This window comes from Balaenoptera musculus, chromosome 1 (genome assembly GCF_009873245.2).
Source record: "Balaenoptera musculus isolate JJ_BM4_2016_0621 chromosome 1, mBalMus1.pri.v3, whole genome shotgun sequence".
NCBI classification, from domain to species: Eukaryota; Metazoa; Chordata; class Mammalia; order Artiodactyla; family Balaenopteridae; genus Balaenoptera; species Balaenoptera musculus.
This window is the reverse complement of record NC_045785.1, coordinates 28,187,264-28,414,756: the sequence shown is the minus strand read 5'-3', so window position 1 is coordinate 28,414,756 and position 227,493 is coordinate 28,187,264. Positions and strand designations below refer to the sequence as shown.

The window sequence follows — 227,493 nt, the reverse complement described above, 5'->3', positions numbered from 1 at the left end:
GTCACTTGTTTACACCTAGTTGCAAGACAGCCTGGAAAATACAGTCTTTTACCAGGAAGCTACGGCGGTTCAGAATGTGAGGGGATGGGGGCTCTGTAATGAGGAAGAAGAATGAAGATGTATACTGTACAGCTGTCTTCTTCCTATGTGATGGTATATAACCATTACCAAGTAAAAGAAATTTCACAGATTAAGAGTTTCTCCAATGAAAAAAAAAAGATAAACTATATCACATGCTCTTCTTGTATCCATTGATATACCATGTATTACTTCTTACCTTCTTCAATGCAGTGAAGTGTATCAATGGATTTTTGTTATGTTGATTACAATTCATATGCATATAAACACATGAGTGAAGAACTTATGATTTAGTGTATATAGTATTTAGTTTTTCTAAATATTTGATTCAAATATATAGAACTGATGATGTTGGGTATTATGTTTTGCACAATCTGAAGCACTCAACTTAGTGAAAATTCAGGCTGTAGTGGGGGAATTAGCACTTATTTAAAATTTTACTATATGCCTAGAATTTGCATATGTTATAGTAAAAAATAGTTGACATTTGAAAACCTACCATGTGCCAGGGACAAGTTATAAATAGTTATTATTCTCACTTCATGAGAAAACTGAAGCACAGAGAGGTTAGGTAACTTACCTAAAGCTATAGAAACAGTAAGTAGAAAGACTAGGCTCCGAAGCTTCTGATCTCCCGACTCTGTAACAATGCCTCTCAATTATTAGTTTTTCAATGATGATAATAAATTATGATGATGACAGACAAGAGGAGTTGGGGGTATTATTGCTTAATTCTTTCCTAAAATTTCAACTCAGAACCATAGGGAACTTTTCTATTTGCATGGAAAATTAAAATTTGAATTTACTAGAAAAACTGGGATTCATTTACAGAATTTCATTTTTGCAAAAGTCCTACTATACAAAATTAGGAATGCCACAGGGCAGGTAGATAGAAACAATCTATGTGGAATTTGAAGGTATATTTGCACAATACCAATATAGCTCTAGAGTCTAAGGAAAATGCCACTTAGTCTCACATTCCCAAATTAAATGTGTATTTATACTTAAGAATGGATATATTCTTTATTCTAATTTCATGATTTCAAAATGATTCAAGTTTAACGAGGCAAGCTTTGTGAATCTCAAAAAAAAAACGTCTGCCTGAAATGAAATATATACATGATACTTCTAGCTTTCAGGGCTTTGAATATAGTTAATAGATTAAAAATCAGAACAAGTCTTTGATGGGAAAAAAAATTTGAAAAGATTTTGCAGCGAAACAGTATGTTTTCTGGACTGAGTAAAAATCAAACAACTTATTTTCTGAAAAATGCTCTCTTTCTTTGTAATATGCCATCTGTTGGGTCATACCAATAGGGTCAAACAGGAAAAAATATTTTAAATTCTTTCAAGACATAACAAAAAGTAATAATTCACCCATCAAATACAAATATACTGTTTTATTCTAAGGGAATATTTCTGTGGTTTCTGCAAGGTGAAAACCCAAGTGTTTAAAAAAACAAAAAAAGAACAGAATGGATAATTTAATGTTTTCTCTTGTTCGGTATTTTTTGTCCCCTGGGGGGGGGGAAATGTAATTTAACATAATTTTAATAAAATTTTAAAAAGCAAATAACCAGACACACATATCAATGGCTATGCTTATGAGGAATGACCAATAATTAATATTTTCTTTTACGAATTAATTCAGGATCTGGACAACTCTGTGGACTAACATGCAGTTGACATCCTGGTACAGCCATTTACCTGGATATTGGCTGTTCTCAATTAAAAGATACAGAATTTTTTTTTCTCTCTGGTGTTTTATAATAGTTTATCTACTATGCCATATATTTGTCTTTCTACAGAAGGAGAAATATTAGTGTTTATATAAACCATAAAATTTGTATAGTGGGGACTATTACACCTGATGTTTCTGGATAGTTTATTGGCAGACTTATCAGACAATCCAACTGTTTTTCCTCCATATCAAACAAGGTCTGGAAGTAAGTTTTCCAGTCAGAAATGACAAACACAGATGGAATTAATCATACAGAACTGGGGCAGATTTACTTCTTTCACATAGTTCTTGGTAACAAAAACAAAATTTGTTACAGGCAGAGGGACAGAACCGTAAGTACACAATGTCAAAAGGCCTACTTTTAACTTTTTATTGTAGTTAAGAGTTTATTTATTGGAAAAAACCCAAAAAAACAAAAACAACCTGTCACCCCCATCTGAAAAATGGGACATATTGTAAAATCTTTCAAGGTTAAAGTTTCTAAGAGGCTTTTTAGACTTCTCTCATTTCTATTAAAGGGTCAAATTAACCTCAGCTAACGAAATTCCGTGATTGGCCAATATCATAAACGCTTTGATTCAAAATTTTGTGGGGAAGAAACAGAATGGAGATGAAGAAGAAGGATCCATATGCCAAACACACCCAGGACTTGCAACCCTCATAGAACTACTAAAACAGCTAGTCTGGAATAATGCTATAAGAAGACCTGCTTGTGGATATGAAAGACAGTCCGTGTCTTTGTATCCTAACCCCAAAATCCTATTTTCAAGTTTCTTAGGGCAACAAGCTCATCTTCCAAATGCTTTATATAGGAATATACTAGGACCTCTTCTACCGTAATCCTGATAGCTAAGTAACACTGTGTCTTTGTGGAATCACCCACAGGCTTGCCAGAGTAAGGAGAGAGACTCTTCTTTTTGAAATGACAAGGGCCTCCAGAAACTGGTGCAAAAGACAAAATAATAGGAATTATCTGGGAAACAGGAAGATAAAACAATGGGAGAAAAGCTGCCATTTGGGGATAAAATGAAAACAAAAGGAGAACCCCCATTTCTGTGTACCACAGCTCATGCTGTGAGACAGCAGCAATAAAGGCTGACACCCAGAGAAGTGGGCATTTTAGTGGGTTTTCTACAAACATTTCAAGACACTTGGGGTCTAATGGGCTCCACAGATTTTCTGTGTGCATAATCATTTTGCAGAGTTTCAGCCCCTTGAACTTAATTTACTCACATCCAGACCCACAACTGAGAAGGCTAGACCCAGAAAGTGAAAGGGACACATTACTGCATGAACATCAGTGAAGGCCTTTTTCCCTGATTTGAGGGACCCCATGGCAAAAGCACCAGAGGCTTCTATCCTTCACAGAATTGGCTTGGCAGTGAAAATCAAAATCAAGACCACTTCACTCTCTACCTTTTAAAAAAAGTTGAGTATTTTTATTGGGTCTTCAAGTCTGGGTCCCACAGTCCTCATCTGATGCCACTCTTAGCTCTGTACTGATATCTCCCCTGACTTTTACATATAGGGCTTGCCCAAGTAGCCTACTGCAGCCAAGGTTTCACTCCAAAGCTACCTCTCTAAGGTCTAAGGTTACTATGGTAGAGTTTTATACAACAATTTTCCTTAAAAATATTCCACAATTTGTTATTCCCAAACAAAATAAGATTATGCACCACTCAGAGAAATTGGTTAGTCATTCTGAAGATGTCTAAGAACTATATCACTGCCAAAGAACAACATTTCTCAGTTCATATTCTTTCCTTCAATTTTCATTTGTACATCCACACTGTGGTTCACGAGTCGTCTGTTTTCCATTATCTTATAATCAAGTCAAGAGGACTTGGACTTATAGATCGTTTTCCAAAGCTGGATGCATTCACAGTTTGGTGCATACCAACGTGTATGAAAATAGGAACCCCACTTCCACTTTAATCTGATAATTCAACATCAGAGTCTTCTGATTTGGCTTTGGCAAGTTCTTCATGTACCTCCCTCACCATGAGAATACGTGTTAACATGGTGTCCAGGGTCCCAGGGTCTATTGGAAACGTGGAGTACCACATGGGGCTATTTGGAACACAGGAGCGCTCAGGTTGAAGGTAAAACACATCATTCCTCTGCTTCACACTTTCAGAACTATCCACAGGAAAAAAAAAAGAAAAAGAAAGAAAATTGGGATCAGAGAGTACAGGAAATATGTAACTACTCTTTAAATATAATGGCTCTCAACTTTTCCATACTGTGACTAATAAACAATGTACCCACAGAGATAAATAAGTTTATAGGCATTTATGCTCCAGGAGCAACCTGTAACTCTGTATTTTTTCTCCCACATTCAAGAATCACACTGGATTGAAAGTGAGTATAATGTTAATAGATGACAAAGTGTAAATCTTTCAAACTTTAGTACTTAAAACATTACCAGGAGTAACAAAAAATTCAACTCACATGTGACACTATGGCTGAGAACCACATATCCTCAGTGCCCAATATCCTGGAATGAATCCCAAGAGCACTCAATACACATTATCAAAGAACAAACCCAGTGATTTTATATTTCTTTGAGAAAAAAATGCTTTAGTGTGGATCTTACAACTCTTTAAAGCCATAAAGTTTCTGTAAGAAAAACACCACTCAAAAAATATCAATTCTTTAAAAATAAATTGTTTTCCTATTTATATAGAGTTAGTACTACAACTTTTCCCCTTCTTTTCTATATAAATAATAAATTCACAGCAGTTTAGATATCACATAAAGTTGAGCAACAGTTGTAAAGATCAAACAATGGCAGTGATTCTTGCTTTTCAAGAGATTTTTGGAAAAAAAATTACCAAGGTAAAGCAATTTGTTTCTTGGTTCAAAATCCAGGCAGATATGAGAATAGGGAAAAAATAAAATTATAAGTAAATCCTTGTTTAGAGTTACAGACCAGCTACATTTCTGAAATCTATAGTATTTTAACTATTTTTTGCAGCGTGTTATATCTAGTTCAGAGGAAAATCACTTACCATTTGGACAGGTAAAACTCATAAAGTCGGACTGGGCATCTTAGAGGGTTGTCAGTATTTTCTGCCATCTCCACACCTACTGGAACCTCATCATCTTCGCTTCGTTTCCTCTTGCCAACAGTTAGTTTATCTTGAGACAGGAAATTATTATCAAAGTATTAGAAAAGTCTTTCTTCAAGTCTTAAGACACCCAATGAGCTTTGCTTCTAGTCACTCCCTCTCCCTTCCTTTGACTTACTCACTCGTTCAACATTTATTGAGGACCTGTGGAGGCACCAGATTAGTGCTGGGTTAATCAAACAAAGTCCCTGTCCTGTAAAATTTATGTTTCCCTTCTCACCAAACTGGAGGCAGCATGACAAAAAGCATTGATGCTTGAGAGTACGTCTCAATTCTGAGCCTGACTTTAAGAGATTTTATTAGGCATAGGGTTGTTAAGCCACAGCAAAATAAAGAGAAAAAAGGGTTCCATATGTTCTTCTATAGTAGAGATCAAGACAGAAGTTGATCTCTTTCTCTGAAAATATTTCTCCTGTGGGGCACCCGTGTCCACTGGGCATTTGTTTAAGTTTCTTTCATTTGCATAGTATTATGAGAAATGAAATCTTTGTTGGGATAAGAAATTCTCAGTAAGTTGACCATTTGATAAGGAAAGAGCAAACCCTTTTTCACCAACAGAATTTTGCAGAGGCCAAGGGTTATCAGAAAGAGGCCAGGGTGAGACTTCCCTGGCAGTCCAGTGGTTAAGACTCTGCACGTTCCAATGCAGGTGGTGTGGGTTTGATCCCTGGTCGAGGAGCTAAGATCCCACATGCCTTGCGGCCAAAAACCCAACCAAAACATAAAACAGAAGCAATATTGTAACAAATTCAATAAAGACTTTAAAAATGGTCCACATCAAAAAAAAAAAAAAATCTTAAAAAAAAAAAAAAAAAGAAAGAAGCCAGGCTGAAGACATGGAAGGTAGGCTGTTTCTTTCCCACTTTCTCCATTCAATTTTCAAGAGAGTAGTAGGAGGATCTGAAAACCTGAGGAAAAAGGTTTTCTTCTTTTTTTCCTGATAGATACTTTTAACAACTGATCCAGAACTTTCCCCAGCTTCCTATATTAGTTATGACTTAAACAAAAGTCATCCAGTTTTCCATTTAGAGACTACCTAAATAATTTGCTAGCTGCTCATTCAGAAAAAGAAGCTAAATTTATTACCAATCTGGTAAAGCACCTAATCAGAAAACAGGGAAATGTTGCCTCCTTGCCTCTGCCTCCCTGAATTAATATCAATTAAGAGCATAAAGTGGGCTATATATAAACACGGTAAAGGAAAGAGGACATGGACACATGGTGAAAAAGCAAGATAATCTTAGTATTTTCTAAAGTAAAGGAGCAACTGAGAAAAAAGTTAACACAACGATGAACATCACATCACAATTATTCTTTACAGATTTTAGTTTCAGTAATTTAAAATTCTCACATTGAAAACATATACTTCACTCTTTTCCCAAGGAAGTAACGGCTTGATTTGGGGAATTTTAGAACTTACAATTTTCTTCAAAATTAATAAATGTAATTTCTAGTTCCATAATAACAACATTAATTTTTTAAACATTAAAAACAAACTATTACTTAATAGGCTGTTTTTGGAATGCAAGACCATAAACCTTCTAATAAAACAGTCACTGCTGATATTATTCTACTGTGTATGAAGGCAGTATACTCTAGGTCAGGTTTAAGTTCCTTCATATTTTGACAACGTTAACTAAGACGGAGCACTCTGGTCAAAAAAAAAAAGTTTCAGAAACAGTAGATTTAAAAGTTAAGCAAGTTCCTTTTAACTAGGAATTGACCTATCTGTTGCCTCTAAATCAGTGATTCCCAACCTTGGCTGTATATTTAAATTCCCTGTGAAGTTTTAAAATGCAGATTATCTGGGCTATAGACCAATTAAATCAGAATTTCTAATTTAAAAGCCAATAAAACAGGACTTCCCTGGCGGTCCAATGGTTAAGACTCTGTGCTTCCACTGCAGGGGGCACAGGTTCGATCCCTGGTCTGGGAACTAAGATCCTACAAGCCATGCAGTGTAGCAAGAAAAAAAAAAAACAACAGAAGCATACCGAAGCAAGTGATTCCTCTAATTTTGAGTTGAGCCTTTAACTTGGCCCTGACAATAAAGAAAAGCATTTAAATGTTAAAGCTACACTCTTCCATGTCTAGAATTTGCAATTACTCTTCTGTAATGTGTCTATTTGAATACTAATAAGACTTCAAACAGCAATCTTACAAGAGGGGGACAAGATGGCAGAGTAGGAAGATCCTGGGCTCATCTCCTTCCATGAACACACCAAAATTACAATTACACATAGAGGAACTATCCCCGAGACAGACCTGAAGACTGGCAGAAAAGATTTTCCACAACTAAGGATGAAAAGAAAATCCTCATTAAGATGGGTAGGAGGGGTGGAGATGGTATCTGGCCAGGACCCATATCTCTGGCACAGGGATCCACAAGCAGGGAGGAGATCACAACTGCAGAGGTCCTCCTGAGGAGCAAAGGGTCCAAACCCGACACTGAGCTCCCCAGCCTCGGGGGGACTATCACCAGAAAGACAAACCCCCATAACAACTGGCTTTGAAAACCAGTGGGACTTATGTCCAGAGGGCTGTAAGAAACTGAAACTCCACCCTAAAGGGCACATGCAAAAACTCTCTTGCTCCAAGTCCCATTGCAGAGGCAGTGGTTTGAAAAATACCTGGGTCATACATAAAGGAGATTCATTGACTGATTTTAGGTTGTGTGCAGGAGAGTCAGGGATCTTTTGTAATTTTCTCTGGTTATGTAGCCACTGGGCAACACCAGGATTTTTTGTTCGCCTTCTACACCAAGCTGGTACAGTGCTGGTGGGCACCATTTATGACTCTCCGCATCTCACCCCAGGTTCACCTGTAGATCCACCCCAGTTGGCACTCCTCCAAAGCAACTCCCTACGCTATCATACCCAGCAGGTGGCTTCAGCAAGCACTAGAGCCCAAAGCATCCCACCATCCTGCCACTCCCAGCAGACTCCCTCAGCTGGTACTGGAGCCCCTCCAAAAGCAGCTTCCACCCTAGGAGATGGCCCCGCACACCAGAGTACCTGCAAGAGTCACAGCTGGGCATTACAGCCAGCTGTGTCAGGGGTCAGTGCTGCACACTAGCACACCCGCAGCCATCATGGCCCAGCCACAACAGGAGGGTGCATGCAGCCTTGTGCTACTGGGCCTCATAGGATACCTTTTACATAAAGCCATGCTTTTAAGAATGGGAGATGTAGCTGATCTATCTAGTACATAGAAACAAACACAGAGAGCTAGGAAAACTGAGGAGACAAAGGAATTGTTCCAAAGGAAAGAACAAGACAAAAACCTTAAAAAAAACAAAAAAACAAAAAAAGAACTAAACAAAACAAAGATAGACAATCTACCAGATAAAGAGTTCAAAATAATGGTCATAAAGATACTAACCGAATTCAGGAGAAGAATTGAGGACCACTGTGAGACCCTCAACGAAGAGATAAAGAAAATAAAAAAGAACCAATCAGAGATAAAGAATACAATGACTGAAATGAAAAATCCACTAGAGGGAATCAATAGCAGATTAGATGAAGCAGAAGAATGGATCAGTAACCTGGAAGAAAGAGTGGTAGAATTCACCCCACTGGAACAGCAAAAGGAAAAAAAACCTGAGGATAGCTTACCTCTGGGGACAACATCAAGCATACTAACATTTGCATTATAAGGACTCCAGAAGGAAGAGAGAAAAAGAAACAGAAAACTTATTTGAAGAAAAAATGGATGAAAACTTGACTAACCTGGAGAAGTCATCCAATTTCAGGAAACAGAGAGTCCCAAACAAGATGAACCCAAAGAAACCCACACCAAGACACATTATAATTAAAATGTCAAAAGTTAAAGATAGAGAGAGAATATTTAAAGCAGCAAGAGAAAAACAACTAGTTACATATAGGGGAGCCCGCATAAGACCATCAGCTGGCTTTTCAGCAGAAACTTTACAGGCCAGAAGGGAATGGCATGAGATGTTCAAAATGCTGAAAGGAAAAAACTTACAACCAAGAATACTCTGTCAAGATTATCATTCAGAATTAAAGGAGAAATAAAGTTTCCCAGAGAAGCAGAAACTAAAAGAGTTTATCATTACTAAACTGACCTTACAATAAACGTTCAAGGGACTTCTTTAAACATAAGAAAAGGCCATAACCAGAAATACGAAAATTATGGAAGAAAAAAAATCTCAATGTAAAGGCAAACATATAGTAAAGGTAGTGAATCAACCACCTATGTACCTAGTATGAAGATTAAAAACGTAGTGAATATACAAAATTTTTAAAAAGTAAAGTATGTCAAAAACATAAAAGGTGAGGGGGGGAGTAAAAATGTAGTACTTTTAGAATGCACTCAAACTTAAGCAACCATCAACTTAAAATAGACTGCTATAGACATAAGTTGTTATATAACAGCCTTATGATAACCACAAACCAAAACCCAATAACAGACATACACACAAAGAAGAAAAAAGAATACAAACATAACACTAAAAAGCCATCAAATCGCAAGGGAAGAGAGCAAGAGAAAAAGAAACAGACAAGAACAATACAACCAACCAGAAAACAATGAACAAAATGGTAATAAGTACATACCTATCAGTAATTACTTTACATGTAAATAGACTAAATGCTGCAATCTAAAGACACAGGGTGGCTGACTGGATACCAAAATAAGATCCATATATATGCTGCCTACCAGAGACTCACTTCAGATTTAAAGAAAACACACAGACTGAAAGCAAGGGGATAGAAAAAGATATTCCATGCAAATGGAAATGAAAAGACAGCTGGGGTGGCAATACTCATATTGGATGAAACAGACTTTAAAACAAAGAGACAAAGAAGGACACTGCATAATGATAAAGGGATCAATCCAACAATAAGAAGAAACACTTGTATATATGTATGCATCCTACACAGGAGCACCTAAATATATAAAGCAAATATTAAGAGACAAAAAAGGAGAAAGTGACAGTAACACACTAACAGTAGGGGACTTTAACACTCCACTTACATCAATGAACAGAGCATCCAAACACAAAATAAATACGGAAACATAGGCCTTAAATGACACATCTGACCAGATGGACTTAATAAATAGTACATTCCACCCCAAAATAGCATAACATTCTTTTCAAGTACACATGGAACATTCTCCAGGATAGATCACGTTAGGCTACAAAACAAATCTCAATAAGTTTTAAGAAAACTGAAATCACATTAAGCACCTTTCCTAACCACAACGGTACCAGACTAGAAATCACCTAAAAGAAAAACACTGGCAAAAACAAATATGTGGAGTCTAAATAACACACTACTAAACAACCAATGGAACACTGAAGAAATCAAAGAGGAAATCAAAAAATACTTTGAGACAAAATCTATGGGATGCAGCAAAAACAGTTCTAAGAGAGAAATTTATAGCAATATAGGTCTACCTTAGGAAACAAGAAAAATCTCAAATAATCTAACCTTACACCTAAAGGAACTAGAAAAAGAACAACCAAAACCCGAAATTAGCAGAAGGAAGGAAATGATAAAGATCAAAATGAAAATAAATGAAACAGAGACTAAAAAAAAAAAAAAAAAACAATAGAAAAGAGCCTGTCCTTTGAAAAGATGAACATAATTGACAAACCTTTAGCCAGATTCATCAAGAAAAAAAAAAGAGAGGGCCCAAATAAATAAAATGAAAAATGAAACAGAAGTTACAATTGACACCACAGAAATACAACAGATCATAAGAGATTACGATGAACAACTATACGCCAACAGATTGGACAACCTAGAGGAAATGGATAAATTCCTAGAAACATACTATCTTTCAAGACTAAATCAGGCAAGAAATAGAAAACATGAACAGACCAATTACCAATAATGAAACTGAATCAGTAATCATAAAACTCCCAACAAACAAAAGTCTGGAACCAGATGGCTTTACAGATGAATTCTATCAAACATTTAAAGAAGAGTTAATACCTATCTGTCTCAAGCTATTCCAAAACATAGAAGAGAAAGGAACTGTTCCAAACTCATTCTACAAGGCCAGCATGATACCAAAACCAGACAAAGACACCAAAGAAATAAAATTACAGGCCAATATCGCTGATAAACACAAATGCAAAAATCCTCAACAAGATATCAGCAAACTGAATTCAACAATACATTAAAAGGATCGTATACCATGAGCAAGTGGGATTTATCCCAGGGATGCAAGGATGGATCAATATTCACAAATCAACATGATACACCACATTAACAAAATGAAGGATACAAAGCACAAGATCATCTCAATAGATGCAGAAAAAGCTTTTGAAAAAATTCAACATCCATTTCTGATAAAAACTCTCAACAAAGTGGCTACAGAGGGAATATACCGCAACATAATAAATGCCATGTATGACAAACTCACAGCTAACATCATACTCAATGGTGAAAAGCTGAAACTATTTCCTCTAAGATTAGGAATAAGACAAGGATGCCCATTCTTGCCACTTTCATTCAACATAGTATTAGAAGTCCTAGACATGGCAATCAGATAAGAAGAGGAAATTTTAAAAATCCAAACTGGAAAGGAAGAAGTAAAACCACCACCATCTGCAGATGACATGATACTGTATACAGAATATTCTAAAGACATTACCAAAAAACTATCAGAATAAATAAATTCAGTAAATACATTTTACAGGATACAAAATATCAGAAATCTTTTGCATTTCTATACACTCATGACGATCTATCAGAAAGAGAAATTAAGAAAACAATCCCATTTACAATTGCATCAAAAATAATAAAATACCTAGGAATAAATTTAACCAAAGAGGTGAAAGACCTGTACTCTAAAAACTGTAAGACACTGATGAAAGAAATCAAAGACAACACAAATAAATGAAAAGATACACCATGCTCATGGATTGAAAGAATTAATAGTGTTAAAATGTCCATCCCAAAATAACTTACAGATTCAATGCAATGCTATCAAAATACCAGTGGCATTTTTCACAAAAATAGAGCAGATACTCCTAAAATTTATATGGAACCACAAAAGACCCCAAATAGCGAAAGCTATCTTGAGTAAGAAGAACAAAGCTGGAGGTTCACACACTCTGACTTCAAACTACAGTTGACCCTTAAACAACACAAGTTTGAACAACGTGGATCCACTTATACATGGATTTTTTTCAATAATTAGATACTACAGTACTATACAATCATGGCTGTTTGAATCTGCAGATGTGAAACTGTGGATAAGGAGGGCTGACTGTAAAATTATATGCGGATTTTGGACTGTGAGTAGGGTTGGTGGTCCAACCTACGTATTGTTTAAGGATCAACTGCATATCACAAAGCCATAGTAATCAAAACAGTATGACAGTGGCACAAAAACAAACACAGAGATCAATGGAACAGAATAGCTAGCCCAGACATAAACCCATACTTATATGGCCAATTAACGTATGACAAAGGAAGCAAGAATATACAATGGGGAAAGGACAGACTCTTCAGTAAATGGAGTTGAGAAAACTGGACAGCTACATGGAAAAGAATGAAACTGGACCACTTTTTTCACATCATATACAAAATTAAACTCAAAATGGATTACAGACTTAAACGTTAAGAACTGAAACCATAAAAGTCCTAGAAGAAAACACAGGCAGGAAACTTTGACATCAGTTTTAGTAATATTTTTTTGGATCTGTCTCCTCAGGTAAAGACAGCCAAAGCAAAAATAAACAAATGGGACCACATCAAACTAAAAAGATTTTGCATAGCAAAGGAAACCCTTAACAAAATGAAAAGGCAACCTACTGAATGGGAGAGGACAGTTGCAAATTATTTATCTGGAAAGGGGTTAATATCCAAAATGTATAAAGAACTCAGAGAACTCAATATCCAAAAAACAAACAAACAAAAAATGCAATTAAAAAATGGGCAGAGGATCTGAATAGCCATTCCCAAAAGGGACATACAGATTGCCAACAGACACACGGAAAGATGCTCCACATCACTAATCATCAGGGAAATGCAAGTCAAAACCAAAATGAGATAACGCCTCACACTTGTCAGAATGACTATCATGAAAGGGACAAGAGATATCAAGTGTTGGCGAGGATGTGTAAAAAGCGGAACACTCATGCACTGTTGGTGGGAATGTAAACTGGTGCAGCCATTGTGAAAAACAGTATGGAGTTTCCTCAAAAATTAAACATAGAACTACCATATGATACAGCAATTCTACTTCTGGGTATTTTTTACCCAAAGAAAACAAAAACACTAATTCAAAAAGATATGTATGCACCCCATGTCCATTGCAGCATTATTGATAATAGCCAAAACATGCAAGTGTCCATCAACAGAATGGATTCACTCAGCTATAAAAAAGAATGAAATCTTGCCATTTGTGACAACATAGAGGGTGTTATGCTAAGTGAAATAAGTCAGTGAGAAAAAGAAAAATACTGTATGACTTCACCTATATGTAGAATATAAAAAATAAAACAAATGAACAAACAAAACAGAAACAGACTCACAGCTACAGAGAACAAATTGGTGGTTGCCAGAGGGAAGAGGGGTGGGGGATGGGCAAAATAAGTGAAGGGGATTAAGAGGAACAGACTTCCAGTTATAAGATAAGGCACAAGGAGGTAACATACAGCATAAGGAATATGGCCAATAACATTGTAATAACTTTGTACGGAGACAGATAGTTACTAGACTTATCAGGGTGATCATTTCATAATGTATTTAAAGGTCAAGTCTCTATGTTGCACACCTGAAACTAACATAATATTGTACATCAACTATACTTAATTGAAAAAAAAAGAATGAAAGAAAGAAATCTTAATAACTCCACCACACACCTGGTTCTGTCTCCTGCTTTTGTGAAGGTGGGAAGAACCTCAGATATGTCATCTTGGTACTGTACTTCAGAGTCCTGGTCCGTCTCATCACATGGGCAAAGGAAAGCTTCAAGTGCTCAGTAACATTCTTTAGTTGAAAGTATTTGGTATTGAAGAAAAGGAGGGTGTTCAAGAGGACGATTGGTGAGTAAGCACCCAGCTGTTTGCACTCCCACAAATGCTCTTCTTCAATGCGAGAGAACATGTAACCTGAACAGAAGAAAGGGGAAAAAGAAACAGTACTAAGCTCCTGCTAAATGGGACTAAGTAATTTCTCTAATCCTCAGACAGGAAGATACTAAGGAAAAGACTGTTCCTCTCTTTCTCCCTCTTCCTCATACAGAAAAATAGAAAAAGCACTGCAAAGAAAAGGGCAGATGATTCCACTGAAGCAGACATCGTGAGCACTCCCCTGAAACAGTTTTAATTTAATCTATTGTTATTTAGACCAGGGTTTGGTAAACTTCTTCTGTGAAGAGCCAGATGGTAAACATATTAAGCACTGTGGGCCATAAGGGCTTTGAAAACAACTTTGTTGTTGTAAAAGATAAGGAAGTGTAGACAATACATAAACAAATAGGTGTGGCTATTTGTAAAATTTATTTATAGAAACAAATTTGAATTTCATTCAATTTTCACATGCCACAAAATATTTTTCTTTAATTTTTTTCCCAACTATTTAGAAAGGTAAAAAATATTTTTAGCTCATGTACTATACGGAAGCAGGCAGCAGGCCTGATCTGGCCCATGAGCTGCAGTTTGCAGACTCCTGTTTGAGATCATTCTGTTTACTGTTAACTGGTTCAGTTTTATTTGGCTAATATATTTAGAGGGCAGATAGCTCCCTCTCTCCCTCCTATCTCTTCTTATTTTAAATTTATATTAAGAGTGATTACTTCACGATAACTTATCTGGATTTTTCTTGAAAAGCAGAGGTCAGAAAAATTAAAATAAGTATACTTTTAAATGCACCTTCCTCATGATACCCCTTAAACACAGGTCTTTCCTAACGTTTTCTCCCCAATCCTCTTTGTTGCTGCTTCTGCATTCTATTCCTGGAAGACTATCCATGAACACAGATTTATTACTTCCAAATCTATGTCTCTAGCCCGCTCTTTGAATGCTAAATGCATCATGCCACCGCATTGCTCATAATGCTTCAAAGGTGCCCTGTAGCCCAACAGAAAGGGCACACATTTCTGGGCATCACATTCAACCTCTCCATTCATAGCCAAGGAGCATGAGACCAGGAGTGAATTAGGGACTTGTCCAAAGACATATGGTCATAGACAATTCAAGGATGAAGACTTAACTCTCTTTAACAACCAGTTCAGGGTACTTTTTATAAACCACTGAAAAAGGTCCACTGCTAACAGAGTCTCAAAGTAGCATATGTGCCAGCTACTGATACCATGTACAACTTTACCAAAACCACCAGATCAAAAATTGTTTCTAAAAAGTAAATGTAACCTTCAGTTGTTTTTTATATTCAATAGTTAGTATCTATTCATGTACTGTATGGAAGGTATAGTTTTACTAAAATAATTGATAATAAACCAAAGACTTTCTCCTCAGAAGTCCACATATGTTATAAATCAAGACAAATATAAAATGAACAATTTATAAAAAGAGAATCACAAAACAAGCAATTTAAGAAGGCATATCATGAAAAGAATCAAAATATAATCATCCTACCATTAGGAAGTATTGTAGGTTCCCATATTTTCAAGAGTTTGGTAAGTTCAATCATAAATCTGGAATAGGGCTCAGTAAAAATGTTATCTATTCTACCATTTTCAAACAGGTACTACAAGAGAAAAAAATGGAAACATATATGTTGATACAAAAAAAATCACAAGTTTTTAAAAAGAATATTTTTAGGAATATAGTTTACCCTTAGTTTTTGTCCTTACAATACTGTGAACCATTTTAAGGATACAGTTAAAACACCAGAATTTAAGCTAAAGATCCTTTTCACATGAATTAACATTATCTTGAGCACTGAGCTTGTAAGGCAAAGTATTCTATTTCCTTTTAAAAACATGAATGGTATAAAATAATTATAATAATTTAAGTACCTTTTAGTTAGTTAATAAAACTGATATACTAAAAATTGGTCCTAATTCAAATTTCTCAAATCATTTTTCTAATTCTCAGGTGTGCTCTTAGCAGCTTTTGTTCGTTTTTTAGCCTAGTTATAAGATGACTTCCTGAAAATAATATAGTTAGCTAGTGTCAGATAACCTGAGGCTATCCAAAATTTAACACTATTTATTTGGAGGCTTCTAACCACAGCTCTCAATTCTCTGCCTCACAAGCCAGCCTTCAAAAAGTTCAAGTCTAATTATAGGACTTAAAAGTATGCTAATTATAACCATCAAGAATCATATCACAGGGGCTTCCCTGGTAGCACAGTGGTTAAGAATCCGCCTGCCAATGCAGGGGACATGGGTTTGAGCCCTGGTCTGGGAAGATTCCACATGCCGCGGAGCAACTAAGCCCATGTGCCGCAACTACTGAGCCTGTGAGTCACAACTACTGTGTCCATGTGCCGCAACTACTGAAGCCCACGTGCCTAAAGCCTGTGCTCCGCAACGAGAAGCCACCACAATGAGAAGCCCGCACACTGCAATGAAGACTAGCCCCCACTTGCCACAACTAGAGAAAGCCCGCACACAGCAACAAAAAAAAAGACCCAACGCGGCCCAAAAAAAAAAGAATCATATCACAGAATGGGAAACACACAACAGCTTGAATAAATTACTGTTAAATATTTTCACGGTGCCGGTCAGGTCAGATTCAACCACTTCAGAGAAATACAATGAGCAGAACAAGAGAATAACACAAAGTAGCATAATTATATGCTAAAAATCTTTCAGTGTTCTTAAGATCTGGTATTTTAAACTTATTTATCTATGGCTATCTTGGTTTCCTGCTTTTTGATCTATGTATGACTTGCAGTAAATTTTTAATTCCACTTAAATTTATTCCGGCTACTAAAAATTACACACCATTTCAACGTGCATTTTTATAGGCCTCTTCAAAGGCAATTTACGATCATATTGCCAGATTACAGTTTTGTTGTTGAAAAGTATTCTTCATTTTCTTCTTTATTTTAATAAAGTTATTTTCACAACTTAAAAATATTATATCCTCATTATGGAAAGAGTTTAAAATACAGAAAAGGTGGAAGAAAGATATACTCAAACTCACTACACAAAGGCAACTACTGTTAACAGTCAGGAGTTATTTCAATCTTTAAAAAAATTTCCTTTATGAATACATAGAGTTGAGTTTTGTACATTTACTCAAATATGAGTACCTATAAAATACATGGGTTTAAAAAAAAATCACTTCTCCCTTAGATCAGAAACAAAAATGCCACTTCTATTGAACACTGTACAGGAAATCCTAGCCAGAGTAATCAGGTGAGAAAGAGAAATAAAAAGTATTGAAATAGGAAAGGAAGAAGTAAAACCATCTCTATTTGCAGTGACATGAACCTATATATAGAACATTCTAAAGAGTCTACAAAAAAACTAGTTATTAGAGCTAGTAAATGAACTTAGTAAAGCTGCAGAGTATAAGCAAAAGAAAATCAGTTGTAATAAACAATCCAAAGAGAAAATTCCATTTACAACAGCATCAGATAGAATAAAATACTTAAGAATAAATTTAACCAAAGAGGTATGTGATTTACACGCATAAAACTGCTGAAATTAAAGAACACCTAGGAAAAACATCTTGTACTCATGGATCTAAAGACAAAATTGTTAAAACAGCAATATTCCCCAAAGCAATCTACAGATTCAATACAATCCTATCAAAATCCCAATGGTTTAGTTTTTATTTTTTGAAGAAATGGAAAAGTTGATCCTAAAATTGATATGAAATTGCAAGGAACCTCGAATAGCCAAAAGAATCCTGAAGAATCACACTTCCCAATTTCAAAACTTACTACAAACCTACAGTAATCAAAATAGTGAGTACTGCCATAAGAATAGCCATAAACCAATGTATTAAAAACTGAGAGTCCAAAATAAACACATGCATATTTAGTCAAATGATTTTTGACAAGGATGTCTCCTGTCACCTATGTCAAATCACCTATTTCACTTCTTTTGTGAACTGCTATTTATGCCTTTTTTGTGCATTTACCAATAAAATGCACCGACCTCAATTTCTCTTACTCTAACAGTCTCAGTTTAACTTATAAAAGGCTTATATGACCAAGACTTCTAAATAAGGGTCAGTAGTTCATTAAGAAGAGAGTATAAGAGCAATACCAAACAAACAATATACACTGTAATTTTTCAGCTTAATTCACAAGTTCTATCAGAATTATTAAAAATGCAATAGATTTCGTAACAATTATTGAATTTCATACCTGCTGAATTCCAAGGCACAAGTATAAGATACTGTCTGGATCATACTTTTCACCATTTGGTCTCCGCACTTCTTGAATAAACTGGCATAAGCCTAAACTCAACTCAGCAAAAGTGCAGGACAGAATATCTTCCTTCAGCTTGATAGAGCGGACTGTGGAAAGGTAGAAAACACCTGAAATACTAACTTATAGAAAAATAATAACATTACTCAATTCACTGAATAAACACTGACTACACTGCCCCAGGTATTGTGGTGTACACTGGTGAATACATGGATCAAAGACAGATCCTGATCTCAAGGCTTTTTTAGGTAAAGAAATAAAGACAATGAAGCACATATGATGTAATAGGGTGCTATGACAGGGGTTTTATCTAAATAAGATTCTATGAAAAAAAAATAAGGGCCATCTAATAGACAGGGAAGGGTCATGTTAGATTCTGAGGGATGTGAAAAGTGGAGAAGAATTAAACAAGTGGATAAAGAATTCCAATTTGAGGATATAAAAAGATTTCCCGAAGTATACTCCACAAAATACTAATCACGTGAGAGCTCAAGAAAACTGGGTTTCTAAGATCTGATAAATTTGGAAAACAGCAGCACGTTATACCTGCCTCTAAAGAATTCACAATGTTTTTTAACATATTAAAGGCTCTGGAGATATCTGCAAAAAAGAATGCTGTTTAACTTTCTTTCAAGTCATATTTATTTGAATAAGGAACACTTCAAATAACATATAACTTCATGCCTTTGAAAATGCCAGAAAATACAGTATGTGCTCAGCCACAAAAGTGAAAAGGTTCAGGGGACTCAGGTGAACAGCAGAAAAGAAAAGAGGACAGATGGGGGCAGATCATGGTAAGCCTCATATATTACAAGAAGAGTCTGAAGACAACTAAGAACTGAATTAGTTTTAGGCAGGAGAGTTATCTAATTTGACTTGTAGAGATCTTACTGCAACAGACTGGTCCACACTGTGGGATGAGTTGAAACACTCTTTCTAGTTATTGCTTTTCTGCATTTAGAAAACACTGCATGTTTCCAAAGATACACTTGAGCTCCCCTGAGTTGGTTTTGCAAATTGAAATAGGTGATTCATGAGGGCAAGGACCATGTCTGATCTTTCCACCTGAGTGCCTACAACCACGCCTGATACATGACAGGTATATTCAGTAAGTATTTTTTTGGATGAATGAGTAGCTGAAATGAGTAGGCATCCCCTGTGGCTACTGCATTTAGGTTTGGTGGTCTAATACAATATTACTTCTCCATTTTCACTACCCCTCCTTTTTTCTTTCTTTTTAAAATTTTTATTTTTTTAAATTGAAGTACAGTTGACTTACACATCCACTGTTTCGTTTGTTTATTTTTTGGCCACGTTGTGCGGCATGCAGGATCTTAGTTCTCCAATAGGGGACTGAACCTGTGCCCCCTGCTTTGGGAGAATGAAGTCTTAACTACTGGACCACGAGGGTAGTCCCTACCCTTCCTTCTTTCTTAAAAATGTTGTGGCTCAAACTGGAAGGTGATAGGCCTAGTAAACCCCTGTAACAGAAGTATATTTATATCACTCTGGAGCAGAGAGATTATACTTGATCTGTGGGTACTCAATGAGTCAGTCACAGACACAGCAGCAACTAACTACTCCAATAAGGAGGGTAGACAGAGGCGAAGCCAAGAGTGCATGCAATCACCCAGGTATTAGAGAGAAGGTATAGTTGGAAAGCGACAAAAAAATCTAGTTACAAGGACATACTCATTCATTCCTGCCCCATCTCATCCCACAAAGATTGTGTAAGTATCTTATATAAAACACAGATAATAAAAAAGCAAAATACAAACTGAAAACAAAGTTTAGAATAGAACAACCAGGGAAAAAAGAAAGCTAATGATTAGGGTTCTAAAATTATACAGTGTTGCTCTATTTGAACTGCTTATTGGGTTCCAAAGTTCTTGGCACCAAAAATGAAACCTGCAAACATGGTCAATCATATACAGCTCCTTGATAGGAAAAATTCCTACAGTAACAGCAAGGCTTTTCCAGGTATTCTTGTTAACAACAACAACAAAAAGTGTTACACTGCGTACCACACTGGTTATTCTACAAATATAGGGCTCAAGAAGACAGATTTGAGTTACTTGCATAGTGTTAGAAAAAGAAACAAAATTCCTTATATTTGCATAAGAAACTCATGATCAGAAGATACAACCTTACCTTTATAACAAGCTCTTTAAAATTGGGAGTGGATATTAATTTCTCTTTTTAAACATAAACTTCAAATTTTAAATAATTTTAAATATTCGATTTACAAATTTAAAACCAACAATGATATTACAAGCAATTCAGATCACAAGGAGAAAAGTTTTACCTCTACAGCCTGGCTCCGAAGATTCTTGAGAGAGTGCATGGTCTTGAGCACTTCCTAAAGGGTCAGAACATGGGCTAGATGAGGCATGTTCAACTCCTGACAAAGAAAGAAAAATTAATGAGAAGTTTAAATAAAGATGGGGAAAAAAATTAAGTAAAGCCAAAATCAAAGTTTTATGGGATTTCTGACCTACTATTTATCCCTTTTGAGTAGATTTATGACTTTATCTGTATTCCTCCCACCCCCTAAATCGAGACACAAATTCATGCCGTGTATTTACCACATTTCAGATCCCCCTGCTCTTCCTTGGCATTTTTCCACTGAACCCAGTTCTTCCAGGCATTTACCCCATACATGTATTTCAGCGTCATCCCAGACACTGAGCACCCTTGAAAGGCTCCTTGAATAAGACTCCTGGGCTCCACAGACACTATAGACTTCTTCCGTCCCTGTAAGAATTTCAAAAATTTACAGAACATAAAATTTAGTTTCAGAGCTTTAAGAATTGGGATTCTCAAAGACAGAATGGGCATAAATTTACAGAAAATGCAATTTAGTATTAGATCCCAAAGATTCAGAGTTCTTAGCGCTAGAAAGAGCTTTAGAAGTCATCTAATCCAATCCATATGAGAAAATAAAAAAAGATAAAATTGAAGTGTAGAAGGTAATATTGGAACAATCACTAACATTTGAGTATTTACTATGTTCCGGATGCTGGACCCACCCAATGAGGTATGAATAACAGTTATTACCACTCAGGTCTATTTAATGGAACATACGAATAGATGGCTCTAAAAGAAGCCTCAATAAATTCTCTAACTACAATGGAATTCAGCTAGAAATCAGTAATGAAATGTTAGAAAAATCCTTTAAAATTAGAAATTAAACAACACATGTTAAGAAACCACAAACGCGATTAGAGAATATTTTGAACTTAAGTAAAAATGAAAACAAAACATATCAAACTTTATGTAATAGTGCTAAAGCAGTGCTTATAAGGGCATTTACAGTATTAAAATGCTTCTATGAGAAGTGAAAAAAGTCTAAAATCAATAATCTAGCCTCTATGTTAAGAAACTAGAAAAAAGACTTCATTAAAACCCAAAGTAAGGAAATAATAAAAATAAGAGCAAAAGTCAATAAAAAAAAAAGATAAAGGAAAAATCAGTAAAATGAAGAGCTGGTACTTTTAGAAGGTTAAAAAAAGCTGATAAATCTCTAGCTAGAATGATCAGGGATAAAAGAAAAAAGACACAAATTATCAACACCTGACCCCACACATATAAAAAGAATAATAAGAGAAAACTGTGAACGTCATTATGACAATAAACTAGACAGCTTAGATAAACTGAACAAATTTCTTGAAAGACACAAACTTAACAAAGCTTGCTCTAGAAGAAATAGATAACCTAAGTAGCTAGAGAAATTCAATTCATATTTTAAAACCTTCCCATAAAAAAAAATCCAGACCCAGATGGCTTCACTGTTGAAGTCTACCCATGAATTAAAGTAATTATATAAACTGTATTTCAGAAAATAGAAGAGGAGGAACACTAACTCACTTACGTTACTATTATCCTGACAGCAAGGCCAGATAAAGTCATCACAAGAAAACAGATCAATAGCTCTTTTAAACTGTGACACTTAAAACCTTAACAAATATTAGCAAACTGAATCCAGCAACATATAGAAGAATAAAAACATCAAAAGAAAATAGTGCTCATCCCATAAATGCAAGGTTAGTTTATAATTTAAAAAATTAATGTATTTCACCACTTTAAAAGACTCAGAAAAGAAAAACCAGATGATCATCTCAAGAGATCACCTGACAAGGTTCAAAACACAATCAAAAAAACTCTGAGCAATTAGAAAGAGAAGAGAACTTCCTGAACTTGATAGAGGTCATCTATGAGAAACATATAGGTAACATCATACTCAATATTGTAAGGCTGAACACTTCCCTAAAATTGGGAGGAGGCATGAAGGTCTGCACTCATTACTTATATTAAACATTGTACTAAAGATCCTTGTTAATGCAGTAAATCAAAAAAAGAAAGAAAATGCACTAAGATTGTAAAGGAAAAAGTGAAACTGCCTTTATTTACAGATAATATGATTGTGTAGGTAGAATATCCTAAGGATTTCAGTTGAGCAAAATCACCATATATAAACTCAGCATACAAAACCATCTATATTTCTACGTCAATGAAGAACACTAGAAAAGAAAATTTAAAAATAATGCTATTCACAACAGGATCAAAAATATATTAAAATACTTATTAGATAAATTTGACAAAGCATAAGACTTGTAAAATGAAAAATACAAAACACTGTTGGGAGAAATTAAGATAATCTGAATAAAGGTGAAAGATACCATCTTTATGGATTGGATGGCTCAAAGTTGCTAGGATGTCAATTCTCTGCAAATTGATCCATGGATTAAGAACAGCCCCAATCAAAATTTCAGCAGACTTTTTTGTAGACATTGACAAGCTGATTCCAAAATGTATATGGAAATTCAAACGAAACCTTTGAAAAAGATGAACAAAGATGGAAGACCTACACACCTATTTCAAGACTCACTGTAAAGCTACATTAATCAAGTCAGTTGGTACCGGTACAAAAACAGACATGTATATCAATGGAACAGAATAGTTTCAGAAACAGACCAAGACATATATGGTCAGTTGACTTTAACAAAAGTGCCAATGTAACTGAAGGGGAAAAGACAGCGTTTATAAAAGTGGTTCTGGAACAACTGTATATCCATACACACAAAAAAATGAAATGTGACGCCTTAACTTATACATAAAAATTATCTCAAAATGGATCACAGAAAACATAAAAGAAAATTATAAAACTAGGAGAAAATGTAAGAGAAAATCTTAATTACTAAAGTTAAGCAAAGATTTTTAGATGGGATAATAAAAAGCACAAATTATTATAAAACAATAAAAACTGATAAAGTGGACTTCTCAAAAGTAAAAAGTTCTGTCCTGGTGTGGGTGACCAAGATGGCAGAGTAGGAAGACCCTGAGCTCCCCTCCTCCCATGAGCACACCAAAATTATTACTATGTACAGAGCAACTTTCCATAAAAACGACCTGAAGACTAGCAGAAAAGATCTTCTACAACTAAAGATATAAAGAAGGAACTACAAGATGGGTAGAAGGGGGCAGAGACACGGTACAATCAAGACCCACACCACCAGGTTAGGTGACACACACATGGGAAGATAATCCCAATTGCAGATGTTTTCCCCAAGAAGTGAGCGTCTGAGCCCCGTATAGGGCTCCCCAGTCCAGGGCTCCTGCACTGGTAAGATAAACCTCCAGAACACTTGGTTTTGAAGGCCAGCAGGGCTTGTTTTCAGGAGAGCCAGAGGGTTGTAGGAAACAACAGACTCCCACTCTCAAAGGGTACACACAAAATCTCACATGATCTGAGACCCAGGGCAAAAGCAGTAATTTGAAAGGAGCCTGGGTCAGACCCACTTGATTTTAGAGAGCCTCCCAGAGAGGCAAGAGGAAACTGGGACTCACCCTGGGGACAGAGATGCTGGCGGTAGCCATTTTGGGGAGCTCACTCTACAATGAGAACACTGCTGCTAGCAAGCACCATTTTGGACTCCTCCCACTAAGTTAAATGAGAACTGGAACCAGCCTGCCCACCAGCCAGTTGCCACCAATCCTGGGACGCTTGAGGCCAAGAAGCTAGCCAGCTGGGGACACAGCCCCAAACACCAGCAAGTTTGTTGCCTTAGGCACCCACGAGCCCCCGGCCACCCCAAACAAGGCTCTGCCCACCAGTTGGTAGGCACTAGTCCCAGGACCTCCTGGGCCCTGGCCTTGCCCACCAGCAGGCTGACACCAACTCTAGAATCACCAGAGCCCCACAGCCAGAGATCCTCAGGAGCAGGCTCTTCCCACCAGTGGACCAACACTAGCCCCAGGATACCATGGGACCCAGACCAATACATCCACAAGCCAATACCAGCTTCAGGAACCAGGCCCCCCAGCCAGAGACCCTGGGACCCAGCTCTGTGCACCAATGGAACAGAACTAGTCCCAGGATACAGCCGCACCCACCAGTGGTTGGCACCAGCCCTGGGATCCCATGAGCCCTGGCCCTGCCCACTAGAGAGCAGACACTAGCCCCTGGGTATACCGCAGCCCTGTAGCCACCTGTGTCAGGACCCAGCCTGTAACCCGGTGGGTCAAAACCAGGCCGAGAACACCCACCCTCCACCCAGTCCCACCCACCAGCAGGACAGCACTAGCCTGGGAACTCCTCAGGGCTCTGCAGCCAGCTGCCTCATGACCTGGCCCTGCCCACCAGTGGGCCAGCACCAGGACCAGAACTCCCCAGGCTGCAGCCAACCACACCAGAGCCGGAGGCCTCTGCATTAGGCAGGGTCTGGCAATCAACCAGTCTGGGACTTTCTGGTCCCAGCACGCCCACAGTAGTCAGCCATGCTGACCATGCTCACCAGCACGCTCACCAGCACGCCCACAGTAGTCAGCTTGTCGTAAGGGCCAATGCAGTGCATATACAGGGCACCCCTAGAGCATACAGCTCTGGTGACTAGAGGGGAGTCTGCTGCTCAGCCCCGCAGAATGTCTCTTACATAAGGTCACTTATCTAAGATTGGTAAACAGAACCAACCTATGAAATACATAGAAATAAAAACAAAGAACTAGGCAAAATAAGGCAACAGAGGAATATGTTCCAAAGGAAGCATTCTACCCAATAAGACTGCAAGGTAATGACTGTAAAGATGCACAAAGAACTCAGAAGAAGAATGAACACAGTGAGAGGTTAGAAGTTTCTAACAAAGAGTTAGAAAATATAATGAAGAAGCAAACAGAGCCAAAAAATACAATAACTGAAATAAAAGGAATTAACAGTAGGTTAGCTGATACAGAGGAACAGATCAGCAAACTGGAAGACAGTGTAGTCAAAATCACTCAAACTGAAGAGAAAAAACAAAAAGAATTTTAAATAATGAGGACAGTTTAAGAGAACTCTGAGACAACTTCAAGTGTACTAACATTTGCATTGTAGAGGTCCTGGAAGAAGAGAGCACGGAAGGAGCAGAGGACGTATTTGAAGACATAATAGCTGGAAACATCCCTAATCTGGGAAAGGAACCAGACATCCAAGTCCAAGAAGTACAGAAAGTCCCAAACAGACTCAATCCAAAGATTTCCGCTCAAAGACACATTATAATTAAAATAGCAAACATTAAGGATAAAGAGAGAATTTAAAAGCATCAAAGGAAAAGCAACTAGTTACATTAAAGGAAAATCCCATAAGGCTATCAGCTGACTTTTCAGCAGAAATTCTGCAGGCCAGAAGGGACTGGCACCATATATGTAAAGTGATGAAAGGGAAAAAACCTACAACGAAGAATACTATACCCAGCAAGCCTTTCATTCAGATTTGATAGAGAGATTAAGAGTTTTTTACAGACAAGCAAAGCTAAAAAAATTCAGTACAATAAAACCGGCTTTATAAGAAATGTTAAAGGGAATTCTCTAAGCAGAAAAGAAAAAGTAACAACTAGAAAAACGAAAATTAAAAAAGGAAATATTTCACTGGTAAAGACAAACATACAGTAAAGATGGTAGATCAGTACTATCTACTAGAAAGATTAAGACAAAAGTAGTAAAATTATCTATATCCATAATAAGTAGTAATGAATACACAAACCAAAAAACGTAAAATATGTCAGAAACATTAAATGTGGGGAGGGTAAAAATTCAGGGTTGGTAAAATGTATTCAAAATTAAGAGATCAGCACTTAAAATAATCATGTAAAACATAAATAGACTGGTATACATAAACCTCATGGTAACAACAAACCAAAAATCAGTAATAGATACAGACACAAAAAGAAAGGAACCCCAAAATAACACTAAAGATAGTCATCAAATCACAGGGGATGAGAGCAAAACAAGGAGGAACAAAAAAGAGCTACAAAAACAACCACAAAACAATTAACAAAATGGCAATAAGTACATACCTATCAATAATTACTTTACATGTAAATGGACTAAATGCTCCAATAAAAAGACACAGGGTGACTAAATGGATACAAAAACAAGACCCATAGTGCTGCATAAAAGAGACTCACATCAAATCTAAAGGCACACAAAGACTGAATGTGAGAGGATAGGAAAGGTGCACCTAAATACATACAGCAAACATTGACAGATATAAAGGGAGAAATGGACAGTAACACAACAAGAGTAGGGGACTTTAAAACCTTGCTTACATCAATGGACAGATGATAAATAAGGAAAATAAGTAATGAAACACCAGCCATAAATGACACATTACAAGAGATGGATTTAATAGCTATATACAGAATAAACACACACACACACATATGTTTGTATATATATATAATATTTCACCCAAAAGCAGCAGAACACACATTCTTTTCAAGTTCACATGGAACATTCTCTAGATCACTTGCTAGGCCACAAAACAAGTCTCAGTAAATTTAAGAAGAGTAGCATCTTTTCCAACCACAATGCTATGAGACTAAAAACCAAATACATGAAAAAACTGTAAAAAACACACAGCACAGAAGACTAAACAATATGTTACTAAACAACCAATGGGTCACCAAAGAAATTAAAGAGGAAATCAAGATATACCTGGAGACAAATGAAAATGAACACAATTATCCAAAATCTATGGGATACAGCAAAAGCAGTTCTAAGAGGTAAGTTTATAGTGACAAGCCTACTTAAGGAAACAAGAAAAATCTCAAATAAACAACCTAACCTTATACCCTAAGGGAACTAGAAAAAGAAAAATAAAACCGAAAGTTGGTAAAGGAAAGAAATCATAAAGATCAGAGCAAAAATAAACTAGAGACTAAAAAGCAATAGAAAAGATCAATGAAATCAAGAGCTGATCTTTTTAAAAGATAAGCAAAGTGGATAAACCTTCAGCTGGACTCATCAAGAAAAAAAGAAAGGTACAAATAAATTTTTAAAAAAATGAGAAGAGAGAAGTTACAACAAACAACACAGAAATATAAAGGATCTTAAGAGATTACTATGAACAATTATACACCAAAAGAACCACTTAGAAGAAATGGACAAATTTTTAGAAATGTACACTCTCCTAAGACTGACTCAGAAATACACAGAAAATATGAACAGACCAATTACTAGTAATGAAATTGAATCAGTAATCATAAAACTCCCAACAAACAAAAGTCTAAGACCAGACAGCTTCACAGATGAAGTCGACCAAACATTTAGAGAAGAGTTAACACCTATCCTTCTCAAACTATTACAAAAAATAGCAGAGGAAGCAACACTTATGAATTCATTCTACGAGGCCAGTATCACCCTGATACCAAAAGCAGACGGCCATAAAAGAAGACAATTACAGGCCAATATCACTGATGAACATACATACAAAAATCCTCAACAAAATATTAGCATACCAAATTCAACAATACATTACAAGGATCACATACCATGAGCAAGTGGGATTTATCCCAGGGATGCAAAGAATAATTTGGTATTTGCAAACCAATGTGATACACCACATTAACCAAATGAAGTATAAAAGTCATATGATCATCTCAACAGATGCAAAAAAAGCCTTTGACAAAATTCAACATTCATTTATGATAAAAATTCTCCACAAAATGGTTATAGCGGGAACATACCCTAATGTAATAAAGGCCATATATGACAGACCCACAGCTAACATCATATCAAATGACGAAAAACTGAAACAATTTCCTCTAAGATCAGGAATAAGACAAGGATGCCCATTCTGCCACTTTTATTCAACACGGTATTGGAAGTCCCAGCCACAGCAATCAGAGAAGAAAAAGAAATAAAAGGAATCCAAATTGGAAAGGAAGAAGAAAACTGTCACTGTTTGCAGATAACACCATACTATACATAGAAAATCCTAAAGACACCACCAAAAAGTTATGAGAACTCACCAATGAATTCAGTAAAGTTGCATGATACAAAATATACAATATCTGTTGCATTTCTATACACTAACAACAAACTGTCAGAGAAATTTTAAAAACAATCCTGTTTACAATCGCATCAAAAAGAATAAAATACCTAGGAATAAATCTAATGAAGGAGGTAAAAGACCTGACTCAGAAAACTATAAGACAATGATGAAGGAAACTGAAGATTAAACAAACAAATGGAAAAATATACCACTCTCGTGAATTAGAAGAATATTGTCAAAATAACCATACTACCCAAGGCAAACTACAGATTCAACGCAATAAAATCAAAATACTGGGCTTCCCTGGTGGCGCAGTGGTTGAGAGTCTGCCTGCCAATGCAGGGGACACAGGCTCGAGCCCTGGTCTGGGAGGATCCCACATGCCGCGGAGCAACTAAGCCCGTGAGCCACAACTACTGAGCCTGCGCATCTGGAGCCTGTGCTCCGCAGCAAGAGAGGCCGCGATAGTGAGAGACGCGCGCACCGCAATGAAGAGTGGCCCCCACTTGCCACAACTAGAGAAAGCCCTCACACAGAAACGAAGACCCAACACAGCCAAAAATAAATTAATTAATTAATTAAAAAATAAAATAAAATAAAATAAAATAAAATAAAATCAAAATACCACTGGCATTTTTCACAGAACTAGAACAAATAATTCTAAAATTCATTAGGAAACACAGAACACCCATAACAGCCAAAACAATCTTGAGTAAAGAGAACAAAGCTGGAGGTATCATACTCCCTGATTTCAAACTATGCTAAAAACTACAGTAATCAAAACAGTATGGTAGTGGCACAAAAACATACACACAGATCAATGGAACAGAATAGATAGCCCAGACAAACCTATGCTTATATGGTCAATTAATCTATGACAAAAGAGGCAAGACTATATTGTACAATGAAGAAAAGACTGACTCTTCAGTAAATGGCATTGCGAAAAGTGGACAGCTACATGGAAAAGAATGAAACTGGACCACTTTTTCATACCATATACAAAATTAAACTGAAAATGGATTAAAGACTTAAATGTAAGACCTAAAACCATGAAAGTCCTAGAGGAAAACACAGGCAGGAAACTTTGACATCGGTTTTAGTAAAATTTTTTGGGTCTGTCCCCTCAGGTAAAGACAACCAAAGCAAAAATAAACAAATGGGACCACATCAAACTAAAAAGATTTTGCATAGCAAAGGAAACCCTTAACAAAATGTAAAGGCAACCTACTGAATGGGAAAGGATATTTCCAAATTATATATCTGGAAAGAGGTTAATATCCAAAATGTATAAAGAACTCAATATCCAACAAACAAACAAACAAAAAATGGAATTAAAAAACGGGCAGAGGATCTGAATAGCCATTTTCCCAAAAGGGACATACAGATTGCCAACAGACACACGGAAAGATGCTCCACATCACTAATCATCAGGGAAATGCAAGTCAAAACCACAATGAAATATCACCTCACACCTGTCAGAATGACTACAATGAAAGGGACAAGAGATAGCAAGTGTTGGCGACGATGTGTAAAAAGGGGAACCCTCATGCACTGTTGGTGGGAATGTAAATTGGTGCAGCCTTTGTGGAAAACAGTATGGCACTTCCCCAAAAATTAAACATAGAACTACCTTTTTTTTCCAGCAATTCCACTTCTGGGTATTTTTTACCCAAAGAAAACAAAAACACTAATTCAAAAAGATATATATGCACCCCTAAGTCCACTGCAGCATTATTGACAACAGCCAAGATATGGAAACAACCTAAGTGTCCTAGATGAATGAATAAAAAAGATGTGGTAAACACACACACACACACACACACACACACACACACACAGTTACATACAATGGAATGATTACTCAACCACAAAAAAGAATGAAATCTTGCCATTTGTGACAGCAGGGATGGATCTAGAGGGTATTACAGTAAGTGAAACAAATCAGACAGAGAAAGACAAATACTATATGATTTCACTTATATCTGGAATCTAAAAAACAAATGAACAAACATAATAAAACAGAAACAGAATTATAGATACAGAGAATAAACAAGTGGTTCTCACAGGGGAGGCGGTTGGGGAGATGAGAGACATAGGTGAGGGAGATTAAGAAGTACAAACTTCCAGTCACAAAGTAAATGAGTCATGGTTATGTTATGAAATGTATAGTGGGAATACAATCACACAATTATAATTATGTATTATCTTTGTATGTTGACATATTGTAACCAGACTTATCCTAGTGAACATTTTGAAATATGTAGAAATGTTGAATCAGTATGTTGTGCTCCAAGAACTAACATAGTATTGTAGGTCAATTATATTTCAAAAACAAACAAACAAATTCTTAGAAAAAGAGATCAGATTTGTGGCTACCAGAAGCAGGGACTAGGGGGAGGGAGACTGGATGAAGGTAGTCAAAAGGTGCAAATTTCCAGTTTAAGTAAGTACTAGGGGTATAATGTGCAACATGATATACATAATGAACACTGCTCTGTGCTATATATGCAAGTTGTGAAGAGAGTAAATCCTAAGAGTTCTCATAGTAAGAAAAAAAATTTTTTTAGTTTCTTTAATTTTTTATCTATATGAGATGATGAATGTTTACTATCTTACTGTGGTGATCATTTCATGATGTACGTAAGTCAAATCATTATGCTCTACACCTTAAACTTAGTGCTGTTATGTCAATTATATCTCAATAAAACTGGAAGAAAATAAATAAATGAACCATGGAAATAGGGAAGAAGTCGTTTTTCACTATTAAGAAAATAAAAATGAAGTCACAGAATAGAAGGAAAAGTCATATTCGATAAAAGAATTATATCCGTAATAAAAAACACAACTCAATGACAACTAACCCAATTTAAAAAATGTGCAATAGTTCTGAATACACACTACATCAAAGATATACAAAGAGCAAATATACATTTGAAAAGATGCCCACATATTAGTCATAAGGAAAATACATATTAAAGTCATAAATTAATACCACTACACATTTACTAGAATGGCTAAAATTACAAATTGACAATACCAAGTGTTTTAAGTCATGGAGCAGATAGAACTCACAGACTGCTGGTGGGAATTCAAAATAGTACATCAACTTTGGAACACATTTTGGCAGCTTTCTTACAAAGTTAAAAATACACATAAGACCTAGCAATTCCACCCCTAGATATTTTTTCCCCAAATGAAAACATACATTCTTCACAAAGATTTATACTAGAATGTTCACAGCAGCTTTATTTAAAATGCTCAAAACTGGAAATAACCTAAATTTCCATCAGCTGTTAAACAACTATATAAACTGTGGTTTATCCATGAAATGAAATGCTCAGAAGTAAAAAGGAATGAACTAGTAATTCATGAAACAATATGGATGAATCTCAAAAACATTATGCTAATTGAAGGAATTCAAACACAGAAGAATAGAAATTATATGATTCCATTTATATGAAATTTTAGAAAAGGCAAAGCAGTACAATTTTGCATCAATCTGCAAAGCAGATCAGTGGTTGTCAGGAGCTGGAGATGAAGACTGACTGGCAACAGTAACAAGGCAACTTTTTGGAACGAGAAAAGTGTTATGATTGTGGTGGTAGTTACATACCGAATACGTTTATCAAAGCCCATCAAATTGTACGCTTAAAATTTATGATTTTTTTTAATTTATGAATTTTTAAATGTAACTAACTCAATAGAGCTAATTTTAAAAAGAAGACTATTATTCTTTTAATTTTGGTATTGGAAAGCCCTGTCAACATGAAAAACATTCTTGTGAACTTCACTATTATAACTATACTACATAAAACAGTGAACCTCATTATTATGTTTAAAAAGCTAAATTTAGAGACTTTAAAAAAGAGGAAAGTGTGTAACGATTATAAAAAACAAACAGAAAAATCCTTTGATTATAGACACAAAATAAAAAGTCCCTCCTGAAGAAATATAAAATAAAAGATACGGTTTTTGACTTCAAAAAAACAAAAACAAAAGCACAAAAATACAAGGTTGGAAAACAACAAAGAAAAGAAAATGCTAGAAAAATTAAGCTACTGCTTACTCTTCGTCTGGGCTGGGGGAAGCCATCTCTGTGTCGTCTTCTTGTTCGGGAACGTGCCTGAATTCCCTGTCCTTTATTCAGTGGGTCAAAGGATTCTACGATAACCAAGAGAAAGCCTAATGTGAGATAAATCACTCACAGACTTAAATAAACACTTAGGGTGAAGGAGGAAATATCAGGTAATCATCACTATATTCATTATTTTGTTTATGATAAAATATGGACTTTACTTATATACATAAGAAAACAAGGAGATACAGCATGTATAAAAACTTTATTAACAATCAAGAAAACCCCCTATATGATTACTGTGGGAAACTTAAAAACAACAACAACAAAAACAAATTAACCCCTTATAAAGAACAATATGGTATGAATTAATACCTTCAAAGGCAGGGACCATTTGTGCCCTAGATAGTTATCATACATTATAACTGCTTCATTATGCCAATTCAGAGTTGTACCAATCTTCTAATAAAGGACTTTCAACAGACAGGTTACACTGCACAAACCTGATGGAAAATCTGCTTCCAGATCCTGTTCAGTTTCCCCTTTTGAGAACTGCTTCACTTCTAAATCAGCCTCTTGCACAGTATTTGACTTTAAGGCATAATGATTTAATTCTTCCTCCCAGCTATGTGGAGTAGATACTGCCTCTGATTCAAGATCACCACTGTAAGTACTTCCTTGGTCTGAAATATACAGAAAAACAAACAAGCCCTCAAAATGAGATAAGACGCTTGACATACTCAGAAACCTCTCTGAAACCCTAAATACCAAAAAGTCAGGTATGGTTGCTGGACAATTCCATAGGTACACTCAAGAATGAAGTAACTTGTTCACCAATATCACAGAACTGATTTAAACAGATTTATATTCTTGGTATACACTTTAGAGTATTATTTCAATTAATCCTTAAAACCAATATCTGAGGTAGCTTTTATTAGTCTCTTTACAAATTAGCACAAAATCATAGATGTCTGGTGCCCCCTACAAACAGTTAAAATTGCAAATATTAAATCCAAGGATGCTAATACTTTATGGGTTTGTATCACTAACAGAGGATAATATTTCTAAGATTCAAAATACATTTACAATTACAAACCTTTTTCAAATATCTTGGTGTCTAGAAAGAGCTCCTGTTCAGAAGTTTGGGATCCTAAAGAAAAAGAAAAGCACATAATAAGTCAATTTATATGTATACAAAAACAAACTGCATCTCAAATGAAATGACTGCACTAGGGAGGTTCTACGTAAATAGCCTTTATAGGCAGAAAAGAATGATTCATTAATAAAAGTCAGGCATTAGTGATAAATAGTTAAATTACAATTGATAACAGTGGTTACACTTCTAGATACCAAGCAGTATGAAAGAAGTCATGGCAAGAGAGACCTTTATTTTGGATTCTGTGCTATCTGAAATTCTTTTTATTTTTTTTAACCACAACAGACACACACACACAATACTGATTTACTCACAGGTTGACAAATCTGTTTTAAATTGCTTTTTCCTTCCCTAAATAAAATATGCTTTACCATGCAGTGGAAAGCCAACAGACTTAGAATATAAACACATGAGCAATCAGCGCATGGAACTAAACAGAACAAAGTTCTATCAATTATAAACTACTTTAATTTTTTTTTTTTTTTTTTTTTTTGGGCCACACCATGCAGCATGCGGGATCTTGGTTCCCCGACCAGGAATCGAACGAGTGCCCTCTGCAGTGGAAGCGCAGAGTCTTAACCACTGGACCGCCAGGGAAGTCCCTATAAACTACTTTAAAAGTAAAGAGTTTAGGGAATTCCCTGGTGGTCCAGTGGTTAGGACCCGGAACTTTCACTGCTGGAGTCCAGGTTCAATCCCTGGTCAGGGAGCTAAGATCCCACAAGCTGCACAATGTGGCCAAGAAAAAAAAAAAAAAAAAAAGGATGAAGAAAAAAGTAAAGAGTTTAAAGATTTAAAGTATTAAAAAAAAAAAGATTTTTTTAAAAACCAAGGAAAATTGTCTCTTTTCCCTGAAATCAAAGATAAATGAGCCAGATCCTTTCAGTTGGAATTAATTTCTCCCCCCTTTATATTTCTAAACCATTTGATTTTACTTACACTATGATGATTAAAACTATCTGTCTTGAAGCTAAGTCTTTAAAGTTTTTCTGTTTGACTCAACTGTAGACAAAGGCAAAGTCACAATATTTGTATAGAGGAAACATTTGATAAATGCTGACTATTAAAGTGAATGGAGAAGCCAACTTAAAATGAGGTTTCTCATCAGGAATTGCTGGAACTTGCAAAATAAGTATCAGAAATTAGAAGATCAAGCATGGGTGCAATACTCTTTTTTTTAATATATTTATTTATTTATTTATTTATGGCTGCATTGGGTCTTCATTGTTGCGCATGGGCTTTCTCTAGTTGCGGCCAGCGGGAGCTACTCTTCGTTGCGGTGCGCGGGATTCTTGTTGCAGTGGCTTCTCTTGTTGCAGAGCGCGGGCTTCAGTAGTTGTGGCTTGCAGGCTCTAGAGCGTAGACTCAGTAGTTGTGGTGCATGGGCTTAGTTGCTCTGCGGCACGTGGGATCTTCGTGGACCAGGGCTTGAACCCGTGTCCCCTGCATTGGCAGGCGGATTCTTAACCGCTGTGCCACCAGGAAAGCCCAAGGGCAATATTCTAAGACTTTAAAATCCACATATAAATGGGTCAGAATTGAGATTATACACCAAAGAGCAAAATGAGACCAGAAACTTTGGGATAATAACAAAAAGCTTTGTACCCATCTCTCAGAGTATATCTGATTTAAAAACGTACTGGCAACACAACAGAAAAGTTGACAGTAGTTTTTTCAAATGCTGTAGTGTTCAGAAAACCAGCTAGAATGTATTACGCAAAATCAGAACCCAGTGGCTAGCTTCATAAAAACCATCACAGAAAAAACAAATTGTCAGGGAAGAGTAATTTTCTTGGTTCATCAATGATATATGAAAAGGCCACTGTGGGCTTCCCTAGTACAACAGTGGTTATGAACCCGCCTGCCAATGGAGGGGACACAAGTTCGAGCCCTGGTCTGGGAAGATCCCACATGCTGCAAAGCAACTAAGCCCATGCACCACAACTACTGAGCCTGTGCTCTAGAACCCACGAGCCACAACTACGGAAGCCTGTGCACCTAGAGACTGTGCTCTGCAACAAGAGAAGCCACCGCAGGGAGAAGCCCGTGCACCGCAACGAAGAGTAGCTCCTGCTCACCACAACTAGAGAAAGCCCGCGTGCAGCAATGAAGACCCAATGCAGCCAAAAATAAAATAAAATTAAAAAAAAAAAAAAAGAAGGCCATTGCAAAAATTCACCTATACATTTCAACTACCTTTAACACCATTTCCTTTATCTCTTCTTATATCTCTTCTTATATCCAAAAATCAAGGCGGTGCAAATTAAGGCTGGAAACCGTTCTGGAATTTATACTACTGAGTTCTGGTTAAAATCCTTTCTTTGTAGTCAGACAAACCTGGATTCAACTTCTGATTCCATTATTTCCTGATTTCATAACCATGGCAAGCCTATTTTCCAAAAGAGGAATCTAAAGTAAACAGTACCTCACGCATAGGGTTGTTGTGAAGATTAAATGAGGTGATGCACACGGTGCATTTAGGACAATGCCTAGAGTATGGCAAGCACATAAATGTTAACTACTGTTATTATCATTATTCTACACTCATAAAATGGGATTTATCTATAGGTTATTTTGAACCAAATGGTTTTCCACCCTAAAATTCTTTTTACCTTCTACCAACATGCTGATTATTTTACAACAGTAATTTTTATCTGGGGACCATGGCTTTGACTGCAGGGGATAAAACCAGAACATGATCATGAAACATGGATTTATAGGCTATTTTTCTGGAATCATTAAGAACTAGAAACCGTATCGAAATTCAGTTTCTTTCATAAACAGGATAGAGCTCCAGAGTTATCAACAAGTTTAACAAGCCCATAGACTTCATATTTAAAAACAAATAAAGCTTTTAGAAACTCCTTGACTGCCTAATACTTAAAATTACATGAGCTACCTGAAAATTTGTAGGTGTGTTTTTCTTTTTTTACTTTAAAATTATACCAACCTCCCTGAGATAGAGTCTTCTCCTTCTCTTCATCTTCTGCAATCATTTCTGCCATCTCAAGGAGATCAGCTTCAAAAGGATGTGAGGGAAGTTTTTCCTTAATGTCTTCAATACTCTCGGTGACTTTATCTTCATTATCCATTGAGGATGGAATAAGCATAGGGACAGGCATCTGAAAGACCAAGGATAGACTGAAGAGTTTCTTGGTCGACCATCAAAACTATTATTTGTGAGATCATTTAAATATAAAAATTATTAATAAACAAATTCAAGATATTTCAATTGCTAATGATTAAAATAGTCTTGCTAGTTTGTTTTAATAAGACTGCAGCCATTTAAATAGAAATTCAGTAAGTGCTTTTCTGGACACTTAACAAAACGTGTCTCTGAATCATCTAAAAGAATAATTAAGTAATGAATTTTTGTTTTGTTTTTGACTATATTTCTTGCTTAATATTTTCACACAAGTGTTTCTCTTAAGAATTCAGTACCGAGAAAATATATATTTCCAATAAAAAATGAATACATTTTTCTTTAACGAAAAGTCAGAATCCTGTAAATCATAGTATTCCTCTTTTCATTCTTGCTACAATCTAGGATTCTAACAGTCACACACCATTTCTGATCTTTTTCTATGTTAATGGTCTTTTGTGTTTAAAATGTTTTTAAAAAGCTAAATCATAACCTCCTCTGACAAGGTAGGGTACAAATAGAAGCAGTCCTTTATATATTCCATATTTAAGTAATATAACAGTATGATTAATAGCCAACCAGAGTCAGGTATATTTTACCAACAAGTAAAAAGTTTTTTTATGGACCTGTCAAATCTTAATTGAGAAAAATGCATACTAAATTAGCCTTAACCTCTAAATGATTACTCACTGGAACTGGAATTCCAAATGGGACTGGGGCATACTGAGTATAAAGATGAAGAGGTATAGGTACGAACACTGGTACTGGAACTGGCACCACAATAACCTGGGGCTGAGTTGGAGTGTCTTCTAATGGAAGAAAAAAAAAAACCCACAAAAAAACAAAGAGGGTTAGAAACGACATTTTTTTTTTAATTTATTTATTTATTTATTTATTTATTTATTTATGGCTGTGTTGGGTCTTCGTTTCTGTGCGAGGGCTTTCTCTAGTTGTGGCAAGTGGGGGCCACTCTTCATTGCGGTGCACGGGCCTCTCACTGTCGCGGCCTCTCTTGTTGCGGGAACACAGGCTCCAGACGCGCAGGCTCAGCAGTTGTGGCTCACGGGCTTAGTTGCTCCGCGGCATGTGGGATCTTCCCAGACCAGGGCTCGAACCCGTGTCCCCTGCATTGGCAGGCGGATTCTTAACCACTGCGTCACCAGGGAAGCCCAGAAACGACATTTTAATTTAAAAATTTTTTTTAGGCATATGAAGACTTATAATTCAAAAGAAGTGTAATTTTAATTAAAAAAATTTTTTAAAGCATGTGGACATTTACAGTTCAAGACAAGTATCTATGAAGGACTTCCCTGATGGCACAGTGGTAAGACTCTGTGCTCCCAATGCAGGGGGCCTGGGTTTTATCCCTGGTCAGGAAACTGGATCCCACATGCATGCTGCAACTAAGACCTGGTACAACCAAATAAATAAAATTAAATTAAAAAAAAAGAAGTATCTATGATACTAGGAATTCACAGAAAGGAGAAATAGCAAGGCTTGAGTATAACAGCACTAAAAAAAGTCGGCAACACAATAATTATCAATGATACGAGGATAAGATGAATGAAGGATATAATTTGGATGGATGAATGGAACAGTTATCTTAGAAGAAAGGTATAGAAAACTTAACATGAATAAGTAGTGTATGTTAAAGAGGAGACTGAATAGGTAGAAGGGCCATTTTTGTGAGGCTATAATACACATTTAAAATCATTAGACAGTGGGGAACTACTACATATTGGTTAGCACAAAGTAATGTGATGAAAATGGCTTTAAAAAGATTAATTTGGCTGCCATCTTCACGTGGAATAAAAAGTATACAAAGTGGGAGGCAACTACAATATATAGAGCTAAGATGATGAGGGCCTGAACTAGGGTGGTTATGATACCTACAGGAAAAAAAAATCGTATACACAGCAGAGGTTCTAAGATATTTTAAAAAAAAGGAAACAGAACTTTGGGAACTAACTTAAACATGAGTAGGGAAAAAGTGGGAAGGATGGAGGTAGAAGTCATTCAATTATTTAACAAGTATCTACAGAGTCTTTTCTGTAGGCCATAAAAATATGTTAGATAACTGTAAAATCATTAATGTAAGAGAAAGGTAATGCTAGTAAAAAGAAGTGAAAAGCTGACAATTTGACTAGGGTTAGAAGTGGGAAATAATATGGGATCAATTTTACCATGAAGCAGTGGACATAAAAAAAAAGTTATCTGATTAGAGATGTCTGATAACCAAGCTACATAATGCTAAATTGTCACTGTTTTGGGATTGACATGTACACACTGCTATATTTAAAACAGATAATGAGGACCTACTGTAAAAAAAATGATAAATAAAAAAAATATTAAAAAAAATAAATTTTTTATAAAGTCACTATTGATACAAAACAATACAGGACTAAGTCATCTACAGCCTTGCTACTCAACATGACCCCTGGATCAGCAGCCCTGACATTACCCGGGAACCTAAAAGATGCAAAACCACAGCACCACTAAATCAGAATCCACTCAGAAACATTCCCAAATAATTCATACGCATATTAATGTTTGAGAAGTACTGGCCTAGAGGATAACCTTCCAGATCTAAGAATCTAGGATTCCTTCCCACTTTAAAAATTCTGAGATTTTCAGATGGCAGCATGCCAGAGACCCATTCCCTAGGGAAACAAGCAAAGCTGGTGAAAACCTAAAAAATAACCATTTAAATTCTTTGGAAATTGTCCTAAAGGCATACAGCAAATGGAGAAATATTTATTCAAGAAAATCTACTAAATACAGTTAAGAACAGTAGGCATCTATGACTTTTGATCTACTACCTGCTCCACATCCCTGCCTCAGCCAGCTCAGTATGATAGAAACTCCACTCTGGAATGGGTGGGACCAGAAAGAATGGGCTCCTCTTCCTTCAGCTCCCATCAAGGGTTACTGTATCTCACCAGGAGGGACAGGCCACCGTCATTTCTTATCCCCTCAAACTCCAGGTTAAAGAGGTTAATTTCCTAGTGAGTACAGCTACCACCCACAAAGAGAAAACCTACTACAGGAATAGCAGGCCAAGAAAACTAGGGTCCGAACTACCTTCACCCCAGATCACTTGTAGGGCAGAGATTCCATGCTAGGAGAGGCAAGCTGAGAAGATCAGAAGCTGACACCATGCCCATCATTCAGAAAAGTAGTAGCTCAAAGAGGGTAGAGGCAGTTCATAAGAAAAGAAAGCCCTAAAGCTCTCCCCAAAGGAACTGACGTGATTTGAAATAGAGTGTGGAAAAGTTCAAACTTAAGGGTGCTCTGGAAAACAATAGTTCCTCTTAACTAAGACCCTGTTTATATAATTCCAAAGTCTATGCTTACCCCATAACACTACACTATCACAAATAAGGAAATTAAATGAAGCATTCAGAGTATGGTATTATCAACTACCTTCTCTTTGCCATAACTTGTTAAGTTGATGAAAATACCTAACCCACAGGGACATCGTGAGAACTCAATTGGGCAGCGAATATAAGCAACCAAACACAACACCTATGAAATAGAAGGCACTTAATTAATGTAACCAAATCCCACATTACTTTCCCCTAGGAAAAATTAAATGAAGAAAAGCACAAGGAACAAACCTGTCTGGCATTCTTTGTTTTGGGTATGTGGTTTGCAAGAAGTGGCCTTGGTCTGCGTGATGGGTTTGCACAATAAAGCTTTATTCTTCAAAAGTCTTGGAGGCTGGGAAGGTGGCAGTTTGAGGGCATCTGTTTGTGTACTTGCCTAGTAAAAAAATAAGTCAGAAACCAAAAGCTTATCATTAATTACAAGAAACATTATAAATATTATATTTCAAAATATTATAATTTCAAAAGAAATACTATATTGGAATTACTTGGAAGACACAGAATATAAATATTCAACTAAATATGTAAGGAATATAATATTCCTGAAATATCAATAGCAATAAAGGAATATTTTGATAACTATATATTGACCCTGAATATATCTAATTACCAGTTCTGTTTACCAAGAAAAATGCTGTTTGTATTGTGACATACTGTTGATCAATAACAATGGTGGTTGAGCTTAAAATGAGAACTGTTGTTTCTTGACTGAGTTAAGTCTTAAAAGAATTAGTTTCAAGATAACTAGAAATAATAGGATCACTTATGATCATTTAAGTAACCTGAAAAAAGATGACATGAAAATTATCCCAGAGACCAGGAAACTCTTAAAAAATGCCACTGTTCTAGTCATAAGTTTTTCTCATTATTTATTTTTTTCTTATTTTAAGAGACAAAGCACACAAATATTGAATTTAAAAAAAAAAAAAAGAATGCTTATTTACAGCACAATCTGCACTGAGTGGGAAATAAACTATATTTTATAAGTACTTTATTTACAATCTGACTACGTTACAAAATGCCCCCCAAACCTTTTATGCCTGAATTCTGTACAATTTACTTTAATTCTGTACAATTAAAAAATAACAAAAACAAAAACCTTCAGTAACTATTATATAGTTACTATTATAGAGATACCAAGCATTCAAAGAAATTAAAGTACATACAAGTACATAAAAGACCTAACTAAATAACCAGAAAATCCTGTTCCTGAACTCATGAAATTTGTTTTATATAACAAACAAAAAATAAAGAAGGGAAAATGAGCTTAGACATATTCATACTGCATAAAAAGGGAAAAGACAGTGGCAATACCAATAAAAATAATAAAACTTACATCCCCAATGATTTTCGCTGTTACTGTTGGAACTGCACCTGATATAAATAAAAACATAAAATGTAGGATCTTATTATTTAAACATTAGTATTAAAAGCTGATATTTGGAAAATAAACACAAAGTTTCTTAATAAAAACATGTATTATCTTACTTTAATTCAGGGGAAGAGCAACAGCTAAAGCCTAATATGAGAAAAAGAGATCTGGAAACTACAAAAACACTGTTTAATGCCATAGCAGCACATAGTGAGCCACCGTTCCTAACATGAATGCGACAAACACATGAAAATGAACACTGACAAAAAAAGGTAGAGAAGCCCTATATTCAACCTCAAAAAGGCTAGATAAATGCTTTCAAATCAAGTCATACCTTGTAAGACACTGTTAGAATTCACTGTGGGCTGAGCAGCAGGAGCACTTGCTAATGACACTACATTAGCTATAACTGGAGTTGAATCTTTTCTTTGAGATGGGGGCCCTGCTGAAGCAGCTGGCACCATGGAAATACTTGCTGATTAAAATAAACAAAAATAAGAAAATCTCATGTAATTTATATGCACATACACAGAACATTTCAAGGAGGTTAAACAAAGCTTTTAGGTTAGAGTAAATTCTGTTGGAGCCAAGTGTCACTTCAGGATTAACTGGATTTTTTTCTGTTTTTTAATTAGTGAACCTTAAAAGTATTCCATGTACTTTCTCTTGCGTAACTATGCATGTGGTATATTTAAAAGGCTATGTGATTTAGATTCTATGTTCTTTCTCTCAAATCCTTTTCTAAGGAAGTCAAGATGTATATCTTCAATTATAAAACATTAACTGCTATTCTTTCCCATAAAGTTCTTACAGAGTTTATTTGACTCAACGTGCTCAGGGAAAACTAAAAGAACTCATTTTTACAGGGCATTAATCTAAGGTGTTAAACAAAAAGAGATCTAAATGTTAACGTCATTTGAATAGAATGAAATTTACGTTTCATGAAATTATTGACAACTATTTAAAGTTCTCAACTTGTAGAACAGTAGTTAGTCCCTGGCATTGACCAAAGACTAAAGTTTAATTTTACCTGCATTATTTTGTGAAGGTGGGTCACACATACTTTGCTGATTACAGAACATCAAGATACAAAGCAGGTTACAGAAATGTTTCATTTCTCCCCGCCATTTCAAGGACTCACTGAGCTTACCCTGTCGCTTACAACCATCACATTTGGCCATCTGAAAAAGAAACAGAAGATAGTAAAGAAGTAAAAAACAAACTGTCTATGGTCTGATGGAATAAAAGCAGGCCACAGGTACAAGTGAGGAAATTTACTTAGAATTTAGATCACAAAAATGAAGGTTAACTATCCTGGGGGGAGGGGCAATATAGAGGTAGGGGACTAAGAGGTACAAACAATTATGTATAAAATAAGTTATAAGGATATATTGTACAACACAGGGAATACAGTCAATATTTTATAATAACTATAAATGAAGTATAACCTTTAAAAAATGTGAATCACTATATTGTACACCTGTTAACTTATATAATATCGTACCTCAACTATAATTCAGTTTTTTAAAAAATGAAGGTTAACGATCCTAAATTTGGAAATAATTACTTATCTATCAACTATTTTATACAACATTAAAAAAGGTCACATTATAGACGCCAATAAATAGTAATTTTTAAAAAAGTGAAATGGAAATAGACCGATCTTCCTTAAAGATGTCAGAACACAATTCATTTTAGTTAATAAATGAATAAAATTATAATTTTAAATATTTTAATGTTTTAAGACTGATATGTCTTCTACAAGGAAATTAAAAACAAAAGTAATGTAACTTCAGTGACATTAAAGTCCTTTTTAAATCTTATATTAATACTAGAGGAGAACAGAATACATTTAATACTTAAAAGTTTTAAATCATTAATTGCCCTTCAAACTATTTGAAAGAAAAAAAGAAGGGAAAAATATGCCCTGACTTGAAAAACCCAGGAATGTGAATTATATTTACCTGATAGAATAGAACTGTATATTTGGACATGCACTCTTCACAACAAAACTCTTCTACTTTCCCCCCTAAATTATTCTGTACCAATTTGGGAGATGTCTGTAAACAATAACTGCACATTTTACAGTGATTTCCCCAGCGTTTTGCCAAGTCATGTTTATAAAGCAATTTGCAACCTAAAAAAATCAGAGAAGATAAAATTAACATTAGGGAGAAATAATAAGTATCTACATCTTTAATTTAAATGCCCTACGACAAAGTTTGCACATTTGGGTTCTCACCAATTAGTAGATCAACAGATCAATTTAGAGGATTAATACTATCATTTTCTTTTTTTAAACAAAGTAAGACAGCAGAGCAAATACTACAGTGCATCATATATAGTAAAAGTCAGTTTTGTTTCATGAAACTTTTGTTTTATTTGGGTATGTGAACATACACTGGGTCACAATGTAAAATGTATGTCTGGTTTGTGTTGTGGTCAAAAGATTTGAAAGCCACTAGTCTAGGAGGCTAATCCTGCATGGTTTTAGAGTAAAACAAAACATTCTAACCTTATAGTCATCTAAGTAAGGAAGACAGTGATTCACATATTCAGATCATTTATATTCAGAAACATAATGGATGTTTAAAACAATAGAAGTATTATCTTAGGATGCTACCAAAATTTAAGCAGTTCCCTTTAGAAATAAATACAAGAACTAAAGGATCCCTATCAACCTAATAACTAACATTAAATGTTTTTCACATCACCACCATTTTTTGCTATACACATTGAGGAGATTTTTCTTCATTTTAACATCTATATAATATGAAGAATTAGATCAGAAAAGAGCAAACCAAGTGTAAACAAAACAAAAAGGTTTTGGTGTTATACACAAAGGATAAAATAAACTTACATAGTGACAGCTTAAATCATCAACTACTTTTGAAACAACGAACATGCTCAGTAGGTAAGATAATCTTCTATCTTTACCTTCACTACAGAATGACTTGTCAGCACCTGAGAATCGCACAGTCTCCTTTACAATTTTCTCAATTTTACAATATTCACACATTGCCATTACATTATTTATTTTCTTATATTCATCAGAACAATTTTTGCCACAGAACTGAAACATTTTACCCTGCAAAGAAATAATCATTAAGTACTAATTAAACATTTGGTTTATCTTGTGGAAATCTTTATCCCTCTTATTTTCAAAACAAATAGTGTAATTCTGAAAGGTGAAAAGCCAAAAATAAGTTTACAGATTGACCAGTTTATACTCAAACCCTCTATCATGCTCCTATACTCTACCTTATAATCAAGAAGTTCTGGTTTTGTGGCAAAGAGACGGTTACAGTGCTGACACTTGAGTTTTACAACACTTCGTGCAAACCCAACATGTTGGGATTGGGCAGCAAGACGCTGGAGACCAGCTGCAGCAGAGCTACTGATGGAGGTGGGAGAAACAGCAGAGGTGTTACTGCCTCCTGCTGACACTGTTGAACCTGTAGGGATGCTTACAATTACTTGGCCCTGAGACAAGGGCACCACTGAAGAATTCATTCCTGCTGGTTTGTTGAACAAATTCTGAAAGAAGAAACAAGCAAAAAGATCAATCTACTCATTTGTTCAAACAAGAAGGTACTGAATACCTACCTATGTCAAGCACAGTTCTAGGCACTTAACATACATTTGTGAAAAGGCAAACATCCCTGCCTTTGAGCAGCTTATAGCTGAATGGGGGGAGTGATATTTATATTAAAAAATGAAATAATTTAGTAATATTCTTTAAAAATAATATCCTCCCAATAGATAATCTAGGTAATAATAGTACCATTTAATTTCACAGAAGGCAATTAAATAACATGCCTCCAAAAATAGGATGGACCAAAGAACCCAAGTTTAACAAGACTGAGATAGAAATTTAGGCAATCCAGGCACTTAGTAACCACCTAATAAGTTTACTTTACTATCACAGGCAACTAACTGGAGAAAAGGAAGAGTCCTGAAGCCATACCTGGAAAGCTACCACACAACTGTAGCTGCAGAAGTTGCGAATACTTCCATCTGACATGGCTAGGTGATACTGAGGGATTGCTGAGGTTTTACAACTGTTACACTGAACTTGTACACCTTAGCAAATCAAAATAAAAGCTAATGAGTAATACATACAAATGTACACAAATGTATGAGAAAATAAGTATTATATGATACATGAAAATTCAAGGGCCAAGTCAAGTTGCAGGAACTGAAATTAAACTTAGTTACCTCACATATAGACAAAAACTAACAACGTTAAAAATATTTGTTTATTTAAAAGTTGTCACAGTCTACGCCCTGAAACTAAAAAATAAATGAATCTTGAAATAAATCAGGTGTAGATAAAGAAAATACATTTAAAAAGCCATAAATTCTTTTGGTAAGAAAGAATGCACAAATAGGTAAGCAACTAAATAAACATAAAATAAGCAATCAAGATAATAGGTGATATTTTTACAACACAGATCTGAAGTATTTTAAATTTGTGTTAAAAATCAACTAAATTTGGACAAAAATCTGTGCTATAACAACAAAGCAATAACATAATTTATTCAACTATTATATTTATAAAGTTTATGAAACCAGTATTACCTGCAGAAGTAACCATTTTAACTCTGTAAGCAGATAAGCAATTAACAGAACAGAAAAGCTCTGTCTTTCCCAAGCTATTGGTGTTTTCAATCATTTCTGCTGAGGATCTCAATGATTTGCAAAGCGCACATGGTGTAATTTTGGCTGATTTCTATTAAGAGAATAAAATAACATTCATTTTTACCAAATTACAAGTAAAAGCATAATTCTTTGAAATGTTTATACTTAACACTGTTGAAATATTTTAAATTAGTGGCTTCCAAACTTTTATGATTACAATCCTCAGTAAGAAATAAATTTTACAAAGTGACCCAGTAACACATACTTCTGAGGTTTTGTGTTTGTGTATTAAACATGTATGTATATAAAACTGAAAGGTTTTATAAAACAATATATATCATGATAACATGTGATGCACTTTGATATTTTTCCACTCTACTCTACTTCATTAAAAAATATGTTGGGCGCAACCTAGCAATTAATTTTGGGATCTATTAATTTGTTATAACTATAGTTTTAAACACACTATTTTAGCCTTCCCCCAAGATAAGGGTACGGGGTTAAGTACAAAATACTATGTATAAAATAAATAAGCTGCAAGAATATATTGTACAAAACCTCCAAACAAACAAAAAAACCCACTATTTAAAAAATTACACAACAGAGAATTCATGTTCTTACACTATTCAAAGAATTGGAAGAACTTCCCACAAAAGGTGCTATATATAGCAATGAAATGTGAATCCAAGGAAATTAATAAACTTACTAGAAAATTCACACTCAAATATTCTACCACTAATAATAACAAAGCACAGGGACTTCCCTGATGGTCCAGTGGTTAAGACTCCGCGTTTCCACTTCAGGGAGCGTGGGTTCGATCCCTGGTCAGGGAACTAAGATCCCGCATGCCGCGTGGTGCGGCCAAAACAAATAATAACAACAACAACAAAGCACACTCTAAGCAATAAAGTGGGAGGAAACTTTGCATGTCCTAAGTGTCCAAATATAAGTAACGAAAGAGTCTGTTATCTTAAATTTCCACTCAGTGATTTAGTAGCAAATAATGCTAAATACTATTAACGTGTCATACATTCAGGATAACTTATAAGGTATATCCAGCACCCATTATGAGAATTTCAAGATCTCTATGTCCTCTTCAAGGATAAGTCTGTTAGACTTACTATTAAAATAAATACATATTCAAGTGAGCATATTCCTACATTCTGGAATCTCTTCTGTATCTCCAACCCTATTTCTCCTTTCCTCCTCCATCAGGACTGCAAACACAAACTTCATTTATAAGAATTAGGTCAAGAGTTATCTCTGAAACTATCAAGTAGAACTGACCTTGCTTCCACTGTACTCCTCTACATCCCATAACACTTCTATCATAACATCTCTACATACTTATATCTCCCCCAGGGAACATGTAGCTCTTCAAAACAGGAATCACATCTAATGTTTGTTGAATAAATTTTATATAAGGAAGAAAAGAAAAGTAGCAGAAATGACCATCTTCAATGTTCCAGGTTCTATACTAGGTGCTTTCTCATTCTTACTTCATATAATCCTAAAAACATCCCAGTGACATTGCTAGTATATACCCATTTACAGATAAGAAAATGGACTCAGGGAGTTTAACTGCTTTCCCCAAGGTAAAATTCTATTTGAATAGGAAGTCTGGGAATCAAACCAAGATCTGCTTTACTTCTAAATCCACGTTCTTTCTCTAAACCACAGTACACACTAATATGTGAAAATTTTAATAGGTATTGCCTAAATTAAAAGTAATAAATTTAAAATTAAGATATTTCAAACTACTTCTCTTATGGAATGTACACCACCTTTCAATGGACTGAATCAAAGTAACTTTTAGAACGTGATACAATATCAGGAAAACTGTCCTTTGTACAAGAATAAAGCTAATGAAGATATTGGGTTTTTTCCCCCCTTTGAGAACAAAAACAAGGTGTTTCTAAGGAAGAAATAAATAGTAACTAACACTAATCCCTTTTAATGTGCCTGTGTATTAACAAGAAATAAACTGAAACACTAGAATGTTTAAAATTACAAAATCATTGCAAAGTTTTAAGGACATTTAAGAGAAATTTCCAAATCAACATTATTAAATTCACCAATTTTGGTAAACTGTATAAAAATTTACTATTCTAAGAAAAAGAAGATCAGCAAATGCAGTGAAACAGGAAAACACTGTAAAACTGAAAATGTAAAAAGTTTTTACTATTCCTTTGGGCTTACCAATTTTAAAATTGAACTTTTGATCAAAATTTACTAACAAAATATAAATCTAGTATAAATAAAACTGCCAACATTGTTAATTTTTGGAGAAATGCAAATCAAAACCACAATGAGGTACCACCTCACACCAGTCAGAATGGCCATCATTAAAAAGTCTACAAATAACAAATGCCAGAGAGGGTATGAGAAAAGGGAACCCTCCTACACTGTTGGTAGGAATGTAAATTGGTGCAACCACTGTGGAAAACAGTATGGAGGTTCCTCAGAAAACTAAAAGTAGAATTACCACATGATACAGCAATCCCACTCCTGGGCATATATTCAAACAAAACTGTAATTCAAAAAGATACATGCACCCCTAGGTTCACAGCAGCACTATTAACAATAGCCAAGACATGGAAACAACCTAAATGTCCATCAACAGATGAATGGATAAAGAAGATGTGGTACATATATACAATGGAATACTACTCAGCCATAAAAAAGAACGAAATAATGCCATTTGCAGCAACATGGATGCAACTAGAGATTATCACACTAAGTGAAGTAAGTCAAAAAGAGAAAGACAAATACCATATGATATCACTTATATGTGGAATCTAAAATCTGACACAAATGAACCTATCTATGAAACAGAAACAGAATGAGGGACACAGAGAATAGACTGGTGATTGCCAAGGGGGATGGGAGTGGGAGAGGGATGCATTGGGAGTTTGGGATTAGCAGAAGCAAAGATTAGAAGGTATACACCAAAATGATGGGACTGGGTAACTCTGGGAGATGCCTAATTTTTTCTTCTTTGTGCTCTTCTGCATTTTCAAAATCTTGTTCAAAAACATTAATCATATTTTAAATAAAATAATCCATACCTTAAAAACATGTATTGATATTTCAAATGCATTAAGAGAAATACAGTCTGCCCTCTGTATCCCTGGGTCCCACATCTGCAGATTTAACCAAATGCAGATCGAAAATATTCCAGGAAAAAAATTCCAGAAAATTCCAAAAAGGAAAAGAATTTGCTGCACACTGGCAACTATTTACATGGCATTTACATTGTATTAGGTATTATAAATAATCTAGAGATGATTTAAAGTATGCAGGAGAATGTGTGTAGGTTATATACAATTACTACACCATTTTCTATAAGGGACTTGAGCACTCTCAGATTTTGGTATCCTCAGGGTTCCTGGAACCAATTCCCCATGGATACTGAGGTACAACTGTATACGGTACTTATAAAACTCTATAACAAGAGTTTTTAACACACATGCATTTGACAAATACTATTTACATGTAAAAAATATTAATTAAGCTAATAATAAGAACTTAATATTTTTGTGACATTTTCATAAATAATTTCTACCAAAAAAATTTAGATCCTTCTGAAATGAACAAAGACGTCAGGATTAAATATGGTCATGTACCTGCTTATATGCTGTGACACACGTGGAACTACAAAACTTCTTAGCCTGTCCCTCTATCTGGAGCATGTGGCATTGTCCAGAGCCACTGTAGCAGTAACCCCCACAGTTTTCACAACAGTTCATAGTGAGGTTGTTAGCAGAGCGAAACTTAGAAAAGCAGGCATCACTGCAAAGTTTATGTACCACATTCTGGTAATTAACTTCATGTCGAATCTAGGAATTATAAAGTAATAACTTAGAAACAACAAGCAAAGACCATCAAAAGCTGTCCTTTAAGCACAAATATCAGACTCCTTCCCCCACTAAAGTAAAAAGATAACTTACAACAGCATTCTTCTGACACATGCTGCATTTGGTTGAAATGCTATTCGTATTTATGGTAACAACAGGTTTTCTTTTCAGTTCATATGTTGACAAACATGACTGACTACAAAAATCTTTACTAGTGGTGGTATTTTCAAACTGGGCACTGATCACATCCTTTGGATTTAAAATGTCTCTAAAAATGACAACAAAGATAAAATAAGCCATAGTATAATTCATTTTTTTCCTTTTTGTCAACTAAAAATATCAAATAAAACAAAGGCATTTAAAAGTGTAGGGAAAGGGCACTGGTATTTAAATCCGAAAACCTGGGTTTTCTTGAATAAAGTGATAAATCACTTTGATCCTCAAGCTCTGTTGTATAAAATGAAACTAACACACGGCTTAGTTCATAGAACTGTTGTGAGGATTAGTACACTATGTTTCAAGATTAAAAAGATATACATCAAACATTTATCATTCACTATCTCTAGTAGGTAGGATTATAGAAGATTTTCATTTTCTTCCTTAGGCTCTCCTATATGTTCAAAAATACTCTTTAACATTACACTTGAAAAATTTTAAAGCCACTACCTTTTAAAAGTAGGAATACATTTCAAACTACACAGTGCATATTCTAGCATGATTATGTAAAATTGAACATTTCCAGATCTAAATAATTCAATTTGTAAGCATTAGCAGTAAAAGACAATGAAGATTAAAACCCTAAGGATTAAGACTCCCTACCACTCCACCCCTTATCCCACTCCCAAATTACTCTTCCTACATAATAGTTTATCACTTAAGTACAAACCATTTTAAAAACCAATTTTAAAAATACCTTGATGAAATTCTGTAAACAATGTCTCTCTCCCATAAGTATACACTCACATAATATTTAGTAAATAAACTGTTATATTCACTCTTACATTTTAAACAGATTATACTAATATAGTACTTTTCAGAAAAGATTACAAGTATCTCTGCTTCAATTAAAGGTAATAGTAAATATAATGGGACCCATCACAAGGAGCACCTGATATTGTACTATGCTGTAATACACAGCATCATACCTCATCTTCAATACTTAGTAGCTTGAGAGTGCTCTATTATCTGCATTCTTTTTTTTTGGCCTTCCTAGCTACTTTTTATTGGGTTTTAATCTATTTCATTTATAAGGGTATTTAATGAGCAGTTACCTTGAGCCAGGGACTAGCCCAACCCTATGTCAAGATATGGTACAAGCCCTCAAGGAGCTCACAGTATACTGGGACAAATAGACAAATGATATATAAAATACCATAAAAGAAGCATTCTTAATATAAAAAAGTAAAATAATTTTGAAAAACATATTTATATACATAAAATGTACTACAGAAATAGAAATGAAGAAACAATTATTTCAGATAAGATGTGACATGAAAAGCTACCCAAATGGTGATATTTTAGCTGGACCTTAAATAGATGTTTTCTAGAAGGCTAAGGAAATAAAAGTTGGAGAACAGCATGGATCAAGGCAATAGAATCATAAAAGTAGCTACTTCTTCTCACTACTCTCAGTATGCTTAACATCCAACTGAATTACATTTTATTGTAACAGATTACATCTTATCAGAATGAGAAGGAGCAATCTCATTTCAGATAGTAAAAATTCAGATGGTACAGACAATCCTGAAACAGTTACCTCTCTTACTGCCATTATATCAAGAAAACTGATCTTTCTAACAGTATTAACAAAAGTACCCTCCAAGTTACCTCTTTTAAAGTGTAGGATTTGAAACTGATTTTTTTAAAACAAATTGTTAGGTCCCTATTACTAATGAAATCTAAAAATCAAATGATGATTAGCCAAAACATATTCAGAGTTTAGGTTAAATTCAAGATGCTAAGAGATTTGGTTAATAAAAGATTAACAAAAATAAAATTGTTACTCCAAACAGCTAAGGAGTTTCTTTCAACCTAAGTGCTGCTGCTATATTTCTAGTGGTCTACAAATACAGCAGTAGTTACCAGGAAGGAAATCTTTTCTATCTCCACCTATTCAAATTAAAGTAAAAATCCTTCTTATAGGGACTGACTTACAAATTAAACCTGTTTGACTACATGGACTATCTAGGGGGGAAAATGCATGTGCCAGAACTACCCAGCTATGTGACACTGAGCAAATCATTTAACTTCTTTGAGTCTAATTTCCTTACATTCAAGGCACAATCCAAATCAATAATTTTATAATCAGATAAACCAGACTATCCCAAACTGTTGTAATGACTGTGTGAATAAGAGAGAAAAAAGGGAAGGAAAGGAAAAGTGGTGAAAAGGAGATGAAAGAGTAGTACAGAAAATGAAATGGAATACAAAGAAAAACAAGACTGATAAATGGTTGAGAACTGAGCAACAAGAGAAAAAGGTATTCTGTAAGAAGAGAAGAGGGGGAAATTAAAAAAGACAGAAAATGAAAAAGAAAAGCTGAGGTGATAGGCAGGCAAGGAGTACCTGAAAGAAGAACAGAAAGGGGAGAATGGAAAAGAACAAGATATAAAAAAGAAAGATAACAGAATAAGTGAATGAAGAGGTAGAACAGTTAAAAGTCAAAGAACAACAGGTTAAAATTTATGGATAAGACCAAACATTACAAAAGAAGAAAATTTAATCTTAAAAATAATTAAATTACATAAGATCAGACAGAGCTAAGATATGACATGCAGGTATAAATGACCATCTCCAGACAAAGCGAGGCAAACACCAGAGACCAAAGAGATAGAGTAAATTTAGATGAGAAGAACAACATGTATGGACAAGAATTAAAAAACACAGAAAGAGGGCACACATTTTAAAACTTCCATGAGTTTCCTATGGTCATTTTGAAATTCACTGTTAAATCTTTGCACTAAGTATCTATGACTATTATTATGAAAGGAGAAATACTGCTGAAATTTTAGAAAGCGCTGATTGCTAAAGTAAGAATTAAATAAAGAAACATAAAAGGAAGTTATTACGTGAAATTATTTCATAGCAAAATAGGAAAACAAAAAACCTTATAAAAATTATAATTTTCTAGTTGATTTGATCTTAGAAATGATGAATATACTGGAATATAGAAATTAGATATGTCATCTATAAGTACTCTTTTTTAAAGCATGTTTCATAATTCAAACAGAAGTCTATTTTTACTAAATTAAACTTGAAACATAAAGGGATGCAAATATAACTTCTAGAAAATCTTCTAACCATACTCAAATTTCTTTTAGAAGTTTCTTTCTATATTTTTTCCAATTGAACCAGAAGAGGGAGCATCTTTTCCCTTTCTAGACAGAGAAAGGGCAGCATCCATGTGAGGTACTCTAAGTACAAATACCGACTAATAAATCATGGTTTGAGTAGCTTAATAATAGAAGCCAAAATATTTCAGAACAAGAGCATTATTCATCTTTTTCTGACTTATTTAAACAGTGTCTAATGACCACTTTGCAAAATTAGCCAAAATTAGTTCATATTCCTCAAATATATCAGGATGATTTTATTAGGATCTAAGGTCATAATTTTTTGTTGTTAAACACTGAAATACAACCTCTGAGATACCTGAGATACTGAGAAAATAAAAATACATACACTGGAATCCAATTAAATTTAAGATGAAAAGTATTAAATGAATTCCAACTACCTAATAGAAAACATTACATAAACATTAAATATTTGTTGCATTTAAGCATCTATTGCCTACAGTTACAAGATAAAATATTGTGGTCATGTAATACCCCTAAATGGTGTAGTTTTTGTTTTATAAAGCATCTCAACTAACAAGGATGGTAAAGTACATTTCAAAAGCACCTCTTATTATATAAAAGGCACATTACTTAAAGTTAAAAGAAAACTGAGCACCTAGCATCCAGAAAGACTAAAAGCAGCAACAACATGTTCGTAGTAAACAATGTGATATTTCTCAAAAAACACAGAAAGGTAGAAAATTAAACAATATACAGATAAGAACAAAGTATCTTGAAAGAAAGAAAGCAAAGACAATAATTTAGAATTCTGCTATACTTTGAGCAACTTGAACAAGTTTTCTTAGTGGGAGGAGGCGGTGGGCGGGCAGGTGGAACTGTATATCCAGTGAGGCACAGTGTAGAGCAGAATAGCTGAGTAGACCCTTTCCTCTGATAAGCAGTTTGCCCCTTCTGGAGGATTTTTTTACAACCAGAACAGGAAACTCGAACAGCTGTGGCTGGAACTGAAGGAAGCATTTTATTCATGCCAGATGATGCCAGTGAAGGCTGAAAGCCAGTAGTCAACTGTGGAGCTTTAAAAAAAAAAATTGAAAAAAAAAAAAGTTTTACTTTTTACCATGAATTTTAAGTAGGCATCCTTTCTTTCTCTTCTAGAGCTAGTCTTGAAACCCAACACTAATTATGCAATACACAATTAAAGCCATTCTAAACTGCCTAGTTTACTAATATAAGTAGATACTTCCTCTCACTCATACTGGTCAGAATAAATAAACATGATTCATTCATTCAGTTCTGCTTCTTACCAAGAGGACTGCCACTGACTGAAAACACAGCACTAATTTTCAGTTCCCCTTCTTGAGTTTTTTGCTGTTGGCCATGACTATACTCCTTTTAAAAAGAAAAATAAATAAATATGTAAAGAAAAAATAAATACAATGTATCTAAAGAAATCCAGATATTCAAGACATTTTACTATGGCTATATAGGGGTGGAAAATGTTTACTACATTAACATTAATAAGAAATAATAGCAAGCAAACTATAATTACAATAAGGGTATAACATGTTTATACATGCTGAGAGTTGAGGTAAAAAATGACAGTAGCTATCTAGCCTATAGCACTACCAGATAGTCACAAATTATTTTTTTAATTCTTAATATTATTACAGTATTTTAAGTTGCTGTTTATCTATTATAAAAGTAATACACACTTACTATACAAAATTTAGACAAGTAGAAATGAGAAAAAAATTCTAATCATATTTCCATTACCCCAAAACAACCACTGTTACTCTTTTGTTATATTTCTTTCCAGTCTTTTCCCCTGCCGTATGTGTTTCTTCACACAGTTGTAGTTATACTGAATATAGCATTCTTATAAAATGATTTTTTGGTCACGTTAATCAACTAAACATTTGCATATTATCACATATTACTCCAAAATAACTTCTAGTGGCTAAATATCAGTGTTTCTAAGGTTGGAGTCCAAGAATCCCTGAGGTCTGTAAAGGTACTCCAGGCAGTCTGAGAATTCTAAAAAAATATTTTAAAAGTCTGAGTTTTTATTTCAATAATTTTTTTAGTGAATGTTAAGTATATTTTTAGTCATGAATAACCACAAATAACTGAGTTATACAACAAGTTTTTAGTGCTGTTGTTAGCTTTTACAATTATATTATTGCATTGTGAAACCCCTAAGTGGTAGACTTAACTTTTTATTTTAATTCACTGTTTATCACACTGAAACTTGCAAAACCCCGAAAGACGTCTTATTCTTGGAACCCTCAGGCAACTCCAACATACCCCCTTTTTTTGTGATAAGAGGTGTCTGTACATTACTGGAATTCGAGAAATACTGATATATATTATTTAATAGACATATCAGATTACATAAGGATGAGACTGGGGTGAGGTGAGGCACTTGCCTCAGGCACAAATTAAGGCACCAAAAAGCTCAGTAATATTTTTAAAATGCCATAGTCCATGATAAACAAAATACCAAAACTTTAAATAAGACAGGATCAGTATTACTAATTTTTCCCTTGGCCTCAGTCTCCAATTTGATAGCCCTTTATGGCATTGAAATTACATAACCACAACCCAGTGTTGGTTCACTTGTTTCCACACATTTGCTTTAATCGGTAATGCCATGATGAACATCTCTGTGAATACTCATACACTCATATTTAGGATTATCTCCTAAGGAAAGAATCTTAAAGTGGAATTACTAGGTAAATAAGTACATAGTAAAGGTTCTTGATGCACAATGACAGATTGTTTTTTAAAACCTTAATTTTATTTATTCTAGCAATTTGTGATAAAAGCCACTTAAAAGTCTCTTCCCATTCTTGTTTTAATTTCCAATTTTTTAAATATCCATTTATAAAAAAAGCATTATAAGGTAACAAGATTAACCTCCGATAGCATCTGTTATCAACATTTCCTCAATATGTACTATGAGATAAATTTTACATACTTAAGTTTCCATTTTTATGCCAAAAAATTGACGGTTTTTACCATTGCGATTCCTTCTATTTCTTACAAAGTTCTACTTCCACAATAAAATGCTAAGAAAGTTTTCATTGTTTATAATACAGTCCTTTAATCCAGAGGTCAGCAAACTTTATCTGCAAAGGGCCAGATACTAAATATTTTTGACTTTTCAGGCCATGCTATCACAACTACTCAACTCTGCCCTGGTAGAGCAAAAGTACCCATAGATAATATGTAAATGAATGAATGTGGCAATGATCCAATAAAACTATAAAAACAGTATGCAGAAAAACAAAACAGAAACAAAGAGGGCAGGCTGGATTTGGCCCACTGCTGAAAGATAATTTGCCAACTCCTGCTTTAATCCATCTGTGATTTATCGATATTTATTTTGATATATAATGAACATTTTTTTCCTTTCTTTGAATAGCTGATGAATTCCTTCCACTTACCATTAACATATCAACTTCCTCTAAAAATATCTTTTTTATGGCAATCTATTCTGCATCACTATCAGGCTGACTACTCTTATGATATCACACTATCCTAATGAAAATAATTGTGAGATGTTTAATCATTTAATAGTTCACCACATCTCTAATTTTTAGAACATACATGTAACATAATGTGTGTGTGCATGCCTATTTATTTTTCTTCAAAACATAAGAAACCATTGATATTTTCATAATTGTATCAAAACTGTATCTTAATTTAGGAATAACTAATATATTAAAAAAAAGTCTCTGCATTCATTCAAGTTGTTTTATCTGATACAAGCACTTTTTAGTTGCTTTGCTGTAGGAAACAGTGTATCTTTTCATCATATTGTCTAACTGGGAAACAACTGATTTATAGAAATATTGCTCTGTTTTATATAACTAAAATTCAACTAGCTACTCCACTAAACTTTCATGAATTCTATTAATTTTCTAATAAAGATCCTTACCAGTAAATGATGATAATTTTGTCTCCCCTTTTCCATTATTTCTTCTAATTTCTTTAACATGTATTGGGTCGAAAATCCAACAAGAGTTAAATAATAATGCTGACATCAGTAATTTGTGTTCATTTAGTTATTATTAACAGAAGGTTTCCATCATTTTACTTTTAAATTCAATGACTGTTATTGATCAGAAGTAGATATTTCCTTACCTGATCAAGAGAGTATCTATTATAAGAAATGCATAGTGAATTACATGAAATGTCTTTTGGCATCTGTCTATCTATCTATATATCTAGTCTTATTTGACCTGTTGATGAAGTTACATATATTAAGAAATTTTCTAATACTGATTCATCATAACATTCCTACATTATATAGTATATTAAAGCATATTACAAGTAAAAAATTTTTTAAATCTCAGAAAACTCCATATAAAAAATCAGTATTCATGGGCATACTTTCATGGTATCTAGTCAGCTCTCTTTCTCACTGTCTGTGACAGTTATTTCAAACTTCTGATACATTCCTTAAGCCTCAAGTACATATTACTTATATAATATAGTAAAGTAAGTATATATCTTAAGTACTCTGCTTGTACACCCCACAATGCCTTCAAGGCATAATCATGTTTGTTAGTATCCTCCCAACAATGATTAATTTTACAAATATTTAATAAAAAATCAATGACTAATAACTTGAGAAGTGAAAATCTGATGACCCCAAAGCTTTCAGAAACAGAAAAACAGGTGTCAAAACAAAACCAAAAAATCCTTTACCAATATCTTTACCTTCCCTTTATTTACCATAAAGTATGTATCAGTATCCCAAGACAGTATTTTAGAAATGAAGAACCCAGTTTCTATAACCAAGTTAACTTCACATGGCTAAAAAAACAAGCCCCAACATTTAATTACTGCATTCTATTTTCCAAGACTATATGACTCACTATTGTGACAATTAATTGATTTGCTTTCCCATTCTAATCCATTTACTTCAATGAGAGATTATAGATTAGCTCTCCTTTTATTATGAGCAAAAAGAAAAGAAAAAAAATCATGATTTTAATGTAATATTTACTGAATTTCCAGCTTTCAGAAACTACAGAAAAGGGGACTAGAAAAAATGATGTCTCTGGCTCTTTAAAGTTTTTATTTTAAAAACTTCTCTAGTCATTTTTTTAAACAACTTTTATTTATAGAAAAGTTTGGTAGACTATAATAATAAGGCCTTGATGAAGGCCCCTGACTGGCTCCTTCCTGGCCATATGGCCTTGAGTAGCTAACTTATTAACGTCTATGAATCTCAGTTCCCTCACCTAAAAATAGAGTTAATATCATCTACTCTGGCCTCCTTATACTGGAGGATGAAACAACATAGTACACATAAAAGTATCGGTAAGTATTATATACAGAATATATTATAGTAACATGCAATAGGATTTGAATGAAGAAATGTAACCAGGAGGACAAATGATGCTACGCCAATAACAGAGGCAGGAGGATGACAACTGGCAAACCCAGAAAATTATAACTGAAGAAATAATCAAGACCAACTGGGAAGAAGTAAATATATATATAAACATACATTTCAGTATCTTAGTGATTTATATGGGAAAGTAAAAAAATTAAGACCAAAATGAACTGTGTAAAAAGGAGAATAAGGAAGTGAGTTGAAAGCAGAGCTACAAGTTAAGCAAAGAGAAAAGCCAAGGGAGGTTTTGACAAGGTGCCAGAAGCTAAAGCTATGATCTTATTACACCAAGAGAAAAGTTATTACAAGTAACTGATGGTCAAAAGTAAAGACTGACCACAGCTGTTAAATCTATCAGTATTTTATGAGCATTAGGTTAATAGTACTGTTTCAGAGTCTAAGAGAATAATTTGTTGGAACTCCTTTTTCCAGTCTATGGGAAATGAATAAGAATGATAAAGCATTAGGCAGTGTTGAACAAGGAATATAGATTTCCAATGGTCACTGAGGAGAAATACCTAAAAGAACAGGACAATGAAGAAGGAGGTGGGAGAAGGGGAGAGGAAATAGGAGGGGGGGAGAGGAAGTAGGAGGGAAAGGGAGAGGAGGGGGAGAGAGAAGGTAAGGAAGGGATGGAAAAAAAAGAAAGAACCAGGTAACCATAGTTTAACATGAGGTCAGGTATTTCTAGAAGAGTTATCAAAGGTATGATCCCACAGGATTGGTGCAGCTGATAACAGAAAGGACTTCTCAGAGAACACCTAGCTTTACTCACTCACATGCTGGAACTGCCTTATTGTGGGGTCAGCGCAAAGAATGCTTCTGGACCTTATGCCTAGGACTTACACAGATTCCTGCTTGGTTTTTAAGAGTCCCGTCAATCAGGTGGTGAGCCCTTAGGGAAGTTCTTCCCCAAAATCATGATGAAACTTCATATACAGCATTTTATAACACATTATTACACTTTGAATAGCGATAAAAATGTAGGTGTTTCTGTGTCCTGACACTTCCACCCTGTTGGTATTCTCCAGTCACTGGAATCTCTGATTGTTTTCAAAACAGTAATATTGGGTTGGCCAAAAGGTTCATTCAGGTTTTTCCATAAGACGTTACAGAAAAACCTGAATGAACCTTCTGGCCAACCCAATACAAATAACCTTCCCTGATGCCCTCTTCCTACAATGTATTTGGTCTTTGCTATAACTGCCTTTTCAGCTCAAGGAAAGTGTCACTGGGTCATGTACAGGGAGAAAGTGATGTCTTTGGTACCCTGCCAGCATTATGATTTCTTATGGATTTCCCATGTCCAGATTGGGGCACTTAAAAGACAGGAGATCTGCCCTGTATAGACATGGCAGTAGTCTTCTGAAGCATACACTGCCATATGAACCTCCCCTAGGTGCCAGGACACTTCCTTATCTCTAATTCAGATATCCACGACCTCCATTTTGCCTGCTTTTATTAACATGCTTTCATTATTCAGGTATTTTCATATTCCTTCTCTAGCATCTTTGTAGATACCACACTCACACCCATCCAACTCCACAGCTTTATCATCACTACCCTATACAGCTACCCTCCACTGGGCACCATGGCATTCTCACTTAATTGAAGCATCAATCTGACTCGCATAAATCACCTACATCTATAAATCACCTATTCTTCCATTTCCTTACTCTAAAAGAGTGGTTCTCAATAGCAGAGGATTTTGCCCCCCAGGGGACATTTGGCAATGTCTGGAGACACGGTACTACTGGCATCTAGTAGGTAGAGGTCAAGGATGCTTCTAAACATCCTACAATGCACAGGACAGACCCTCACAACAAAGAATTATCTGGCCCCAAATGTCAATAGTGCCGAGAAACCCTGCTAAGAGACATCTGAGTGAAAAAAACTTCTTCCACAGAAGTCTCACATTCTCAACCCCCCTAAGATAAAAGAAAGATATGGAGAGGTAAGCTTTCTCCACATCAAATGTCATTTCAAAAAAATAGCTAATTGATGCTATCTTTACTTCTCAGCCTCTGCACTCATACCAGCTGTATAAAACACAGAACACCCTCAAACAATTGCTGCTATTGCATATTCATCCCTTGGTCCTTTTCCTACGTTCCAAAATGATTATAGCATCTTTATTCTGTTCCAACCACTGCAATGTCATTAATTGCATGGATAACTTCACTGACTTCAGCATTCACACTTACAGAATCTTTATGACTTTTACTTCCAGAGCAACCTTGAAATAACAGAGCTCTATCCTTACCCTTATTACTCACAGATCTCAAAACTGGAATCCTATATCACCCATCAAAGCATCAAAACCTCCTTTATCTTCTACCCACTGATCTAATGAACTGGCTCTTCAATCAATTAATTTTTCCAAAGATTAATTAATCCCATTAATCCCTCCTGAATAACACTTAAATCCATACATAGCCTATACTTCATTAGCAGCAACTGCAAAAGGCTTACTACCTTATATAAACTCAATCACACCATAAACTTTTAGCCATGTCTGCTGTATCAATCTCAAATCCTTGAAGACTCACTTTCCCTAATCCTGCACTGAAACTGTAAAAATCACAGAACAGTGGTATTAAGGAACGATGTGGATTAAAAGCCTTAACTACTACTTGGACAAAGTTTCCTATAACTTTGGTTGATTCCTTAGTATTATTCTTATAAGATAATTCAATTGCCTCAACCTTCATTAAGAGTCTCCTCTCACCCCATCAACAAAACACACTTCACTTCTTAATCAAGAACTTCCTTTCTTGAATGAATAATTCATGTGTGGAACAAAAAGAAGGGGGAAAAAAAGGTGAAATGTTTACTTGAGCATTGTCAGGTTCATCTTTAATTTTGTCTAGTAGTCCCTGCTGTGGTGCCATTGCTTTGTCATACTCATCATCCAAAGGTTCTTCTTTAATTCTAATATTTGATGCAAAGGAATTCCCCAGTTCCGAACCAATGGATTCTTTATTGGCAAATGGATAGCTGGAATCCTAAAACACAATATAAAGGATTAATAAATATTCAGATTTTAAAATTATTCCTCTTCAGGTTTAACACCCAAAGAAAAGCTCACTGGAAATGAAGAACTCTACGGACATTCATTAGAGTCCCTATGCTTACAAGTAAATGTGATATATGTCTAAATATCAAATACAAATAAAGAATCTAAGAGCAGAGGCTTCTGAGAACATCTCCAAAGATGTCCTTACGAAAATAATAAAGGAAATTAAAAAAAATAAAATCAGTGCTCTACCTAACACATATAGTTACAGTTCAGAAAATCACATAAAGAAAACTTTGACACTTGCCACAGTTACAGCAATCTACATACACACTGAAAACTTACCCTAAAGTTTGTTTCTGGGGTTTGTGGTAAATGGGTATGTAATGTTTCTTCAACTTGATTAGCTATTGAAAGAAAAACAAAACAAAACAAAACAAACACATGTATATGAATAACAAATCTTACAAAGAGTGACCTAAAAAGCTATCATTTGATAATCACCTCTCTTTTCCAACGAAGACGCTCATTAGAGTGAAATGGGTACCAAAAAATACCCAAAAGGTAGTTTCACTCAAAACAAACAATCTGGCCCCATCTAACTTTTAGCCTTGCCTCATGCTATTTCCTTGTTCAAACCTAAATAAAGTGGTTACTTTATTCACTATGTCCTGAAAATTACTTATGTTTGTTCTTCCCCATTTCTGCTTATATCATTCCAAGTCCCCTCTATCCTAATCTTCATACAGTCTTCCAGACTCAGCTCAGTTCAAAATTCACCTCTCCTCTATAAAACCTGCCCTTGTCCACTGAGTTAAAAATCATCTCTCTCAAAAAAAAAAATAAAATAAAATCTCTCTCCTAAGAATACCTAAAACAGTTTCAGTTATTTGAAAGAAATTTTATTATACTGTCTTACAACAAACTCTTCTAGTACTGTCTTTAATTATAAATTAAGTTGTAAGCTATTCAACTGGTCGTTGACACTTCTGCTACTTGACTTGTCTTGTCCCTTCTGCTATTAGACACTATGTTCCTTGAAGACAAGTACCCTTATAATTTATCCCTCATAGGGATATTGAAAAAACATATTGAATAATATATACTGAAAAATACAGTATACCCTTGTACAGTCTTGTACATAATAGATACTTAAATTAGTTGTTATTTTTAACAATACTGATTTGTTCTTTCAATCACAGTTTTCCTAGCACTGTCAAAAGAAATATAAGGATTGGTATATTCTACCAAGCTTTCTTTCACACCTATTGAACATTTATTGAAATATTACTATTTTCACTACACCAGGTTAGGCCCCAAGAACACAAAGATGAATAAGATACAATCTGGCCCTCAATAAACTCCTACACTAGCATATAAGGCAAAACAAATAGAGCTATAATACCATGTGATAAGTACTATAAATAATGAGGCATAAACAAAATGCTATGGAAATATAGATAAGGAAACAAACATTCTTGATGTAGAGAGGTTAGGGATGACCATAGGGTAGAAGAGGTTTATGAGTCAGGTGTTGCTGGATAAGAAGCACTTTTACAGGCATATATACAAAGAGAGAAAACGACATTCAGGCAAATGGAATAGCAGGAGGAAAGAGAGGCACAGAAATAAGAAAATGTATATATTCAATAATGGAACTGAAGCTAAGTATAGGGTACACTGGGCAAAGAGGCTCAAGAGGAGTCTCAAGAAACTTCTAAAACATAAAAAAAAATGTTATCAAAAAGAAAAACCCTCCCTAATTTGGACTAATTGGTGGGACAGCAGTTTGAATTAGTGCTTACAGCACAAAGAAGTTAAATCCAACTTCAGGTTCCAATGTTCAACCAAAGAAAATGAACAGGTGATTCGAGTATCTTGCCTTCTCATCAAAATATTGCAACCAGGGGAGGGAGAAATGAGGTTTAGAGCTACTTTTCAACCATTTATACCATTACCAATAGTTACTGGGAGAAATTCAGTCACTCTGCAAAGAACAAGGATAAAAGAAAAATGACAAGCTTACAATGAATTTAACTGTTCATACTTTGCTTAGCATCAGAAGTAATAAAAGCTGTATTATTATCAGTACGTTGTTATTTATTGTGTTTTATGGCTCTATTCCAACAATTATTACCTGCTTTATCAAAAAAACTGCTTTTCAACCTTGAATCCAACTCTTTATGGGGTTTATCCAACCGTTTTTCACGTTCAAGATAAGTTAGGTCACTATTTTTCTCCTTTCCAGAAAAAGTCTCTTTGCTGTTTTCTCTTACTAGACTAAAATCTTTCCGTATTGATTTAAAGACAGAAACCTGATCAAATTGTTTAGGAAAGTCTTTTTTTAATTTATTTTGAATCTGTATTTCATTTTCATTGTCTGATTCATGCTGTGTGACTCTTCTCTCTACTTCCAAGCTATCATCAGTATGAATTGAAGAAACAAGATTGTCCTTTGAACTAAAATCCTGTTCATCCTCATTGTCACTACCAACGACTGGAATTCCTGCAAGATCCCCAGAGTTCAAAAAATAATCATCTTCATCCAGCAATGAATTTTCAGATCCTGTTTGATTCGGCATTCCATAAGACATGCTGTCAAGGGTAGGAGTTAAGTTGTGGTCTATATCTTCAGACATTTCTGTATCCATGATACCACCACCTTAAAAAGTAAAATACTGTTTAGACAAATGATAGTGCTAAAGATGACCATATTTATAAGGTCTGTCTGGCATTTAACCAAATATATATTTTTCCTTTTCAAACAAAATATAGATAATAATACTGTGGTATTCAATTAGCACTTTGATATAGGTGTGACAGATAAAATATCCCTATCTGACAGATAAGGAAATAGGGACATAAAACTTGAGAAACTATTTCAGGTTAGAAAGAAAGTCAATGCAATATAGAAAAAAAGAGCACCAACTTCAGAATTAGACATATCTGTATTGGAATCATAGCATGATTAAATGAAAATCTATGTGATCCTGAGAAGTAAACTCTCAGGCTTCTTTATCTGTAAAACAGTGTAATACTCACCTTGGAGATTAATTTGTGGTGAGGTTTAATGACAGTATGTAAAAAGGGCCTAATAACACAGTGACTGACACATAGAAGGGAATATAAAAGTGATAATTATAGTTATCATAGAGACCACTCTAGGGAGCTGAGATTAGAACCCAGATCTCTGACCTCAGAGTCCTAATTTCTCTGCACTAACTCTAGTAAACACTTACAGCAGTTAATGTTTATAATGGTAAATATTTAAACATAAAAATAAAATTTATCCAAGCCAGAATATATATTAAAAACTGTTTACTGTTCAAAACTACATGCTAAAGTCTCTTCCATTCCAAAATAAAACAAACAAAAAAACCCCAGCCCTGTATTTCTTTTTCCTGACCTAATTCACCTTTCTTTCACAAACTCCTAGGGAAAAAGTTTACATTGGTTTGTTTCTACTTCATCTCCCAATCATTAATCCTTTGAACTTAATGCAATCTGGTTCCCAACTTCGCATCGGAACTTCTCTCATTAAGATCATCAACGATTTCCTCATGGTCAAGTCCAATTATTTTTTCAGTCCTTATGTGGCATATCCCTCCTAGATAAAATACCTTTGGTTTTTTTGTATTGTTCCCTAATTTTATAATTGTCCTATTAATTTATTTTATACGTCTCTTCCTCTGCTTTATGTGCTCAATATTCCAATTCTCATCTCATTTTATACACTCAGACTATTTTATTCACCACTATAGCCTTGACTTTTGCTGTTGACTTCCTAAGCGTTTTAGCTTAGACCTTTCTTCCCAACTTCAGATATCTATATTCAATTAGCTTCTATAGGTCCCCTAGGGACCTTTAACTTAGCACCTCTAAAACCAAATTCATCATGTTCCCATTCCAAGCATACTTTCTTGTTTTCCCGTCATTTAATTAACAGCATCACCAAGTCAGCAATTTGATCAAGATAAAAAAGAGAATCACTCCAATTCTCCTTCCCCTTGGACAAATTCTGCAAACTGTATTAATTAAACTCTCTCTCAAATCCATCTCCTCCACTTGGTACCATTCCAACACTTCACATCTCTTCCTGTTGACAGTGTACTAACTCAATCCACATGATATCTAGGAGGCAACCATATTCTTACAAATCCTGCCCTGAAACCATATTTAACTGGTCCATGAGCAGACAAACTAGAACTGGTAAAAACACAGAGTGAAGCAAAGACTAAAAATATTAGTGGCAACGACAGCCTTGCTTTTATTTGTTCCTGAAGCCCAGATGAACCCTTTGTGTGGCTGGATCTTCAAATTATTCCCTGGGTTCCATGATCCAGGATAAATTCCTCTTTTTGTTCAAGCTGATTTGATTTGAGTTGGATTACTTATAATCAAGTCCTAACTGATACAGGGTCCAAATGAAAGCTTTCTTCAAGTTGCCCTCCTCCATAAAGACATCAGAATTATCTTTCTACACCATTAATCATTCTACATTATACCTTCACTTGAAATCTTTCAATAACATTCCACAGCCTAAAGTACTCACTCATTCATTCAGCACATATTTATTAGGAAATCACTCTGTGATAAGTACTATGCTAGATGAAAAAGATAGCTATGATTCCCTCTCCTCAGCGAACCAGAAAAACAGACAAATGGAGGAAATAATAAAATTAGAAAATCACCATTTTCACTTAACTAAGTAATTAATTCAAACAAAGATGCTAAAATCTTACGAATTTCTACAACTTACTTTCACATAGTATATATATTACAGAGAGAAAAGCAGGGAGGGATGAGAGACCATGCACAAAACTATAGATATTCACTATACTGTTCTTCCAATTGTTCTACTTGAAAATTTTCATAATAATAGAAGGTTAGGGAGAAAATATAAATAAAGAAGCAGGGTGCTAAAACACACACATACATATAGTGTAATAAATTTGCCAGACTGTAAGCAACTAAAGGTCAGGGTTAGAACCTCCTCTTTACAACAGTTTATCCTTACTACCTGACCACACAGCATATGCTCAGTAACTGTTTCATGAATGAAATACGCATTTCGTGTGATCAACAGTTTAATCTAAGTTCTATAGTATATAAGAAGTCAACTAAAAAGTAATATTGCAAGCAACTTCCAAAATCTCTATGTTTTAATTCGGGATATGGTACTGGGAAAAAAGGTAACCACCTGAAAAAACTGGATCCCTAACTCATACCAAAATAACTTCCAGATGTATTTAAGGTTTAGACATAGAAAATAAAACACTAGTATTACAAAAACCATGGAAGAATTATTTTTAGGGGAAAAACCTCTCTAAGAATGACACAAAACCTAGAATAAAAGATCGATTTACTGAATAAAAGAATAGAAGACCAAATGTGACTATAAAAAATTCCTAAAGAAAACATAATCCAAACCAAAAGATTAAAGACAAAGTTGTTGAAAACATTTTACTGCACTTTATATCATGAAAGGTCATTTCCCTAATGGATAAAGATTAAGACTCATAGTTCAATAAAGATACCAACAACCAAATACATTTGTAAAAGCAAAGGATCTGAACAAACATTTCACAGGAAAGGAAACTCTAAGGTTGAACTTTGCTCATAAGTTAAACGCAAATTAATAATGCAATTAAATACCATGTTCATACAGCAGGCTGATAAAGACAAAAGGTTTTGATAACAGCCTGGCAGCTATGCTACTGGCCAAAGCTGCCAGACTATGACCTGAGGCCAGAAAAGTATACAAAGAAGAGTGTGGCATAGACCATATGTGAGCTGAAAAGCCTAAAATATTAATATTTACTATGTGGCCCTTAACAGAAAAAAAAGTCTGCCAATCCCTGTAGTAGAATACTATTAGAGGAAGTATAAAATGGTACAGTCGTAAAAAAGAGCAACCAGGCAATATGTATGATACTTTAAATACACATACCTCTTGATCCAGCAATTCAACTTCTAAGAATTTATCCTACAGATATTTCTCAAAAGATCTATGAAAAAGAACATGTATAAGCAGCAAAGACTGGAAACAGCCTATCTGTTCAACAGTGAGGCTCAATTAATTACAGTACATACCTATAATGGAATATCATATAGCTGTTAAAAAGAATGAGGCAACTTTATACGAGTTCTCAGGGTCAATTAGTAAAAATATCTGAGTGAGGAAGAATATACATATATATGCTATCCTACCACTGCTGTATGTTTTATAATTTATGTGTATGTACAATTGTTTATACATTAAAATACCTTCCACTGATTTTCTGTGACACCAGAATCAGGTGGCTATAAGACAGAAACACTAACTCTTCAAAGCATATCCTTCGGTATTTTGAGTTTTGAAGCACATGCATCTATTGTCTATTGAAAAAAAATTTTTTATCCTTATTTGAGAATGTACTCAAGCTTTTTCAGAGATGGCAATTTCTAACAAAGCATCTAATTTGAATTTGCTATTTTGCTAGTTAACACACAATAAATCTGTAGGCTGCATAAAATCTTATGAGATTAAATTATGTTAGTTATATTAATATATATAATTAACTGGAACAGAATTGTACTCATTCTTGTGGCCCAAATAAAAGAAATAGCTTCTGTTTCTCAAAGCCTACATCTACAGAAAAAATGCAACACTAAAATTATATTTGCGGATCACAGTAGATATTGAAACACTTGAAAGCAAATTTCTCGGGCTTCCCTGGTGGCGCAGTGGTTGAGAATCTGCCTGCTAATGCAGGGGACACGGGTTCGAGCCCTGGTCTGGGAAGATCCCACATGCCACGGAGCAGCTGGGCCCGTGAGCCACAACTACTGAGCCTGCGCGTCTGGAGCCTGTGCCCCGCAAAGGGAGGGGCCGCGATAGTGAAAGGCCCGCGCACTGCGATGAAGAGCGGTCCCCGCACCGCGATGAAGAGTGGCCCCCACTTGCCGTAACTGGAGAAAGCCCTCGCACGAACCGAAGACCCAACACAGCCAAAAATAATAAATAAATAAATAAATAAAGTAGCTATAAAAAAAAAAAAAAAAAAACCCACAAGAAAAAAAAAAAAAAAAAAAAAAAAGAAAGCAAATTTCTCACAGAAGATTCCTTGCTAGTGTTTAGACACTGTGAACAGGCTTGGTATGTTTGAGGAAAAGCAAGGAATATAGGGCTGGAAGTGAACAAGCGTGAGGAAGAGTGCTTAAAAATGACAAAAGAGGGCTTCCCTGGTGGCGCAGTGGTTGAGAGTCTGCCTGCTAATGCAGGGGACACGGGTTCGAGCCCTGGTCTGGGAAGATCCCACATGCCACGGAGCAGCTGGGCCCGTGAGCCACAACTACTGAGCCTGCGCGTCTGGAGCCTGTGCCCCGCAACGGGAGGGGCCGCGATGGTGAAAGGCCCGCGCACCGCGATGAAGAGCGGTCCCCGCACCGCGATGAAGAGTGGCCCCCACTTGCCGCAACTAGAGAAAGCCCTCGCACAGAAACGAAGACCCAACACAGCCAAAAATAAATAAATAAATTAATTAAGTAGCTATAAAAAAAAAAAAAAAAAAAAAAAAAAATGACAAAAGAGAAAAAGCCAGAGAACAGATACATTAGGAATCTGCAAACCACAAAAAAGATTCCAAAGAGGAATTCCGTGATTTACGTTTTACAAGGAACACCCCAGCTTCTGCAGGAGTACTTTAAGGTTGTTAAATGTTACAGGGAGTGAAGAAGGGAAGGAAGAACACCACATAGGAGGCTAATGCAATAATCCAAGGGAAAACTGGTGGCTAAGACCAGGATAGTAATGGTGGATGTGAGAAAGAGTAGTCAGACTTGGTATAATTTGAAAGTAGAGGCATTTCTTGGTATATGAGAAGCTGAACATAAAAGAAGTCAAAAAGAGCACAACAGGGTGCCATTTCTTGAGATGTAAACACTAAGAGAGTAACAGACTGAGAGGGGTAGAATGAATAGTTTGGTTTGGACCCATTAATTTTGAGAACCTTATTAAACCTTCAAATGGAGATATCAAGAAGGCAACTGGACGTATTAAAGAGTTAAAGAGGAGACTCTTGCCAAGAAATGACATATAAATTTGGGAGTCATCAATGAAGTTCACGGGACTAGTTAAGATCACCTAGTGACTGTACTTACTACTGATGGAAGAGAGCTGAGAGTCCTGAGATACTTCAACTTTTAGAAATCTGTAGAAAGGAAGGAATCAGAGAAAGAGGCTAAAATGGAACAGCCAATGAGGTAGGAGGAAAATTAGGTGGGTGATGTTATAGAAGCAAAGTGAAGAAAATATTTCAATAAGAAAGAAGTGGCCAACCATAATGAATGTTGTTGAGATAACACATAAAATGAAGACTGAAGATTGATTATTAATATTGGGAAAGTTGAAATGAACTTATTCCTTGACAAGAGCTATATCAGTGAAAAAATGGGTACACAAAAGCTGGAGTGGGGTGATCCCATAAAGAGACTGAGAGGAGAGAACTGGGGAAACTTAAGTACAAACAACTCTTTAGAGGAGTTTTGCTCTAAATTAAAGAAAATGAACAGAAACTGGACTAAAATCTGGAGTGAAAAGTTTTCCTGACTTTGTATTTTTGGTTTTTTTTTTTCTTTTTTTTGGTGAGATTGTTTTTCTAAAGATGGAGAATATTACAGCTTACAGTATACTCATGGGAATGATTCAATAAAGAAGGAATAACTATGGGAATAGAATCTAAAAAAGAGTGGATATATGTGTATGTATAATTGACTCACTTTGCTGTACAGCAGAAACTAACACAACATTGTAAATCAGCTATTCTCCAATAAAAAAATTAAGTAAAAAAAAGAGGGAATAACTAGTAAGTTCAGAGGGAAAATCTTTGTGTAACAGGGCATGTGATCAGTACATAATTTTCCTTTGTGAAAGAATGAAAGGAGCACATGGGTTAAATGCAGGTAGGTTGTTAGGTTTTGTAAAAGGAGAATGAAAGTTATTTTAAGCAATTTAAGTACAATATTTGTGTCTGATAATGAAAATAAACTTCATGATGTCAAATCAACTTTTACTCCTTGTCCTCCTTTTGCTCAGTCCTTGCTTTAGTGGCATACTGATATTTATATACTATACCCAAGAATCATTTCATTTTAAGGTACAACCACCAACTAAGGAACCCACATAGATGAACATTATGAAAGGGCTGTTAGTTACTTTCATTGCCAATATATTACTCAATTACTTCCATACATTTTTGTTCTAATCAAAGGATAATTTTCAGAACTAAACTAATATGAATTATAATTTTAACTTCAGAAGTTATGGTTCTTTAACAATTCCCTGACACTGTTTTTCTCTCTTATATAAAGAAACAAAGGATCAAAAGAAAAAAAAAACACACTAACTCCAAAGAATGCAAAACAAATAATAAGCATAAAAATGAGGTAATCTTGGTTCATCTTAAATAAAAACTTAAATCTGCATTTTGTTTCTAAGAGATGATTTATTTTTATTTTCAATAAAATACAATCTCCTAAATAATAAAAGCCTCTTTAAACTATAAGATCAGGAATGCAGTCACCAGTTAAAAGTCCAATAAAGTCAGGAATCTTAAAAATGCAATGTACGTGCCTTAAACATTTATTTTTACTTGGAATATATAAAAAAGCACATTGGTCAATCATTGACCAATAAAGTCAGGAATCTTAAAAATGAAACGTACATGCCTTAAACATTTGTTTTTACTTGGAATATATAAAAAAGCACCTTGGCCAATCAATGATGATCAATCAAGACTTTGGAAATGGGTATGCTAATTTGAGTTCTTTCTTGAACAAATCACAGCCATAATGCAATCTTCATGATTGCAACTTTGGTTTCTTTAAAATGGCATGAGGGACTTCCCTGGTGGGCCAGTGGTAAAGAATCCACCTTACAATGCAGGGGACACAGGTTTGATTCCTGGTCAGGGAACAAAGATCCCACGTGCCCATGGGGCAACTAAGCCCTCACGCCACAACTACTGTGCTCATGTGCCTCAACTAGAGATAGCCTGCATGCCACAAACTACAGAGCCCACGCGGTCTGGAACCCACACGCCACAACTACAGAGCCCACATGCCCTGGATCCCACATGCCACAACTAGAGAAGAGAAAACCTGCATGCCACAACTAGAGAGAAGCCCACGTGCTGCAGTGAAGAGCCCATGTGCTGCAACTAAGACCCCATGTAGCCAAAGATAAATTAAATAAATAAATAATAAATATTTTTTTTAAATGGAATGAGAAAATAAAGACACTTGCCCCTCCACCTTTTCACTGACTTTACCTACTAAGTCTTTCTAAAGCATTAAAATTATTCACAGAAACCACAATTTACTTTTCAGAGGAAATTTCATTAGTGTCAAAATGGTACAATAAAAATTATTTAATTACAATGACAAGTACTACTCGAATAAACAGGTTTGGGAACAACTGACTCTTGGTAAGCATGCAATTCATCAAGAGCTGAATCAAGCTGTCTTTGTCTGAAACTACTAGATGCTCCTCAATAGCCACTCTAGCTTCTTCCCTTAATGACAGATCCTCATTCTCAATGAGGCACAATTTACAGTAACAAGAAGAATGGTAATTCCTAACTATGATCCTAAGCTGAAAAAGAATCTTAGCTACTAATAGGCCAATAACCAACAGAAAACTTTTCATGAAAATGGGACAATAACTGAAACACAACAATCCAGTGTTCTTTCAAACTCCAAGTACCAACCCATTAGTGAGCCAGGGCCATGATTTGTTTTTTTTAAATAGGCTAGAATGGAAAACAAAGAACATAATTCAGAGTGACAACAAGTAATGCTACAAAACACCTGTACACACACACACACACACACACACACAAGTAGGTCTCAATGTAAAATATATTTCTAACAGTGTTTCAAAATTTTAAAAAAAACAGTGGTAATGGATGTTAACTAAATGTATTATGGTAATCATTTTGCAATATATACATATAGCAAATCATTGTGTTGTATACCTAAAACTAATACAATGTTATATGTCAATTTTATCTCAATTTTTAAAAATGTCTTAAACAAAACAAAAACAAGCACCCCTAAGATGATTTTGCTTCTGATGCACAGTAATGCTTGAGGATCACTGAACTAAACAATGCTTCTCAACGATTACTGGATAACAGAATCTCTTGGTGAGCTTAGAAATGGATTCCTGAGCTCCACTTCTAAAGATTCTGGTTCAGTAGGTCAAGGGTGGCAGCCAAGGACCTGACTTCTAACATACTCCCAGGTGATGCTAATACTGCTGATGCCCTACCACTTTGAGTAACAGGCTCTAGTTTTTTATGAACCAGCCATAAATAAACTGCAGGTAATAAATCACTGTACTTCAGAGGCTGAACAGCGATCTTCAGATTCATCAAGTCCAATCTCTTATCAGATGGCTGAATTTCTTCCACAAAACCCCAAGTGGTCAACCATCCCCTTGAATGTTATACCAACAAAGATGACCCACTGAATGCTCTACCACACCAGAGATGAACCATTTATGACAGTTCACAAACAACCCATGTTAAGTACTAATGAAGATGAATTAGTTTTGTCAGGGAGTCATGACTAAAGATTACAGCTCTCTTTTCTTGTTTTCATTTAAATACGTGTTGTTACTGTGGCATACTATTAAAGTATGCCATTGTTCATTCTATACATTCAATGAGGAGAGATGAGACTCATAAGTGAGATTCACAGAACTTACTTTCACTAATTTTGCTTTTATTTGTTCCCACAGTGGGGAAAAAACAGTTTGAAACCGGTGGAATACTTAGAACAACTTGATTTTATAACTTACTAAAAGGTGATTAACAAATGTGAACACTTGAAACACCTCTAACAGAAATCAGTTACGTTTTACTAATTTCAATAGTCCACTTGTACACTATTAAAGCTAAAATATAATTTAACACACATTATAAAATAAAACACATTAATTATTTCTTCTTCACTATGAGGACAACTGAAATAAATACAAAAGAGAAATAAATACAAAAGACTTTACTCACTGACATTTACAGTGCTCTGAAAGCAATGATCAAGAAGATCAGAGACATCTATAAATGGATATATTCAGCATGTACCTAAAAATTGTCCAGGGTCTATTAAAAGTGAAGCATATCACTACAAAAGAATATTATACATTTTAATGGAGTAAAATGTTTATATGTTTTTATAACATTTCAGAGAACATATTTCTTCTATAAGTAGAAAACAATGAAATTTTAACAAAACAAAAGCGAAAGTAATTTATGCTAATAGTTGCAGAAGCACAACGCCACAGAGGTATGGAGAGACAGTTCCAACTGCGTCCCAAACCACAGTTCTACAACATTCCTGCTATTCCTGCTAATTCTAAAACTTCTGTAATATATTTACAGATAAACAAGGATCTGTTCCAGTCCTGAACTTAATTTTTTATCCCTTTTAACCAGGAAAAAAAACGCAACATTATATAAATCATTTTTAAGGGCTTTAAAACTGTAGAAACATAGTAACTTGCACTTTTCCCCCTTCAATGGCATTAGTAAACTTATAACAATTCCACGCTGTTACTCTCATGAACTCATTAAACACAAGATACACCAATTCTACTGGCACATATTACCTGCGACAATGGTCAACAGAGATTTAAACAAAGAAAGAAAAAGTCCTACTTGACAAATTTTATAGTAGGGGTTGGTAAACTACAACCCTTGATCAAGGGATGGCCCCTGAGCTAAAAATAGTTACTACATTTTTGAGAGAGTAGAAGAAAGAAGACAAAAGAGAGGGGAGGGGGAGGGAGGAAGAGGAGGAAGAGAAGAATACACAGGAGACCATATTTTCTGACTACACCCAACAGACCTTAAATGTTTACTATTTGGCCCTTTTCAGAAAAGATCTCCTGAGCCCTACCTACAGGAATATTGCTGAGTGTAGTTCACACAGTATAACTGCATCATGCCAGAAAAACATACGAAGCTAAATAGGCCTAGGAAAGTCCTTAGGGCAATTATCTACAGAACTATTTGTGAGTTATATCCAAAATGATTTAGAACAGGGCTTCCCTGGTGGTTCAGTGGTTAAGAATCCCCCTGCCAAGACAGGGGACCCGGGTTTGAGCCCTGGTCTGGGAAGATCCTACATGCCGAGGAACAACTAAGCCTGTGCGCCACAACTACTGAGCTTGTGCTCTAGAGACTGCGAGCCACAACTACTGAACCCGAGTGCCACAACTATCGAAGCCCGCATGCCTACAGCCCATGCTCCACAAGGAGAAGCCGCCGCATGAGAAGCCCGCGCACCGCAACGAAGAGTAGCCCCCACTCGCCGCAACTAGAGAAAAGCCCGCGCGCAGCAACGAAGACCCAACGCAGACAAAAATAAAACAAAAAATAAAATTAAAAAAATTTTTTAAATGATTTAGAACAAAGAAGTTGTAAATTAGGCACTAGCTACAATCCACTGTCATAAAACTCTACTTCCAGCTGTGGCACAGTACTGATAGCAGAATAATCCTCCTGTTGTGAATAAAAAGCTTGACAAAATATATAAAACAAATGTATTCAAAGTATGGACAACAATCAACACAAGACTGATCTCTGAGAAAACGAACTAATGAGGTAACTGTCCTAGGCTTTCTGCCTGGGAACATTTAGCGAGTTCCAGTATGGAGAGGGAAAACTCAAGTAAAGAACACCAGTCTCAATAAACTGGGGAGACAACAGACTGAGAAAGCTAAAGGAGCTGGTATTTGCAGGACAGATTACCAAAGAAAAGACAAAGACCCACTGAAAGAGAACTAGAAATCCTTTGCCTGAACAGTAAACCACACATGAGACAATGGGGAAGGTTATGCTTGTGTGATGTAAGGGAACATATGGGAACTCTGTACATTCTGCTCAGTTTTGCTGTGAACTTAAAACATGCTCTAAAAATTAAAGTCTATTTTCAAAAAGGAAAAAGAGACCTTGTCAAACAACTGGGAGAATCAATGGAGACCTCTGAAAAGTCACACATTAAAAGTAGGGCTAGGGGGACTTCCCTGGTGGTCCAGTGGTTAAGACTCCACACTCCCAATGCAGGGGGCCAGGGTTCGATCCCTGGTCAAGGAACTAGATCCCGCATGCCACAACTAAATGATCCTGCAAGCTGCAACTAAACACCCCGCAGGCGTCAACAAAGATCGCGTGTGCTGCAACTAAGACCTGGTGCAGCCAAAAATATAAATAAATAAATATTTTTTAAAAATGAAATAAAAGTAGGGCTAAACTAATTCTAAAGTAAAGCCAACCCTAGAGCTGCCCTAACAAGCTTTAAAAACAAGTCTCAAACAAAGAAAAAAAAAAAAAAAAACAAGTCTCAAATCCTAAAGATGCTACCAAAAAACTACTAGAGCTAATCAATGAATTTGGTAAAGTAGCAGGATACAAAATTAATGCACAGAAATCTCTGGTATTCCTATACACTAATGATGAAAAATGTGAAAGAGAAATTATGGAAACACTCCCATTTACCATTGCAACAAAAAGAATAAAATACCTAGGTATAAACCTACCTAAGGAGACAAAAGACCTGTATGCAGAAAACTATAACACACTGATGAAAGAAATTAAAGATGATACAAACACATGGAGAGATATACCATGTTCTTGGATTAGAAGAATCAACAGTGTGAAAATGACTATACTACCCAAAGCAATCTACAGATTCAATGCAATCCCCATCAAACTACCAATGGTATTTTTCACAGAACTAGAACAAAAAATTTCACGATTTGTATGGAAACACAAAAGACCCCAAATAGCCAAAGCAATCTTGAGAAAGAAAAATGGAGCTGGAGGAATCAGGCTCCTGGACTTCAGACTATACTACAAAGCTACAGTAATCAAGACAGTACAGTACTGGCAAAAAAACAGAAATATAGATCAATGGAACAGGATAGAAAGCCCAGAGATAAACCCCCGCACATATGGTCACCTTATTTTTTTTTTTTAAGCAAGCTTTTATTTATTATTTATTTATTTATTTATTTATTTTTATAAATTTATTTATTTTTCGCTGTGTTGGGTCTTCGTTTCTGTGCGAGGGCTTTCTCTAGTTGCGGCAAGCGGGGGCCACTCTTCATCACGATGCGTGGGCCTCTCACTGTCGCAGCCTCTCTTGTTGCAGAGCACAGGCTCCAGACGCGCAGGCTCAGTAGCTGTGGCTCACGGGCCTAGTTGCTCCGCGGCATGTGGGATCTTCCCAGATCAGGGCTCGAACCTGTGTCCCCTGCATTGGCAGGCAGATTCTCAACCACTGCGCCACCAGGGAAGCCCCCTGTCACCTTATTTTTGATAAAGGAGGTAAGAATATACAATAGAGAAAAGACAGCCTCTTCAATAAGTGGTGCTGGGAAAACTGGACAGCTACATGTAAAAGAATGAAATTAGAACACTCCCTAACACCATACACAAAAATAAACTTAACATGGAATAAAATGAACTTAACATGGAAAGACCTGAATGTAAGGCCAGACACTATAAAATGCTTAGAGGAAACCATAGGCAGAACACTCTATGACATAAATCACAGGAAGATCTTTTTTGACCCACCTCCTAGAGAAATGGAAATAAAAACAAAAATAAATAAATGGGACCTAACAAAACTTAAAAGCTTTTGCACAGCAAAGGAAACTATAAACTAGACGAAAAGACAACCCTAAGAATGGACAAAAATATTTGCAAATGAAGCAACTGACAAAGGATTAATCTCCAAAATTTACAAGCAGCTTATGAACCTCAATATCAAAAAAACAAACAACCCAATCCAAAAATGGGCAGAAGACCTAAATAGATATTTCTCCAAAGAAGATATACAGATTGCCAACAAACACATGAAAGGATGCTCAACATCACTAATCATTACAGAAATGCAAATCAAAACTACAATGAGGGGGCTTCCCTGGTGGCGCAGTGGTTGAGAATCCGCCTGCCAATGCAGGGGACACGGGTTCGAGCCCTGGTCTGGGAAGATCCCACATGCCGCGGAGCGGCTGGGCCCGTGAGCCACAGCTACTGAGCCTGCGCGTCTGGAGCCTGTGCTCCACAACAAGAGAGGCCGCGATAGTAAGAGGCCCGCGCACTGTGATGAAGAGTGGCCCCCGCTTGCCACAACTAGAGAAAGCCCTCGCACAGAAACGAAGACCCAACACAGCCATAAATAATAAATAAATTTAAAAAAAAAAAAAAAAAAAAAAAAAAACTACAATGAGGGATCACCTCACACCGGTCAGAATGGCCATCAACAAAAAATCTACAAACAATAAATGCTGGAGAGGGTGTAGAGAAAAGGGATACCTCTTGCACTGTTGGTGGGAATGTAAATTGACACAGTCACTATGGAAAACAGAATGGAGGTTCCTTAAAAACTAAAAATAGAACTACCATACAACCCAGCAATCCCACTACTGGGCATATACCCTGAGAAAACCATAATTCAAAAAGAGTCAAGTACCACAATGTTCACTGCAGCTCTATTTACAATAGCCAGGACATGGAAGCAACCTAAGTGTCCATCGACAGATGAATGGATAAAGAAGATGTGGCACATATATACAATGGAATAATACTCACCCATAAGAAGAAACGAAATTAAGTTATTTGTAGTGAGGTGGATGGACCTAGAGTCTCTCATACAGAGTGAAGTAAGTCAGAAAGAGAAAAATAAATACTGTATGCTAACACATATATATGGAATCTAAAAAAAAATGGTTCTGATGAACATAGGGGCAGGACAGGAATAAAGATGCACACATAGAGAATAGGCTTGAGGACATGGGAGGGAGGGGAAGCTGGGATGAAGTGAGAGAGTAGCACTGACATATATAAACTACCAAATGTAAAACAGATAGCTAGTGGGAAGCAGCTGCATAGCAGAGGGAGATCAGCTCGCTGCTTTGTGACCACCTAGAGGGAAAGGATAGGGAGGGTGGGATGGAGGCACAAGAGGCAGGGTATATGGGGATATATGCACACATATAGCTGATTCACTTTGTTATACAGCAGAAACTAACACAACATAGTAAAGCAATTATACTCCAATAAAGATGTTAAAAAAAAAACAAGTCTCAAAAAGATCAAGCTGATCCAAAGCAAACTAACTGCATGTCAGAATGAAAATCAACACTCCTAAAGGAAATAGAATATAGAATATAAAATATAATCTGACACTCAACAATGTAACAGTGTAACCCAGCATCCAATCAAACATTATCACACATTTGAAAAAGGAAGAGATGAGAGCCATAACCAGAAGACAATTCAGCCAATGGAAATGGGGCTGGAAATAATACAAATAATGGAATTAGAATTACCACAAAGGACTTGAAAAGTTATAAAAAAGTATAAAGATTTAATGGAAAACATGAACTTGATGAGAATAAAATTAGAAACCGTATTTTTTAAAAAGAAACTTCTAAACTGAAAAATATAGCTGAAATGAAAAATCAACTGAATGGGTTAATTGCAAATTAGACCATGTAGAAGAAAATAACAGTGAAATAGGAAGAGAGGGCAGTAAAAAATTATATAGAAAGAAGCATAGAGAGTTTAAGGCTGAAAAATAACAGTGTCAGACATGTGATACAATATTAAGCAGGCTAACATATTTAATTGGAGAGATGGGTATTTGAAGAAATAAATACTTTCTAAAGCAGTTGAACCTAAAAGTGCCAGGAAAAAAAATCTTGTCAACCTAGAATTCTATAACAAGAGAAAATAATCTTCAAAAAGGAAGATGAAATAAAAATATTTTTAAATGAAAGCTGAAAGAATATGTTACCAACAGACCTGAATGACAAGAAATGTTAAAGTTCTTTAGCTAGAAGGAAAAAGACACCTGATGGAAACCTGAATCTCAACAAGAGAATGAACACTGGAAATTGACAGAAGTAAAAGCAAAAACAGATAACCCCATAGTAATATTTGAATGGTTCAACATTTCTCTGCCAGTAATTGAACAGTCAGAAAATCAAGAAAAATATAGAAGACCTGAAAAGATGCTGTCAATCAACTAAACCTAAATGACATTTATAAAATGTTAACCCCAAAATGGCAGAACACATATTCTTTTCCAATACACATGGAACAATCACCAACACTGATCACATGATAAATGATGGAAATACTGCATGGTAAAATTATCAAGTAATGGAACTCATACAGAATATCTACTTTGATCAAAATGTACTCATTAACAAAAGCACATGTGGAAAGCCCTCAAATATTTAGAAATACTTCTTTGAAAAAAAGCCATAGGTCAAAGAAGAAATCACAAGGAAACTTAGAAAATATTATGAACTGAATGGCAATAAAAACACAACTTACCAAAATTTGAGAAGTGCAGTAAAAGAAGTCCGCAGAGGGAAACTTATGGATTTATACACATCTATGAAGAAAAATTCTAAAATCTATGACCTAAACTTCTGGCTTCAGAAGCAAGAAAAAGATCAAATTAAGCACAAAGTAGAAGGAAAAGTAAAGATAAAAGAAAAATCTATGTAATAGAAAATAAACAGTGAAGAAAAACTAAGGAAACCAAGAGTAAGATCTTTGAAAAGAACAAAAATGATAAACTCCTAGACAAAGTGACCATAAACAGAGCCAAACAGAGCCCGGGCACAGCCAAACAAATAAATAAACATTAAAAAAAAAAAAAAAAAAGAATTTCAGTTTTGCAAGATGAAAAGTTATGGAGGTTGGCTGCACAACAATATGAGTGTAATTAACACTATTGAACTGGACAACTTAAAAATGATAAAATGGTAAATTTTAGTTTATGTGTATTTTACCCTTAAAATATTTTAATTAAAAAATACAAAGAGAGTTGAGGTGGGAGGAAAGGAGACAAAGAGAAGATGACACAAATTACCAATCTCAGGAATAAAAGAGCACTAAAGATTTCATTAGAGAGTAAAAATAAATTAAGAAAAAATCATAAACAACTTTGTATCTCCATATATACGTGTGTGTGTGTGTGTGTGTGTATATATATATATATATATATTTGCCACACTGTGAAGCTTGCAGGATCTTAGTTCACCGACCAGGGATCGAACCTGGGCCCCCTGCACTGGAAGTACAGAGTCCTAACCACTGGACCCCAGGGAATTCCCTACAAACAACTTTATAGAAACAAATTTTAAAACTATGAACAACTTTATAACAGTATATTTTAAATTTATTAACAATTTTATAGAAATGAATTTACAACTTAGAGCTACAATAGCCAGTACAGTAAGCCACCAGCCACCTGTGACAATTTAAATAAAATTAAAACTGCAGCTCTGCACTCATCACATTTCAAGTACTCAACTGCCACAGGTAGTCAGTGGCTACTGTACTTTAAGAGTATACATATAGAACATTTCAATTGTCACAGAAAGTTCTACCAGACTGTGCTGTCTTACGAGAAAATGTCTTCAAAGGTGCAAATTACACAGAAGAAATAGAAAATATGAACAACATCAAGCCCAGATGATGTAAACTAAGCAAAATATTTAAGGAAGAATAATACCCATGTTGCATGAACTCTTTCAGCAAATATAAGGGAAAGGAACACTTCCTAACTAATTGTATGAAGCCATTATCACCCTGGAATCAAAGCCAGAGAAAGACATGACAACAAAAGAAAACTACATACCAATATCCTTCATAAACATAGGTACACAAAAATCAGCACACTTAAAATATTAGCAAATTGAGATTTAAAAGATATGAAACAAATAATAGATCGTGACAAAGTAGGGTTTATCCCATGAATGCAAGGTGGGTTTAAGATTCAAAAATCAATTCACCACATTAACACAATAAAGAAAAACATAATCATTTCAGCAGATGAAGACGAACCATTTGACAAAATATTCATTCATTGAAAAAAATCATTCAGCAAATATAGAGAAGGTCCTCGGCCTGAGAAAAGGCATCTACAAAGATAATAATGATCAACTGGAAACTTAAAAACAATTTTTTAATCATTATAATAGAATAAAAAATAGGAATATTACATTTCAAGTTAGTAAGGAAAGAATGGATTATTATTCACTAACTTGGAAAAGAAAAATTGGCTACTCCTATGGGGGAAAACTATCCCTCAATTCATCCACATTCACACAAAATCCAGACAAAATACTGAAAACAAAAAAAATAGGAAGGGCAAATTTCTTTTTTTTGTTGTTTAATAAATGTGTTTATTTTATTTATTTATTTTTGGCTGCATTTGGTCTTCGTTGCTATGTGAGGGCTTTTCTCTAGTTGTGGAGAGTGGGGGTTACTCTTCGTTGCAGTGCGCAGGTTTCTCATTGAGGTGGCTTCTCTTGTTGCAGTGCACGGACTCCAGGCATGCGGTCTTCAGTAGATGAGGCTCGCGGGCTCTAGAGTGCAGGCTCAGTAGTTGTAGCGCACAGGCCTACTTGCTCCACAGCATGTGGGATCTTCCCGGACAGGGCTCAAACCCGTGGCCCCTGAATTGACAAGCAGATTCTTAACCACTGTGCAACGAGGCAAGCCCTAAATTTCCTTTTATTTTTATTTATTTATTTATTTTAACATCTTTATTGGCGTATAACTGCTTTACAATGGTGTGTTAGTTTCTGCTTTATAAGAAAGTGAATCAGCTATACGTATACATATATCCCCATATCTCCTCCCTCTTGCAACTCCCTCCCACCCTCCCTATCTCACCCCTCTAGGTGGTCATGAAGCACCGAGCTGATCTCCCTGTGCTATGCGGCTGCTTCCCACTAGCTATCTATTTTACATTTGGTAGTGTATATATGTCCATGCTACTCTCTCACTTTGTCCCAGCTTACCCTCCCCCTCCCCGTGTCCTCACTTTTTTTTTTTTTTAAGATTCCATATATATGTGTTAGCATACAGTATTTGTTTTTCTCTTTCTGACTTACTTCACTCTGTATGACAGACTCTATGTCCACCCACCTCACTACAAATAACTCAATTTAACTTCTTTTTATGGCTGAGTAATATTCCATTGCATATATGTGCCACATCTTTATCCATTCATCTGTCAATGGACACTTAGGTTGCTTCCATGTCCTGGCTATTGTAAATAGAGCTGCAATGAACATTGTGGTACATAACTCTTTTTGAATTATGGTTTTCTCAGGGTATATGCCCAGTAGTGAGATTGCTGGGTCATATGGTAGTTCTATTTTTAGTTTTTTAAGGAACCTCCATACTGTTCTACATAGTGGCTGTATCAATTTACAATCCCACCAACAGTGCAAGAGGGTTCCCTTTTCTCCACACCCTCTCCAGCATTTATTGTTTGTAGATTTTTTGATGACGGCCATTCTGACTGGTGTGAGGTGATACCTCATTACAGTTTTGATTTGCATTTCTGTAATGATTAGTGATGTTGAGCATCCTTTCATGTGTTTTTTGGCAATCTGTATATCTTCTTTGGAGAAATGTCTCTTTAGGTCTTCTGCCCATTTTTGGATTGGGTTTTTTTTTGTTATTGAGGTTCATAAGCTGCTTGTAAATTTTGGAGATTAATCCTTTGTCAGTTGCTTCATTTGCAAATATCTTCTCCCATTCTGAGGGTTGTCTTTTTGTCTTGTTTCTTGTTTCGTTTGCTGTGGAGAAGCTTTTAAGTTTCATTAGGTCCCATTTGTTTATTTTTGTTTTTATTTCCATTTCTCTAGGAGTCCGGTCAAAAAGGATCTTGCTGTGATTTATGTCATAGAGTGTTCTGCCTAAGTTTTCCTCTAACCGTTTTATAGTGTCTGGCCTTACATTCAGGTCTTTAATCCATGTTAAGTTTATTTTTGTGTATGGTGTTAGGGAGTGTTCTAATTTCATTCTTTTACATGTAGCTGTCCAGTTTTTCCAGCACCACTTATTGAAGAGGCTGTCTTTTCTCCATTGTATATTCTTGCCTCCTTTATCAAAAATAAGGTGACCATATGTGCGTAGGTTTATCTCTGTGCTTTCTATCCTGTTCCATTGATCTATATTTCTGTTTTTGTGCCAGTACCAAACTGTCTTGATTACTGTAGCTTTGTAGTATAGTCTGAAGTCAGGGGGCCTGATTCCTCCACCTCTGTTTTTCTTTCTCAAGATTGCTTTGGCTATTCGGGGTCCTTTGTGGAAATGGAAGGACCGTATGGAAATAAAAATTGCGAAATTTTTTGTTCTACTTCTGTGAGAAATACCATTGGTAGTTTGATAGGGATTACACTGAATCTGTAGTTTGCTCTGGGTAGTATCGTCATTTTCAAAATGTTGATTCTTCCGATACAAGAACATGATCTCTCCTTCTGTTTGTGTCATCTTTGATCTCTTTCATCAGTGTCTTATAGTTTTCTGCATACAGGTCTTTTGTCTCCTTGGGTAGGTTTATTGCTAGGTATTTTATTCTTTTTGTTGCAATGGTAAATGGGAGTGTTTCCTTAATTTTTCTTTCAGCTTTTTCATCATTGGTGTATAGGAATGCCAGAGATTTCTGTGCATTAATTTTGTATCCTGCTACTTTACCAAATTCATTGATTAGCTCTAGTAGTTTTCTGGTAGCATCTTTAGGATTCCCTACGTATAGTATTATGTCACCTGCAAACAGTGACAGCTTTACTTCTTCTTTTCCGATTTGGATTCCTTTTATTTCTTTTTCTTCTCTGACTGCTGTGGCTAAAACTTCCAAAACTATGTTGAATAATAGTGGTGAGAGTGGGCAACCTTGTCTTGTTCGTGATCTTAGTGGAAATGGTTTCAGTTTTTCACCATTGAGAATGATGTTGGCTGTGGGTTTGTCATATATGGCCTTTATTATGTTGAGGTAAGTTCCCTCTATGCCTACTTTCTGGAGAGTTTTTATCATAAATGGGTGTTGAATTTTTTCAAAAGCTTTTTCTTCATCTATTGAGATTATCATATGGTTTTTCTCCTTCAGTTTGTTAATATGGTGTATCACATTGATTGATGTGCGTATACTGAAGAATCCTTGCATTCCTGGGATAAACCGCACTTTATCATGGTGTATGATCCTTTTAATGTGTTGTTGGATTCTATTTGCTAGTATTTTGTTGAGGATTTTTGCATCTATGTTCATCAGTGATATTGGTCTGTAGTTTTCTTTCTTTGTGACATCTTTGTCTCATTTTGGTATCAGAGTGATGGTGGCCTCGCAGAATGAGTTTGGGAGTGTTCCTCCCTCTGCTATATTTTGTAAGAGTTTGAAAAGAACAGGTGTTGACTATTCTCTAATGTTTGACAGAATTTGCCTGTGAAGCCATCTTGTCCTGGGTTTCTGCTTGTTGGAAGATTTTTAATCACAGTCTCAATTTCAGTGCTTGTGATTGGTCTGTTTATATTTTCTATTTCTTCCTCGTTCAGTCTTGGAAGGTTGTGCTTTTCTAAGAATTTGTCCATTTCTTCCAGGTTGTCCATTTTATTGGCATATAGTTGCTTGTAGTAATCTCTCATGATACTTTGGATTTTGCAGTGTCAGCTGTTACTTCTCCTTTTTCATTTCTGATTTTATTGATTTGAGTCTTCTCCCTTTCTTTCTTGATGAGTCTGGCTAATGGCTTATCAATTTTGTTTATCTTCTCAAAGAACCAGGTTTTTGTTTTATTGATCTTTCCTATTGTTTCCTTCATTTCTTTTTCATTTATTTCTGATCTGATTTTTATGATTTCTTTCCTTCTGCTAACTTTGGGGTTTTTTTGTTCTTCTTTCTCTAATTGCTTCAGGTGTAAGGTCAGGTTGTTTATTTGAGATGTTTCTTGTTTCTTGAGGTAGGATTGTATTGCTATAAACTTCTCTCTTAGTACTGCTTTTGCTGCATCCCATAGGTTTTGGGTCATTGAGTTTTGTCATTTGTTCCTAGGCATTTTTTGATTTCCTCTTTGATTTCTTCAGTGATCTCTTGGTTATTAAGTATTCTTTAGCCTCCATGTGTTTGTATTTTTTACAGATTTTTTCCTGTAATTGATATCTAGTCTTATAGTGTTGTATTTGGAAAAGATACTTGATACGATTTCAGTTTTCTTAAATTTACCAAGGCTTGATTTGTGACCCAAGATATGATCTATCCTGGAGAATGTTCCATGAGCACTTGAGAATAAAGTGTATTCTGTTGTTTTTGGATGGAATGTCCTATAAATATCAATTAAGTCCATCTTGTTTAATGTATCATTTAAAGCTTGTGTTTCCTTATTTATTTTCATTTTGGATGATCTATCCACTGGTGAAAGTGTGGTGTTAAAGTCCCCTACTATGACTGTGTTACTGTAGATTTCCCCCTTCATGGCTGTTAGCATTTGCCTTATGTATTGACGTGCTCCTATGTTGGCTGCATAAATATTTACAATTGTTATATCTTCTTCTTGGATTGATCCCTTTATCATTATGTAGTGTCTTTCTTTGTCTCTTGTAATAGTCTTTAAAGTCTATTTTGTATGATATGAGAATGGCTACTCCAGCTTTCTTTTGATTTCCATTTGCATGGAATATCTTTTTCTATCCCCTCACTTTCAGTTTGTATGTGTCCCTAGGTCTGAAGTGGGTCTCTTGTAGACAGCATATATATGGGTCTTGTTTTTGTATCCATTCAGCCAGTCTGTGTCTTTTGGTGGGAGCATTCAATCCATTTACATTTAAGGTAATTATTGATAAGTATGTTCCTATTACCATTTTCTTAATTGTTTTGGGTTTATTATTGTAGGTCTTCTCCTTCTCTTGTGTGTCCTGCCTAGAGAAGTTCCTTTAGCATTTGTTGTAAAGCTGGTTTGGTAGTGCTGAATTCTCTTAGCTTTTGCTTGTCTGTAAAGGTTTTAATTTCCCTGTCAAATCTGAATGAGATCATTGCTGGGTAGAGTAATCTGGGTTCTAGGTTTTTCCCTTTCATCACTTAAAATATGTCCTGACACTCCCTTCTGGCTTGCAGAGTTTCTGCTGAAAGATCAGCTGTTAACCTTATGGGGATTCCCTTGTATGTTATTTGTTGTTTTTCCCTTGCTGCTTTTAATATTTTTTCTCTGTATTTAATTTTTGATAGTTTGATTAATGTTTGTCTTGGTATGTTTCTCCTTGGATTTATCCTGTATGGGACTCTGTATGCTTCCTGGACTTGATTGACTATTTCCTTTCCCATATTAGGGAAGTTTTCAACTATAATCTCTTCAAATATTTTCTCAGTTCCTTTCTTTTTCTCTTCTTCTGGGACCCCTATAATTCGAATGTTGGTGCATTTAATGTTGTCCCAGAGGCCTCTGAGACTGTCCTCAATTCTTTTCATTCTTTTTCCTTTATTCTGCTCTGCAGTAGTTATTTCCACTATTTTATCTTCCAGGTCACTTATCCATTGTTCTGTCTCAGTTATTCTTCTATTGATTCCTTCTAGAGAATTTTTAATTTCATTTATTGTGTTGTTCATCATTGTTTGTTTGCTCTTTAGTTCTTCTAGGTCCTTGTTAAAGGTTTCTAGTATTTTCTCCATTCTATTTCCAAGATTTTGGATCATTTTTACTATCATTACTCTGAATTCTTTTTCAGGTAGACTGCCTATTTCCTCTTCATTTGTTTGGTCTGGTGGGTTTTTACCTCGCTCCTTCATCTGCTGTGTGTATCTCTGTCTTCTTATTTTGCTTAACTTACTGTGTTTGGGGTCCCCTTTTTGCAGGCTGCAGGTCTGTAGTTTCCATTGTTTTTGGTGTCTGCCCTCAGTGGCTAAGGTTGGTTCAGTGAGTTGTGTAGGTTTCCTGGTGGAGGGGACTAGTGCCTGTGTTGTGGTGGATGGCTGAATCTTGTCTTTCTGGTGGGCAGGACCGCATCCAGCAGTGTGTTTTGGGGTGTCTGTGACCTTATTATGATTTTAGGCAGCCTCTCTGCTAATGGGTGGGGTTGTGTTCCTGTCTTGCTAGTTGTTTGGCATAGGGTGTCCAGCACTCTAGTTTGTTGGTCACTGAGTGGAGCTGGGTCTTAGCACTGAGATGGAGATCTCTGGGAGAGCTTTCGCCATTTGATATTACGTGGATCCAGGAGGTCTCTGGTAGACCAATGTCCTGACTTCGGCTCTCCCACTTCAGACGCACAGGCCTGACACCTGGCCGGAGCACCAAGACCCTGTCAGGCACACAACTGCTAGTGTTGGAGGGTCTCCTGCAGAGGTGGGGGATGGCTGTGGCTCACTGAGAGGACAAGGACACTGGCAGCAGAAGTTCTGGGAAGTATTCCTTGGCATAAGCCCTCCCGGAATCTGCCATTAGCCCCACCAAAGAGTCTCTAGGCCCTAAATTTCTTAAAAACGTGTAAAATCTATAGACTGAAAACTACAAAAGGTTATTTAGAAATTTAATAATTTAGAAATTATTTACAGATTTAAAGAACTAAATAAATTCAGAAATATGCCATGCTCAGGGATATATTTAAGATGTCAATTCTCCTCCAAATTAATCTACAGATTTAATGCAATTCCAATAAAACTCCCAATGGCTTATCTGTATATTGATACATTTACACATTGATTCCATGTATAAATGCAAAGGACTTGAATAGACAAAGCAATTTTTTTTAAGAACACAGTTGGATGACTTATAGTAACTTTTTTTATAAGTCTGTAATTATTTCAAAGTTAAAGTTAAAATAAAAATGATTTCAGCCGTAAAAAGGAACGAAATGGGATCATTTGTAGACACGTGGATGGAGCTGGAGACTGTCATACAGAGTGAAGTAAGTCAGAAAGAGAACAATATTGTATATTAACACATATATGTGGAATCTAGAGCAATGGTACAGATGAACCTGTTTGCAAGGCAGAAATAGAGACAGAGATGGAGAGAACAAACGTATGGACATGAAGGGGGGAAAGGAGGGTGGAATGAATTGCAAGACTGGGATTGACATACATATACTAATATGTATAAAATAGATAACTAATGAGAACCTGCTGTACAGCACAGGGAACTCCACTTCACTGTACAGCAGAAACTAATACAACATTGTAAAACAAATATACCCCAATTTTTTTATATTTAAAAATAAATAAATAAATAAAAATGATTTCAAGATACAGTATATTTTATCTGTAAATTATACTTCAGCAAATTTAGTTTTTTAAAATTTCATTTACAATAGTACAAGAAATTTTAAACATACAGGGGTAACAAAATATGCATAAGACCTGTACTTGAAAACTACAAAACACTGCTGAAAGGAAATAAGAGCTAAATAAATTGAAAGACACATCATATATGTGAATTGGAAAACACTAGTATTTAGATAGAAATTCTCCCCAAACTCATCTATAGATCCAACACAATCCCAATCACAAACCCAGGAAGATTTTTTATAGAAAATGACAAGGTGCTTCTAAGAAATTCCATGAAAATGCAAAACATCTGGAACTTTGAAAAAAAATTACTTAGAATATCTGATTTAATATAAAACTAAAGTAATTAAGACAGTGAAGTATTGACTTAAGGAAAGGCATACAGATCCTTGGAACAGACCGAGTCCAGAAATAAATTCAAACATACAGATCAACTGATTTTCAACAAAAATACCAAGGTAAATCAATCAGAAAAAACAATCTTGTCAATAAATGGTGTTGATACAACTAGATATCCTTATGCAAAAATTATTTATTCTGACTCTTAAATAACACTATACACAAAAACTAACTTGAAATGGATAATAAACCTAGTCATAAAAGCTAAGGCTAGGGACTTCCTTGGTGGTCCAGTGGTGAAGAATCCGCTTTCCAATGCAGGGGATGCGGATTTGATCCCTGGTCAGGGAACTAAGATCCCACATGCCACGGGGCAACTAAGACCATGTGCCGCAACTACTTAGCTCCCGCACCTCAATGAGAGAGCCCGCGTGCTGCAAACTACAGAGCCCATGCGCCCTGGAGCCTGAGTGCCACAACTAGAGAGAGAAAACCCACGCACCACAACAAAGAGCCCCCGCTGCAACGAAAGATCTCGCATGCCTCAATGAAGACCCTGCGTGCTGCAACTTAAACCTGACACAGCCAAAAAAGAAAAGAAAAAAGAAAGAAAGAAAATAAATAATTAAAAAATAACAAAGAAAATGAAATAAAAACTAAAAGATAAGGCTAAAACTATTAAGCTTCTAGGAATAAACACATGAACATATTCTTGATCTTGCAATAGGTCTTCTAGTCAGAATACAATGAATACAGCCCACAAAAATATAATAATTAAAAAATGGAACTTCATCAAAATTCAAACTTGTGCTTTTCAAAGGACACCACTGAGATAATGGAAAGGTCAGCCACAGAATACATGGATGGATGGATGAATGAATGGGTGGGTGGATGGACAGCTATGCAAAGAGATACATAGATACAGATGGATGGAGATAGAGATATCCCCATCTATTTCTAATGATCTATAAAACAGAAGATTTGTATCCAGAATGTGTAAAAAATGCTTACAACTTAATAATAGAAAAGAAAAACTGACAAACTTTTAAAAGGGGCAAAGATTTGAACAGACACTTTACAAAAGAACATTTTAAGAATGGCCAATATGGGCTTCCCTGGTGGCGCAGTGGTTAAGAATCTGCCTGCCAATGGAGGGTACGCGGGTTCAAGCCCCGGCCCGGGAAGATCCCACCTGCCGCGGAGCAACTAAGTCCGTGCACCACAACTACTGAGCCTGAGCTCTACAGCCCACAAGCCACAACTACTGAAGCCCACCCGCCTAGAGCCCGTGTTCTGCAACAAGAGAGGTCACGACAATGAGAAGACCGTGCACCGCAACAAAGAGTAGCCCCTGCTCACCGCAACTAGAGAAAGCCCGCACACAGCAACGAAGACCCGACACAGCCAAAAATAAATAAATAAATAAATAAATATTTTTTAAAAAAAGAATGGCCAATACACACACTGAAAAGATATTCAAAATCATTAGTCAGCAGGGAAATGCAAATTAAAACCACAATGAGTTGCCACTATCGTTCCCATTTTTTTAAAAAACTATAATTTAAAAGACAAAGACCACTTAAATGAAATGAACAAATTACTTGAAAAACACAATTTACCAAATCTGACACAAGATTAAACATAAAATATAAATAATCCTGTATCTATTTGAAAATTTGAATTCATAACTTACAAACTCACACCAAGAAATCCCCAAGCCAAGATGGTTTTATTGGTGAATCCTATAAAACATTTCATAAAGCTATAACTCCAATCGTATACAAAGTCTGTTAGAAAAATCCTTAATAAAATATTAGCAAATTGATCCCAGTAATTTTTAAATACCAATATTCTTCACCCATTCCTCAATGTAAAATGGGAATAATAATTATAAAAAATGTAATAAAGCCTTAGCAAATGTGACGGAAACCTACAATAATTATCCCTAAATGATAAAATATGAGAACTACTTAACTGGACTCAAAAATTAGTCAAAAGTGACAACTACCATTGTAGGTAAATGAGACTATTAATGGGATGATGGGAAGTACATCGAAAGGCGTCAAGGCCATTTACCTTCCTTGTTTGAAAGATGTGCAGATCTTCATGCAGAATTTGGCGGAAATGAGATTATATATGCATAGAAACTCAAGTATGAGATGGGGAATGAAAAGCAGAACCAGATATTTAGATGTCCCACAGATGCTGAATTACACAGAGAGCATGTAGGAGGGGGTTGTGAGTGTGTGTGTGTCTGTCTGTCTGTCTGTCTACACATTACTGAGCTGTCTGCTCACTGCCAGCTGCTGTTGAGAGGAGTCCTTCATTAAGTCCTGGGCCAACTGGGCAGATGCCTGGTACCAATCTACAAGGATGATAAGTGATCACTGGAATACATTTAAAACATGAAGCCAGGGCTTCCCTGGTGGCACAGTGGTTGAGAATCTGCCTGCCAATGCAGGGGACACAGGTTCGAGCCCTGGTCTGGGAAGATCCCACATGCCGCGGAGCAACTAGGCCCGTGAGCCACAACTACTGAGCCTGCGCATCTGGAGCCTGTGCTCCGCAATAAGAGAGGCCACGATAGTGAGAGGCCCGCGCACCGCGATGAAGAGTGGCGCCCGCTTGCCGCAACTAGAGAAAGCCCTCGCACAGAAACGAAGACCCAACACAGCCAAAAATAAATAAAATAAATAAATTAAAAAAAAAAAAAAAACATGAAGCCAGTTAATAGGGTTTCTCATAGGCACAAATTAACATATCTGGCAGAAACTAAATTTTTTCTGCTCCAATTAAAGTAGGAATTTAAAACTTGGTGAGGACCGATATATCCCTAAGTATTTTGGGGGATCAGTGTCTTCATGTTGTACGTTAGAACTAAGGGCCACATCACTAACTTAGAAACAAGCCTGACTGTAGTATTATCTTGGCAGTTACAGCTGGCTGAAATTCTGAAATTGAATTTAAAATGCATGGCATACTATTATTTATGGTGAATCGGTGACTTATTTTATAAAAAACTAAATTTTATACCTATTAATATTCCTCTAAAAATACTGCCAAATGCAGAAAGCTAAAATTGAAAAATAGAAGGAGTTACCCAAGAGTCCATGTATTTTGTCAAATTGAAAATCTGAAAAATATGTTTTAAGCATGTTTAGTCCCAATGTATACCAGAGCCCACGTAGTTATGCCTCTGAATGGTTTTCTATCATTTTCTGCAAATAAAATAAAAAGCAGTTGAATACTAATTGAAAATGTTACCTTATTACTTGTTTCTCTCAGGGCATCAAAGAGGAAAGAATGCAGTTCATAAATAACAGCACTTAAATGTTCAGAGGGTGCTCTTAATTGTTAAAGTGCTAGGAAATTTGGTGTACAGTCTTTCACACCTTTACCAAGTTCTCCTTGTTTCCACATATATATTTGTATATGTACACAGATACGTATGGATTTTAATTTTTTTGTTTTATATGAATATAATCATACTATATGAATAAATCTAAAACTTGCTTAACAAAAAAAGAAAAAGTGACAACTACCTTGATTATCACTTACAATAAAATCCTACGAGGTTTGGCAAAAACATTAAATATATAATCTGAGTAGTCATTGGGATAAAGAAATAAAATATTTTTAGTTGATACGGTTTTATGACTGGATAACTAGACTCAAATTTTAAAAGACTATTAGATTTAATAGGGAAATTAAGTAAAATAATAGACTGTTCTTGTAATAAGAACATAGAAATGAAAAAAAAAACTCCGTTTGCAAAGTTCAAATGATACGAGAAAAGCACAATACATATTACTTGTAAGCAACTATAAAATTTAAGTGAATGGCATAAACCAAAATCTGTATAAGATATAGTCTGCTCCTGAATAGAAAAATATAGTAAACTACTGATTCTCCCTAAAAAGTAACATATAAAGGTATGCATTTTCAATTAGAATTCCAACAGACTATTTTTGAATCTTCAATACAATCACATTAAAATTCAGTGGATGAACAGCCTAAAGAAAAGCTTTAAAATAAAAGAAATTAAAACTAAGACATTGGCTTGACATAGCAGATAAATGTCTATACCTCAAAGCCAAAAAAATATTTCTTATAATAATATATACTAATAATAAAATCAATGACAATAGTATAGTTAAATATTAATATTTACTGTAAATATTAATATGTAAATATATAAATATAGAATTTAATAGAAATACAGAAAAAGATTCCCTTATATATAGAACCTAAATATACCTCATAGTGCCAATTCAGTTCACTGATAAAAATATTAACTATTAAGAGGAAAAGATAAATTATTTAACATGTTAGCACAATCAGCTACTCATCTGAAGAAAGTGGACCCCAATCTTATCCTAAATACAAAAATAAGTATCAAACTAAGTAAGACTTAAATGCTAAAATATAATATAAAATCTTCCAAGATAATCCTTTATAGATTATAAAATTTTATTGAAAAGCATTAAAGATTTAAATAAATGAAAAGACACATAAAGTTCATAGATAGAACGACTCACTATCATAAACATGCCAATTCTCTCTCAGTTGATCTACAGACTCAAAGACAATCCCATCAAAATTTTGCTCTTATTTGATTTTGTTTCGTTAGCGACTTGGCAAGATATTTCTAAAATGAACAGTAGCAAGAACAAGTGAAACATTCCTGAAGAAAAATTTTCAAGGATGTCAACCATCAGGTTATCAAGACTTATTTTAAAACTAAATTAATTAAAAGAACATGGCACAGAAATAAATAAAACTTCCATTGGAGAATGTGGAGAAAAAGCCCATAGGTATACACTACAGAGTAGCTTTTCAGGTAACTATGTAAAGGAAATAGTATTTCATAAATGGTGGTGAGACAATTTGTTAGTATTATGGAAAGAAATAAAATTAGTTCCCTAAGCCAAACCATAAAACAGTTAATTCTATGATAAAGTAAAACCAATGAACATTTTAGGAAATAATATGAAAGATCTTTTTGACCTCAACCTAGAAAAGGTTTACCTAAATAAAATTAAAAAAAAAAAAAAAGAAAATCGAACCATAAAGGAAAAGACTGATACATTTATAATCATTCAAATAAATTAAAATTAATTTCTGCTTATGCAAAGACTTATAAAGATAAGTCATGAGTTAGGAAAATTTATTTTCAATATCTATAACTGACAAGTTTATTCTTCAGGATATTTAGAGAACTACAATGCAGTTAAGAAAAGACCAAGAACCCAATAGCAAGTGGGCAACAGATTTTGCAAAAGAGGAATCAGAAATGGCCAAAACACATGAAAAAATGTTCAACTAAATTATTCTGGAAAATGTAAATTTTAAAAAATGAATTCCATGTTATACCTGCTAGTTTAAAAGTCTGATAATATCAAGTGTTGGCCAAATGCATAGTGACCAAAACTCTAAACAATGGTAGAATTATAAACGGATGAAACTACTGAAAAAAATGAGTTTTGCATTTCTAGTAAGTTGAGAATGTGCACATCCAATGCCTGAGCAATCACCTTCCATATACACCCTAGAGCAGGGGTAGGTAAATTGTGTCTGCATGCTAAATCCAGAGGCCACCTGTGTTGTATTTGTATAACCCATGAGCTAAGAATGGTTTTCACATTTTTAAGTGGTTAAAAAAAAAAAAATCAAAAGAAAGATATTTCTTGACACGTGAAAATTACACTAAATTCAAAATTCAGTGCCGATAAAGTTTCATTGGAAACAAACACACTAATCCCTTCTTGTATTGTCTATGACTGCTTTCTTGCTAATAAGTCAGAGCTGAATGGTACAACAGAAAAAGTATACCTATAAAGCCTAAAATATTTACTATCTGGTCTTTTAGAGAAAAAGTTTGACAATTCCTGTCCTAAAGAAATATATTCTAAACTTGTTTTTGACAGACTCACCACAAAAAATAGATTTCACATTGAACTCCATACATGGTACTTCCTTGTATGAATCAGAAAACATACAAGGATGTTCATAGAGGAAAGACTTGTAATGGAAAAACTAGAAACATCAAGAAGTATTGGATTGGCCAAAAGGTTCATTTGTTTTTTTCTGTAGGATGGCTCTAGTAGCATTTAGCTGTCTTTAAACTTCATTCGAAACAATTTTGTTAGGTTGTATTGTGACAGCTGTCTTATCAGCAAGTACTTAAAAAAAAAAAAAACATCAAAATTGGTGAACTTTTGTGTAGCCATTTTAACATTGAAGATGGAAGAAAGAAAGCAACAATTTCGGCTTATTATGCTTTATTATTTCAAGAAAAGTAAAAACGCAACTGAAACGCAAAAAAAATATTTGTGCAGTATATGGAGAAGGTGCTGTGACTGACTGAACATGTCAAAAGTGGTTTGCAAAGTTTCGTGCTGAAGATTTGTTGCTGGACAATGCTCCACGGTCAAGTAGACCAGCTGAAGTTGACAACAATCAAATCGAGACATTAAGTGAGAAAAGTCAACGCTGTATCACATGGGAGATAGCCAACATACTCAAAATATACAAATCAAGCATTGAAAATCATTTACACCAGCTTGATTATGTTAATCGCTTTGATGTTTGGGTTCCACATAAATTAAGCGAAAAAAACCTTCTTGACTGTATTTCCGTGTGCAATTCTCTACTTAAACGTAAGGAAAACATTCGTTTTTAAAAGAAATTGTGACAGGCGATGAAAAATGGATACTGTACAATAATGTGGAATGGAAGAGACTGTGAGGCAAGCGAAATGAACCACCACCAACCACACCAAAGTCCGGTCTTCATCCAAAGAAGGTGATGTTGTGTATATGGTGGGACTGGAAGGGAGTCCTCTATTATGAGCTCCTTCTAGAAAACCAAATTAATTCCAACAAGTACTGTTCCCAATTAGACCAACTGAAAGCAGCATTCGACTAAAAGCATCCAGAATTAGTCAACAGAAAATGCATAATCTTCCATCAGGATACTACAAGACTGCATGTTTCTTTGATGACCAGGCAAAAACTGTTACAGCTTGGCCGGGAAGTTCTGATTCATCTGCCGTATTCACCAGACATTGCACCTTTGATTTTCCATTTATTTCGGTCTTTTCAAAATTCTCTTAATGGAAAAAATTTCAATTCCCTGGAAGACTGTTAAAAGGCACCTGGAACAGTTCTTTGCTCAAAAAGATAAAAAGTTTTGGGAAGATGGAAATATGCAGTTGCCTGAAAAATGGTAGAAGTGGAACAAAAGGGTGAATACGTTGCTCAATAAAGTTCATGGTGAAAATGAAAAATGTGCCTTTTATTTTTACTTAAAAAACCAAAGGAACTTTTTGGCCAACCCAATATATATACACTAAAATAAATTTTAAAATTCTGATATATTTTAAACATAAGACCTAAAAGTATAAAACTCCTAAAAGAAAACATATGGGAAAACCTTCATTACACTGGATTAGGCAATGATTTCTTGGATATGACACCAAAAACACAGGCAACAAAAGCAAAAATAAACAAATGGGACTACCTACATCAAATTTTTAAAACTTCTGGATGTCAAAAGAAACCACCAACAGAGCGAAACAGTAACACATGGAACGGAAGCAAGTATTTGCAAATCATGCATCTGATGGGGGTAATATCCAGAATATGTAGAGAACTCTTACAAATCAACAATAAGAAAAAAAACAAATAACCCAATTCAAAATTGGCGAAAGGACTTGAAAAAGACATTTCTCCAAGAAGACAAATGGCCAACAGGCATATCAAAAGATGCTCAACATTACTAATCATTAGAGAAATGCTAATCAAAACTACAATGAGATATCACCTCACACCCATTAGGATGGTTATGATCAAAAACACAGAAAGTGACAAGTGTTGACAAGGATGTGGAGAAACTGGAATCCCTGTGTTAGTGCAAATGTAAAATGGTGCCACCGCTCGCTCCTGAAAACAGTATGGCAAGTCCTCAAAAAAAATGAAAACAGAATTACCATATGAACAAGCAATCCCATTTCTGGGTATATATCCAAGACAAATGAAAGCAGAATCATGAAGAGATATTTGCTTGCCATGTTCAGTGCAGCATCATTCACAAAAACCAAAAGGCAGAAGCAATCCAAATGCCCATCAACAGATGAATGGATAAACAAAATGTGGTACTACCCATACAGTGGAATATTATTCAGCCTTAAAAAGGAAGGACATCCCGATACATGTTACAACATGTATAAACCTTAAGAAGGGAGGAAATTTTTGTTCAATGGATATAGAAATTTTAGTTTTGCAAAATAAAATAGTTCTACAGATTTGTTGCACAAAAACGTGAATGTACTTAATATTATGGAACTATACACTTAAAAATGATTAAGATGGTAAATTTTTACATTATGTGGTTTTTTTACCACAATTTAAAATGAATAAATAAAAATTGTAATGTTTATATAATGAATTACTATACATCAGTGATGAATGAATGAGAACTAAATGATCAGTACAGACAAATCTCAAGAATATACAATAAGGGACTTCCCTGGTGGCACAGTGGTTAAGAATCCGCCTGCCAGGCATCCCTGCTGGTGCAGTGGTTAAGAATCCGCCTGCCAATGCAGGAGACATAGGTTCGAGCCCTGGTCCAGGAAGATCCCACATGGCTCGGAGCAGCTAAGCCCGTGCGCCACAACTACTGAAGCCTAGACGCCTAGAGACCGTGCTCTGCAACAAGAGAAGCCACTGTAATGAGAAGCCTGCGCACCATAACGAAGAGCACCCCCACTCGCCACAACTAGAGAAAAACCATGCACAGCAATGAAGACCCAATGCAGCCAAAAATAAAATTAATTTTAAGAAAAAGAATATACAATGATAAAATGAAGTGGTAACATATACAGTATGATTAAAAAATAATACAGAGTTCATAAATAAGCAAAACTAAACAATATATTGATCAACAATGAAAGTGTGGTTAAAAACTATAAAGAAAAACAAGGAAAAATGGCAAAAAATACATACTTATCAATAATTACTGTAGGGCTTCCCTGGTGGTGCAGTGGTTGAGAATCTGCCTGCTAATGCAGGGGACACAGGTTCGAGCCCTGGTCTGGGAAGATCCCACATGCCGTGGAGCAACTGGGCCTGTGAGCCACAACTACTGAGCCTGCGCGTCTGGAGCCTGTGCTCCGCAACAAGAGAGGCCACAATAGTGAGGGGCCCGTGCACCGCGATGAAGAGTGGCTCCCGCTTGCCGCAACTAGAGAAAGCCCTCGCGTGGAAACGAAGACCCAACACAGCTAGCTAGCTAGCTAAGTAAATAAATAAATAGATAGATAGATAAATAAATAGATAAATAAATAAAAATTACTGTAAATGTCACTGGACTAAAAGCTCCGATCAAAAGCATAGAGTGACTGATTGGACGATAAAACAAGAACGTAAAATATGCTGCCTACAAGAGACCCACTTTAGGGCAAAAGACATGAATGGATTGAAAGTGAGGGGATGGAAAAAGATATTTCATGCAAATGGAAATGACGAGAAAGTGGGGACAGCAACACTCATATCAGATAAAATAGACTTTAAAACAAAGGGTATAAAAAAAGGCAAAGAAGGACACTATATAATGATAAAAGGATCAATACAAGAAGAGGATATTACACTCATTAAGATAAATGTACCTAATATAGGAGCACCCAAACACATAAAATACTAACAGACATAAGAGGAGAAACTGACGGGAACACAATAATAGCAGGAGATTTTAGAACCCCACTGACATCAACGGACAGATTTTCCAGACAGAAAACTAATAAGGCAACATAGACTCTAAATGACACAATAGAACAGTTAGACTGAATTGATATCTATAGGACACTATAGCCAAAACAACCAGAACCCACATTCTTTTCGAGAGCACGTGAAACACTCTCTAGGATAGACAACAGTCTGTGGCCCAAAACAAGCCTCAACAAATTTAAAAGGACAGAAATTATTTCAAGCATCTTCTCTGACCACAAAGGCATGAAACTAGAAATCAAGCACAGAGAGAAAAACAAGAAAAAAAACAATTACATGGAGACTAAACAACATGCTACTAAAACACTAATGGGTCAACAATGAAATCAAAGAGGGAATCAAAAAATACCTCGAGATAAATGACAATGAAAACACAACCATATACAATCTATGGGATGCATCAAAAGCAGATCTAAGAGGGAAGTTCACAGTGATACAGGCCTTCCTCAAAAAGGAATAAAAATCTCAAATAAGCAACCTAACCTACCACCTACAATAATTAGAAAAAGAAGAACAAACAAAACCTAATGTCAGAAGAAGGAAGGAAATAATAAAAATCAGAGAGGAAATAGAGATTTTTTTTAAAAAATCAATAAAACCAAGAGCTGATTTTCTGAAAGGATAAACAAAATTGACAAATCACTGGCCAGGATCACTAGGAAGAAAAGAGAGAAAAGCCAAATAAACAAAATAAGAAATGAAAGAGGAGAAGTAACAACCAATACAACAGAAACTCAAAAAATCCTAAGAAATTACTATGAACAATATATATGCCAATAAAATATACAACCTAGAAGAAATAGACAAGTTCCTAGAAACATACAGCCTGCCAAAACTGAATCAAGAAGAAACAGATAATTTGAACAAACCAATCACTAGAAGTGAAACAGAATTTGTAATAAAAAACAAACAAACAAACAAAACCCTCCCTGCAAACAAAATCCAGGACCATAAGGCTTCATTGGGTAATTCTACCAAACATACATAGAAGAACTCATACCTATACTTCTCCAACTCTTCCAAAAGATTGAAGAAGAGGGTCATGATTGAAGAGGAGGGTCAATGACTCCCGAAGTCATTCTATGAAGCCACCTACACCCTAATACCAAAACCAGACAAAGAAAATACAAGAAGAGAAAATTACAGGCCAGTATCTTTGATGAAAACAGGTGCAAAAATCCTCAACAAAATATTAGCAAACAGAATCCAACAACGCATAAGAAGGATTATACAACATGATCAACTTGGATTTATTCCAGGGTCACAGGGATAGTTCAACATATGCAAAGCAATCAATGCGATACATCACAGCAACAAAAGACAAAAACCAACAGATGCAGAAAAAGCATTTGATAAAATTCAACATCCATTCATGATAAAAACTCTCACCAAAATGGGTATAGAGGGAACATACCTCAACATAATAGAAGCCATTTATGACAAACCCACAGTCAATACAGCACTCAGCGGTGAAAACCTGAAAGCCTTCCTGCTAAATTCTGGAACAACACGAGGATGCCCAATCTCACCGCTTCTATTCAAACATAGTATTGTAAGTCCTAGCCGCAGAAATCAGACAAGAAAAAGAAAACGTATCCAAATTGGAAGGCAAGAGGTAAAATTGTCATTGTACACAGATGACACAATACTCTATATAGAAAACCCTAAAGACTCCACACAAAAACTATTAGAACTAATAAATGCATTCAGCAAGGTAAAAGGATACAAGCTTAATGTAAAGACATCTGTTGCATTTCTTTATGCTAACAATGAAATCACAAAAAGAAAGTTTAAAAAAAAACCCATTTAAAATCACATCAGGTGACATGATACTATACATAGAGAATCTTAAAAATGCTACCAAAAAACTACTAGAGCTAATCGATGAATTTTGTAAAGTAGCAGGATACAAAATTAATGCACAGAAATCTCTTTTACCAATTATTCCTTTATTTCTACCAAATAACAATTATAATTCAAAACCTGTGATTCCAGTGAACTAGGGGGCAATTCAGAAATTAACACAACATTGTAAATCAACTATACTTCAATAAAGAAAATTTTTAAATCTCTCTATTCTATTTTTTTAAAATATTTATTTATTTATTTGGCTGCACCAGGTCTTAGTTGCGGCATGTGAAATCTTCATGGCCACGTGCGGGATCTTTTTTAGTTGCGGCATGTGGGATCTTGAGCTGCGCATGCGAACTCTTAGTCTCGGCATGCGGGATCTAGTTCCCTGACCAGGGATGGAACCCGGGCCCCTGCATTGGGAGCACAGAGTCTTAATCACTGGACCACCAGGGAAGTCCCTCTCTATTCTATCTGAACTTCTTTCAAACTTCACATAAACTGGCATTGGTTAAGGGAACATGAATGAGGGTAATGCACCATATATCAGTCACTTCCACTATCACCATGTTATCTTGAATAATCCACAGCACAAATCCTCCAAACGATGAACCAGAAGTTGGACAACCCTACTCTCTCTTTTGATTTGCATAAAATATTGAAGGCTTTTTTCTTTTAAATCCCTTTCACTGAAAACACTACATATTTGGAAAGTCAATTCAACTTTTTCATGTTTAAACCAAATTTCCCAAAGTCCTCACTGATGGAGTTACATTCTATCAGTTTATGTGTCCCAATAATTAGCAGACACTATAGTCTGCTGAAAGTTTCAGAAGGATGGTGCCCTAGAAGGGCTGAACTTGATCTATAAAACCAAATATGTGAAGCCGCACGTCCTGGTGGTCTTGGGCAATGAACATATGGTAAGTCTGGTATTACACAAACATTCTGATGCACTTGCCTGAGAAACAGTGAATCTCCTTTTTTTCTGGACATCGACATCAAGACAAAATGGTAGGCCTCAAATGACCATCTTTGGAATCAAGCACTTCCTGAATACCATCTATGTAACAGTCTGCCCTTATCTCTCCTGAATAGGTGTCTGTGTTCCTGAGTTCCCTTCACAGAGGGAGGCCAGTCTCCTCTTCCAAGCTAGTCACTTCTCTGCCTTCAACAGCCCCTTAATTATAAACTACCAGAAAGGGGGAGATAAAGGTAATCTTTACCATACCATTTGCACTTAACATTTGGTATAAAATCCCCTGCTTGTAAACCTCCAGCCTAAAAATGTTTGCAGGGATGAAGCAAAAAAAGCACCAGGCACCAGAAACATAAACCCAAATGTTGTGTGTACAGACCCATTGTATAGCAGCTTGGTTACTGCCTTAAGATTTCTGCTACCACTTTAAGATTGTTGTTACTGCAACATCTTTAACAAATAAAGCATCAGATTAAAACCATCATTAGAAAGCTACTTGATTAATTTCTATTACTAGTATACAGACTTGAGCAAAGGCATATCCAGAAGCAGGAAATCAAAAATTATTTGCTAAAAGTGAGACATAATGGCTGAGGGATACCTTCTAACAGCCATGTTTTATTTTTTGATCCTGTTCCCCCTGACCACAGATGACTGGTTCAAAGATAAACATCGGATGCAAGCTGGCCCAATCATAATCTTCCTAGGAACTTAAAATCTAAAATGGATAAAAAGAAAGACTAAAAGTCATTGGAGCATAACTGCTTTCTGGCAGCACTAGAGAGAGCAGGCCCACAATCACATTTCACTGAGTTCCCTGGAGGAAATTTGTTCTTTACCTCCTCCCTAAATTCTGTGAAATACCTCAATATACTTCTAAAGTTTTTTTCTGGATAAGCGAGCAAGAGTCTATTTTTCTTGCTTACATGCAACAAAAAGGATATTCAATAACTAAACCCAATGAGGATCAGGAGAGCTATTTTCTTCTCAACATGTAGTCTGAAAACTGTTATCACTCAAAAAATATAAACAAACTAATTCCAAAGAGAAAGAAGGTACTCACAGATCCTTCTGGTGAAAGTAAACAAAAAACAAAAGAAATGAACATTCCACTTGACTCAGGAATTCTAGATGATAAAATTTATCCTTCATAAACATCCTTTGATGATTCATCAATTCTATTCTTAGATTCACTAAACTTATTGTGGTAATCATTTCACCATGTATGTAAGTCAAAACATTATGTCAATTATATGTCAATAAAGCTGGAAGAAAAAGTCTATCCTTAGAATTTATCCTACAAAAACACTTCAGCAAGTAGACAAAGATGTGTATAGAAATGCATACTTAATATTGTTTGTAATAGTAAAAAGTTGAAAATAATATACACATGTAAAAGAGGAATCTGATTAACTTATAGTACAGCCATACAATAAAATACTGAGTACCCACTAAAAAGGATGCAATAGGTCCATATCCACTGACACAGAACATATCTAGGCAGTTGTATGAAAAAAGCAAGAAGAGCATTCCTAGGATACATAAATCCCCACCCATCACATAGAGATATACATTTACATTCATAGAAAAAAGTCTGGAAAGATATATATTACACGTTTAAAACTGATTCTCCTTGGAGAATGGTAAAGGCTTTTATTTTCTGCTTTATTCATTTTTGTATTATAAAATAGAATGTATTACTTTTATAATCTAAGAAACAAAGTTTCTTTTAAGAAAACCATATAACAATGGAAAAAATATGAAGAGAAAATTAAGAGACCCTGTAAACAAAGTAGAAACCTTTACTGAGTGATAAGTTCAATATGATCCACACATACACAAAGCATGGTTATATTTCAACATTAATAACTATGAGAATAAAATATTTAAAGAAAAGAGTAAGATTCTTACAATTCAGATTAACTTTATTAAAATACTAACAGGGTGTGATAAGATCTAAACTTAAATCAAATTGGACCATCACATTAATTAGCCCTAACTAATCACTGTTATAGATTAATGTTTTCTCTAGACATATTTATTATCTATCTAAAGACATGATTGGTTTCTTTCTAGAACGGTACTTACAGTTCTCTACAATTTCATCAAAAACTGCACCAGTTTTCTGCTCAAACTGAAAAAGCAAAAAAAGAAAAAGCAACATTATTATCATATTCTTCATTCATACCCTTTAGTGTCCCTCCTTGCTCTCCTTAGAGCTGTAATCTTCAACCCAAAGTATATGAATTCACAACAACATAAACAAAAACACCGCCAAACAGAGTAAAGTAAAATTCAGAATGAATAAAAGGGTTCTCAGGCCAAAGCCCGCAACCCAAAAATGAAGACATAAATACATGCCCTCACTATAAAAAAGCTACTTATTTTATTTTTTAAGGTTTTTTTAAAAACTGAAGTATAGTTGGTTTACAATGTTTCAGGTGTACGAAAAAGTGATCCAAAAAAGCTACTAATTTTTCAAAAATCACTTTTCTATCACAAAATACAGAGGATCATATACTTTTGTAATAATAATAATAAACACAGCCAACACTTACTGAGAACTTACTAACAACACTTATTATTCAGAACTATATAAAACTTCTAATCAAAACTGAACAGAACAGGGCTTCCCTAGTGGTGCATTGGTTAAGAATCTGCCTGCCAATACAGGGGACACGGGTTCAAGCCCTGGTCCAGGAAGATGCCACATGCTGCGGAGCAACTAAGCCCGTGTGCCACAACTACTGAGCCTGTGCACTAGAGCCTGCAAGCCACAACTACTGAGCCCATGCGCCACAACTACTAGGCCTACGCCCTAGAGCCCATGCTCTGCAACAAGAGAAGCCACTGCAATGAGAAGCCCACGCACCCAACGAAGAGTAGCCCCCGCTCGAGGCAACTAAAGAAAGCCCGCATGCAGCAATGGAGACCCAACGCAACCAAAATTAATTAATTAAAAAAAAACAACTGAACAGAGATTAACCAAGATGGCTGAGTAGAAGGACGTGCTCTCACTCCCTCTTGCGAGAGCACCAGAATCACCACTGGCTGCTGGACAATCATTGACAGGAAGACCCTGGACTTCACCAAGGAGGATACCCCGCGTCCAAGGACAGAGGAGAAGCCACAGTGAGACGGTAGGAGGGGCGCAATCAGAGTAAAATCAAATCCCATAACTGCTGGGTGGGTGACTCACAGACTGGCGAACACTTATACCACAGAATTCCACCCACTGGAGTGAAGGTTCTGAGCCCCACGTCAGGCTTCCCAACCTGGGGGTCCGGCAACGGGAGGAGGAATTCCTAGAGAATCAGACTTTGAAGCCTAGAGGGAATTGATTGCAGGACTTTGACAGGACTGGGGGAAACAGAGACCCCACTCTTGGAGGGCACACACAAAGTAATGTGTGCATCGGGACCCAGGGGAAGGAGCAGTGACCCTGGGGGAGACTGAACCGGACCTACCTGCTGGTGTTGGGGGGTCTCCTGCAGAGGCGAGTGGTGGCTCTGTTTCACTGTGGGGATAAGGACACTGGCAGCAGAGGCTCTGGGAAGTTCTCCTTGGCGTGAGCCCTCCCAGAGTCTGCCATTGACCCCACCAAAGAGCACCGGTAGGCTCCAGTGTTGGGTTGCCTCAGGCAAAACAACCAACAGGGAGGGAACCCAGCCCCACCCATCAACAGTCAAGTGGATTAAGGTTTTACTGAGCTCTGACCGCCACAGCAACAGGGAGGGAACCCAGCCCCACCCATCAACAGTCAAGTGGATTAAGGTTTTACTGAGCTCTGACCGCCACAGCAACAGTCAGCTCTACCCACCACCAGAGCCTCCCATCAAGCCTCTTAGATAGCCTCAACCACCAGAGGGCAGACAACAGAAGCAAGAAAAACTACGATCCTGCAGCCTGTGGACCAAAAACCACAGTTACAGAAAGATAGAGAAGATGAAAAGGCAGAGGGCTATGCACCAGATGAAGGAACAAGAAAAAACCCCAGAAAAACAACTAAATGAAGTGGAGATAGGCAACCTTCCAGAAAAAGAATTCAGAATAATGATAGTGAAGATGATCCAGGACCTCGGAATAAGAATGGAGGCAAAGATTGAGAAGATGCAAGAAATGATTAACAAAGACCTAGAAGAATTAAAGAACAAACAAACAGAGATCACCAATACAATAACTGAAATGAAAACTACACTAGAAGGAATCAATAGCAGAATAACTGAGGCAGAAGAACGGATAAGTGACCTGGAAGACAGAATGGTGGAATTCACTGCTGCAGAACAGACTAAAGAAAAAAGAATGAAAAGAAATGAAGACAGCCTAAGAGACCTCTGGGACAACATTAAACGCAACAACATTCGCATTATAGGGGTCCCAGAAGGAGAAGAGAGAGAGAAAGGACCAGAGAAAATATTTGAAGAGATTATAGTCGAAAACTTCCCTAACATGGGAAAGGAAATAGCCACCCAAGTCCAGGAAGCGCAGAGAGTCCCATACAGAATAAACCCAAGGAGAAACACGCCGAGACACATAGTAATCAAAGTGGCAAAAATTAAAGACAAAGAAAAATTATTGAAAGCAGCAAGGGAAAAACGACAAATAACATACAAGGGAACTCCCATAAGGTTAACAGCTGATTTCTCAGCAGAAACTCTGCAAGCCAGAAGGGAGTGGCATGATATACTTAAAGTGATGAAAGGGAAGAACCTACAACCAAGATTACTCTACCCGGCAAGGATCTCATTTAGATTTGATGGAGAAATCAAAAGCTTTGCAGACAAGCAAAAGCTAAGAGAATTCAGCACCACCAAACCAGCTCTACAACAAATGCTAAAGGAACTTCTCTAAGTGGGAAACACAAGAGAAGAAAAGGACCTACAAAGACAAACCCAAAACAATTAAGAAAATGGTCATAGGAACATACATATCGGTAATTACCTTAAACGTGAATGGATTAAATGCCCCAACCAAAAGACATAGACTGGCTGAATGGATACAAAAACAAGACCCATATATATGCTGTCTACAAGAGACCCACTTTAGACCTAGGGACACATACAGACTGAAAGTGAGGGGATGGAAAAAGATATTCCATGCAAATGGAAATCAAAAGAAAGCTGGAGTAGCTATACTCATATCAGATAAAATAGACTTTAAAATAAAGAATGTTACAAGAGACAAGGAAGGACACTACATAATGATCCAGGGATCAATCCAAGAAGAAGATATAACAATTATAAATATATATGCACCCAACATAGGAGCACCTCAATACATAAGGCAACTGCTAACAGCTATAAAAGAGGAAATCGACAGTAACACAATAATAGTGGGGGACTTTAACACCTCACTTACACCAATGGACAGATCATCCAAAATGAAAATAAATAAGGAAACAGAAGCTTTAAATGACACAATAGACCAGATAGATTTAATTGATATATATAGGACATTCCATCCAAAAACAGCAGATTACACGTTCTTCTCAAGTGCGCACGGAACATTCTCCAGGATAGATCACATCTTGGGTCACAAATCAAGCCTCAGTAAATTTAAGAAAATTGAAATCATATCAAGCATCTTTTCTGACCACAACGCTATGAGATTAGAAATGAATTACAGGGAAAAAAACGTAAAAAGGACAAACACATGGAGGCTAAACAATACGTTACTAAATAACCAAGAGATCACTGAAGAAATCAAAGAGGAAATCAAAAAATACCTAGAGACAAATGACAATGAAAACACGACGACCCAAAACCTATGGGATGCAGCAAAAGCGGTTCTAAGAGGGAAGTTTATAGCTATACAAGCCTACCTCAAGAAACAAGAAAAATCTCAAGTAAACAATCTAACCTTACACCTAAAGAAACTAGAGAAAGAAGAACAAACAAAACCCAAAGTTAGCAGAAGGAAAGAAATCATAAAGATCAGAGCAGAAATAAATGAAATAGAAACAAAGAAAACAATAGCAAAGATCAATAAAACTAAAAGTTGGTTCTTTGAGAAGATAAACAAAATTGATAAGCCATTAGCCAGACTCATCAAGAAAAAGAGGGAGAGGACTCAAATCAATAAAATCAGAAATGAAAAAGGAGAAGTTACAACAGACACCACAGAAATACAAAGCATCCTAAGAGACTACTACAAGCAACTTTATGCCAATAAAATGGACAACCTGGAAGAAATGGACAAATTCTTAGAAAGGTATAACCTTCCCAGACTGAATCAGGAAGAAACAGAAAATATGAACAGACCAATCACAAGTATGAAATTGAAACTGTGATTAAAAATCTTCCAACAAACAAAAGTCCAGGACTAGATGGCTTCACAGGTGAATTCTATCAAACATTTAGAGAAGAGCTAACACCCATCCTTCTCAAACTCTTCCAAAAAATTGCAGAGGAAGGAACACTCCCAAACTCATTCTATGAGGCCACCATCACCCTGATACCAAAACCAGACAAAGACACTACAAAAAAAGAAAATTACAGACCAATATCACTGATGAATATAGATGCAAAAATCCTCAACAAAATACTAGCAAACAGAATCCAGCAACACATTAAAAGGATCATACACCACGATCAAGTGGGATTTATCCCAGGGATGCAAGGATTCTTCAACATACGCAAATCAATCAATGTGATACACCATATTAACAAATTGAAGAATAAAAACCATATGATCATCTCAATAGATGCAGAAAAAGCTTTTGACAAAATTCAACACCCATTTCTGATAAAAACTCTCCAGAAAGTGGGCATAGAGGGAACCTACCTCAACATAATAAAGGCCATATATGACAAACCCACAGCAAAAACAACTGAACAGAACAACCAGCATCAATAGGTTTTGCTCTTAGGCTAAAGCCAGAAATCTGCTGCTCTCTAATATTTATTTATTTATTTTTTGGTTGCATCGGGTCTTAGTTGCAGCACGCAGGATCTTTCGTTGTGGCGCTTGGGCTCTTCATTGCGGTGCGCGGGCTTAGTTGCCCTGTGGAATGTGGGATCTTAGTGTCCTGACCAGGGATCGAACCAGCGTCCCCTGCATTGCAAGATGGATTCTTAACCACTAGACCACCAGGGAAGTCCCTCTGCTTCTGTTTAAATGAAAGTAAACCATATTACAGGAATGGTTCCTTTTTCAGCATGTTAGGGCCCAAGACAGAAGCAGAGCCAAGTCTGACGTAATTTTAGGCCTTTAAAACAGACATAGGGGGGAAAAAAGTAAAGCAGCGGCAACTCCACCCAGAAGCTAATAAAGACACTACTAGCATGTTTCACTCCTAGTCTTTAAAGGTCTCCTCACTTTGGCAAGTTTGAGCATTCCAACCTCCTGCTTCTCTACTCATCAGTGAGGCAAAAACAGAAGCAAGTCAGCTTTGTGATAAACCTTGCCTACTAAGCTACAGAGTGAATCTCCCCATTCAAGGGAAAAACTTCAGGGAAAAAGAACTACCTAGCTACCTACATAACTACAGATGAAACAACACGACAGCTAGCTAACACTCATAAATGTGAACAGACAGACAACCGAGGATCCCAGGTTTCTGAAAGAAATTAACTATGGGAAAGAGAAGGCTCAAGGTGAATTAACAGAATAACCACTCCAGAAGGAAACAATTTACAGAAAACAAACTTCTAAAAAATATTTTAAGTGGTTATCTGAGATATCTGAGAGGCTACTGATACAAAAAACTAAACATGAGAAAATATTTAGATGGGCCATGAAAAGGAGACATGAGAAAATATTTGGAAACAAGAAAATGGCTGCAAAAATAAAAATCTTACTGGACAAGCTAATGACAGAGTTCTCAATCAGTTTCCAAAAAACAAAAAGTCAAACAGTTGGAAGATATTTTATATGAAAACATGGAAGATTAAACGATTAGGTGTAACAGAAATCTCAAAGGCAAATCCAAAGAAGAGAACAATAGACAGGTGAAATAATAGAAGAAAATTTCCCTGAACTAAATAAATGAATATTTGAGATTGAATGGGTCCACCAAATAACAAAGAGAAAGCGAAAAAAAAGATACATCCCGGTGAAATTTCAGAGTTTCCAAAAGCAAACAAAAAGAGAAAATAAAAAATTATAGTGCAGGTTATTCATTAAACACATTTAACATAACTGAATTCAATGATATGAACACTGAAAAGGAAAGCAAAGAAAAGAAATAGTAAAGGTCATTCTACCTACCATTCCACTCAATGAGCTATGCTCTATAATAAAAGGGAAATGGGAGATGTGACTCTGCAAGCCAAAGAATGAAAGCACTTGTCTGCACTGAAAGGGATCCGAGGGTGGTAGGATGAATTGGAAGACTGGGATTGACATATATACACTATTGATACTACATATAAAATAGATAACTAATGAGAACCTACTGTACAGCTCAGGGAATTCTACTCAGTGCTCTGTGGTGACCTAAGTGGGAAGGAAATCCAAAAAAGAGGGGATATATGTATATGTATAGCTGATTCATTTTGCTGTACGGGAGAAACTAACACAACATTGTGAAGCAACTATACTCCAATAAAAATTTTAAAAATAAATGAAAATATGTAAGAAAAAAAAAAGAAAGAAGGGGATCCGAGTGTTTGAAGATAACGCACTTTTTGTACAATACTGCTTTTCCTTTTCCTGGAGATGAAAATGTTCTAACGCTGATGTGGTTGCACAACTGTGAAAATACTAACAGCTACTGAATTATGTGCTTTAAATGGGTGAACCGCATGACATATGAATTACATCTCTATTAAGCTGTTTTAAAAACACATTGAGAAAAATACTTCTATGAAGTTTAGGTATTAAAAACCAAAAGGCACTACTGAAACAAGATTAACAGGGAGATGTTATCTGGGCATATACCAGTATTTTTTAAACAGTAATTTTTAAAATATACATTCAAATGTGTTAAATAAATAATATGTTTAATACAATGAAGTCCCTCAAGTACAATTTCCTGTGTGATGAGGTTACCTCATTTTAGTGCTAACCTCTTTATGTATTTGAACTTCTTGATAAGGCAGAGCATCAATTAAGGGAGAGTCTATCTTTGACTCATTTTGATTTTGTTGTTGTTTTTGGTTTTTTCTTCTTTAGAAAATTTTTTTATTTTATATTGGAGTATAGTTGATTTACAATGTTGTGTTAGTTTCAGGTGTATAGCAAAGTGACTCAGTTATACATATACACATATCTATTTTTCAAATTCTTTTCCCATATAGGTTACTACAGAGTATTGAGTAGAGTTCCCTGTGCTAGATAATAGGTCCTTGTTGATTATTTTATATATTGTAGTATGTATGTTAATCCCAACCTCCTGATTTATCCCTCCCACCCACCTTTCCCCTTTGGTAACCTTAAATTTGTTTTTGAAGTCTGTGAGTCTCTTTCTGTTTTGCAAATAAGTTCATTTGTTTCATTTTTTTTGTTTCCACATATAAGTGATATCATATGATATTTATCTTTGACTTACTTCACTTAGTAAGATAATCTCTAGGTCCATCCATGTTGCTGCAAATGGCATTATTTCATTCTTTTTTATGGCTGAGTTATATTCCATTGTATATATGTACATCTTCTTTATCCATTCATCTGTTGATGGACATTTAGGTTGCTTCCTTGTCTTGGCTATTGTAGATAGTACTGCAGTGAACATTGGGGTGCATGTATCTTTTCAAATTATGGGTTTTTTCCAGATACATGCCCAGGAGTGGGACTGCTGGATCATATGGTAGCTCTATTTTTAGGTTTTTAAGGAACCTCCATATTGTTCTCCATAGTGGCTGTACCAATTTACATTCCCACCAACAGTGTAGCAGGGTTCCCTTTTCTCCACACCCTCTCCAGAATTTATTATTTGTAGACTTTTTGAGGACGGCCATTCTGACTGGTGTGAGGTGATACCTCATTGTAGCTTTGATTTACATTTCTCTAATAATTAGCGACGTTGAGCATCTTTTCATGTGCCTGTTGGCCATGTATATGTCTTCTTTGGAGAAATGTCTACTGAGATCTTCTGCCCATTTTTTGATTGGGTTGTGTGTTTTTTTGAGTTTTTATTTGTTTTAATTCAAACCTGCTGGTGACTACTCACTTAACATTGCACAAGCAGGTAATACTAACATCACTCTCAATTATGGACTCCATCAGGACTCCAGAACACCTGCTTGCCCTATAATCTCACCAATGGGGTGACAACAAATGTACAAGTGATAAGACTTAGCTTTGTTACAATATAGTGATTTCGCTAAATGCGTTTAGGTGCTTCTTGTCCAACCTGTATATTTATAAATAAGAAATTAGATACAAATAGTAATTTAGCTTTGAAATTAATGTACTACTCATCGCTCAAGTTTCATGAAAGATTTAATTGGACTTAAAAGCCAAGCTGACTTCGGGACTTCCCTGGTGGCGCAGTGGATGAGACTCCGAGCTCCCAATGCAGGGAACTAGATCCCACATGCATGCCGCAACTGAGGAGCCCACATGCCGCAACTAAGGAGCCCTGGAGCCACAACTGAGGAGCCCGTTTGCCACAACTAAGACTTGGTGCAACCAAATAAATAAAGTATTTTTTTTAAATCCATAATAAATATTTTGTATGGGCAAGGATTTTCTCTCAATACTACAAAACCTAAAATTAAAATTAAAAAAATAAATGAATATAGATATTAATTTAAGACAAAAAATTACCGGTTCATTTTTAGTTATCAAAATAGTCTCACAGGTTCTACCCATTCAAAACATATAACTGTTCATATTTAAACTTATAAAATAAATAACTTTAAGAGCTTACTTTCAAATTTCCTTATCCACAAAATATAGATATAGTGATACTTATACTTCCCAGGATTGTTAGGATGATTAAATGAAAAGCATTTAGCATGCTACTTAGCAAATTGTAAATATACAGTAAATGTGAGCCATATGATTACACTAATAAAAGATATCTTCCCTTGTTTTAAAAATTAGGGTTCACTACAACATTTCACTTGTAAAAATGTGTCCACTGCTTAAAATAAAAGGAAAGCACTGGGCAAATGTTTCAACCCTCTGTATTTCAAACATTAAGCACTAGGGATAAAGTATATTTTTACTTACAAAAGAGAACACTCAAGTTCCCTAACCCTGGAGGGATTAAAAATCCCAATATACTGTGAATTGATAAACACCACCCACAGCTACCTGAAGAAAAAAATTTAAACATTTAAAAAATCACAGTTAGAGGGAATTCCCTGGCTGTCCAATGGTTAGGACTCTGCGCTTCCACTGCAGGGGCCCGGGTTCGATCCCTGGTCAGGGAACTAATCCCACATGCCACGTGGCGTGGCCCAAAAAAAAAAAAATCACAGTTAGAAATTTATTGGGACTTCCCTGGTGGTCCAGTGGTAAAGAGTCCACCTTCCAATTCAGGGGACGGAGGTTCAATCCCTGGTCGGGGAACTAAGTTCCCACATGCCACGGGGCAACTAAGCCCACATGCCACAACTACTGAGCCCACGTGCCTCAACTAGAGAGCCTGCATGCTGCAAACTACAGAGCCCACGTGCCACAACTAGAGAGAGAAAACTCACACACCACAACTAGACAGAAGCCCGCGCACCCCAATGAAGATCCCACGAGCCGCAACTAAGACCCGATGCAGCCAAGAATAAAATAGTTTTTTTAAAAAAAAGAATCTTATTGGATCCTAAACCAATAATTTTTATTTTAAAAAAGTTAATTTTCTCTTTGATCCTCCATACAACTTCACAAATTCCCTGGACATAATTGCTAGAATGCCTAATACCATGAACACTTTTCTCAAACTGGTTTTAATATTTGTAACAATTTGAGAGTTTATATGATAAACGTATTCAATGAAAACTAAATAATAGACCAATAGCTGTAAAATAGTTCAGGGAGTTGAAGGTGGATTTTTCAATGATTAAGCAGATACTGAAAACTACCAAATGTGCTTCAGCATCTTCTTCTCTAAAACCTACTCTTTTCACCTTTTTTCATTTTAGTAGGAGCCCCAACACCCTGGAAGTCAAACAAGAACTCTCAAAACTTTTCCTCCATTCTCTTCAACTGATCAGTAGTAAGAACTATTATTTATATTTCTAACACATCTTAGGGTTTTAGATAAACCACTACTCTCCATGATGAGCTAACCTATACAGGAGGTCAGGAAAGACAAAGAAACCCTGTTCCGTAATTTAAGATCTGAAGGATGACTAAGAATTAAAACAGGTGAAAAGATGGGAGAAAAGATTCAAGAAAAGAACAGCAAATGTAAAGGTTCTTAGAGGGAGAAAAAATATAGAATTCAAAAAACAGAAAGACTAGGTGGACAAGAATTCTGGGAGTAAAGCAGGTCGGCACTGTAAAATAAAGCTGATGACAAATCATGGGCCAAACACTGGACATTCTTTACAGACAGGGTGACCACATATTCCAGTTAGCTTAAAGCATCTCAGCTTAGGCCTTCATCCCCATGTAATTGTTAATGCGTTCCCTTTCACTCTCAAAAGTGTCTCAATTTGGGACTTCCTTGGCAGTCCAGTGGTTAAGACTCCCCGCTTCCAATGCAGGGGGCGCAGGTTTTGATCCCTGGTCGGGGAACTAGGATCCCGTATGCCACAGGGTGCAGCCAAAAAAAAAAGCAAAGAAAAAAGAGTCTCAGTTTGGTCACCCTAAGTATTAGTCATGTTTAGACACTGGACTTTATCCTAAGAAAAAAAACTGAAGGAGACGGCAAGAAGGAAGATTCGCGTTCTGAAAACAATTACTCTATGGAGTAAGGTTTTCTTACTCCTACCCAACGTTCTCATCATACCATTCTCATATTGTTTTCTTTCTACTGGTAATGACTTATACCTGATAAAATTCCAATGCTACTGCTGGGTTTTGTAGTTGTTTTTTTTTCTGCCGTACCACGCAGCTTGCAGGATCTTAAGTTACCCAACCAGGGATTGAATCAGAGCCACTAGCAGTGGAAGCGTGGAGTTCTAACCATTGGACCACCAGGGAATTCTCTCCAATGCTTCTTTAAAATACAGCTCTTCAATAAGGCCTTTCCTGATAACCCATTTAGAATTCTTGACTCCTTCTCTGTAGCACTTGATTCATATTTCATTTACAGCCACTTATGGCACAGTTAACTTATGTGTCAGTATCACTTTCTAGATAAACCTTTTTTATCGTGGGATACCTATAGGCCCTAGCACATTGTGTTGTATAATCTCTCAATATCTTTTATATAAAGTGAATATCATAACTTTGCATTTCTCAGTATTTGCTATGCAAAACCTTCAAGGGGCCCTAAGGAAAAAAGAGTTCTGTGATCAGATATTTTTTCCAAATATAATACTATAGAACTTTTCCACCATTTGGCATGAAGTTTTATTCATCATCATCAATTTGGTAGGAAAAAGATGTTATCTCATTTAAATTTGCATTTTGCTGTTTTATTTACATTTAATTGCTTTCATTTTCATTTTTGAAATTTTGAAGAATCTTTCCATATAGTTATTAACCATCTGTGATTATCACTTCTATCAACTGCCTGATTACAGAATTTTTTAGATTACCTGAGGCAATGGTTCACAAACCATAATGATTAGTGGTCAATACTTAGCAAGAACCTTACCCTGTGCCTGGTCTTTTTCAAGCACTTTACATAACTTAATTCAATTTAACCTCCTCAAAATCTCATCAAGTAAGTACAGTTAACACCTCTATTTTGTAGGTGAAGAAATGGAGGTACTGAGAGTTTAAAAGTACACACACACATAGAGCTGTGAAAAAGGCTCCCCAGAAAAAAACCCAAACTTCTGACCCTCCACAATCTGGCCCTACTTCCTCTATTGCTTCATCTTTTCCTGCCTTCATATACCCATTACATCCCCATCGCCAAAGCAAATGCTCTAGCTAATGACCTATAGCTCACCCAATCCATCACATAGTTTCATCTCTCTAGACCATTGTGCAGTGTTTAAGCTTCTTCAGTCTTAAATCAATAGCTAATGCCTACTAAGCCTTCATACCTAAACTAAAGTTACAACTCTTTAACGATGCCATAATCTCACATAATCCACAAACATCCAACATCCTGAACAAGGTAGAATTCACAACTCTTTCCCAGCTCTACACCTACAGATGCGTCTATGACAGCAACTATAAAAACTTTACTCCCAAGTTGGGGATTCTATAAGAAATCAAGTACCCATCCACATCTCTGAAGCTGTATCATGAAATAAATATCTCATTGACAGGGGTTATATAAACCTGGAGTTGTAACCCCATTTTGGAGACTATCTAAAAAAGGAACAATAAACACTGTCTACACAAAAGCCTTTAAAGTTATACAAAAAGTAAAAATAATCTAGTTTCTTTCAACAGAACCTAAATGAAATCAAGACTCATAAAGAATTAGAGATTCCACATTTCTCAAAACAGGGAATCACTTCTCGGTCTTTTGGCTAAGATCAAGTGTAGTATCTGTTCTTATCAGTTCAAAGCAGGAAGAAAGTTAAAGTATATTCTAGTCTAGAGAGATTTGTGTCTGTTCCATACTGCTGTAAGCCTAGCACCTACAACAACAATGCCTAACATACAGAAGATCAGTAAATGTTTGCTGAACAAAAGAATTACTTTTACTAGTTAATAAGTATTTAAAACTAATTTTTTTTTTTTTAATTTATTTATGGCTGTGTTGGTCTTCGTTTCTGTGTGAGGGCTTTCTCTAGTTGTGGCAAGTGGGGGCCACTCTTCATCGCGGTGCGCGGGCCTCTCATTATCGCGGCCTCTCTTGTTGCGGAGCACAGGCTCCAGACGCGCAGGCTCAGCAATTGTGGCTCACGGGCCCAGTTGCTCCGCGGCATGTGGGATCTTCCCAGACTAGGGCTCGAACCCGTGTCCCCTGCATCAGCAGGCAGACTCTCAACCACTGCGCCACCAGGGAAGCCCTAAAACTCATTTTATATTAAAAACTTAAACATCCTAAGTTTACTTTAAAATTTGCAAGAATCGCAAAAATTAAGCAGGAGCGTCAAATAGTTTTTATGCTTGCAACAGACCACTCCAAATTAAATGTCCAATCCTCTTCCCTCAACCCCACAACTGTAATGCTAGGCTTTTTCCCCTATTGCTACTCCAATTCAAACATCCTTTACTTAAAGCTTCAAATTCATTCATATTGATAATCTTTATAATCATTTTATCAACTTGGAAAATATAACAAATTCTTATGGGAAAAACATACTTTTTATACAGGAAGTGCTCACTTTGCACTGTAGTGCAGGACCATAACAATGACTTTGCAATCTGAAATCAAGCAAAGCAATCTGAATAATCAAAGGGAAAAAATTACATTGTTCTGTGACATTTAAAATTTTTTAAACATGTAAGACTCTTTTACTGTCAGTTAAAATGTATAGAGAAATGAAGAATACTGTGTAATATTTACTATTTTATAATTTAAAACATAAGAAACATTGAAAATCAGTATTTTGTTTCTTTGTAAAAACGTTACCAAGAAAGTAAGACAGTGCTTACCTCCTTCTTTTCCTCATATAACTTACGATACAGAATAAGTATCTCTTCCAAGCCTTGGCAAAATGTCATAAATTTTTCCAAGTTTGGTAGAACATGCAACATTTTATCCTTTGCCCTTTCAATCTTGTCATATACTTCCAAGAATTCCTTTAACGTGATATTTTTGCCAGTCACTTCCTCTGAGACATCTTCATCCTTTCTGTCACAATCACTTTTTTTCATTTATGTTCATAAATTTGCCTTTACTAAGTTCCTCAGACTTTACATCTATATTCTCCACCTTATGACCACTTCATGATCCTATGTCTTCCATCACATAAATTACTGATGAGACTGCCTTCCAAAACAGACCTATCCCACATTAAATAGTTTATGATCAATTATTTGTTCAACTAATCTTTGGAATCTGGGAGTAAAATTCACAGCAGCGGCTTCCCTGGTGGCGCAGTGGTTGAGAATCTGCCTGCTAATGCAGGGGACACGGGTTCGAGCCCTGGTCTGGGAAGATCGCACATGCCGCGGAGCAACTAGGCCCGTGAGCCACAACTACTGAGCCCACGCGTCTAGAGCCTGTGCTCCGCAGCAAGAGAGGCCACGATAGTGAGAGGCCCGCGCACCGCGATGAAGAGCGGCCCCCGCTTGCCGCAACTAGAGAGAGCCCTCGCACAGAAACGAAGACCCAACACAGCCAAAAATAAATAAATAAATAAATAAAAATTTAAAAAAAAAAATTCACAGCAGCATCCCTATCTGCTCTAGCAGCTTTAATCTATGCTGATTCTGAAATGAAACCAGCCTTTACTGGTAATGAAAATTTCTTCAGCCTTCTTGTAATTAGTTTTCTTTCAATGCAGCTTGGCATGAATGCTAGCCAAACTGATTGAGATCTGTTTCTATTACAATTTAAACTATATGATGTTGAAGCAATTTTACCTTATTTTTTATATTCATCTCATGTTTTCAATACAGTTCATACCAAACCTTCATACAGAAAAAGTACTTGTCCTATCTTCACTACCTGCCACTATTTTCAAATCTTCTATAACATCCAATTTTTCAGATCTAGTATTATCACCTTTCATTTCTTTGATGAACTTCCATCTTTGCTGGTCAACTCTCTCCTTTGATTGCCCAGTTTTGTAAAATGTCACATGAATTTATCATTGGAAAACAAGGAGGTAACACATCTATACACTTTGCTATCTGTACAAAAAATAAATAACAGATGCACAGTGACCAACCTCCAACAGACTTTGAGAGAAGTAATGTGACTGGTCACCAATTATGATGGGCATCTATCTATTGATATATGTAGTGATTTGTAAACTGAAGAGCAAGCATCAAAGTTTATACACTACACAATTATTCACAGTTAACATACCATGGTAAATGACAGCTGAACTGTGTTGTTAGGTGACCAGTGTTTTTTAACTAAACTATACCAACAGAAATTCGAGCATATCAGAAGCCTGCAAAGTGAAGACTGACTGTACAAAGAAAACAAAATGTAAGTATGTAGTTAGATGTGGAAAATATTTGCTGTCAAATATGTAATAGGTCTCAAGAAAGACTGTTAGTATCAGTAGAGTTTCTTTCTAGATGCTGCTCTGCTACTAATTCACTAACAGACCTTAAGCTAGAAACTTAACTCTTCAGGGGCTCAAATTCTTCAACCCATATAAATGAATGAAGTTGGTCTACAATATCCTAAAAGTTCTCTCCGAACTCTCAAACTTGAGGCTCACACAATTCACTTCAAGCTAGGCATAAACTAAAAACTCAAATTGGTGTAACGGAGACTGAAAACTTGATGAAGACACTAAAAAAGTAGACCTCACTCTCTCTCCTTAGGTGCTTTTTTCCCAATTAAGTGACTTAAGATATTGACAAGTCTTCCCTTAAAATGGAATCAAATCCATACTCCTTTCACATTTTTATTCATTCTAAAATTTACGTAAAGTAAAATATAATAATTATTTCCACTAAAGTTACTTTGACATGAACTAAAAATTAAATAGGCTTGATTTCTCCAACAAAACAAAACTGACTCACTATCAACTTACTATAAGTATACTTAGTGTTTGTAATTAATATCTCGTGTACTGTCAGCACACCTTATTAGTAGCGTTTTTTAAGTGCTATGTAGAAAACCAAAGTTATAATTAGAAGCAACTGAAGTGGACTTTCCTGGTGGTGCAGTGGTTAAGAACCCGCCTGCCAATGCAGGGGACACGGGTTCGAGCCCTGGTCCAGGAAGAACCCACATGCCGCGGAGCAACTAAGCCTGTGCACCACAACTAGTGAGCCTGTGCTGTAGAGCCCGCGACCCACAACTACTAAGCCCATATGCCACAACTACTGAAGCCCACGTGCCTAGAGCCCGTGCTCCGCAACAAGAGAAGCCACTGCAATGAGAAGCCCGCGCACCGCAACGAAGAGTAGCCTCAAATCGCTGCAACTAGAGAAAGCCCACACGCAGCAACGAAGACCCAACGCAGCCAAAAATTAATTAATTTTAAAAACAAAAGAAACAACTGAAGTAAGCTGGATTTTACAAATTCATAATTCTATGAAATGAAGCAACTGAATTAATTTCAAATTCAGAATTATATTGAACTTAGACCATAGAAATGTATTACTAAAGATTCACAGAATGCTATCATTTCACTGCTTAATTAACATGCATATTTTAATGAAAAAGACATTTGTTCAAATAGCTACAAAAACCTAATAAATAAAATGGACAATATTTATCACCATAGACAGAGTATAGATTCTCAGTCATTGCAGAGAAAAAAACTTCAAATAAAAATCAGACTCAACTGTGAAAAGCTATCATCCTAAAATAACTTCTTTTATGACTTTTTTCACAACAGCTAATGAGAAAATTAAGCTATCCAGATTTAAAAAGTAAAAAGGAAAGTCATTTTTGAATAGGTGGACAATGTCTTCCTTTCAATCTGAATATGTATTGACAGAATGCTACATTTACCCTAAAACATAAACTAAGGAAGAAGGAAAATATGTGCTCCCATGATTCTTTATAATATGTTTGAAACTGTTTAGCTATACTTTTGTCATCAAGTTTTCTACTCCAAAATGATGTATAAATTTGGTTCCTCATTTGGAAGCTCAGGAACATTTATTATAAAATTCATGGGACTTCCCTGGCAGTCCAGTGGTTAAGACTCCAAGTTTCCAACGCAGGGGGCGAGGGTCCAATCCCTGGTCAGGGAACTAAGATCCCACATGTCAGATGGCCAAAACGAAACAAAACAAATAATATTCACTGTTATTAAGATCCCACAGGCCGCACAGCGCAGCCAGAAAAAAACAAAAGCAAAAAACAAAAAACAAAAAAGTAATAATAAAATTCGTGATATCCCTCAAGGGAAATATCTTCACTGCTTCCTAATATCTACAACAAATACAAACTTGTAAATTATAAAACTTACAATAAATAAAAGTTTTCTTCAATTATCTAAGGTAAAAATAAAAAACTCGGATCCCTCACATCAATCAAGATGCAAACTGCCACAACCCAAAAAAGTAAAAATCAATCCGAAGAAATCTCCTAAATCACATATTGACAAAAAATTGAAAAGTTAATTGATGTCTAGCTTCAAAGTATCTGTGGAATGAAAAAACAAAGGCAAACAAAGATTACTCAGCCTACAAATATCTGCCGCCATCTAAGAAACCTTTGAAAAAGAAAACCCCAGAAGCAGTGGTTCTCTACATGTGGTTCTTAGACCATAAGGATCCCAGAATCCTTTCAGGAGTCCCCCAAAGTCAAAACTATTTTCACAGTAATACTAAGACATTCCTTGTATTTTTACCATGTTGACATCTGCACTAATGGTACAAAATCAATTCTGGGTACAACTACTGGCCCCTTAGGCAGTAGCACCAAACTGTACTGGTCGTTGAGTGTATTCATCACTGCCCAATAATGGCTGTCACGCATATATATTAGAAAGAAAATATGATTTAAATATTTAAAATTTCTTGAGAGAGTATCTTGTAGAACTAACCAGACATGATCAAGCACTTCTATTTAAAGAATAACTTAAAAGCAAGCCCAGGCAGTTCAAGTTTAATTGAAATTAAAATATTAATTCCTTTAGTGATAACCCACTAACTTTTTCTATCACGAAAGACATTTACAAAATCTAAGTTTTCTGTGTTTTTTCCAAAGCCACAATTAATGTATGATAATAAGATTGTATGTAATTATACTTAAGTGTAACATTTAATATATTAAACAAGATAATATAGGTAGAGGCCAGAAGGATCAAACTTAAATTGTCACTAAAAAAAATTATTTTTAGTTAAAAAATAATTTTTAACTAAATTTTCATAGTTCTTAGTTCTCACACCTAATTTACTGTGTCATGTTATGTTAATCCCAGATAATCTGACAGACCAGTAAAAAAGAAACCAATAAAAATATGTCTAACAAGATTGAAAACGTAGTATTTCTAGATCATTCACCTTATAAAAAAACGAGAGTTGGGACTTCCCTGGTGGCGCAGTGGTTTAGAATCCACCTGCCAATGCAGGGGACATGGGTTCGATCCCTGGTCCGGGAGAATCCCACATGCCACGGAGCAACTAAGCCCGTGCGCCACAACTACTGAGCCTGCACTCTAGAGCTCGTGAGCCACAACTACTGAGGCCGTGTGCCACAACTACTGAAGCCCGCGAGCCTAGAACCCGTGCTCCACAACAAAAGAAGCCACTGCAATGAGAAGCCCATGCACCACAATGAAGAGTAGCCCCCGCTCGCTGCAACTAGAGAAAGCCCACGCGCAGCAACGAAGAACCAACGCAGCCAAAAATAAATAAATAAATAAAGATTTTTTTAAAAAAGAAAAAAACGAGAGTTATTTGTCATTTTAAATGAACTTTTTGTTAAATGCATACAGGCATACCTTGTTTTATTATGCTTCATTTTATTGCACTTTACACATTGAGTTTTTTACAAATTGAAGATTTGTGGCAACCCTGCATCAAGTAAGCCTATCAGCACTCTTTTTCCAAAAGCTTCTCACTTTCTGTCTCTGTGTCACATTTTGGTAATTCTCACAATATTTCAATTTTTTCATTATTATTTTTACGGTGATCTGTGATCAGTGACCTTTGATATTAACATTGTAATTTTTTCAGGGTGTCATGAACTACAGCTATATAGGACAGTGAATTTAACTGATAAGTGTGTGTGTCCTGACTGCTCCACTAACCAGCCATCCCCCCCTCTCTCTCCCTCTCCTCAGACACAACAATATTGAAACTAGGCCAGTTAATAACCCAACAATCGCTTCTAAGTGTTCAAGTAAAAGGAAGAGCTGCACACCTCTCGTTTTAAATCAAAAACTAGAAATGATTAAGCTTAGTGAGGAAGACATGTCAAATGCCGATAGGGCAAAAGCTAGGCTTCTTGCACCAAACAGTTGGCTAAGATATGAATGCAAAGGAGAAATAATTGTAGGAAATAAAAAGTGCTACTCCAGTGAACACACGAATGATAGGAATGCAGAAGAGCCTTATTACTGATACAGAGAAAGTTTTAGTGGCCTGGAGAGAAGATCAAAGCAGCCACAACAGTCCCTTAAGCCAAAGCCTAATCCAGAGCAAGGCTCTAACTCTATCTTCAGTTCTATGAAGGCTGAGAGAGGTGAGAAAGCCACAGAAAAAAGACTTAAGCTGGCAGAGGTTGGTTCATGGGGTTTAAGTCACCTCCATAACACCAAAGGACAAGGTGAAGCAGCAAGTACTGATGTAGAAGCTGCAGAAAGTTATCCAGAAGATCTAAGATAATTAATGAAGTTGGTTACACTAAACAGCAGATTTTCAAGGTAGATGAAACAGCCTTCTACTGGAATAATATGCTATCCAGGACTTTCATAATTAGAGAAGTCAATGCCTGGCTTCAAAGTTTCAAAGGACAGGCTGATTCGTGTAGGGGCTAATGTAGCTGGTGACTTGAAGTTGAAGCCAGAGCTCACTTACCATTCTGAAAATCCAAGCGCCCTTACGAATTATGCTAAATCTACTCTGCCTGTGCTCTACAAATACAACAACAAAGCCTAGATGACAGCACATCTGTTGAAAAGATGGTTTACTGACTATTTTAAGCCCACTGTCGAGACCTACTGCTCAGAAAAAAAAAATTCCTTTCAAAATATTACTGCTCACTGACAATGCATCTGGTCACTCAAGAGCTCCAATGGAGATTAATGTTGTTTCGTGTCTGCTAACACAACATTCATTCTGCAGCCCATGGAACAAGAGGTCACTGTGGCTTTCAAGTCTTATTACTTAAGAAATACATTTCATAAGTCTATAGCTGCAATAGACAGTGATTTCCTCTGCTGGATCTGGGCAAAGCCAACTGGAAGCCTTCTGGAAAGGATTCACCATTCCAGATGTCATTAAGAACATTCATGATTCATGGAAAGAGGTCAAAATATCAACATTAACAGGAGTTTGGAGGAAGTTGATTTCAACCTTCATGGATGACTTTGAAGGGTTTAAGACTTTGGTGGAGGAAGTAATTGCAGATGTGGTAGAAACAGCAAGAGAAACAGAATTAGAACGGGACCCTGACAATGTGATTGAATTTCTGCAATCTCATGATGAAATTATAACCAACAAGGAGTCACTCCTTCGGGATGAGCAAAAGAGTGGTTTCTTGAGAAGAAATCTACTCCTGGTGAAGATGCTGTGAAGACTGTTGAAATAACAACAAAGGACTTAGAACATCATATAAACTTAGTTGATAAAGTAGTGATAGGATTTGAGAGGAAAGACTCCAATATTGAAATTTTACTGTGGGTAAAATGCTATCAAACAGCATTACATGCTAGAGAGAAATCGTTTGTGAAAGGAAGGGTCAATTCATGCAGCAAACTTAACTGCTGTCTTATTTTAAGAAATTGCCACAGTTGCCACAATCTTCAGCAATCACCACCCTATTCAGTCAGCAGCCATCAACATCAAGGCAGGAGGCCCTTCCACCAGAAAGAATATGATTTGCTGAATGCTCAGATAATGGTTGGCATTTTTAAGCAATAAAGTATTTTAAAATTAAGGTATGCATATTGTTTTTTCAGATACAATGCTATTGCACACAATAGACTATAATACAGTATAAATATAACTTTCATATGCACTAGGAAACCAAAAATTCATGTGAGTTGCTTTATTGATATATTCGATTTATTACAATGATCTGGAACTGAACACACAATATCTCTGAGATATGTCTATATGTGCTCTCTCTTTCCAAAAGTGAGGAAAAGACAATCTATATAAAATTTCCTAGCTAGAGAAACTGGATGAACTCAATCATTTGTCTGTAAAACTCTTAACTAATGAAATTCTATAAATGCTGTTTTAGAATTATTTAAAGATTAGCTGCTCCCTTTTTGAAAGGACATACATACACCTGAAACATATCTCTTTAAACCAAGAATATATAATAACTGTATGTATGCATAAATTACATAGGTGTGTATTTAGAAAAATTGATATATATAATCTCAATTATAAGCACTTACGTAATATTCAAAATTTTAAATAATCATGTATCACTCTGATAAACATAAAATAAAATTGTAAGCCCAAATAAGTTATACTATGTACACAATTAAAATATATACACTTTGAATATAACTCTTTTTTTTAATAAATTTATTTATTTATTTATTTATTTATGGCTGCGTGGGGTCTTCGTTGCTGCATGTGGGTTTTCTCTAGTTGCAGCGAGCGGGGGCTACTCTTCGTTGCAGTGCGCGGGCTTCTCATTGCAGTGGCTTCTCTGGCTTCTCTTGTGGAGCACAGGCTCTAGGTGTGCGGGCTTCAGTACCTGTGGCACACGGGCTCAGCAGTTGTGGCTCACGGGCCCTAGAGCACGTGGGCTCAGTAGTTGTGGTTTGCGGGCTCTAGAACGCAGGCTCGGTAGCTGTGGTGCATGGGCTTAGTTGCTCTGCAGCATGTGGGATCTTCCCAGACCAGGGCTCCAACACATGTCCCCTGCATTGGTAGGTGGATTCTTAACCACTGTGCCACCATGGAAGTCCCTTGATCCACTTTCCATGTCAACTTAGCTTTTGGAGTAGCTTTAATCATCCGTGTGCAATCAACTGCTTGGCCCGGTTTTGTTTTTTTCCTCTTGTTCTACCTGACTAGAACGTACTATTCCGTCAGCTTCTGACAGCTCAAACTGGCAATCTCCTAGATAAGTAAAGTCTGGATCTGGAATAAACGAATATTTTGATGGAAATCCCAGTCCTTCAAGTTCTTCATCAGAACTGAACTTAATCCACATGAATCTCCCTGGTGATCTAATTAATGGAGGGCTTTTCACAGCACAGTAACGATCTACAAGTGGAGAGAAACCAAACGGCCCATCTTGAACTTCCAAGTGATCAAACCAACTTTCAAATGATGGTTCTATAATAATAATGTTCATCAAAGGTCAACTCTGTTTTCTGACATGGAGCAGCTTCCAAAATGTAGATATATTCTTTGTCTGGTGGATATGAGTCAGGATACTTTGGTGAAGTAAAATGACCTCCATTGCTGGTTCAAACCCAAATCCCACACTGGGTTGCAGGAATGTGCTTGATTCCAATATTTTGTCCATCTTGGGTCTTTTGGCCACAGCAGTACCTTCCACTACAAGTATTGTTATTAACAACACTTTGAGGACCGAGCAGAGCTGCTCTAGGGCTGTGTTCCCGAGCTGCCCAGCGCTTCGCGAGGGGCTGAGGTGGCGGTGGTGGAAGCACGGGGCTCACAGCTCATGGCGGCAGCAGCCCCACTCCGTCCCCATAGCCTGCAACCAGGTTGCTCCCCGCGGGGCAGGCCTCAGGTCTGGGGCCCGCCATACCCAAGCCTCTCGGCGGGCTCTCGTGCTGCCCCAGCCCCCCGACGGGCACCACCTCCTGCTCCGCAGCGCTCCGTCCCATTGACCGCCTCAGAGCCAGGAAGCACAGACGCGAGGGACCAGACCTAGGCAGGCCAGTCTGCCTGCGGCCACAGAGCAAACCCCGCTGAAGTGGCCTAATATAATTTTTTAAAAACAAAATGGCAACAACTGAAAACACAATAAAGATCTTTATCTTAGCCAACACACGCACACACACACACACACACACACACACACACACACCCTTTACAAATAACCTAACTTCCAGAACTGTCCCTGGGAACAAAATAACAGATAAAAGCTTATTTTTAAAAACAGGCAGGATAGACATTTTTGCCACATTATTTTCAACTATGAAAAACTATTAAAAGTCCCTATGCAGGGAAACGATTAAGTTATATATTAATACACATTATACTATGGAATTCTATGCAGACTTTACAAAGAATGAGGTAGAAAGTTCTGGAGATGGATGGAGAAGATGTTTGCCTAATATTCTGAATATACTTATTGCCACTGAACTTAAAAATGATTAAAATGGCAAATGTTATGTATATTTTAACACCATAGAAACACACACACAAATAAGGTAGATCTGAATATACTACTATGATGGGACACACACTGAGAGAAAACAGAAAGATTTAAAACTCTGAAACAACTTAAGGACAGAAAAACTAACAGAAAGACCAATGTCTCAACAAGGAAACAGAAGATATAATGAAAAAACAGATTAAAATTTTAAAACTGAAAAATGAAAAAACCAAAGTAAGAACTCACTGAGTGGTTACCAGGGGCTGGGGGGAGGGGCAAGGGGGTAACGGCATAGTCATTATTTAATGGGTAAAGAGTTTCAGTTTGTGATAATGGAATAGCTCTGAAGATGGATAGGGTTTACACATCAATGTGAAAGTTATTAACGCCAATTAATTCTACACTTAAAAATGGGTGAAATAGTAAATTTTGTTATGCATACTTTACCACAATAAAAAAATGCATAATGAATAAAACTAAAACAAACCCTCATTCATGGGCTCATTAGCAAAACAGAGATGGAGAGGAAGGAGTCATGAAAATAGATTAACAGAATCACCTAATCTTAAAAAAAAAGAGAAAAAAAGATTGGGGGGGTTAAAAAAGAATGGTGCCTCAGAAATCTGTGAGCCATATCACAATACAACATTCATGTAATCAGAAGCCCAGAAGAAAAGAAAACCTGGAGTGCAGAAAAAATACTTGAAGAAATAATGGCTGAAAACTTCACAAGCTTGAAAAAACACATATATATCTGCAGATTTAAGATAAGCAAACCCCAAACAGGATAAATCTAAAGATATTCACATTAAGACACTGCTGAAAACTAAAACAAACTGCTGAAAACTAAAAACAAAGGAAGACATCTCAAAAACATGCAGAGAAAAACAACACTTTACTTATCACTGCATATTTCTCATCAGAAATCTTGGATGCTAAAAAAAAATGGAAACTATTTTTAAAGTGCTAAGAAAAAAGAACTATTAACTCATAAATCTATATACAATGAATATACCTTTTGGAATAAAGGTGACATAAGGATATTCTTTGATGAGGAAAACTAAAAGCATTCACTATCAGTGGACCTGCTCTAAAAGAAGTGTTAAAAAAGTTTCTTGACCCAAGTGAAATGATATCAAAAAGAAATTCAGAATATCAGGAATGAAGAAAGAGCAACAGAAACTAGTAACTATCTGAATAACTATAAACACAGACCAATCTTCTACCCTTGAGTTTTTTAACATATGTTTGACATCTGAATATAAAAATTATAATATACAATAGGAATTAGGTATGTATATGAAATACAACAACAACAAAAAACGGGAAGGATAAAACAACCTATATGGTGGTATCTAAATTTCACTTGAAGTGATGAAACATGGATTCTAAGAAGCCAGTCTCAAAATGTTAACATTCTGTTTCAGTTCACCATTCACAAGTCTCCAAAAGACAAAATTATACTGACAGAAAACAAAACGGTGGTTGCCAGTGGTTAAGCAGGAACAGATAATAGGACTATAAAAAAAATATCATGGTAGAGTTTTTTGGAGTGAGAGAATTGTTAGGAATCTTGTTTGTAGTGTTGGTTACAGGAATCTATGTCTGTGTTCAAAATTCATACAAATATACACCAAATCCAAAAAAAGAAATTTTAGCATTTGTTCATTTCTAAAATAAAATACACATACACATGCAAAATAAGCTTATACATAATCATAAATAAATATACTGAGTAGTGAAATTACAAAAGATTTTTATTTTTATATCTTTTTAAAATCTTTCAAACTGTCTAAAATGACTAAATGCTTTTGTAATAAAATAAAATGATTCAAAACTAACCAAAATATACTTAAACTATGAGTATGCCACTTAAATACAGTTCACAAATAGTATTACTTGAAAAATGAATAAATTAGAACGTAACGTGGGACTTCACTGGTGGCACAGTGGTTAAAAATCTGCCTGCCAATGCAGGGGACACGGGTTCAATCCCTGGTCCAGGAAGATCCCACATGCCACGGAGCAACTAAGCCCATGTGCCGCAACTACTGAGCCCACGCTCCACAACTACTGAAGCCTGCGCAGTCTAGGGACCACATGCCACAACTACTGAGCCCGTGTGCTGCAACAACTGAATCCTGCAAGCCTAGGGTGTGCTCTGCAACAAGAGAAGCCACTGCAATGAGAAGCCCGCACACCGGGATGAAGAGTAGCCCCTGCTCACCACAACTAGAGAAAGCCTGCATGAAGCAACGAAGACCCAATGCAGTCAAATAAATAAATACCTATCCCCCCCACACACAAAAAAACAACACAATGTATTCTGAGATCTCAAAGTGTAAAGCTTAATCATAACAGCAGACAGCTGCTATCTAACCCCCACCCCATTCTCTCACAATGAATTGCCCTCTCTCAAAATTTACAACAAATAATCACAAGGACTCTAAAGAATCATATTAAACTGTACAGCCACATGCAAAAGAATGAAACTGGACCACTATCTTACACCATACACAAAAAGTAACTCAAAATCGTTAAAGACATGAATGTAAGAACTGAAACCATAAAGTTCCTAGAAAAACATAGACAGTAAGCTCCTTGACATCAATCTTGCAGATGATTTTTTGGATTTAACACCAAAAATAAAAGGCAAAGAAAGAAAAAAAAAAAAAAAGGAGGGTTTACATCAAACTAAAAACCTTCTGCACACCAAAGGAAACCATCGACCAAATGAAAGGGCAACATACAGGAGAAAATATTTGCAGATCATATATCTGACGAGATTAATATCCAAAGTATACCAAAAACTCATACAACCCAATAGGAATAAAGAAAACATTCCAATTAAATAATGGGCAGAGGATCTAAACAAATATTTTTCCAAAGACATACAGATGATGAACAGGTACAGAAAAATGAGCTAAAAACCACTAATCATCAGGGAAATACAAATCAAAACCACAAACCTGTTAGGATGGCTCTTAATAAAAAGACAAGAAATAACAACTTCTTGTGAGAATGTTGAAAAAAGGGAACCCTTATGTACTGTTGGTGACAACCTAAACTGGTGCAGGTACTATGTAAAACAGTATGGAGATTCCTCAAGAAATTAAAAATAGGTCTTCCCTCATGGCACAGTGGTTAAGAATCCGCCTGCCAATGCAGGGGACACAGGTTTGAGCGCTGGTCCAGGAAGACCCCACATGCCGCGGAGCAACCAAGCCCGTGCACCACAACTACCGAGCCTGCTCTCTACAGCCCGCACACCACAACTACAGAAGCCTGCGAGCCTAGAGCCCATGCTCCGCAACGAGAAGCCACCACAATGAAAAGCCCGTGCACCGCAACAAAGAGTAGCCCCCACTCACTGCAACTAGAGAAAGCCCGTGCGCAGCAACGAAGACCCAATGAAGCCAAAAATAAATACATAAAATAAATAAATTTATTTTAAAAAAGAAATTAAAAACAGAATTACCATATGATTGAGCAATTCCACTTCTGAGAATTTACCAAAGAAAATGAAAACTCTAACTTGAAAAGATATATGCACCCCCATGTTCACTGCAGCATTATTTACAATAGCCAAGACATGGAAGCAACCTAAGTATAAATCAATAGATGAACAGATTAAAAAAAGTGGTATATATACACAATGGATATTATTCAGCCATAGAAAAGGGGGAAGTCTTGCCATCGGCAGCAACATGAATATACCTTGAGGGCATTATACTAAGTAAAATAAGACAGACAACTACTGCATGATCTCACTTACACGTAGAATCAAAAAACAAAAACAAAAACAAACCAAGCTTATAGATACAGAGAACACATTGATGGCTGCCAGAGGTTGGGGGGGAAAGGGGTAGGCAAGATCAGGGAAAGGGGTCAAAAGGTACAAACTTCCACTAATAAACCAAATAAGTCATAGGGATATAATGTACAGCATGATGACTACAGTTAATAATGCTGTACTACATATTTGAAAGTTACTAAAGAGCAGATCTTAAAAGTTCTCATCAAAGAAAAAAACTTCTAACACTATGGTGATGTGTGTTAACTAGACCTGCTGTGGTGATCATTTCACAATATATACAAATATAAGAATCATTACACTGTATTCCTGAAAGTAATGTCAGACAAGGAGCTGGAATAATCTACATAAATGATAACCACCCATCAGCAGACAAGCAGATTAAACTTTTACTGAGCTCTGCCCAACAGAGCAATACCCAGCTCTACACACCACCAGTCCCTCCCATCAGGAAGCTTGCACAAGGCTCTTAGATAGCCTCGTCCACCAGAGGGCAGACAGCAGAAGCAAGAAGAACTACAATCCTGTACACTGTGGAACGAAAACCACATTCACAGAAAGATAGACAAAATGAAAAGGCAGAGGACTATGTACCAGATGAAGGAACAAGATAAAACCCCAGAAAAACAGCTAAATGAAGTGGAGATAAGCAACCTTCCTGAAAGAGAACTCAGAATAATGATAGTAAAGACAATCCAGGACTTTGGGAAAAGAATGGAGGCAAAGATCAAGAAGATGCAAGAAATGTTTAACAAAGACCTAGAAGAATTAAAGGACAAACAGAGATGCACAATACAACAACTGAAATGAAAAATACACTAGAAGGAATCAATAGCAGAATAACTGACTCAGAAGAAGGGATAAGTGACCTGGAAGACAGAATAATGGAATTCACTGCCATGGAACAGAATAAAGAAAAAAGAATTAAAAGAAATGAAAAACAGCCTAAGAAACTTCTGGAACAATATTAAACATACCAACATTCACATTGTAGGAGTCCCAGAAGGAAATGAGACAGAGAAAATACCAAGAAAACATGTGAAGAGATTATAGTCGAAAACTTCCCGAACACGGGAAAGGAAATAGCTACCCAATTCCAGGAAGCACAGAGAGTCCCAGGCAGGATAAACGCAAGGAGAAACATGCCAAGACACACAGCAATCAAACTGACAAAATTAACGACAGGGCTCCCCTGGTGGCGCAGTGGTTAAGAATCCACCCGCCAATGCAGGGGACACAGGTTCGAGCCGTGGTCCAGGAATATCCCACATGCCACAGAGCGACTAAGACCGTGCGCCACAACTACTCAGCCTGCACTCTAGAGACTACAAGCTACAACCACTGAGCCCACGTGCGACAACTACTGAAGCCTGCACACCTGAAGCCCGAGCTCTGCAACGAGACAAGCCACCACAATGAGACGCCTGCGTTCCACAACAAAGAGTAGCCCCTGCTCGCCGCAACTAGAAAAAGCCCGCATGCAGCAACACAGACCCAATGCAGTCATAAATAACTTAATTAATTTTAAAAAAGATTAAAGACAAAGAAAAATTATTCAAAGCAACAAGGGAAAAACAACAAATAACATACAAGTGAACTCCCATAAGGTTAACAGCTGATTTCGCAGCAGAAACTCTACAGGCCAGAAGGGAGTGGCATGATATATTTAAAGTGATGAAAGGGAAAAACCTACAAACAAGATTACTCTACCCGACAAGGTTCTCATTCAGATTATAGGGAGAAATCAAAAGCTTTACAAAGAAGTAAAAGCTAAGAGAATTAGGCACCACCAAAATAGCTCTACAACAAATGCTAAAGCAACTTCCCTAAGTGGGAAACACAACAGAAGAAAAGGACCTACAAAAACAAACCCAAAACAATTAAGAAAACAGTAATAGAAACATACATATCAATAATTACCTTAAATGTGAATAAGTGCTACAACCAAAATACACAGGCTCACTGAATGGATACAAATACAAGACCCATATATATGCTGTCTGCAAGAGACCCACTTCAGACCTAGGGACACATACAGACTGAAGATGAGGGAATGGAAAAAGATAACCCATGCAAATGGAAATCGAAAGAAAGCTGGAGTAACAAAACTCATATCCAATAAAATAGACTTTAAAATAAAGAATGTTACAAGAGACAAGGAAGGACACTACACAATGAACAAGGGATCAATCCAAGAACAAGATATAACTATATAAATATATATGCACCCAACATAGAAGCACTTCAATACATAAGGCAAATGCAAACAACCATAAAACAGGAAATCGACAGCAACACAACAATACTGGGAGACTTTAACACCTCAATTACACCAATGGACAGATCATCCAAGCAGAAAATTAAGAAGGAAAAACAAGCTTTATTTTTAAATTATTTATTTTTGGCTGTGTTGGGTCTTCGTTGCTGCACATGGGCTATATTCGTGGTGAGTGGGGGCTACACATCATTGTGGTGCGCAGGCTTCTCATTACGGTGGCTCCTCTTGTTGTGGAGCATGAGCTCTAGGCACGCGGGCTCAGTAGTTGTGGCTCACGGGCTCTAGAGCACAGGCTCAGTAGTTGTGGCTCATGGGCTTAGTTGCTCCACGGCACGTGGGATCTTCCCGGGCCAGGGCTTGAACCCATGTCCCCTGCATTGGCAGGTGGATTCTTAACCACTGCGCCACCAGGGAAGCCCAAAACACAAGCCTTAAATGACACAATACCAGATAGATTTAACTGATATTCACAGGACTTTCCATCCCATAACAGCAGATTACACTTTCTTCTCAAATGCACATGGAACAATCTCCAGGATATATCACATCTTGGGTCACAAATCAAGCCTTGGTAAATTTTAGAAAACTGAAATCATATCAAGCATCTTTTGCGAGCACAACGCTATGAGATTAGAAATAAACTAGAGGGAAAATAACGTAAAAAACACAAACACATGGAGGCTAAACAATACATTACTAAATAACCAACAGATCACTGAAGAAATCAAAGAGAAAATCATACAATACCTAGAGACAAGTGAAAACGAAAACACGATGATCCAAAGCCTATGGGATGCAGCAAAAACAGTTCTAAGAGGCAAGTTTATAGCAATACAATCCTAGCTCAAGAAACAAGAAAAATCTCAAACAATCTAACCTTACACCTAAAGGAGGTAGATAAAGAAGAACAAAGAAAACCCAAAGTTAGTAGAAGGGAAGAAATCATTAAGATCAGAGCACACGTAAATGAAATAGAAACAAAGGAAATAGCAAAGACCAATAAAACTAAAAGCTGGTTCTTTGAGAAGATAAACAAAATTGATAAACCTTTAGCCAGACTCACTGAGAGAAAGAGGGAGAGAACTCAAATCAGTAAAATTATAAATGAAAAAGGAGAAGTTACAACGGACACCGTACAAAGCATCATAAGAAACTACTACAACCAACTCTATGCCAATAAAATGGACAACCTGGAAGAAATGGACAAATTCTTAGCAAGGTATAACCTTCCAAGACTGAACGAGGAAGAAATAGAAAATATGAACAGACCAATCACAAGTAAGAAGTTTAAACTGTGAGTAAAAATCTTCCAACAAACAAAAGTCCAGGACCAGATGGCTTCACAGGTGAAATCTATAAAACATTAGAGAAGAGCTAACACCCATCCTCTCAAACTCCTCCAAAAAATTGCAGAGGAAGGAACATCCCAAACTCACTCTACGAGGCTTCCATCACCCTGATACCAAAACCAGACAGAGATACTACAAAAAACAGAAAATTACAGACAACAACACTGATGAATATAGATGCAAAAATCCTCAACAAAATACTAGCAAACATAATGCAACAACACATTAAAAGGATCATACACCATGTTCAAGTCGGATTTATCCCAGGGATGCAAAGATTCTTCAATATATGCAAATCAATCAATGTAAGACACCATAATAACAAATTGAAGAATAAAAACCATATGATCACCTCAATAGATGCAGAAAAAGCTTTTGACCAAATTCAACACACATTTATGATAAACTCTATCCAGAAACTGGGCAAAGAGGGAACCTACCTCAACATAATAAAGGCCATATACGACAAACCCACCGCAAACATCATTACCAATGGTAAAAAACTGAAAGCATCTCCTCTAAGATCAGGAACAAGACAAGGATGTTCACTCTCGCCACTATTATTCAGCATAGTTCTGCAAGTCCTAGCCACTACAATCAGAGAAGAAAAATAAATGAAAGGAATCCAAATTGGAAAAGAAGAAGTAAAACTGTCACTGTTTGCAGATGACATGATACTATACATAGAGAATCCTAACGATGCCACCAGAAAACTACTACAGCTAATCAATGAATGTGGTAAAGCAGCAGGATGCAAAATTAATGCACAGAAATCTTTTGCATTCATATACACTAACAACGAAAGAACAGAAAAATTAAGGAAACAATGCCATTCACCACTGCAACAAAAAGAATAAAATACCTAGGAATAAACCTACCTAAGGAGGTGAAAGACCTGTACTCAGAAAACTATAAGACACTGATGAAAGAAATCAAAGATGACACAGAGTGAGATAAATCATGTTCTTGAAAGAATCAATATTGTGAAAATGACTATACTACTCAAAGCAATCTACAGATTCAATGCAATCCCCATCAAACTACCAACGGCGTTTTTCACAGAACTAGAACAAAAAATTTCACAATTTGTATGGAAACACAAAGGACCCTGAATAGCCAAAGCAATCTTGAGAAAGAAAAACGGAACTGGAGGAATCAGGCTCTCGGACTTCAGACTATACTAGAAAGCTACAGTAATCAAGACAGTATGGTACTGGCAAAAAAACAGAAATATAGATCAATGGAACAGGATAGAAAGCCGAGAGATAAACCCACACACACGGTCACCTTATTTTTGATAAAGGAAGCAAGAATATACAATGGAGAAAAGACAACCTCTTCAATAAATGGTGCTGGGAAAACTGGACAGCTACATGTAAAAGAATGAAATTAGACCACTCTCTAACACCATACACAAAAATAAACTCAATATGAATTAAAGACCTAAATGTAAGACCAGACACTATAAAGCTCTTAGAGGAAAACATAGAAAGAGCATGCTTTGACATGAATCACATAAGATCTTTTTTGAGCCACCTCCTAGAGTAATGGAAATAAAAACAAAAATAAACAAATGGGACCTAATGAAACTGTAAAGATTTTGCACAGCAAAGGAAACTATAAACAAGATGAAAAAACAACCCTCAGAATGGGAGAAAATATTTGCAAACGCATCAACGGACAAAGGATTAATCTCCGAAATATATAAACAGCTCATGCAGCTCAATATTAAAAAAACAAACAACCCAATTAAAAAATGGGCAGAAAACCTAAATAGACATTTCTCCAAAGAAGACATACAGATGGCCAAGAGGCACATGAAAAGCTGCTCAACATCACTAATTATTAGAGAAATGCAAATCAAAACTACAGTGAGGTATCATCACACACCAGTTAGAATGGGCATCATCAGAAAATCTACAAACAACAAATGCTGGAGAGGGTGTGAAGAAAGAGAACCCTCTTGCACAGTTGGTGGGAATGTAAATTGATAAAGCCACTATGAAGAACAGTATGGAGGTTCCTTAAAAAACTAAAAACAGAATTACCATATGACCCAGCAATCCCACTACTGGGCATATACCCAGAGAAAACCATAATTCAAATGAGACGTGCACCCCAATGTTCACTGCAGCACTATTTACAATAGCCAGGTAATGGAAGCAACCTAAATGCCCATCGACAGACTGATGGATAAAGAAGCAGTGGTACATCTAATACAATGGAATATTACTCAGCCATAAAAAGGAACGAAATTGGGTCATTTGTAGAGCCGTGGATGGACCTAGAGACTGTCATACAGAGTGAAGTAAGTCAGAAAGAGAAAAATAGATATCATACATTAACGCATATATGTGGAATCTACAAAAATGGTACAGATGAACCAGTCTGCAAGGCAGAAATAGAGACACAGATGTAGAGAACAAACATATGGACACCAAGGGGGGAAAGCGGGGGTGGGGGGGTTGGGGAGAGTGAATTGGGAGATTAGAATTGACATATATACACTAATCTCTATAAAATAGGTAACTAATAAGAATCTGCTGTATATAAAAATAAAATAAAATTCAAACAAACTTATCCTTTCCTTATAAGATAATCCTAAGACAGCACCTGATACAATTTAAATAATGAATGTTTATTGACTAAATAATGAAAAGATAAAGCTACTCTTATAACCTATGGAAAATATACACTTTCAATCTGCATCAAAGAAATAAGCTAAATTTCCAAAAGTACACCCAAAGAGTAAAGCTTACTGAAACAACCAATAAAAAAAGAAAACAAACAAACAAACAAAAATATATATATATATATATTTTTGGCTGCACCCCACAGCTTGTGGGATCTTAGTTCCACAACCAGGGATTGAACCCAGGCACAGCAGTGTAAGCGCCGAGTCCTAACCATTGGACGGCCAGGGAATTACCAAATAAAGTAATTTTTAAAGATGTTAACTGAAAAGATGTATGTTGCAATTTCTAGGGAAACCTCTAAAAAGAAAAATGACACAAAGATGAACACCTAAAAACTCAAAATGGAACAATAAAAGAGACGTAACACAACTACAAGGGAGTAATGAAGAATAAATGGATAAATAAAAAGCAGATTTCAAGATAGAAAACTTAAACCTAACTATAAAAATAATTACATTACCTCTAAAAGAAATAAATGCAACAATTAAGAAGTGTCACACAAGAGAAGAGTAAGACACAACTATATGGTATTACAAGAAACACATTTTAAACATAAAGACACAGATACACTGAAAGTAAAAGGAAAGAGGGGAACACATGCCATTCAGATACTAAGCATAACAAACCTGATTTAACTATATTAATGTCAGATAAAGAAAACTTCAATAGAAAGAGTATTACAAAAACAGTCATTTAATAATGATCATCAAGATATAATTCTAAAAGTGTTGGCAACTAATTAACACAACTTAAAAATACATGTGGCTTCCCTGGTGGCGCAGTGGTTGAGAATCTGCCTGCCAATGCAGGGGACACGGGTTCGAGCCCTGGTCTGGGAAGATCCCACATGCCGCGGAGCAGCTGGGCCCGTGAGCCACAATTACTGAGCCTGCGCATCTGGAGCCTGTGCTCCGCAACAAGAGAGGTTGCAACAGTGAGAGGCCCGTGCACCGCGATGAAGAGTGGTCCCCGCTTGCCACAACTAGAGAAAGCCCTCACACAGAAATGAAGACCCAACACAGCCATAAAAATAAATAATTAATTAATTAATTAATTTTAAAAAAAAATACATGAAGCAGGGACTTCCCTGGGGGTGCAGTGGTTGAGAATCTGCCTGCCAATGCAGGGGACGTGGGTTCGAGCCCTGGTCTGGGAGGATCCCGCATGCCGCGGAGCAGCTGGGCCCGTGAGCCACAATTGCTGAGCCTGCGCGTCTGGAGCCCGTGCTCCGCAACGGGAGAGGCCGCGATGGTGAGAGGCCTGGGCACTGCGATGAAGAGTGGCCCCTGCTTGCCGCAACTGGAGAAAGCCCTCGCACAGAAATGAAGACCCAACACAGCAAGCAAGCAAGCAATAAATAAATAAATAAATAAATAAGTGTTTTCCAACTGCTAGATGTTAAAAAAAAAACAAAAAACAAAAAAAAAACAATCCGCTTGCCAGTGCAGGGGATATGGGTTCGAGCCATGGTCAGGGAAGATCCCACATGCTGTGGAGCAACTAAGCCTGTGCACCACAACTACTGAGCCTGTGCTCTAGAGCCCACGAGCCACAACTACTGAGCCTGTGCTCTAGTGCCCATGAGCCACAACTACTGAAGCCCGCATGCCTAGAGCCCGTCTTCTGCAACAAGAGAAGCCACCGCAAAATAACGAAGGGTAGCCCCTGCTCACCACAAGTAGAGAAAGCCCGCGCACAGTAACAAAGACCCAACACAGCCAAAAATAAATTAATTTTTAAAAAATACATGAAGCAAAAAATAGAACTTAAGTGATAAACAAAATCTCCAACTATGATTGTAGATTTTAGGTGTCAGTAGTTTTAGAACAAGGAGACACACACACACAAAAAAAACAACTAAAGACACAAAAAGTGTTAATGACTCCATCAAAAAACTAGACCTAATTGATATTTATGAAACACCAAGCAACTGTACTATATACTCCTTTTTTAAGTGTACCTAGAACAAGCACCAAGATATACACATGCTGTACCATAAAAAAAGCATCAATAGGGCTTCCCTGGTGGCGCAGTGGTTGAGAATCTGCCTGCTAATGCAGGGGACACGGGTTCGAGCCCTGGTCTGGGAAGATCCCACATGCCGTGGAGCAACTAGGCCTGTGAGCCACAACTACAGAGCCTGCGCGTCTGGAGCCTGTGCTCCGCAACAAGAGAGGCCACGATAGTGAGAGGCCCGTGCACCGCGATGAAGAGCGGCCCCCGCTTGCTGCAACTAGAGAAAGCCCTCGCACAGAAACGAAGACCTAACACAGCCAAAAATAAATAAATTAATTAATTAATTAAATTTAAAAAAAAGAATAGTGAGATCTTTAAAAAAAAAAAGCATCAATAAAAATAAGACGGTACATTCACTGACTTCCAGCATATTACATATAGCTAACAAATAATAACACCAATATTTATACACTAAATATGCTTATAATAATGCATATGTCAAATTTTTTAAAATCACAAAGAAAATAATGTAATATTTAGAGCTAAATGATTATGAAAACAAAACTAAGTTTTGGAACATATTTACAGCAGCACTTAGAGATGTTTAGTTTTAAATTCCTTTGTATTTTTTAAAAGGGTGTCAAATCAAGCAGCTAGGAATAGAAAGCAAAATAAACCCAAAGGCAGTGAAAAGGAAATAATGAAGATATGAACAAAAATCAATTAAACAGAAAATGTAAAACTAAAAAAAAATTAGTGAAATCAAAAGTTCTTTCTTTCAAAATATCAATATAATTGAAAACACCTAGCTAGACTGATCAAAGAAAAAATAAAGAAGACACAAATCAACAATAAATATCAAAGAAGAGACATAACTACACATAGTCTGTAAAACAGTCATTAAAAGAATAAGGGAATTTTATGAATAATTTTACACCAACAAACTGAACTACTTAAGAAGAAATGGAGAAACTTCTCAAGACACACAAGTCACCAACAAGAAAAACTAGAAATTCCTGTACCTGCTTTAAAACTCAAATGAATAAGTGAACTTCTCATAAAGAAAATTCCAGGCCCAAATGAATTTACTGACAAAAATATCAAACATTTGGGGACTTCCCTGGTGGTCCAGTGGTTAAGACTCTGCACTCCCAATGCAGGTTCAATCCTTGGTCAGGGAACTAGGTCCTAACATGCCGCAGCTATGAGTTCACATGCCACAACTAAAGATCCTGCATGGTGCAACTAAGACCCAGAGCAGCATAAATAATTTTTTTTTAATCAAAGATTTAAAAAAGATATAATAGTAATCTCACCCAAGCTTATTCAAAAATTAGGAGGAAGGCATAGTCCCAAACGCAATTCATAAGGCCTACATTACTCTGATACCCAAACCAGACAAAAACAGTACAAGAAAATAAAACTGCTAATCAATATTCCACATGAACATATATACAAAAATTCTCATCAAAATATTACAAACCTAATCAGCAACATATAAAAAGTATCATCCATCATTATCATACACAGATGACAACAGGAATGCAAGGTTAGTTTAACATTTAAAACCCAAATGAACAGACTCAAATAGAAGAAACTATATAATCTCTGCAACACATTCAGAAAAAGCATTTCACAAAGTTTAACTCCATTATGTAAAAACAAAACACCCTCAGCAAACAAATAATAGAAGGGACTTCCTAGGAGTCGCCTTCAAAATTGCGGAGGAATAAGACGTGGAGATCACCTTCCTCCCCACAAATACGTCAAAACTACATCTACATGTGGAACAACTCCTACAGAACACCTACTGAACACTTGGCAGAAGACTTCAGACTTCCCAAAAGGCAAGAAACTCCCAAGTAGCTGGGTAGGGCAAAAGAAAAAAGGAAAAACAGAGACAAAAGAATAGGGATGGGACCTGCACCTCTGGGAGGGAGCTGTGAAGGAGGAAAAGTTTCCACACACTAGGAAGCCCCTGCACGGGCAGAGATGGCAGGGGGAAGCTTCGGAGCCACAGAGGAGAGCGCAGCAACACGGGTGCAGTGGGCAAAGCGGAGAGATTCCCACACAGAGGATCAGTACCAACCAGCACTCACCAGTCGGAGAGGCTTCTCTGCTCACCCGCTGAGACAGGTGGGAGTTGGGAGCTGAGGCTCAGGCTTCGGAGGTCAGATTCCAGGGAGAGGACTGGGGATGGCTGCATGAACACAGCCTGAAGGGGGCTACTGTGCCACAGCTAGCCGGAGAGAGTCCGGGAAAAAGTCTGGACCTACCTAAGAGGCGAAAGACCATTGTTTTGGGGTGCACGAGGAGAAGGGATTCAGAGCACTGCCTAAATGAGCTCCAGAGACAGGTGCGAACCGCGGCTATCAGTGCGGACCCAAGAGACAGGCATGAAACGCTAAAGCTGCTCCTGCAGCCACCAAGAAGCCTGTGTGCAAGCACAGGTCACTATCCACACCTCCCCTCCCGGGAGCCTGTGCAGCCCACCACTGCCAGGGTCCCGTGATCCAGGGACAACGTCCCTGGGAGAACACACGGCACGACTCAGGCTGTTGCAACATCACGCCGGCATCTTGCCACCTCAGGTTCGCCCCGCATTCCGTACCCCACCCTCCCCCCGGCATGAGTGAGCTAGAGCCCCCTAATCCGCCACTCCTTTAACCCCCTCCTGTCTGGGTGAAGAACAGACACCAGAGAGCAACCTACATGCAGAGGCAGGGTGAAATCCAAACCTGAACCCCAGGAGCTGTGCGAACAAAGAAGAGAAAGGGGAATTTCTCCCAACAGCCTCAGGAGCAGCGGATTAAATCTCCACAATCAACTTGGTGTACCCTGCATCTGTGGAATACCTGAATAGACAACAAATCATCCCAAAATTGAGGCACTGGACTTTGGGAGCAACTGTATACTTGGGGTCTGCTTTCTGCATCTAATTTGTTTCTGGCTTTATATTAAGTTTAGTTTAATATTTAGAGCTTATTATCATTGGTAGTTTGTTTATTGATTTGCTTGCTCTCTTCCTTTTTTTTCAATGTATCTTTTCCTTTTTCTCTTTTTGTGAGTATGTATGTGTATGCTTGTGTGATTTTGTCTGCATAGCTTTACTATTACCATTTGTCCTAGGGTTCTGTTTTTTTTTTTTTTTGGTATAGTTTTCAGCGCTTGCTATCATTGATGGATTTGTTTTTTGGTTTCGTTGCTCTCTTCTTTCTTTCTTTTTTATTTTTTACTTTTAATAATCTTTTATTTTAATAACTTTATTTTTTAACTTTATATCTTTCTTTCTTCCCTTTTTTTTTTCTCCCTTTTCTTCTGAGCCATGTAGCTGACAGGGTCTTCGTGCTCTGGCCGGGTGTCAGGTCTGACTCTCTGAGGTGGAAGGGCCGAGTTCAGGACATCGGTCCACCAGAGACCTCCAGCCCCATGTAATACCAAATGGTGAAAGCTCTCCCAGAAATCTCCATCTCAACACTAAGACCCAGCTCCACTCAACGACCAGCAAGCTACAGTGTTGGACACCCTATGCCAAACAACTAGCAAGACAGGAACACAACCCCACCCATTAGCAGAGAGGCTGCCTAAAATAATAATAAGTTCACAGACACCCAAAACACATCACCGAACATGGTCCTGCCCACCAGAAAGACAAGGTTCAGCCTCATCCACCAGAACAATAGCACCAGTCCCCTCCACCAGGAAGCCTACACAACCCATTGAACCAACCTTACCCACTGGGAGCAGACTCCAAAAACAAAAGTAATGATGAACCTGCAGCCTACGAAAAGGAGACCCCAAACACAGTAAGTTAAGCAAAATAAGAAGAAAGAAAAATACGCAGCAGATGAAGGAGCAAGGTAAAAACCCACCTGACCAAACAAATGAGGAGGAAATAAGAAGTCTACCTGAAAAAGAATTCAGAGCAATGATAGTAAAGAGGATCCAAAATCTTCGAAATAGAAAAGAAAAAATAAAAGAAATGTTTAACAAGGACTTACAAGTACTAAGGAGCAAACAAACAATGATTAACAACAATACATGAAATTAAAAATCCTACAGAAGGAATCAATAGCAGAATAACTGAGGCAGAAGAACAGATAAGTGACCTGGAAAATAAAACAGTGGAAATAACTTCTGCAGAGCAGAATTAAGAAAAAAGAATGAAAAGAATTGAGGACAATCTCAGAGACTTCTGGGACAACATTAAATGCACCAACATTCGAATTATAGGGGTCCCAGAAGAAAAAGAGAAAAGAAAAAGGGACTGAGAAAATATGTGAAGAGATTATACTTCAAAACTTCCCTAATATGGGAACGGAAATAGTCAATCAAGTCCAGGAAGCGTACAGAGTCCCATACAGGATAAATCCAAGGAGAAACACACCAAGACACATATTAATCAAACTATCAAAAATTAAATACAAAGAAGAAATATTAAAAGCAGCAAAGGAAAAGCAACAATTAACATACAAGGGAATCCCCGTAAGGTTAACAGCTGATCTTTAGCAGAAACTCTGCAAGCCAAGAGTGTCAGGACATATTTAAAGTGATGAAAGGGAAAAACCTACAACCAACATTACTCTACCCAGCAAGGATGTCATTCAGATTGGACGGAGAAATTAAAACTTTTACAGACAAGGAAAAGCTAAGAGAATTCAACAGCACCAAACCAGCTTTACAACAAATGTTAAGGAACTTCTCTACGCAGGAAACACAAGAGAAAGGAAAGACTTATAACAACAAACCCAGAACAATTAAGAAAACGTTAATAGGAACATACATACCGATAGTTACCTTAAATGTGAATGGATTAAATGCTCCAACCAAAAGACACAGACTGGCTGAATGGATACACAAACAAGACCCGTATATATGCTGTCTACAAGAGACCCACTTCAGACCTAGGGACACATACAGACTGAAAGTGAGGGGATGGGAAAGGATATTCCATGCAAATGGAAATCAAAAGAAAGCTGGAGTAGCAATTCTCTTATCAGACAAAACAGACTTTAAAATAAACACTATTACAAGAAACTAAAAAAGACACTACATAATGATAAAGGGATCAATCCAAGAAGAAAAAGATATAACAATTGTAAATACTTATACACCCAACACAGAAGCACCTCAATACATAAGGCAAATGCTAACAGCCATAAAAGGGGAAGTAGACAGTAACACAATCATAGTAGGGGACTTTAACACCCCACTTTCACCAATGGACAGATCATCCAAAATGAAAATAAATAAGGAAACATAAGCTTTAAACGATACATTAAACAAGATGGACTTAACTGATATTTATAGGACATTCCATCCAAATACAACAGAATACACTTTTTTCTCAAGTGCTCATGGAACATTCTCCAGGATAGATCATATCTTGGGCCACAAATCAAGCCTTGGTAAATTTAAGAAAACTGAAATCGTATCAAATATCTTTTCCAAATACAACGCTATAAGACTAGATATCAATTACAGGAAAAAATCTGTAAAAAATACAAACACACGGAGGCTAAACAATACACTACTAAATAACCAAGAGATCACTGAAGAAATCAAAGAGGAAATCAAAAAAACCCTAGAAACAAATGACAATTAAAACACGACAACCCAAAACCTATGGGATGCAGCAAAAGCAGTTTTAAGAGGGAAGTTTAGAGCAATACAATCCTACCTCAAGAAACAAGAAACATCTTAAATAAACCTAACCTTACACCTAAAACAATTAGAGAAAGAAGAACAAAAAAACGCCAACGTTAGCAGAAGGAAATAAATCATAAAGATCAGATCAGAAATAAATAAAAAAGAAATGTAGGAAACAATAGCAAAGATCAATAAAACTAAAAGCTGGTTCTTTGAGAAGATAAACAAAACTGATAGAAAGGGAGAAGACTCAAATCAATAAAATTAGAAATGAAAAAGGAGAAGTAACAACTGACACTACAGAAATACAAAGCATCATGACATATTACTACAAGCAACTACATGCCAATAAAATGGACAACCTGGAAGAAATGGACAAATTCTTAGAAAAGCACACCCTTCCAAGACTGAACGAGGAAGAAATAGAAAATATAAACAGAACAATCACAAGCACTGAAATTGAAACTGTGATTAAAAATCTTCCAACAGGGGGCGTCCCTGGTGGCGCAGTGGTTGAGAATCTGCCTGCCAATGCGGGGGACACGGGTTCGAGCCCTGGTCTGGGAAGATCCCACATGCTGCGGAGCAACTAAGCCCGTGCGCCACAACTACTGAGCCTGCACGTCTGGAGCCTGTGCTCCGCAACAAGAGAGGCTGCAACAATGAGAGGCCCACGCACGGCGATAAAGAGTGGTCCCCGCTCGCCGCAACCAGAGAAAGCCCTCGCACAGAAACAAAGACCCAACACAGCCAAAAATTACTTACTTAATTTATTAATTAAAAAAAAAATCTTCCAACAAACAAAAGCCCAGGACCAGATGGCTTCACAGGCGAGTTCTATAAAACATTTAGTAAACAGCTACCACCTATTCTTCTCAAATTCTTCCAAAATATAGCAGAGGGAGGAAAACTCCCAAACTCATTCTACGAGGCCACCATCACCCTAATACCAAAACAAGACAAAGATGTCACAAAAAAAGAAAACTACAGACCAATATCACTGATGAACATAAACGTAAAAATCCTCAGCAAAATACTAGCGAACAGAATCCAACAGCACATTAAAAGGATCATACACCATGATCAAGTGGGGTTTATCCCAGGAATGCAAGGATTCTTCAATATATGCAAATCAACCAATGTGATATACCATATTAACAAATTGAAGAAAACCATATGATCATTTCAATAAATGCAGCAAAAGATATTGACAGAATTCAATACCCATTAATGATAACCCTCCAGAAAGCAGGATAGAGGGAACTTACCTCAACATAATAAAGGCCATATATGACAAACCCACAGCCAACATCGTTCTCAGTGGTGAAAAACTGAAACCATTTCCTCTAAGATCAGGAACAAGACAAGGTTGCCCACCCTCACCACTATTATTCAACATAATTTTGCAAGTTTGGGCCACAGCAATCAGAAAAAAAAAGAAATAAAAGGAATCCAAATCAGAAAAGAAGAAGTAAAACTGTCAGTGTTTGCAGATGACATGATACTATACATAGAGAATCCTAAAGATGCTACCAGAAAACTACCAAAACTCATCAATGAATTTGGTAAAGAAGCAGGATACAAAATTAATGCACAGAAATCTCTTATACTCCTATACACTAATGATGAAAAATCTGAAAGACAAATTAAGGAAACACTCCCATTTACCACTGCAACAAAAAGAATAAAATACCTAGGAATAAACCTACCTAAGGAGACAAAAGACCTGTATGCAGAAAACTGTAAGACACTGATGAAAGAAATTAAAGATGATAACAAACAGATGGAGAGACATACCATGTTCTTGTACTGAAAGAATCAACATTGTGAAAATGACTATACTACCCAAAGCAATCTACAGATTCAACGCAACCCCTGTCAAACTACCAATGGCATTTTTCACAGAACTAGAACAAAAAATTTCACAATTTGTACAGAAACATAAAAGACCCCGAATAGCCAAAGCAACCTTGAGAAAGAAAAATGGAGCTGGAGGAATCAGGCTCCGTGACTTCAAACTATACTACAAGACAGTATGGTACCAGCACAAAAACAGATACATAGATCAATGCAACAGGATAAAAAGCCCAAAGATAAACCCACGCATATATGGTCACCTTATCTTTGACAAAGAAGACAAAAATATACAATGGAGAAAAGACAGCCTCTTCAATAAGTGGTGCTGGGAAAACCGGACAGTTACATGTAAAAGAATGAAATTAGAACACTCCCTAACACCATACACAAAAATAAACTCAACATGGATTAAAGACCTAAATGTAAGGCCAGACACTATCAAACTCTTAGAGGAAAACACAGGCAGAACACTCAATGACATAAATCACAGCAAGATCCTTTCTGACCCACCTCCTAGAGAAATGGAAATAAAAACAAAAATAAACAAATGGGACCTAATGAAACTGAAAAGCTTTTGCACAACAAAGGAAATCATAAACAAGACGAAAAGACAACCCTCAGAATGGGAGAAAATATTTGCAAATGAAGCAACTGACAAAGGATTAATCTCCAAAATTTACAAGCAGCTCATGCAGCTCAATATCAGAAAAACAAACAACCCAATCCAAAAATGGGCAGAAGAGCTAAACAGACATTTCTCCAAAGAAGATATACAGATTGTCAACACATGAAAGGATGCTCAACATCACTAATCATTAGAGAAATGCAAATCAAAACTATAATGAGGGGCTTCCCTGGTGGCGCAGTGGTTGAGAATCTGCCTGCCAGTGCAGGGGACACGGGTTCGAGCCCTGGTCTGGGAGGATCCCATATGCCGCGGAGCAACTGGGCCCATGAGCCACAGCTACTGAGCCTGCGCGTCTGGAGCCCATGCTCTGCAATAGGAGAGGCCGCGATGGTGAGACGCCCGTGCACCACGATGAAGGTGGCCCCCGCTTGCCGCAACTGGAGAAAGCCCTCGCACAGAAACGAAGATCCAACACAGCCAAATAAGTAAATAAATAAATATTAAAAAAAAAAAAACTATAATGAGGTATCACCTCACACCAGTCAGAATGGCCATCATCAAAAAATCTACAAACAATAAATGCTGGAGAGGGTGTGGAGAAAAGAGAACCCTCTTGCACTGTTGGTGGGAATGTAAACTGATATAGCCACTATGGAGAACAGTATGGAGATTCCTTATAAAACTAAACACAGAACTATCATAGGACCCAGCAATCCCACTACTGGGCATATACCCTGAAAAAACCATAATTCAAAAACAGTCATGTACCACAATGTTCACTGCAGCTCTATTTACAATAGCCAGGACATGGAAGCAACCTAAATGTCCATCGACAGATGAATGGGTAAAGAGATGTGGCACATATATAAATAGAATATTACTCAGCCATGAAAGAAACGAAACTGAGTTATTTGTAGTGAGGTGGATGGACCTAGAGACTGTCACACAGAGTGAAGTCAGTCAGAAAGAGAAAAGCAAATACTGTATACTATCACATATATAGGGAATCTAAAAAAAGAAAAAAAAAAGGTTCTGAAGAACCTAGGGACAGGACAGGAATAAAGACGCAGACATAGAGAATGGTCTTGAGGACATGGGGAGGGGGAAGGGTAAGCTGGGACGAAGTGAGAGAGAGGCATGGACATATATACACTACCAAATGTAAAATAGATAGCTAGTGGGAAGCAGCCACATAGCACAGGGAGATCAGCTCGGTGCTTTGTGACCACTTAGAGGGGTGGGATAGGGAGGGTGGGAAGGAGACGCAAAAGGGAGGAGATATGGGGATGTATGTATATGTATAGCTGATTCACTTTGTTATACAGCAGAAACTAACACACCACTGTAAAGCAATTATACTCCGATAAAGATATTAAAAAAAGAAAAGGGACTTGTAAACCTGAGAGACGAAATCTATGAAAATCCTACAACTATCGTAATATGTGTGGGAATATCTAAATGTCCATTCTCACCACCTCCATTCAGATTGCACTGAAAGATCTAGCCAGCATGATGTTGCAAGGAAAACAAAGAAAAGGCAAAGTAAACAGTACAGAAAAATTAAAACCATCTTTTTTGGTGGGGGGTGGGGGCTGGCAGCAAAAGCGCCAAGTCCTAACCAGTGGACCTCCACAGCATTCCCCAAAACCATCTTAATTCAGACAATATAATCACGTCCACGGTCAATCCTAAGAAACCACCAAAATCCTTCTACAATTAATGATTTAGCAAGATCCCAAGTTAAGAAGATAAAAATACAAAGATCTAATCTTATTTTTGTATACCAGCAACAAATACCTGAAAAATGAAATGTTAAAAACTTGTATGAATTGATGTTAACTAGACTTACCGTGATATCATTTTTCAATATATATAAATAAATACCAAATCGTGTTGTACATCTGAAAACAATTTAATGTCATTTATATCTCAATTTTTTTTAACGTAAACATTGAGAATCTGAGAAGATGGAAGACTAAGAAAGCACCAAGATTCTATCTCCCCAGCTAGACAACAACTACACAGGTAGAGTCTGTCTAATAAGAAGCTATAGAAAGCTTGCAACTTCCAGGGGAAGGACTTGGAAGGAAATTTTTCATCAATTCCTTTTCTTAGCAGATTAATAGCTACCCATCCTCCACCTCCAACTACATGGCAGGCAGCTGCACACACCTTCTTGTGGGAGCAGCTTGTGAGAGCCAAGGTGGGCAAAAATGACTGTATCCTAAAATATTAAGAATCTGTGGTCTGATTCCACATTGCAGCTTCTAGTCACAGATATAAAGACAAAGCGGCAGGTGGCCATTTTTGTTGCACCTACCCCACTGCTACAACTCTCTTCGCTTAACAGCCAGTGCCCTCCTCCTCCTTTTCTTTTTTCTTTATCCCCTTTGAAAGCCAGACATTAAAGACTATGACATTGGGGCTTCCCTGGTGGCGAAGTGGTTAAAAATCTGCCTGCCAATGCAGGAGACACAGGTTTGAGCCCTGGTCCGGGAAGATCCCACAAGCTGCGGAGCAACTAAGCCCATACGCCACAACTACTGAGCCTGCACTATAGAGCCTTTGAGCCACAGCTACTGAAGCCCGCGAGCCTAGAGCCCATGCTCCACAACAAGAGAAGCCTGTGCACCACAACGAAGAGTAGGCCCCACTCACTGCAATCAGAGAAAGCCTGCGCACAGCAACGAAGACCCAATGCAGCCAAAAATAAATTAATTAATTAATTAGTTAATTGATTTTAAAAAAGACTATGCTGGGGCTTCCCTGGTGGCGCAGTGGTTGAGAATCTGCCTGCCAATGCAGGGGACACGGGTTCGAGCCCTGGTCTGGGAAGATCCCACATGCCGCAGAGCAACTAGGCCCGTGAGCCACAATTACTGAGCCTGCGCGTCTGGAGCCTGTGCTCCACAACAAGAGAGGCCGCGATAGTGACAGGACGGCGCACCGCGATGAAGAGTGGCCCCCACTTGCCGCAACTAGAGAAAGCCCTCGCACAGAAACGAAGACCCAACACAGCCATAAATAAAATTTTAAAATAAATAAATAAATAAAATAAAATAATAGAGCCTTTAAAAAAAAAAAAGACTATGATGTTCAAAACCAACTGCATATACAGAAAAAATTAAAACGGTACAATGCATGGGCTTCCCTGGTGGCACAGTGGTTAAGAATCCGCCTGCCAATGCAGGGGACATGGATTTGAGCCCTGGTCCGGGAAGATCCCACATGCCGCAGAGCAACTAAGCCCATGCGCCACAACTACTGAGGCTGCGCTCTAGAGGCCGCGAGCCACAACTACTGAAGCCTGCGCTCTAGAGCCCGTGCTCCACAACAAGAGAAGCCACCGCAGTGAGAAGCCCGCGCACCACAACGAAGAGTAGCCCCCACTCACTGCAACTAGAGAAAGCCCACGCACAGCAACAAAGACCCAACACAACCAAATAAATAAATTAAATAAATAAACTTATATAAAAAAAAGAAAGCCACAATGCATGTCCAGGGTAAGGCATGGACTGAGAAAACACCTGAGAAGAACTTAAGTTTACACCTCAGGCTGATCCTAAGCCCAAAGGCAGACTACAACATCAAAAAACAAAACCAACACCAAAAACAAAAACCAGATAATTCTGGGGAAGGAGGAGAATGCGATTTCCAGAGTTACCATATATTAGATTCACAAGTCCAGTTTTCCACTAAAACAAAACAAAACAAAAACAAATAATAGGAAAGTATAACCCATACAAAGGAAAACTATAAACTAACAACCTATGCCTGGAAAAGACCTGATGGTGGATCTACTAAGGAAAGACACTAAACAACTGTCTTAAAGATGCTTCGAGGGTCCAGTGGTTAAGACTCCGCACTCCCAATGCCGGGGGCATGGGTTTGATCCCTGGTCAGGGAGCTAACATCCCATATGTAGCATGGTGCAGCCAAAAAAACAAAAAAAACAAAAAAGATGCTCAAAAAACTAAAGGACGATATGGAAAAAGTCAACAAAACGATATATAAAGAAAATACAAACATCAATAAAGAGATGCAAAACCTATAAAGAAACTGAAAAGAAATTATGGAGACAAAAAGTTCAATATCTAAAATGAAAAATTCACTAGAAGGATTCAAAGACAGCTTTAAACAGGCAGAAGAAAGAATAATCAAGCTTGAAGACAAAACAATGGAAATTATCAAGTCTGAGGAAAAGAAAGAAAAATGACAGAAAAAAAATGAACAGAGTAAGGTATCTGTGGGACATAAACCAGTGGACCAACATACACCTTGTGGGAGTCCCAGAAGGAGAAGAGAGAGAAAAGGGGCAGAGTATTTGAAAAATTAGTAACTGAAAACTTCCCCAAATGTGATGAAAGACATGAACATAAACTTCCAAGAAGCTCTACAAACACCATAAAGATAAACTCAAAGAGATCCACATAAAGACACTTTGGACAGTCAAAGACAAAGAGAAAATCTTGAAAGCAGCAAGACACAAGTGACTCACCACATACGAAGTATCCTCAATAAGTATATAAGCAGATTTCTCATCAGAAACATTGGAAGCCAGAAGCTAGCAAGCTAATATATTCAAAATGTTAAAAGAAAAAGCAGGGACTTCCCTTGTGGTCCAGTGGCTAAGATTCCATGCTCCCAATGCAGGGGGCCCAGGTTCAATCCCTGGTCAGGGAACTAGATGCCACATGCCACAACTAAGAGTTCACATGCTGCAACTAAAAGATTCCACACACCACAACAAAGAGCCCGCATGCTGCAACTAAGACCCTCCAGGTCTTAGTTAATTAATTAATAAAAAGGCCAAATAAATAAATATTTTTAAAGAAAAAAAGAAAAGAAAAAGCAGACAACCGAGAATATTATATTCGGTAAAACTCTCCTTCAAGGAGAAATTAAGACGTTACCAGATACATAAAACCTGAGGAAGTTCATACTGCTGAAGGAAGTCAGGCAGAATGAAATGAAAAGACAACGGAAAGTAATTCAGAGCCATATAAAAAAAAAAGATCTTCATAAAGATAAATACATGGGCAATTATAAAAGCTAGGATTATTATAATTTTGGTTTATAACTCCAAAGTTAATTTTCTACATAATTTAAGAGACTGATGCAATTTTTAAAATTCTTACTTTATGTTTTTAGGCACACGATGTATAAAGATGTTATTCTGTAACATCAGTAACCAAAAAGAGTGAAGCTGAAGCTATAGAGAAACATAGTTTTTCTATATTATTGAAGTTAAGCTGGTATAAATTCAAATTAGTATGTTATAACTTTAGAATGTTAAATGTAATCCCCATGGTAACCACGAAGAAAATAGCTCTAAAATATAAACAAAACGCAATGAGAAAGAAATTTAAACATGTCACTACAAAATAAAATCAACTAAACACAAAAGAAAACTAATTCAGAGAATGAGAAATAAAAAAGCTACAAAGGGGCTTCCCTGGTGGCGCAGTGGTTGAGAATCTGCCTGCCAATGCAGGGGACACGGGTTCGCGCCCTGGTCTGGGAGGATCCCACATGCCGCGGAGCCACTGGGCCCGTGAGCCACAATTACTGAGCCTGCGCGTCTGGAGCCTGTGCTCCGCAACAGGAGAGGCCGCGATGGTGAGAGGACCGCGCACCGCGATGAAGGGTGGCCCCCACTTGCCGCAACTGGAGAAAGCCCTCGCGCAGAAACGAAGACCCAACACAGCCATAAATAAATAAATAAATAAATAAAATATAAAAAAACAAAAAACAAAAAACACTATCAAAAAAAAAAAAAAAAAAGCTACAAGGCATGTAGAAAAAATTAGCAAAACGACAGAAGTCCCTCCTTATCATCGATTACTCTTAATGTAACTTCTTAAATTCTCCAATAAAAACAGAGATTGGCAGAACTGATAAAAACACATGATCTAACTATATGTTGTCCTCAAGAGACTCGTTTTTTTATTTTTTTCTTTTTTGAATACCTTCTTTTACTTTTTTAACATCTTTATTGGAGTATAATTGCTTTACAATGTTGTGTTAGTTTCTGCTGTATACCAAAGTGAATCAGCTGTATGTATACATATATCCCTATATCCCCTCCCTCCTGTGTCTCCCTCCCACCCTCCCTATCCCACCCTTCCAGGTGGTCACAAAGCGCTGAGCTGATCTCCCTGTGCTATGCAGCTGCTTCCCACTAGCTATCTATTTTACATTTGGTAGTGTATATATGTCAGTGCTACTCTCTCACTTTGTCCCAGCTTACCCTTCCCCCTCCCAAGAGACTCATTTTAGATCCAAAGAAACAAATAGGCTGAAAGTAGATAAATGGCAAAAGATATTCCATACAAACAGTAACTAAAACAGAACAAAGGGTGGCTATACTAACATTGGACAAAATATACTTTAAATCAGAAAGGTGCAAGAGGCAAAGAAAAATATTATATATTAATAAAAAGGCCTAATACAGCAAGAAGATATAACAATTATAAACATTCATACACCTAATGATAGACCACTAAAATACATGAAGCAACAACTGACAGAATTGAAGGGAGAAACAGACAATTCTACAATAACAGAGACTTCAATATCCCACTGTCAATAATGGATATAACAACCAAACAAGAGATAAATAAGGGAATAGAGAATTTAAACAATAAACCAAATAGACTCAACAGACATATACAACACACTCTACCCAACAACAACAGCACATACATTCTTTTCAAGTGCATGTGGGATATTTTCTAGAATAGACCATATGTTAGGCTACAGTTAAGTCTCAAAAAATTTAAAAATATAGATATCATACAAACTATCTTTTCCAACCACAACAGGATGAAGTCAAAAATCAGTATTAAAAGTAGAATTAGAAAATCCACAAATCTGTGAAAATCAACACACTCTTAAGCAACCAAAGGACCAAGAAGAAATCAAGAGAAATTAGAAAATACTTAGAGACAAATGAAAACAAAATACAACATATCAAAACTTATGGGACGTAACAAAAGCAGGGCTAAGGAGTAAACATGGTGATAAACACTTACCTTATAAAATAAGTAAGATATATCAACAACATAACTTTCCAGCTTAAGGAACTAAAAATGAAGAACTAACTAAACAAGCAAGCAAGAGGATGGAAATAATAAAGATTAGAGGAGAAATGTTTAAAATAGAGACTGGAAAAACACCAAAGAAAAAAATGAAACCAAAAGCTGAACTATGAAAAGATCAACAAAGTTGAAAACCTTTAGCTACATGGAGTAGGAGGAAAAGAGAGAAGATGTGAATTACTAAAATCAAACATGAAAGTGGAGATATACCTACTGTAGATTCTACAGAAATAAAAAGGACTCTTACACAGTACTATGAACAATTTTAAGCAAACAAATTCGATAACTTAGATTAAATGGACAATTTCCTAGAAACACAAAACCTACCAAGACTAAATTATGAAGAAATAGAAAATCTGAATGGACCTATAACTAGTAAGGAGATTGAACCAGTAATACAAGATCTCCTGAAAAAGAAAACTCCAGGAGCTGATGGATTCACTGGTAAATTGCACCAAATAATTAAAGAAAAACTAATATCAATCCTTCTCAAAGTTTTCCCCAAACAAATGAAGCATAAGGAACACTTCTATGAGACCGAGGTTACCCTAATACCAAGGCCAAAGATACTACAAGAAAACTAAAGACCAACATCCCTTAGAACACTGAAGAAAAAACCCTTAACAAAATACTAGCAAACAAATTCAGCAGCATATTAAAAGAATTATATACCATGACCAAGTAGAATTTATTCCTAGATTGCAAGGATGGTTCAACATATGAAAATGGATCAACATATACCACAACAACAAAATGAAGAAAAAAATTACTTAATCATCTCAGTTGATGCAGAAAAAAATTTTTTTGAAAAAATGTAATACTCTTTCATGATAAAAACACTCAATAAACTAAGAATAAAAGGGCACTATGTTGGGACTTCCCTGGTGGTCCAGTGGCTAAGACTCCACGCTCCCAATGCAGGGGACCCGGGTTCAATCCCTGGTCAAGGATCTAGATCCCACATGCTACAACTAAGAGTTCGCATGCTGCAACTAAAAGATCCCTCAGACCACAACGAAGGTCCCGTACACGGCAAAAAAGATCCACGTGCCACAACTAAGAGCCGGCGCGGCCAAATAAATATTTCTAAAAATTATTTTTAAAAAAGTACACTATCTCAACATAATAAAAGCCACATATAAAAACCCACAGCAAACATCACCCCAAATGGTGAAATATTGAAAGCTTTTCCTCTACTAACAGGAATAAGGCGAGGATACCCACACTTACCACTTACTTGCAACATAGTAATGGAAGTCCTAGACAGCAAGAAAAAGAAATCAAAGGCATCCAAATTGGAAAGGAAGAAACAAAAATTTTTCAGATGATTATTCAGATACTATGTTAAATGTGGGAAACCTTATAGATTACACACACACAAATTATTTTTAGAATAAATGAATTCAGCAAAGTAGCACAGGATACAAAGCCAATACACAAATATCAGTAGTCAGTTGCATTTCTATACACTAATAATGAATAACTTGAAAAGGAAATTACAAAAACGATTCTATTTACAATAGCATCAGAAAGAAAACCATACCCAGAAATTCATTTAACCAAGGAAGTGAAAAAATTATACAATGAAAACTATAAAACATTTCTGAAAGAAAGTAAATATGACAAATGGAAATACATGGTGTGTTCATGGGCTGGAAGATTTAATATTGTTAAAATATCAATACTACCCAAAGCAATCAGATTCAGTGCAATCCCTATCAAAATCCCAGTGACTTTTTTTTGCAGAACTAGAATAAGCCATCCCAAAATTCATATGAAATCTCAAGGGACCCCAAATAACCAGAACAGTCCTGAAAGAAAGGACAAGGCTGGAGGACTCACACTTCCTGATTTTAAATCATACTACAAAGCTACAGTAATCAAAACAGTGTGGTACTGGCATAAAGACAGACAAACAGACCGATCGAATAGGGAGCTCAGAAAAAACCGTCACGTATGTGGTCAAATAATTTCGACAAGGCTGTGCCAATATCATTCGATGGGGAAAGGACAATCTTTTCAACAAATGATTGGAAAACTGGATCTCCACATGCAAAGGAATGAAGTTGGACCCTTATCTCACACCACATGTAAAAGTTATCTCAAAAGAGATCAAAAACCTAAAAGACCTAAAACAAAATTATTCGAAGAAAACATACGGCAAAAGCTTCATGACACTGCATTTGACAATGACTTCTTGGATATGACACCAAATGCACGGGAAACAGAAGAATAAACAAATTAGACTTCGTGAGAGTTTTAAAATTTTGTGCATCAAAAGACAGTATCAACAGAGTAAAAAGACAACTCACAGAACGGGTTAAAATATAGCTGACCCTTGAACAACACAGATTTGATCTGTATGGGTCCATTTACACATGAATTTTTTCGACACTACATACTACAGTACTACACGTATACGGAGAAACCACAGATACAGAGGGACAACTATAAATTACATATGAATTTTCAACTGCATGGAGGGTTGATGCCCCAACCCCCATGTTGTTCAAGGGTCAACTGTATTTACAAATCTTCTGGTAAGGGATTAACATCAAGAATACATAGAAAACTCCTAAAACCCAACAAAAAAACAACCACTCCAATTCAATAAGGGGCAAAGGGGACTTCCCTGGAAGTCGAGTGGTTAAGACTCTGCACTTCCACTGCAGGAGCCATGGGTTCAATCCCTGGTTGGGGAACTAAGATCCCGCATGCTGCGTAGCACTGCCAAAAAATAAAATTTGATTAAAAAAGGGGGGCCAAGAAACTTGAACAGACATTTCTCCCAAGAAGATATATAAATGGCCAATAAGCATAAGAAAAGATGATCAATGTCTCTATTACTTGGGAAACGCAAATGAAAACTACAATAAGGGGATTTCCCTGGTGGTGCAATGGTTAGGAATCCACGTGTCAATGCAGGGAACACGGGTTTGAGCCCTGGTCCGGGAAGATCCCAGATGCCGTGGAGCAACTAAGCCCTTGCACCACAACTCCTGAGCCTATGCTCTAGAGCCCAGGCTCTAGAATCTCTGGTCAGGGAACTAAGAATTCGCAAGCTGTGTGGCACAGCCAAAAAAAAAAAAGTGTTATCAAGTGTTACAGTCTCTAAATACCATTTCTGAACAAAAGGAACCAGGACTCCTGGGAGTAATGGCTAATTTCAGACCTACAGCAGGGAATATACAGATGACGCTGCTTCATCTTGCACCAGAAAGCAAGTATAATACCAAAGACTACTGAAGTCATGACAAAACGACTAAAGAGCTAATTGAGTAGGCTTTTACTGACCAAAGATGTTCAACAGACTGACATACAATGCAATAAATAATACATAAATCCATTTTTAATGACTGAACAGGATAGCTCTCTCATCCCCCCACCCCGAAAAAACAACCTTCAGCGGTCATTTGTGGAGGCTGTGTAGGCATCAACTCATTCTTAAAAATGATAAATACAAGAATAAAGTATTTATCTTGTCTTTTCTGTATTAACAATATTTCAAGGTAATAAGGAAACCAGGGAGTTAATTGACAAGGAAAACTTTTTCTCTATAAAATAATCACAGCTAACAGATACCGGAAAAATAAAAGAATTAGGAAACCATCATTTTATAACCCCTAATGAAATAGTGAATAAAGAACTGATCAATGAACAATAAAACAATAAAACTATTAGGTCAAGGACTTCCCTGGTGGGCCAATGGTTAAGAATCGCCTTCCAGGGACTTCCCTGGTGCAGCAGTGGTTAAGAATCCACCTGCCAATTCAGAGGACACGGGTTCAATCCCTTGTCCGGGAAGATCCCACATGCTGCAGAACTATGGCCCGTGTGCCATAACTACTGAGCCTGCGCTCTAGAGCCCATGAGCCACAACTACTGAGCCCATGCACCACAACTACTGAAGCCTGCATGCCTAGAGCCTGTGTTCCACAACGAGAAGCCACTGTAATGAGAAACCCGCACACCACAACAAGGAGTAGCCCCTGCTCGCCACAACGAGAGAAAGCCCGCACGCAGCAACGAAGACCCAGTGCAGCCAAAAATAAATAAATAAATAAATTTATTTTTTAAAAAAGAGAGAAAATTTTAAAGTGTTTCTTTAAAAATTAAAAAAAAAATCCACCTTCCAATGCAGGGGACAGGGGTTTGATCCCTGCTCGGGGAACTAAGAACCTACATGCCGTGAGGCAACTAAGCCCTCAAGCCACAACTACTGAGCCCACACACCCTGGAGCCATGCACCACAACTAGAGAGAAGCCTGCACACCACAACAAAGAGCCTGCGTACCGCAAAACATCCCTTATTCCACAATGAAGATCCTGTGTACCACAACTAAGACCCAAGGCAGCCAAAAATAAAATTTAAAAAACAAAAAACAAAAACCATTAGATCAAAACTGAAGGGGAATTTCTTAATATATGGATTAGGCTGACATCACCTGAACTAGGATGAATATCACTAAAAGTGATGTGTTTCCACTAGGGGTGTCATAGGAAGAACACAGCACCACCTAAGAACTCTAAGGAAAAAAAAAAATTTTGAACCTGAATCCAATCATACTTCTAACAGCTTACAGGGAACATAAAGGATAGAGAAACATGTTCAATGACACCAGGATATAACCAGCAAAACCCGGAATGTAGGAAATGCTGCAGAACAAATCAGTGTCTTCTAAAAATAAATGGCACTTTTTTTAAATGGGGGAGATTTATTGATGAAAAGAGGCTGAAGAGACACAGCAACCCAAAGACCCTGTTTTAGCAACACACGAATCTCATTTAAACTCCTAACTTTTTGAAATAAACAGTTTCAACAGTTGAACAGAGTATTATAGGTGATATTAAGGAATTACTGCTGATTTTATTAAGTGTGATAATGTTTAGGATTATGATTTGTAAAAAAAAAAATTCATCTTTTAGAGATACATACTTTATGTATTCATAGGTGAAAAAAAATATATCCAGGATTTCCTTTAAAATTTTATAGGCAAAGAAATGTGGGAGGAATCGATGAAACAAGAGGCAGAAAATAGATGACTCTTAAAAAAGATAAATAATGAATACATGAGCATTAGTTGAACGATCCATTTATATTTTTTTTTTTTATAGTTTTTTTTTTTTTTTAACTTTTTTTTTTTTTGGGGGGGGTTTATTTTTTTATTTATGGCTGTGTTGGGTCTTCGTTTCTGTGCGAGGGCTTTCTCTAGTTGCAGCAAGTGGGGGCCACTCTTCATCGCGGTGCGCGGGCCTCTCACTGTCGCGGCCTCTCTTGCTGCGGAGCACAGGCTCCAAACGCGCAGGCTCAGTAAATTGTGGCTCACGGGCCTAGTTGCTCCGCGGCATGTGGGATCTTCCCAGACCAGGGCTCGAACCCGTGTCCCCTGCATTGGCAGGCAGATTCTCAACCACTGCGCCACCAGGAAAGCCCCGTTTTTATATTTTTTTTGAAAATTTTCATAACAAAGGTGAAAAAAAAGTAGTAATTAAGCAGAAACCTCTTAAATACAGTTGTATTCCTCACACTAAACAAGCAGCTTTTTTCCAAATAAAACTTCTTACAACAACCCTAAAAATAATTATTTGGGGGCCTTTCTGTATTCTTTCCTTCCAACAAATGGCAACGAAATGAATAAAGCAAATCTTCTTTTGTTAATAGACACAGGACCCTTTTTTCCTTTTCATTATGGTCATTATGGTCAAATACTCTTCCAATTAAAATGAAATTATTTTCCATATATAAAAATTACAGTAAAAAAAAGTACTTACTTCTCTAATACATATATTAAGGCATCAAACATGAAGAAAAACTGAAGGTCAGTAAACACGCGTATTTTCTATAACTATCTTTAGAGACACATTTCAACTTTGACATAAATTCATGAAAACTCATATGAAGATCATATAAAAAAAGCAAAGAAGTTACTATGATATATAGGAATTTGAGAACTTCCAAAAACATCAATTTCAGGAGAAAAATGGGTTGAATGAAAGAATAATTGGAGCAAACATTTCCTTCTAAAATAATTCAAGTGTCACATAGAATGGAATGTAAGAAAAGAAAAGAGTAATGTTCACTCCCAGTTCCTGGCAATGATGACTTCTAAGGCTTCCATGACATTACCCTTGGTTCTTACTCTTTCCCCTTTGCTTTTAGAAATCACCACCTAGTGTATTTCATGTGCACTAACCTACTGAAAACTACTAAGACTTAGAGTGTTTTTATTTCCATTTTACCCATAAGGAAACACAAACCATATTACTGGTAAAGACCAGAGCCAAATTCTACTGCCAGTGGTTCCTACTCTGCAATCTTCCACTTTCTCCCTCAATTCTATTTCAAAAGGTCTAGGACAGATAGAAACTGAATGGGGACTTCCCTGGTGGTGCAGTGGTTAAGAATCCGTCTGCCAACGCAGGGCACATGGGTTCGATCCCTGGTCTGGGAAGATCCCACATGCCTCGGAGGAACTAAGCCCGTGCACCACAACTACTGAGCCTGTGCTCTAGAGCCCATGAGCCACAACTACTGAGCCCGCATGCCACAACTACTGAAGCCCAAGCACCTAGAGCCCATGCTCCGCAACAAGAAAAGCCACCGCAATGAGAAGGGCGCACACGACAACAAAGATGAGCCCCCACTCACCACAACTACAGAGAGCCCGCACGCGGCAACAAAGACCCAGTGCAGTCAAAATAAATAAATAAATAAAGTTGTTATTTAAAAAAAGAAAAAAGATATACTGTGTTCTTCGGTAGGAAGAATCAATATTGTTAAAACGACCATACTACCTACCCAAGGCAATCTACAGATTCAGTGCAATCCCTATCAAACTACCAATGGTATTTTTCACAGAACTACAACAAATAATTTTAAAATTCGTATGGAAACACAAACGACCCCAAATAGCCAAAACAACCTTGAGAAGGAAAAACGGAGCTGAAAGAATCACGCTCCCTGACTTTAGACTATACTACAAAGCTACAGTAATCAAACAGATTTTTTAAAAAAGACACACAGATCAATGGAACAGGATAGAGAGCCCAGAAATATACACATGTACTTACGGTCAATTAATCTAAAACAAAGGAAATAAGAATGTACAGTGGAAATAGACTGTCTCTTCAGTAAGTGGCACTGGGAAAACTGGACAGCTACGTGTAAAACAATGAAATTAGAACATTCTCTAACACCATACACAAATATAAACTCAAAATGGATTGAAGACCTAAATGTAAGACCAGATACTAAACTCCTAGAGGAAAGCATAAGCAGAACGCTCTTTGACATAAATTGCAGCAATATTTTTTTTGGAACCATCTCCTACAGTAATGGAAACAAAAACTAAAATAAATAAATGGAACCTAATTAAACTTAAAAGCTTTTGCAGAGCAAAGGAAACCATAAACAAAATGAAAAAAAAAAAAACCTATGGAATGGGTGAAAATATTTGCAAATGATGCGACGGACAAGGGATTATTTTCCAAAAGATACAAACAGCTCAGACTGCTCAATACCAAAACAAACAAACAAACAAACAAAAAAAAAAACTGAAAAATGGGCAGGGACTTCCCAGGTGGTCCAGTGGTTAAGAACCCACCTTCCAATGCAGGGGACGCGGATTCAATCCCTGCTCAGGGAATTAAGATCCCACATGCCGTGGGGCAACTAAGCCTACATGCCACAACTACTGAGCCTGCACGCTCTGGAGCCCACTCACCACAACTAGAGAGAAGCCCGCACGCCACAACGAAAGATCCCGCATGCTGCAACTAAGATCCAATGCAGCCAAATAAATAAAAAACAACAACAAAAAATGGGCAAAAAACCTAAATAGACATTTCTTCAAAGAAGACATACAGATGGCCAACAGGCACATGAAAAGATGCTCCACATCGCTAAGAAAAATGCAAATCTAAACTACAATATCACCTCACACCGGTCAGAACAGCCATCATCAATAAGCATACAAATGATAATTGCTAGAGAGAGTGTGAAGAAAAGGGAACCCTGCTACACTGCTCATGGGAATATAAACTGGTGTAGCCACTATGGAGACCAGTCTAGAGAGTCCTTAAAAAACTAAAAATAGTGTTGCCATATGATCCAGCAATCCCACTCTTGGGCATATATCCAGAAAAGATGAAAACTCTAACTCAAAAAGATTTATGCACTGCAATGTTCACAGTGGCACTATATACAACAGCAAAGACATGGAAACAACCTAAATGTCCATCGACAGATGAATGCATAAAGAAGATGTGTGTGTGTGTGTGTGTGTGTATATATATATATACACACACACACACACACACACACACACACACACACACACACAAAGGAATATTACTCAGCCATGAAAAAGAATGAAATAATGCTATTTGCAGCAACAGGGATGGACCTGGAATTTATTATATTAAGTGAAGCAAGTTGGAAAAGAAAACAAATATATCACTTATAGGTGGAATCTAAAAAAATGATACAAATGAACTTATTTACAAAACAGAAACAGACTCACAGACATAGAAAACAAGCTTACGGTTACCAAAAGGCAAAAGGGAGAAGGGATAAATTAGGAATTTCGGAATAACAGATACACACTGCTCTATATAAAATAAACAACAAGGACTTAATGTATGGCACAGGGGAACTACATTCAATATCTTATAATAACCTACAATGGAAAAGAATCTGAAAAAAATAGATAAATATATGTATAACTGGATCCCTTTGCTGTACACCTGAAACTAACACAACACTGTAAATCAACTATACTTCAATAAAAAGTTACTTGTTTTGGAAAAAAATAGGAAAAAGAAAGAAAAAAGAAATACACCATGATATGTTTTCTCCTGGGTCCTTTGATGTGATCTATGTGCTGATTCCCACAAAATTAAATTTGTGTCTGTGCATATATTCATCAATCTCAATTTCTGCTCTTTGAAAAACACTTTAAAAAAAATGAAATTGAGCCATAGACTAGGAAAAAATATTTGCAAAACACATATCTAATAAAAGATTTGTAGCCAAAATACATAAATAACTCTCAAAATGCAATGTAAGGAAACATTATATGACCCAGCAGTTCCACACCTAATTATTTACCTAATGGAAATGAAAACGTATGTGTATACAAAAACCTATAAGCAAGAAATTCAGTTGTTTTCTGTTAAAAAGAAAATGTTATTGTTCCTTATATCTCAGTGTCTCCTACTGAAGATTCGCATCTGAAATTACTTTTAGAATCACTGCTAGAAAATACTGTTTTTTTAAGCGGATCCAGTAATGTTTGCTCCATTTAACAATGGCACACACTTATGTAATCATATTCTCTGATCAATCACAACATTAGAATTATCTGTATTTTCCTACTGCAGTCCTTTTTTTTTTTTTAAGTCTGTTTCTACTTTTTTTAAATTAATTCTTATTGGGGTATAGTTGCTTTACAATGTTGTGTTAGTTTCTACTGTACAGCAAAATGAATCAGCTATACATATACACAGATCCCCTCGTTTTTGGATTTCCTCCCCAGGTAGGTCACCACAGTGCATTACACAGAGTTCCCTGTGCTATACAGTATGTTCTCATTAGTTGTCTATTTTATACATAGTATCAGTAGTGTATATGTGTCAATCCCAACCTCCCAATTCCTCCCACCTCCCCTGTCCCTATTTCTTTTAATCTTTTTTTCATGTATCTTTTTATGAACTGCCCCAAATTCATTGTGGAAAGGGTTAAGTTTGAACAAATATAAAGAAATTATACCCAGGGGTAATTATACCCTGGCAGTCCAGTGGTTAAGACTCCGGGCTTCCACTGTAGAGGGCACAGGTTCAACGCCTGGTTGGGGAACTAAGATTCCACATGCTGCACGCAGTGCGGCCAAAAAAACAAAAAAATTATACCCAACATAATAAACTTATGAAGAGGTCTTTTTCCCATTTGTATACTTCGCTTTAAAATTTTTTGAAACAGCTAATTGTTAAAGGTATATTCTTACTGTATTAAGTACATTCTTTCTATAATATAGTATTTTTAAAAAACCTATAGGCAAATATTATGACTTTATTCATAATCACCAAAAACTATAAACAATACAACTGTCTTTCAACTGGCAAGTGGATAAACAAATTGTGCTACATCCATAAAATAGAATGTTAGTCACCAATAAAAAGCAACTGCTGATGCATGCAACAATATGGATGAATCTCAAATACATTATGCTAAGTGAAAGAAGCAAAACTCATACGGCTGCATACTGTATTATGTCATTTATACAACTTTCTGAAAACACAAAATTACAGAAAAGAAAACAGATCGGGGCTAGAGGTAGGGGACAGGCTGTCTGTAAAGGGACATGAAGGAATTTGGGGGTTGATGGAACTGTTCTACATCTTGACTATGTTGGTAGCTACTGAAATATATGTATTTGTCAAAACTTACTGAATTGTACAATAAGAAGGGTAAATTTTACTCTACATAAATTTTACCTCAATAAACCTTAAATATATTTTTTCCATGCCTTGAATCAGTAATTTCACTTCCACAGTTACAGACAAAAATTACACATAATGCTGTTTGCTTTAGCCTTTTTCAGTAACAACTTCAATGAGATATAATTCACATGCCATATAATTCACCCATTTAAAGTGCACAATTCAATCAGTGTTAGCATCTTCAGAGTTATACAACCATGACCACAATCAATTTTAGAATATTTTAATTACCCCAGAAAGAAATCTCAAACCCTTTGTCTATCACTCCCTTGTCCCAGCATTTCCCCTAGGTTAGCCTCATTTTTAATAGGAAATAATTTTAAACAACCTAAGAACTGGAGAATAGTCCTATATTATGGTTTATCTGTAGGAAAGAATATTACAATGCCATTAAAGTTATGTTAACAAGTATATTTTTAATAACAGAAGCAGTGCTTAGAACAAAAATTTAGGTTAAAAAAATTCAGGAAACAAAATTATATAAGTAGTAGTTATGCTTGAATAAAATATTATGATTTTTAAAAAGGCACAAAGGTTAAGAAAAATGGCCTGTCAATCAATATGGCTGTATTATCAGAATTTATATAAGAGAATGGAATGAGAAGTAGTTGGAACAATTTGGAACAATTTGGTCTTTAGGATATACGGTAAAAATATCTAGAGAACTGGTACTCAACCAGGGGCAATTTTGCCCCTCAGGAGACATCTCGCCGTGCCTGGAGATATTTTTAGTTCTCACAAATGGGTAATCAGGGCTACTGGCATGTAGTTGATAGAGTGCAGGTACGCTGCTAAACATCCACAATGCACAGAACAATTCGCCCTGCCCCAAACAATTACCTGGTCCAAAACGTCAATGGTATTGAGGTTGAGAAACTCTAACCTACACTTAATAATGAAGTTGTTATATACTACTCATGAGCAATTTAGATCAGTAATCTAATGTAAAGAAATAATAGTTTCCTCCTTCATCCTCATTACTATGTATATTCTTTTCCAGTTTTCCCACCTCAGTTTATGGTGCCACCAACTATCTAGTTTAACAAGGTGAAAACCTAGGGGTCAGCAGTCTTCTTTATTTTCCTACATTCATCCATCAACAAGTCCTATTGACTCCATCTCCAAAATGTATCACAACCAATTCTCACCATCTCCACCTACCCCAAACAATGGTTACCTTCACACAAGGATTACACCCAAAGAGCCTCCTAACTGACCCTGTTGCCCATCTTGCTCCCTGAAGTTCATCCTGCACACAGGAGCTAAAGGAATCTTTTTAAGAGCTCATATTTGAATACCACAAACTGGCTTCTCAGAGAAATATCTAACATTATTTCTTCCCACCCCAATCACTCACTATCATATTATCCTGTGCTCTCTTATGTTCTTCACTACCTGAAATTATTTTATCAATTTCTTGTTTATTTTCTATCTTGCCCCCCCCCATTAGCACAAACCTTGACTTTTTCTTTTGTTCATTTTTATTTCTCTAGCACCTAAAACCATGTGTGAAATGTATCTTAAATATTTGTTGAATGAACTAATCTCTCTTACACTAATGTTGATCTATTTGCTCCACTGGAGCCAAAGACTAACATGACACTACATCTCTGAAGAAAGGAGACTGAATCTCCTGAAGTGCACTGCTATTCTTAATGTTAATCAGCCAAAAAACAAGAAATTATAGGTCAGGATGTTAGCTCCTTAGAAGGAGGGGGGAATGAGTTCTTCCCCCCAGATCTCAAACTGCTTCCAAGTTCCAAAGAAAAGATATCCTCTGCTCACTAGACAAGCTGAAGGCTTAGTAGGTAAATGTTGCCCATTTCTCCTAGATCAGCCATACATAAGAACTAGTTGTATTTGTTTTCTAATTCCCTCCTACTATGCTAAACTTTTAATAGCCTTGTGTAAAAATCATAGCCTGATCTCAGCTGTGTTGGGTGGAATTAAGCAAAGATTCTGTCTCCATATTTGGGCTGCAGAGCCCAAGGAGAACCCCTACCAAAGCTAACATGATAGTAGCAGAGATAACCAAAAAGAAACTCTCTCATGAAGGAAAAGTAAATTTCTAGGATGAGAGTAAGAACTGTGAGGCAACCTGCCGCTTGCCACAAGGAGAGAATCCAAAGAGTACCTATCTTGGAGAATTAGAATAGTAGTGAGGGAGCCAATGTGTTACCTTATAGATGAACAGATTTTCATTTCTGAAGATAAATCAGTCTCCAAAGTATAAAATGAATGGCGTAGAGGAAACAGTAGAGAACAGAAAGGGAAAACAAGTCGTAAAGGCAAGGAAAGTAAAGAGACAAAGCACGTAAAACAAGTACCAGAACTAGGGTGGTGGCAGCAGAAATAAAGTTTTAAAAATCACGGGACTTGGGACTTCCAAGACTTTCAACAAGATTGAAAACTTAGTATTTCTGGATCATTCACCTTATAAAAAAATGAGAGTTGGGACTTCCCTGGTGGCACAGTGGTTTAGAATCCACCTGCCAATGCAGGGGACACGGGTTTGATGCCTGGTCCGGGAAGATTCCACATGCCACGGAGCAACTAAGCCCGTGGGCCACAACTACTGAGCCTGTGCTCTGAGCCTGCGAGCCACAACTACTGAAGCCCGCACGCCTAGAGCCCGTGCTCCGCAACAAGAGAAGCCACCACAATGAGATGCCCGTGCACCGCAACAAAGAGTAGCCCCGCTCGCCGCAACTAGAGAAAGCTCGCACGCAGCAATGAAAATGCGACACAGCCATAAATAAATAAACAAAATCAAAAACAAAACCTGGATTAATAAGAGAAAGGGAAGAAGCAAGATAACTCAGAGTTTCTAACTTGGGTGAGATAACACAGGAAGAAAAACAGGTTAAGAAGGAACAGAGCACTATTTGGGAGAGTAAGTACTTGTCAAGGATATAGAGAGTTCTTCCATTTTAGGCATACTGACTTAGCAATATTTGTAAGACATCAAAATACAAGTCAAAGCTCACATTTGGAAACACTGATTTTGAGTTTTAGAGACAACAGCGAAGCAAAGAAGAAAGGAAATCACATAATGTATTTAATGGGTAGTGGTTAAAATCACTGTAGAAGGGATTACCCAAGAAAAATACAGGCTGAGGGAACAAGACCTACTGGGCAAACAAAGAGTTAAAATGACTGAAAAGAAGCAATTCAAGAGAAGAACCATGCGAATACCTTCTTCTAAATAAGGAAGAAGTTTCAAGGAAGGAGTGGGCAATAGGGTCAGATGTCTAACAAAGATCAAAAAGGAGGGGCTTCCCTGGTGGCACAGTGGTTAAGAATCCGCCTGCCAGTGCAGGGGACAAGAGTTCAAGCCCTAGTCCGGGAAGATCCCACATGCTGCGGAGCAACTAAGCCCGCGTGCCACAACTACTGAGCCCACCCACCACAACTACTGAAGCTCACCTGCCTAGAGCCCATGCTCCAGAAAAAGAGAAGCCACTGCGACGAGAAGCCCATGCACTGCAAGGAAGAGTAGCCCCCGCTCGCCACAACTAGAGAAAGCCCACACGCAGCAACGAAGACCCAACGCAACCAAAAATAAGATAAAAAAATAAATTAATTAAAAAAAAAAAGGGAAAGTTCAAAAAAAGCATCAATTAGATTTGGTGATTATTAGATCATTTCAGTGATCTTAAAGAGAATTTCCGGGGGGTGGGATGAATTGGGAGATTGGGATTGACATATATACACTACCGATACTATGTATAAAATGGATAACTAATGAGAATCTACTGTATAACACAGGGAACTCTACTAAATGCTCTGTGGTGACCTAAATGGGAAGGAAATCCAAAAAAGAGGGGCTATATGTATACATATAGCTGATTCACTCTGCTGTACAGTAGAAACTAACACAACATTGTAAAGCAACTGTATACTCCAATAAAAATTTTAAAAAAAGAGAATTTCAGTGGTGAAACAGAAGGAAAAGCAGATGTGGCTGAGGAGTGAACGGGAAATATACAGCTGATACCATCTCAAAACAACTCCAAAGTCAAAAGGCTTGCCTGAGTTCAAACTGTAGTCTATAACTACCATTTCCCACTGAAAGGAAGTTCTTGGAGTTAATTCCAAATCTGAAATGGTAACGTATAGGATGAGCCTAGAAACATCTTTTTGGCCAAAAAGGGAAGACTCTTTCAAGGACTACTGGAGTTAAGTCAAAAGGATACAGGTGTCTAAGTATTTTATTCTTTTTGATGCTAATAATGAAATCATTTTCTTGATTTCCTTTCAGGGTTGTTCATTACTAGTGTGTAGAAATACAACTGATTTTTTTGTGTTGCTTTTTTTACCCTGAACTTTTTTGAATTTCTCACAGGGTTTGATTTTGGTGGGGGGTAGATTTTTAGAGGTTTCTACATACATGATCATGTCCTCTGTAAATACAGTTTTACTTCTTTCTTTCCAATTTGGATGTCTTTTATTTCTTTCTTGCCTAACTGCTCAGGCTAAAACTTCATATACATTGAGTAGAAATGCCAAAATAGGGCTTGTCTTATTCCTATTCTGAGGAGAAAAATTTTCAGTCTTTCATCATCAAATACGATGTTAGCTACAATTTTTCATATATGGCCTTTATCATGTTGAGAAAGTTCCCTTCTATTCCTAGTTTCTTGAGTGCTTTTATAAAAGGTGTTGGTTTATTTTTCAAATGCTTTTTTTCCTATATCAACAAATATAATCATGTGTTTCTTTCCTTCATTCTATCAATGTGGTGTATTACACTCACTGATACTTCGAAAAATTTAACCAAGGAGGTGTAAAACTTACACACTGAGAGACTTGTACAAAACATTGCTGAAAGAAATTAAAGAAGACCTAAATAAATTGGAAGACATCCCATTTATTGGGACATTTAATAGTGTTGGGATGAAAAATACTACCCAAGAGATTGACAGATTCAATGCAATCCCTATCAAAATTCAAATGGCACTTTTCGCAGAGACAGAAAAAAATCCTAAATTTCATATGGAATTTTAAAAGACCCCAAGTAGCCAAAACAATCTTGAAAAAAAGAACAAAAAACAAAGTTGGAGGACTTACACTTTCCAATTTCAAACTTCCTACAAAGCTACAGTAATCAAAACAGTGTAAACAAGGGACTTCCCTGGCAGTCCAGTGGTTAAGACTCCGTGCTCTCGAAACTTGCCTGGTGGCGCAGTGGTTAAGAATCCGCCTGCCAATGCAGGGGATACGGGGTCAATCCCTGGTCTGGGAGGATCCCACATGCTGTGGAGCAACTAAGCCCATGCACCACAACTACTGAGCCTGCGCTCTAGAGCCCGCAAGCCACAGCTACTAAACCCCATGCACCTAGAGTCCATGCTCCGCAACAAGAGAGGCCACCACAATGAGTAGCACGTGGACCACAACAAAGAACAGCCCCCGCTCATCGCAACTAGAGAAAGCCCGCACGCAGCAACCAAGACCCAACGCAGCCAAAAATAAATAAATAAATAAATAAATTTTATTTAAAAAAAGACTGTGCTCTCACTGCCAAGGGCCCAGCTTCAATCCCTGGTTGGAGAACTAAAATCCCCAAGCCACTAGGGCAAAACAAACAAAAACCCACAATGAGGGATAAATTAGGAATTTGGGATTAACAGATACATACTACCATATATAAAACAGATAAACAACAAGGACCTGCTGTAGAGCACAGGGAACTATATTCAATATCTTGTAATAACCTATAATGGAAAAGAATCTGAAAAAGAATATATACATGTATAACTGAATCACTCTACTGTACACCTGAACATTGTAAATTAACTATACTTGAAAAAAAAATCAAAACCACAATGAATGTAACATACAACATGATAAATATAATTAATACTGCTGTATGTTACACATGAAAGTTGTTAAGAGAATAAGGCCTCAGAGTTCTCATCACAAGAAAAAAATTTTTTTTCTATTTCTTTAAGTTTGTATCTATACGAGATGATGGATGCTCACTAAATTTATTGTGATGATCATTTCATGATGTATGTAAGTCAGATCATTATGCTGTACACCTTAAACTTATACAATCCTGTACGTCAATTATATCTCAATAAAACAGGAGAAAAAAACCCGCAATGAGATGCCACTTCACACCCACTAGGATAGCTATTACCAAAAGAAAAGAACAAGCGTTAGAGAGGATGTAGAGAAATCAGAACCCCCATGCGTTGCTAGTGAGAATGGAAATGGGTGCAGCCTCTGTGGAAAACAGTCTGGTGATTCCTCAAAAAGATAGACATAGAATTTCTATATGACCCAGCAAATCCATTTCTTGGTACATAACCAAAACAACTGAAAGCAGGAACTCAGATACTTGTATGGCAATGGTTACAGCAACGTAAAGGTAGCAACAACCCAAGCGTCAATCAACAGAGGAACAGATAAACAAAACGTGTTACATACATACAATGGACTATATTAGGCCATTAAAAAAATGAAGTTCTGATACATGCTTCGACATGGATAAATCTTGAAAACATTATGCTAAGTGAACTAAGACACCAAAGGTCAAATATTTATGATTTCACTTATATGAAATACCTAGAATAGGTAAATTCTGATTAGAATAGTCAGAAAACACACCAAGGGCTGGAGGGAAAGGCAACGGAGAGCTATGCCTTAATGTACATACAAAGTTGCTGTTTGGGATGAAACAGTGGTGATAGTTGCACAACATTGTTAATGTACTTAATGCCACTGAATTATAAACTTTAAATGATTAAAATGATAAATTTTATGTTATGTATATTTTAAGACATTACAAAATTTTAAGTCAATTATTTAAATATAAAGTAATAACAATTTTTAAAAAGGATTCAGGTACTAACCTTAAAGACCCTGCTGTAGGCTCAATTGTGGCCCCCAAAAGATATGTCCACCCAGAATCTAAGAATATGATCTTTTTGAAATAAACTTCTTTGCAGATGTAATTAATATAAAGATCTTGAGATGAAATCACCCTGGATTAGGGTGGGCCCTAAATCCAATGAAGATCATCCTTAGACAGAAAAGAAGAAACAGAGACAGGAAGCCATGTGAAGGTGGAGGCAGAGACTGGAGTAATGCTGCTACAAAAATCAAAGAACACCTGGGTCCACCAGAGGTTGGAAGAGACAAAGGATTCTTTCCGAGTCTTCAGAGACAGCATGGTCCTGCTGATGCCTTGATTTTGGACTTCTGGCCTCCAGAACCATGCAAAATAAATTTCTGCTGTTTTAAGCCACTAAGTTTCTGGTGAGGTATGCCAAATCTAGGAAAATAATACAGATTTTGGTGCACAGAGGTGGCGTGCTGCTGTAATAAATACCTAAAAATGTGGAAGTAACTTTAGAATTGGGAAATGGGTAGAAGGTGGATGAATTTTGAGAAGCATGATAGAAAACGTCTAGATTGCCTTTAAGAGATGGTTGGTACAAATATAGACATATCTGTATTCACCAATTCTAATGAAGGTTCAGAAAGAAGTGAGGAGCAAAAAAGCGAAAGCTACTATTACTTTAGAGAATACATATACTATGAACAGAATGTTGGAAAAAAATATGTTAAGGGTGCTTCTGGTGAGATCTCAGAGGGAAATGAAGAATATGTTACTGGGAACTAGACGGTGATCCTTGTTAGAAAGGAGCAGGAAACTCAGCTGAATTGTGTTCTACTGTTAGGTAGAAGGCAGAACTTGGAAGCAATGAACTTGGAGATTTCTAAGCAAAGTGTTGAGGTGAGCCTGGATACCCCTTGCTGCTTATAGGAAAAAGGGAAAGGAAAGAGGTAAACTAAAGAAGGAACCATTAAGCAAAAAGGAAACAACTCCTAATGATTTGAGCCTATCCAGATTGCAAAGGATGCTAAAAGTAGGAAATCCATTATAAGAAAAGTGTGCTCTAGTGAGAGGATGAAGGGTGTAGCTGGGCAACCATTTACTGAAGATATTAAGTGTGTGACTCATGGATCCAATTAATCATCTCAACTTAAGTCAGGAATAGAGATGGGGTTATCCAGGAAAGATCTGTGAAGAACTATCTTTTCTAACTGTGTGGATACCCTTAATATATAGAGGAGAGTCACAGGTTTTTGAGCATTATTAAACCAGAAAAAACACGGCCAGACTGTTCTTAAAGGAAGAGACTAGACAAAGTGGAAAAAAAAAAAACTGACTTCTGGAATTCTATGGGCAGGAAAGAGCTAATAAAGTTACTCAGCTGCCAACAAGTGCTACTCTTCAAGAAAAAGAAAAATGACTCCAAAGACAGAGCCACAGGCACAAAGGCAGAGCCTAGAGAAGCAGGCCCAAAACAGGGGTCAATAGTGCCTCCATGGACCCAGAGGGCAGAAGATCAAGTCACAGAGAATTATTCTCAGATCTTGAGAATTATTCTCTTGTCCTGGTGGGTTCTGAACTTGATTAGGACTAGTGATCCCTTTATTCCTTCCATTTTCTTCCTTTTAGAAAAGCAATGTCCATGCTATGCTTGTCCCACAATTGTATTTTGGAAGTAGAAAATTTGTTTTCTGGTTTCACAGGTCCACACATAAAGAGAAATTTTACTCCAGATGGATCATACCCAGAGTCACACCTATACCTAATTTAGATGGTTGAGATACTGAGATTTGGGACTTTTTGAGATGATGATATTAGATGAGTTGGGCTTAAAAATTCATGTTGTAATGAGTTGAGACTTTTGGGGTGTTGAGATGAGGTGAATGTATTTTGCATGCAGAATGGACATGAAGTTTGGGGACAAAAGGGCGGACTGTAGTGGGTTGAATTGTGGCCCCTAAAAGACATGTCCACCCAGAACCTCAGAATGTGTGCAGAATGGGTTTTGCAGATGTAATTAAGGTAAGGATCCTGAGATGAGAGCATCCTGAATTAGGATGGACCCTAAATCCAATGAAGAGTATCCTTAGAAGACACTGAAAGACACAGAAAGAAGGCGGCAGTGTGAAGATGGAGGCAGAAACTGGAGTTATACTGCCACAAATCAAGGAACACAAATCAATCCACAAGAAGCTGGAAGAGGCAAGGAAGGATTCTTTCCTAGAGCCTTCAGAGAGAACACTGCCTTGCCAACACCTTGTTTTCAGACAGGCAGCCTCCAGATCTCTGAGATAACAAATTTCTGTTGTTTTAAGCCAAGTTGGTAGTAATTTGGTATGGCAGCCTTCGGAAACTAATACAGACACCCACTGATCAAAAATATGACAAATTTAAACATCAAAAAGAATACTAACCACAATAAATTTAAATATATAAACTATATTAAAATTCATGAGTTCATAGTGGTATCCCCTCCCAAACCTCAATTTTGGGATTTGCTAAGGTGTCAATTCATTCTTCTGAAAATTGGTAAAGGGGAAAAAATAAGCATTTATTCTGCTTCTCCTGTATAAATGATTTTACAGGGTAACCAAATAATTGATAAAGGAACTCTTTATGAAAGAATTCCAATGAATAAATATAGGAGAAATGATAGAAAATCACTCTTCTAATGAAATAATGGATCTAGGCAACAATCATCAATGGCTGATAAATCCATTAGGTGAAAAGTTAAGAACTATGTTGGATTCTCCTGACAGAACCTAAACTGATCAATTTTAGTATCACTAAGTGTGACAACCAGCAGAAACTTAAGAGACATATAAACCAAATGAAATGGTAAATCTCATTTGGATAGTGATTTAAACAAACCAATTGTAAAAAGACATTTAAAGAATCAAAGAAATCTGAACTGGATTAAGGAACTCTTAATTTTGTTAGGTATAACAGTATTGTGGTTGTATTTTTTTTTTAATTCTTATCTGTTAGAAATACATACAGAAGTACTTATAGATTAAATGATGTGATACCTGAGACTTCTTTGAAGTTATTTCATAGAAAGGAAGGAAAGAAGGGAGGGAGCAAGGAAAGAAAAGAAAGGAAAGAAAGAAAAAGAAAGGAAGGAAGAAGTTAGATGAGACAGGAATGGCAAAATATTGATAACTGTTTAGTTGCCTCCTGGAATGATGCAATTAAGAATTTGCAGCATCACCTAATAGAGTGACTATACGTCCTAATTAGTCCAGGACAGTCCCAGTTCATGGCTATTGTCCCACTGTAATTATTAAATAGCACACCCTTTCATTCTTAAAATTGTCTGATGGAAAATAAATTATACAATCACTCTATTTATGAATTTTTCTTTCCAAAGAAACTGAACCTAAATCTCATAAAGCTCTACCAATTCAAGTTCTCAACCTTGGCTACAGACTGAAATCACTTGGGAAATTTTTTAAAATACTGATGCCTAGAATCCACCCTATGAATTCTGATTTAATTGACCTGGGAATCAGGATATTTAAGAGCTCGCCACGTAATTCTAATGTTTCAGCCAAAATAGAGAACCACTGCTCTATATCTAACTATTTTGTGGAAAATATGAAGGGTAATTGAACACGTTAAACACCACGAGAACTCGATCAGCCAAAACCAGAATGTGGTAAATTTTCCTGGACAAATGAGCTAGTTTTTTAAACAAATAAATAGCATGAGAAAAAGTGCAGGGGCTATAGGGGACGGGGGATGGGGGGGATGGTTAAAGTTAACAGAAACTTAAGAGACATATAAACCAAATGAAATAGTAAATCTCATTTGGATAGCGATTTAAACAAACCAATTGTAAAAAGACATTTAAAGAATCAGAGAAATCTGAACTAGATTAAGAAACTCTTAATTTTGTTAGGTATGATAGTATTGTGGTTGGTTTTTTTTTTTTTCTTATCTGTTAGAAATACATACAGAAGTATTTATAGATTAAATGATGTGATACCTGAGATTTCTTTGAAGTTATTTCATCAAAGAAAGAAAAGGAAAAAAAGAGAAAGGAAGGAAAAAGTTAGATGAGACAGGAATGGCAAAATGTTGATAACTGTTCAGTTGTCAAAACTGGGTATTAAAAACATGGGGTTTATTGTACCAATCTATATTTCATATCCTATATTGATATGGAATTATGAAACAAAGTTTTTTAATTTTGCCTATAAATGTGTAGTATGCATGTGAGTGTATATATATAAATTTGTAAGACATTTTGGGAAATGTAAAGAAAGATGAACACATGTGATCTTTGACCTCAAAGGTTAGTGGGTAGCCTATATGTTGGACAAAAAAAGGTTTGTTCAGGTACTGTCTTTGGTCAAAGGCAGGAAGGCAGCTAACTCAAGATTCTGGGAGCCCAGAACGATAAGAATGAAATTAAAATAACATTATAAGTATTCCCTAAGCATAAGAAAGTGACTGTGGGTATATTATTGCTAAATACCAGAGGATGAACATAACCGGACTTTGAAAAGCCCATGCTCTTACTATTGGGTTGAGCCATATGAAAAGGCATTTCTGTACGTCAAATATTAGCAATTTTGTATGGTAGAGCCCAGTACTATGTTAAAATGCTTTCTTTTTCTTTCTTTTGCTACAATAATTACATACTGTTAACTCATAGTAAAATAATCAGAATATTTAAGGGAAATGTCAGTCTTTTTTAAAAAGTAGTAGTAGTCAGTCTTCTTTAAAAGTTGGTCTCCTAATACAGAACTCAAAAATATCTTATAAATATCCAGAGAAGGCTTCCCTGGTGGCGCAGTGGTTGAGAATCTGCCTGCTAATGCAGGGGACACGGGTTCGAGCCCTGGTCTGGGAGGATCCCACATGCCGCGGAGCGGCTAGGCCCGTGAGCCACAACTACTGAGCCTGCGCGTCTGGAGCCTGTGCTCCGCAACAAGAGAGGCCACGATAGTGAGAGGCCCGCGCACCGCGATGAAGAGTGGCCCCCCCTTGCCGCAACTAGAGAGGGCCCTAGCACAGAAACGAAGACCCAACGTAACAATCAATCAATCAATCAATAAATCTTAAAAAAAAAAAAAAATCCAGAGAAATTGCAATTGTACATTTATCTATTTATATTCTCTTTAGTATATAATAAAATCATTCCATTTTCAAAGGAAGCATAAGCTTTATCTTTAAAATGAATCATAGCTTTAAAATATTTGGTGTATATTTCTTAAAAATAAACATGAGTTGCATGTGTTTTAAGGTTATCTCAAGATATATTTCATAGGCAGAAAGTTAATTTGATGCTTCCCGATAAGTAATTTACATCGATTTGATTTAAATATAATTCAATGTTTTTTGTTTTGTTTCTTCCTGGTTTTTTTTTGCGGGGGCCGCACCACGCGGCATGCAGGATCTTAGTTCCCCAACCAGGGATCGAAGCCTGCGCCCTCTGCAGAGGAAGTGCGGAGTCTTAACCACTGGACCACCAGGGAAGTCCCTAATTCAATATTATTTTAACAACCAAAAATTCCAAATAATGAATTCTGAACCTATACTATTATTTACACATATTACCATATATCATATATATTAATAACTAATGTATGTTTATTAATTACTGCATGTTATTATAAAGAATTCTAACCTATACTATTTATCAAACAGTACAATTTTTCAAGTGGTACTTGATCCTGGTTTAGCCTATTATATCATGACCTTGAGCTCTCCCTGTGCTGCAGTTTCCTCATTTATAAAATGGGACAGTAATAGTAACTACTATTTATGGAATTAATGAGGATTAAAAAACATACTACATATAAAATATTTAGAATGACTGGAAATTAAAATGTTTATAAATACCAGGTATTATCATTATTTACAGAAGCCTCTGCTAGTTACAAGATGGGCACTGTGAAAACAATTCAGGATCACTGTCAACACTAGAATGGTCTCTTCGAAATGCTCTCTATACGAAGAGCCAACGCATTCTTAAAGTAGATAACTTACACTGTGTACACATGATCTGCAAATATTTTTAATGATATGTACCACCATGTTTTTAAGCAACACATTTAGCCAAAAGACAAAAGATAAAAAGTTCATTAAGGAATTAAGAGGGATAAACCTTTTGCAATTATTTTATTATAAAATATTAAAATAATGGAAATCCAAAACAAAACTTCTCCATAATTCCATCAGTAGTAAAATCAATGTTTTCATTTGTTCATGTTATTTTCTATTCCTATCTACATGCATGTTCAATTTTTACATACTTACAATAACAAAATAGATTGCATTTTCACTTAATATTATACCCCGAGTATTTTTCCATTTTGCAAAATTCTCCCCCTTAGTCTCCCTTTCCTTTCTCATCCCCACCTGCTGAAGGTAATCAATGGTAACAGCCTGACATGTGTCCTCCACAAGTTTCTCCAAGCTCATACATATACAAGTATAGACACATATGTGAGGAAGAAAGATCACTTTGTTTTTACAAAAATGGAAGCATGCTACTTATACATATGCTTTCTCTCTCTATTAAGCATGCCAAACACATATACCTCAAATTTAATATACAGAAAAGTTTAAGTATGAAAATGGACACAACTTACTAGACCAGGTAATAACACATACATTTACAAAAGTTATTATTATTTTGTATGTAACCTTTGAAAAGATAAAGGGATTTCACAAAAAAATTTGGCCACCAGATTTAGTTAGATCTCATGCTTCTAATAGTTTATTATAATAACCATGCATAAAATAACCCCTCTACTTACAAGCCTACATAATGAATTTTAAAACTTATTTCAGAAAATAAAAATTTTACAGTCTTTAAAAGAACTCATAAATAATATCTCAAAAGTATCCTGACTTTAATGTAAGAGAGTGTGAGTGTGTGTGTATAATACTGGCTTTCAGAGACTTCCCTGGCGGTCCAGTGGTTAAGACTTCGCCTTCCAATGCAGGGGGTGCGGGTTTGATCCCTGGTCAGGGAGCTAAGATCCCACATACCTCACAGCCAAAAAACCAAAACAACATAAAACAGAAGCAATATTGTAACTAAATTCAATAAAAACTTTAAAAATGGTCCACATCAAAAAAAAACAAAAAAAAACCTCAGTGCCTTAAAAAAAAAAAAATACTGGCCTTCATTTGAACTTGGTTCTTTCTAAGGCAGAGATGATAGATGGATGTAGTGCTCACCCACCCACATATTCAGCTTCCCCATGTTCACAAATTGAGAGACTGGCATTCAGATATAGTCTGAATACAATCAAATCAATCTTACCTAATTAATACCTATTGTCCTAAGTGCCCACAAACATAAGACACCAGGCAGACCTACAAAGAATTTAAGGTTGTTAACTCAATGGTTTTAAAAACACACTCTCCCATCTAACCGTAATCCAGAACAATCACAAGATCCTTAAATCTGGATTCACAGAAGAGAACTTAGGGTGTAATGGGTGATATGGAAGATAACTGAAGGTCCCAGAATTACAAACCAGATAACTTGGTACCCAAGCCATAGAGCCTCTAATGCAACAGGTAAACTTTTCTTACCAAAAATCAATTTTTGAGTTACTATTATGTGAAGGTCATAGGTGTTGGAGATGCAAAAAGCATATAATGGCCCTACCCTTATGGAGTTCACAATATAGCAGAAGAGTCAGAATATATAATTCTAAATGATCATAAATACCATATACCACAGCACAATGCCTAGCATATAGTTCATGAACTAGCACAGGTACTCAATAATTTTTTGTGACTTATGATTATAAAAGTCAAAGGCAGTAAGCATCATAAATACAATACCATGTCATCAATGAAATTTCAGATTAAATAATCTAAACTTATTATCTAGGCCTATGTAGTTTATTTAACTACCTCAAGGCAAACTATTTTATAAGATACTGTACTTTTGTACACAGTCCCCACTAATCTGCTTGGAGTACACATATGGAATCCATGTGGAGTTTAAGCACAGGCACAGACAAAAAATGAAGGAAAAAAAGCACATGCACCATGTGTACCATTTAAGACAACTCTACTGAACATTCTAACCAAACTATCAAAACCAAAATGGATTATGGAGCCTAAAAGACACTGACTGTAACCTTCCTCCACAATAAAACTGATAAAATAACGGGGAAAACCTGTACGAGTGCTCTGTATATTACATACTGTTAAAAAATTATAAAGTTTAGACTGCTACCAGTGTGGCACCTTTTAGGTGTATTAGAAGAGAAAGAAGTATTTAATATCTAGTTGAATTTGTTACCAAAGCACATAGATGTTTTCTAAAACATTCTACCTTATACTGTGAATGACAACAGCATTAGTAGTAACTGGATTCAGAGACCTCCTTGAATAAACATTACACATCTAAAATAATTTATTCTTTACATTTTAATTGGTGGACCACATGCCATACGCCTTCACTCAAGCATAATGAGGATCCAGTTTAAAACTGGCTCACAGCATGAAGAACAATTTAAAATTTCAAAACACGTGCATTCCATAACCAACATTTATACTAAGTGAACTATTTGGACATACTATCACACAGCTTAATTTGTCCTATGTATGAGGAAGATCTAATTATTGCATGAGGGAGATCTAAAATTTTATAAACCTAAGACTATCAACAATAAATTTTAATTGCTCAATACCACAGTGAAATGCATTAAAATAAGAACTGATGAATAAAGAGATAAATGTGGATAAATATGTGATAAAACAAGTATAGCAAAATGTTAATGGTAGAATCTAGATGGTGGATACTATGGACACTCCCTGTAAATTTTTTCAGCTATGTAATTGAAAATATTTTCCTAATAAATTGTGGAAAAAATACTGCTTGACACTTCCCTCGTTATTTACCCTTTAAGCTTTTAAGGAGAGAAACATAGATTTTAAAAACTCCTATGTGGCATCCAAAACAAGCACCATAGTTTGGACAAACATGGATTCAAATCCCAGCTCAACCTCTTAACTAGCTATCTGATCTTAACTATTTAATCCCTCTACGCCTACATTTCCTCATCTGCAAAATGGGTTTCACATAGTAAATATGAGGTTTAATTCTTCCTATAAAGCACAGTGCTAGGCACATGGTAAGCACTCAAAATGTTAGTTGTATTATCTATATGAAATTGCTAACTTTATGATATATCGAAAGGGCATTCTCAATAAAGATTACGCAGTAATTTTTTAAGCAGTTGGCTTAACACTAACTTCATTTTGATACCGTTCACAAAAAGGAAGATTCCTGGTAGTAAACTTACTGCTTAACACGCTAAGCGGGAGGGCGGCGGGGGGTAAAAGAAAAAAATCTAAAAATACTGCTCAATCGACAGTACTGTATTATTCTCCATCTGAAAAAAAAAATCACTCAATTAAATAAGAAAAGTTTCAAGACAAACTTTAAAAGGCACTCAACAACTATGTGGAATTGGCTTCGCCTCTGCAGGTTGTTTGGGTACATCCTTGATATGACAAAACTTGTCACACTCTTCCACGTTCTTAAATGTTGGTAAAGGGGCTAGACTAGAAAATGACATTGATAGTTGCCAAAATCTTTCTCATACATCAGGGCATGCCAACGACCCCACTTCTTCTCAGGTAAGTGCACCACCTCCACCTTGGTCTTGATAACGGTTGGGGGGGAGGGGAAAGGAGGCAGGAAAATGAATTCGCGATGGTATCACCGAAGACCCCTCCACCACTCATTCCCGCCACCACCACCCCCACCTGACCTCTCTCCTGTTAAACTTCCAGACTCTGGTTCACCAAAGATGCACTTAAGTCTCTGACACCTTCCCTCCCCTGGCCCAAATAACCCACCCCCAGTGTTGGAAAAATAAAAAAACACAAACAACAGCCCCCGCCCCTCCCCCTCCCAACCAGCAGCAAATCTTTGTCCCACCTGCCGAAGGACCACTCTAAGCGCGCTCCAGACCCAAGGTTGCCTCAGTCCTGCCCGCAACCTTTTCCCAACCGGGCCTCGGCGACCCCTCCACGAGCCTACGCATGGCCCACTCCCGGCCCCGGCCCCGGGACGCGGCCCCCGCCCCGCCCCCCGCCGCCCGCCGCCCGCCGCCCGAGTTCTGCCTCACCTCACCTACCCTCTTTCGGGGGCTGGACTCCACCTCTCTCTCCGCCATGTTGGGCCCCGCTCGGAACCACTGCGGCTCCCAGCGCTGTGGCGGCGGAACCTCTCGGGCCCCCGGCCCCCGCCCACACTGCAGGCACGGCCGCCTCGCGGCAGCTTCCCCGGACCTGGCCGAGCCTGGCGCTTAGAGTGGGGAGGGGGTGGATGCCGCGCGCCGGGTCGGAGATCTTGAGATCCCACGGGTGCGCGCGTAGGCGGTAGGGCCTGCCCGGGAAAGGGGGGGGGGGGGCCGGGACTCGGGGGGTTAATGGCCTCCAAGGGGCCCCGTGAGTAGGATTATTTTCTCTCAGAGAAATTCCTCCGCCTGCGGTTTCTTAAAGGGATCACCAAAACCAGCCCCTTGCGCGCGCCCTTGATGCGCAGGCGCACCCTAAGCCCCTCCTTCCTTTCCCACCAAGCCCCCGGTCCCGAGCGTGCGCGTTGAGTGGCCCAGGGTAGGCCAAATCCTGCAAGTCTTTTTGCAGCCAGCAGCTGCTCCCACTACTCAACTATGGCCGCTTCCTTAAAGGGACCATGACGCAGTGATGAAGGAGGAATGAAAGAAATTAGTAAAAGGGCTATCTGGAGTATTGGGTGAAATGTCAGTGAGGGGTCCAGATCACCATCTTACACATGACTGCAGAGATACCATTGTAAGGGGAAGATGGTGGTGAGCTGAAGTTCACAGTGGACCTCTGAATGTGAAGAATCCCAAGCAATGAGGGAACAAGCCAGTCATCTCAAGAAGATCCAGCTTACCTGCCTTTAGATGGCCTGATCTGAAGCACAGGACATAGAATATTAAGGGCCAACTTTGATAGCCTAATGTCAAAGCCAAATCCTTTGGTGATTTTGAAGACTGAACAAACAACTGGAGATAATTTCCCCGGTAGCAATTTGTCCTTTGAATATCTAAATCGAGAAGGATCTCAGGAACCATCTACTGTGATGTTCCCAATGGTAAAATTGCAGCCTGGTCAGGGGAAGTAATTTGCCCCAAAGCATGTAGAGGTTGGTGTGAAATTAGAATCAAGACTTGAGTCACAACCCTCCAGGGTTTTCAATGCACCAAGCTGTCTTCGAAACAAGAAATAAATTCATTTTAATCTAGAAGATTAAAAATGAAAGTTCATGATATTTCAAGAATACTGTAATTATCCTCTGAAGATGTGTGATGGTTTGCAAATATTGTGTGTCCTCATTCACCTCCACCGAAGGAACTTTGAGAATCTGACTCAAAGAATGAGCATCTTATTCTCTAAGCAGAAAATTGGGAAGGAGATTTGGGTCTATCTTGCCCTGAAACCAGAGCTGAAGATGGCTGAAGAAAATGAGGGCTTGATCCATTCCTCTTCATCCATTCCAGTGCCCCACCCTCAGATGGAGAAAAATTGCCCTAATGGAGTTATAATGATAGCTTAGGGGCAATCATATAAGAAAGAAATACAAAGAATTTGCTTCCTGAAAGGCATTCCCCATGATGAGAAATATTCAAATGCAAATGAGCAACTCATAAAATTACAGGATAATGAGATATAACTTTTGTGTGTCACTTTAACTTTTATATGTTACTTGGTAGATGTTTTGAAACTAAGAAGTTTCCTAATCCATCACATTTTGCTGAAAACTCTCTGTGAAATTGCTAGAAGTTTCCATGCTGGTCTTTGCTTACTCTTTTTCACCTTTAATTTCACTTTTGGGTAGGAAAGAGGAGAGAAAGCCAAAAAAAAAAAAAATAATAAGTGTTATCTTAGCCAGAATTTAAAAGACGCGTCAGACCCTTCAGTTCCATGTTAAGAACAAGAAGGATTTAAAAAGAGAAGCCAAGAAAAGATAGTTCCAGGGAATTTGGGTACATACAAGGTCTAGTCATTTCCTTCTAATAAAATCTGGCGGCTTAAAATGGAGTTGCTAAATTTGAAGTGGAAATGGAGAAGCCATACGCCTGTTCACCCAGCTTCCCCCTTGCACTCATTGTTCTCCTTCTTTCATGCCCCCACTGTTAGAGAAATGTTCTGTTTCTCAGAATACAGTTTAAAGCCATTGATTTCCTCCACATTTTAAAGACGGAGCCACTGAGGCCCAGAGATAAGATATGACTTGCTTGAGATCACACAAAGGATTAGGAACAACATTAGGACTGGAATAGACAGCCTAGGGCTGTCTCCTATATCACACTGTTTCTAGAGGTATTGGGAGTGTGTTGGGTCTTGAACAGTAGGCAGGATTTATGCATTCCAGATAATATACAAGCATACCATGAATGTTCAGAGCAATCATCCATGTGGGGGAAGGAGAGAAGAGAAAACCACCACTTAGTGAGCACTGCAAGGTTAAGTGTTTTTTTTAAGTGACAGTCCAATGTCATTCAGCAGAGAAGCCAAGTCAGAATTCAAAGCCTTTTTCTTTCTAGCTTATGCAAATATATCATAAACAGGAGGTTGCAGATTGGTGGTTTTGCAGACAAATTTTTCCCACAGTCGTGTATTTGGTTTGCACCATGTACAGTTTAGTCAGGTTACTTGCTCTGTGTCTCAGTTTCCTCATCTGTAAAATAGGTTTTTGGGATAATTAGTTAATACCTCTAAGTCTCTTAGAACACTTTTGGTTCCTAACAGCAAAAAAGCATATCATTTTATATATTTTTATAATTTTTAAATTAAGATATTGATTATATGCCAACATTTAAAAAGGGATATTTCACGTACTAATCCAATTTTCTGACTTATCTTTAAAAAATGTAGAATATAATGGTGTAATATTTTGTGAATATCAAACTGATTCATTTTAATTTTCTTCTTTAAATTATGTTCCATTATAGACTATTGTCTGAAGTGTAGCTCTGAGACTTATTTCCCTAATCAGGAGAGACTAGAATAGGCTTAGCGGAGAGAAAAAGAATGTGCTAAATTTCCTTAATTCTGTTTAACCTATGAAGTTCACATCATAAGAATCTCATATTCTCCCACATTCCAGAGGAGATACTCCTTCCATCTAGGACAGCTCTGCCATGAACCTGTGACATAGGGAAGTAAAAGAAAAGCCTGACTCTTAATTAAAAGGTAGAGGGAAGAAGGAAGAGAGAGATAAGAGAGGCAACGATTGAGAGACACATGCCTCTGTCTTCCCACAAAATTCCATATACAAAATTAGATACAGGGTATTGGAAGGAGCTCTGCAAGTGAGGGGCCCTTAGCTCCAGTGTGATATGGAATGTATCCAGAAGTTCCCAAACACCCTGTGGAGGAATAGGGAAGGTAGCCAAGAGAACTGGCTGGCAAGAATAGGGGGAGGTAGCTTTGAAAATCGGGCTGGGAACAAAAAGTAGTAATAGCCAGATCTCAGGAAGAACTGTGGTTTGCCCCCATGTTCTCAGCAAGCTTAGCAAGGCCAAGCTACAGGATATACTGCTCGCGATGAACAGGTTGTTGAGCATCCAGAGAAGTCAGAGAATAGTACAAGGACACAAAATGGATCCAAGGTCTCAGGCTTCCTCAGCAATATAACGCTTCCTACACGCCGACAACGCTATCTTAGGGACATGTGCAGAAGTAGAGAGAAGTTGTAGGAAATACTTGGTGTTTCTTCCCAAAAGAGGTTATTACCTAAAGGAATTTCATCCGTCAGATTCAAATATGACTTAAACAAAATTACACGCTTAGATATATTAGATAAATTTTGAGAATGTTAAGAAGAAAGTAAAACAGGGTGCTGGGATAAAAAGTGACTAGAGTAGAACTACTTTAGTTATTTAGTTTCTGAACAACTTCTAAACCTTGGTTGTGGGAACATGAACAAGTACAATAGAAGGGGAGTTGGGCACCCTTCTTGTGGACTGCCACTTGTAGAGGGACACCTTCCTTCTTTCCCTGCTACCTGGTGGGACAGTTTCAAGAATTCCACAATTATAAGGCTTGTAGAAGATCTTAATTTTCCTCCTCTCTATGCCCTGCCCTCACTGGAATACGAGGAGGAACAGTAATGTCTTGCTGTCTGTCTCTGGCTGCTCCCTTGGGTTTCTTGATGCCATAGGAACCTGTCTTCCCAGATAGAAATGATCTACCCTGTATAGACTCTTATGTGCCCTTCCTGGGAACTGGGACATAGTCAATTGATTCAAGGCTCATAAGAGAACAGATTTTTACATTATACAAAATAGGGGTTCTCTGTCAGACACTGAGTGACCTTGGGCCAGTCACCTTACTTTTATGGGCCTCAATGTTATAATGTAAGGTGATTAGGTTAGTTCAGGTAGGGTCTCACTGGCAGCTCCAATTACTTGGTAATGACAGCTGGGGGCATTATGCAAAAAACATCTGTTGGGCCACATTTAGGTTCAGTAATTGATTAGTGATGTCTGCCACAAATGAGACAGGGTGGAGGGGAGCTACATTGCCCATCACATATGCCATCCCTAAGTTAAATGCTCTACTAATTATTCCTAATTCTAGATTTCTTTGATTCTATAAACTCATGTGACTGCTGTTGAGATAAAGCAATTTAATCTCACTGTTTTAAGTATTTGCCGTTGTGTCAGTGGGAATGGAGAGAAGGAATGGAAAAAAGTTGATCCTCCAATTTGACACTGCCCTTTGCGTAATGAAGACTCAGAAATCTGGTCTATAGCTTTTCTTTGAAACAAAGCCTTTTAATTAGCTGAAGAAGAAAAACAAAACCTGGAGAAGGATTCTTTTGTTAAAGGATAACCCCTGTTCTTCTTGTCCTAAAATGGAGAAAATACTGCTTATCTCCTTTTCACATACCAGGCCATTGTGCAGAAAATTCTGACTTAAAGAATGACCTTCAAATATTATTTTTTTTTAATTAAATTAAAAAACAATTTAAAGATTCTCATTCTGAAATGAGGACAATGGAAAAACTAAAATTAAGCAAGTAATAAAATATATTTCTGTTCCTTTTTGAAGGAATAAAAAATAATAGTAAAAAGGACCATGGAAACTTTTCAGCTTCAAAGACTTGTGTGCCTGAGGAGAGTGGTTCAGAGGACTGAACACATAAATATAAATATAATTAACATCTATCTACCAAAAATGTTAGGAAAAAGGGTGACTATTCAGTTTAACTGATAGTTAATATGTATGTTGTGCATGAATTAATTTTCAAAAATTTAGAATATGAGAGTATAATTCACATAAAAAACTATTCAGGGCTTCCCTGGTGGCGCAGTGGTTGAGAATCTGCCTGCCAATGCAGGGGATACGGGTTCGAGCCCTGGTCTGGGAGGATCCCACATGCCGCGGAGCAGCTAGGCCCGTGAGCCACAGTTACTGAGCCTGCGCGTCAGGAGCCTGTGCTCTGCAACGGGAGAGGCCATGGTAATGAGAGGCCCGCGCACCGCGATGAAGAGTGGCCCCCACTTGCTGCAACTAGAGAAAGCCCTCGCACAGAAACGAAGACCCAACACAGCCATAAAAAAATAAATAAATAAATATTAAAAAAAAAAAAAAAACTATTCAGACTAGAATTTAATCTTGCTTTGGCGGTTTGAAGACATTCCAAGGTTTTGCAGTGCTGCTGGGTCATCAAGTCAAACATACTAACTCTCTAACACAAGGTATGGGGAGTTGGGCTGACTCATTCCTGACTTACATCTTGACATACATTGGAGAAATAAGGGACATTTTGTTTGTCATTTTTCAAAAAAGTAGCATTCAGGAAATAGAGGAAAAATTGTTACTGATTTGAAGTTATTTGGATTCTTATGACAAGTTTACTGTACCTTTTATTAACAGAATGTCCACATTTTCAATTCAATTTTTTCAGAAGTGTCCTTTATACAAATCTCCTATCACAGATATTGAGAAGGGTATAAAGCCTAAACAATGAGTGCACATTATATTGTCTTCATGTGAACAAGATATTTTCCCCATTTCCCTTCACAAAAAGTGACCCACTAAGGCATGAATGTACTCCAGGTGTGTGAGAGAGGCTCAGAGACTGGAGCAGAATCAGCTTAACAGGGCCTGGAAGATGGGAAATTTCCCTGGTGGAATTTCATCCACCACATAATTCATTGGCTGCCTCTATTGATATCTTCAGTCCAGACCTTTCTCTGAGCTCTAGAACCTCATATCCACTGCATGATGATTTAACATAATTTACTTATTTGTAAGCCTGGCACATACCAGAAATTAGGCACGTTATTAGGCACATTATCTTATAAATAAGATAATGACTGATATGGACATATAATTAGACAATTAAACTGGGAGGTAAGAGAGAAGTGAGCCCAGTATGGTAAGGAGCACAGAGGAAGGGTACCCAAGCTTTGTAGGCTCCAGTTATTACAAGTATGTTTCAACTTGAGCTCATTAACTTTGTCCCCACCCAAACTTATACTTCAAGAAACTAAAAGCAGATGAAATGCAAACTATGGGGACCTGACATGACTTGTGAGAACCTAAAAATCCCTTCAAGGCAACACTATACTATATGGGGAATTGTGGGTCAAGAGAGTTCTTTTTAAGATGGGAAACATTAAAGCATATTAAAAACAGTAAAGCATCACCAAACATATTAGAAAGGTTAAATGGACAACACAACATCAAAGACCTCTGCCTCCAAGATGGCACAAGCTATGGAGACAAGGCTGAAAGAGCAGATAAAGGCCAGGAAGTGGATGATGAGGTGGGTCAAAAAGAGGAAATCATGCATCATGGGGTCAAGCCATCTTTAGAAGCCAGTGCTCCATCCAACATTTAATCTTTGGGAAATGCATTCTGTAGAGTTGTCATAGTTATTGGTTTCTTTCTGTGAAAGAAGGTAAATATCACTGTACTGCTGCTTGTATAAACCTTGTTCTTCAGGTCATAGCAGAGGGGGTAAAATTCAGGACTAACAAGGGTATATTAAAGGTGAGCATATTTAACGCTGATGAGTTAGATATTTTGAAATTTCAGAAAGAAAAGATCAATGACATAGCCTAGCAAGTGGCAATAATTGTTGTAGGCTAGCTGAATAATCATGAGATATTTTTATTTTCTACTATAACAATAACGATAATAATTGCTTTCAATAATATGAAAATTATTTTTCAAAAGGAAAGTTCCGAAGGCTTATATTTTTAAAATATTTTTATTTATTTATTTGGCTGTACCAGGTCTTAGTTGTGGCACGTGGGATCTTCATTGCGGCATGCAGGATCTTTAATCGCAGCACGTGGGATCTTTTAGTTGAGGCATGTGGGCTCATAGTTGTGGCATGTGGACTCTTTGTTGTGGCATGCAGACTTCTTAGTTGCAGCATGCGGACTCTTAATTGCAGCATGCAGACTCTTATCTGTGGCTTGCATGCAGGATCTGGTTCCCCAACCAGGGATCGAACCCAGGCCCCCTGCATTAGGAGCACAGAGTCTTACCCACTGGACCACTAGGGAAGTCCAAATCAATGGGTTTTATAAATTGTGGTAAAACACACATAATATAAAATTTACCACTTTACCATTTTAAGTGTACAAATGGTATTAAGTACATTCGCATTGTTCTGCAACCATCACAACCGTCCAATTCAGGAATTCTTTTCATCTTGCAAAACTGAAACTCTGTACCTAGTAAACAATAATGCGCAATTGCTTGATGAATTTTTAAAACATCAAACCAGCTCTCAGGTCAGTAAATAAAATACTACCAGCCTCCTTAAAGCCCTTCTAACTCTCTCCTTTTAGTAACTAAACTCACACACAAAGGGGTGATTTTTAGCTGGGTTGCTTCTAACTATGACAATTAGATAAAATAATGGTATCTTACTGTTAACTTAATTCCTTTGAATTATTTAAGGAGGCTGAACTCTTTAAAATATGACTTTGACCATTTGCATTTCTTCTTTAGAAATTGTTATTACATTATCTTATTTAATCCTCACAAAAGCTAGTGAGAGAAAAATAAATGAAGCCAAGACTTGTTTCTTTGAAAAGATCAACAAAAGTGACAAAACTTTAGCTAGACTGACTAAGAAAAAAGAGAGATGACTCATGTAACTAAAATGAGAAATGATAGCGGGGACATTACTACTGACACCACAGAAATAAAAAATATCATAACAGAGTACTATGAACAATTATATGCCAACAAATTGGATAACTAGATAAAATGGATAAATTCCCTAACACACATAACCTACCAGGACAAAATAATGAAGAAAAAAATCTGAACCAGTAAGGAGATTGAATCAGTAACAATAAGAAAACCCTCAACAAAGAAAAGCGCAAGACCATATGTCACCACTGGTGAATTCCACCAAACATTTACAGAATTAACAACAATCCTGCTCAATCGCTTCCAAAAAGTTGAAGAGGAGAGAATACTTCCTAATGCATTCTATTAGGTCAGCATTACCCTAATGCCTAAGCCAGACAAAGAGACTACGAGAAAACAAAACTATAGACCAATATCCCTTATGAAAACTAAAGCAAAAATCTTCAACAAAATACTAGCAAACTAAATTCAACAGCATACTAAAAGGATTATACACGTGACCATATAGGATTTAGTCCTAGAATGCAAGGATGGTTCAATGTATGAACATCAATCAATGAACATAAATCAATCAGCACCACATTAACAGAATAAAGAAAATAAACCACATGATCATCTCAAGTGATGCAGAAAAAGCATTTGACTAAATATAATACACTTTTATGATAAAAAACATTCAACAACAAGGAATAGAAGGACAGTATCTCAATATAATAAAGACCACGTATGAAAACCCACAACAAACAGCATACTCAATGGTGAAAGACTAAAAGCTTTTTCTCTAAGATCAGAAACAAGGCAAGGATGCCCCTTTACCACTTATATACAATAGAGTAATGGAAATCCTAGTCGGAGCAATTAGATAAGAAAAAGAAATTAAAGCCATCCAAATTGGAAAGGAGTAAGTAAAATTTTCATAGATGATTTTACAGACACATGATCTTAAATGTGGAAAACTCTATAGATTACAAACACACATACATACACACAAACTGTTAGAACTAATAAATGGATTCAGCGAAGTAACAGGATACAAAGTTAACACACAAAAATCAGTTACATTTCTATACACTAACAATGAATAATCTGAAAAGGAAATTACAAAAACAATTCCATTCACAATAGCATTAAAAAGAATACAATACCTAGAAATTAATTTAACCAAAGAGGTGAAAGACTTGTACAATGAAAACGACAAAACATTTCCAAAAGAAATTAAAGAAAACATGAATAAATGAAATCATATCCCATGTTCATGGATTGAAGACTTATTAATGTCAAAATGTCACTACTATCCAAAGAGGTCTACAGATTCAATGCAATCCCTATCAAAATCCCAATGACCTTTATGCAGAACTAAAATAACCCACCCTAAAATTCATCTAAAATCTCAGGGAAACTGGAATAGCCAAAACAGTCCTGAAAGAGAAGAACAAAGCTGAAGGACTCAGACTTCCTGATTTTATTATTTTTTTATAAATTTCATTTTTAAAATTAATTTATTTATTTATTTATTTTTGGCTGCATTGGGTCTTCATTGCTGTACGTGGGCTTTCTCTAGTTGGGGTGACGGGGCTACTCTTCATTGCAGTGCGTGGCCTTCTCATTGCAGTGGCTTCTCTTTGTTGTGGAGCATGGGCTCTAGGCGTGCAGGCTTCAGTAGTTGTGGCATGTGAGCTCAGTAGTTGTGGCACATGGGCTTAGTTGCTCTGCGGCACATGGGATCTTCCTGGACCAGGCTCAAACCCGTGTCCCCTGCATTGGCAGGTGGATCCTTAACCACTGTGCCACCAGGGAAGTCCCATACTTCCTGATTTTAAAATTACAAAGGTACAGTGGTGACCTAAATGGGAAGGACATCCAAAAAAGAGGGGATATATGTATATGTATAGCTGATTCATTTTGCTGAACAGTAGAAACTAACACAACATTGTAAAGCAACTATACTCCAATAAAAATTAATTAAAAATAAATAAATAAAATTACAAAGCTATAGTAATTAAAATACTGTGGTACTCACATAAAGACAGACATATAGACCATTGCAATAGAATAAGGAGCTCAGAAAAAACTCTCCTATAAATGGTCAAATGATTTTGACAGGAGTGGGCCAAGACCATTCAACAGGAAAAGGATAGTCTTTTCAACAAATGGTGTTGGGAAAACTTGATATCCACATGCAAAAGAAAGAAGTTTAAACCCTTACCTTACACTGTATTAAAAATTAACTTGAAGTGGATCAGAGACCTAAACATAAGAGCTAAAACTATAAAACCCTTAGAAGAAAACATAAGGGAAAAACTTCATGACATTGGACTTGGCAACCATTTTTTGGACATGACACCAAAAGCACAGGCAACAAAAGAAAAAAAATAGATAAGTTGGGCTTCATCAAAGTTCAAAACTTTTATGCATCAAAGGATACTATCAACAGAGTGAAAAGGCAACCCACAGAATGGGATAAAATATTTGCATATCATTTGATATCCAGAATACATAAAGAACTCCTGGGCTTCCCTGATGGCACAGTGGTTAAGAATCCGCCTGCCAATGCAGGGGACATGGGTTTGAGCCCTGGTCCGGGAAGATCCCATATGCCATGGAGCAACTAAGCCCGAGTGCCACAACTACTGAGCCTGTGCTCTAGAGCCCGTGAGTCACAACTATTGAAGCCCACGTGCCTAGAGCCCATGCTCTCTTGCCCATGCAGCAAGAGAAGGCACCGCAATTAGAAGCCCGCACACCGCAACGAAGAGTATCCCCCACTTGCCGCAACTAGAGAAAGCCCACGCGCAGCAACAAAGACCCAACGCAGCCAAAAATAAATAAATAAAATTAAAAAAAAAAAAACTCCTACAGTTCAACAACAACAACACAAAACAATTTTAAATAATTAGTAAAGGTAGGAGTTCCCTGGTGGCCTAGTGATTAGGATTCCAGGCTTTCACTGCTGAGGCCCAGGTTCAATCCCTGGTTGGGGAACTGAGATCCAGCAAGCCACATAGTGTGGCAAAAAAAAAAAAAAAAAGGTAAAGGATTTGAATTTCTCCAAAGAAGATATACAAATGGCCAATAAGCATAAGGAAAGGTGCTCAACCATATATACACTACTATGTATAAAATAGGTAACTAATGAGAACCTACTGTATAGCACAGGGAACTCTACTCAGTGCTCTGTGGTGATCTAAATGGGAAGGAAATCTAAAAACGAGGGGATATATGTATATGTACAACTGATTCACTTTGCTGTACTGCAGAAACTAACACAACATTGTAAAGCAACTATACTCCAATAAAAATTAATTTAAATAAAAGAAAAGGATTGGAAAATGCAAATCAAAACCATAATAAGATACCACTGCATACACATTAGGATGACTATTATAAAAAAATAAAACAGAAAATAACAAGTGCTGATGAGGATGTAGAGAAATTGGAACCCATGTACATTGCTGGTAGGAATGTAAATGGTGCAGCCACTGTGGAAAAGGGTATTGCAGTTCCTCAAAAAATTAAACATAGAATTATTATATGATCCAACATATCTACTTCTGGATATATACCCCAAAGAAATGAAAGCAGGGATTTGAACAGATATTTGTATACCCATGTCCATTGCCGCATTATTCATAGTAACCAAAAGGTAGAAGCAACCCAAGTGTCTATCAACAGATGAATGGGTAAACAAAATGTGGTATATCCATATAATAGAATATTATTCAGCCTTTAAAAGGACAGAAGGGCTTCCCTGGTGGCACAGTGGTTAAGAATCTGCCTGACAATGCAGGGGATATGGGTTTGAGCCCGGGTCTGGGAAGATCCCACATGCCATGGAGCAACTAAGCCCGTGCACCACAACTACTGAGCTGGCGCTCTAGAGCCTGCAAGCCACAACTACTGAGCCCGCACACCACAACTACTGGAGCCCGCACACCACAACTTCTGAAGCCCGCGTGCCTAGAGCCCGTGTTCCACAACAAGAGAAGCCCCTGCTCACCACAACTAGAGAAAGCCCGCACTTAGCAACAAAGACCCAACACAACCAAAAATAAATAAATAAAATAAATGAATTTATTTAAAAAAAAAGGACAGAAATTTTGACGTACAGTACATGAATGAACCTTGAAGAATTATGCTATGTGAAAAAAGCCATTCACAAAAGGACGAATATTGTACAATTCCACTTGTATGAAGTATCTAGAGTAGCCCAATTCATAGAAACAGAAAGTAGAAAGGTGATTGACAGGGGTTGGGGGAAGAGGAGAATGGAGATTTAGTGTTTAATGGGTACAAGGTTTCAGCTGGGGAAGATGAGAATGTTCTGGAGATGGATGATGGTAATGGTTGCACAGTGATATAAATGTACTAAATGCTATAAAACTGTACACTTTAAAATGGTTAAAATGGGGACTTCCCTGGTGGTCCAGTGGGTAAGACTCCACTTTCCCAATGCAGGGGGCCTGGGTTCGATCCCTGGTCAGGGAACCAGATGCCACATGCATGCTGCAACAAAGATCCTGTGTGCCATGACTAAGACCTGGAGCAGCCAAAATAAATAAATAAATATTTATAAAAACGAAGAAGAAGAAATTGGGACTGGAATATGGTTATTAAAAAAGTGGTTAAAATGGTAAATTTATGTTATATACACTTGACCACAATAAAAAAAAATGAAGTAAACAAATTTCCTATTTTATAGATTAAAAAAATAAAGTCTATCAAGATTAAGTGACTTTACACAGCTAGGAATTGGAAATGGTATTCAAATACAAGGCTTTTTAACACCAAAGCTTATGTTCTTACTACTACTACATCAGTGTTTGTTTAAGGTAAAATTTTGATGCAGTGAAATGCATAGATCTAAAGTGTACAATTTAATGAATTTTGATAAATTAATATACCCTTGTAACCAGCACCCCAATCAAGATAAAGCACATTTCCATGAACCCAGAGAATGCCCTTATGCCCCCTTCCACTCAACCTCCATTCTCTACGTCTGCATCTTTATTCCTGTCCTGCAGCTAGGCTCATCAGTACCATTTTTTTTTAGATTCCATATATATGTGTTAGCATATGGTATATGTTTTTCTCTTTCTGACCTACTTCACTCTGTATGACAGACTCTAGGTCCATCCACCTCAGTACAAATAACTCAATTTTGTTTCTTTTTATGGCTGAGTAATATTCCATTGTATATATGTGCCACATCTTCTTTATCCATTCATCTGTCGATAGACATTTAGGTTGCTTCCATGTCCTGGCTATTGGAAATAGTGCTGCAATGAACATTGTGGTACATGTCTCTTTTTGAATTATGGTTTTCTCAGGGTATATGCCCAGTAGTGGGATTGCTGGGTCATATGGTAGTTCTATATTTAGTTTTATAAGGAACCTCAATACTGTTCTCCATAGCGGCTGTATCAATTTACTTTCCCACCAACAGAGCAGGAGGGTTCCCTTTTCACTACCCCCTCTCCAGCATTTTTTTTTTAATCTTAAAGTGAGACAATCCTTTTATTTCTCCAGCATTTATTGTTTCTAGATTTTTTTGATGATGGCCATTCTGACTAGTGTTAGGTGATAACTCATTGTAGTTTTGATTTGCATTTCTCTAATAATTAGTGACGTTGAGCATCTTTTCATGTGCCTCTTGGCCATCTGTATGTCTTCTTTGGTGAAATTTCTATTTAGGTCTTCCACCCATTTTTTAATTGGGTTGTTTGTTATTCTTTCTCTTATTGATGGACATTTGGAGTGTTTCCTGTTGTTGGCTCTTATGAATAAATCTACTCTAAACATTTTTTCACAACTCTTTGTATGGATATATTTTCATTTCTTTTCTCATGTGACTTGCTTCCGTTACAGGGGCAATAGCAAACTTGATACAAACAACTGAAAATTTGCTTTTGTAATTTTAATTCTTCTCTAACCTTGTTACTACCATGGGAACAAACACAGGCTAGCCTGCTGAAAGATGAGAGACCATGTGGAGTGAAGCCAAGTCATCCCACCTGAGGCCTTTCTAGACTAGCCAACCCCCAGGCAATTCGACAGGTGTTATGGATTCATGAACAAGTCCAAGTGAGATTGGCCTAGCTCAGCCCTGGTCAGAAGAGCTGCCTGGGTGACCCCTAGAGTGATGACAAATAATAAATGGTAGTTCCTTTAAGCTGCTGAGTTTTGGGATGGTTTGTTATACAGAATTATTGTGGCGAAAGATAATTTATACACATCTGTACCAGTTTTCTACCACTGCATAACAAATTATCAGAAACTTAGTGGATTAAAATAATACATTCATTATCTCAGTTTCAATGGGTCAGAAATCTGGGCATGCGTAAGCTAGGTCCTCTGCTCTGTTCTTATCAAGCTGAAATCAATATGTCAGCCAGGACTTATCAAAGTCAGCTTATGTCAGCTGAGGCTCAGGGTCCTCTTCCAAGCTTGCTGCTTGTTGGCTGAATTCAATTTCTTCTAGTTGTAGGACTGAGGCCCTCAGCTCTTAGCGGCCAACCACCATGTCCTGCTACATAGACCTCTCTACAATATAGCAACTTGCCTCTTTAAAGCCAACAGATGAGCATCTCTGGAGCTTCAAATCTTTCTGACTTCTGTTTCTGACCTCCAGGCCCCTTTTCAAAGAGCCCAGCTGATTAGGTCAGGCCCACCCAGGATAATCTCCCTTTTGATTACCTTAAAGTCAACTGATTAGAAACCTTATTACATCTCCAAAATCCCTTCACTTTTGCTATATAAAATAACCTAATGACAAAATTATATCCCGTCATATTTACAGGTCCCACCCATCCTTAAGGGTAGGGATTTTATAGACTATGTACACAAAGGGATGGAAATTTTGGGAGCCAATTTGGAACCCAAGATATGCAAACAAATTTTAAAGATAAAGGAATATATCAGTTAAGCAATGAAAATAGGTTTATATAATATTATATACTGTAGGACTTCCCTGGTGGCACAGTGGTTAAGAATCCACCTGCCAATGCAGGGGACACATGTTTGAGCCCTGGTCCGGGAAGATCCCACATGCTGCGGAGCAACTAAGCCTGTGGGCCACAACTACTAAGCCTGAGTGCTACAACTACTGAAGCCCCCATGCCTAGAGCCAGTGCTCCACAACAAGAGAAGCCACTGCAATGAGAAGCCCACACACCGCAATGAAGAGTAGCCCCTGCTCGCCGCAACTAGAGAGAAAGCCCATGTGCGGCAACAAAGACCCAACTCAGCCAATAAATAAATAAATAAATGCTATAATGGTATATATTATAATCTATAATATATAATAATGTATGTTAATTATATCACATATAAATTATATATATTATATTGTATAATCTATTATGCAATAGATTATACAATATATATACCATTATATAATGGTATATATATTATAATTATAATATGATTTATAACATATATAATTATTTTCACTTAAAAATCATAGTTATATGTTATACCATATTATATATATAATGGTACACAGTTGTAATATAATATATAATTGTAAATATATACCATTATATGGTATATTACATGATATACATTACATACTATAATATATAACATATAATTACAATATATACCATTGCCTAATATAATATTATATGAAGTGTACCATGTAATATACCATATTAATCTTCAAATAAACAGCTATTTGAAAGTTAGTATCTTTTGTACATAAAATATAATTCAATTATTTTTAAACTTATCAAAGGAAGAAGAGAAGACTTGACCGTGAGAGGTGGTTGGTGGAGGAGTGGTACAAGGAAGTTATTCTTTAGAAGATGTACTCTTTCGTTGCCCATTTTCACCAATTTTTCAATCTTTTAGGAGCTCATGGTTTTTTGTTTTTTGTTTTATTTGGCTGCGTTGGGTCTTTCTTGCTGCACGCGGGCTTTCTCTAGTTGCAGCAAGTGGGGGCTACTCTCATTGCGGTGCGTGGGCTTCTCATTGCGGTGGCTTCTCTTGTTGTGCAGCACGGGCTCTAGGTGCGTGGGCTTCAGTAGTTGCAGCATGTGGGCTCAGTAGTTGTGACTTGTGGGCTCTAGAGCGCAGGCTCAGTAGTTGTGGTGCACGGCATGTGGGATTTTCCCAGACCAGGGCTCAAACCTGTGTCCCCTGCACTGGCAGGCAGATTCTAAACCACTGTGCCACCAGGGAAGTCCCTAGGAGCTCATGGTTTTCTTGCACTTAAACTGCACTTAAAAATAAATTTATAACAAGCAAAACTACCTCCAGAGCAAAATAAAGGTTAAATCCAAAAGCGCTTTGAAAAATGGAAATGACATAAACACATCTGACTGATCATAGAAGAGGCTTCATTTTTCTCACTTGGCGTACATATGCAAAACAAAACAAAACATTTGTGTTCATCTAAATCTAGAGCACAATTCAAATTTGTTCATATGATATTCTCTAAATCTGTTGTGCCAAATAAAGTGGTGAGTGTATCTTTACTCAAAACCATAGTATTGAAATATTACATGATAAAAAGAGAGGATACTGCTTTTTAAGTGAAAAAAATTGTAGCACTGGGAAAAATGAGTCATTGACTGAAAAGTGGAATAATTTTTTAAGAGCCATTGTGGCAAAAACTCGTTATCTGAACGATCTTTATGTGAAGTAAATCTATATTCCTCCCTCCTTAACTCCAGATGTAAAGTTCTTACTGTCAATTTACTGAACTGATAGTTCCCATATCTAATCAATACGACAGTTGAGCTGCCATATACTGAGCCATCATGTGTGTCTGCCAAAACCTTTAGATACATCATCTAATTTAAATCTCATTACTAGATACTGAGGATGAAAGTGAGGTTTAGAAAGTTGAAGTAACTTGTTCAAGGTCATACAGGTTGGAATTAGCAGAGTTGGGTTTTGAATCCAAGTCTGTTCAAGTCCACAGCCTGTTCTCTTAGCCTCTTCTGCCAGTCTAAAGCTTGGCATTTGGTATATGGGAAGAAAAACATTTCTGGAATATAAGAACAGCTTACATTCAAGGCCACCTCTCCCACTTAATAGATGTTCAGCCTTAGGCAAGTTTCTTAACATTGAAGAGGCTACTTTGTCCCTATCAAACAGGGAGAGTAATTCCTACCTTGTACAGTTATTTTATTTGTTGGTTTGAATTCAAGAGACAATGTTTGTGAAAAATATATTTAGTAAATTATAGGTGCATCCTCCATAAATGATAGAAGCATCTGGACCTGAAACTCATGATTTCTCATCTCCTCTCTACCACCCCCATAAACCTGCTCCTTATTTTTTGTTTCTTTCAAGGTTATGGCAACCATCAGTCACTCTGTCTGGAAAACTAAATCATCTTTAATGCCTCTTTGTCTTTGCTTTCAGCCCCATCACCACCCTTACCTTCAAAATCAAACCAGTTATCAGAACCAATCAATTCCACTTTTACGATGTCTGTCCTGTCTCCACCTCTCCATTTCATTGCATCAACCATAGATAAGACCCTCGCCAACTGTCACTGGAACTATCTTCTCTTTCTTAATTATTTAAGTAAAATTTTGAATAATAATACATATATATCTGATGGGAAATGTTTTAAGATATAAAAGGTTATATAGTGAAAAGTAAATCTCCCTTCCACCATTGTCTCCCAGCCATCTATCTCCACTTCAGAGGCAGCCACTGTTACAAGTTTCTTGTATATCTTTCCAGAAGCTACAAATCTGCCACACACACACATATTTTTCACACGTGATAGCACACTATGCCCATTGCTCTCAACCTTTTTTTTTGGAGATAGTTCTATATTTGCACCCATAAAACATTCATTCTTTTCAATGGCTTCATACTATGCCATTGTATGGATAGCTTAACTTATTTAACCATTCTCTACAGACGTTTAGAGTCTTTCCATATATAAGTATGCAATGTGTGTGTGTGTGTGTGTGTGTAATTTTGAACAAATGTGCATATATTTGTAGTATAAATTCTTTTTTTTAAATCAATTAATTTATTTATTTTTGTCTGTGTTGGGTCTTCCTTGCTGCAATCGGGCTTTCTCTAGTTGCTGCGAGCAGGGGCTACTCTTTGCCGCGGTGCGCGGGCTTCTCATTGCGGTGGCTTCTCTTGTTGCAGAGCATGGGCTCTAGGCGCTAGGGCTTCAGTAGTTGTGGCACGCGGGCTCAGTAGTTGTGGCTCACAGGCTTATTTGCTCTGCGGCATGTGGGATCTTCCCGGACCAGGGCTCAAACCCGTGTCCCCTGCATTGGCAGGCGGATTCTTAACCACTGTGCCACCAGGGAAGCCCCATAAATTCTTAAAAGTATAAATTTCTGGGTCAACATACAGGGATACTTTAAATATTGATAGATATTAATGTTTTGTGAAGATCTGTTCATCCACCAGCTGTGTGTAAAAGTGACTGTTTCTCTGTACCTTCACCTACTAAATCTATCACCAGACTTCTTGAGCACTGCCAATCAGTTAGATGAAAAAATGGCATCTTCCTGTAGTTTTAAGTATTCTTAAAGTTTCTGCTGGGTTGAAACCTTTTCCCTGTACTTTTATTTACTTTGCATTCGGATTGTAGGATGTTCATCACAACTATTTTAATAGCTTCCTCACTGACCTCCCTATCTCCAATTTTTAACCTTTTCAGACTTTCCAGATAACATCTTGAGAATTACATTCTTAAAAACAGTCCTAATCATGTTGCACTCAGCCCCTAAATCACCAGTTCTGAAGTTCTTTGTTTCAGGACCCCTTTACACTCTTAAAAATTACTGAGCTTTTGTTTATGTATATTTACCATATTTGAAATTAAAACTGAGAAAGTTTTAAAATATATTTTAGTTTCCTTAAAATGATAGCAATAAACCAACTGTGTGTTAATATAAGTGACATATTTTACGAAAAATAACTATATTTTCCAAAATAATAAAACTAGAGAGAAAAGTGAAATGCTTTACATTTTTGCAAACCTCATTCGTGTCTGGCTTAATAGAAACAGTTGGATACTCATATCTTCTGCATTCAATCTATTTCAATATGCTATTTCGGTTGAAGTCTATGAAGAAAATCTGGCCTCACAGAGATATATTATTGGAAAAGGGAAACTATTTTAAAAGCCTTTTGGGATGTGGATATTCTTCTTTGGTATTATACCAATAAGCAACATACACATAGTAGTTTATGAAAGGTTAGTTTCAGTGTGGAATCTGAAGCCATATCAATAAATTCTGTATTCTATTGCATTAAAATTCATTGGTCTATCTTATACCTTGAATAGATGCTCCACCCAAGAATAATTTTATAACATCATGCATTGGTCATGTGGAAAATACTGATTCATTACATTATGCTAATCTTCCAAATGCTGACACATTTCATTATAAAATATCAAAAATCTCATTCATTAATGTCCCATAAATCTTATCATAAAAGTCTTCAAGTATTGCAAACCTGTCAAGGTTATGACAGTAGATACAAGTTTTCCAAAATTATAATTTCACATGAAAACTTGAAACAAATACTGTCAGTTGTTTTCCTTGAGGTAATAGTCTCATTTCATTCCATTTTGAGGACATGTCTGCCAATTACGCAAGTCTGTATAACCATCATTTGTCAATCATTCTTTCAAGTAAAAATGGTATTACGTGAAAAAAGCCAGATCTGCTCCCAACTCAAACAATCTCACAAGAGCTTTTACTTGAAATAAACCTCATACTTTGATACGCAGCTCAATTGCTTTATGCCTTCATCACATTTTGCCACAAAGAATATTAAAAAGATATGTCCTCAAGAGTCGAAATTTAATAAAATTAAAATTAATCATTTTTACTGCTTCATCAAGAACACTTGTTTTACTGGGATTATGTGACAGTAAAGAATATAGATTCAGGGACTTCCCTGGTGGTCCAGTGGCTAAGACTCCGCGCTCCCAATGCAGGGGGCTTGGGTTTGATCCCTGCTCAGGGAGCTAGAGAGATCCCACATGCATGCCGCAACTAAGAGTCCATATGCCACAACTAAGAAGTCCGCATGCTGCAAGTAAAGATCCTGCATGCCACAACTAAGTCCCAGTGCAACCTAAATAAATAAATAAACAAATAAGAGACCAGGATGGAGCTTTAAAAAAAAAAAAAAAAAATGGAACTTCCCTGGTGGTGCAGTGGTTAAGAATCCGCCTGCCAATGCAGGGGACACGGGTTCGAGCCCTGATCCAGGAAGATCCCATGCGCTGCGGAGCAACTAAGCCCATGCACCACAACTACTGATCCTGCGCGCCACAACTACTGAGCCTGAACTCTAGAGCCCATGAGCCACAACTACTGAGCCTGCATGCCACAACTACTGAAGCCCGCGTGCCTAGATCCTGTGCTCCACAAGAGAAGCCACTGCAATGAGAAGCCCGCACACCACAACGAAGAGTAGCCCCCGCTCGCCACAGCTAGAGAAAGCCCGCACGCAGCAACAAAGACCCTATGCAGCCAAAAATAAATAAAATTAATTAATTAAAAAAAAAAGAATTATGCTAAGTGAAATAGGCCAGTCACAAAAAGACAAATACTGTATACTTCCACTTATATGAGGTATCTATAGTATTCCAATTCACAGAAACAGAAAGTAGAAGGGTGATTACCAGGGGCTAGCGGAAATGGGATATAGAGAGTTATTGTTTAATGGGTGTAGAGTTTCAGTTCTGAAAGATGAAAGAGTTCTGGAGGTGGATGATGGTGATGGTGGCACAACAATATGAATATACTTAACACTATTGAACTGTACACTTAAAAATGGTTTAAGATGATAAATTTTTATGGCATGTGCTTTTTACCACCATTTTTTTTTTTTTTTGGCTGCGCCATGTGGCATGCAGGATCTTACTTCCCGACCAGGGATCAAACCCATGTCCCCTGCGGTGGAAGCACAGAGTCTTAACCACTACCACCATTTTTAAAGGCAAAATATTTATTATTATTAAAATAGTTTTAACCTTATGGACACTCTGAAAAGGTCTCAGGGACTTGCATGGACCACATCTTGAGAACTGTTGCTATAAATCATCTGTGGTCTCCCGATTGCCTTCAGAATGAAGTCCACACTCCACAACATGGCCTTCAGGACCATTCGTGATCTGGCCTCATTTCCTTTCTCTGCGTCTACTTCTCTGTGCTTCAACCACACAGACAGTTGCTATTCCCCAAATACAAAATGCACTTTCACACTTCTCTGGCTTTGCTCAAGCAACATTCTAGGGACTACCTTATTTTTTTTTTAATTTAATTAATTAGTTAATTTTTTTGGGGGGGCTGCGTTGGATCTTGGTTGCTGCATGCGGGCTTTCTCTAGTCGCCATGAGCGGGGGCTACTCTTTGCCTCAGTGCGCGGGCTTCTCGTTGCGGTGGCTTCTCTTGTTGCAGAGCATGGGCTCTAGGCACTAGGGTTTCAGTAGTTGTGGCATGCAGGCTCAGTAGTTGTGGCACACGGGCTTAGTTGCTCCGTGGCACGTGGGATCTTCCCGGACCAGGGCTTGAACCCGTGTCCCCTGCATTGGCAGGCGGATTCTTAACCACTGAGCCACCGGGGAAGTCCCCTACCTTGTTATTTTATTTAAAATCCTACAAATCCTTTAGGGTCCAGCCCGAATACCTGTCCCCACCAAGTCAGGAAAGATTGCCCTACCTATGTGCTCTCTGGATATTTTGCTTGTATCTTTACCTTCTCATTTATTTCCTTTGTTTTATAATGTAGTCATTTGTCTATCTGTCTTGCCAGTAGATTGTAGAACTTCCAGAGTAAGAGCCTGTTTCCCTCACAGCATATTCAGCAAAGCGCCTTCTTAGGTGAACTTGGGCAAATTAGCTGCCATCCTAACTTCGGTTTCCTCATTTGTAAAGAGGGAATAATGATGCCCATCTTGCAAGTTCCTGGGAAAATTCAATAAGGTCACGTCTATGGATACCTAGCCTAGTGCCAGGCACATTGTAGGCCCTCAATAAATGAGAAGACCTTTGCTTCCCTCAGTATGTGTTGAATGAACAGATGAATCAACAGATTTGATAGGAAGCATTGTAAAATTCACAACAAGGGGATTTAGAGAAACGTTTGTGATCTTGATATTGGTTATTAATAAATAATACTAGGATTATGAAGGCCTAACATTTGCTGTTAGAACACTTGGAGCAAATTCTTTGTTTCAAGGGAAATCTAGTCTTGTCTCCATGGTCCTCTGACTTTCCTCATGCAGATTTAGACTCATGATTCTTTTTAGGCTTCCCTGGAGAACCCTGGGCACTCAAAATTTGGTAGAATGATGTTTTCAGCTGTTGCTGCAAGTCTCACAAAATCTATGAGATATTCAAAATTAAATGAGATATTTTAAATATTCAAAATGAATAATTGTCTCATTCTAGGAATATGTGAGAATGCAAGATTCTAAGATTCCTTCAAGTTCCAAAGTATTTAAAACTCAAAAATTTAAGTGGAAGACAACATATCCTTGGATCCCCTCAAATTCAGTGGTTTTAAGAATTAGGAAGAAATGACATATACATATTCAAGAACCAAAGAAATGCAAAATTCAATCAATTAATTAATATGAGTAGAATGTGAGAAGACGGAAGAATTAGGAAATGTGTATATTTAACATGGGCTTGTTATCATACTCCACTTGAAGTTAATGAGTATTGATTTAACAATTTTAAGGAGAGTTCAGTATTTCTGTGGTCATTCATAACTTCAGTAAATGTCTCCCTTTCTGGTCTGCATTGTTTCTTTTTTTTTTTTTTTTCTTTTTTTTTGGCTGTGCAGCATGCGGGATCCTATTACCCTGACCAGGGACTGAACCTGCGTTCCCTGAAGTAGAAGCACGGAGTTTTAACCATCGGATCGCCAGGGAAGTCCCCTGCATCTTCTAAGACTGGGAAGTTTTAGAATTTAATACAGAAAAGTGTAAGAGAATCAAACTATGATATTACTATTTGTGTGTCAAGAACGAATATATGCACAATTGATATTTTATATACATTTATGTTAAGAGAAATTGCCTCTAGATTGAAAGAGCCTACCAAATGAATGAAAAGAAGCTCACTTTAAGGCACACATTCTTGAAATCTCAGATTACAGGGACTTCCCTGATGGTCCAGTGGTTAAGACTCCATGCTCCCAATGCAGGGGGCATGGGTTCGATCCCTGGTTGGGGAACTAAGATCCCACATGACACATGGAGCAGCCTTAAAAAAAAAAAGAAAAAAAAAATAGTGGTATGAGCATATGATTAAGAGACATGAAAGTAGATATCAGAAAAAAATATAGGTAACATGGTTGAGAGTCTGGGGAGTGGAATTAGTGGGTGGGGACTGGGAGACAAAGGATGACTGGGTTTCATAAGCCAGCTCATACTGATATTTTACTTACATGTACATTAAAACCTTTATATTAATTTTAAAAAATTATAAATGATGCTGCAATATATATATCTTTACACTCACTTCTGATTATGCCCTTACCATCAATTCCAAGAAATAAAATTTCAAAGTTGGGGGCATGCATATGTTCAAGGATTTTTGTTTTTTGGGGTTTTTTTTTTTTTTTTTTGGCTGCATTGGGTCTTCCTTGCTGTGCGCGGGCTTTCTCTAGTTGCGGCGAGCAGGGGCTATTCTTCGTTGCGGTGCATGGACTTCTCACTGCGGTGGCTTCTTTTGTTGTAGAGCACGGGCTCTAGCCGCTTGGGCTTCAGTAGTTGTGGCACTTGGACTTAGTTGCTCCACGGCATGTGGGATCTTCCTGGACCAGGGATCGAACCCATGTCCCCTGCATTAGCAGGCGGATTCTTTTCTTTTGTAATCAATTTTTTAGTTTATTTATTTATTTATTTTTGGCTCTGTTGGGTCTTCGTTGCTGCACGCAGGCTCTCTCTAGTTGCTGTGAGCGGGGGTTACTCTTCCTTGCAGTGTGTGGACTTCTCATTGTGTTGGCTTCTCTTGTTGCGGAGCAGGGGCTCTAGGCATGCGGGCTTCAGTAGTTGTAGCGCACGGGGGTTTGTTGCTCTGCGGCATGTGGGATCTTCCCAGACCAGGGATCGAACCCGTGTCCCCTGCATTGACAGGCGGATTCTTAACTACTGGCAGGCGGATTCTTAACCACTGCACCACCCAGGAAGTTCCTGTTCAAGGTTTTTGATACTAGCTGCCAAATAACTCTCTAGCAGGGCTAGGCTGATTTGCATTCCCATAAACAGAGGGCTAGCCTGGCCCATCACCTCCCCCACCAGGTTGTCAGCAGCTCCAAATCCAATTTAACAGGTTATTCTTATTTGCCTCTGGGGTCATTCCTGTACCTTCTATTAGAAGCCAAGATTTTGAGCTGGGAAGTTTATTTGGTGAAAGAGAAGCCTGGACCAGCAATTCTATTCTGGCTCTGCTGCTGCCTGACTACATGGTTTTGAACACATTTCTTCCTTTTTCTGACCTCAGTTTTAGCATCTGTAAAATGAGGTGCTTGGACCAGAACAGTACTCCTCACAATTTTTCCACTAAGGCCCTTACTTTGAACATCATGTTTTTATCTACTGAACAAATTGCATTTACTAAGAAATTATTTATTCTCTTTCCTGGTGTGTATTACTCAGAGAAGGGGTGACAGTCAATGAGAATTTCTGAATAGCAGGGTAAAGATACCTCTTGCAGCCTAAGTTAATTAGTAAATTCAAGCCAAGAGAATTTTATTACCCAGCTTGCACAGCCTAGCTGAAGCAAATATATAAACTATGTTGCAATCCTCACAGACCCCCTTTGCCATTTTCAGATTCCCCAGGGTGAATGGGGTGGGATAACTCTCTGAGATCCAATAATTCATTTTTCCCTCCCTATACCCCCACCATCATCAGACTTTACTCTGTGAAGATTGCTCCCCCAGCTAAATCAGTTTAACAACTGGCCTTGTGCATATTTGCTGGAGCTAGCCTACAAGCAAAGGCCACTGGAGCAAAAATTAGCACTTTGCCCTATAAGGAAAGAAGGAAGGAAATAAGATTTATTGTGAAGTTAATGAAGCTTAAGTTTCAGGGCCCCACACTTGCAGGGGACCCCATGAGAGGTGGGGGTCGCTGGGAGCTGTAGTCTGGAAGTTGAGAGGAAGCAGTTTGCAATGAAGAAGCATTTCTGGAAAATTGCCTGAAGATCTCAGAAAAGAGTATCTGAAACTGAGTCTTCAATAATTTGTCTTGATTTCTTTTCTCATTCTAAAGAAATATTCACGTTCATACTTAATACTGTACTCATAATTTTGTATTCTTTTTCTTGGAGAGGGCCTTCAGAACTGTACAAGCTCAGGTCCTACAAAACCTGGATCCACTGCATATATAAAAACACATCCCTCCCAAGCTAGATAATAGCTAGTGATCTGGCTTCTTCACGGGAAGCAGAAGAGAAATGGTTCTCTTGTTTCCTTATCTTTGACCAGCATATCCAGGCAGGTAGGCCCCAATACCATAACATGGCGCACACGGGTAAAAAGAGACTCCTGTGTAGTCCCAGATTATTCCAGCTACCTCACTGGGGACACTGAGAGTCTGTGTGAGTGACTGACCATTCAAATAATTTCTCAATTTCTTCTTGACCGTTGCTTTCAAATTTCCCTCCCCCCTGTTGTTTTTCCTTCCCTTCTAATACATTTCAAAAGCAATGTGTTGGCTTTCCTATGCGTGGCACATTTGAAGGCATGCAATAAATAATTGTTAAATGAATAACTTAGAAGAACAAATCCTAGCCTTTCTGGTTCTCAGTCTCTGACAAGAGTGCAAACTATAAAATTACAAAAATATGAGCAGGCGTAGGAAGGAGGAGTGTTTATTCACTGAACCAGTGATTTGCAAACTGAGTGTGCTTTTGAGAGTCTTATTTGAAATGCAGATTCCAGGGCTGTGTCCCTGGAGGTTGGAATCAGTAGTTTGGGAAGGGATTCAGGAGGCCACATTTTGATTAATGGCCCCCGGTGATTCTGATGTAGGCCACTTCTCTTCTTTATTTTAATGTTTAAGACAGTGCCTGCAGTTTTATTTATTCATTTATTTATTTATTTGGCTGTGTCGGGTCTCAGCTGTGGCGTGTGCATGGGCTCCGTAGTTTTGCAGCACGGGGGCTTAGTTGCCCCGCTGGCATGCGGGATCTTAGTTCCCCCACCAGGGACAGAACCTGTGTCCCCTGCATTGGAAGGTGGATTTTTAACCATTGGACCACCAGGGAAGTCCCTGGGCCACTTCTTGAGAAACACGACGAAAGGGACTGGGTTTGGCTGGGTATAGAATTTAATTATCTCTTGCAACCACTCCCTATGTTGCCAATTCTGGTCCAAGATCTATCTGGAGGTAGTTCCAGGGAAGATCTGGCCCCTTGGGATTGTGGTAATCCTTAATTTCTTTTCTTCAGGCAAATATTCACAGCTGCTATAGTGATAAAAATGCAGATTTGGAAACTCAGACAGATCTGGGTTCCAATTGCGATATCTCTCTGAGCCTCAATTTATCCATAAAATAGGGATACTATTGCTACTCATAATTAATGTGAGGATTAAATACACTGACTTAAGTGAAAGTGTTGTACGCAATGCCTAGTATGGACTAGTTTTTCAGTAAAAGTTTGTTTTTACCTCATTTTTTTTACCTGAATACCATCAAGGATCAAGTTTCCCCTGAGAACTGAGATACCTGAAATTCTCCCATTTAGATATTTACCTCTTAGGCTTCAGCCTTTAGTCCCTGTTGAAATGTAAATGACCCTGAAATTAGTAACTAGATGCCCCACTGTTATTTATGACTTAGTCAAAAGTGGTTCATGAATTGTTTTGAGAAAGCAAAGGCAGAAGAACAGCTTGGGAGTGCCATAAAGGGAAAGGAAGAAGGGGAGAGGGTGAGGGAGAGGGGACGAGTGTAGGAAAAAACTGAAGGTACCTGAAAACAAACTTTTCCAACATTATAGTCTTACATGGGGCCAGGGAGCCTGCAGAGGACAATAGTTTTCAGCTAATACTCCTGGTTGTCACGTGAAGAAATGTTCAAGGAGTGCTAGACACTAGGGAATTTTACCTCATCTGTTGGTGAAAAGGATGTTCTTAGTATAAAGGTGCAAAAATTTTAACAGCTTTGCTAAGGGAAAGTTTTTCTTTGAGAAAATATCTTGATAATCCGCTTAAAGTAGAAGGTGAAACCCTAGGGGAATGACTGTGGCTGGATAAACCACTTCAAGCAAATTGGGGACTTTGGTTTTGCCCCTGAGAGGGAGAGGAAAGAAGAATGGGATGGGACAGAGACATGTGGAAATGGCATGAGGTTGGAGACTATGTGGAATGAAAATGGCTGGTATAAATTCCTTAGCAGTGGGGTAGCCAAATAACATTAGAAAAAGGAATGCCTGGTGTTCACACTGAAATTTTTGGTGGTAAAGTAATGAAGGTAATGATGAATAGCTACTGTGTTGGATTTTCCCATATCCATCTTTTTTTTTTTAATATAAATTTATTTATTTATTTTTGGCTGCGTTGGGTCTTTGTTGCTGTGCGCAGGCTTCCTCTAGCTGCAGTGAGCGGCAGCTACTCTTCAGTGTAGTGTGCGAGCTACTCTTCGGTACGGTGTGCAGGCTTCTCATTGTGGTGGCTTCTCTTGTTGCGGAGCACGGGCTCTAGGCATGCAGGCTTCAGTAGTTGTGGCACATGGGCTCAGTAGTTGTGGCTCGTGGGCTCTCGAGCGCAGGCTCAGTAGTTGTGGCGCACGGGCTTAGTTGCTCCGTGGCATGTGGGATCTTCCCGGACCAGGGCTCGAACCCGTGTCCCCTGCACTGGCAGGTGAATTCTTAACCACTGTGCCACCAGGGAAGCCCGGCAACTAATTTTTTTTTTTATAAATTTACTTATTTATTTTTGGCTGCAATGGGTCTTCGTTGCTGCGCGTGGGCTTTCTCTAGTTGCAGCAAGCGGGGTCTACTCTTCATTGTGGTGTGTGGGCTTATCATTGCGGTGGCTTCTCTTGTTGCAGAGCCTGAGCTCTAGGTGCCCGGTCTTCAGTAGTTGCAGCACGTGGGCTCAGTAGTTGTGGCTCATGGGCTCTAGAGTGCAGGCTCAGGAGTTGTGGTGCGTGGACTTAGTTGCTCTGTGGCACGTGGGATCTTCCTGGAGCAGGGCTTGAACCCGTGTCCCCTGTATTGGCAGGTGGATTCTTAACCACTGCACCACTAGGGAAGCCCTCCCATATCACCCTTAGGATGCTTGCACTCCAACTTTGGCAGAGACTGCTGATGGTCTCCCCAAAATCCAGCCTCCCCTTCTTTAATCTTTATAGAAGCTTTAGCTGAGCATAGAGCTACGTACTATGAGACTACAGTTACCAGCTTCCACTGTAGCTAGGTATGGCCATGTGACTAGGTTCTGGCCAATGGAATATGAGCAGAATGAATGAAATGTGCAACTTCCAGGTGTGTCTTTAAAAACAAAGAGTATATTGTCCCTTTTCTACTGAACGTGGATGCAATGGCAGGCTCTAGAGCACCCACCTTAGCCATGCAACAACCGAAACTTCCATTGTAGCCACAGCAGCTACTTGTTAAACAGAGCTATTAGATACAAGAAACCTGGGTCTTTTATCAACCCTGTGAAGAAAATTGCCTTATCAGCTCTGGACTGTGCTGTCTATACCTTTTTGAGAGAAAGAAATTAATTTCTATCATGTTTTAATATTTTCTTTTTGTTACAGCAACCAAACTTACCTCCTTAACTAATATACAAAAATGCATTATGTTTGTTCTTAGGCAGAACTTTTAAAAACGCATTTATTTTTTCATTATAAAAATAACATACCAACAAGTGAAATAAGTACTTTTGATATGATGAGAATGGTACTCTATTTCCGTGGTCTTCTTCCCCTAAACCTATAACTCCAGTCCAATTGGGAGAAAAACATCAAACAAATCTTACAAAACAACTGACTATCCCCCAAACTATCAAGGTCATCAAAAACAAGGAAAGGCTGAGAACCTGTCACAACCAAGAGGAGCCTGAGGAGACATAATGACTAAAACTGTTGTCAGCCCTCCACATCCATGGGTTCCATATCCACAGATTCAACCAACTATGGATCAAATATATTTTTGAAAAATTCCAGAAAGTTCCAAAAAGCAAAACTTGAATTTGCTGTGCACTGGCAACAGTTTACATAACATTTACTTTGTATTAGGTATTATGAGTAATCTAGAGATGATTTAAAGTATACAGGAGGATGCGTGTAGGTTACACACAAATACTATGCTATTTTATATAAGGGACTTCAGCATTTTCGGATTTTGGTATCTGCGGGAGTCCTGGAAACAAGGGACAACTGTATGTGGTATCCTGGATAGGATCCTGGAACAGGAAAAGGACATTAGGTAAAAACTAATGTCCTTTTAGTACGGAGTTAAAGTATAAATGATCCTTTAAGTAAAGCATGAATAACACTTCACTTAAAGAAAGTATGGACTTTAGTTCATAATAATGATCAATATTGGCTCGTTAATTGTGACAAAATATGTTAATAATAGGGGAAATTGAGTGTGGCGTATAAGAGAACTCTCTCTTCTATGTTTGCAACTTCTCGGTAATCTAAATCTACTCTAAAATAAAAAGTTTATTGAAAAAGTAATAAAAAAATAACATGCCTCAAAATGCAGTTAAAAAAAAAATAACATGCAGCGTTTCAGAAAATTTGGAGTACTAATTGAAATTTGAAAAATCTTCCCAAATCCCTTGGTGGTCCAGTGGTTAGGACTCCATGCTGTCACTGCGGAGGGCCTGGGTTCAATCCTTGGTCGGGGAACTAAAATCCCACAAGCCACGCATGGCGCGGCCAAAAAAAAAAACAAAAACATCATTCCAAACAACAACAAGGTCCTACTGTATAGCACAGGGAACTATATTCAGTATCCTCTGAGGAACCATAATGGAAAAGAATATAAAAAAGAATGTATATATATGTATAACTGAATCACTTTGCTGTACAGCAGAAATTAACACAAAATTGTAAATCAACTATACTTTAATTAAACAAAAAATTACCCCCAAAATTTTGCTGTATCTGTCTCTGTGTGTTTTGAATGAAAACTACCATACCGTGTACACAATTTTCTGTCTTGATTATTTTACTTAACATTTATCATTGAGCATTTTTTTGGAATGGTTTAGCAAACTGTGGCACATTTATTTACTTATTTATTTATTTATTTATGGCTGCGTTGGGTCTTCGTTGCTGGGCGCGGGCTTTCTCTAGTTGCAGCGAGTGGGGGCTACTCTTCGTTGTGGTGCAGGGGCTTCTCATTGCGGTGGCTTCTCTTGTTGCGGAGCATGGGCTCTAGGCACCCGGACTTCAGTAGTTGTGGCTCGGGGCTCTAGAGCACAGGCTCAGTAGTTGTGGTGCGTAGGCTTAGTTGCTCCGCGGCATGTGGGATCTTCCTGGACCAGGGCTTGAATCCGTGTCCCCTGCATTGGCAGGAGGATTTTTAACCACTGAGCCATCAGGGAAGTCCCCATTAAGCATTTTTTAAATTTAAGTATTTATTTATTTATTTAGGCTGCACCAGGTCATAGTTGCGGTACATGGGATCTTTTAGTTGCGGCATGTGGGATCTAATTCCCTGACCAGGGATCTAACCCAGGCCCCCTGCATTGAGAGTGCAGTCTTACCCACTGAACCACCAGGGAAGTCCCATCATTAAGCATTTTTATGCACATTCATTTTCTAGCCCTTCAAGAGGACTAGAAGCAATGACACTACAATAACATTGAATGCCCTTGGAACAAGGAACACTTAGACAAATGACTAATTACAAGGCTGGGACAGAATAAGCCTGCAAATATTTTGTTGTGCCAGAAAGTAAGTAGTGCTCAAAGAATGATGGGACATGTCAAAAGTACACATGAGCCAGCTTGAAGAGGCTCCCACTGGTCAAATCTAGAACAATTTGAAAGTCAACACTCATGATTAGTCAATCATTAGTGACAGTAATGACAATCCAGTGAATAAAATAAAGAAAGCAGTTTTAACAGTTTACTCTTTCTATTTCCCCATACCCTTGACAATACTGGATATTAGCACTATTTTACGTTTTGCCAATCAAAGGATAAAAAGTAGTAGCTCACTATTATTATAGGTTTTGAAATCACTACTTACTAATGAGGAATATTTACTGACCATATGTGTTTATTTCTTCAGGGAATTTTTGGTTCATATTCTTTGCCAATATTTCAACTGGATTATCTGTGTTTTTCTTTTTGATTGTTAGAAACTCTTATATGTTATGAATATTAAGCCTTTGTCTGCTACATATGTTGCAAAATTTTTCTCCCAGTCTTTTGCCTAATTTTAAAATTTTGCTGTAGTATTTTTCAAGGGTAACTGTAACATAATGGTTGAGAGCATGGACCCTGGATCTAGGCTACATGAGTTCTAGTCCAGGGCTCCACAATTATTAGCTGGTCTTGGGCAAAGTATTTAATCTTGTTGTGCCTCAGTTTCCTTATAGTAAAAGGGAAATGATAATAGTGCCTGCATCATAAGATTATTAGGATGCTTAAATGAGTTAAGGGATGTAAAGTGCTTAGAACAGAAACTGTCACATATAAAGTGACAAATAATTGCTGGTTATTATACTTCAGGTGGAAAGATTTTTGTGTGTGTGTGTAGTCAGTCATGGCTTCTTGATTTTCCCTCTTGTGTAGGAAGGTTTTATGTACCCCAAGAATTTAAAAATAAATGTCTTCCAATATTTTCTCATAGTATTTTTATAGCTTGTTTTCTATGTCAAAATCTATAACAATATGCCAGGCATTGTGTTGGTTGCTAGGGATACAAGGATAAGCAAGACTGAAGGTCTGTTCCTTGCTCTCCTGGATCTTACAGTGTAGTGGAGTAATGGACAAAAACCAAGAAACCAATTAATAAAATGGTAAATTAGATAAGCATCATGAAACAAAAACATTATTAACTTTTCTACATATTTATAATCTCTTACCTCCTCCCCAGAAAGGTCTCTTCTCCTTGTAGTGTAGTTTATACTTAGCATGAATAAAGCAAATAGATAAACAACAAGGACCTACTGTATAGCACAGGGAACTCTATTCAATATCCTGTAATAAACCATAATGGAAAAGAATATGAAAAAGAATATATATATATATATAAAAAACCGATTCACTTTGCTTTACAGCAGAAATTAACACAACATTGTAAGTTCACGATACTTCAATAAAATTAAAAAAATATTTAAAAAAGCAAATAGAAAGAAAAGGGGGGAGAAGGAAATAAGTCTAACCCAGCAGCTTTTGGTAGAGTTCATCCCTTTTCCTCCATCTTTTCTCTCCTATATATTATCTCCACTGTTCTATGTTGTAGTGGAGTTTCCTTGTAACCTTTTTAAAAATTTTTTTCATCAAGATGTAATTGACATATAACATTATATTAATTTCATGTGTACATAATGATTTGATTTTTGTATATATGGTAAAATGATCACCACAATAAGTCTAGTTAATATGCATCACCACACTTAGTTAGAATTTTTTTTCTGGTGATAACTTTTACCTTGTAAACTTTCTTCCTTTTTTCTTTTGGCCGCACAGTGCGGCTAGCCACCGCAGTGAAAGTGCAGAGTCCTAACCACTGGACTGCCAGGGAACTCCCCCTACCTTGTAACCTTTCAACAGTGCCTTTGCCACTGTCCCCTAAACAAGCTCTTAGGAGCTTGAAGGCTTTGGTGCAGAGCCAAGAAGAAATTACAAATATTGAAGAAGGATAAGGGCTAAAGAAAGACGTGGACTGGCTCAAAAGGGACATCAGTGACCTTTCAAAGCACAAGAAGCTGAATTTCAAGGCATTGAAATCCATCTTTCGTTTCTCTGATTATGGATTCTGCTCACCCTTCTAACTCACAGGTCAGTCCTTGGTCTCCGGTTTGAGGGCTGCTCTCCCTCCATTCAACTTTGCAAACAATCTCATTTCCATGAATTGAAATCTCTTCATACCTAGAAATTGAGCCACTACAGTTTCATCAAAGCAGAAATTCTGACCAGGTGGGTTCATTTCTCTTCTTTCAAGGATGGGAGGTACTTTATTCTTTTAAGAACAAGCATTCAGGTGGCCAAGTAGGAGAACGGTATAAGGTTTGAATGAATGGGAATAGTGGTTTGTCACAATGTATCAGGGTGGCTGAGCTATTAAAGATCTAGGCTGGGCTTCCCTGGTGGTGAGGTGGTTAAGAATCCACTTGCCAATGCAGGGGACATGGGTTCAAGCCCTGGTCCGGGAAAATCCCACATGCTGCGGGGAAACTAAGCCCGTGCACCACAACTACTGAGCTTGCGCTCTAGAGCCCGCAAGGCACAACTACTGAGCCCGCGTGCTGCAACTACTGAAGCCTGTACGCCTAGAGCCCGTGCTCCGCAACAAGAGAAGCCACTGCAATGAGAAGCCCGCACACCGCAATGAAGAGTAGCCCCGCTCGCCGCAATTAGGGAAAGTCCGCGTGCAACAACGAAGACCCAACGCAGCCAAAAATAAATTAATTAAATAAATAAATTTTAAAAAAAATGATCTAGGCTATAAGTTCCAGCTGTCATCTATATAATGGAGTTCAAATCTACATTCTAGTAAAATCATAGAATACGTCTTTACGGCAGGTCTCATGTGCTGTTCTGTGTGTTTTAAATACTCACTTAATCCTCCTAATTCTAAAAGCAAGTACTGTTATTATCATCCCCATATTACAGATAAGGAAACCTCCCTCAAAGCCCAGAGAGGTTAAGAGACTTGACAAAGCCATATAACTAGAAACTGGCAGACCCAGTATTCAAACAGACAGTCTGGTTCTAGAATGCTATATACTGCTTAAAAGCTATGCTTACCTCCCAGGAGTGAGTTTTTTCTGTCCTGAAACATTTTTGGTTTTGTCGTTGTTTTTCTTTTATTAAAAAGGAACTGATTTCCTTTAAATGACATATAAAAAAGACAACTAGGGTACACCACTCCTTGAGAATTTTGAGAGGATGAGAAACAAGGGATAGATCAATTTTCTCATGGAGTTGGATAAAGCATCCCAAGAAAAGGTGCTAATGTTTCAGAATTAAGAGTTTTGAGCTTTTTCAAAATCATGGTTTCAGACTTGTAAGGCTGAGGTAATTTTCTGAAAAACTTTTTAACCCGGGAAAGGCAATGGGGTTGAAGAGGCCATTCTCCCCTGAGTGGGCCACAGTGGGAAAGAGAAAGGAGGCAGTGGACAGTGGTGGATGAGTGCCAAAATGATAACTCACAGGGGTTGGGGGCGGGTGATAGATTTAATCCTGTTTTGTGAATACGCTGTTCAGAATTTTAGCCCATTGCCTCCTGGTGTCATCGCTTGCGTGACTGCCTCGTTTCCTCCCAAGTAATTGGAGCCAACTGTAGAAAACAGAAGAAGCAAGCTGTTTGTGAGGTGGATCACCTGGCTGCTTCGGAAGCATCAGATTCTCACCCCCGGGAGGGCTCTGAAGAGGCAGCCGGCACGGCACGTGGTTCATGGTCTAAATTCAGCACCAGTGAAAAGGCAGTGGGGGAGGGGTGGCAGGTGGGTGATGCAGGACTTGGGGAGGAGCTACTGAGCAACCCCGGGATCTGGCTTCCATAGGCATTCCTAGGAAAATCTCTCCATTTGCCCCTTTGGTTTACCTCTTTTCCCCCTCAGCTTTTATCCGCTGTCCAATCGGATTTGTGTTTATCTAAAGTCAACCCCGCTGTCAGACTCAGCCCCTGTTGTCAGCCATCCACCAGGCCAGATGAATCCTGAGTCGTATTTCCAGCCTTGGTCTGGTTGGGGTGATTCACAAAGAAGCCCCAGGGGAGGAGGAGGATGCACTTGGCAGGGTCTATTAGTGTCTGTGAAGAGGGCTGAGAAGAAACGCTGCAGCCTCAAGTGCGGGGTGGAGCTCCTGCCCCAGGCTTTCCCTCTTGTGAGTAGTGTTCCTTGAATTAACCCCAAGGAGAACGTCTTTTCATCCATTATGGTAGAATGTCAGAGAAGACTTAATTAAGCTCAGTAAAAACACATTAGACTTTTCCTTCAGCTAACACAGCCATTGTTTAGCCAAAGACATCATGTACTTAACCTTTATCTCATATCTTCTTACTCCATGAGAATTTTGCAAATGAAGGAGACTCAGAGTCCAGGAGATTTGCATTTTCATTTCTTTCATTTATTGGTGTAAGTTCCTAGAGGGGGAAGGAAACTCATTTACTGAGCACCTAAAATTGGCTAGATCTGGGGGCTATATTCTTTCTTACACTATTCTATTTAATCTATTTAACCCTTACAACAATGTTAGGAGGGAGGTATAGGTCTCCCATGTTTTTGGGTGAGCAAACGGAAACACTGAGTGAAGTAACTTGCTAGGGACACACAGCTTTAATGCCGAGGTTGGGATTCAAATCCAGATCTATAAAAATTCCACAATGCATACTTTCTTCAACATACTTTGCTTTATTTAACAGTCATGAAACATTCATTAAGCATCTAAGATATGATTTCACGGGTTGAATTCACAGATGAAAGATGCAGTCCCTGACTTCAAAGAACTCACAGCCTTGTGGAGGAAATCTGCAAGTCAGCAGACAATAGAAATGCAATGTAGAGTGATTAAGTACAATGACAGACTAAGAACAAAGTGTTTAGGAACAAAAAAGGAGCAAGTGGCAGGTCCTGCCTGAGGAAGTCTGGGGAAGATGACCTTTAATTAACCAATGTCCATTACATTCCAGGTCATGTGGAGCATGGGGGTGCACAGGAATAACAGCCAAAATTTTGTGGTGGGCACTGCACTAAATATGCATTATCTATCTCATTTAATCCTTACAGCCTTGATCCTGAGTTGAACTTTGAAAGATGGCAAAAGGAAATGGAGGCACTCAGCCTCTTCCTGCCCTCCTCAGCCCATGGTACTACCTCTAGGCTGTTAGGAGAAGATAATGAGAGCCTTGAATAGTGAGACTTAACCTGGAGCAAAGGCCTCATTCTGGGCCTGAGGGCAGGCAGATGAGACAAAGACTCTTTCGCTGCCCATGCTGCAGTCCTAGCGACTAGCAAGGGAGGGCCAGTGCCCAAAGTGGCTTTCACTACAGTGTCAAAAGTCCAGGAAGCCTATCCCCTTTGTGGTCTGAAGGATATTAAAATTCACTCCAGCTTGCCCCAGATACACCCCTGCCGTGCCTAGCCTGCCTGCCAAAAACCAACCAGCCTTGATGATCTTGCCTGCTTTGCCCTACCCTTCTAGATTGTTCCCTTGTGTTCTCTTGGGAAATGTCACTCAAGCTGTGCTTCCATTGTGTCCTTTACTCAATGAAGTACTCAAAGTAGAGAGGTTATTTTCAAAACTGTCCCCGTCCAACCAGAGTCACCACATAAGAGCCCTAGTTGGGTTCCCAGAACTTGGATGTCACATTGATAATAATAACTAAATCCAACTGAGAATTTACCAGAAGCCAGACTCTGTTAAGAGTATGACCCACTTCACTTAATCCTTAAGCCAACACCAGGTGGCATTATTACCCTTATCATTTTACAAATGAGGAAATTGAAGCTCAGAGAGGTTCAGAAACTTGCCCAAGGACAAATGACCCGAGATGGAGATGGAATGGGAACCTGGAATCTGTTTCATTCCATAGCTGACCTATGCTGCTTTCAGTGTCTGAGATGAAACTAGGAATGTCAACACATAATGCATGAGGCATCTACAGCCAACCTTGAACACTCAAGCCCATGAAAGGAATTTAATTGATTAATACCAACGTAGTATTATTCAGACAGGTAAGGTGATACTTCAATATACCAAGGTCCCTTTTAAGGAGATACTTTAAAATTTGGAGGCTTCCCTGGTGGTGCAGTGGTTAAGAATCCGCCTGCCAATGCAGGGGACACAGGTTCAAGCCCTGGTCGGGGAAGATCCCACATGCCGCGGAGCAACTAAGCCCATGCACCACAACCACTGAGCCTGTGCTCTAGAGCCTGTGAGCCACAACTACTGAGCCCTCGCCCCACAACTACTGAAGCCCGTGCGCGTAGAGCCCGTGCTCCACAACAAGAGGAGCCACTGCAATGAGAAGCCCACGCACCGCAACGAAGAGTAGCTCCTGCTGGCCGCAACTAGAGAAAGCCCATGCACAGCAACGAAGACCCAACACAGCCATAAATAAATAAATAAATAAATAAATAAATAAATAAGTGTAAAATTTGTCCTTTTGTAGTATATAATAAAAAAAAGTGACTTAAAGTTAAACAATTTATTTTAGATTAACAGATAATTAAAGGTAGCATTATACAGTTGTTTTTATAAGTCCTCAATAACACTCAAAAAGTATTTTTACATTTCCTCACTTAGTAATGCATATTGTTTAATTCACTTTAAATTAATCATGTAAGGGGACTTCCCTGGTGGCGCAGTAGTTAAGAATCCACCTGCCAATGCAGGGGACAAGGTTTGATCCCTAGTCTGGGAAGATCCCACATGCTGGGGAGCAACTAAGTCTGTGCGCTGCAACTACTGAGCCTGCACTCTAGAGCCCGTAAGCCACAACTACTGAGCCTGCGTGCTGCAACTACTGAAGCCTGCACGCCTAGAGCCCGTGCTCCAGAACAAACAAGAGAAGCCACCACAATGAGAAGCCCACGCACCACAATGAAGAGTAGCCCCCGCTTGCTGCAACTAGGGAAAACCCGCGTGCGGCCCATAGACAAAAATAAAATAAAAATAAAAAAATTAAATTAATCATGTAAGAAAAATATCATTTGTCCACCAACATGTTTTTTTTTTTTTTTTGCCGAGAGGCATGTGGGCTCTTAGTTCCCTGACTATGAATCGAACTCATGCCCCCTGCAGTGGAAGCACGGAGTCCTAACCAACGGACCGCCAGGGAAATCCCTCCACCAACACATTTACAACATTTTAAATGTTATTAACGGTAAATACACACGGTTAAATGTATTTTAACCGTGTGTATTTAAGGTGTGTTGAAATTTAAATGGAAATACAATCATATGTCAAAAAGGACATTCGTAACTTGGTGCTTGGGATTCTTACGGTTTACTTGTTTATGAATTTTTGCATCTTATATTTCTAAAAAAATCAACTATTTATATTGTGTTTCTAATTAGTCATCTTAAGAGAAAATATTATGTTTCTAAGAGATAAAGAGTGACCTTTTTGGGCTATTATTTGTAAGCACCTTTCAAATAACATTTATGAATATAGGTAGTCTTTATTCCCCCATAAATGAATAACAAGCCCAACTGGATATAGTTGTCCCTATGGGCAGGATACCATAGCGTTTAAGGGTATGGAGATAGACTGCCTAGGTATAAATCTTGGTTCCACCACTTAATAAATGTGTGACTGTAAATAAGTAATCTCTCAGTACTTCAATTTCCTCATGTTTAAAAAAGCAGTGAAATAAGAAAAAAAAAATTACAGGCATATCTGGGAGATATTGTGGGCATGGTTCCAGACCACTGCAATAAACCCAATACTGCAATAAAGCGAGTCACATGACTTTTTGGTTTCCCAGTGCATATAAAAGTTATATTCACACTAGTCTGTAGTCTATTAAGCGTGCAATAGCATTACGTCTAAAAAATGTACATACCTTAATTAAAAAATGCTAAAAATGCTAACCATCATCTGACAAGGCAGGGTTGCCACAAACCTTCAATTTGTAAAAAGCATAATAAAGAGAAGCACAATAAAACGAGGTATGCCTTATAAGGTTGTGAAAATTAAATGATTAATGCATGTAAAGCCCATATGCATATAATGTCCATTTTAGAAAATCCAGAAATTACAGAAAAATAGAGACAAAACCAGAAATCACCCAATCTCAGTAACTTGATGGGCAGTGGCTAATCCTAGTGGTGCTTCTGTACAAATTAGAAAAGTTGGCCCTTCCTCAAGATACTTGACTGCCATTAGCCAGGAAGTTATCTAAATGGGGGTACTGTTTAATAATTACACTGGGACATCAGGCATAAACCAAGTGTCCTGAGCAAAACAGGACATTTGGTTACCTTGTCTGTGGATGAAAGTGTAGGATGTTTTCAATTTGAGGCTATTAATGATTGTGTTGAGACAAACAAATCTGTACATAAAGTTTTTTCTGTATTTAGAATTTAGGCTAGATTCCAGCACCTAGCAGGCACACAGAGAGGATTTGTTGAATAAAAATGAATGAATGAAAGGGGGGAAAGGACTGGAGGGAGAGGCAGACTGAGATGGAAGGAATAGAAAGGAGAGGATGAATTTGCTAAATAGTATGCTACATTATTTTCCAAAAGGGTTATATCAGTAGCGGCTGTTTCAATTTGTGTTAACATATTTTTTTTATTTTTTAAATTTTATTTATTTATTTATTTATTTTTGGCCGTGCTGTGCAGCTTGTGGGATCTTAGTTCCCTGACCAGGATTGAACCCGGGCCCTTGGCAGTGAAAGCACAGAGTCCTAACCACTGGAGCGCCAGGGAAGTCCCCAATTTGTGTTAACTTAGATGAAAAATGGCATCTCATTATTATTTGCATTTCTGTAATTATCAGTGAAGATGAATATTTTCCATATGTTTGTTCATTTATTTTGGCTGTTTTTTATTGCGATTTTATAAAATTATATAAATTCTTTATAAAGATATTAACCACTTATAATTTTTCTTTGCAATTATTTTTTCAGTTTAACTTTTAATTTTTGTCTTTTTTTTTCACATGGTGATTTCCAACCTTCATGCAGGGAAATTTATTGACATTTTGTTTTGTAATTTATTTTTATCATATTAAATCTTAGAAATTTCTCTTCCTGACAAAGATCTGATATTCACTTCTATTTTTTTCTCATTATTTCTTTCAGGATTTGATTTTAAAATATATTTACCTCTTTAATGTACCTATCTGGAATTTGGTAATTTTTTTTTTGTAAAATAGTTATTTTAATATCATTTGTTGACTATTCCTTTCTCATTGATTTCTGATGTCCCCTTATAGTAAAAATTCATATATATGGGATCTGTCTCTGCGCTATCTTCCTCCATTTGGTAATTCTTTAAATTCTAACTTTTTTTTGATGTTTAAAATCAATCCAGGAAAAGAATATGAAAAAGAATATATGTATATGTATAACTGAATCACTTTGCTGTACACCATAAACTAACACAACATTGTAAATCGACTATACTTCAATTAAAAAAGAAATCAATCCAAGTGGTCAATTTAGCTTCAGTCAGAGTGATAACTGCCTTCAAGACTATAGTACCTGTGTGGAGAAAGTCTGGAAGGACACTTAGTTCACTGTGGGGGTGAGAGGTGATCAAGATCAGGTAGAACATCATAATCACTTGAAGCCAAGACTCCCCACCCTCCCCCCATAAACAGATAGAAAAACAAATAAATAAATGTTCTACAAAATACAGCATGTTTTCCCTTAACAAAGGAAAGCCATAACAGAGTGAGACACTTCAGTTAATCCAATGTTTGTTATTGAGAGAGGTGATCTAGATTCTGATTAGATCTGCTGGAATATTTACCCAGGTATTGAGACCAAGCCTCCCCATAGGTTATTTGCTTGGAGGCTCAATAACAATAGAGTGACGGAGTGTGTGCAGCTAGCTGCTTTCCAAAGAGATGGAGGAAGTGGCATGGCCACTGAGACACCTAGTGGTGAGGATCTTTACTGCATCGTTAGAGTTTGCCAGCTGGGCCCATCTAGGAACCCCTTATTACCGGGGAGGGTGGGTTTGGGGAGCTTAGGTGCCCTCTTTTCTGCTCCAAAATAACTTGAGACCTCTATTGTTTACGTGAAGCTACAGAGATAAGTGCTGATAGATCCGGAAACTGAATAGCCTCTTCAAAGTTGGATCTATGAAGCTAAATTAACACAAATTAAGCTGACCAACATGGTAACTCAGGCCCTGGGATAGAGTTGAAGACATAAATTTAGCCAATTCAATTAATATTCATTAGGGAGCAGCAATGTGTTTCATCAAGCATATTATCTCCATCCCCTACCTCCTACGCCTCATAAAAAGTCAAACCAGAGGATAATTATACTTTCTATTTATTGAAATTATAGTTTGAATTGTAAGTTCACCCATATTCAGAATATTACAGGCTGAAGATTGTTCTACATGCCATTCAGCATAATTTTCCACACATTTGAACTATGGAGTTATGTTTAATATCTGAAATTAGTCATTTATGACTAGGGGCATTCTTCAATGGTTCAGAAAAGGAAGATTAATGGATTTGTTAATTCACTCATTTATTCATTCATTCAAAAATATATTGAGTATCCACCACCAGGTTGCAGGGATTTGGTGGTTAAGAGAATCTCAGTCATTGCCCTCATGAGCTTACATACTAGAGGGTACAATTTAGAAACTCTGTACAATACAGTGGGATGAGTGTTATGAGAGTACAAGTACAGGGTGCCAATCAAATGAAGCAACTTTGTCTTTCTTTGGGGTCACAGATGGCCTTCAGAGAAGGGTAGGTATAAGTCAAGTCCTAAAAGATGGATAGGAGCTAACCAAAAAGTGGTAAGAAGGTAGCTAGGGAAAGATTATTTCAGGTGAGAGCAAGTTAAAAGAACTAAAAGGCAGCCAGTGTGACTGCAACAAAGAACGCAAGAGGGAGAGATGACTGGAGAGAAATGTGATGGCCAGGAAATGGAGGTTCACCTTAGGAATTTAAGAGTTTGTATTTTTCTCCTATGGGCAATACGAAGATAACAAGGGGTTTTAAAGAGAAGAGTAAGAAGCATCAGATTTGCTTTTTTAAAAGATAATTTGATCGCTGCCTGGAAAATAGAAAGAAAGAGGGCAATTGTGACACCATTTTTAGGAAGCTTTTGCAAAGGTCTAGGTGTGAAATCATGTTACCATGACAGCTTGGATTACAGTGGTGGTTTTTCAATCTGTAAAATGGGTAAAACAATACTATCAATCTCAGCATTGTAATGAGGATTCAATATAAAGTACTTGCTACAGTATCTAGCATATAGTAAATGATCAATTAATTTTGGCTATTGTGGGACTTCCCTGGTGGTCCAATGGGTAAGACTCCGCGCTTCCAATGCAAGGGGTCCGAGTTCAATCCCTAGTCGGGGAACTAGATCCCGCATGCATGCTGCAACTAAGAGTTCGCATGCCACCACTAAGAAGCCCACATGCCACAACTAAGACCCGGTGCAGCCAAAATAAATAAATAAATATTAAAAAAATTTTTTAGCTATTGTTATAATGTTGGCTATTATTTGAGGCAGATATTTCTTATCATATTAAAGAATTTTCCTCTGGTACACACACTAAACTTTTAACAATAGGGTGTGAGTGAGTGAATGAGGATTGGATTTTACACTAGAAACATATTCATTACTTGAATCTTTTATAGGTAATGTGTGTAATGTACTACTCATGTAATTTTTTAAAATTAATAACTAAGCATGTAATTGAACCTAAGAGTCAACATCCAGAATGAAAGAGGAAAAGGTACAGCAGAATGGCTAAGAGCCTGAAATTTAGTCAGAGAGATCTGGATTCAAATCCCAACTCTATCATTAGCTGTGTAACTCTGGGAAAGTTACTTAGCTTCTGTAAACCCCAGTTTCCTCATCTGTAAAATGGGAATAATTATAGTATCTAGATCATAGCATTATTTTGAAGATTGAGATAATGGAGTGCCTGGTACAAAGTAAATGGTCACTAAGTGGCAGCTACTCCATTATGTGAAATGGAGGAAATTAGCACATTTCCACTTCCAGATGTGACTGGTATAACCTGAACACTTCTTCACCCAATAAAATAATAAAGATTTTTTTATAAGAATTATCCTCCTGTTTCAAATTAAAAAAAAATTCAAAAGTCAGTGAGTGTTGAATTTTATCAAATGCCTTTTCCTCATCCAAATGCTTTTCCCTATTTGATTTATTGATGGGATGTATTAGCTTAATACTTTTCCTCTAATATCTTAATAACTTTCCTAATATTAAGACATTCCAGGACTTCCCTGGTGGCGCAGTGGTTAAGAATCTGCCTGCTTGGGGGCTTCCCTGGTGGCGCAGTGGTTGGGAGTCTGCCTGCCAATGCAGGGGACATGGGTTCGAGCTCTGGTCTGGGAGGATCCCACGTGCCGCGGAGCAGCTAGGTCCGTGAGCCGCAACTGCTGAGCCTGCGCGACTGGGGCCTGTGCTCCGCAACAAGAGAGGCCGCGATGGTGAGAGGCCCGCGCACCGCGATGAAGAGTGGCCCCCACTTGCCACAACTAGAGAAAGCCCTCACACAGAGACGAAGACCCAACACAGCCAAAAATAAATAAAAAAATAAAAAAAAAAAAGAATCTGCCTGCCAATGCAGGGGACACGGGTTCAAGCCCTGGTCCAGGAAGATCCCACATGCCACAGAGAAACTAAACCCATGCACCACAACTACTGAGCCTGCGCTCTAGAGCCCGCGAGCCACAACTACTGAAGCCCGTGTGCCTGGAGACCGTGCTCCGCAAGAACAGAAGCCACTGCAACAAGAAGCCCGCGCACCACAACGAAGAGTAGCCCCTGCTCCCTGCAACTAGAGAAAGCCCATGCACAGCAATGAAGACCCAACACAGCCAAAAATAAATAAATAAATAAATTAGTAAAAAAAAAAAAGACATCCCAGTATTCTTTAAAAAACCTTACTTAGTTGTGGTGGATCATTCTTTTAATCTACTGTTAAATTCAAGGACAGACTTTCTTTTAAAAGCCATTACACAAACGAAAAGATGCTCAACATTGTTAATTTTTAGAGAAATGTGAATCAAAACTATAATGAGGTACCATCTCACACCAGTCAGAATGGCCATCATTAAAAAGTCTACAAATAACAAATGCTGGAGAGGGTGTGGAGAAAATGGAACCCTCTTTGGTGCAGCCACTATGGAAAACAGTATGGAGGTTCCTCCAAACACTAAAAATAGAGTTGCCATATGATCCAGCAATCCCGCTCCTGGGCATATATCCAGACAAAACTATAATTTGAAAAGATACATGCACCCCTATGTTCATAGCAGCACTATTCACAATAGTCAAGATGTGGAAACAACCTAAATGTCCATCGACAGATGAATGGATAAAGAATATGTGGTATATACATACAATGGAATATTACTCAGCTATCAAAAAGAATGAAATAATGCCATTTACAGCAGCATGGATGGACCTAGAGATTATCATACTAAGCGAAATAAGTCAGAAAGAGAAAGACAAATACCATATGATATCACTTATAAGTGGAATCTAACATACAGTACAGGGGGCTTCCCTGGTGGTGCAGTGGTTGAGAATCTGCCTGCTAATGCAGGGGACACGGGTTCGAGCCCTGGTCCGGGAAGATCCCACATGCCACGGAGTAACTAAGCCTGTGTGCCACAGCTACTGAGCCTGCACTCTAGAGCCCATGAGCCACAACTACTAAAGCCCACACACCTAGAGCCCGTGCTCCGCAACAAGAGAAGCCACTGCACTAAGAAGCCCGCACACAGCAACGAAGAGTAGTCCCCACTTACCGCCACTAGAGAAAGCCTGCACACGGCAACGAAGACCCAACACAGCCAAAAATAAATAAATAAAATTTTTAAAAAAGAATAAAATACAGTACAAATCAACATATCTATGAAACAAAAACAGACTCACAGATATAGAGAACAGACTTGTGGTTGCCAAGGCAGGGTGGGTAGAGGAGGGAAGGAATGGGAGTTTGGGATTAGCAGAGGCAAAGTATTATATGTAGGATGGATAAACAACAGGTCCTGCTGTATAGCACAGGGAACTATATTCAATATTCTGTGACAAACCACAATGGAAAAGAATATGAAAAAGAATATATTATACATATATATGTATATAACTTGAGTCACTTCGTTGTACAGCAGAAATTAATACAACATTGTAAATCAACTATACTTCAATAAGATTTATTAAAAAAATAAAAGTCATTACAAACCTTGCCTCTTCGAGAAGAATACATTATCCAGACTTTTATTACTGAACTCAATTTGTCTTCTGGGCTATAACATTCAAGAGCCTCTGATTTTTTTCATAACAATAGCTAGTATTTATTGAGCACTTAGCAAGTATACTAAACACTTCACATACTCCTCACAACTTCCCTAAGGAGTGTGGGAGAAAAGTGAAGGACCTTGGGACAAGGCCCTGGAGATGAAACCAGAGCCTGAAAACTGTTACGTTTTCATTCATTCATTCAGCATATTTATTAAGCATCACTGTCCTCATGCCTGTTAGGTACCAAAGGTACAGCCTTAAAGAACTCTGACAGAGGGACTTCCCTGGTGTCACAGTGGTTAAGACTCCGAGCTCCCAATGTAAGGGGCCAGGATTCGATCCCTGGTCAGGGAACTAGATCCCACATGCATGCCGCAACTAAGAGTTCACATGCCACAACTAAGGAGGCCGCCTACTGCAACTAAGAGCCAGCGCAACCAAATACATAAATTAATTTAAAAAAAAACAAAAAACATTGACGGAATCCCAGCCTAACAGAGAAGACAGACAATAAACAAGTGAAGA

The 227,493-nt window shown here is 37.1% G+C and overlaps 1 protein-coding gene, 1 non-coding gene and 1 pseudogene across 8 annotated transcripts; 1 reads left to right on the top strand and 2 right to left on the bottom strand.

The window, feature by feature from the left end:
• Positions 1-1,946: 1,946 nt before the first annotated feature.
• ZMYM4 (zinc finger MYM-type containing 4) lies at positions 1,947-182,153 on the bottom strand. 7 transcript variants are annotated; one of them, XM_036863344.1, is made up of 30 exons: positions 181,859-182,029; positions 104,122-104,167; positions 64,076-64,600; positions 62,284-62,345; positions 61,757-61,927; positions 54,820-54,904; positions 54,333-54,588; positions 50,313-50,487; positions 49,989-50,201; positions 46,303-46,453; positions 45,689-45,804; positions 44,983-45,258; positions 44,659-44,809; positions 43,686-43,858; positions 42,752-42,902; positions 42,056-42,196; positions 41,686-41,723; positions 40,581-40,725; positions 37,654-37,772; positions 36,772-36,943; positions 33,762-33,815; positions 33,169-33,348; positions 32,657-32,751; positions 20,867-21,035; positions 20,587-20,682; positions 18,219-18,370; positions 15,527-15,638; positions 13,793-14,041; positions 4,831-4,960; positions 1,947-3,958 (listed from the first exon to the last, which is right to left on the bottom strand). In XM_036863344.1, the coding sequence occupies exons 1-30, from the start codon at positions 181,895-181,897 to the stop codon at positions 3,751-3,753; spliced, it is 4,650 nt and encodes a 1,549-aa protein (XP_036719239.1). In that variant the 5' UTR covers positions 181,898-182,029; the 3' UTR covers positions 1,947-3,750. The 7 variants fall into 7 exon arrangements, 6 of the variants coding, with proteins under 6 accessions (XP_036719239.1, XP_036719259.1, XP_036719249.1 ...); XM_036863364.1 differs by having other exon boundaries at positions 45,193-45,258; XM_036863354.1 differs by lacking the exon at positions 181,859-182,029 and adding an exon at positions 67,889-67,946 and having other exon boundaries at positions 104,122-104,136.
• LOC118887489 lies at positions 116,497-116,632 on the top strand (annotated as a pseudogene).
• A 7,054-nt stretch (positions 182,154-189,207) lies between the features above and the next one.
• Positions 189,208-189,280, bottom strand: TRNAR-CCU. Its single transcript has one exon. It is a non-coding gene; the product is annotated as a tRNA-Arg (tRNA).
• Positions 189,281-227,493: the final 38,213 nt, after the last annotated feature.

Excerpts from the sequence above, each read along its gene's own strand:
- ZMYM4 (XM_036863344.1), bottom strand. The coding sequence starts at position 181,897 with ATGGCGGAGAGAGAGGTGGAGTCCAGCCCCCGAAAGAGG. Across the intron at positions 64,601-104,121 it reads TGATGAAATTGTAGAGAACT|GTGGTGGTATCATGGATACA; the intron begins GTAAGTACCGTT and ends TTACTTTTTAAG. Across the intron at positions 54,905-61,756 it reads ATGAACCTGACAATGCTCAA|GAGTATAGTCATGGCCAACA; the intron begins GTAAACATTTCA and ends TCTTTTTAAAAG.